We start from the raw sequence: 288,358 nt of genomic DNA on the forward strand, positions 1-288,358 counted from the left end.
TGTGCTGGATTAGCTCCTGGGGAAAAGTATTCTTGCCCAGGCTTGGTTCAGTAAGGTGCACTGTCATGATACTCCAGATGTAGCTCCTGTTCATCTGGAAAAGGAACAACAGAAAATACTATCAGGACACACATGCTTCTCACAGGTGAACAAACTCACAAGTATTCATTATTAGCAGGAATAGCTGAACAGGCATGTCTGCAATCCTTACATCTTTAAGTCTGATACATTTAAGGATACAAAGGTCCGAGTCTGAGGATTTTCCTTCTATACTACAGCTGTGAGGCACAGTGACAGCTCCACCATCACGGTTATTCAGAAAAATGACCCTGGATGCATCCAAACCTGTCCTGGGATGCACGATGACAGTTCCTTGAAGAAAAAAGTAGCATTTAATGAGCATGTACAACATTCTTAAAATACTTAGAGCAATTTGGGAAAAATCTTTGTTTCTATGGAAATAGGAAGAAATGCAAGAAAAAAAAAATCTAAAAAGAAAAGAAAAAAAAGCACACATTGCAAAGAAATAACATCTGGAACTTCTACAGTGGATTATGCAAAAGAATACCCTGCCCACAAAGACTTTGTTTTACCTATCCATGAAAAACAGCTGCTGAGTCAGTTAGAATCAGCCCACTCCATTTGTCCTCGCTTTAGCTTTCAAGCTAACTAAAGTTTTTACCACCTAATACAATGCTAACTGTTGGAGCACGACATATTGAGCAAAGACAAATACCGTGCTACCTAGGGGCCTCTCTGGTCCCTCTGAATTCAGACAAAACACTGTGACAGACCCCATCCTGTGAAGTGATACTGGGCCTTGACACAACTGCTGCAGCAAAAATGTGGAACCGAGAGTAAAGCCGAGGCAAGTTTCAAGTCCTTGTTGGTCAGCCCTGCCGGGGCAGCCTCACACACCAATGGGATGGTTTCTACCAAGGTTTTGGCACCAGGCAGTTACGAAGAGGAAATGTAATCGCTGTCCTCAAGAAATCACACAGGACACGATGCCTCCTCTTCCCCAGGCAGCAGATTTTCCAAGCTGGCTTTAAAACCAAACTCTCCTGCAGGGCACGGGGCTGAGCTGCTGGCTTTCCCCCGGGGAGAGCAGCACAGGGGCAGCAGGGAGGGCAGACATGTCCGTGCTGGTGAGGAAGAGGCACCGGCTCTCTGAGATCTGATGCCACAGATTTGGGGCATTCTCTGTGTCTGGAACTGATCTCATCCTCTCTTGGCAAGAGCTTTTTAGCCATTCAAGGCACTTTAGACCCCTTTATTCCCAACTCAGACAGAATTGCTGTTTAAATACAGCCTGGGGTGTGGATGTATGGCATTGTGTTGCAATTGCTTCCCCAATATTTGCAAAGAGATTGCTTATCTATTATCTAGGTGTTATGCATCTCCCCTGCTTTCTTGTTCCTATAGGCTGCCATTAGGAACAATGCAACCACGCCAGCAAGTCTTTTAACCCAGTGTACAAACATTCAGGTCTGGGAACAGCTCATGCAAAGTATTTACAAAGCCACTGCACCTATCATTCTGAGATTGCTGGGGAGCATCTCCCTGTCTGCCACAGAGCTGTAAACCCCCTGAGTTGCTGTACTCACATGGAAATGCTGCTGAAGGGAACTGGTTTGAAAGGGGATGCTGGCACTGCTTGTACATAGCACTGCTCTAACCCAGAGAGTGTGAGGACCTAAGGAGGTGAATCTGTCTCCTCAGACAACCAGGCCTACACTTGCAGGTGGAAACCTGTATTCCAGCCCCTTTGTAACCTTCACTGCAACTCCTGTACTTGGGGTATGGGCTGTTTGATTTAGTGACACTGCACGAGACAGGAAACACATTCCCTCTCTCCCTGCCCCAATAAGTCAGCAGCACCTTGCTCGTCTGTCACTCCTGGTTGCATGAATGTAATTCATGGCTGAATGAAAACAAATGAAAAGATAATTCCTGTTGGAGTCAGACGCGCAAAAGTTTGCAAAGGAATGCAGAATCCTTGCTTGAAAAAATCCAGGAACCTTGTTCAGGGCATGATGGCTGAAATGGAGTCTACTGCTAGACAACTTCCCACATCCACTCAGGATTTTGGTGCAGCAAGTTACACAGCTAATTCCTGTTTTACTAGGGAGCTGGAAGAGAAATCCCCAAGGTGAATAACAGCTTTATTCATGGACACAAACTAACAGAACTCACAACATTGTCCCAGCTAAAGTGTCTGGTGTCTGAGGCACAGAAGCACGAAGTATGGAGGAGACTACACTGCCATTCCCCATCACCAGTGAAGAAGCAAGGAAAGGCAATGCACGGCCCTCAGACTTGAAAATTTTCATATGTGGAAACACTCGGTTTACAGAACAGAAAACAACACCTGAAACAGGTGTATAAATTTAGGACCACAAGATAAATGCATTGATTTTTTCTTCAGCTTAGCTCACAGGGGGTCCGGTTCGGCACTGATGAAACCAGTAGAATTCTTGCCTTTGATTTGCAAAGGGCAGACCCATCATTTCCCTTCCCCAACAAAGAGGCTCTGACTTTTCACCTCCCTTGGTTTTAGTCCAGCATTTAACAACAGTCACTTGGTGATTCAGGGAACTCATCCTTAAGTGTATAGCACTACTAATTTTTATCTCACTTGTTCTAATCCTTGCCGACTGCTGGTTGTTGTTGTTTTTTTCTCTTTTCTAGGCAAGTGTTTTCAGGCTTCCCTTTATCTGTTCCATTCCAAATTTGCTGTCCTTGCCACTTCTTTACATTCTTGCTTTCCACTTGACATTCGTGTTTAGGCACACTTCAACCAAATCATTGTTTCCAATCAAGCTACTACCTGCAGCTTTTGTTTCCGTTGACCAACAGCTCCCTGATATTTGCTGCCTCTACATTTAATCCATCACAAGCCACTGCGGAGGTATTTTTTCCTCCATTGTCTAGACCTAGAATTGAAATTGCAGATCATTTGTAGGATTACAATCAACTGATACACTGATACAGAAATCAAGAAAGAAATTTAGCACAATTAATGACCAACTACACTTCCCAAAGTAAAACAAACAAACAAACAAAAAAGTAAAATTTTTCACCAGTTACTTCAAGATGTCTTTTTTGGCCCTCCATAAGAGCACAAACAGTTCAGATAAGCATTATGCACAGAACAAGAACACATCCATAAAATAAGGTACTCATTAAGAGCAAGCTTCAGTGTCCAGATTCCCTACCAAGATGCCAAGAAAAGCAAGATGAAGGACTGGCAGGAATTTCAGGCCTGCTGTATACATTCTTTTGTAATTTCTTTAAAGATGAGGTAGGAGAAAATGTGCTTAGTTGTTCGTAAAACTCTTTAAAAAGAAGCAAAGTTTGCTTTGAAGTTCACAAACTTGCTCATATTTTAGCTACACTGAACTGCTTGTTAAGTGCAGCAGGAACAATCTGTTGCACTATTAATTTAAGATATCCATATAACTGCACTGCTAATGATGCTGTCACTAATAGGAGAGGGAGTGCTTCCTTTGTAAGACCTGCTCCTGCAGTGAGCTTCACATTGGCAGATTATGAGTCAGTCTGGGCCTCACAGCTGGATTGGGTGCCAAGTCCCTACTCTTTCTTCTTTACAGTTTGTTTACATACATCTTCTGCAACTTGCTTAATTTTATGTCAGCCTAGAAACTTCAGTTGCCCTCCAGCTGACCACCCAGCTCACAGTCAGGCATGAGGCAAGGAGAAGATACTTGAGTTCACCCCCCTTTAGCTGATTTAGCCACATTAACTGCAACCATAGCAGAGACTTGTGCCTGGACTCCTTAGAAATGACAGCAGAAAAAGAGAGAAAATGTCCCAAATCAGCAGAACAGCTGAGAACCATCAGGCTATCAGGCAGCACAGGAATGGGTGCACACTTGCGTGTGCATCCTTCTGTCTGTAGGCCAAGGTAACAGGGCTTCAGTTCAGGTCTGCACTTTCACCCCACACTGGGTGCACAGACCATTCCAGAAAGGCAACAGATAACAAATGACAGCTAGGGTGGAATTTAGCTGCTAGAGTAAGAGAAATAGCTTTAGTGTGTATCTGCAGGTGTCAATTTAAGTGGTGAAAGGCAGGAGAGTCATTCAACTGACTCAGGAGTAGATGTGCACATTGGAGCAGCTGGCTGGGCATTCCCTGGAGAAACCTTTGAGTGCATTTATTAGACATCTGCTGACTAAAGTCAGTGTCATTTCAGGTGCAATTAGGTGTCCAAATAAAAAAAAACATGCAGGGCTGGTGAGGATGGCACACCATCAGTAGGATTTCTTTACCAATATATAGCAGCAGCTGAAGGCCAGATTGGAGACTTGAGCACTTCAGATGGTGCTGGACTCCCACATGTGAGCAACTCAAACCAACCCTCTAAACACTGGTGTCAGTCTGTTAGGTGAGTCCTACCCTCACGTACACGAACATGTAAGAAGATTTCAGGGGGCATCTTTCTAAATAGGTTTCACAGGACACTGTAGACCTCTAAGAGACAGCAGAAGAGTCACCATAATTTTGGTGTGTTTGAGGCAGGAGAATGTCCAATGCACAATTAATCTTCACCATTGTTTTATACTTTCAGGGGTGGTCTTAGAAAGGGTCTAGAAATACCTTTTAAAGATGAATCTGAAAAGCCTTACACTCTGAGAAGCACACAAACACATGGAGTCTTCACATCTATGTGAAGCTGAACTTCTTGTTCCTAAACAAATAATTTTGGAAGACACCATTAGCGTCATTTGGAATTTGTGAAATGTAAAAATGTATTTCCCACCACCGACAAAGAGACATGCTGTGTGCCTGCGTTGCAGGGGATGTTCCTGCAGAAGGTCTTATGGATGTTTACAGGGAACAGAAAGGCACATTCTGCAAAACCAGACAAAAGCTGCAAACCAAATTTGCTGAGCTGTAAAGCCTACAAACCTGCCAGAGATATTTAGAAGCAAAAAGGCAGCCTTTGAACTGCATGTTTTATGCAGCAGGGTGCTGCTGAAAAGCCTCAGATGGGCTAGCAGTGACAGATCAGGCAGCTTCTCTTCTAGTTAGGAAAGGTGCCTCAGCTGGGTTGGGGCAGAAGGATTCGTGGTGCTGTTTCTCATTGGAAACGATACCTCACAATTAAGGCTAATCCTTCATTTGATGTTTACTCAGTTTACTGCCATTCAGCACTGCCCACATCTGGCATTACACTTTGTATTTATTCTAGCCAATATATATTTATTCATCGGCTGCATCTTTCCTAGCCAGGGTTGAGATGGCAATTTCATTCTAAGTCTCTGCATGCATTGACAGATACATTACCTTTTAGCTGAACTTTCACATGCTTGTTCTCAGGCCAGAAATTATTTATTTATTTCTCAAAGTTAGAAGAAAATGTGTAGCCCTTTTGAAACCTCTCAAATTTAGATGTGAGAATGTGTCATTTCAATATTTTTTTAATAAAGTGGGTTTTTTTATTATTTCCGTTTTTGAGTCCTATCATTTTAAAACAGCTTGGAAATTGCATGCATAATATTTCTTCAAATATTATCATAGACGTGAGAAAGGCACAAGATTTTGTTTAGGGAATGCAAAGGAGAAGGATCACCGCCACTCCTAACTGTTTGGTATGCACTCCAATGGGAGGGTAAAATGTGTGACTATGAGAATGTTTAATGAGTCACATTTGCATACAAATAGTTACAGAGCACTCAAATGAGTCAGGAAAATTCACACAGTTTCTAAAAATGAGTGCGTATGTTAATGCAATGGCACGGCTGAGATTGTAATCGAAGATAAGCAAAAATATTTACTGCTCTGATTTCAAAAGAGACCTTAACTTCTGCCCATCCCTTCCACCTACTACAACAGCCTCTGAATTATGTAATATTTGTTCAATTCAGATCTTGCCAGTGTTTATCTATACAGAGCTTTGATTACTTTTTTTTTTTTTTTCCTTGGGCAGGAGGGTGAATATTTTTGGTACAATCCAACATTATTTTTCTTGCATGAATGGCAAAGTACATTATATCTATATCACTTTCCATTTTGTGGCCACAATATCTGCTGACTTTCTTATCCTCCCTTCTGGGGACAACGCTTAAAAACAGCACTGTGAGACATCTTGAAGGTTATCCGAAGTAGGGCACGGAGCAGTGCTCACCCACTGATTACACAAGGCTCTGCAGAGACAAGGCCCTTCTCTTTAAGGTTTATCTCCTACCTGCTGGAAAAACCAGGGTGGCAAAGCTCTCCATTACAGGCATGTAGTCAGCCCAAAAGGAGCATGCACTGCAGGTGATACTCTAAGCTGAAGGACTGAAACTGGACAGGATTTCTGGCAGTAATAAAACCAGATGAATAAATAGAAAGTTAGTGTAGTCTGGGACTATGACTCTAAGCAGGATATATAATTATGAAAGACATCCAGCAAAGGGGTTACAATGATACCTGTGTGTTATAAATAAATTCTGTGTCCTGGTGAAAAATGGGACTTGGGCTCTCATGGTCTGGTGTGCTGGTCAGGAAAGTCAGCAAGTGTTGGAGAGCTGGGTTTTGTGCAAGAGAAAGACAGAAAGAAGCTGCTGGTTTGGGGGAAGAAGGCTTGGGTGCGTGCTTGCAGACCTGTGCCAGGCAGTATTAGAAGGTGATTTATGATGACTTAGGATGAGTACAGCCTTCTGCTGCTATAATGACCAAGAAAAAGAGTGCAGTTCATGTCCAGGACCCACAAGTCTGCTTGAAGAGCTCACTCTCCATTAAAATGGTTTATAAAAGCTAAGGTAACGTATAAGCAGAAAGAACAAAGAGGATTTTTCTTTCTCTATGCCTCACTGCAACAGCCAAACAACCCAAAGACGACTCGTATTTGCAATCATGCTGCCGTAGCAGCTATCACAAGCACCTACCCATGCCCTGGGTGACACTTTCATTGCTGTAGGGGAAGACATCACGTGAGGACTCCAGGAACTAAGCACTGCCTGACTTTTGCATCTGTCATCCCTGCAAGCTGCCTGGTTCTAAAACATTAGCAAAAAAATGGCAAGGTAACAGCTTGTGTTTGTTCTGTCATCCCCCCACTTCGAGACCCCTGACGCTCCGAGAGACAGACTGCGGGTCAGGTTCTGCTCTGCCCCGTTCTTTCTGTAGTCATTTACACCTGTACAAACTGAGTGGAAAACATGCAAAATGGTACCATTTTGTTTTGATAGTGTTTTACCCTCACTTCGCAGGGGTGAGAATGAATAGACAGGGTGCAAGGCAGTGGAGAATCAGGGATCCTGTATATTAAAAAAACAGCGCAGACAGCCACGGGAAGTGTCAAACGTGATACAAAGGGACTGCTCGTGCATTCACGCTCAGCATCTGTGATCCGGATGGCATAAACAGAAGCTGGTATCCTTGTGCTACGTGGGGCTCATAGGGTTTTGTTTATAGGATTTAAAAAGCCAGCAGATCCGCGGGGCTGGATGTTGCAGGGTGCTTTGCGAACACCGATCTCGCCCGTTCACAGCATTTCGGGAGCCTCCTCAGCACACGCCGAGGGATTCCCTCATTGCTGGGCGATGGTGAAGGCTATTGTCGGATGACGGCTGCTGGCTCCCTGCCACGTGATGTCAGAGCCTCCAGTTTTAATTAAAAACCCTAAAACAATCTGAAGAATCGCCCGTCTGAAGCTCCGATCAGCGAGGATGCCTGCCCCCTCCAAACGCATTTAGGAGAGTAATAGCAATGGGAAGGGAGCTTTTTGTCACTCTGCAAAGGGTTAAGATAAGCGCCCGCATGTGGCTCCCCCCAAAACAGACCTTTGGTGCTCGGAGCCAAGACGTGTTAACATATTCTGAAAGGGTGGACACTGAAGCAGTCCCTTGGTGATGCCGGGGAGCTGCATTCACAGATGTGCGAGAGCCACGACGAGCAAAATGAGCGTGGTGGCTGAAAGCAAGCTGGTGGAGCCGTGACTCGAGGAGAGGGAAGGTAACAACTGGGGGTGCTGAGAGCTGCTCTTATCTGTGTCAGCTTCCAATGACAGCTGGTGATTACTAAAAAGGCATTATGGCCTTGTCCTCCCCAGCAGGAAAGAGGCTGATAGGAAAACCGCAGTAGAAATAAGGCGAGCGTGTTTTCGCATAGGCTGGCTAGAAAACAATTTAGCTTGCAGTCTGCCTGGCCATTATCAGCAGTGCCCCATAGGCATCGGGGTCGAAGTGCGTCCTGAGGAGTGATTTGAATGAGAGCAGCTGGAGAGAGTTTTCCAGACTTTGTTCCACGCGTGGAGGGTAAGGATGCAGGAAAGCATGAAGATATCTGGGTGGGAAAAGGACCAACGCATGGCCAAGGCTGGCATCGCTCACAGAGCAAAGGTTACGCTCAGCAAGGCACTAAGTTAACGGAGCTGGAAGGAACGGGTAACAAGAGGCTGAAACAACAGCAAGCTTCTTTTTCGCCTGGAGCACAGGGGCAGAGCCAGTGGAGGGATGTGGTGTGATGTTAGTGGCTGTAGGTGCAGGTTTTCCCCTTATTTCACTATATAGTTTGGGAATTGATTGCATTTTTTGTTGTTTGGAAGAAAATCCCATGCATCCTGGATTTTGTGTTGGTCTCCTTCATACTATAAGCACACTTGAGAGCTATTAAGCAGAGCAGTCACCAGCTAAGCAGTTAAAGCTGGGCTCTGACAGGTTTTCCAAGCTGCTTCTGAATGTCTTTGGCAAATAAATTCCTCCTCGCCTGCTAATTTAAGACTTTTAAAATAATTTAGCTCTCGAGTACATAAAATAAACTGATTATCTTGTTCTTTACAGTCTGAGGACAGAATCTATTTAGATCCCGAGCAGCCTGGCTATGTGCAAGTGGCAAGTTTTAGATAAAGTTCACTTGCCAACCCAAAGCACTGAAACAAATTCCCTCTCCGCTCTCACAGGCAACAGCTTTACCTGCCAAACCCCAGCTGTGACCTTCATACACATTCACAAACTCACCTGAAGCTGCATCCAGAGCCGTGGGGCTGACAGGGAAAGGCTTCCTGGGTTTCACTGTCTTTGCATCAGGCCCCACAAGAGTAAAGCATCACGATCACCACGTCTCCATCAAAGGAGCACCTACGGCCTGTGTCGTGTCTCACCCATGGCCACCCCTGCAGCAGCTCATCCACGCGGACAGCCTGCTTATCCTGTCGAGGAATGTACATTTGCAGCTTACACACACATGCTTGACTCTCCTCAACAGCGGAGAAGAGAGCGACTGATATACTGCAGATTGCCAGTTCTGAAAGGTGTGCTGCTGCTCCAGTGCAGAGAGAGGATCAGCTCCCAAAATGGCAATGCCTTTACCAGGTTTAAAATAGGAACGTCTACGTTAGAGCAAAAATAACCACCCAGACAGCAAAAAATTACCTAAAACTTTCCCATGACATTTGTTTTTTCTTGATAGAATCTATACAAACACTATTGAAGACAGAGCAGGAGCTCACACAGAAAAGAAGAAACCATCGAAGCAGAACATAGTCACTGTGTACTAAACCATTTATGCAAACCTAGGCGAATAGCAGCAAGTATTCAGCAGGGATTTTACATCAGATATGACTTCAGAGTGATGCTGGATATAATGAAAAGGTCCCGTACCCCAAAATTATACTGAACAGACACAGGAAGAATGATTTTCCCGTCACTCTTCAGGACAGTTTTGGGGATGTGTTACCATCATGCTGTAGAAGAAACCCAAGAATATTGTCATGAATATTTCCTCAGAAAATTCTCAGAGAACTGACCTGGTGTGTAAAAGACCAGTGCTTCATATCCCGGCCTTCCTCAGTTCAGACCACAACTTGGGATTCCCAGCGTAGCAGATGAATGCCCCACACAACCACTTCTGGAGTCTCTTCCACAGCAATTTATGTGAAACTTTACATGGATTTCACTGTATCATTCTTGAGCTTGTATCTCCCAGAGGCTAGAGGATTTACGTAGCTAGGGGTAAATGTACCATAACTTACTTCATAAGTGGTCCTGCCTATAACAGGACACGGAAATGCAAGGAACATCTTCAGAAGCATTCACTTTCTGAGTTGTGTTGTTTATTTTAGTTCCTGATTTCAAATGGGAAAAGAAAAAAAAAAAAAAAGATTATATATATATATAAACCTTGAATTCTCCTTCTCCCATTTTCCTTTAATCCTTAGCCATCCTTGTTTGTGCCCCAAGTCCTACTCCAGCTCTGTCTGGCACCATCCCTGGTCCTCCAGCTCAAGCCAAACAACCCAGCACTCTTCCTTCTCCACTCCATCAGCTTTAACTGGCTCCTACAGTCACCTCGCTGGCTCTGCACCGCCTTGCGAGTTCCCAGCTGCAGAGCAGACATCACAGAACAGTTTGGGTTGGAAGGGACCTTAAAGATCATATAGTTCCACCCCCCCATTATGGGCAGGGACATCTGCCACCAGCCCAGGTTGCTCAAAGCCCCATCCAGCCTAAAATCAGAGCTAAAATCAGTCTGCAGGCTCTGAAAAGCTTACTGGAAACTGGAATGTCCCTTATTACAGCGAACGTCTGTCGCCCCCAGAATCACTTACTAGAATATCCTCTGTCCTGCCCTCAGAAGGGACATTCCCTTTTCAAGGAAAAAAAAAAAATGATATCTGTTAACTTTAAACCAGTGGTCGTTTGTGAAGCAGCTGACCAGAAAATGTCCTGGTTAATAACGGCAGTTCTGGCTGCCAAGCCTGTGATAGATGGAACCTGTTACTTCACAGTGCTTGGCATTTTCATTACACTTGAGATCTTTAAGAACAACTCCCATGGACTTCCCATGTGGTGCGCAGTCTCCTGACCAAAGTCTGCTTTAAATGACTTGTCTGTCATCGTCATCTCACAAAAATAAATAAATAAATAAAACTTTGTAGCAGAGGCATGGATTGAATTAAGTCCTCCACAGCAGAATTCAGCTGTTTTATGGGAGCATCTTGCCTCTTTTACAGCCCTGTGCATGTACTGCTGCAATAACTGGGACAGGGCTCCCACAGAAGGCAACCTCCCTCGCTATGCAAGTCGCAGCTACGCAGTAAATGAATAAGCAGTGCCATAATTGAAGTCACCACAGCCAAAACCAGGCTGAACTATGGCTCAGAAATGCATAAAGTTTACAGCTACGAGCATCTAGCCTAGAGGTTACACACTGCGGCCTGCAAATCCCCAGTACTCCACGAGACCCTAAAAAGAACTTGTTCTGGGTGAAAGTCCATTAATCACTGTTCATTTTCTGTCTGTTGTCAGGTGTTTTAATTAAAATGTGCCAAGTCACACAGGAAACAATAAAAAAGGGAGATTTTTCAAGTGTCTAGAAAGTCTGAGAAGCAGCCCTGGCACAGGCCATCCACATGAGGACCACGGTACCCAGTTAAACCTCACGTTGGCTGGGCTAAGCAGAGCTTGACTCGGAAGCCAAGGGGTACCAGGAGAGATTTAGAGGTTTTAAACTTGTGCATTAGGTTGAGAAAAGTCACTGCAAAAGCAATGATTTTATTAATTGTCTGTAACCGGAGTCCTGAAAGACATGGTTAGTTGTAGACATCTACCAGACCTATGCCCTACATCAAGCGAGATGAATCCCACCTCCAGAGTCCAGAGGCCTGTAGGGCTGTGAAAGAGAACGAGGAGCACAAAAGCACAAAACCCACCCTTCTGAAGTGGAAGGAAAGAAGAGTGACATGGCAGGAAATAAAGAAACTACAGAAAGTCCAAATTCTGACCCAAATTTAAAGAACAACTGAGATCCTCAACTAGGTATAAACCAGCTGTTCTGTTCTGGCCTAAAATATCCTCAAAAGTTTGTGTATCCTTTTAATCTTCTCAGACCTCTTGTCTCTGCTGGAAACAATAGCTCGAGGCCTTAAGTAATTTAATTTTGAGTCCATTCCCAATTACTTTTATGTTGCCAAATTTAAACATCTTGAGTGCACATATAATTTCAGTATTTTGATAAAAGAAGCAAAAGGGCTCCTCGAGCATGTGTCTTGTACTACTTGAAGGCACTCAGCCTTCTGGAGTGATTGACACGAACAATGTGGTGGAATCATCCCCAGCTACACTCGCAGCTAAAAACCCATCAGAAGAACATACGACTTTAATTTTGCCAAACTGAACGCCATCGCCTCCACCATCTAGATTTTGAAAAGGGCTGGACATAACCTCCAGAGGACCTCTGACAAATATTAAATTATAAAAACACACAGCTTGTCTTTTCCTGCAATCACCTATTTGCAAAGATTGTGTGTGCACCAAACTTAGACACGCACAAAAAAAAAAAACACCACTTGCACGGTTGAAATCTGATAAGAAAGCTCGGTGACCTTTTGCTGATCTCTGATGAAACAATGAGGTACATATTTGGGGTTTATCCTGTGCTACACCTCAGCATTACTCCACGCTATCAAAAATGAAAAACTTTAACTTTTAGAAACTGAAAATTACATGGTCACCTCCTTGGGGCTAGGATTAAAGGCAGCATTTTTAAAGGCACCTAGCCTTCAGTTTTAGGAGTTGAAGAGAGGTTTTTCTGGGTGAAAGTGCCTAAAATGCAACATAAGCTTAGTGACACTTTCCAAAGTACCTGACTTCCATTCATTTAAATAAGCAGCATTTCAGCTTTTTGAAAGTCCCAGCTCTTTCTATCTTCCTATGTTTTAATGCACATTCATGTGCAACTGGCACCTCTCAAGTTAAAATAGTACAGAGTCACTTAGACCGTCCACAAAAGAAGTTTGTATGATGGCCTTTAAGAGTGCCACGCTCAGATAATTCACGCCAGCAATCCATCTCCAGCCTTCCAGGGGAAGGAATTGCCATCGCACAGAGAGAGAACTAAAATGACTAACATACCCGATTTTTAAAGACTAGAATCAGGTATGATGACTGAGAAAAATTAGTCATCTACGGTGGAATTCACCTCCCTTGGCATCTGTAAGTCAGGCTTCTGATCAGAACTGGTCGTCTAGCTTCTGCTGAGAACTGCCGGGGAGAGGCGGCCCCCAGCGAGGAGATTCGTTCCATCCAGAGGTGTCAAACAGGCACAGAAATGAATCATGCTCTGCAGGTGTCTCTTGTTCTCTCTTCCCGCTGCAGAGAGACAAGGCACCAGCCCTCTAAATAGCTGAGATAAGGTGAGATGAACCTCACCCTCCTGGGTGAGTCTGCCAGGCCAGGCTCAGCATTCAAGCTCCGTGCCATCCAGGAGATACCTTTGCCCCAGAGCTACAGTGGCAGGCTCCCTCTTGTTTATAACCCCTCTGGCCCTTGGAAATTTGCATCCTTTTCTTTACCGTGGCAAGCTTCGACAGGAGGGGTGGGTATCCTCCACCTCAGTCTTATCTTTAGTTGTTGGGGGTGCACTGCAAGCAGGAGGGTTAATATATCTCCTCTGACGAGGAGAGCGCTGAATCCAAGGCTCTCACTTCCAGGGCAAGAGAAAAACAGATTATAAGAGAAGAAACGCTATGCCTTCTCTCCCCCTAAGCTTTCCAGTAGCATTTAGCCACCATCTGAGCACACCTCCTGGATCAGGCTGCTCAGGAGGTTTAGACACGTACCTATTTTGTGATTTCCAGTTGGGTTTATGCAGCAGTGACCAAGAAAGTCAGCTTAACCTAGATAATGCTGACCGTGAGTTCATGGCAAAGAAAAGTTTTAAAAGCCTGAGAAACCTCTCCAGACCTCATGTAGTTCAGCAGGACCTCGGGGGTGCACATGCTTTTGGGACTGGGTGCACACATTTTAAGTTGCATTTCCAGTACCCGAGCCCTGGGTGGAATCAGCCTCCCCAGACCGTAAAATATCCTGCTCTGCACATTGGGTAAAAAGCAGCGAGAACGCTGTGGGTCCTGTCCTGACACAACCAACAGCAATAGCTTTGGAAACCGCTGAATTAGTGCCGCCTGCTTAATCCTACGAGGCTTCCTATCACCTGAGTGAGGTGTTCTAACTGAAGCGAGCAGGAGGGAGAGATCACAGATTCACCAGCCATTAGATCACAGCTGCCATACAGCCTTCATTCTTCCCCTAAATATATGAAATATTGTTATTACAGAGCAACAACAACTGCACAGAGCACGCTATACAAACGCATCTATTCTTAAAAATGTAAATTTACAGCTTGACAGGAGTGAGGTGGCAGGACCCTATCTGCAAGAGCTATTTAAAACCTTCTCCCACCAATGCAGTTTCCAGTCCTTCCTTTTCTCCCAGTGACATTAAGCCAAGCATCAATCCTTATCAGACCTTATTCACACAGGCCTAAAAATCAAAGTTAGGCCAAAGTGAGAGGCTGGGGCAGCTGGACCAGCCAGGCAGGTAACTAATGAAAGAACAAGCCTCTTTTTTATTCCTTCATTTATTCCTCGTCGCATGCTAGCTACTGTCAGTATCCTCATGACTGGCTCTCCTCTCTTTGCCAGCCAAAATGGGTTTGCAAGAGAATTGTAGAGGGATACAAAAGTTTCTTAAGTATTTAGTTTGGGGTAAATGGGCAAGAGTTAATTGTCGGATTTAATACACCGCCTAGCAATAACATTGTGCCAGCGAGATGCTGCTTTCAGAGATTTCGTGGCGGTATTCTTCAAGGAGCATCAGCTAAGCAGCAGCCCTGTGCAGGTGGCAGTGTACATACAGAAATGCCCTCAGGGCACCTGCTTATAGAAATGAGAAACCCTACATGACAGAAGAACCGAAGTGCATGGACCTGGACTTCATAAAAATGTCCCTGCAAAACCATTCCTACAGAGACACCCATCTTCGCAGGGTGGTGCTAGAAAACATAGTCTGAGCAAAAAGGCATTCCTGCAAATTTGGGAGAGTGACTGTGAAGCAGTAAGCGTGTCAGAAATCAACCAGAACAGGGGCCTGTCTATCCTCTAGTCCAACACTTTGGGCCAAAAAAGCAGAAGTCTAGGAAGAAAGGAGAAAATACGTGTGTTTATGCCACAGCTGGGGGTGGCAGCGGGAGGTCTGAGTGTCGGGGGTGAAGGGCCTACGGGAGGAGGCTTACAGGGGAACAGAAGGAACATTTCGGAAGCAAGGCTGAATTGGGAAAAGGCGTCCTTGGGACAGAACAGGGGGGTTCAGAGTGGGGTAGGTGGAAGGGAAACAAGGATGTGTGTCCTTATGAGGTACCTGGGAGCGATGAGGGGCCCTGCTGCAGCCAGAGATGCAGCCAGGGAAGACCTGGGGGCTGGGATGCCCCCCCAGCAGCAGGGTTGTTCCCTGGATCAGGGAGATGTCCCCCCACTGCCTGCTGCTGCTCCCAGGGAGCCACCGGCAGCGTTGGCACACGGCCGCACACGACGGGCGCGTGGCTCCCGGCGAGGCACAGGGCGGTGGAGCAGGGGGAACGAGGAGGGCCTGCTGCTGGCATGGCACGGAGCAGGGCACCGAGGCAGAGGAAAAAGCAGAATTTAATTAAAAAAAGAAAAAAAATCCCTTCCCCCAAGGCAGCTGCAGAGTGCGATGAAACCCCCTTTTAGGCACAATCAGCCCCGAGCATCTGGGCAAGGATGAGGTGGGTGCAAAGTGCACGGGGAGGAAATGTGTCAGCTGCAGCATCTGAGAGCAGCAGAGCAAACTCAGAGACGGGAAATGAGCTTGCAAAGTGCACCCAACAAGATGATCGCGGGGATAAGTTGCTTCTATGGAAACTGCAGCCCGATGAACCAAAAAACAGTTCGATGGCAAAGTTTTAGCAGGAGCCGGCGCACGCCTGGTTTTCAGCTACATTCCCCACCCCCTAAAAAAAAAAAAAAAAAAAAAAAAAAAAAAAAAAAAAAAGCTGCACAATGTGTTTCTTGTTATGGACAAAAAAAAAAAAAAAATGGGGACACAGGTTTTTTCCTGTATGGGCTACATCATATTAAGCTGTAAGTTTAGTTCTGGACAAACAATCTCTTGTTGCATCTCTGGGATGGAGGTTAATGAATTCCCACAGATGATGTTGGCCAAACAGTGGTCGGCTTGTGACTTGATTTCCAGCATCATGATGTGAGGGGATCAGTATAGAAAAGCACTTTGAAGGGAAGAGGCTGCCTACAGCAGGATTGTTTCTACAAGCTAATTGTACTGAGTGCAGCTGCACAAAGCTGGATCAACAGTAATAGAAGGCGGCGCAGACTTCCTGACGCCAGCCCCGCAGAGCTCCCACCAACAGCCTGGCAATTCCAGATTGTTTTCCAGACCTTATCTCTCCCCCAATTTTTTTTTTTTTTTTTCTTTTTGGCCTCTTTTTTTTTTTTTTTTTTTTTTTTACTTTAATTTTGTGACCGGAACAAAAGTAACAGGAAAATCCTTTGTGAAAGTCGAAAACGCTGTTACAGCCCGGTGCGTTTCGCAGAAGTTGTAACTCAATATTTCGCGTGCAGAGAGTCTCTCCCGCCCCCCCTCCCGCTCGAAAGGAATAAAAGAGGGGGGGGTGGGAGAAAAAAAACACACACACACCAAACTTCTTAAAACTCCTTTCTTTGAATGCATCCGAGACGTGAGGCGAACAAAAGGCGGGCGGGGGGCTGGCCGAGGTATTTCACCTGGCGCGCCGCGAAGCCCCGCACCAAAACCCACGCGGCGGTGCCGATGGCTTGGGAAGGGGCCAAGCTTCACAGATTTTTATTTTTATTTTTTTTTTAATTTTATTTCATTTCAAGTCCCGTTTGAGGCAATTAAAACCATTCGCGCTTATTCCTCGATAAATAAACGTCGCTAACAGCGGGGAGGGCAGCGCCCCCCCCCCCTTTTTCTCCCCCCGCCATTTCCCTCAGGCGCCCCAAAATTGAGCGGGGTGCGGGGAGGGGGGGGGGGCGCATTTTTTTACCTCACAAAATCCCCCAAAACCCCTCCGGAGCCTCGTGAACCCCCCCCCAACCCCCTCTGCACCCCCTCCTTGAGGCGTCCGGCTCGGGCTGCCCCCGCTGCAGGTGCGCCCGGGAGGGGGAAGCGGGGCCGGGCCCGCCGCCTGCCTGCCGCCTGCCTGCCGCCGCCGCGGGCGCAGCCCCGGTCGCCATGGCAGCCGCCTCAGCGGCGCCGCCGGGCCCGGGCGGCGAGGGCGGGCGGGCCGAGGGGGGGGCGGCGGCGAGGGGCTGATGTCACGGGGCTGGCGCCGCGCAGTCCCGGCCGGCCCCGGGCTGAGGGAGGGGAGGAGCGGGGCCGGGCAGCGCCGGGGCCCCCCCCGGGGAGGGGGATGCAAAGGGGGACGGGTGAGGGGTGAGGGATGGGGGGGGGGGGGGAAAGGCCGCGGGGCCCCCCACGGCGGGGCTGCTTGGGAAGCGGGGAGCTGCGCGGGTAATTAGTGGGGATGTTAATTGGCTTCGCGGGGTTGTTGGCGCCCGCGCAGCGTTTTTTGGGGCGAGTTCTGTCAGTTTTGGTCGTGCGCGGCCGCCCCGCCGGAGCCGGCTCTCCCTGAGGCGCTGCTTGGTGTTAAGTACGGGGATGGAAAACGCGAAGGAGCTCGGCTTAAAAACCTGAGACAAACCCTGCAATTAAACAAAAACAACTCATTTATTGCTTTATTTCTTTTTTTTTTTTTTTTCTACCGATGTCCCCCCGGCTGCTACCGCCGGCGGCAGCTCCCTCACGGCCGTCCGCAGCCCGGCGCTAACGGTCCCAACGGCCGCGCACAGCCCCGTGCGCTCAGCCCGCCCGCCCGCCGCGCACTATTTACTCCCTCAGCTGAGCGCCCGGGCCCCGCCCCCCCGGCGCCGCCATTGGCTGGGCACGCGGAAGCCCGCGCGGCCCCCCTCCCCTTTGTGGCCGCGCCCCGAGTGGGCGGGCGCTCAGGATGATGGACGGGTGCTCTCTGGCCAATGGCAGCGCGCGCGGGCCGGGCGCGGCGGCGCGGCGCCTATAAAAGGGGGGGCCGCGCGGCCCCGCGCCTCAGAGCGAGGTGCGGCGGCGCGCTGAGGGAGGCAGGCAGGGCGCTCCGCTGGGCTCCCCACCGCGCGTGCAAACAGCTCGCTCCGCTCTGTGCCCTTCCTTCCTTTCCCCTCACCGCCTTCCAGCGATGAAAGCCTTCAGCCCCGTGAGGTCCGTGCGGAAAAACAGCCTCTCGGAGCACAACCTGGGCATCTCCCGCAGCAAAACCCCGGTGGACGACCCCATGAGCTTGCTGTACAACATGAACGACTGCTACTCCAAGCTGAAGGAGCTGGTGCCCAGCATCCCGCAGAACAAGAAGGTCAGCAAGATGGAAATCCTCCAGCACGTCATCGACTACATCCTGGACCTGCAGATCGCCTTGGACTCGCACCCCAGCATCGTCAGCCTGCACCACCAGCGGCCGGGACAGAGCCCGGCCTCCAGGACCCCGCTGACCACCCTCAACACAGACATCAGCATCCTCTCCCTACAGGTAAGGCTCTTCCCTTGGTGTTCCCGGGGGTGGTGCAGCCGGGATCCCCCCCCGAAGGCTGCCCGTGCTGCCCAGCAGGCTAACGGCGGGGTCTGGTCTCTGCTCTCTCCCTGCAGGCAGCCGAGTTCCCCTCAGAACTCATGTCAAGTGACAGCAAAGCACTTTGTGGCTGAAGCCGACGGTGAGTAGAACACACCTTCTGTTTTGCTTAAAATAAAAAGTTCAGATGAAAGTGGTTGGGCTTTGAATGGGATTCCCCCCCCCCCACCCTGGATGACTGTCACATGCAAAACAAATCGCTCCTAAAAGTTTGCTTAGAGTTGACTTACTATTGCTAATAATCCTCTTGTTATTGCCAATAATCCTAATCCGGCTGTGAAAAAAACCTAGCCTCCCAACTGAGTCTTGCAGTCCAAAGTGTGTCTTGCTGCTAGGGTTCATTAAGCAGCACAGGCTGTCTGCTCTGCTACTGCTTAAAGCGAATTCCCTGGTTATCTCTTCTTGAAGTCTTAACTTCCTGGGCCAAAGTGACTGATTAAGTTGGGAATCTTGGCACAATTCCGTGAATTCTGTGATGTGGGATCGTCTGCACTATCAGTTAAATAAGTGACTGCTTTTAATCAAATAATTGCTCTAAGAGGCAGACTGGCGCCTCTGAGCATTGCGTTTGCAGAGATCTAAATAGAGATTGGGCTGAGAATCCTCTTTCTACCCTTTCCCTTGAGTGTATGTTATTTTAATGTTCAATTTGCGCTCTTGAGAGCGAGTGTGTGAGCGTGTATGTGTTGCATCTGGACGCCAGGGTTTGCCCAATCTTTGAGTGTTTGGTTAAATGTTCAAACTGTGGCTTCCTCTCTGGCGCCAGTCTGTCCGGATCTCTGCCCTGTTAGCATTCTCCTAAATATGCCTCTTTTCAATCTCTTGCAGGTGTTCCACTGATGAGTTTTTTTTTTTTTTTGCACAAGAAAATGTCTACAAGATTTTTTTTTTTGAGGTGCTGAATTTATTTTTCAGCTGTATCTGGAGGGGGGAAATCCACGTTAACTAAAAGGACCTTTAAAAATGATTAAAGAAGAGAAACCAAGATTGATCTTTATCCCCACCCCATTCTTCAACTTGGACTGAACCTAGTTATTTATGAAGAGACTCTTAAATACCCTTTCCCTAGTTGGAAGGCTTCCTTTATATACTATTCCCAACGTGGGGAGCGAAACAAAATCTCACAAGGAGTTGCCCATTTTAAAGCAGACTTTGCCTTTTTTTCCAAAGGTGGAGCGTGAGTACCAGAAGGATCCAGTGTTCAGTTTTTTAGGAGCGTCTGTGGTCAGAAATTACCTTTCTGACACAAACCTAGGACTGAATGCTGTGTATATATTTATATATAAATATATATATATGAGTGAGACCTTGTGAACTCTTTAATTAGAGTTTTCTTGTATAGTGGCAGAAATGTAAATTTCTGCAAAAAGTGTAATGATGTACTTAATCATGCTAAACTTTTTATAAAAGTTTAGTTGTAAACTTAACCCCTTTTTATACAAAATAAATCAAGTGTGTTTATTGAACTGATTGCTGGCTATTCTTTGGGGACCAACTGTTGGCTGGCTATGATTTGTGGTGTTTGTTTTTTTTAAAAATACTTAAACATTCTGTTACAGTTTTACCGAGTAAAAGTTCAAATATGTAGAGAATACAAAGAATAAAATTACCTGAAGTGAATAATAATTCTTGTAACTCGGGAAGTCTTATTTGAATGTATATGACAAACTTCTAAGTGATCTGTCTGTAAACAGTGTGAAAGGAGCTGGTAAAGTAATTTATTAAGGAGGGGATGCTATTGACAAAGTGTTTGGAAACATGCACAAAAGCGGTTAATCCTGAGACATTCCCAGGGAATGTAACTTTTTTTTCCCACCCCTACAGATGATTTAGTGCTCAGTAGTGATGCCCTGGATCTGTTAATTTGTGTTCAGAATAATCGCTCCGAATGAGGGGTTGTGGGTGGTTATTAGTCCCCCAACTATTAAATTTCTCTAAAAAGGCTTTGAATGTGTGAGCTGGTGATGCGTTAACATGGGATCTAAAATGATGAAGTGACTGTTGCCTTTCCACACTGGAATTTTCATGCTTCCATGCAGTATTTCAGTGAAATGGGGTTTCTAATCAGTTGCAGCAGCAGCTCTGTATGACTAAGATACTGAGAATTGAGCTTAAATCACTGTTGTGTTACTGATTAAACTTTGGCTGCTCCTAAAGGAACTCTTTCTCCATAAGAATTAAATTAAGTTTGAAATGGGACTCGAAATTCTTGAAAGCCAGTAACAGCTTTTCTTTTCTCTTTTGCCTTCAGAAACGGTGCAATCCGCCCTACTTATTGCAGGGCATTATAGCCTGCCCTCCGAGCCCACTCTAACGAGCATTGTTCATTGCACCTCTTTAGCTGTCATAAGACGGGATGTGGGAACGGTGCCTTATCAGATGATGTTCTAATTTAAGCTCAGTTAGAAACCCACCTCACACAGGAACTAAATTTCGAGTCCTACAAATGAATTAAAAGAGGATCACAATACGAGGGAAACTTCAGCGGTGCTTGGGGTAAGTAGTGCTCCCTGGAGGCCTCACTCACGCTTCTGAGCGTGTTTAGGGTTTCGGGGCTGTGGCAGGAGCCTCACCTGGGGCCAGCAGCGCTTTCACCAGCGGGCAGGTGGGCGGGTGGTGCGCGGGGGCAGCGGCAGCAGCTGCCTTCCCTTGCCCTTGACACCAAACCCATTGGCGCAGGCTGGGAGAAAGCCAGCGCTGAGCTCTTAATGCAGCCGCGCACCTCTGCCAGGATCAACGCCGTCAGGAGACAGCAGGGTTCTGCCGGGAGGGGGGAAGGCCGGGGATGATCTTCTCACCAGGCGTCCAGCAGCGATTAAGGAAATCTCCCCATCGCACACACTCGCTGTGCCTCCTGTGGCCGAGCCCCGCTACTGTCTGAGCGCTGGGTTTGTCCCAGCTCGGTGCGATGAACGTTTAACCCTGACAGCCCGCTAGTAACAGATTTCATCACTGCACATCGCAGTTCCTGAAATACTCCTTTTTGCGGGGATTTTACTGACGTGAACAGCAGCTGATTCGGGGGGTCAGGCAGTGCTGAGGGCTTAGTTCTTTCAAAACAGTAACAATCTCCATGTAATCACCACCCCATTTCTCCCTCAAAGCTAATTTTTCACCCTGTTGTTCGTTTTAGGGTGAGACAACACTGGATGTCACGTTAAACCCCTGGTTTAGTTGATGAAATTAAAGAGCTACAACAGGCAGATCAACCCCTCCAGAAACTGAGGCGTTGCAACTTCAATATTTTTAAGCTCGGGGATGATGAATATGCGCGTAGAATGAAACAAATTTCCTTGTCATGAATAGCCAAAAGAGAAATTCACAATTTATGAGGTGTGGGGAAATGAGCAGGAAGAAAAAAACACAAACATGTTTTTAAAACTGTAAATTGAGAAAAGAAAAAAATGTTTCCTCTTTCACAATTAACTAATTCATCATCTCCACACCGCATTCCTCTGCTCAGAAGTAGGAGCTTACCCTGCCTGCTCTAACTTCGGGGATTCGCTCTTTGGGTTTGTTCTTAAGACTGTGCTGTGCAAAAATAAACAGCAAGGTCAAAGCTTAGTGCGCAGGAATTTATGTTAAGGCTTCAAAGTTTCCTTACAGATTTGGGCTTTATGCTCTATCATTGCCAATGTACCCCCAGAAGACAGTAGGAAACTCTCTGAACTTGTCACCGCTTTCTCTGGCCCCGTTACTGGAAGCCAGTTGTTGCGTTGCCAACAGCCCCGTTAACTCTCAGCCGAACACAGATGAGGAGACCCACACCCAGCTACACGCTGGTGGGCAATGGTTGGCAACAATCACATTTACACACTGTAAACGCCGAGTAGGCCACGCACGACAGTTGCAAACACACCTACAGATGTAAATGAAACATCCCCATTTGGGAAAAAAGTAAATAAAAAGATTTAACGAGGCTGGGGGTGGTTCTTTTCTTGCCAGTATTTCACACCTGGCCCCTTCCCAACAGCGGAACCACCTGTAGTTGCCTCATTGGGACATCCCGGGAATGCATTATCGGGCATTTAACGCACATACGTATCAGAAGGGTTCTGAAATCCCCCCTCAAGCAGCGCGACTCCCTCCGGTCCATCACCCACCAGGTGTAGGGGACGCGTCCATCAGCCCTCCACCGTGTGTCCTGCACCAAGCCCAGCCACTCGAGGGACCCGTGCGAGTGTTTTGAGGGAAAAGCCGACTGCCAGCTACAGCAGCAGGTACCCGAGGCTGAGTCGCCCTCTTCCAGCGGTGGCCCGGCTGCGTGGAGGGCCACTGCCACCCTCTGGCCCGGCCGGGGACAGCAGGCTCCTCTCCGCCACCCATCTCCCGTCGGCTGGGTGCAGAGCAGACACGGATTTGCCGTTTTATTTTCTGTTAAAAGGATGAATCTCCCGATTCTTTACGCCTTACGAGTCAATATCAGAGCCCCGATCTTCCACGGGTTGTTTAAACTCACGTTGCAGCTGCAACTGGGGAATGATGATTTAGCTAATTCTGCTCTGCTGGCTGGGAATTTCACTCCTAAATGAAACGGTCCCAAAATTTTGAAGGAAAAGTTGCATAAAAAAGCTGTATTGTTAAAGGCAAAGTACCATTTGATAAGCATTAGGTCACGAAGCTTATATTTGACTCTGGAAAGCAAAACATGTCCTCTACACAACCTTATGTGTTAGAGATTCTCCCATACAAATCTGCAATCTGTATCAATTTATGCAATGTGGAAAATATATTAAATGATTTGCTAATGAGAATACTGTATTTGTGAGTAAGCACCCCTTCCTGTTTACCACTGTCTTTGCTTGCTTACATGCGACAAGAAATGATTTACACAGCCTTTACTGGAAGCTGTAAGGGAGAAGGACAGTAGAATGCAGCTGTCACGTGGCAAAAGATTGAGTAAGCTGTACAAACATTGGCACCGAATATTAGTTGGAAAATAGTTTTTACAATGTACTCTTTAAAAGCACCATTCTACAAAAGGATCGGTATTTTCTGATTCTACAGAAAAATGGAAATGTTTGATCTTTCAAATCCAATTTATCCACATTAACATCATCCTCTCTCAAATAGCTATTTAAGTTGTAATTCTAAAACGTAAGGACCAAATGCAAACAGCACTTCAATGAAACAAAGCTTATATTGCACAGCAGTAGTCAATGTTTGTGTAAGCCACATGCTAAAGCAAATCGAAGGGGGAAACAAAAGAGGAAACAAATGCAGTTGCTTTTGGAATCAATCACAGCAACTGAGAGGAACTCATGTCTCAGTTTGTCGCTTTCCTTGGGGAAAAAAAAATATTAAAAATTAAGGAACACGGGAGAAAGAATGTAAATAAAGCCAAACTTACTGCTGCTTGCTGCCCCTGGAGCCAAACCTTTACCTCCTGTCTGTCCTCGCAACACTGTGATGAATAGAGAGAGAGCACAATATTATATGAAGTTTTTGGACCTATCCAAATTCAAAACAATTCGGCTACATTAGTTAGCAGTACCTGTTGCCAAAAAGAATGTCATTATAATCTTTAATAAATAACTTCAGAAATTACACCTTGTCTGTGGCAATCAGTTTTACAAAATAGTTCAGGTATTTCTGTGTAAAACAAAGAGCTTGAGCCGGCTCTTAAGTTTTACTGCTGATGGCAAAACTTCAAATGATTGACAAAAAGCTTTTTAATTTATTATTAAAAAAAAAAAAAAAAAAAAAAAAAAAAAAAGTAAAAAAATGCAAAATTTCACTTGCATTTGAAAAAGAGGGAATTACTTTGATACTTACTGTCTTGCAGCTGGTGCCTAGGGAAGAGCATGAGAGCAGCAGTAAGTGATGCTTCCTCCACGTGCTTGCAGCATCTCATGTTCTCTGAGAACAGGCTTCCAGATATTTTGTGTGTGTATACTTGGAACTGGAATATCCTATTCAAATTGTACACGTCGTTTTATTTTTTCTCATCCTGAGAAGAGGCGTAGTGCTCAGAAGGTGGAGAGAGGGCAGGAAGAAAAGGGGAGGACGAGGCTAATGTCCAAGACTAAGCATCTCACACATTAGAAAGGGAAGACCAAAGCAGAACACCTTGCCTTCAAGAAGCAATGAGCAAAGCTTCCTGCCCGCACCAACCACAGCACTCAAGCCCCAAGCTTCTTACATTCCCCAGAACTGTGCAGGCTTAGTTCCGATCTGATCCCAGCATCCGAGGGAAATGCAACCCCTGGAAGTGTCCTTCAGACACGTTTTCTGTAAATCTCAGGCTCATCCAAAAGCTGTGTGATCTTTTAGAAACTCATTGACAGGCCCATGCCGGGAGAAGGAGATCCACTAATTTAGCAGTCTGCTGGAAACCAAAGTAGAGAGGAGACAACACAGGAGAGCCTGTGCTCATAGAAGTCACTGGGGCCAAGACTTCTGCCATTTTCAGACCCTTATTTTCATAATTTTCATAATATCAACGCACTCCAGAATAAACTTGTACAGCGTCAGAAAGGCACAGGGACTCGGCTCATTGGCAACGGGATAAAATGTTACACAAACACCATTATGTAGAAGGTTAACTACGAGGGATGTGGAAAGATGACAGAAAATATCCATCTTCTAACTGTTAAGGATAAGAGGTCTGACCCCGGGGCAAGAACATATAAAAAAAAAAAGACCAGGACTATGAACATATTTTTTTAAGGTTCAGATTAAGTTTCACCAGGAATTAATATACAAGGCATAAGGCAAGGGGAAGGCTATTTCACAAAAACTGGTTAAGCTCTTTCACAACTTCTTGGAAAAGTATCTCATTTGTGCTTTTGTATTTGTGCTTGTAAATACATGGGGAAAAAAACTGTGCTAGTGCTGGGGGTTTGCTTTTTTAATTAACAAATTTGTGTAAAACACGTTAAGTAAACCTCCCATTAGTACTTTTCAAAAGACATAACAGTGAGGAGGCAGAGGGAATTACATGTCACATCTATAAACTCAGTCTGGTTCTTGTTAAAAAGCTGTTTTACTGCACATAAACATTTCCACCCAACAGATATGAAGCAAGGTGCTACACATGTGGACACATGCTGCTTACCAGTCCTTACTGATTCTCATTTTGCTCAGATTATGCCATCATTACCCTTACCACTCTTACAAAGCTCCACTCTTGGTTGGAGCTCACCAATTACATAAGTATTAAAACTTACAGTAAATATAACATGAAATTCCTGAATTCCACAGTAAATCCACTTCTTCAGTCATTCAAAAACTTTGAGCTCCTTTGAAATTGAACTTTTGGACTGAATTCATTTGATTCGACAAATGTTTCTATATGCACCTATCTAAGGATCTTTCTATCTAACTCTAACAAAAAAAAAAAATGCTTAGAGGGGAAAAAAAAAAAAAAAAAAAAAAAAAAAAAAAAGGTTAACTGGAAGTTTGGAGCTTTGTAATCAACATAGACATAAAAGCTGTGTATGTTAAGCACATACCACATCCAACATGCAATTAGCAGTTTATTGACAGCATGAAGAAAGTTCTCATAAACTGAAAATCTGAAACAGATTGTCACTAATAGTGAATGGTATGTTATTTTTTGGCAGCTTTGGGTGCTTGCTAATACTGTTATTGCTATCTTAGGAGGCTTTAAGGTCAGCAATATTGTCCAACAGATATAAGCAAGGTGGAAAATACATGTCTGTACTGACCTCTAAATCTTATAGCTCTTGATGCTTCAAGCAGTTGGTTCATACTCACCTGTGTGAGCTGCCCTAACACCATCAGGTTACAGTGCAGGCATACCCAAAAGCAAATTCTGGAGGGCTTTAGTGAAGGAGAAATTGCAACTATTACTTTGCTTAATCAATTACTGGATATCAATTGTTATGTTGGAGGCACTGTAAGTGTATGTGGTAATTGTAAGGTAATGGTGTGACAGTTTGATGTAAAACATAACAGACAAAGGTCTTGGAAATGATCACTTGCAAAGAGACCTTCAGCTGGAGCCCCTTAAATAACTGAGGGTTTCATCCAACAAGTATACATAGGCAGTTGCCAGGTTCCTGCAGGGGAAAAGAAAAAAACTCTTCATAAATGTAATCAATTTCAAATACTAAAAAACAAACAAAACCACCATACCACAAAAGAAATAACCTACTACTTTACTATATTTTAGTCAGAACTATGAGATGTATTTTTTTTTTTTTGATCGATTGATGGCTTCCACACATTTCTTAAGCACTTAATTATAAGTCAAGAAAGAAAATCAATTTCATTTGATGCCTATAATGCTGGTGAATGATTTAAGGTATCCGTGCAAACACTTAAAGGCTACAACCACTTCTTACCTTTCCCTTCAAAGTTCTGGGGTTTAAGCAGCTCAAACAAGTAATTTATCAGCTGTTGAAAGTGATGAAACAGGGCTTCACTGATGTGGGGGAAAATAATGATCTCCTGGTTAAGACTTTGAACTGGGAATTACGAGACATGGCTCTTATTCCCGATTTCCCACAGACTTTGTATGTGACCTCCGTGAGTCATTTCACTCCTTCACGTTTCTATACGCATGTAGAAATGGGAAGTTCAGTTCTCTCTCTCTTGGGAATTCGCATGAATCAGCATGTCTGAAGTGGCTGGACACTGGGCTGCCTTTGTAACACTAAACTGAACAGTAGCAGCAGCATTCTTGGGCATTAAAATTGGCCATTTATCCTCTGAAATTGTACCTGCCACATGCTCGAACAATTTCCAGTCATGACTAGGGAGTTACGTGGCCTAGAAGCCCTCCCAGAGTTTTTAAATATCATGTTTTGTTTTCCAGAGAGATTATCAGTATCGATAGGAGAAATTCCATTGCAGTAGGCCAGGGAACAGTCATTAGCTCGTTGTGTTAATTCAAGCCCTCACTTTGCTTACCTTACTAAATAAATAGCTGAGCAAAAAGCACTGGGCACACTCACACCCCTGTGTAAGGAAAAAGCTGCTTCTTTGGGCCTGAATGTTGGCAAGATCATTTTATGTAACTGTATTTTGCTTAAACAAGCGTGTTAGATGCACATTCTCTCTCCTTTCTCATCCTCCTCTAGTAGGATAAGGATGATTTACATTTAGCAGACCCTTGAGGAATTGAACAGCATAATGTGAAGAGACGAAACAAGAGCCTGAATGATCCTGTGACAAAGGAAAGAAAAGGCACTGGAAGTGCAAAAGGCCTCTTTTTATCCTCTTTAAGAGGTTAAAAAGCAAACATTTTCACTTGGATTCTTCCAGACACACACATTTGAATATGAATGTTAATAACATTTTAACATGGAACCAAAAAAACAACGTGAAGAGCAGCTGGGCCTAAGGTCACTGAGCGATGTACAGGAATCAAACTTGTGACTGGAAGCCTGCCCATTAGGGTCACACACAAGAAGTTATTAGTTTGACAAGGAAAATACCCTCTTTTACTTCTGTATTTGAGCTGGCAGCTACGATCATATGTATCCCATATGACTGGAACAGGCTGGGGTTTCTCTTTTGTTGTCACATTGCCATTGGGCCTCCAACCAGACACGTGTCCTGTATCACTTTATTTCACGCTGCAAAGACAGCTTTAAAATGTGATCTTCTGTATTTGAACTTCTAATTCTACCCCTCTGAGGGGCAATTTTGCAACTCTTGCTCTTTCACGGGTATTTACACCCAGGTCTACTCCTTTGGAGGAGTCTCATCAGTGACAGACACTGCCTTAACCAGACCTGTACATTAGGCTACCTAAACCCAAAAAGCATAGGCCAGAGTGGCCAGGGGTCAGCTTATGATTCCTCTTGTTTTACTCTCAAGAGCTCCCAGTGAATTGAATTCTGCAACTTCCCTAGATAGCCCTAATGTTACTTTAATTATTAGATTTTTTTGTTTGTTTGTTTCAAAATGTGGTTTATTCCACCACAAATTACAAGTTGATTACTCTATGCTCCACTGATGGAGCTTCTTATAATCTTTCTGTAATGATGTTTTTCATATCAAGAAATTATATCCATTCGGGCTCCCTTCTTTTAAACTCAACAAATCCAATTCTTTTATTGCTATATACTTGTAGGTCGCTTTTTCCCTCCCCACCCTGTTCTCCTCCAGTTGCTTATTAAAGGTGCTCAGGTCTGGACACAGAGCTTCTCCAGCAGCAGGGCATACCTCCATACCTCTCTTGTATCAAACAATACTTCCATTAATATATCCCTCAGAGATTTCCTTTTCTTCCCTCCACCTTCAACAGTATCACTTACGTTGTTGACTTAGTATTAGCTTACTAACCATGCTAAAACTCTATTGTCTTCTGTGCTAGTTTAGTGGGTTACACTGCACTTTATATTCATGCATTTGATTTCACTGTGATAAGTGCAATACTTTATACTTGCCTTTAATGACATCATGTTAATTTACAATCCCCTCTATCAATTGATTCTGTTCTTCAGGGTAAGGCAGGTTCAGACAAGAATAAACTTAGAAATTCTACCAATAAGGTTGCTAAGAGAAATACTAAATAAAAATGGAACAAATAGCCCCCATGTGACATTATTTGACATGAGGTAATTGACAATCAATCCAAATCTACCTTTTTAAGAAGCCTGGTTTCACTTCACTGCATTTGCTTGGCCTTTGACAATAGAAGTCTTACTACAGTCAAATGTACCACATCTGCTACATCCGTCTTCTGCAAGCCACTTACCAAACCAAAGGAAAAAAATAGAGCTACTTGATAAGGGTAATTCCTGAAAACTCCATATTGACTTCCATACTTGAAGCTTAAACATCTGATGAATAATAAAAATGTGACGAATGAAAAAAAATATTCAAAGGTAACCCCGAGTGCTGTCCTATAACAAGCCAAACATTTATATGGAATCCAATTACCTTGAACTATTTTTCTTCTTCTGCCTGTTTTGCTGTTGTTGTTGATCCCCCCAAGAGCTTTAAACAGAAAACCTTACAATAATGAAATGTGAATGCATTTTGATGTTTTCTTAACAGTATTTTCACATCCCAATAATTCTAAGCTATCTGAATTGATTAATTTTCAGTGCTACATTAGTTTACAAGGTTTTCATGACTACATTGTTTGTTTTTTTTTCCAAAATCCTTTTTCTTCAACTGCGATGTACATTCTTAGAAGTGTTGTTCATTTACATATTTATATTGTAATTGCACGTGTTCCCGGGTAGTTGAAAATCGTCAATTTTTGCACTATCTATGGCATGTGTTCAATACCACATCCTCAATTTACCCTCGAACTCTAGAGTTCGAGATGAGTTAGAGATGTTTCTTCATCTCAGTCCTTGCTCCATTACAGAATTCCAAGTACCAGAAAGACTTTTAAGGGTAACCTATGAATAAGACTTTTTTCTCCACTTCAAAATGTGTATTTTAACATCTCCATGCATCCCTCTCAGTAACCTGGAAAAGCGAGTCCAAGTCCTCATACCAAGCCTGACAGATTGATTAATTTTTCAAGCACAGCGTGAACCCCTATATACCTGTGTAGTAGCATAACTCTTGCTGAATGTTGGCTCAAAGTCTGTTGGTTCTGCTTTTACCAGAGATGAGCTTGGCAACTATCGAGGGTGAAGACTCTTCTCAAGGGCTGCCACAGCTCTGTGGAAGTGTGCCACTATGAGGAGGTTCTACCTTCGCTATCTCATATAGTATTTCACTGTTTAGAAGACTTTGCAGATAGCTTTGTTCAGCTGTTAACATAATCCTGACTTGATCTTGAAAATGTTACCCCCCCCCCCCCCCTCAACATCTGGGTCATGGAAGAACGGCTTGGGTATGGGACAATATGTGAAAATTACACTTGGAAGAAGGAGAAGCTGTAGGACCTTATGCATGCTTTATCCAAAAAAATGTGGCAGAGAAAGCCATAAACGTGGATTTCACCTCTGCTCTCCTGAACAATGCTACAGCCTGAAAAGAAACATAATCATGAATGGCAGAGTTCACATTGCACTCACAAACACTGAAAACAATTCCATCAAACCCAGAGAACCTTTGTGAATACTGAAAAAACACTGGTGCACCAAGATGACTTTGCCAAGTCAATGCAAAACAAACTAGTGGATGGCCATGCATCTTTAGCTCCAACACAGCCCAGAAACTGGAGCTTTATGTGAGAGAACTGACAGAAGGCTTTGTATAGAGCCCTTTATGTTCTCGATAAAGACCTCTGCCATAGCACAGGAACATCAATATTCTAATGCGGACAAATGTCCAGTTTTTGCATTTAAATAGGAAGGTTACTTGGACAAGGACAGGTAAGGAATTTCTCATTAAAGATCCAAAAGAGATAATTTTGTGATTTTTGACAAAAAATTCTGACGTGAGAAATCCCAGAAATGTGTATGCTGAATTTCTGATCACAGACCAAAAAGGGATTGAACTGAAATTAAAGATATGGACACCACCTTAGGAAGAGAAAGCTCTGCTTCTTACGTTCAAGACTAATCGTATGTAATGAAGCCAGTATATATGTACACAAAATCAGGACAGAGAAATTAGGATTCTTTCCCCAATTATGACACAAGTCACCGTCTTAAGTCACTCAGCATGGGAATAGGCAGGTGAATACATAATATATCAAAACCAAGGACTTCTGGACTGTGAGGAGCAGACCTTGTGCCACACTATTTGTTGTCACAGTACATCCACTTTGATGTTGCCACTTGAACATGCTGTTTCTGAATGTGGAAGTTTTGAGATGCTGATGAACAGAATTTCCTCCTCTTCACACATTAGTTTTCAGTTTGAGCATTTCACTGAGAAATGACATGTTATGGTCTTGGAATAAAAATATGCAGAAAAAAAAGACATTTTTGCATAAAGTGTTTGAGTGTCACTATCACAGAAACTTCTCAACTTCTAGAAGTATGCCATGGGATTACACAACTCACAGCTAGACCTGAAAATAGATGCTGATAGGTATAAAAAACAAACCTTTTTTTTTTTTTTAAAAAAAAAAAAAAAAAAAAAAAAAAAGGGTTGTTTTTCCAAGTATTGCAGAAAGACTACAAAGGAGCTCATCATAGTAGGAGGGAGGATGAGCGTTCAGCTACTTTATCCAACTTTTCACAGCCTGAAATTAATCTTGAGGAGAAAAACCAAAACAAAACTCTCCTCCCCTGCCACTGAATTCCAGGGAATGTTTAGGTACAGGTGATTCAAGCAACTTATCTTTTTTGTCTACTGTCCCTTAAAAAAATAAAAATAATTGAAGAATCATAAAATAGTTTACAGAACCCAAGCAAGCTGGTCTTAGAATGTGTTTTTAGAAACCACTTACTCAGGCAAAGAAATCCTGGTCCATCTTAGATGAGCTATCATCACTGTTGGGTCTTTGCTAAAAAGGCAAGTAGTCAAAACAGAAGTTATCTGCATTCTTTCTGAAAGTCCAAGTACTCTCAATGACAAGAATAAAAAAGTCCCCTTTCATATACTGAAAAAAAAAATCCAGAAGTGGGGATTAACTTTTCAGAATTTGAATTTAAAGCGTAAATGCCTTCTCTTGCAAACTGAATCACCGCTGTACGTTTTGCTTGGTAGTACTGTTTTTAGTATTGTCATGCAGAAAGAGGTCTGTTGGTCCCAGTATTGCAAAGAACCCACCCCATGCTTAAACGAAGTACTGTACAGTACTTTATTCTTCAACTTTAAAGTTGAAGTGAAGACTGTGAAAAAAAAAAAAAAAAAAAAAAAAAAAGACAATTACTGAACACTACAGCCATGGACTACAAAATTAAGGACCTCAGTTCATATTAGCAAATAAAAAGATCTATCAGACTAGCTCAGCTTCTTGAGAAGAGAAGCAGAAGGTAGCACAGATGGTGAAGACAGAGGAAATTATTCAGGATTCCAAGACACACCTTGAAAGAAGCTACTAAAAAGATTATGTTGAAAATTAAGACCAGAAGGCATCCAGGAATGACAAAGCCTCCAAACCCTTCTTTATATTCTGAAGTTGTAGATAAGTCCTGAAGTTAAATGGGTTATGGTTTGAGGGCTTGTCTTACAAAGAACAATGAAATATCAAGATTTCTTTTTGTCTTTGAGAACAAAAATATCTGAAAACCAAAGGCTGGTTCTTGAGTAGGGAAGAGGACAGAAAAGGAACAAAAATATTGTAGAACCTACATCCTACCCACCTCAGGTAAAACAAAAACTGAAACCCACACAGCACCTCCACCCCCTGCAGACTAGCATTTTCTGCCACTGCTGAAGTGGAAAAAGTTATATCGTAAAACAGACCTAAGGTTATGATGAGGAAGTTAGAGAGGTAAGTTTCTTTAGTCCAAAATGACTGCCACGCAAAAGAAGCTTGAACTTACAAACTTAAGTTTTGGCTAAAAAGGGACAGGACCACAAACAGGCTACAAGGTTTACAAAGAGAAAACATCAAGAGGATTGAAAACAAAAATGCTGAGTAATAACAGAAAGCTAACTTAATAAAAATCTCTGATTCAGATGCCAAGACTTCTTACTGGTTTAAATGAGCATAAAGTAAAGGGGACCTCTGATATTAATAAAAGTCCAAACTGACTAGCAGACAGAATCTCAGTACTCAGTTCTTGGCTGTACTAGAAAATTTGTGTAATTCTGTATTCTACCGCTGCTGTATTTTTCTGGTGTCCAAAATAGCATAATGCTGCTGCCTCTCAGAACTGCTACGACAAATTCAGAAAGATTTGAAGATGCTTGGATATGTAAACTGATACAAGAGTCTATATTGCTTTTAGCCAAGTACTACCTCCCACATTATTCTAGAAGAAATATTAAAAAAAAAAAAAAAAAAAAAAAAAAAAAAAAGTTAATCCCCTGCTGATTGCTTCCCTATAGTTTAATTAGTGAGGAAGGGCAGTAAGGCATCACAGAATTTCCATTAGTTTTACTGTCCTCTACAGTCAATATTTTATGCCTATGATTTTATTTCTAGGTTCCAGGGACACATACAAAGCATTCATGCTTTCCCTTTGTTTTCTATCTTGAGAAACCTTGGACGCAAGATTTTTTAATGGACTATTACTGTTCTCCTCTTATTTCATAAACAATACAAACATACTCAAGTGATGACAGAGAAACTCCCTTTGGGTTATTTACAGAGGTAACTCCGCGACCCAGGTTACTTCTGTAAGTAATGAGGATATGATGATAACAAAAATACTTGAAACATGAAAAAGCTCTGTACACTGCACCATGTAATAGCACGAGAAAAAACAAAGAATGCACTGTTACTAAAATCCCATCTTTTACAGAAATATACACACTGTCAAATATAACCTTTTGTTACATGAAATCTCACACAACTTCCCACCTACCTTTTTCCTCCAAAAGACTACGTTCTTCTAAAATATTACAAGGTGTATTTGTTGTTTATTTTTTTTCCCACTTCTGGAGAAGGTGACCCTATGATACGTTAAACTAAGAGGAGGAAATCAACTAACATCTTCTTTTTAGAATCTTATCCAGTATCACTGCTGTAACACATACACTTGGGGACAGAGTGGAGAAGCATCTTTTAATGCTTCTTAAGGCCCAAAAACTTGGTGTTATCAATGTCTTATTAATGACCTATAATCTCTCACGACTGAGAAAACGTTATTAAAAAAAAAACAACGCACTGTAGTTTGGAGTCTTTATGGAAGACCAGGCACACCTTTCTAAAACAAAACTTAACAAAATACTAAGTGTATCAGAGGAGTCAGACCTGAAAAAACAAAATACAAACATTAGACTCAACGTGCCATAAAGAAAACTTCCTCTATCATTAGTCTTATGCTTCAGCACGGAAAAACTGAATCAGTAGTGCCAGAAGTATCACTAAGCTGTAATAACCAAACACCTCTATTACAGAATTCCAGGTGAAGACTTTAATGAAGTTAAGTGTAAGTTACCTAAGTGTAGTGTCAGAAAAATACACGAAGACATCACTACAGGGAAGAAAACAAAACAAACAAACAAAAAACACTTTCCATCAGCTTTAAGGTTTTTTTGTTGTTGTTGTTTTATTTCTGTAACTATTATTTATTTATCAAAGGACAAACTGTACTGGATGCTCAGCTTGCACAACAGACATCTTTATTGAAAAAGTTATCTAGATATAAATTTTAAATCATCTTTTTAAAACCATTTAAGAGGTTTTCATGTGCCAGTTAGTCTTTAGAAAATTCTAGTTCTGTTGGAAATGGTTTGAAAACATAATTTATTTTCATATTGTTAAAATTTTCAATCTATTCATTTTTCTTCTTTTCACAGAAATTTAGAAATGTCAGAACACGTCAAGTTCATTAAACTCTTCCATATTCTCATGAAGAAATTATCCTTACCCCCCTTTATACTGACAAAAGAGCCCTTAACGAAGGCAACAGAAAACTAAAAAGCAACACGCACGGCTAACTAAAAAAAAGTACATAAGGTTAGTGTTTTTTTCTATTTAGCTGAATGTGAATTTTCCTTCAAGTTTTTCCCACCATTGCTATCATTTGGCACAGAAAAGTGTGCCAAAATTCTAACAGCTGTTTATCTAAGACAACTAATTAGCTAATGTATTCCTTATATAACACGACCATTTTATAGCACTAGCATGTCTAGTATAATTAACATGTTGCATTTCTCTTACATGTCTGAAAATTCACAACTAGGTATTAACACTTACATTTTACCACAATTGCTACTTTCAATTAAGAAAAATACTCAGGTAGTATCTTATTTGGCAACTTTTTAATAATGTATTTAGAAACCTAAACAAACCTGTCACAGGTGATAAAGCCATACACCATCAAGGCCATGGGGTGTAACACACTGAACTAAGAATAATGGATGCTATTGGGATTTTCTGCCTGTGGCTCTCATGGCTGTACAGAGATTTTCCCGTATTATTCCCATTAGGTTCAGAAAGCTTAAAAAAAAAACAAAAAAACAAAAAAAAAAACCACATGGCTTAGCTGGTGAGTAGCCATAAAAGAGTTACATAAACCCTGCAGCATTATTTGCATCCAAATTTTTCTTTTCAAAAACTATTTTCACTCTACCATACAAACATATCTAGGCATCAGAACAAGAGGACAAGCCAAACTGTGCTCTTCATATTCAGTTAGGCAAGAAGTTATGGTTTCAAGTTCCTGTAGTGTTCAGTCATCCAGAACTAGAACGGATGCATAAACCCTCATTACAAGAGTTCTGGAAAGTGGTGAGTAGCAGAGATGAGATTGCAGACGTGTTTTTATTTTATGCTCTTCATTCATTTCCACTCTCCATGGAACTCTTGGGTTCCATGAATCCCACAAGCCACACAGCTAGCATTCCATATTTCAATGCTGGAAATTGTTTATGGTCCCTTAATTCCAAGAATTGTGCAACAAAACCAAGCAACTAGTAACCATAGGAACTATAGAACAGAAAAAAGAAAAAAAAAAAAAAAAGACAAGTTTCAGCAACAAAACTGCAGTTTAATTCTTGAAAATGCTATTTTTTCACAACCTACCTGTAACATTAAACCTATGCAGTAACACGTATCTACTACACACTAAAAGATACTTCTTACTACTGTGCTGTGTTTTAAGTACTCCGTTTCTCTCTTCCATCTCTTTTCCTCTCTCCCTTTATCAGAGCACTACACTTCCTTCTGTTTGCTTACACCTGTATAAAACAAATTTAAAAGATGCTTTAATGGAGAAGAAAAATGCACTGTCTAGTCATTTTCATGCAAAAAGATTCAAAGTCTCAGTCATATTTAATGTCCTGTTAACGAACAGCTCTTGTAGCATACTGCCTTTGGATTGTGTATGAAATATTTGCATTCTGCTGATTGCAGGAACCATAAGGAAGCCATTAACCAGTGATCAATGCCATGAACACAGAGGACTGTATAAACTACAGTGTGCATCACTATGTCCTGCAACTAAAGCAGTTAAAAAGAGGCAGGACTGAATCACTGCTTGGAACTTCAGCAATTTTAGGCACCCACATCCCATGCTGAGCAGAATTCAAATTGACTAGAAATCACTCTCATACAAAATTTGGTAATTTATAATATGGGAAACTGCATGGTTCTCTTCTGGAATTTCCTATTACTCACATCTTTATTGTGACAGTGCCTAGAAAGCTGAAGAGAGAACATCAAGCCCTGTGCAATCATAGACAGACACTTTGCTCCTATTGGCTTTTAGTGGTGGTGAGCAATTACACTAATTAATATAATTTAGAAACACTGAAGAGTTTTCCACTCAGCTGCCTATTTCACCCCAATCCTGGCATTTTGCAAAGACTTAAGACAAAACTTTCAAGGATCAAAAGATTTCAAAACCACATGAAACGTAAAAATTAATCTATTTGGATTATTTGAGGACTTCAACAGACAAAATGACTTGAGATAACTGGTATCTTTGATCAATACTGCGAATATCTTTAAATTAAGAAAGCTACACTAATTTTCCTCTATTACAAAGCAATGCTTGTAAATATCTTCCTGAAACAAAACCAAACAAAAAACAACCTTCTTCATCCCAAAGATTCCAGAAAAGTGAGTGATACATGGTCACTTCCATAGGAAGGTCATATACTGAAAAACTGTTCCCAAACTTTCAGCAAAATACCATGAAGCTACATTGGCTTTGGAGGGTTGTTGTTTGGTTTTGGGAGACTTCCAAACTAGTACCTTTTAAAACTACCTTAAAGTAATAGTCTAATAAAGATATGTGCACACAGATTCCCGTTACTTCTGTAATGCACCGATTATATTTTAATTCAGTTGAACACAGCAATTTAACAGAATCCAAAAGTGCAAAAGAGCAAGTTTCCAGATCTTTAAGTACTAGGCATCCATGGAATGAAAAAATAAAGCTGGTCTTTCTCTGCTTCCCTATGCCAGAGTCAACATTCTCTTGACTTGGATAACAAAGGCCATGACCACACGGTCCTGCTGGAGGCATCTGCTTGAGATGCATGAGATCCAAATAGGGAGGTGGCCCCCTCTCCGCAGCTCAGCACTTCCTTTGGAAATGTCTGCTTTGCCACCTCCATGTATCAAATGTAGTTTTATACTTGATGCTTACTTAGTATCGTATTAATAACAGTATTGTTTTACTGCACTCTTCAATTAAATCTGTGATGTATTTTAATCAAAACAACATGTACAAAACATTATTATCAAGTGAAAAAACAAAATACCACTGCAAATAGAAATATGGACACAAACTCAATAGGCCAATTTATTTTTTATTCTCTTTGTACTACCAGAGTCTAGTTTGAACAATTTTTCCCCTCAAAATCATGCAGATTTCACTGGACAGTACAAGTATTTACTACAGTAACATTCAGGTACATTACTCAGATGACAAAAACTTTCAAATACTGTACTTCAGAAATATAGGAGCTGGCATACAGCTCAGACTAGATTCCAAAAAGTACATATTACTTTCAAAACAGCAAAAACTACTCATTTTTTCTTTCTGGAACCAAATGGTATACTCTGTACCAAGGAAAGATCATGCACAGCAATAGACATTCCTTAAGTTCAGACATCATATTCATACTTTATCCTTAAAATATTTTAAAGTTACTCAGTTGTTTCCATCTATTTAGACCAGTGACCGTACCTATAATAAATAATGAATTCACTAAAATGATAAGGCATTACCTTATAAATAACTGCCAAGTCCAATAACACATCAAGACAACGTTCCTTAAAATCTTTATCACCATTCTATCCAAAGTTCACAAAGTCAACAGCAATTACCGAACATACAGAGAATAAAAGTAGACACATAGCCAAACAGGTACCCTAACATTTAAATTTCAACATATGTAATATATGTTGCACACACTAATCCACTCGTTAATGCAAAGTTTGATAAGGCTGTCACAGGTTGTGATATTTTATCTTCTGATATCTCTGATGTCAAATGGCAAGGATGCAGTCTCCACTTTATTTGTAAGTACGTGTGTATGTAAGACTTACATGGAAAGTTTGGGAGGGATAAATATTACATATCCCAACACAAACGTAAAATCACATTTTAATAATTAAACCATACTTAATTCTGTAACATGTGCCCCTGACCTAACCTTTGCACAGTGTTAAGGAACTGTTTTTCCATCCTAACAAATACTGGTTTTTTATTTCTGGGGAAGGTCTGAAGTAATTTTTTTTTTTCTAAAGGGTCTTTCTTCTCTTCAAGAAAATGACTGAAAATAATCTAGACCTTCTATTACAGTACTGAAAACTACATAGCTTAGTGTAACTACACACTGAAAGAATTCCAAACAAGCTACAAATCACATATGTACTCTGTTTTAGCCTGGCTTCTTTTTACAGGATACTTTCTCTCTCTTCTCCAAAACCAGCCCCTTCTGAGGCAGTAACAGTGTTGAGCTCTGATGAATCTTTTGAAAGCCTAGTATAACTTGAACGTTGGCTCCGTTTGTGAGCAACACTCTTCAGGTTCTCGTTCTGAACTGCAGTTGAATTGGAACCTGAGCTAGGGTGCAAGATAATTTGAGATGAATCTCTGGTACCTTGTATTTCTTCAAAATTTTGATTAGCTCGATTGCTTGGAGCACTGTTATTATTTAGGGTTACTGTACTAGGGGTTCTATTTAAGTTATAGACTTTCTGGCAGGCTGGCCAGTTTTCTTCTGGGCTACTTGCTATCAGGCTGCTTTCTGATGGGCTCTTCTTATCTTCTGAGCAAATAGACATACGAACCACAGCTGGATCTTGAAGGCCACTAAGGCTGTGCGGAATTCCTCTCTTTGCACTATGACTGTCATCTTCAAGCTCAATGAGATTTGCCTTTTCAAGCTGTGAATCATCTGCTCCTTCATTATGGAGGGAATGATTGGGAGAACTTTCGTTGGATCTTACACCAGAGTCAGACGAATCTTTTTTATCCAAAAGGGCATCTGTCAAGTACTCCTTTGCTTTGATGAAGGTTCTAATAGGTTCGGATCCATGTTCTGGAGATTTGGGTTGTTTGTCGATTTTTACATCTGTTTTCTTATCTTTACCTTCCTTAAGAAGTGGGGTATTATCTGACTCCTCAGTTCCTGACTCATCTTCATCACTTGGAAGCTTCTGATACCGGAGAGTAACTCCCTTAAGCTTTAAATCTGCAGCCTGGAAAATACTTGTTCTTTCTGAAGACTTCTTTCCTAGCAGAAGCTTGGAACCAGATTGATCAGATTTTTCATCTTCTTCAGTAATAGGATCCAAAGGAGATGCATCATTAGTAGAAACACCTGAAGTACTGTAATCGATAACATCATTCCTCTTCATCAGGAAGGACTTTCTTCCATCATCTTGTTTCTGCTCACCATCTTTTCCTTTTTCTTGTTCTGCAGTCGAATGCAAGGAACCCCCTGATGTACTCTGCCCCATATAGAAAGCACTCGAACTATGAGGGGAAGACCTACCACTTACTGTAGTGGAACTGGCACCTCCTTCTAACTGTGACATTTGAGCAATATATTCTCTATATGCATCTCTATATTCTGCCTGTACCTTGTCAGTGAGCTTTGATATTTCAATACTTGAATCTTGAGAGTTAAGACTTGAAAGACTTGGCGTTCTGCGAGTTTGTGACTGGGGAAAAAAAAAAGAGAATAGTTATATGAAATATTTATTTTGACTTTTACTGATCATTCTAAGTTAAGTAACAAAGCATGAAGTTTGTGCTTATTTTTTTTTTGTTATGATTAGTCATGCAACTGAAATTGTCAATGTTATATGCTCAAACCCCTCAGCAAGCAGCATATGCAAGATCTTCAATCTACTGTTCCACGATTTCCTTTCTATTTCTTTACTATAGGATTACTGCCAGCTTTTTGTAGGATCAACAATGTTATGTATATACTAGAATACTGAGGAACAGCTAAGCATGAAAAACTAAAATGTTGGTTAAAGGACTTCTATATGCCCTGACTCCTGCCCACAGCAAAATGTAAGTATCTCAGAAATATTAACACTTGATTTTTTATGCATTATTCGCTACTTTTTATCCATACTCACAGCAGCTATAGTTCTTCACTAATGAGAATTATTTGATTATGTTGTACATTTCCAGGAATACTCCTTCCCTGTTTTCTCTAGAAGAGCAAACTACCTTCCTCACTCTTTCAATTTCATTTCAGATAACTCTATGGGCATCAACTATTTTTTAAAACTTGCATCTTGAAGTGTTTTTAAAAGAGATTTTCTTACACTTCTTTCTGTGCTTTTGACACAAAAACAAGGTTAAAAATTTGAGTCATGCCACTTATGTTTTGAAAAACATACATTGATACTCGTAGCTGTAAATGGAGTAAGGGTAATCAGGATCTTACATATACGTGTGCATATACACACTCAAATACATATCTGGGATATATATCCCAAACCTCTTTTCAGCTATATTTTTCCTATTTTGATGGGACTTTCAAGATTTTCTAATTTAGGCCTCCAAAATCAGAGATGAAAAAGCTGCAACATGGATTTTTTGGGGAAATTCTGACCACTATTTAGATAATTTAATCATTCATTAGCTGTATTGTCTTGTTTCTTAAAAAGGAAAAAGAAAAGCTCACACTTAAGATAATTTCATAAGATAAAAAACCCTGACCATAACCTACAGCAGAAACTATAGGTACAAAAGGATGTGAGCTGTGGAGTGTATGATGAGAATACGTATTGTCAAGACAATGCTCCAATGTCCTGAAGCATTGCCTGTTTAAAAAAATAATAAATATATATGTAATCTTTTAAATAATATAACTTCTGTCTAGCACATACTTAAAAAAAAATCATACACAGTGTGTATACTATAAAAAAACAGAAATCCTGCAAAACATTACTGTACGCAATAGCTTTGATTTTTTTCTTCTCGAGGAGTGATTACTGGAACAGTTTTGAGATGGGAAAGACTAAAGCCCTTGACTCTCAGAGAGTATGATTTAAGAGTTCTCATCTCTGCTGCACTTCAGTCTTTGTCAAGACTGAGAACTGGAAGTACCTGAACTGTCACAGCAGATTTACTTCTTGACCTGTCTGTACCTCAGAATGTAAAAAGCCTGTTACTGTACTGGTAAGCACGTAGAACACATTTTTTTATTAAATACCTGCCAACTTAAGTTACTATGGCGTGGAGGAGCTTCATCAAGACCAATTGTGTTGAGTTCTTCAAAGCTGAAGTTAAGCGTGTAGGGAGCTTGACCAGAAAGACCTGTAAGCTCAGTGTGAGGCAACTCAGTGCTATGCCCAGGACGACGAGTAAGTTCACTGTGAGAAATCGCAGAGGCAGCATGCTCAGTCGTCCCACGAGGATCTTCCTGAACAGCCTGATTTTCTGAATTTCTCATTTCAAGTATCTTTACACACACACAAAAAAAAAGACAGCGCAAATATAATCATATAAATAGAAAAAAAAAATTAAAACTGTTAAAGAAGGGCTGCTACATATACAATTAAGCAATTCACAAATATAGAAGTATACTTGCATATGTGTTTGTGATCATGGCAAACTATGAAAAAGGATCTGTTCACAGACCTAGTACATTCATTGTCTTTACTACAAACCACATTTTCATATTACAGATTTTTCTTGTATTTACAGAATTACTTATTATTACTCAGACCACTAAACCAACTTACATGCCACAAAACACTTCCAATAAATTTTTGTAAAGGAGTGATAAATTACTGATCCTAAATTAAAAACAAACGCTCCGTTTTATAGCTTTAATCAACCTGAATCTAACAATAAATATTGTCTTACACTTATCACTGTTTTGAAAACTGATTTCACAGTTCATAGACTCACTGCAATTTTCAGAAAGAAAACTGGCGATATACTAAAAATACTTAAAATAAACCACAATTCTCTGTGATGCATATCCCTCACTATAGAACTGACATTCACTCTCAAAGTGGGAGGAGGGAAATTAGATATCTATATATGCTTCAGTAGTAGTATACTGTGAAAATGCTGCACTGAATACAACTACATGTCAATAAAATATTGCCCGTTTATCTGGTTGGCTTGATCTTTAGCTTCAATTTAATTAAAAATAGTGCTTATGCAATTGGCTGATATGCATTTCTAACAGCCTGGCTGTCCACTTCCTCTCACAAATGTACTTTGAACTCCCTGACTAACAGGACGGAGGCCTTAAAGAACTAAGTTCTGACATTTCATGGAAGTAGTCAAATTTTATAAAAAGAGGAGGAAAAAAAATCAGAATTCACAATCAAGTAAGGCACAAATCCATAAATAACTAGTTCTTGGTTGCAAATACTCAAGACAAAAAGACAAAAATCACAAAATAATAAACACGTGCTTTAAGATGTTACTTATTGTTTTAAGCATAATAACAAGCAAGCAATACAAAAAAAATTATAAGGTTCATAACAGAAAAGACTAATTTATGGTGTCCTGAAGAACTGAAGAGGAGGTCTTACCATGCTCCTGAACAGGTGCCAGTCACCAAAATTCATACTCATTTCTTTTTTCAGTTCATCAATGTTGCACTGAGCCAAGACACGTCCATTTATATTTGCCTAAAAAAGTAAAAGTAAAAAAAAAATAACATAAGTTACTGATACAAGAACTGTCGTGTGATAGTAACAGACCAGAGAGGTGAACACACTGATGGAGACTACTACAGAAATTCCTCAATATATTTTTTAAGTCCAATTCTACATAATAAAAACATATTTTAGAAGAATATTACTTGGTGATTGCTGCTGGAGTAGAAGAACCAGTTTCATGAAAAGTATGAAAACATTTTATTAAACCCATCAAAAACACGTATATGAAAGGCAATGATTTTGTTCCACAAACATACATAAGGAGAGGTAGAAAATGGTCACAGACAATAATCCATATTCAACTGCCTAGATTTCTCACACTCACAGCGCAAACACTGCAGACATTCAGGTATTCAGATTATCAGGCTGTTAAGTCCCAAGTATCACCTGACCCCTGGCTTGAGGCATCCAAGATCTACACCCAGAAAGTTCCCTCCCTGCACAAATACAAGCTCACATTCTTGCTGTCATCAGAAACCCCTGGGATGGAAGACCAGATTTCTATTTTCTTCCCCCCAATCTTCCTCATAACTCAGAGATCAACAAAGAAGTGGCTGAACACCATTTATATCCCAAGAAGGTGATTCTTTACGTTGGACTTAGGTACGCTGTACTTAATTCCTTTGAACAGCACCAAATTCAATATAGAACCATTTCCACTGTGAAGTAAAGGGTATTTTTCTTTGTACCATGTATTGGTGGATGGGCAGAATGTAAAAGAGGAATCATGTCTTACAAGGGTAGCTACAAAATGGAAGACTTGAGTTGAGCACTCTGCTTAGCCTTAGGGAATTCAATACTTCAGTTGCCACATCTCAGTAAGATGTATTTAATCAAATTTAATCAAAGGAAAAAGACCAGACAGACGTTTTCTTTCATTCAACCACTCATAGTAAGAAATACAATGAAATAAATAAGAAGAATCTCAGAAATAACTGAGGAGCACAGTCTTTTAGCACCATAGAGCCACTGAAGCAACTGCATTTTTTTGCAGCTAGACCTAATGAGCTACAATCTCACATTCAACTTCTTGCTTTAAGCAACACTGCTGATGCTTCTGGTGATGAACTTGTCTCCTATTTCTTGAATCAACACTTTCCCAATATTTTAAGATATGATAGGTTCTGGCGCAAATCAAGCTCAGCAAAACCATTCACTAATTACAATCTTTTTTACAGTATTCTTCCCTTCTTTCTTCATAAAAAGAGCACACGGAATGGTGAAAAAAATAATAAAGACAAAAATGAATGTTTTAATATCTCACAAAAAAGAGTAGCAACAGCAAAATGTAAGCTGGCCTTGTTCTGAGGCAAATAGGTGTGGAATGTGATAGGAGAGAAACTGAACTGTCTTGACCACTCATTTACAACAAAAGATATTAGACAACTTTTCAAAGGGAAAAAATAAGCTGCTACCTAGATGTAGAACACATGTACAATACTATTCATCTAAATACAACAATTTAAAAATCATTTTTCTTGTTTCTTTTCTCAAAATAACCAGTCTCATTAACATGTATATTTCTGAGTTTATTTTTCTTTTTAAGAGAGTTTTTTCTCTGAGAAATACACACTTGTCTTAAAATGCCCTTTTAACTTGGCTCAAATTAAGATGTTCTGATATTCAATGTGTTTCAACAAACATTTCCAAAGAACAGAGGCAGTTAAATATTTCCTTTCACATGTTATGTCTGTGTTTAGGTATTAGATGCACTAATGAAATTCAGCAGATACCTTTCTTATCGTTGCAGAGTACTGAGGGAGCATGCTCTGGTCCAGACCATCTATCTGTTTTAGCTTCTCACAAACAGCTTCCACGCTCATTGTGCTCAGAGACACATGTGATACTCCTGTGGTCGATCCTGTGCCTGCTCCTCCTCCCTGTAAGAAGTGAGAAAACATGCATAAAAGATGTGTTCAAATACTCAGTACACCCAGAATTTCTCGATATACACGAGCACAAGCCAAACCGTGTTCAACTACATTTTAAAATTAAGAGATGAGAACAAGAAAGCACAGGCATTTTAATTAATATCAGAATATCTATATACTGGGAAACACTCATAGTCTTTGTATGAGAAAAGCCAGAGCATCTTGAGTCCTGCCTACGTGAGAAAACAACCCTTAAATCATGTTATTTAAGAAAACCAACAGAAATCAAGAATATTAAGTAAGGGTTAATCAATTTCAAATGCATCTTTTTACAAAGTTTCCCACTGATTTTAGCAGTTAGTGTGTTTTTGGATGTTGGTTATTATTGTTATTACTACTTTTAAATAACCCAGACAACTTTTTCCTGTCTTAAAAAAACTCCTGGTTTACCATTAGACAAAGATGACCTGAAACACAGCTCCTCAATTGCTTGGATTCACTGGGTACTTTTAACCGTATCTGCTCATTTTGGTATCACCATCAGAGCTGGGAAATACAGTGCAGCACTGCTGCTGCCCTCCAAGATACTGAAAGGATGTTTCATGTATCTGGAGCTTTGGCAAAACTTAAGTAGAAAGCGCTCACATCTCAGATCTCTAATGGAGAAGTTGCCCTGATAACGTTGCCAGCATCTGGGCATTTCCAGGAAAGTGTGGAAAACCAGAACAAATACATCTGCACACAGTCAGCATATTAAGACAGTGTTTTCTCAAAAAAACGAAAAATAACACCCACATTATTCCTGGATGGGCAAAGTGCAAAGATCTGAACAGTTAAGTTAGTTAGCTCCCAACTCCTAAAAGCAAAACCAGAACTAGTTCCACCAGGTATGCTTTTTTTTTTTTTTCCCACCCTCCTCTGGGGAGGGAGGTTGTACCTTCCCTTTTTCTGAACATGCAGTTTTGGTTTGGGCTCCACAGAACATCCACCAAAGTGAAGCTCCTTTTAGGAGGATGCAAAATAGCTTCTGAAGCTTCAGAGCTCATCATCACATGCATAAATTTAAAAGTACATTTTAAATCTCCAAAGTTCAACTAATCAAGTTAGGCTATATTTCTTAATCACCAATTAAGGCTATTTTTATAATCCCAATATGTTGTTTTTGCTTTTGTTTTTAATGTTTAATTACTTCAACGTTATTTAGTTAATCTTGCAGAATTAATCAATTAATAGATCCAAAATAATTACCTACTAAAAGCAAGAATTATTACACTTAATGCCATTAACCATATCTAAATTGTCTAAAAGCAGAGTATTTGAGAAGAAACTATTCATTTATAAAGGCAACAAACCCCAAACTCATTCTCGACTACTTTAACCTCAGAGTTATCTCATTGTTTTCGGAGATATCCTGATCTGGGGAGGTTGGCAGATTTCCCACCTGAGGTTCAAGGTTCAGATTGCACACTGGAACAGGCTCCCCAGGGATGTAGTCACTGCACCAAGCCTGTCTGAATTTAAAAAGCGACTGGACTGTGCACTTAGTAGCATTGTCTAAACTTTTGGGTAGACCTGTGCAGTGCCAGGAGTTGGACTTGATGATCCTTATGGGTCCCTTCCAACTCGGGATACTCTATGATTCTGTGACATGTAATTCCCCCCGAGTTCTCTGCCAGATATGCTTGAAATGGTCTCAAAACAGGTGAACAATCAACTTCACTCAAAAACACCACAGGAGGTAGTGGGGATCCTAAGCACCCTTGGCTGAAAACAGAGCTGGGGCTTCTTCTTCTGACCATTTACATAATCGATATTACATGTCAACTGGACACTAAATAAAAGATATTTCTATTTCTATTTTCTGACTAGGTAGTCTACCTAAATCATTGCACCTTAGCATTGTCCTTTCAGTACAATCCAGGCACCTTGTTTAGTGGCATGGTAATCCTTCCAAGGACAAGCCACTTGCTCTTCAGATTCTGCAATGTTTCCCTAATTACGTGCCTACAACACCTAATTAGTTAACACATTTAGCATGTAGGGAATTCAGATCTCAGTTTAACCTGATTTTTAGTACAACTAAAATCCTCAACTAGATAAGGATTTAAGCCAACCAAACTGATGATGTTGACAGGAAAAAGTTTAATCTACAAGCTAGTTATTGCATATTTCTAGTATTTTTGTATATTGTTGTAATATTCTGCATATTCATATTCCTGTAAATCTGTATTTCTTCTCTTAAAGCCATTTTCAGTTTTTCTTCAGACTCCTAAACAGTTTTGTCTAATATTTTCCCATAAACACATTATTCACTATTGCTACGAGTTTAACACATCAATAAACAAAAGGTATTATGTCAATTCAAATCCTAACTACCTTTTTGAAAGAACCTTTTATCGTTTAAAACAGAAGAAACAGTTATAGCCAGAATCACATTCTGGCACTGCTAAAGGAAATGATCCCTAAGCAATGTGTATAAGCAATCGCCTGTGTTCACTAAATTTATTAGGTGGAATATCTATCAGTATCTACACATAAATGAAGTTTTTAAGACACTTCTAATTTAACAGTTCTCCTTCAGATCAAAATATTTCTTTAAACAGTCAAGAACAAGTCATACTTTCTGCATGCATTAAGAGTTAGTTTAGAAAGTCCTCTTTTCTGTGTATAAAAAATATATGGAAAAGCAGTCTAATATTTAGACTGTTTTTGTTAAAGCGTGAACTGTTTGAAAGAGATGCACATTAATCCAAATCATTCCTTATAAAAAGCACTCTGAAGAGTAAGTAATGCAATAGCTTTAGGGATATTGTCATCATGTAAGTGAATTAAAACTGTACTTAAACTGACACATTTTTCAGCCTTAGTGGTTTTGTTAAAGATGCTTAAAGAACATTAGTCAGAAAAGTATTTGCCATGCAAAAGCTAAAAGCAGCTTGTCAAAACAAACCTCAAGGCTAGTAATGAGCATTAGTTTACAGACAGCCCAGCATGAAGTGCCAGTATGACAGCTTCTGAAATGACTCTAAAAAGTGCGTAATTCACAGAAAGTGGCTGTACCTGTCTTTGTCTGTTTAACCCAGACTTACACGGCTTTGAGGAGGAACAAAACAGAATGAGAAGAAACAACAGCTTAAAGTGACATCAACAAGACTGAATATACAGGTGACATGCTTTCAGGGAAACAGAGGAAATCAGCGTTAGGACAGAAAGGTACCATACAGGGATACTTTCATAACGTGATGGAACTTTTAGGACAGACCTTCATAGTACCCATTTAGGATATGCTACAGAAGACCATTTTCCCACGAGCAGACTACTCTGTTTTGGACTTGTAAAACAGCACAGCATTTGCTTGCATAAGAGTTTTACACTGTATTTCCGATGGAAAATCTTGCTGTTAAACACATTCTCCTGTCAAGATCACATTATACTACCTGCATTTCAAATCTTTGAAACCTTCTACTTAAGCATGCAAAATAAAAAAAAAATCCCACCACCACAGCACTTAAAAGTTACTACTAATAACAAATAGCAAGAGTAATGAGTAAATATTCAAAACGCAACAATGCCACAAAAGCATAATGTTCACTCATGCTCAAACTTTAGAAAAGCAATTCCCATTTCTTAAAGGGTTTTCTATATTTATCTACAGTGCATGCACTGGGCCACGTTAGCTTTCAACCAAAGAACGCACACTACATTTTAAGGTATTACTCATTCTATGCAGCATGAAAAATGTATTGAAACAACATAATTATATTGCAACAAGCTGTATCCTAACAAGCCATAATTAACAATGCAAACTGAAACAGCCAACTAGGATTATTACGGATAACCACTTCTAAAGGTAGCTTGGTTTCTAATATAAGAGGGGACACTATGGGTAAGACTCCAGCTCAGTGAGAAATTCTTTAGAAGAGCATTGTAGAAGTTTTTGCAGCTCCTGTCAGAAATCAACTTTTGTATAGTATAGTAAATACATTAAAAAAAAAAACAAAAAACAAAAACAAAAACATATAGTTTATATTGGTAAAGTCAAGTCAGCAGAAGTGCATGTTTGCCTCTGTCCTGGTTTTAGCTGGAATAGAATTAACTGTCTCCCTAGTAGCTGGTGTGGTGCTGTGCTTTGGGTTTAGGGTAAGAATGATGCTGGTAGCACCCGGGTGGCTGAGCTGTGGCAGAGCAGTGCTCGCACTGCCTAGGGCTATTCTGCTCCTCACTGCCCTGCCAGCGAGTACCTGGGGGGGCACCAGGAGCTGGGGGGCACATGGCCAGGACAGGTGGCCCAGGCTGGCCAAAGGGGTGTCCCACACCACTTGGTGTCATGCTCAGCAACAGAACTGGGGTAAAACAGAAGTAAGAGAGGGATGTTCAGAGTGATGCCATTTGTCTTTCCACGAAACCGTTCCACGCACTGAGCCCCGCTGGCCAGGCAGTGGCTGACACCTGCCTGCCAAGGGGAAGAAGTGAACGGGTTCCCTGGTTTGTTGGCTTGCACAGGCAGCTTCTGCTTGCCCCAGTAAGCTGTCTGTGTCTCAACCCATGAGTTCTTCCACTTTAACCTCTCCGATTCTCTCCCCATAGCACCTGGGGAAAGCGAGCAAGAAACTGGGTGGCACTGAGCTGCCTGCTGGGGCCAACCCACAGCAGCCTCCAGCACAGATGGGCAGAGGCTGCTATCTCCAATCAATAAAGAAATTAGGTATGACTTAAAGCGGATACCCTAAAATTTGCAATGCATTTACATTTTGATACAACTACATAGACGGTATTAGTAAACTTAATGGTTTGACATCTATGTAAAGAATAATAAACTATGGTCTAAGATAAACAAGTTTTAATCAAAAAAATCCAAATACAGATGGTAGCACAAGTCAGATTATTTATACACGATTGACTGTTCTCAAGGTATTTCTGATTTTCATTAAGCTAACCTAGACTTATGTTGATTTTACAAGATAATGATTAAGATTTGAAACTTTAGAACAACGGCAGGGGCCTTAACATACATACAATCCTCAGCACAGCTCTGTCAGCTCATGCAAGGAATAGCATGATGATCTGTATAAAAAAAGTGATACTCCTAAAGTTTCTGTTTCTTTCTCTGTAAGATTAAAAATAATGATTAATTCTGTTTTACACAGAAGTAAAATCGCAGTATTTCTGCCTTCTTTCCAGATTTCTCCAAGTCATTTCTGATTCTGCATGTCTTGTTTTCAGTCATCAAATCAGTTACACACCTTGGTGCTCATTAACTATTTTACACAGTTGCCCTTTAAAAAAAAAAAGGTTATTTCATTACTTTACATACACCAATCCATTTGTTAAGACACAAGGAAAAAACATCTTTTATCTAGTGGCAGTGATCCATCAGTTGAGAGCTATCTAACTAGCTGGGTAAAATTATTGTACCTACCACCTATGGATAATTGCAGTACCTCAAAAAAAAAAAAAAAAAAAAGTGTAATACTGTTTCCTTTTAACTGTGCTTTCAATAAAGCACTGACAAGATGCAAAAGGACTGGGAGACATGGGACAAGAAGATACTGAGATAAGTAATCAAACATGGGGAAGACATCAGCTTCTCCAAAAAATACACTACAAGAAAACATTACCTCAAAGTCATCCCTTCACCCAAGGTACCTGATGACCTGGGAAAGAGAACTTTAGGGTAAATTCTCCATTGCATTTCCATAATTGCTAAAGGAAGGTTATGTGGAATTAAAAACAGCAGTTCTGGGGTCTGTGTTTTTCTTTTTTTTTCCCCCTTTTCATTATACAATGAGAATACTTTTTTGTAACAATTTACTAGAAGAAAAAAAACAAACAAAACACCACCACTGAGATCTAACTATAACTGTTGCCAAGAACTATTGGCAGCAATAATTAAGAAAAAGATTAAATTGTGTTAACCTCTTTGGTATTGGATTTTCCACCGATTCCCAGTTAGAATTAAGACAGAAATCCATAAAGAAGACACCTTTGTGCAAATACTTACAATAAAACAAAAACAAATCGTGGAAAAGGCAGATGTCAGCATTCTGACTCAAGAATAAACTTATTACCTGTAATTTTACTTTTAGTTTATTTCCATGAAACGTTGCTTTATATTGTGTTAACTGCAATCACAGAATAACAGAATTGTAGGTGTTGGAAGGGACCTCCAGAGACCATCGGGTCCAACCCCCCTGCCACAGCAGGTTCCCTAGAGCAGGCTGCCCAGGCAGGCGTCCAGACGGGCCTTGAATATCTCCAGAGAAGGAGACCCCACAGCCTCCCTGGGCAGCCTGTCCCAGTGCTCCGTCACCCTCACCGTGAAGAAGTTCTTCCGCATGTTGGTGCGGAACTGCCTGGGCTCCATTTTGTGGCCATTGCCCCTTGTCCTGTCCCCACAAACCACTGAGAAGAGGTTGGTCAAGTCCCTCTGTCTCCCACACCTCAGGTATTTATACACATTGAGGAGATCCCCTCTCTGTCTTCTCCAGGCTGAACAGACCCAGGTCTCTCAGCCTCTCCTCATAGTGAAGATATGAGGATATGAAGATATGAAGATACTGGGCCTCTCCTCCAGGCCCCGTATCATCTTTGTGGCCCTCCACTGGACAACAGCTTTATGCCACCAGCTGAAGTAGGGCTCAGGTGACAGAGCTGACTGAAACAAGAAGCACACAGCTAGAATCTAAGTCACAACTGACCAAGTCCATTCTCCGGTCTGTTTAGCTACCACAATACTCACGAGAGCTACTGAGAAAGGTAAGGGAAAAACTACAGGGAAAAATGTACTACATCTTAGAAGTGAAATATTAGCTCTTAAATTCATTCACGAACTACATTAGTTTTCAACTACTCTATTTGCCCACCAAAGCCACTGATGCAGTGTTAGTGAACTGCAGTTAAGATTAATGCAGACTCATTACTGCTGAAAAAGCAATGAGATGCTAAAATTTCCACACCACATGACTACTCGTTTACCATTGAGGGGTCTGTGGGTGAAGCAAGCCCCTCATCAGCATCCTCCTTGATAACATCCTAACAACAACAAAATATTACGGTTTGGGTAAAATAATCAAGGGCTAAACGAAAAATATGAAGTAAACAATGAATGAGAATGATCTCATAACAGTACAGAAACGACACACACATTTGTTTTTCATTAGTGATTAAAGAAAAGATTTCAAAACCTTTTGATAGTTTTGCTCAACGTATCAATATCCTAAAATTAGAGCAATTGACAAGTGAGGTTTTTACTGACTTTTTTTAAAGCTTTCTTTAGTTCTTAATTCCATTTGAACAACCATCTGTCAGTAAAATAAATACCGTTAATAGGAATTTATTCTATAGGAAGCTAGAAAAGTCTGTTCATTCTTCCCTTTCAATGGATAAAGCTGAATTATACTTACTTATAAAATCATGCTGTATCTAATGCACACTTAAGATTAAATGTATTTTGTTCCACTTGAATATTTAAAACTTTGCTTTTAACTTTGGCCTTCCAATTTGTAACATTCTTTACAACATCAAGGGACGTCTTTTGCCTTCTTCAGATATCACAGAATTCGTATTAGTAAATTTGAATATAAATTTACCAGCAGCATTCTTTTTCTTACAACATGCTGTATCAATTTATTATAGCACAGTTGACATGTTTATTGACATATTTTCCTGCCAATACTACAGGTCTTGATACCTGGATGTCAGAATTAGTTTTTACCTTTAAGTAATTTGTAAAGTTAAAACAAAATACATTTTAAATTGCACATTAATAACACCTTTGCTTATACTATTTATAAGATAGAGCTTGCAGTTGTCTAACACCCAATCATCATTAGTAACCTTCATTCGCATTACCCACTATATTTATTGTTTAGGTTAGTATTTGAATTATCCTTCAAAATACTTACTAGGCCATTGTTCTGATCTCTGGACAAACTCGTTTTTAGTGGTGGACGTGAGATGAGATGAGAACTGCCAGGGTAATACCTTGGCATGTAAAGATATGGGGCAAAGAATGGCTATGGAAAAAAAAAATAAAAATGTAACAAAAAAGGGACAAACAATTACACAAATCAAAATGTAATAATAAAATAAAACTTATTTCAACAAAGCACATCCTGTAGTTGAGTTTAACTAAGTGAAAAGAGCAATTATTAACAGCTTTCTTTACTTTTTGCATTTAATAGAAATCAGTCAAAAGCACTGGAGAGAGTTTTCCAAAACCCCTCAGCAACTGACCCCCCTCTATTCCCTTCAATGGCAGTGGGTGCTCTGGCATGGGCTGCTGGAAGAACAGAACTGGACACTAACATCTGATTTGAAAATGTGAAAAGGATTTACACTTAGGATATTGTCACTAATCTCTGAGCTACTGAAATCGAAATTAGATTCTCAGTGAAATTCAGAATGTTTCACAGGACAAAATAATTATACACAAAAAATTGGATACGTAAAAGCATCACTAGAGCTTCCCCTGCTTATGATAATCAATCTGGAGTGTTGTTGTTTTTTTTTTTTTTTTTTTCTTCTTCTACATATAATAGACTTTAACATTATAGCAGAAAATATTTAGGCTTTGTTTAGTTAGGAATATGCCTGTGTGTGTTGTTCAATACAAATACCATTTTAAAGTAAAATGTTAATTATCATAAAACAAGTATCAGAAATATTTTTAAAAAACAGAAACATTTTGTTTCCCACAAATACAACCTAACTCTAATCACACTTCTTGTAACCAGGTACCTTTTTATCCCTTTTTACTAACAAACTTCAAGAAAACATACACTATCCAAGTTTTAACAGTGTATCAGTGTAAGGGGTCCAAATGAGGACTCAGGCTATAAATAAAGTCACTTCTAAGAGATACAGGGATCTCAAAACTACAAACACACCTCCTTTTGAATAAAGCACTCCAATCCTTGAAGTGCTGAAATTAATTGTATGAACACGTTTCCTGAAATCCACTCGCTACCCACTGGCATGTGATAAAAATACGTGTGCATTTGAGAATTTGGTAATGCATTTAAGAAGTGCTTCCCTAATATTGTTAAAATTTTGTTATCTGTGAATTTGACCTAGGTTTTGAAATAAAGACCTTAATTTCCTTATCAATTTTCAGTGGAAAAAAAGAATCTTCAAACTTGAGGATAAGCAGAATTATAGAGCCTATAATTGGAAGGCCCGTCTGGATGCCTAGCTGGGCAGCCTGCTCTAGGGAACCTATATTGCTATTCATTCATTGCCCAGTTCCTTAAAAAGTTTTCAAAATATATTTTCATACATAACATTTTAAAATTGTATTATCCAGCTATTTAACAACAAAAAAACACATAGTATTTTGTTTGTGTTTCTGCACATGACAAGATTCTGAGTAGTCTACTAGACCAAATTCACTGTAGTCTAAATAATTTTATGACTTGATGGCCAATCTACGAGGGAGGAGTAAAATATACTGAAGTATTCCACTTTGGATTTATCAATAAGGACAAAAAACAAACAAGCAAAGAATTCTGCGTTCAGAAGCAGCTGTAAATGAATGGAATTCCTGTGTACAACAGTTAGATGGCATATGCTACAACTCTGAATAATTATGACAAAATACAAACTGTTCCCTGTTCTTAGCTGCAAGAGGTAGGCTTTGGACTCACCTGTATACAATTACCACAAAAATTTCATATGCTCTTCCAGCATACAAAGTTAAGATGATATGCATTGTAATCATTAGTCTAACTGTGGGAATGTGTTTTTGTGTGATTTTTAGTTTTACTTGGATAGGTAAGAGAAACAGTATCTAGGCTTTGCCATACATTTACTGGCTGGTACAGAGTGATTCAGAAAATACAGATTTAAATTTATTTCACTTTCATAAGGCACATTCTATGGTATGTCGTGGAAATAAAATCATTTTCAAAAAAAGTTTATGTTACTTCTTAAATAATTAAATGCCTCAGTTTTCCATTAACAGCTTAAACCACGTGGAAAACCAACAAGGCATGAGAGACTTAATTATTATACTGCATCCAAGTGCCTAGCTCTCACAGCAAAGACAATCCTCTGAAACATCGTCAGCACCTGCTTGTTGGTTGCGAGTCATCAAGCTACAAAGCAATGAAAAAAAAATTTCCAATAAGGCAATTACACCATCATTTTTTCACAATTTCTATTTATGCTTTGTGCCCACTTCAGCTGCTTCACTGCTTCCAAACTGTGGAATCAATTCTCCAATATAAGCCTAAACTCTGCAGTCTCAAAGTATGATAATACAGATATCATGAAAATGTGAGATAAGTATAAATCCATGTTGGGCATTAACCACTGCAGAGCTGTTCTCCAAGTCTGCACACAGCCTATGAAGCATAAGCCTGGCCAAGATACCAAAGAACTTGCCGCTGTTCTGAAAAAAATAAAATAAAATTCACCCATAAAGTCTAGATCCTGCTCAGGAAAATCCTGATTAGACCTGCCTACTGCTCTGACCTCTCCCACAGGAATTAGGATGTCAACAATGGTTTATGAAAGCAGCAATTTTGGGAAGCTGAACTTGAGTCCAACTTGTGGCCAGGGAGCAAGACAGTAATCTGCACACCTCGATCACAGTCCAGTACTGAGAGCCAGAGGGACAAGTTGAAGAGCTGCTGAACTGGACTGTAATCCTTCCTTTACAGCTATGCACACAGAGAAAGGGGCTTTACACCAAGAACAAGGAGATTATGTGACAGGACATTCAAGAACCGTAACACAAGAACATCTGAAGAAAAAAGCAGAAACATACATAATAATAATAATAATAAAAAGTATTTCCTGAAAATAAGCAACCTGAGCTTCTCCCAAGAGTTCAATGTTTATTTTTTTCTCCCTAAGGACAAATGATTGCTTACAGACAACTAGACAGGAACCATTTGCTGTTCAGAAAAAAGGCAATGCATCTATACCAAGAACTTAAGAGCACTTTGCCATAAAATTCAGCCATTTCCAGAGCAGTATTTGACTCCATTGTGTTTTGGCATACAAGTACCCAAGACCTCTCTTAGACACTTCTACTATACTACTGGGGAGAGCCAATTCTTCTATTACTGTTGTTTTATTAAATACTATTCTTACAAAAACCTGAGAAGTGAAATGCCATTTAAAATCCTGAAGAAACTGACTTTTACTTTAAGTTTTCTACTATTATAAAGTTCTCCTCATTTATCTCAGTATACAGCATTCATGACAGCGTAACTCCATAGAAGAAAGTAATAAATGTGTTTGTGTCAATATTTGAAAGTGTGAACCACTAAAAATGATTATATCCTGGAAGAACAGTATAAAAACCCAGAGACAGGCCAAAACAGAAACATTTTAGTCTTAAGTAGGCAGAAAGGTAAAAAAATAAATAAATAAACATACCTTTAAGTCCATATATGCACATAATAAAAATGAACACGTAAACTGCTTGTAAGAACAGCTATGACTCTCTAATAATTGGTTTTGTAGTGATTATTAGAGGCATAAAAACACACAAGTTTCAGTTGTGTATTACCACACACTGTTAACCTTGTCATGTACAGTAACACAGACAAAAACAGGACTTCCAATTAAATGCTCACTTTAAGAAAGCTGAGTTACTATCAAGAGGAAGATTCATGTGATAAGCATTGATCAGTACTGGACTACTTCAAAGAATGTGTCGCCGTAAGTTATTTTCAACAAAACAGCATATATGCTCAATATAGTATTAAAATAAGAATAATTTTAGAACAGATAAAAGGTTCTGTGCTACACGTACCCTTTTCTGCCTTACTAACACTGATTTAGGTAACGTTTTTTTTCCAGATTATTAGCTTGAACATAACCTACTATCAAACAGTGTTTGTTAAAGCTAAGGGCATTTCTTGTATATAGAAGCAAGCCATGAATTACATCAGCTTTCTGATTTTCTTTTTCCCTGATAGCATTACAAAAAAGAAGAAAAAAAAAAAAACAAAAGTACTGAATACATTCCACAAAAATAGAAAGCAACGAATTGTGGAATGTGCTCAGAGTTTAAACAACTATAAACAAAATCACCCTAAATAGATCAGTACTACAAATTTTAATACAAAACGCAACTAAAAAAGTATTCTTACTAGCTGTTGTCTCATCTAATAAGCAGATATATACCTCAGCAACTTGGAACAATGTTTAAAATAGCTCATCTTACATTGTTTAGATTGAATCCCACTATAACTACATTGTTTATATTAAATCCCACAATACAGTGAAGTATTGCAACTTTCAAGTGAGCTGTGCACAGGACTATGTTTTCTAATGCCCACAAAGAACTAAAAAAAATGTATGGTTTATGTAATTTATTTTAATTCTTTTAAACTAGTGCAACTTTGGTTACAGGAAAAGATCCCAAAATAAGAGACAAAGGGAAGGCAGATGTCTAGATATATTCTTGTGATGTAGTTCCTCACATGAGTTTCTGTATGTTTTAACTTGTCACCAAGAAAAAGCCAGAATCTCTTCTAAATACTGTAAGCAAGTATAGGACTGCACAGTTTACTACTCACGAAGTAATAAATAAATAAATATCTACAGCATCCTACCGAGTCACGTCTAAAAACAATTTGACCTTTTTTCCCCTTGCGTATTTTGTTTTTCTAATGCAATTTAATTTACCACATTTCTCAATGATACTACAATGACTGAATATTACTGTGAAGTTTACCAACTTTGGGGCTTTCGAACAAAACTCCATTTCCAAATATAATTTGCATGGTCTTTTAAATATTTTAGAGACTACATCTGCAATATTACCAGATGAAATGAAAAGAAAGCGAGTTGGTTCTCAATTATTTACCCGATTGTAGAATGGATGCTGAGGTCCTGTCATACCACTATAGTAACTGCTATGAGGCTGGGGTGATAAAACTCCGCTGTTGAAGGGTCCGTTGAACGAGGTTGTAGAAGAGCAGGCTGATGAAGGCTGGCTGAACAGAGATGTTGCTCTGGCAGGTGCCTCATGTAGAGGCAATGTGGGATAAGGAAGTCCTCCTATATTCATTTGATCCCTTGCAGCACGAACATCTGAAATAGAAAAAGGAATGAGATTTAGCTTGAAATATTTGAAAAAGTTCTGATTTGTTTGCGAATTGTGTCCAGGTCTGGGCCCCCTGCTACAGTAGAGATGTGGACAATCCGGAAGGAGTCTGAGGCCAGAAGGCTACCAAGATGATGAAAGGACTGGAGTACCTCTCCTTTGAGGAGAGGCTGAGAGCTGGGACTGCTCTGCCCAGAGAAGAGGAAGCTCAGGGGGGATCTTATCCATATCTATCAATACCTGAAGGGAGTATGCAAAGAGGACAGAGCCAGACTTTCAGTGGAGCCCAGTGCCAAGACAAGAGGCAATGGTCACAAACTGGAACACAGGATGTTCTGTTTGAACACCAGGAAACACTTCTTTACTATGCAGGCAATAGAGCATTGGCACAGAAACCATACCTGAATTCAGATCCCGCTTAGGATACTGTCATACCAAGAATTCATAAGGATCCTGCTTTAAAGATCTAGTTTTCTCTAAAACTTTGGCATCTCTAAACAAGTGGACATGTTAGGATGCCTTAGCCTTACTCCAGACCCAACAGCAATCCCTAAGCAGTGCCATACTGTAGGTCACAGCAGTTCACTTCAGCAGCAAGTAGTCACTGAACAGAGCATTTCTTCATACCAGCACATAACTCGATCTGATTTCATTTTTGAGACTGCAAGCTGGTTAACAGTAACTCGTGAAACAGATAGCGTATAACTAATGATACTTGCTCTAGGAATAGTTTTTCTACTAATATTGTGTAATACAAAGACAGCGTGTGCTGTTTTTCCATGACTGCTAAAGCTATCTTTGACTACCACTAGCACCTTGCCCCTTTTAAAGAGATGCTTTGGTCTTGTATGATTTGGCCTTTACAGAAAACCTATAGTGAAACTGAACAGCTTGGTTCTGAAGTCAAGGTCAGATGACAGGAAGGTCTGATCTGATGAACAACTCAGTATTCTCTGTAATATGCAAAGCAGTTCCACCTAAAATAAAAAGAAATGATGAAACTGTCACTTTCCGTTTATTTGAACGCATACTAACCTGCAATGATTTCTCGTAGCTTGGGGTCTAAGTTGACAGTACATGGCAAAAATGTTCTTACATCACGTGCTACAAGAACAGGTGTTCGGGAAGATAAAAATACTTCAAAGTTCCTTATATCTCCATCAATTTCAAGCAGAGGTTCAACATCTTTAGTCGTTGGGATATTCTTTGAAATTCTGGTTGAAAAAATATAGATAAGTAATAAACAAACCACATTGGAGTCTGACTTTCATAGTGAAATGCTATAGAAAAAAGACTGTTCCGTACAGTTGCAACTGTTCTCCTGTTTGCTGGAAAATTAAAAGAATCCATAAAAACCTGCACTGTCTTCAGAAAGAACAGTTTAACATTTTCTATTATGAAAAAAATATATCAAATTTTTAAGTAGTCTGATCTAACTGCAAGGTTCAGAGAAATCTCAGAGAAGCCATACAGAAGACTAAAATCAGATCAGGAATTTATAGATCAGTAAAATCAAATCCAAAGTAAGGGCAAGTTAGCATGTGTCAGCATTAACCTCAAACATTTATTCAAACTAATAAATAAATTAGGAATTCCATAGTTAAAATTCTAACTTTTAAACTAATATCTCTTTCAACAGGAAGGGTCAGGCATCTTAGACGTTAATCAGAACCCAACAGTGAATGATTTCATAGTAGAAGAGAGGAAAAGAGAGTACCTGCTTTTAAATTATTCACCTTCTTAAAAAGGCAAGAAGTCACATGTATACAGTAACAGAGGAGAACAACAAAATAGTCAGACGTGATCAATATGATGGACTCTTGATGTATTACAATTACTGTCAAGGAATGGAGGTGGGGTTATGTTTTTTTTTTTTTTTTGTAAGCACTAATATAAAGGACAGTTTTATGGAGAAGCAAGGATAGGTTTTTAATTTTTCTTTCTTTTTAGGCCAACACAACACAACAATTCTGAACGAAGTCTATCATCAGCTGAATTATTGTATTTCACATTTTGTTAGCTTTTTAAAAACAAAGATCTTCTTTCAACTTTATTTTAGGTCCCCTATAAAGGGTACTACTTTATGTACCGTGGGATTATTCCAGAAATAACAATGGCAGATTTACACAGAATATTTAGTATTAAGAGAAATAAAGGAACTGAGGATCAGTGCTAGATGTTTGAAGTAAGTACAACTCTTTTACATGAAAAATGTATTTTAATCGTGTGCTAATCCCTCACTCTAATCTTTTAGCATAGTACAAGACTGTACTAAAAGTAAAATTAACGCATTCCTGTCAATTTTACTAGGTATTAAAGAAAACACCTAGTCTGAATGGACCACGTACCATACATGGTCCTACAAATAACTTTATTCATGATGATATTACATACTTTTACATTGGAGAAGTAACCAAGTATAAAAGCAGGTGTAGTCTATTCTAACAAAAGTCCTGATCCTGCAAATCATTATGAGCTGCACTTCAGATAGCACTGAGATTATTCACATTCAAGGTGTGTAAGGCTTCAAGGGCTCCAGCCCTAGGAGAACAGAAGGTGAAGTTTCTGTAGAAAGAGAAACTTGAGACTCAGAAGTAGGTTACAATTTCAAAGAATAGGAACAGTTCATGTTCCATTAGCATTTTTAAAAAAGAAATAAATATCTAACAGGAGTTAAATGATCTTCACAGCAATGAATGAATGGTCAAAAGACAAAAATTTAAGAACATGGGCAGTATCAAGGTAAAACTTGTATACTCATATTCTGAGAACTGTCTATTTTACATTAATATCTAGCTGCTACCTTAGGATTTTCCATTTTGCCTTATATCAAAACTATAATTAAACTATAAACATTTTAAATCAAACAACATACATCTTAAAAACTGGAACATTAACACGCATTCCAGTTATTCATATTTACTTTGAGCACTCTAGGCAAGAATTCTCATTTTGCCAGTTTTAAACAAAGTCAGTTTTTAAGGCAGGGACCGAAGAGTTAAAGAGTGGCCTAGTTCAACACTTAAATCCAGAAAATAGAATGCCGAAAAAGAATGTGACACAGATTTAAATAAAACACACAGCTGATGAATCACATGAAACAAATTAGCTGAATTTTAATGCCAGCTCTACTTAAGGCTGAATGTGAACAGTGTTCTGACTACGATGAACAAAGCCACTGTTCAGAAGCCAATAGCCCACTGCTGGTGTACAGATTGAAGTCTCTATTCTAACCCCCTGAGCTCAACGGCTTAAGCTATGTCTTTGCAAGAAATATTTATGTAAATGATAATCTTTTGGCAAAAAGCCACCAAAATCATATGTGCCTGCACTTCTCAGATGAAGAAAAAAAAAAAAAAAAGGCTAGCAGGTAAAGAACTTTAAGGGTTGCTTTTGCTAGAATATAAGCACACAGATCTAAAACTTAAGCACTATGAACACCTTATTCTCCTTTTGGGGATAGATTTTCCTGAAGCAAAAAAAATTACTCTTAAAATCAGAAACATCAAAAGAAGTATCAGTGTTGCTGAGTGTCTGCTTCCATGAGAAACTACTTGAAATTACAAGAAATGGGACTAAAACAGAACATCACATTGACAGAAGTAAAACTTAACACCTCATTCCGTTATGCCTCACATGATCTTTCCATAGGTAGTTAAAATCAAAAACTTTTCAGTATGGATTAAGTTATACTGCAATAACAATGGGTTATTTCTTGATTTTTTTTTCCCTCAAATAAAATGATTTATTATAAATATGCATAGATAAATCATCTCCCATTCAAAAGACTGTGAATTTGCTCTGCTTTCTAGTTCTGGTTCATCTTACGTTTCCGTGACTGACTTGGAAGATCACCACCATGGTCCAACAGCACCGAATGTTACCAGCACAATCTACAGGAAGATGCTAGGCTGCCAGGCTGTACGTGACACAGCCTCCCTTTCACCATCTGCTGCTGGAGGTGGTTGCCACCCCAGGATGTGACCCTGCACCACCAAGCTAGTTGGTGGTCAAAAGGCAGAAGGATTGAGCAGCCTAAGAGTCATGGAATCATAGAATATTTACGGTTGGAAAAGAACTCCAAGATCATCTGGTCCAACTGTTCCTATACTCCCAATGTCACCACTAAACCATGTCCCTAAGCACCACGTCCAGCCTTTCCTTGAACACCCCCAGGGACAGTGACTCCACCACCTCCCTGGGCAACCCCTTCCAATGCCTGACTGCTCCTTCTGAGCAGAAATGTCTCCTCATTTCCAACCTGAACCTCCCCTGGCACAACTTGAGGCCATTCCCTCTGGTCCTATCACTGGTTACCTGTGAGCAGAGGCCGACCCCCAGCTCCCCACACCTTCCTTTCAGGTAGCTGCAGAGAGCAATGAGGTCTGCCCTGAGCCTCCTCTTCTCCAGACCAAACACCCCCAGTTCCCTCAGCCGCTCCTCACAGGACGTGTGTTCCCAGCCCCTCACCACCTTTGTAGCCCTTCTCTGAACACATCCCAGGGCCTCCATGTCCTCCTTGTACTTGTTGATGCTGAAGGCCATGCTGGGCCCACATTCCCTGTTCGGCTGGCTGTGCCAAGCCCCCAGGTATGCCAACAGGCTCCATCCATCACCTCTTCTCCCCCTGCCAGGGGTTTCACTGCCTGAGCTCCAGGCCAGCTCGGATACAGTGCAACTGGGTAAGCTGGGACCTGGCTGCTGCAATTAAAGCTGTGGGAAGCCTCACTGGGTGCTACCCCTGCCTGGGTCAAGAACTGCCTTCAAGTTCAAGCCTCTGCCTTTGGTCCTGACCGGAGCAACGTCTATTTATCTTGGTCATCTTGACCGTGACTTACTGAGTTCTTCCTGGCTTGATCTAATACATACCTTGTGGCTACAGACCTGCCTGGTGATCACTGGACTGTTGCTGTCCCTGGTCACAGTAAGGGAACACACGCTTTTCCTCCTGTTTGGGTACCACAAGACTGCACCCCTTGCCCGTGAGGACAACATCCTGCCTGAAGGTGAATACAAAGGCATCCTACAAGTTCCTCTTCACACACCTGAACATTTCTCAGCTTTTTACGGCAGCAAGTAACCAGGCAAATAAGAGTCATTTAACTTTTGCACTCCATAAAAAGCAACGCACCTAATTAATTAAAAATATTAAGCGGCAGAGAAACAGAAGGCACAAGCAAGAAGGCATGTCATGTTTTATTTATTATGTGCCTTTTAAGTTTTTCTCTCAACACAGTTTAAGACAAAGCTTAAAACAATGAAATTATTTCTCTTTCAAAATGACACAGACATTTTTTCCCCTATAGGTCTGATGCTAAGAATAAACCTTGAAGATTTGGATCACTCTGGAATGCAAGATAAAAATTTTATGGTTAACAACCTGATAATTAGATATCTGATCTCTTAATATCTAATAAACTGATACTACAAATATAATGCTTTGCTCTGAAGAAGTTATTTATCCTATTCTTCTCAGATCTGCTCAGAAAAGCGATGGTATCTGCTATCACAGGGGTGTATTTCTTCTGGACTAAAAGCTCTCACACAAAACACTCCATAACATCTACAGTACTAACATTGTATTAAGAATAGAGCTGCAAGTATTTTTTTTCTAACTGCAACAGATAGTTTGGACGTTGAAAGAGAACATTTGTTCACATACACACTTGTGTAAGAACAGGAATAAAAAAAAAAGTCATCATGCACTCAACACTAAAAGGGAATCAATGCTTTATTTTAATAAAGGCAGAAAAGCTTTAAGTTCGACACAGCTATCGAGACAAAAATTATAAACCCCTCAGTGCATATTAAGTAGTACAGAGACTTCACTGAACAGATGCAATAGCTATTTAAAAACTCCTATTACCATAGGTATTCAGGAAAGCTTTCTTTGCAAAACTAAGTAACCCATCCAAGTAACAGCAGATGAAGCACCTCTTCTAAGCGCTCTGGTTTTGATCACTTGAGAAAGAAAAAGCATTTTGATCCTTATAAGGCTGATATTTATTGATCTGTTAATCTGCCATACTCAATATCATGCTCCACCACTGAGCCATATTACAAAGGTCTGATTTTAATTCAACTTTCCACAATATTTCTTTATCTTTAAAGTGTTAATACAGCTACAAAAGCCTGAATTCATTCACAACTTCACAGTGCTTATTTGAATTAAAGACAAAAGATTATTTTTTTAAATCAATATATTTATTACACATAAAAGCAGCAAAATGGAGTAGCAAAGAAGAATTCAAGACTGCTCAAAACTGCTCTGTAAACAAAAAAAGCAGTTATGTCTCACGGAGAAGTCCCACCAGATCATTCACACGAGTGAAATATGAGGATACTGCTTTCAGCATTTGCTCCTAAGAAAATCAGTTACAAAGCTACTTTATGGCTTTATGCAGGGATGCTTTCTTGCAATACCTTCAAGCTGTAAGACTTAAGCATTTCATCAAGTATTTGCAAGTGCTATAGGATTAGAAATTGCCATGGGTCATCCTAGCCTCCAGTACAGGATTCTTCTCTGGGGCTACATCATAGCATACAGTTTAACTTCAGAACTGGGCAAAAGAACATTCAGTCAGTCCTCTTCCAGAAGCCCAGAGCAAATACCTCACTCACAGAAGCACAAGTTCCACTTCTCAGAGAAAAAAGGAGACCAACCTACGAATCTGTTCCAAATACCATCCAAAATTGGAAGACAAAAAGGTACAATCACTATGCTACACAAACTTCAATAGGTTAATAACATTCAAGTTAACTAGGACCAAAGACATTTTACTTCCATCATGCAGCCTTTGGATTACCTGAGCTGTTCCAGGTATTGTCCTTCTGAAGCAGCTTCCTATCACAGAACTGACCTACTGATAAGGGCCACTAGCTGTGTATAGCTAAAGGATGCATTTACAGCTTATCATCTTACCCCACAATGCTTTCCCATACTATTGAGTTTTTGAATAAATATTCTCACTTTGACAAGTATGTTCAGCAGGCACAAAGCAATATTATTTCCAATTTTATTTCCCAACTTCAACTCCCCCCAAATTATACAAGCCTCATGAATTAAACCATTTATTGTGTTGCTAAAATTAAGGCTTCTGTGTCCTGCCCTAAATTAGTATCACTCTGTAGAGTTTACAGGGATTGGAAATACACATAAGTCTTTTGTTTGTTTTATTTTGTTGGGAGAGAGATATGTCATTACTGCACACTAAAACTATTCTGTAAGCATTTAAAGAATTATTTGGAAATTAATTCAGAATAATAAGCAAAAATATAGGCTGGGTGTAGAATGGACAGCAGCCCTGAGAAGGACCTGGGCATGTTGGTTGATGAGAACCTCAACATAAGCTGGCAATGCGCCCTTGCAGCCAAGAAAGCCAACTGTACCCTGGGCTACATCAAAAAAAGCCTGGCCAGCAGGTTAAGGAAGATGTTTCTCCCCCTCTACTCTGCTGTCATGAGACCCCACCTGGAGTACTGTTTTCAGCTCTTGGCCCTCAGCACAAGAAGGATATGGGCATACTAAAGTGAGTCCAGAGAAGGGTCATGAAGATGATCAGGATGCTGGCTGGAGCACCTCTCCTGTGAAGCCAGGCTGAGGGAGTTGGGGTTGTTCAGCCTGGCGAAGAGAAGGCTCCAGGGAGACCTTACAGTGGCCTTCCACTACCTAAAGGGAGCTACAGGAAAGCTGGGGAGGGACTCTTTGCCAGGGAGTGGAGTGATAGGACAAGGAGTAATAGGGCTTTGGGCAACTTGGTCAAGTGGAAAGTGTTCCTGCCCATGGCAGAGGTGGAATTAGATGATCTTTAAAGTACCTTACAACTCAAACCGTTCTATGATTCCATTACAAAAGGTAACAATAAAAGGTAAAAGAGCTTTGGAGAACTCCCTGTCTTGTTCTGATCAGCTTTTCCTCCACTCCTTTTCTCTCCCTATCATCTTTTCATCTGAACTCCCTGCTTACTTGTCATGCCCTCTGGTACTCTTTACTTCTGTTATGTCATGCCTCACACAGGTCTGTTTAGGATACAGCCTAGGAAATGATGATCTAGTACTCAGCTGCTATGTTTTCTATTAATATTGAGACCACACTATTAGCATAATGAGAAACATGGCTATGTGCCCTACATAATAAGTATGGGACAATACAAGGAAACTAAGAAAAAAATCAAAATGCAGGTTAAATATTTAGAAGTAACGCCACGCTGTGAGGTCTACAAGAATAAAGAATTGTCTCCTTAAAAGAAGTGATTTATTTAAATCTGGCCTGGGCAAATGATTATTGCCCAGAACATTAAGGGCAGAGCGATGAACGTGGCACCTTTGGTTTCTGTAATCACTGAAGAGCTACACTTCTGAAATTAATACATCAATAGATTTTAGAGAAGTTGCAAATCCCTCAAAAGTTAATTTTGCCCTTTTTATTAAAGGTATTTAAACAGTGTCAAAACTGGAATTAACATAATAACCTTCTAGAAAAGTTACATTTCAAGTGATCTTGCTCATTTTTAATTGCTAGAAATTTGCAGAAAACATCTAGCATACTTTTTAGAAGAATAATTTAGTAGATACTTGTCTAAAGCACTGTAATGGAAAAGTAGACAGATAATGCTTATCTTCAGTTTTTATTTTACTCCGTTTCTTACTTATGTATATTAACAAAAAAACTCAAATGATTTAGACAAAAGCTTTTAGCTCAACACATAATTGCAACAAAATTACAATAATTGTACCAATTAAAATAATCCTGAATGAACAGTTTGTCATCTTAATGTTCCAATGGTTTACAGAAGGATCTACTTAATTAGCTGAAATTGCTTTCCAATGTTAGTATCAAATGTCATTTGTTAAAAGTTGAACGATTTCGAAAATAATTTAACAAAGCAATTTTACAAAACACCAAGAACCAACATTTTCTTTTCAGCTGAATAAAGCAAGCAGATGTGTCATCAAATTGCTATAAAAATAAATGAGCCTTTATATGTGGAAAAATAAATTTTACTACTAGTGCTACTGAATACTATTTTCTTTTTTTTTTTTTTGGTTTTGTTTTTAATGATATGAAATTATTTTATTAAAGAAATTGATTTCATTTATGTCTTGGTGGTATTTTTAGTATACTGTAAACACATTTCCTTGAATTAAAATAGTAAACAAAGTACCAATATTCAAATACAGGTAAAAGAGCAATGCTTTAACCCAAGTCACTTCCTGATTTAGTTCACACGGGCTTATCATACAAAAGATTTGAACTTATCAGTAAAATATGGCACCCATGAAACCACCCGATAGAACTGCAAATCCACAATAATCAACCGTTGTTAAATTTGCTTCTAAATTAGCCTTTACCAATTTAACCTGGGGAGGGGAAAAAGAAGATGAGTTGTCCAGTAACTGTCTAGTACCAAGAGCGTAAGTTCTCCTCTGGTTGCCATTAGTAGAGGTAACTGTTTCTATGGCTACTTCCAAAAAGGGGTAACTTCAATAAAAATAGATGGGAAAAAAAAGGCAAGCAAAATCTTACACCCATACTGAAACTGGAAAGACAGTATGTAGAACTGAAGAAGTCAAGAAATGCCAATACTTTCCATGACTTATGTATCAGTCGGTGAAGATGTCTTCTACAAATTATTCCTTAGAATGGTACAACAGTTGTAAAACCATTAAAAAAAAGCAGTGAGCAAGCTATGGCTGGCTTAGATCCTTTAGTCCTGCAGACAAAAAGAATCCTGAATGAAGTAAAGCTATTATGTTACTCTTCTAAATTTGGTGTGTTCTGCTTTGGCACGTTGATTTGCCATCCACCATAGGCAGGCATGCCTATGTATGTGCAAACACTGCAGAGGTTAAATTCAGCCAGACTGATTTATGAATTTTATGTTAAGTTTAAAATAATGGCAACTTACAGCACTGAGGAAAGCACAACCATTTTCTCATCCTGGAAGACATATCTCATTTTTCAAACTCAAAGACTTCAGATTCTTGCTTTCCATAGTTTTCTTTAGCTTCCAAGAAGCGTGTTTTCAAGGAAATTAAGTAAAGGGTGGAGCTCCTAATCTGAACAGATGGTTTGTGAGAGTTTCTTCTATCTTGAGCCAAGCTATCATGTTCTAATATTCTGAACGTAACGAGTGTAAGAATAGGCATGTCACAGAAATTCAGGGACCAGCTACAACTTGCCAACATCCTCACAAAGCTTAGTACCTCGGTTTCAGCAAAGCCTGGGAGAAGAGTGACAGTTAAGATGTCCCTCATGACAACCCCCATGACAAGCGGGGCAAGATCAAAACCAGTCGGTAGGAAAGGCTTGAGCAGAAGGTTGCGTGAATACCTCAATTCTGTGTCATTAAACAAAATGTAAGTACAGTTCTGGGGACAAGGACGCTTCTTCAAGCACTAACACTGTGAGTCATGGTCTCCCTTAGGACATCCTCCCTAGACACCAGTTTTCAGTTTTATTTCTTACTGTTTCACCATGTAATGGCTAGAATTATATTCAGAAAGATAAGTCACCTAGAGCCCATCTGCATGAGAAAGAGGAAAATACCACGGATCTATCAAATTTTTGAGTCAATGTTCCATCCCCAGTGGTATCCAGACATGACCAGGAGGAAATTCTTACAGACTAACATCAACTTCACACTGACTTTTTTCTTCCTACCCCAAGGGGCCCTTCACAGCAAAGAGGTCATTAAATCATCCTGGTACGCCGCAGTCTGTTCTCTGCCATTTTGCTTTCGAAGGACAATTGGCACTTCACTCCACTGTAGTGTCCAGACCTGCATGGGCAGCTCTTCATGTTTACCAGGATCTGAAGGTTTCTGTGACTGGTGATAAAGCCTGCCCCAGCACCTGGTGTAACTGCTTTAAACACAGAATGTTATATAAAAGTCATTGCCACTCCTCCCCTTCCGCATGCATTTTTGAATTAAATTAGCCTTAGCTGCTGTGTTGTATGCTGAATTTAATCTTTTCCTCCTGTTGTAAAAATCTTCAAGATACTTACTCATTTGTGCTCAGTTTTTAAGGGCATCAGCTACTGACTCTCAAGGATCCCAAATAGGCTTTAGATGGAAAGAAAACATCGCACAACTCAACTTAGGCCTCTCATTAGCAGTTCTGGCCATTCACACTGGCATAACTGTAGATGCTGCAGGATCTTCTGGAGTAAAAATTTAGACATCTACAGTTTTTCAAGTGTTTACAAGCTTGTTTAATCATTTTCTGAATTGCACTCTTGAACTCAAAGAGCATATACATGCCTGTGTAAACCTTACCTTATTACAACTGTGTAAATCTTAGTACTTGGAACAGACTTTAATCAGCAAAGTCAGCCGAGCCGCAAGCAGCCTTAAAAAGTGACAAGGCTGCTAAAGCCACCACATCTAGAAGAGAACTGGGTAGCTCACAAATGCTGCCTCCCTCATTAACAAGTGCAGAGTTCAAAAGGACAAGTGCCTACTGGCAAGATGGTTATAAAATCAGTTTAGTGACTTCTAGGAACATACTCCAACAGACAAAGCACAACAGATTTCAGTCCCTGCCGTGGTGAGGACATGAAAAGATGTTTAGATATTACACAGACCATCTCATTCGCTGAGTAAACTTTATGAGGAAAAGAAGATATTCCCCCCCAATCATCGAGATTATTAAACTGACATGGTATCAATACCAAAACACTGCTTTCTATAGCCTAAAACAGTAGAAAATATCAAGAAACAACATAAGATGGCTCTGAGGCTCAAACTGAAATGATTAACTAAGGTCTCTATAGAAAAGAAATGACTCAGCTGGCTCAGACTTGAGGAAAACATGAGAATCCAAAACAAAAAAAAGAAAACATTCTTTTCAAGAAAAAGCAAAACTAGGATTCCTCGTAGCATAGGAAGTAGGACAGTGATGACATTCACAGAAAAACATGAAGTGAAACTAGGGCTCTTTTCATCCTCTAATATCTCTTCTACTTTAGTACATCCTTTTTGAAATGCAGTGACTGGAGTCCCAGCATTCAGAATTTAGATACATAACAGATTTGTTTAATAAAATAACTTCCTTTTATTTCTTTGCTAATAATTCCTACAATTTCCTTTTCTGACTGTTGCTGAGCACTGAACATATTTTTTCAGAGAATCATCAGCAACGGATTTGTGAATTCCTTTCCTAGGTGCAGATTTACAGCCCATTACTACGTTAGCAGGATTACAGATGAGATCATTTTCCCTGCTATGTTATGATACATATAACCACAATGACTTGCATCTGCAATTTGCTCATAGCTACTTTCACAACCCTCCACAAAAACAGTTGTCCTGATTTTATCTCCACGTTGTATTTTCTCCCTCTGTCCAAGAATTTATAGGTATATCAAAGAGCTCAAGTACTATCTTCCTAACCTTACCTGCAAGATTCTCATCAGTCATTCTTCTATGTTTTGCTTCCCTCTTCTGCTTTCCTCGATCTTGCCTGCTATTACCCTACATTTTAATATATGAAAATGCACTAGAAACATGGTGTAGCAGGTGATATTGGTGGCAGGGGGATGGTTGGACCAGATGATCTTGGATGTCTTTTCCAACCTTAATGATTCTATGATTCTAAATACTCTTAGATCAGGATCTTGGTTAAAACTTCAAAAGTTTCCAAACATTACATCACATTTTTTACATGCATTTTTTTGAAATCTGAATTCTCAAAAGAGTCAGTATCTTCTCTACAAAAGCCACTGTGGCTTTTCCCAGTATATCCTCTATTTAGACCTGGCACTCATATTCATTCTGGTGTCATGGATATTTTATGTGGTCTTCAAATGAGAGCACATTCCCATGGTTGGCCAGTTTACAAGTCTGAGATGTATCAGTTGCAAACATTCAACAGAAACTTGCTTTAATCTGACAACTTAATTCTCTGACAACTTCATTTACAGAATGCCCAAGTATTTTATTACACCTCAGGGTTTTAAAACATTTTTTTCTGCAACTTATATGTGCCATTTCGCCACAGAACTGACATTAGGGAGACTCTTCACAGCAACACTGAAGAGAACTCAGCACAACATAAATGCAGAGAAATATTAACTGTGTATTGCAGTTATAAATAAAATGGTAAAAACAATGAAACCAGACCAGGAAAAATATGTGGCTAATGACCACAGAATAACCTAAACACTAAAGGGAAAGGAGAATACACTAGATGAGAAATCAAAATGGGACCTTAACTTGACAAGGAAAGAGACTGCATGAAAAACCTGTTGGTGGAAGATTACTTGAAAAGGCAACAGATAAACCCAAGAGAGCAAATACTGGTGCTATTTAGCATACCAACTGCAAAGCTGAACATAAAGATCCAGACCAACAATGGCTGGAGAGTAAGAGGATAGAAATGAGACCACACAACAAGTCAGTTTAAGGCAGTAAGAAGATTAAAGATATTTTTCTGCAGAATCTGGACTGAAATTCAACAGACTGAACATTTTTATTTTCAAGATTGGACACAATTACAAAGCACGTGCTTGTTACTCTCTAACAAAGGAAAATTACAACACAGTACCTCTACCTCTTACTAAGGGAGAACTAAGCGACTCCAGTCCACAAAGACTGTCCACAGAGGTGTGCCTGTGTTGCAAATTGAAGCCTTATTTTCTTGGTTTTTGTTTTGCTTTGTTTTATACAACTTGCCCATGCAATATTCAATAGGATCTCCCATCCTATTGTATTATATTTCCTGTGTCATACTACTGGGATACATGACTCCTGAAGAACTGTTTTCATACTCATCAATAGTCTTCCATATTTACCAGTATATATAGAAAAAGCACTAGCTAATTTATTTTCTGCAGCAATCCTTCATGATAATATAGTAGTTAGCTTTTTTTTTTTTGACAGAAACAAAGACATATAGATATTTTTATTTAGCAATCAATTTGATACTCATTTTTTCTTCCAGAGCACTTCAGCTACTGAAAGCAGAGCTCCCACTAGCTTCAGACACAGCTCTGAATACTCAGCACTCTCTAACATCAGCCTACAGAATCATAAGCTGTATGCCATCTCCCAGAGGTACAAATACCATCCAAGTGAAAGGTACAATAGAAGTGACTAGTCCAGCATCACACAAATTCCGACACATAGTTCTAGAACAGCTTTCAGTTATCTTACTTTAGCTTTCCTGTTCCACTGAACTACAAGAGAAAGCAGCAAGATGTGACAGAAAACGTCCCTTCCCTTTGCTACATACCTGTCTACAGTTTACCAAATTAAATTCTGGATGTTACAAGACAGGATTCCTCTGTGCAAAAATAGCATATAATCATTAAAAGTCATGTATTTTATTTGCAGTTAATTCCCCTCTGTGTATGCACTGATTTTATTCTTTCATTTCTTAATCCTTGATGACCATTTGGATCCTTTTCCTTTATTTTTTATATGCTGTGAAAGCATCGCTTATTCTCTGAAATAGTACTGAAAAACAAAACCATCCAGCGAAGAAGATCACTAATTTTAAATATGAACACTGACAACCCTCAGACAAACAAGAAGCTGTGAGCGCTGCATGGGGCAGACAGGTATTCTTCTAGTGCCACCTGCCGGCACAGCCCCACAGCATCACACTCCCTACAGCACTGACTGCATTGCACAGTGAAAAGCTGCCTGTAACCTGCCTCCAATGCAGCAGTAAAACAAGATGTTATTACCATTTGTCATACCCTCAGCGCAGGCACAAGATATCTGATGCAACTCCTCAGTTGTGGGTACCTACAGCAGATCTATCCGTCGGGTTAGCCTCCTGCCCCACACCATCTGCAGCTCAGAGGAAGAGCTCTGTAAGGGAATCCTTGTGGCTCAAACTCTGTAACACAAACTTTTAAAGTTGGAAAAGCGACTATAATATTAAAGCATTTTCCTCATATGGAGGAAAGCGATCAAATGCTGAAAACTCCTACAGGTTTAACAGAACCTCCAAAATTGCCATCCTCAAAAGGAGGCGTCCAAGCAGAGCCCTCTCCTCACATACTCAGGATTAAGAAATGCATCAAAACCAAAGAATTTGCAGCATCACAACAAGAAGTACTCTAACACAAGCTATTCATCACTAGGAAAGTTATACATGTATTCTTGATCCTGTTCTAAAGTACTGAAATCTTTTCAAAAATCCTTCCAAGATAAAAGCCAGAGAAGTAGTAATAAGAACACAGATCAGGAGCAGAAATTATAAAAGTATCAAAATTGGTATCTATTCACGAGACTCCAAATGGGAAAGCTGTTTTTATGAACTAGAAAACCTAGGGAAACAGAAACTGAAGTTCTAAAAGAGGAGCTAAAGTAAATACCCCATTTTAAACTGATACAGAAGCAGATATTCAAGCCAAACTATTTCAAACAGTTGTAGATAAAGAACAGCAGTGACATAAAAAGGATTATTTTGGATAAAACAATTTTTAGAGCATCAGATAATCCTGGAGAAGAGTTCATAGACCTTTTCGTACTCAGCATATGGTAAATACAATCATCCAAGTCATCAGACAGATGAGACCTCAGCTTTATCGCTACATCAGGAGAGTTGTATATTTAGTTCCTCACATAGGTTCAACAGAAGTGGGTGAGAGAGACATCAACTCTCTTCCTAAGTATGTAGCAATGTTATTTTTTTTTTATTGGTTAAAAATAGTCACCTTCCTTGTAATTTTTATTATTTCCATATCAAACTGTCCTGTTGGTATTTTTTGCACTATGCAGTACAGTGTTCTTCACGTTACAGATCCTTCGTACACTATAAATGGCTTTATAAACTTATTAATGCCTATATAACGAATTGGCAAGCTACTCCAGTGGCTATACTACTTCCAAACACAACCTACGTAGCAAGAGGCAAAACAGCACAAGACTCACACATCTCCTCCACACCTGAACTAATGAATCCTGACACACTCCAGTTGGCACCGAGTACCAGCCATTCAAGCATCTCTACTAACAACAAACAATCCAGAGCCTGAGTAAGTCCTTCACATTCAGCCATGACTGTCGTTTCCTTCTCCTCAGGGTGGTTTATCACAGATTTGACATTTGTTTGTATTGGAATGACTTGTACTACCTGGTTTTGAGAATAATTCAGCTCTCTAATACTTCCTTTGGCTCATCAGAAACCATATATACATCAGTGTGTCTTGAAGACAGCAGTGGACTTTGATCACTCCGAAGTGATTTATTACTGCTGTTGTTAATAATCAGAAGGCAGTGATGAGTCCCACAAACTAATTCCAGGTATACCTTTGTTGATAGTATGTAAAGGCTCTCTGGTGAAAAAAGAGCATTATTGTACATAGCAGAAGATTGACAATGTCCCAACATATTAAGTACAAGAGATATCACTACAGGAGAATCCAATATGATGAAAGGATTAAGGTCCCAAGCAAGAGAGTTAAGCAACTGTATACAACTTGTCAGTAGGGTGAAGAAACATACAGAAATAACTGGGATTTGGCATTACTGAAAAGGGAGTGCTTACATATTTATTTCAGGGTAAACATGGGAGATTCTTACTCTGTACCAGTACAAATGGGATTGCACAGAGACTAAATTGCATGGGATTAGAAAAATCATTCCAAAACCTCCAGCACATAACTACTTGACAATGCTGATTACCCTCTACTGTTAAGCAATGAATGGCAATAGGGAACGTAGAAAATAATCTGTATCCATAAAAAAGTTTTTGTTTAGATACAGCATTAGGATCCTTCAGAAATAGTGGCACAGACCTTATTTCTTCTTCAGGAAGAAACCACCTGTTTGTTCAGCCCTAAAATGGCTTAATTTAAATTTGTTTAATAACCTTTTAAAAGAAAAGACAATTGAGGTTTTCCTGTTTTCCATAGTTTTGAAGACAAAACATCTGATACCAAGGCCTTATCTGTAGTCCTGTGGATTTCTCTCATACTGACTCGTCTGGAACTGAAGATTATCAGGGGCAGGGGGAGGGAACTGTGTTTGAAACTACATCGTTCACTCAGCCCCAGACATGATTCTGATAGCTAAAAAGCAATGACAGTGAACTTGACTGCTCTTATTGCTTTTAATCAGTCAACCAAGGATGCAGTCTGCAGTTCAGTACGAAAGGGTAGTTGGATAAACAATGAAAATATAGAATTATAAAACATGCCATACAGAAAACCTAAATAAAGGTAAAGTTAGAAATATCTACAGCAGGGGTACTGTAAAGTATTAGAGGAGAGGGATTCTGAATTATTGTACTCACCTGGATCACATGAATAGTTCTGACACTAGCCTTATGAACACCGTATTTTAATCAGTACATTTTTACAAGTAACTTACACTCACAGAGAAAACGCAAGATCTAGGAACTGTGGATTCATTCTATAGAGGAAAGTGGGTTTGTTTGCTTTTAAGACTGATGATTTTACATTTGATATTTCATCACCAACACCTTCAACCTGAAGCCACTCCAGTCTGCTACATGTCTTTATCAATCTTCAGTCCTCAGCCTTATCATGCCCAGTTCCCCCCCTTGTCTCTCTCAAGGGACACCTTCTGTGTCCCTTGACTGCACTTCCCAACAGAAACCATCCCAGCCTTCTTTCCCAATCAATTCTAGTCCCATTCTCACAATGCTTCAACCATTTCTATCCCAACCCAGACCCTCATTAAATTCGTCTCCCATTCCTTGGCTCTAAGCACCTTCCTAGAATTTGCAATGTCAATGGAACAAATACAAAAGAGAATAAACTTGGACAGAAAAGTCTCCAGATTTTCTGGCAACTTCTTTAGTCAGCCCCAGTCTTTCCTCTTTACCTCAGCTGTTTCATCTCATCTCAAATATTTCTTAAAAAAGTCAAGTCACATTCTACTTCCCTTTGCTGACTTTGATTCTGTTTGACTCTGATTCTGTTTCCACCCCTGGCCCCAAAGGGCCTAACTCCCAGCCCCATTATCTCTTTTTATTCCTCCTCCTGTCACCAAGCCATTCATCACAATTCACATTTCCTTTCTTACAAGAAGCCAGGTTCTAGAGAGGCGCATTCACTGGCAACACAGGGACCACTTCCTCTCAGCTGCAACACCTAGACAGCTCTCCCGGACAGCAAATCCTATCAGCAACCAAGAAAGAAAGCCATGTTTCACCCTCATATTTCTTAGCTGCAGCAAAAGGTACTGCTATATCCTCAAGCACGCTTAGCACTGAAACTCCAGAGATCTTTACCATTGAAGGCAGGTTGTAGAGCTCAGTTCAGATCCTGATTTCTAACTAGAAAAAAACTTCTGTCCTGACCATGGTAAAGATGAAAATTGCATCATGAAATAGAAGCACAGCCAGCTATCCGTAAAAGAACTCCAATATATTTGTCTTTGCTTTTAATATAAAGCATACATCCTTACGTGTTGCATTAAATAGCAATAAAAGTAATTTTAAAAGTTGCCAATATTAACAGAAGAGTGTAAGTACAAATTCTAGATTACAACTTGGTAGCTGCTGGAAAGCCATGCTATTCCAATCATCATTAGTAATGATTTTAATAACTGAAAGTGCATACTATTATCAGAATAACACCTACCTCTCATATATGGTTTTCAAAGTCAGCTGATCTGGAACACCTTCAGTCTCTTCAAGATGCAGTATGAGCCATGATGTTCTGTAAGGCCACTGCTCTGTGAGATTGATCCAACTGGCCAGCCTATCCCAATTGAACGTGATCTGATTAGCTCTCAATAAGCGACCTAATACAACAAGAAAGCAAGAAAAAACACAGGAAGGTTTGTTTGTTTTTTGTTTTTTTAAACCACTTTCCCTTTTGAAAGGTCTGCTTTCACATATAAATCATCACTAGATATAAAAATCAACAGGAAAAAAACCCGAGCCATTAACATTCTTTTATCAATTATATTAGCATTAAATTAATGGAACAGAAAACAAGCCACAGGGTTTTTTTTGTGTTTTTCTTTTGTTTGTTTGTTTTGTTTACTTATTTTAGAACAGCAGTTACCTTCAATTCTTTATAACCTGACTGTAGGGATATTTCAGAGAAATTGTGCATGAATTGAGATATTAAGATTACATTATTATGATTGAGATATTACGACAATATCTCAATCATGTTATTATCTTAATATCTCAATTATAATAATGTAATTGAGGTATAATAATATAATTGAGATATTAAGGCAATTTCTGTGAACAATGCAAACACTGGGAATGCAACTTCAGAGACAGCCAGCAACTCTGTGTTACACAAGCTGGTTGGACAGAGCTGAAGCTCAGCTCACAGACATACAACCGTGTCTTTGTGTCATACTTCCCACTGAGATGATCACCTCAATTCTACATCAGACCAATCAGGAAATTTTGTTCTCTCCAATGCAATTTTAAATTGGGCACTGGATGCAGCACTGTTATTGCTGTAGCAGGTTTCTGCAGCTAAATAAATCAGCGAGAATCAATTCAAGTTTGGCTTGGATCATTACTCTGTGCACACACTGGTAAAGCAAACACCCTGTATGAGACCTGCAATAGCTGCAGTGGGTTTATCAGCTCCAGCTATGTGCCATCCAGTAGTGACACAGTGATTTCTGACCTGTAGCCAGCACAGGCAATACAGCTACAATCACCCGATGTTGAACTTAATGCTGAATCTGTTGAACCCATGCTTAATAGCCATGCAGAGAACTGCAGTATTTTCACACCTGTTATAGTTTTATTACAGAAATTCTCCCTCAAATGATTCTGCTCTCATTAGAAATTTAAGAGATTATTTAAGCATTAAGTGTTTTTATAATAAGACAGGTCATTTAATATAATCTTTTATTGCTAATACAAGGTAGGTAGGGTAGAATTGGATCATAGTCTTCCTAGCAATCAAATTTCATTAGGCATACTGAAATAAGAACTTTTAGAAATTCTATTTTCATCAAGATACGCTAGAGCTTATGATAATTTGATTAATGTAGGAATAGAGCAGTGCTCTTTGCCTTCAAAACACACTGTTATTCACTTTGTTCTGCAGCTGTATAGTGCAATACTACTCATCATTTAGTGAGGTCCTTTACCATAAGACCAGGTACTCAGATTAAAAGAGTTGAAATGGCATAAAAACCAAGTAAACTATTTTATTCCAGGTAAGAGTTTTACAGCAGAGGAGCTGGAGACAGTAGGATTAATATAGTATTTCAAGACCCCCTCTGAAATGAAGCATAGGAATCTGTAACTAGATTCAGTGTTACAGAAGAGCTCAAAGGTACAGCAGTTCACCCTAGAACACCACTGATATCTCAGGGGCCAGCTACAATTGCATGTAAGATTAGATACAGAGAAAAGAACAAAACAAAGGCAAACATATGTGCAGTAAATGTAACATTTTTTCTCTCAGCTATTTCAAATCTTGAGAGTGCTACCTGTGCTTTCACAAAACTCAGCTCTAAGTAGAAGAATAACTGTTTACTGTCTGCTCAATTATTATGCTACTTAATTTTATGAGCTATGAAGTTTGCTTACCAGGGGCAAAATGTTCTTCTGAATTAACCTACCTGTTTGGATCCTATCCTATCTAATGAACATAACCTAATATACTAAATATGCAAGTTAAATAGTATTAAAACGTTTTGAAGTATTAAGCACAATACACCTGATAGATCTGTGTATCCCTTACATTTTCCAATTAATCTTAGAAATCATTAATATTATTTGTTTCGCTAGTGTGAACAAAGCAAATTTTCTACAAGGGTCTACATCCTAATCAAACATTCAGAACACAAAGCCTGGAACACCGAAAAAGTCAAAATTTGATCCTTTATAAAAAGCTGATACTGGCTTTCACAACAAAATAAAATAAAAAAAAAAATGGGCCACACTTACCTGTCACTGAAACTATATTTAGTAATCTTCTCATGGTCTGAGGACTGATGTCACTGAACCAATCCTCTGTAACCAAAAGCTTGGTCAAATCAAAAGACATTTGGCGGGTAATGGTACGTTGCATCTGGCGTCTTCGGTAAGTATCCTTACAGAAAAAAGGAATTCCAATCAGTATCAAGAACTTCTATGTACTCTAAATTAACTAAATTTTACTTGATAATAAAGTTAAAACCTTTCTAAATATATATCTGTGATATCTATATAGATCCTCTTTGGGGCAGCATCAGTCTACTGATTTAAAAATATGCTTTTCCTACATGGATCACACTTAGTAATTTCACAGGAATGGTTTGATAAGTCTTCAAAGTTGACACCAGTAAGTACATTAAAGAGGGGAAGAAAAAAAAAAAAAAAAAAAGAAGTATTGCTAGTATTAGACATTTTAGTATAAAATCTCTCACCCGCCTATTGAGAGCAGTTTTGCTACCAAGTTTGGTCATCTCTCCAAGGCTATTCTGAGAAACTCTTCTGTCAACTTCTTCATGCAACCCTGTTGGGGGTGAGAAGAAAGGGATTTTCTCCATTCACATAAATTTGACTGAAGTGTGAAATAATGTTAATGATCTAACAATTTTGTAAATAGTTTGTTCCAGAAAACAGATTTTATCACTGGTTCTGTAACTTTCGTACCATCCTCCTGAGTAACTTTACCTGCATTATCTGTATAAGGAACATCTCCATTGGTTGTTGAAGCTACCATCAGCTTTTTCGCATTACTGAGCCCTCGGCTATTTAGAAAAACAGGCAAATGAACTATGTTTCGCATGTAATCATGTCCATTTATGTTTGAATCCCGTAGAACACTGTTGAGATTCTGGTTAATAGCCTTTATTATGATGTGTGGGTCACTCGCAAAAATAGCAATAAATGGGCCTTTTGAAAACAAGACTCGCACCTGTATGAAAGGAGACAGTAAGCCTTGTTAGTAACTGTGGGTCATTTGAACATCTGACTCAACATCTTATATTCACTCTGTCCGAGTTATGAACTTGAAAGGGCAAAGGATGCAGACAGGTATCTCATATTGGAAAAACTGACATCTACCGTTAGGTACTTGTACAGAATTAGAAATAAACATCCTTAACACATTAGCAAAAGTACTTAAAGTAGAAGTCATTACCAAGAAAATATTAGGGGTGGATGTCATAGGCCCCCTCCGTCCCCCCCAAATATTTAGCATTTAAGTATTTTTCACCTGAAGTACACTGAAAGTATGTCAAATCGCTCCAAACAATGTAAGTTTGTTTCAATGGGATATTAATTTTCAATAATTTACACCTGTTGATTTCAAAACATTTAACAAATTAACATGTCTAGTGCTACTACGATTTAATTTTCGACTTCTGAAAGCCATTGCTCTTTGCTCTTAGTGTTACAGCTGTGCCAGCATACAGAAGTGTGGAAAAAAAAGACTAATACAACACAAACTCTATATATGTGCTTTCCATCTGCAGAAAATACATAATAGCTGGCTGCACCTGAGTATATCTATGGAAGAGATAAATAGAGAGATAGTGGTCTAACTCACAGTATCGAGCATCTGTAAGACTTTGTCCTGTTCACAAGCATCCAATCCATCAATAATTACAACAAGCCTTGTCTGATTTTGAGTGAAGCCGTCAATAGTTTTTGCCATTTTGGCCATTAGCTCTACTTCACATTTCAAAACCTAAAAAGAAAAAAAAAAAAAAAAAGAAAAAGCAAAGATCATCCTTATAATACTTGAATCTCATAAAAATGCATACGATTCCTTTTGCAGATTGCTAATTGCCACAAAAATACTTCAGTAAGATTACAAAAATTAATGCTTAAAAATACTGATCTCCCCCTAGAAGTGCAATTGTCCTAAAATACAACTTCCAAACTTTTTTTATTTGCACAGAAATGTACAGAACAGCATATTCTACCTTATCAGATTATCCATAAATTAAAATGTCATTTTTATTTAAACTAATATTTATGCAACGTAAATCAATTTTCCAGAGTAAGCAAAAGATTACTTGTAGTTTCAGCTACCCCCCCCCCAAATTGCTTTGTATAGTAAGTACAATAAAATCAATAAAATCTTCTATCTGCCTTCCATCCAAGCTAACTGTACTATTACACTCAGGTTCAGTCACTCCTATTCAGAATATATATAATATTAAGGTGGTTTTTTTTTTCTCTTTTTCCCTAATGTTTTGAACATCAAGTTAGACATGTAACAACTAGCCCTAATACAGAAACAAATACGGAATTCATCTGCTTTTATTTTAGCAGCTACCAGCTAGACACTTTTATCTATTCTCTCCTAGCTTTTTAATGTGTGCATTCAAGATAAAGAGATGTTATACGAGTAACTCTCCAGAAATGCCCATTTCTCTCCTTGAATTGCCAAGGGCAAGCCTAACTTTTAGATGTCTGAAGCAATGCAAGATGAATACAATTCAAAAAGAAAATCCCCAATTCTCAGGAAGCACAGTAGCAGTACACAGATGTGATCATCTGTGCTACACAAAGATTCACACAATACATTGTTATACAATACCTTATCTGTGATCTATGGGGTTAACCATCAGGATACTGAAACTTATTTTCAAATAGGAGCACGCAGGATATTTTATGACAGTCTGATGGATACAGTTTAGATGCAACCCAGCAAAACAATATTATTTTCTAGCATTTGTCCTGAAATAGATGACCCATTTTGGAATGAATGTTCTTGCAGTGCTACCATTCCCTTCTTGGTACAGAGGTCCTGTAGCCAGCCAGCCAATTAGGCTGGGCTTTTCAAGCCTATTCAACTTCAGAATATTTAAGAAGTTATTCTTTCTAATTTTAAAATCAAAAGTTAACTTTTATTAAATACCCATCATTTACAACAGTTGTTTTCATAATACTTTCCTCCTGAAAACATAATCCAAATTTGCCCACTCAGCTGGGAACGTTAAATCACCTAAGATCACTAACATTAGATCATTTAGTTTAATAACAATTGGAACAGAAGTGTTCCTTCCTAAAAAAAGGCTCATTCTAACATTGAGAAATTTGACGTGATGCAATTAACGGTACCCCATCTTAAGAAGGCTACAGGTTTGGGGGTTTGTTTCACTTCTTTTAATGGTTAATTCATATATATGCTTACCTTCATGAATCCCTCACTTTTCAACTTGTGAAGCTTGGAGGCAGCATTATGAAGACGTTTTCTTTGAGAATTCAAAACTGAATCCATCACTTGCCACCACGTGCGACAATTCAAGATAAAAGCCAAACCAACAACACATGTAACTGTTATAAGAATAACGTTCACAGTCATGTTGGTTGGTTCTACGTTAAAAATTGCCAGCAGGGCAATTGCAGAAACAACACAAGACAATATGAACAGGAAAATCACAAAGGATGGGAGACAGCATGTTTTCTTCCATTTCTTTTTACCTAGGGGGAAAAAAAAAACAAAAACTGTTGTTAAAATGAATGTAAAATGTCATTACAGCTGAATTTAACGTATATTAACTTGCATACCTTTCATAAAACAGCAATTTGCACAAAAGATTACTGCAGCATTACTATCCACTTACAAACATGAAAAAACACACCTAAATTTGCCAAAATTATGGGAAATCATAAAGCAGTTATTTCTTTAATCTTCAGTTTATTTCCATTGCTTCAAGAAATCTACACTGGATATAAATTATCATTATTAAGTAGATTTCACATTGGTGAAATCACCCCTTTTATGACATCTCTCAGTAACATTTATTTATGTAAGCAAATTCTAGGCAAACAGCGTGGTAACTACCTGGTTTGAAATAGAAATATGATACTTCGAAAATCTAATAATAATAGTGCCACTGGAGAACTAACTCAAACTATCAAGATACAATCTGAGATTGTAGCCCCAGGGCTACCTTTTCTTGCATGTTAACACACACCCAAACAACAGAATATGGCAGTACGTTAAGGATTAGACAGATCAGAAGAGCCTTGGAGTATAAACAACCTGGCTTCCACAGGACTGGTGAGGAAGAGACAAAATATTGCAGTTAGAGGGTTAGCAGAGCTAATGCAATGATCCAAGCACAAGGCTGGTTGTTTTAACCAAGGCAACTGCTTCTGCCTATGGGATTTCTACAAGCAGAGAAATTCAACACTTATCAGAATAACAGAACAATCTAATGTAAAATGATTAAAGCTAAAAAAAAAATAAAACAATATTTGAACTGGAATGAAAAAAATGCTACAGTAAAAGAATACCAAATCATGCATGATATTCTAGACCAGGGTTTAAGCTGGAAAAATCTTCCACACTGCTGACATGACAGACTGGTTTGTAACACAGGGGAAAGCAACAGAAATGCATCACAACAAGAGTGAAGGGCAAAAAAGGGAAGAATAACAGCTCAGTTATAATTACATTCACTTCTAGACATCTTTAATGCAAGTCTTCTCTAAATAGAGACACAAAAATGGATTAGAGACTTATAAATCAATGAAATGGCTATAGAATATGTTTATCTGTGAGTGAGACAGAACACAAGTTAAACCTGCAGAAAATAACAAATAAACCCATGTGGAATTTCTATGAACTTCTATGGACAAGAAACCTGTGAAAATCTAGAGATAAGGAGAGGATGTTGCAATATCATCAAACAGAATTAGGAAGAGCACAGGAAAGCAACAGAGTCAAGGAATACAAGACAAAGGTAAGATTACAGATGAATGGGAAAGGGTATTTACTGCAGATAATCACAAGAAGCCAGCACCATGGTGCCATTCATTGAGTCAAATCCTGTTTTGGGAAAAATTACAGCATCATAGAAGCTATTTCAATTAAGTTCCAGAGAAAAACTGCAGAACGTCTAACATGGAAATAATAGTGAAAAAAATCCAGATACTGCATTCATAAAGAACATACAGTGAATTTGAGAACGAATAACAAAGAACAAGTTGTGTTCAGTAAACAGAATGCTTTTTTCTACCCTCCAGGCATGAGAAACTAAACGTTTCATTTTGCGAGAGAAGACCACATCTCATAGATTTCTCAATATGTGGTCAAGACCAAATCTAAATGAGGAATAACTGACTGAAGCCGAACTCAGCAGAAATACACCTTCTATGAACTGAAAACTCAAGAACTCTCCTTTCTTCACAGTATCATATGCTGCTCTGTATATGTTTGTTTTTTTTTTTTGTAATCTGCAGATAGAACAGTACACAAAAGTTTCTTCCATTTGGATTAAGTAGAAATACTTCATCCCATCTTAGTAACACACATAAACGTTTATGATTTTGGGCCAATACATTCAAAACATTTATGATTTCCAATAATAAATAGTGATTAAAAAAGCTCTGAATAAACAGAAATTTATGTTAGATAAAAGCATGCTTTTGTGTCCTGCTAACTCAGAAACAACTACTTAATTGCTACAGAAAACACTGCCACATCTAAGAGGATGCAATATAAACGCACATTCCAATTGTCACATATGATAACTGTATTTCACAAGAGATCCCTTTTGGGATTAATAAAATCAGGGTAAGCAAATAAAATAGGGCATTTTTCTCTGCAAAACAACAGAAGAAGAGTTTCCCCTTCTGTATGAATTTCTGCATGACTACAACAGTTTCTAAAACGTCCTTATAACGTGAGAAACAGAACCCATAGTAACAGTGCATTCAAATGGTATAATCAGAAATGTCATTCAGGTAATAAAAACCTTGTGTATCTTCTGTCTTGAAAACTCGAAATAGCCTTGTTGCTAAGAAACCAAATTCCCTTTCACATGCATCAGAGAGGGTAGCAATCATCTCAGCCAATGAAGTTTCTCCACCTACACTGGACAGTCTATTGTAGTCCGTAAACAAAAATCTGAAAGAGAAAAATACACATTGTATGCTTTGGAACGCTTTAAGCATTTTGGGGCAACCAAAGCAAAAATCCTTCTACATATCTGCAACTGAAAGGTTTTTTGTTGTTGTTGTTTTGTTTTGTTTTTTTCCCATTTTGGTTTGTATTTTCTTCTGAAGTGGGGAAACAGCTAAAATACTTCAAAAAATCTCTACATGAAATTGCATATTTATTCATTTTTTAACCTATTTCTTCTCCTGTTATCAACTTCTTCATCCCACTTCCTCTTCCAAAAATTGATTTATTCGATAAGTAGAATCAACTGCATCAATAATGGCACTCCAAACAGCAACAAGAATGTCTTTACGATCCCAAATCATATTGGAAAGTATTTTTAAAACTGCATTCTAAGGTATCTCCAAATATTCATGGAGGAACAAAAAACATACAGAAGAACAAGTCACATAAAATATCATATCTAAATGATAGGAGTAAACAGCCCCACAAAACACATGATCTAAATTTTTCTTGCTTTTCGGTAATAAGGAAGCTCTGAACAGTCTTGATGCTCTGCTTCTTACAGGGGTGAAAAACACCACAAAAGCCTTTACAGCAGTTATCAGCAGACCATCAGTTACCATATTAACTACTTATTTTGTCTTTTACAAATTTGTCACAAAACAAAAAAACAAACTAAAAAGCAGTAACTTTGGCAGGAAGTTCTTCTTGAAATAATTGCCATCTATTTCACACTGAAGAATTTAACTGCATAAACTTCTACGGCTACTGTTCTCCAAACAGGAATCTTAGCAGTTTTTCATAGGAAGATAAATGCACGTTAAAATGTACAGTCTGAAAAGTATCAGAGCGAACCTGAATTATTCAAGAATAAATAAGTGAAATAACCAACCTCACGGGTAAAGCTTTAGTGGTTTGCTCTGGTAACTCTGGTGGGTTCACAAACATGAGCTTGAGAAGCAACTCTAAGTATCCAATATGTCTTGCCAACCTTGCACTTAGCACCCAGGCCCAGTTCCAGCTCTCACCTTCCCTTCGGCCACCAAAATAAATTACAGCTGAAATAAAACGTTTATATGTCAGTCAAAATCCACAACTGAATGAATCAGAAAGCTTACACAGATAAGGCATGGATTTGAATGAAGCTGTAAGTTATTACTAAAAATGAGAAAGCTAAGAGCAACACAGTGAACTTAATATACAAAGGTTTTTTGTTCTCAAGAATGCCTTCTTATTTACATGCAGAACACAAGAAAAGAGCAGAGGTCTCATTTTCTATGAAAACGCTTCATATTTTTTCTGAAACACAAAGCATGTCTACAAAATAATACTGGATTCTAGAAACAGATATTAATCAGAAGCCATCAGAACTTCATATAAAACACACTTACTAAAGAAAATGTAGAGTACTGCTAATAAGCTGAGTGACACTGCTATTCCCAGCTTTGCATCCACTGTGAAAGCAAGCAATAAACCCAAGCCTCCGCACAGCAGAAGTGTGAGGAATACAATAAGCCAGGAGAACTGAAATAGAGGTTCAATCTGCTGTCCTGCAAAAGTCTTCATTTCATCTAAAAGACAAAGATGAATTAATGTTAAATCATTTTAGAACAGAAGTTCTCAACTTCTAAAGTTCTCAAGAAATTTAGAACCACTTAAATACATAATTCTTGCACTGTTTGCTACAGATCTTCTACTTTTAAATGCTTGCTAAAGATATTTCCTTTTTCTCCTTCAGAAGTTTAAAACATTTTTATGACACAAAGAAAAAGCAATCTGCCATAACACTAAAAAAATCATTCCTGAAATCATTGGATGTAACAGTAAAATTTAATCCTATTGTAAAAACACCTGTTTGTCGATGCACGTTTGCTCAAACAGGAATTGTTTAAGAAACTTATTTAGGATCTATTGAATAAGAAATACTAAATGCACAATCCAGATGAATAAGGAGCAGGAACAAAATGCTGAAGAAGTGTTCTCAAAACATAGGAGTTAACAATAAACATCATGCTCAAAAATGAAAAGTGCATACAGCACTTTGCTTACAACATGGAACACGATGTGAACAAAAAGAACAGACTTCATTTTAACTAATATGGAAGCTTTTAAAACATAGAAATCACAGAAAATAGGAAACATCAAGATGATTGAAAGCATTTTGAATTAAGTATCTCAGAAAAATATCCTTTGTTCAAGAATGCCTAAACTGTGCAACTCCTCTGTAATGTCTTAACATGCTACAACTGAATAAGGCAAACTACAGATGAACTGATGAATTTTTCTGATACTAAAATTTGTATGTTTTATTACAGAAACAGATACAGCACTACATGAACCAACAGCTGTTGCAAAAGAAACTCAACTCCCATGTGATGATTTCCATAGATGAACTTGAACCTACACAGATAAGGCTATATCAATTTTTACCTTCCAATTTCTTGAGCAAGAAAGATTTTCCACTTCCCCACTGAGCATACAAGCCTACACAGATCGGTGGCTGCATGGTCGGTTCACTGAGAATATCAGCCAAAGCACTGCTGTACAGATCATAACCCAGCATATCACCATCAGATTCCGTGGGAGACAAGTGTCCTGTAACAGGAATACTACGTTACAGAGCTTTGTTTTATGAAATCTTGTCGCTACAACAATTTTCACACACAAAATCATGATAGGTTTACCTGTATTTGTATACATATTCCTCCCATATATTATTATAGTGCTATTAACACTGTGTTATTATTGGTACATTTTTGTTCCAAGGAATGTTAATCATCCCTATACATGTTACATAATCGAAACTATTACATTTTACCACAGAAGACTCAAACAAAATCCCAGGTCACAGAAAATGAAATCATTCTCACATAAGCAAGATCTAAATAATAAAAAAAAACAACTATCAACAGAATTTGCACAGCATCCGAACTCAAAAGGCAAATTTCAAAAAGAAAATGAATTTGACCTTTTTATGGATTTCAGAATGATATTTTTCTGCCTTTTTTTTTTTTTTTTTTTTTTTTTAAGATCTCATTAATCACAACATTAAAAAATGAACTTACTAGTTATCAATACAGAATTGAATTAACTGGATTCTCAATACACACGTGATTGAAAATAACAGGAAATTATTCAGATCACCAATAAAAAGCTCAAATTTTCTTCAGGATAAATTTAGATCTGAGGAAAAGATAAATACTTTTACTTACTGGCACCAAATATCTGTGTTAAAATACTCTTCTGGTGGCTACAGTCAATATTGTACGGAGTTTCTCCTGCTTTGTTGGGTCTATAAAGCAATCTACCATCTTTTGGATTTCGTAAGAGTAGTTCAGCAAGTTTACGGCTTCTTCCCCGAATGGCAATATGCAGCGGAGTATCTCCTTTCTGCAATTTAGTGAAGAAGTAGTAATATCAAACATGAACTCATAAGATGTAAAGACCGTATCACAGAATCACAATATCACTTACATTGGAAAAGACCTTCAAGATTATCAAGTCCAATCATCAACCTGACCTGAGTCCCATCACACAGCAAATATGTTCCACATGCCTTCAGATGCATTATTTATTTGAAATGCATCTTAAGGAACTCTCAACAGTATTAAAAACTTACAGCAAACATTTTTTCCCCTCAAACAGACATTATAAAAGTTTAAAAAAAAATGTGGAAAGGTATAGGCTCTTATCACACTAAAGTTAAGTCACTATCTTCTTAAACATTTATAAAAAAATATAAGGTTCACAGAAACGGTAGTATTTATTTAGACAAAAATTCAGAGACTTCTGCTCAGACATCTCTAAAAAGCTTTCTGGTAAAAGTTTCCTTATTACACCAACTCAAAAGCATTACTTATTTGCCTTCAGTATATGATAGTTCTAAGAGGTTACAACAGTAAAAAAATAAGCATTCATGCATTGAAGAGATTTAGTAAAGTAGGCAATGCACAAGAGGGACAAAAGCAATTGTTGGTCCTGGCATTGCTTAGTTTAATGACTATTAATCAAAAATAAATATGAGTGACAATTAACATAACCCATCTCTGTACTCTTTTTTGAGCATATTAAGAATTGTTATTTCATATCTGAAATTCTCATTCAAAACATGTAATTTTTTCTTGCCATATCACAGAATCACAGAATTTCTAGGTTAGAAGAGACCATATGACTGAAAGCATCCTATTACAAAGAAAAAAATGAAAATACTAATGATGGGAATAAACTTAAGTATTCTAATCTTTTCAACTATTAAGCACAGGGAAGACTAAGCCCTTATTGCCATATAACAATTAACTCAAGAAGTAAGGCACAGACACTTTGGTATTGATGAAGCATGAGTTACCTCTAATCAAGTACATAAATACTTGAACAACGAACAACGAAGTTTAAATTTTGGCATCAAAACATGTGCTAGCAACAAAAAGGCATCTGATCCAAGCAAAAAAAAAAAGCCATTAACCAGTTCAATGACTGAAGCCATATAAGCATATAAATGGAACAATAAGCAGGGTTAGCTTCAGTCTTTGTTCTGTGTCATTCCTAAATAATACTTTAAAAAAGAATGCTCATCTACCTTTTTCAAAGTTGATCTTCATGTTTTAATCTCGATAGCTCGCAATAAAATTTTGTTGCTAAACTAAAATGATTAAACATTCTAAAGTAAATGTGCAAATATTCTTTACCTTGTCTAGAGCAGAGACTTTAGCTCCTTTGTCCAGAAGAAGCTCTACTATTTCAATATTTCTCATCTTGGTTGCCTTGATAAGTGGTGTTTCTCCATCCTAAAAGGAAAAAGCCAGCCTAATTAAAAATGAAATGCAAAAATACACCCCCCAAAACAAACAAACAAACAAAAAAAGCCCTTTCCTGTATACTCAAAACCAAGCAAAAACCAGTGACAGTGTAACAAATTAAATTCTAAGCTTTTAAGAGAACTTTTTAGCTATGTATGTTTGTATGTGGGTAACAACACTTCAGCGTACCTGTTCTTAAAAAGAGCACCGCAGAAACTATTATGGATTGATCTAAATCACAGCACAAAATGCAAGTGCAAAATAAGTTTCTGTTAGTAAGTGTCAAAGATAGAAAGAGTGGATTCAGATATAATAAAAGATATTTGAAAAGAGACTCAGGCATGGAAGAGTTAATTCACTGCTATACACACTACACCCTCTGTTTTTTGGATTCCTGTACAATGCAAGAAATAGCAATCTTAATCAAATGTAGTAATATCAGAAACCTGTTTCCTCACTTTCCAGTAGCAGCTGCTCTGCTATTGCTAGTGTCAGTGTTGTTGAGGTAAAGTATCCAAAAGATTTCCTCTTATGAAGTTTCAATAAGAAGAGACGTTTATCAACAGTGGACATTAACATAATGAAACACCTCTGTTCCACAACACAGAATTATTTTAAAAAACAAAACTAAAACAGCATGCAAGGTATTCACACTTGACAAAAAAAAATGAATTTGGTAATGTGATGCTAAGATCACGTAGGAGCTGGGAAAACAACAGATGTTAAACAAAGCAAATCACGTCCTCTAAATTCTAATACTTACTTTTGTACATGTTTCAGTATCAGGGTTGCATTGCAAGATGTCCCTCACCATCGTAGCATTTCCTTTCTCAACAGCCCAATATAAAGCAGTTTTATTATCCTGAAAAAGTATTACATGTTAGTAGCACTTAAATTTAATTGGACTGATTTCAAAACCTGCATATAAAATGCAATCATATTGAAAACAGCAGACAAATCAGCAAGTTTTAGCACAATTCAGGGCAAAGGGAAACACTACCTGGTTTGGGAAACTCTAACTGGTACACCAGTGGAAGTTGGTGTGGAAATCTGGCAATAAAGTGCAAATCCACTGACAATACCATTCAGTGCAAGCAAATTTATTAGAGAGAAAACCAACCAAGCATAGCGACAGAACTAGCTAAACACCACTGACAACAGATATAACCTAAGGGGTATCATATATTAACATAATACCACTATTTAAAAAATAGTGAGTATTAAAATATTAAATTGCTTATTTAATGCATTTCACCATTTTATATCTCTTCAGAAGCACTGGTGAAATAAGTTCAGCGTTCTTTGCTTTTCAATCAATATATAGAATAACTGAAGAAAATGCTGCTTAGCATATCATTACAGTTACATACACCTTACAGCTTAAAGATACCATAGAACATGTCACGTTCCATTGCAGTTTTTCATGTTTGACAGGAATCTGAGTTCCCCACAGAGTAGAATTTGAGGAAGTTTTTAAAGCACTGTTTTTAGAAACATGATATAGTTATTTGATAGCCAAATTCACATTGCATTCAAGAACTATGCTAACGTTTACACTGCTGTACTTACCTGACCTCTAATGTCTATATCAGCATACTTATGGAGCAGGGCCCTCACAATTTCAACATGACCACCTCTAACAGCCCCAATCAGTACCGTGTCTCCACTCTGGAAGAAAAAAAAAAAAAAAAAAAAAAAAAAAAAAAAAAAAAAAAAAAACAAAAAGTGTTACAGAATATAGAAGACAAATTAAGACTCTGGCAAAAAGAAAAAAAAGTATATGTAAGAAACAATTCTGGACTCTTGGACTCCCCTCCCTATCCTCCCAAAGAGAGGAGATATAAATCAATGGGCAAAACAAACACCAACAATAGATAGATCCACATCTTAAAGAGCATTGTGTGTGTAGATTATACTGCTATCCTGTTTACACACTCTATGTCGTTAGAATGAAAAAAGTTTTTGTCACATGCAACACTGCAGCTTGGCATGAAACCATCTAAGAAATGCACAAAGCCAATGTGAAATATGGGAAAATGCATCCACAAGTCCTTTTAAAATTACACAGAAAACATTAGGAGGTCTTCCTCACATCTCTGCAACTCCCAAGGAATTCAGTTTAGGACTGGACTTAGGTTTGGAACACTTCTAAACCACCCTATAACTGCCCTGAAATATACTGATCTTAACAGAGGCACATAAGCTTAGCTGTCTAAGCTCCTTTTACAACCTAGGCTGAAGGACTCAGCCTGCCCCTGCCACTTCAGATAAAAATGAGCATCAAGGCAGGCAGTTCAAGGTACCTCTGCAAAAGCAACTGAATAAAGCACTGTGTGGCTAGCTAATGATTCATGCTCTGGTCACTCAGAGGTACACAGTGCACCTTTAACAGCTCCCATTACGTGTCTTAATCTGAATCAGAGTTGAATTATCCCTTTCTACGTGCAGGTTTCCTAATAAGTTTAAATGGTAAAAGATGAAAGTAGACACTGAATGAAACATTATTTGTTATGGCATCCACTGATTTACAATTTTAGCAGCACTACCACATGTATTAATACACCAAAAAATGCCCCAAAGCTGCAAGTCAATTCAGTATGAGTCTTATGTTACAAACCCAACAAATATACAACAATATTGTAAATTTCCATATGGCATTTCAATTCAAGAAAAAGAGTTTAAAAGAACTCTTAAAAGAGAAGAAAGTGATTTTCTGTTTCAGGTTCTTATGACAGCATTTGCCACTTGAAACAATTGCAGTTGTTTGTTGTTTTGGTTGTGTAATGTTGTTTTCTGCCCCTAGGTGGCAGAAAAGTTAGAAGTGTATCTGCAAACCTGCATATACTAGTATTTATTATACACATACGAAAGCCACAATAATAAAACAAGAAAATGTACTCACTCTATCAGGAATGTTCACATAAGTTCCAGCATCAAGAAGATCCTGCACAATTTCAGTATGCCCCTCCTTTGACGCAATCATCAAAGCTGTATTTCCATCCTTATCTGTTAAGTTTACATTTGGGTTCCTTTTCAGTATTTCTTTTACTGAGTCAGTATAGCCACCTTTCACTGCTACAATAAGTGCAGTCATAGAATTCTTTAAACAACAAAAAAAACAATTTTGTTGTACAGTTAGTACAGAAACCATCAGTATATCAGCAGTTTAAATAACAAAAGAACACCCACTGTTGTTACATTTTTAACTGTTATTTCAGATTTACCTTTTAAAGTACACTTGCTATGCTTTCTATTAAAATAAAAGATACTAATACCACAACAGAATATTCTAAATGTGAACAGGAAAGCTGTGATCAATTTATTTTAATTCCTGAATGTCATGTGCACTGTACAGCCACTTTCCTGCCGTATAAGAACTTAATATTAACAGGGCACCTGCATTTGCCAATACTCAAAAGAGGTTTTTTCAAAGAACTTCGGAAATAGATGAATATCAGAAGTTGTCCTACATAATTTTCCACTTATGTTTACTTTATTTTGTTTTGAATCAGCATTTTCAGTTTACCTAGTATCTTACATAAATAAAAAAAAAAGTTTTATTTAAAGATAAGAAAAATATGCAGCTGAAAGCTTAAATAAATCTTAATTTCTGAAAAGGTGTAACAGCCACCATTATTTTCAAAAGATGCCTCGTGTTTCTTTGTAGCTTGCAATTAGCTGGAAACTAACATATTCCAACGTCAACATTTCATCTTGCTCCATGAATTTATTTTTCTTTTTTTGCTATTTATATTACAAAATTAAAACAAGACACAGAGATGTATGTATCCACATTTTATCACTGGAAAATGAGCAGTTACTTACAGCTCCTTCTTGATCAACATCAGCTCCCATTTGCAGCAAGTATTTCACACACTCCAGATGACCTTTCCTAGCTGCCCAAACCAGTGGGGTGGTTCCATACTGCAAAAACATTATTAACATTTTTCCATAACCGCCTCTTTATTTAGTATCTTCTACAATTTAGCATTTGTCCTATACCTTAATGCGTTACTACTACAAAGATAAAATTTGGTCTTAAAAGTTACCATATGCACCTGAAAACCTTTTTTTTTTTTCCTTCGTAGATTCTAGCTGTAAGAATTACTTGTCTACGCAACCTAATGTAGCAAGGCTTTCAACAGCTTAGAAAACAGAAGTATGGTCCACTGAAATAAATGTTCACGGACATCTTAACCACACTAAGGAAAAACCTCTTGCAAGTATAATGACTCAATCTAATACACTAATTCTCATCTCATGAGTAAGATATAACAGCAGGTGTTTTAAAGTCAGGAACTACTTGATATATTTTAACTAAAAATCATTTTAGAATATGACACGCTTAATAACAGAACTCATTGTTACAGTAACTGTACTAAGCATTAAAGAAATTAAGTATTACATAAACATAACTTACTTTATCAGAGCAGTTCACTTTAGCTCCATACTGAAGTAAAAGATGTACTATATCCGAGTGGCCTCGTCCTGCCGCCCAAATAATTGGATAGACACTGTATTGCTTAGAAGAAAAAAAGAACCATATGAAATAAAAGCCATAATTATTTTTTCAAGACCAATATTGATAAAAATGTTCCAAGAGAAGATAAACCCACAGAAGGAAATTAAAAAATTAAAACTAGGCATGTATCAGTAACTGTTGCCTAGTACTTTGGCAAGATAATGGCTACAAAAAGGTCTGCTGCTTTGAAACAATTCTGTGACTCCTTAAACAAGGAGTAAAAATTCATACCCTTACCTTAGTATACATTTGTAATTTAAGTGAGAAACACAACAGGTGCACATTATCCCCTAGTAATCAAGGCTGCAGACTAATTGTATCATGCATACAGAACTTCCACATGCAAAGCAAATTTAATCTGCAATAGGTAAGGTAAGTCACTACTGGTTTTTGTTGTTCAATGTTGCCTCTGACACCAAATTGCTTATACTGTCACCTCTGCTTGCTCAAGTGTCACAATGCGTGTATTTTTACAGAAAGGCTTGTAAAATTAAAAAAAAATCTCAAAATCTTAGCATGGCACAGTCATATGATCTAGCCCATTTGATGACTTATGAAACAAAACAAATTATTGTTTTTAAACTACATACATTAGCTACTCCATAAACTCATACATGCAGAAAAATGGCATTATCTATAGAAGTAGCACTACATACAGTACTTATACCTTCTCTTGCTGATTTGAATCTTACTAAGAGGTATGCATTCAATTATTCTCATTAAAAAACACTGGCTATGAAAGAATTAAAGCAACCACTTGCACGAATAAAACACAATGGTTAGTGTAGTACTGCCAAAAATGCTAAAAGTTTAGTCAACATAGGATTAGCATAGGATTCATGATTTTAAACATTTTGTCAGGAGAGGGAAGAGAGGTCATGGGTTTTGTTTGTTTTTCCAGAAAAAACACTTACCATTCCTGTGATGTTTGGATTTGCTCCTTTTTCAAGTAGGAGCTTCGCTACTTCAGTACGGCCTTTATAGGATGCCCACATCAGTGCAGTCCATCCTCCCTGGCAAGCACAATTCAAACAAACAACTTAACTGGAAACTACTCTTTAGAAACCTAATTATTGACTTTTCCTTAATTTGACGTTGTCTCAAGACTGTTTTGCAAGTCCAAAATGTAACAAAGACTGACTACACAGTCTTATAATCCTAATAAATCCACGTGTGGAAGTACTGATTTCCTGCTATATGCAAAGCCTGGAAGAATATCTTATCCTAAATGTTCCTGAGTTCTCCCCGTAAATGCACAATTTCAAGCGCATAAAAATCCAGTAACTAGACAAACCAAAAAGAAAGCATTATCTTAAAACAAAAAGCTAGAATCCAAGTCAATTAACTTTGATGGATTTCTTTTTGATTTGTCTAACAGACACCTACGTGTCCTTCATGAAGTAGCTATGTAAAGACCTCTTTGATAAAGAAGGAAGTCATATGTGCTCTCAAGGGAGTAGTGAGAGCAATTAACTTCAAATTTTAATGGTGCATTCATTTAAGTTTTTAAGCAAGGAAACAAAAGTTTTACATTCTATGGCACCTGACTGATCAGATAACCAAAACTAATTTAAAAAAACAGTATGCCTCTGAACTGTAAGCAGAGTTTTATTTCTCCACAAAAGATCTTTTCAATAGATCTTTGAGGGTTAAAGATCCCTCTCAGACTGACAGAGGCCTAGAAACGTTCTGCTTGCCATGCAGAGATGACCAATGCTACAATGCCATGAAAAAGTTTGACATCACAACACGCCACAGACTTCAAATGCTTCCTTCAATTGAAATCCCACTCTGAAGTCTCCCAGTGGTTTACTATTTAGGCAGAATGAAATGAGTTCTTGGAGGTATCCAACACACTCTTCAATCAAAAGAGAAATCTGTAGCTCTTCAGAGGCATCTAACCTTCATTAGACACATAAGCAATCTCTATAATTCTTTAAGTGGACTAGACTATAGCGTCCACTCTTGCATATTAAAAATGTGGCAAGATGAATGAAATCAAGTCCCAGTATAATGAGAACAAGGACTGCTGTGTCAATACTCACAGTTGTACAGAGAAAAAGTAAATACAAAGAGCTATCTTTTGGGAAAGAGTAACGTGTTTTATGAAAATACTGAAAAAGCAAAAACAAAAAGACACACACACAAGAAAACAAACACTATTCTTCAGTTCAGCTTCCTCCCAAAGCAAATTAAGAGGGAAAAAACAGACTTCAACACTGAAGCAACTATTTCACAACTGTGAAAACAGTATTTAACAGTGTATTTTCCCATTTCAGTGGTACTGAATAGTCAACTGGAGAATAGCATTAAAAAAAGTGATCTATTTTTACAGAACTGAAAGTTGCTAACTCACTGAATTGTTCTTCTCACTAAAAACACGGAGACTTATTTTTACACTAAGACAACACATACCAGATCCCGATGCTCCAAATTGACATTATAATTGAGTAGCTCTGCTACAATAGCTGCATGTCCTTCTTTAGCTGCTGAAATAAGAGCTGTCCAGTTATCCTAAAAAAAAGAGAGATTTAAATGACATTCAATATTTCAGTTCAAATCACTTCGTTTTTCAAGTGTAAATTTGCATGACAGGAAATCCACAGCTCCTTAAGAACTATACTTTTAAAAAATACAAAAAGAAAGCTTATAGGCAACCTGACAGTTTACACCTGAAAATACAGACCAGCAGCCACTGCAAAATCTCTTCTCCTCCACAGTAACCATCACTCTCTGCTCCTCAGTTAAATTTCTTAATTTTTTTTATTTATTTATTTATTTTTACAGAGGAAGCAACACCTACAAATGATTAGATTATAATATCAAGACATTCAGAACAGCTGAGTGGGACTAGACAGTGACTAAGACCAGAAAATGGAGGTGGTCTGTCTCCACGTACAATAGGTGACAGCACTGAAGCTGCTAATACACAGAGGAGTTTGGGTCAGAGCCCTCCTTCTTGAACCTATGACCATTTCAGGAGGATCAGACTTATTTCCATTGCTACAGGTCCAGAAGCCTGGGATAAATTTATTCTTGCATTTTTGCACTCACCTTCCATACACTGCTCAAACCATGTGCAGGTGTGGACTGTTTTTTCACGAGCTGTGTATGTATAAATGCAGCAACAGTTTATATGGTAATTGCTCTTTCTATTCTGTAACGCTTAAAGAAGATGAGAAAGTCTCCAAAAAATGCTCGGCACTCACTGTCACTTTTTTGTTTTTAAATGACAGGTTTTATACCTGATCTTTCCTGGATGTCTATGCTGCTGCAATTAAACTACGTGCAGGATAAATAAATTACCTAGTTTTGAAACAAACAACATCCTTTGTCTGTTTATTGCTCTTCATGGAAATGTATACACTTTTCAAAACTGTTCAACACTTCTGTCCTCTTCACCCTTTCTGAACAACTTGCACCCACAGTCATCCTCTCTGAGGGCAGAAACATGATTCATAAATTTGACACCCTTCTCTAGTTGTCTCTGTTCTCATTTTCACCTGAAATAATCCTTTAACCCAAATTCTCCCTCAATATTTACTGAGGAACACCAAAACCAAACAAAAACAACCCCAACATACTACATCACCACTGCCAGGAGCAAAATCATTCGGGCCTCCCTGTTGATGCAGTTTTTCTCTATTCCACCTACCCTTTTATCTCAAGGATTGCTCATACCATCACAACTCCTTCCTAGTAATAATTTCCCACAAAAAAAATAGCAGCAGCATTCATCAGAGACTCTCCGATATTGCAAGAATCTTAGACATTCCTTTTCTTTACAAGAAATCTAATCTGACGAAGACAGAAACAGGCGATTCTGGATTACTGGATTAAATTTCTCTTATATGTCATCATCTTCCATCATTCCATCTTCCATCTTCCCTATCCCCTCAATGCCCATCTAAACACCCTTACTTTCCTTGACTTGAAATTTATTCTTCCTCTGATGTTAGGTACTTCAACAAAGTGCTTATACGTACCGCATCTTCCAAGTTGCAGTTAGCCCCCTTCTTGAGAAGCTCCTGGACAATTTCTAAATTGCCTTGCTCAGCAGCCAACATGAGGGGAGTCTGGCCATTCTGAAATTGAAGCATCAGGCAAAAGGAGTTCATTAGGAAATTATGCAAGTTGTGCACATACTCTCAAAATAAATTAATAAAAACTATAGAGGAATGTTAAGTTCAGTTTCCAAGTTTTAAATGTCAATGAGAAGCGGTGAAAAGGGTTGTTTTTATAAACTAAATAGTAAACTTGCAATTAAAATCATCCCGTCCCATAACAGATCAAAAAACAACCCGCACATTTCAGACTTTAAAAATAGCTATCAAAAAAATTTCAGGGTTAAAAATATTTTCAGTGTCTCTAACACTACCTGTTACATTTTGACATCTATTTGACATTTATTTAAAAACAAACAAGTAAGACCAGCATAGGAATCAGAATAGCCATTAAAAACATCCACACTGATTCAGAGTAACAATGAGATTTCTTGCTGAAGTCTAGCAAAAAATAGTCAAGTTACATATCAAAAAGATATTTTTTGGTAGTATACCAAATACAAAAACCATTCAATGCTTGTGCAACACAGGTTCTTCACAAGCAGCCTCAACTCAGGGAAGATGAAAGATACAAAAGCCGGTTTACCGGCCTTGAAGGTTCTTTCAAAAGCCAGTTATAATCCATCACCCTCCATCATCCTATTCTGCATCAGAGAACTTCTCTTCAGAGTTATCCACAAACAGAAAACCTTCAGATACAATTGTTCTGCATGATAAAAGCTACGCTTTACTGAATTCTACAGTAAAACTGTTAATCTTAACAAGTTCAATAAATGGATAGTTTTTGCTGACCTACCCTTTGTCTTTTCTCTGTACCATATAAAAAAAAATCAACGTTATCTAGTCTACTAAGAGCATTTGATAAATAATGCAAATGCTACGCTTTGGGAGTTATTTATCAGCAGCTTCCCTGAAAAGAATAAAAAACATCAAAGCAGAACCAGAACAAAGTTCACTAAACTTCATTGGAAGAATTAAAAAAGCATTCTGGGCCATCAGCTATTTTTAATTGGTTTTCACAGAATCTTCCCTATGACATGGCTAACCATTAGCATTATTCACAATATAACCTAGTGGCCAGCAATGAAATTGTTTAACGGGAAAAAGTACACTTTTATAGAAGTTTATGTTGCTATATACATTCAGAAGGGTAACTTAGGTTCCTATTTAGTCTCAACAGGCAGTGGTATTTAAGTCTAGTTATCAAAAAAATAAAGTGTAAATGCTCAAAAAAAAAAATCAGATTAGCTTCCAGTCAGTGTTGAAGGCTCAGAAAGTACTTCAGTATCAAGACTAAAAGAGTAGAAGAAAAGGCACCTTAAAGAAAAGTGCAGACTGCCAGGATTAAAGTGCGTCACACAGGACAAGCATCTACCATCAGCTGTTAAGTAACCAAGGTATCTGGTTCAGGACACGAAAAGCACACAGGAAAAGGAAGACTGAGACTTGCTGTGCTTAACTGAAACGGCTGCCATCAATCCAACAAAACCGTGCACAAAGTGACTGGAACATCCCAGTTTTTCTGGAAAATACAGGCAAGACACTAAAGGCTGGTGACCACGTGGGTAATCCCACCATCAGCCCAGTCACTGCAGCCTGGGAGGTCCTGGCACTTCACAAGCCTTGGCTCACCAGCTATCTCTTTAGACGTGTTCCCCTGGGGCTGGCATTCCTGCTTTGCTATTTTGTTTGTATCCAAGAAAAAGTGGTCTTGGCAAGTCTAAAACTAAAAACAAGAATTGCACTTAAACGCAACTGAATTCCAATGAAGAGCTACCCTTTACAGAAAAGCCCTATTATCGATACATACAAGGAGTGTCCCCTGAAAAAAACACGTATCGTGGAAGTGATGTCTGTAAAAAAAAAAAAAGAAAAAAAAAAGGCACTTACTGAAACCCAGGAGTGTATTTAGTGCCATCACTAGGGGAAGAAATTAGAAGAGCAGGTAAAGGCAGTGGCACTGTTGATAAAGCCAACACAGACTAACTATCTGGTCTGATTTCGGCCATGCTGCTGGCAAGAATTACCATCAGAGGGAAGAGGTCATTCTCCTTCTCAGTTATACATAAACCTCACCACCTGGCACACTGTGTATACTCTGAAATTTTAGAGTTTTTCCATCTCAAATTCTTCAGCAAATGCACACACAGCACGAACGAACAAGCTGACAATGAATGAGAACTGTCTTGAATGAAATCAGAGCTAGTAACTATAGAAAGGCTGAATTCTGTATGGTGTTTTCACATTTATAGGGTAGTTCAGTTTTGACTAATACATCCCATTTGAAAATTTCCACCCCAAAAATATTCTTTCCATCTTACGCATGTTTAAAAAAAAAAAAAAAAAAAAAGGGATCAGAAAGCCAGCCTTCCATACACTACAAGGCAAGGAAAAAACTGCCTGGAATGCCAGACTATGGCTGTCTGGCTGAGACTGTTTCACATGGGGCTAACATCATAGCATCTTCATCAAGCCAGGAAACAGGACATGCCCTCAGCAAGCTCACAGACAGCCCCACACACTACCCTATGTAGTCCATACTCCAGCGGGGCAGGATGCCATTCCCAGGGTATCCAATAAGCTGGAAAAACAGGCTGTCAGCCCTCCTGCGGCTCAACAAAGGCAAATGCAGAGATTTGAGAAAGAAAATAAAAAAAAAGAAGCAACAGTCACAAGATGCAGCAAAGGATACCCTAATAACACACATGGAAAACATTATTAAACAAAGACTGGTTAACCAAGCACTGCAGCATGGTCCTGAGGGGCTGCAGGATCTCCACCCTTGAAGATTTCCAAATTCTGCTTTGCTAAATCCCTGAGCACCATGATCTAACCATGCACTTAGCCCTACAATTAGGAGGCTGAAACCAATGACCTCCAGAGGTTCTTTCTACCCTAGGTTTTTCTACAAATCTTTGATTCTCTGAAGATGCTACCTAAGTCAGAAGGTTTCCAGTACCACAAAACCATTTAGGAAATCAGAACTGAAATAAACACTGATGATACAAGTTGTTTATCTAAACAAAAGTGAAGTCCCGAGGCTAACAAAATAGAAAATCTACTAAAGAAGATGAAAACATTTGCATCATCTAAGCTTATTTTTAAAACACACACAAAAGATATAATAGCACAACAAGATAACCTGAACTGTAATCATCACACAAAACAATGGAAACAATCACTAGCAACAAACATTTGTGTGAACCAAACCTCCTAAAAAACTCCTTGGAAGCCTTAATGGAGTATAATGAAATTAAGTTGTTAATGGTGATACGCTCAAATAAGACTAAATGACACAGCAAAGCAACAACTAACAGTTATCACACCATCCCAGGATTCAAAATAATCCACGTGTCAACTTCTTACTGTCTATCAGAGCTTGCTGGGTAATCCAGGTAGTCATTTCATCCTCCTGGTTACACCTAGACTTCCCTTCTAAACTGGTACCTTTTCATCCAGATGAGCATCTGCTCAGATTACATTTGAAAATACGCCCCTATTTGGATTGTATAACAAAGGTTTTCTTGCCTGGAAACCAGGATTTAGGGGTAGAATTGTTATTATCCCAGGTTTGATCCAAGATGGACAGGAGGAAAAGAAGTACACACAACTGGATCTGTGAACTAAGAAGCAATTCTCAAAGAAAGGGTGGATCCCTACTTTCCAGCTCAGAAGAACACTCAAAAAAAACAATTAGAATGAAGGATATGAGAGTGCTTGCATTGAATATTGCGTGCTCAGTCTGCGCAAAGGTAAGCAAACAGCAGAAAATAAAACTGAAATGCATATATTAAATGACTACTGCAATCTCTCTGATTATTCTTTCCGCAACTAAAAAGCAAAAATATGAAACTGACCTCCACAAAAGCCATCTTACCTCATTTCTCTCATCTACATCCCTGCACTTCTCGAGCAGGGCTTTCAGAGCAGGAACATTTCCTTCTTCTACATAGGTCAACAGACTCTGACTCATCAGGCTTGCCATCTTCGCACAGGATTTGAGACACTTCTATAACAAAGCTTACCTGTATTCCAGAAAAGAAGAAAAAAAACATAAGTAAAGCATCAAGTCCCAATGAGAGTTGTTTCTAATATTAAAATTAACAGATTGTATGTGCCAATATGCCAGCAGCTGGGTGCAAAGCCCCACCATTCTCCCCAATGAAACACTCTGGACATTACACCTAGACTACATTTCAAGTGAATTGTGTTCTTAGTTAGAAAATGTATTCTATTTTAAAGCTGTTTTGAGTGGATTGCACAGTAGCCTTTCATTTGTGTATTTTGTTCTGCACGTACAACTTTAGGGGAATACCTACATACTCCAGAGATGTGTACAAGGTGTTTACGCTAGTTGTTTATAACACAACCCTTATCCTTCAAGTAGATAAGCAGAACATCGAGACAATTCAACACGCTGAAACACAGTGCAAATATCTAAATTACAGCCACGGAGAACTTTGAGGAACACCATTTATTACACGAGTTATCGTCTCCTTTATCCAGCCATGCCTGCATGCGATGGCACGTTGTCAGCTTACTGCTCAAGCTCAGAGTGGCTTCTGTTGACTGCTTGAATGCTTCTTTTGACCTTTAATAGGTAAGACACGGGAAATTGCTCTTGGTTGAGACAGAACACTAGGAACAGTAAGACTTCTTATGAAGCTGTGAGCTAGGAAATTGGAAGAACCAGCAGCATCACTGCACCACATGGACACCCAGAGCTCCAGAAGCTGATTTTATTCATTTTGCATCTCAGTTAAGTTTCCCTGGGTGCAGAACACATTTTTTGGCTAAACCCAGGACTCCATGGACCCCCCACCTTTCTCCTCACCCACAGATGACATGCTTGCACTCCGTGGCTTTTTCTTGCATAATAGCACTGTAAGAATAGAATTAAAACTGAAGGGTGGTGTTAGCTGAAGCCTACTGGTTAAGCTATTCTCCACCAGGCAGAAGCCAAAACCCCGTGGCTTTCCCAGGCAAATTCTCTACCTTCTATTTTCACATAAAAGCAGCTAGAGAATTTTCCTACACTCCCAATTGAAGAGGAACATGAGCCAAAAAAAAAAAAAAAAAATCAGACAAGAAGCAGCTAGCAGGGATTTCCCAAAGTTTAGAGCAGAGAAGTTGATATAAACCTCTAACTCTGAATTAAGTAATTCACTCCAGCTTAAATTGCTTAGACTGTAACCCTACTACGCCATCCCTCCTCCTGCAGCAGTGGAGTTATAATAGACAAACACAAACCGCTGTCGGGACATATTAGACACAACCTGAGCTCACCCGCAGCCGCCAGAGGACTTTGACACAGAAATGCCTGGCTCAGAGAAATGTCAGCAAAGCTGCCAACGGGCTCAGTTAAAATGACAGCAGCTCTGGGTGCGTGCAGAAGGGCTGGAGGGATACACAAAGGTTCAGTGCCAGAGGAAGCGCTGAACTGCCTGAATTGTAGGGATGTAAGCAGGGAGCATCAGAGGGAGGAGAGAGGGAAAGAAGGGCCTGTGAATCACACCGTTAAACTTGGGTTTATAACCCAGGCTGCAATTAAAAAAAAAAAAAAAAAAAAAAGAAGCACAACCAAATTGTATGGTTCAGACAGTATTTTAAACCCAAACCTAAAATCTGTTCCAAAGAAGTCCAGATCTGGCACACAAAGCCCAGCAACAATTTTAAGAGGCCCTGCACAAACAGCCTAAGAGGGGTAAACTAAAAACCCACAAGGTATGCCCTGTTACCAAACAGTTCAGTACCAGCACACAAAGGGGGATAAACAGTACAAGGATGGCATCATGTAATTGCTTTGGGTTTGTTTTTTTTGGGTGTTTGTTTTGGTAGGAGGCGCAAGTGCTAACTGAGAGGCTGCTAACTTAAAGAGAAACAAAACAAAAAACACAACAAACCACAACAAAAGCGCCTGGCTGAAAAGAACTGGAGCGATCGGAGTGATTCAGTGCCCACACATGGGCACTGACTGTCATTTTAGATACCAAAATAGCAGAAAAGTCAGCATCTTGCCTGGCACCCAGCTGCCATTCCAGAGGAGCGTGCCTCCTCGTGACCCGCTGCGCGCCTCCAGCCCTGCCCAGATGTCTCAGAGTTTCTTCAGCATCCAAAACAACACTTGATGTTCACATTGGGGCACCTGGATGTCTTCCATCTTTGTCTTTTCATTTTTTAAAACATATTCTGATGGAAAATCACGAAGTGCAACTTGCCACTAGCTGCAGGGCTGGCACAGACACTTGCCAATTTCCCTGTGCAGCATCCCGGCTTCCCTCCCGTAGCCGTGCCTTGGCTCTCATGCTACCTTCCCCACCAAATAGTAAATGAAAAATATGCTTAAAAACATCAGCAAAACATGATTACAATCTCTTACCAAATATATTTTACCATACAGTTGCCATCAGATGTTTTCACACCAGCTTAAGATTTATTAGCAAAGGAAAAGGGCGTTCAGCAGCCCTTCCTCCTCAAAGCCAAGTCCTCTCCTTTATGTTCCTTACTGCCACGTTTCAAAGAGGCAACAGCACCATAGATAAGCACACAGCTCCAGAAATCATTGCTTGATTTCTTGGTTATCAAAACCACACAGCTTCTGCCCTAATGTAGGTCTGAATCCTTAGGTGCAACTTCAGCCTTTGACTGACAGCAAGGCACCTCAGCTCATCCAGAGCTGCATTTGCAAACGCCCTGTTAATGTGATTTTTAAATAGTCAAAGTCTTCTTGGGGTGAATCAGCTCCAAGGACGATACTGATAGTCTTCGTCACTTATGTTTCACTGTCACAATAATCACTGTTGCTTCTTAGAGCTAATAATGGTCTACTTTCTAAAGACAAGAACAGCAAAAAAAAATAAAAAATTAAAACCCTGAGTTCCACATCCTCGTGTTTTTACTTGACACTTTTCATGCAAGCTTTTCAGAGTGTCCTAAAGTTCAAGATCAGCATGAGGCCTTAGAAAACGGCTCTTTAGCAAGTCAGCAACATCCACTTCCATTTAAGAAACACAACCTGGCTTCATCAGCTGAATATACGGGTTAGTATTCTTCTCATCCTTAAAGCAAACTAAACAAAAAAACATAAGAAACCCACAAACACACACACATATAGAAGAGGTTAGTGTTAAGATATTTGGATGTTTCACATTTATTTGTTTTTCTTCAACAATAAAACGTGCCTGAACTTACGCTGAAGTGTGTTTGTGGTATTTCACACCAACTCAGGATCAGCTGAGCACAATCACTGTCCACCCTATTATTAAATAAGTTTGTTGTTACTGCTATGAAAATTACGCGCAGTGCTCAAAGTCTGCAGGGGTGCTAGACATTATGATGTGACTTCATCCCATGCTGAAGGTTTATTTTAAATTGTTAGAAATGCTTTGAACCAAGACTGAGGGACTGTCCCTAGACAAGGAAATTAGCTTTATTCTGACCCCTCAAATGGAAAAAGCATGCATGCATTCCTATCCATTGCAAAATAAAAAACACACTACCACCACCACTCCACACCTCAAAAGCACTTCCCTTTACCAAATGAGAACATGCCAAACTTGGTAATTCTAGTGCAAAAACAATACTGCCTGAGAGCATCCAGTACATACAGTGATAAATTGCTCTATTAAAACTATTTACTTTGTTCTTTTGACACATTTTGTACAACCTATACCCGTGCTTCCATCAGTTAAAACCAAGAAATCTATTTGGAAGTTGACCCTCTTTCCTATCAGGATTAATTCTGTTTATTTCCCCCCCCACCCACGCAGAACCAAACCAGTTCCCAGCTGATGAACCTCCTCTTCATTCACCTTCCTAACTTCTAAGCTCAGAAATTAAAAAAAAAAAAAACAAAAAAAAAAACACTCTTGGGCAGCAAAGCCTGGTACTTTATACAACTAAGAACACACCAAGAGCAAGGAAAAGACATCCTAAGCACCCAAATGCTCAGGTGAAGGTAACATTTGCACAAGGATTAACCTGTTTTTGTGCTTCATTGACTGGCTCTCCCATCCTGGGCTGAAGCAGATGTTATCACTGCTTTGGAAAGACTGCAAAAATTTGCTGATTTACTAAACTTTAGTCTCTCTCAACTGCAACGATACTGACGGCAGAGGTCCTGATCATGCCAACCTGTAGATTTTTACGTACTCTCAGTACCTTGTATCAGCTTCTACATACAAAGAAAAGATTATTACTACACACTAAACTTTTGAAATACCACAATCTTTTTCATAGCTCTCTCCCATAAGTTTTGGTTATTTTGTGAGCTGTCACCACCAAATTCAAACATTAACATTACCAAGGAGACTCTTTGTTTACAATAGGATCATAGTGACTTACATAAAATGCACGCTTTATGAAAAAAAGATCGTCACCTTCTTTTTAAGATGTCTCCTTTTGTTCCAGATATTAAAGCTACCTTCCCAACATGCAGTACTGTGACAGATCTTTCAGGTAACTGTAAAAGAAATAATTAGTGCTGCTGAAATCTTGGTGTGCAGAAATCAGACTTGGAATTATGGGGAATCTCGCCCTGGAGAGCTGGAAATGCCATTCTACCAAATTAGAATTTAAAGGAGAATGGAATACAAAAGAATTGTATGTATAAATATCATTATGAATTTGAAAAATTGAGAATTTGTATTTTGCAGTGGCAAAGAACTATGTAAGACAAGAACTGGAACGTGGTCTGTACTCATCCTGCAGGGAACCTTGCTGATATGAGCACTTAACCTCACCTTCAATACCTACTGTACATATTTCATAAACATTAGAAGAGGTAACAAGTCAGGTATCACATGAAATGGCAAGTATTTTTAATTGCTCCTTCTACAGGAGCAAAGACAACCGTGATTTTGCTGAAATACCAAATTTTCAGAACAGATGAAATGAGTTTTGAAAACTCTAGCTTCTGGTATGCAGAGGAAGAAAGAAACAACAAACCTAAGTTTCCATAACTAATGTACACCTACCCCACTTCTCCTCTGCCTGAAGTTCCAGTCTGACTAATGACCTCATGATGATTTTCAGCTTTTCCTTGCTATCCGGGAACATTTACCTCTCTCAGCCACACTCACGTTAGCCAAACAATAAATGTTTTAATAGATTACCACACTTTTTGTTGCTTTATATCAAAAGAACAAAATATAAAGTTAGAAAATATTGAGAGACAAAAAGAGAACTAAAGACGGGGATGTGATTATTCTGAAACCTGTAACAAACAGAACCAAGTGAAGTTTGCACAAAAGGAGGCCCCTATGGCTCTAATCATTATTATAGTAAAAAAGATGTGGGAAACTGGAAATAAGCAAGACGTTAAATCCGATCTCTTCCATCTTATGCACTCAAGGCAACTGTCAATTCCAAATATTGCAGTGACAGGATTTATTATTATTATTTTTAAGAGAAACAAGACTAGGGATTACATCCAAAAGACCAGAAAGATGCCAGGGTGTAGGAGAATCAGAGAATCACTGGGTGTATTAGGACAAAAAGAGATCACTGTCACCGGATAGCAACTATGAGACACGTCCATGTTCTATCCTAATTAAAACGATCAGCTAAAAAAGAGGTTTCGTGCAGTATCTGACAGTGGTGATTTAAATCTCGTCAGAGAAATCACTCTACCTTTAAAACACAATTTGAATACAGTTAATGAACAAGAAGGTATTGCTAAGCCCATCTGAATTTTAGAAAATAATTCAATGGCTGTACGAAACACAAAATGCAGAGTCCTGCTAGACACCGCTTCAGGTTTTAAATCCTTCAAATAAAAGAAAGTAAAGAGAAACACACATCAATACTGAGTTTGTCAAAAGGAATTATACCAACCGATATAAACCAAGCTGTCAAAATTCATCCAAAGCACACCAAGTGCAGCAGGAAAGCCCAAAACATCATCTCAATCTGCCTTACAAAGCCGGGATATTTCTCCTTAGGAGATGAAGGCTTCCTCAGACCCAGCCTCCTACAACAAAAACCTAACTTCCACTTGAAGAAATGGAGGTCTGTCTGCTACCAACACTTCAAAAGGAACATGGCCGTGTTCCAGAAGCAGTAAACATGCATGATTTTGATTAGATTCACGTTTCTCCATAAGGGAGTCGTTTTAAATAACCGGTTGCAGAACAAAGAGTAACCATCAAGCAAATAGGTGTGTGTGTGTGTGGGGGGAGGGTTATTTATGCCTTCAAACCCGACTTAAAACAAAACAAACAAAAAAAAACAATAACAAAAGAAACCCCCACTCCTTGCATCTTTCCATCCCTTTATTACTTGGGGGGGGGGAGGGGGAGGGGGGGGAAGGTGTCGGCGGTTAACCCCACAATTTGGGGATCTGCCCACCGCTGCCTCACCCCTCAGCAGCCCCCTGCCCCGCGTACCCCCTCAACCGAGCCCGGTCCCCCCCACAACACCCCAAGGAGAAAGACGGAGGCGAGGCCCGTCCCGATGCCCACCGAGGTCGCTCGGAGTCCCCCGGGGGCTCAGCACCGGGCCGGGGGGCGATGCCCGCACCCCGCGGCTCCCCTTTCCCCAGCGACTTTCCCCCCGACCTCCTCCTCCTCCTCCTCCTTCCCCTGTCCCCGCTCACCCCACAGCCGGCGGGACTCGGCCCCTCGCGGGCGGCTCCCCGGAGCCTGACGGGGAGGCTGTGGCCGCCCGGCGCCGCTCACTTCCCCCGGGCAGCGGCCGCCGCCGCCATTTTACCTCCCTCTGCCTCCCTGCCCCGCTGCTGCCGGCCGGGCGCGTCATGGGGGCGGGCGCCGCCGCCCCGGGGAGGGCTCCCCCGCCCCGCTATGGGCTCCACAGAACCGGGCAGGGCTCCGCCTGGCCCTGTTTGATATCCCGGGGCTGGCTGGAGCCTCCTCGGGTTGAACAACCCCGCGGGGCCGCCGCCGCCGCTTTAATAAGCGGTTGTGAGCGGGTAATAACGGGGACCCGAAAAAGCCTGCCCGGGAGCCCTCACGGCCGTGAGTCACGGAGCTCCGCGGCGCCCCGGCACGGCCGCGGCGGGCAGGGGAGGTCCTGCCCGGGCCGGTGGCTTCGCCTCGGGGCCCTCCGGGACAAAGGAGCGGCTTGGGGCTCACGGCGAGCCCGGCCAGCACCGGGAGGAACCGCGCCCCGGCGCGCTGCCATCAAATACATGTTAATAAAATAAAGTGTTTGTCTGCTGGGACTCCTCCTGTCAGCCTCCACAGACCTACGGGTTTTCAAATTTTCTTAAAATATTACTGTTGTTCAAAGTTTGTACCAAATATATATATATATAAATCTCACTTTATGACAAAAGGTATTATCAATAGCTTTTCCACCCGTCAGTGAGTGAGCTGTGTTCTACAAACCGGCTACAAGTTGGTCAGGCAGGGACCTACCTGCACATGCTGGCAGGGAAGGCGGTTTGTGTGCTTCGCCTTCTGCCCTTCTCACTGGTGCAGTCCCAAAGCTGTCCCACTGTGCACTGACCCAACTCCTGACAGCCTTGTGCCGTCTGATCTCATCCGAGGAACTGCAAAACACTGCCTTGTGCTCTTCCTCTCGTACCCTACCCTCACATTAGGCACATTTTCCCATCAGTGATTAATTCACGCTGACAACGAAACGTGGTCCCATGGAAGAGTTGAAGCTGGAATCTGGTACAATTAGGATTTCACACAGAGCACTCCACTTCTCATAATATATATATATATATTTTTTTTTATTATTTTATTTTTTTTTGTAATGCATACAAATAATCTTTTAATGGTTGTTCCAAAGACTTTGTCACATCACAAACGTAGCCTGAGTGACACTTAACAACTTGGAGTAGTATTTTTCCAGTCTGTAAAATATAGAAATATATGGTGATGCTCTTTAAAAGGGTAATAAATGCTGAAGTTTCTAAACTGCTGCTGTACAGCGCACAATCTAACCTAATCTTATGCCAAGGAAGTATCTTTTCTCCTTCCTACTATTCATCTTTAACAGGGTTTCACAGAAACACAGAATGCGTGCAGGGACCTGAGGAGGCCCCAGCCCAGCCCCTACTCCAGCAGGGCCACCCAGAGCAGAGTGCCCAGGGAGGAGACCCCACAGCCTCTCTGTGCAGCCTATCCCAGTGCTCTGTCACACACACAATAAAAAACAAACAACCAAAAACCCTTTCCCAGTGCTCAGATGCCACCTCCCGTGTTTCAGTTTGTGTCTATTACCTCTTGTCTGATCACTGGGCACCACTGAAATGAGCCAGGCTCCATCCTCTTTGCACGCTCCCTTCAGGTATTTTTACACGCAGATGAGTTTACAGAATCACAGAATGGCCGAGGCCGGGAGGGACCTCTGAAGATTATCTACATCCTTTCTGAGCTTTCTCTTCTCCAGACTAAACAGCCCCAGCTCTCTCAGCCTTTACTCCCAGGACAGGTGCTCCAGTTCCTTCATTATCTTTGTGGCCCTTCACTGAACTCAGTACTTCAGGTGTGGCCTTACCAGTACTGATAGCGTGGAAGGGTCACCTCCCTCAGTCCTCAGGCAATGCTTTACCCAATGCAGCCCAGGAAACCAACAGCCTTCTTTGTGGCACAGGCACACAGCTGGCTCATGTTGGGGAACTGGTGTCCACCAGGACCCTCAGGTTCTTTGCTGTGAAGTTGATTTCCAGCTGGGCAGCACCCAGCATGTGCTGGTGCCTGGGGTTGTTTCTCCCTAGGTGTAGGACCTTGCACTTCTCCTTGTCGAACATCACGAGTTTCCTGCCAGCCCACTCCTCCAGCCTGTTGAGGTCCCTCTGGATGGTGATTCCTCCTGGTTTTGTGTCATCTGCAAACTTGCTGAAGGTGCACCTTGTCCAGATCATTAATGCAGGTGTTGAACAGAACTGGGCCTGGTATGCACCCCTGAGGTACACCACTAGTTACAGGACTCCAACTAGTCTGTAGGCTGCTGATCACCATACTCAGGGCCTGGCTGTTCAGCCAGTTCTTGATCCACCTCACTGCCCATGCAGCCCATACTTCATGAGCTTCTCTGTGAAGATCTCATGAGGGACGATGCTAAAAGTCTTACCAAAGTCCAGGTAGACAATACCCACTGCTCTCCCCTCATCTACCAAGCCAGTTGTTTCATCGCACAATTATTGGGTTGGCCAAGCACCATTTACCCTTGGTGAATCCATGCTGATTTCTTCCAGTCTCCTTGACTTTGAAATGCTTCAAAATGGCTTCTGAGATTAGCAGGGGTCACCTTCCTGGGGATTGAGGTAAGGCTCACCAGTTAATTAACAGCCTAGAAACACGTGAGACTCAGTGAAATAATTAGTACAACTAAACAAAACTGTTGTATGAAAGCCCAGAGCTCCAAGAGCACCATGAAAACAATGAGACTTTATAAAAGCAGCAGGTCAATTCATCAAAGGCAGGTATTTAACTCCTTCCCCACTGGAACAGGTTTTTCTCACTGGAGATGCTCTTATCCACTTATTTTTACAGTTTTTCCATTGTCATGGCCACAGTTCTCCAGTCTGATCTCTTTTGATGTACAGCACTCCAAAGTCATGGATGAAACTTAGCAAGACTCACCAAAAAATCATCAAGTGCATTTTAAAACTTGTTATTTGCCTCTCTCATCCATGTGTGATTTTTAATTTTTAAACAACTGCAAAGTTTAGCTGTTTCAGTAAACAAGCTTGTCTCAGGCACACAATTGTCCCACTATTTCAGATGTCAACATCTGCCCAATACAAATATAAATTAAAGATGATTACTGCACATTAATGATTAATGAGCTTATTATTCTACTGATTATAATTACTACAATACTTGAGCTGTTTTCTTTCCTTCATCTGATTTCCTCAACCTAAATTGATCAAAATCGTGACCACTTAACATGCATATTTTTGTCTTTGGACCAAAGCATTAATGTGGGAAGAGGATATCATGGGATTGAGTACGTCACTCATTTTGTAATGAGCCAAAGGATAAAGTAGGAGACTGAGAGCAAAGATTTGACATGAAGGCCAACGTGTTTCAAACAACAGGAAAGCTGGCAAGGAATTCTCCTCCAATGAGATAAGTTATTAATTACCAAGCTAGTAACTTAGGTATCCCATGGGGAACTCACTGGGAAAACATCACTTTAATTACGTGAAATATGAGTGTTTTGTTTATATCATGGTTGATTCATATATATATATAATATTTTTTTTATAACACCAGAATAACTAGAATAAAAAATGTGGAGATTCCCTTTACTGTTATTGTTTACTTAGTTTGGAAAGATAGCGAATAACCCACACGGAGAAACATTTCTTTGCTTTTAGATACGACCATCCTAGGAAGAACTGTAAGATGTACTGGCAAACCCCACTGAGGGTACACGTCTCCACTTCTAATTCACTAAGTAGGTTGGAGATATCTTCCCCTAGAACTAATTCTGTATGCTGTACTAAAACATCCTGCATGTTATCAGGAAGTTACTCAGATGGAATTAAGTTCAATTACAGACACAGGAGAATATCTGCTTGCTCCAGGATGTTCTTAATCAGGACTTTTTCTTCAGTATCTTAAAAAAGCGGAGTTACAGTTTTCCATCATAGGAATAAATCAGATGCACCAACAAGTTTCATTGTCCTGAAATGGTAACAGAAAACTGTATTTTATCTTAGTATGTTCATATGTTTCTCACTAAATGCATTGATAAATCAATTAGTTAATTTAGTTTGTACTTTTCAGACTGGTGACCCCCACCCTTGTCAACCTGAGAAGGCAATTTTCATTGCAGTATCTAAGTTCTGGTTGAAATGACAAACCACCAGAGCCTCTAAAACTGTATCTGTAGTCCTTTGTGTTGGAATGGCAAGTCTTTTTTTGTCCTTGTTGCTTTGTTTTGTTTTAATCTCCCATGATACGACTTCCTAAAGGGGAATTCTAAACACAGCGTTTAAAAATATCATTACCACAGTTGGGCCTTTCCAGAGACCAACACGTACATTCTAGTGTATGAGTTGAACTTAGAGTTGTCATGGTCAGAAACAGTGCACAGGAGGTAGCAATAGGCTTATAGATAGAATTGTATAATACTGCAAGTACAATTCCCAAGTAACAAGTAGCTGGCCTTGAAATTCTGTTTACCAGCTCTACTGGAAAAGAATTATATATGCACATTGGTATGCAAGCTCTAGACAACATATGGGATATAAACAATTTTTCAACAAAATACTCCAAATAACATCGTAAATGCGTGTGTCGTGATGCTTAATAATCTATAAAGGAGAAACTGCATTAAAATAATACCCTTTTTAGCACTCATTAAAAAGAGACAGACACCAATGAATTTAGAAAAACAAGTTCACATTTTTTTTAAACTACAGTTTAATCAGATTTAAAGACACAAATTAGAAAAAAACATTTATAGGCAAGTTAAAAACACCTTTAAAACATAACAGCATGCTGCTTCTGCAGCACTGCTGAGACAAATTAGAAATAAGTAATTATTAAAATATCACAATCACAGTGTAACTAACAGTGGTATTTTAATTTTACCATACACCAACACTTAGTTTATGGATCTGTTGAAAAATAACACTTTTTTAAAAATATATATTTTGGAATAATAAAAATGAAATTCACTGACAATGCATTATATTCTGAATCAGGAAAGGCAAATTTAGGAATACTGTAGCTATCCACACTTTCAGGGGTGTTTTCTCATCTGAACATATGGGTATTTGGAGGCATTACTACTTCTGCATTGAGGTAAAACTATTCCCTTGAACGTGTGACCAAGGCAGGAAATAATGGAGTTCTGTATTTTAAAGTCTTAAATTCAATAACTTATTACAACATCTTCGAATAATGCTATTTTCACCCATCTTACACTATGTCCCATTCAATGTATTTTGAATGTTCTCTTCTATCTGATCTAGAATACATCTGAGGTCTGGGATTTAAGAATGACTACCTAGTTACTATTTATCATTTTTGACACCTCTGTCACAGTAAGACACATCAGAAGGTTCTTCAGAGAAACAGTCAATACCACTGGACAAAAAAAGGTACAAAGAAAAGACATAAAAAGAACTGAAACACGTAGAAAGGCAAAATATGCGTAGGCAAATACTCCTTTAACTTATTGTGACAAAAGATTGTTGCACCTTTAGTATGTAGTGTTACACTATTCTGATTGCCAGTCTCCAGGCACCCTATTTTTTATCTCAGATTTCACTATTTTTATATCTCAGATTACATCTTCACCGTTTGGATGGACAAAAGGTACCCTCCCAGTCTGACTGAAGCATGGACCACAGCTGTCTGTTCATACTACGGATCATGGGGAAACATAACGTAAACCCAGCCTGGGGTATTCCTCCCTCACAACCAAAGGAAGGAGATTCTGCAGAGGTCTCTTTTACCCAGAGGTTCCTTTGGGATAAGGTGCTAGACAGAGCCACTATGAACAGAAAAAGCTTCCTCCGCAAGTGGCCCAGTTTCCAACTCTGATTTCAGTCATGTATCTGCAGTCCAGCTTTGCCTACATGGTCTGCAGCAGAAAACCCAAACTGAAAGAAGCCCTTTACCTTCCACTCAAGCCTGTTTGCACTTCCAGAAGCAGAAAGCTTAGTGCTCCAAGACCAGAGCTGAACAGACATCAGCAGATGCAGCATACAACCGGCGGGCTCAATGCTACTGCCGTGTAAATATTGATATGACCTGTTTTAAATGGATTTATGCACGCCATAGGCAGCTACAGCTTGTCAATTCGTAAGTGTTTATAGGATATGCACATGGATCCAGGCCTTTAAAAGTGCCTAAAACCAAAACCAGGCCAATGTCACTGAACACTGAACTAACTCGCAGAAGAGGGTGAAGTGGCAAAATTTGCTTTTGCACATTTGTATAGCTGCGAAGTGAGCAAGTTATATTGTAGATATTATTCCATGGGGTGAAAATTGTTACAGCTGATGGATTTTGTTAAAAATATACTAAAAGCTCATCTCAAAACTCACTTTGAAGAAAGTGAAAAAAAAAACTAATTTAGTTTTAATCATAATAAGTAACCGTTGCAACTTTTGCAGTTAAAACATCTCAGGGAAACTTAGCAGATGCCTGGATTTCGTGGTGTTTGTGAAGTGTCTAGATCGGGATAGCAACACCCAGCACAGTTCCAGGCAGATCTAGCACAGAGCAGCAGCAGCTGGGGCTGCAAGAAGCTCCTCTGTCCAGCCCTGCGTGCAGCATTGGCAGCATGAGCCACCCCAGGAGCTCTGTGCCAAATCCTCCTGGCCACTGCTGGGACAGGCTCAGACTGCACAGACTTCTGCGCAGGGAGCTGTTCCACAAGGCTGTGAGGAGGGGAAAAGGCTGACGGTGCCAACTAGCTGAGATTCAGACCTCAGATCTGGTAATCTGAGCAGAGAGTAGGTGCAATTCAGTAGAGTATCTGCTTAGATACTTACTCAGCGTAGCATTTAAGTACTTGTTTAACTTGAAGCACTTATAAGCCAGCCGATGTTTTGCCAGCACTTAAAAATATACCCAAGTGCTGATCTGAGCACTACTGGACCTAAATAAATAAAGAATAATTGTGTACTTCAATGCTGTGATGGATCAACACAGCACATGTTTTTATATGTAGGGTTGGCATCATAATAAAAGCTGAGATTTACTTCCATCTGTTTTTCTAACACTGATCACTTTTCAAAATAAATGGCAGCATTTCCAAATTCATTGCAAAAATAAAAAAAATCAAACCTGCTTTCACAATTCAATGAAAATTACAAAGTCAAAGAGTTAAGGGTAAAGGAAACGAAAGCCTAAAATTATTCTAGCTCATGCTTTTAAACTTCTCTCTCAAGGCCAACTTATAAAGTTGAACACGTGAAAGTTACATGTAAGCAACAGTGACACATTTGTATGCAAACCCAAGAATACGTCTGCCCGTGTACTTAAACAAATTGTCAACAATTTGTTTGCAAAGCTTCCGAGAGAAGAATCCAGACTCTGTTAAAATTACTTTTGATATGGATTTGACAGGAGGCCAGGCTCTCACCAGGGTGTTTGCAAAACAGATCTCATCTGCATCAGTTCTAGGACCAACTAGATCAACACCAGTAAAAGGGGCACAACTACCTCGTGTCCATCCTGTCATACAAGCTTAGTGCTTGTGTTTCTATGACTTATTCCCACAGGGGAAAGGGAACAAGCTAAATAAGCGTAGGATTCTGTTACTATATGACATACCCTACTGGTAAAACTCATATCACAAGTCAGTGTAGAGCACGGAATACACAAAGATCTCTTTGTAAAGTCTTCTCATTAAAGCATGATTTCTATGAAGAGCATATTAAAATGCATACCAATATTTTTACATGATAATGTTTTTTACATGATAATATGTTTTAAAGTGTCACCTATCACTGAAACCTTGTCTACATGTCAGCAGCTGAAGGAATGGCCACAGAAGAGTAAGTTTCCTCAAGAAGGGCATCATGTAACTGTAAAGCTAACAAAGCCTTCCCTGTTACAACAGTAGTAGGCACCACTGAAACTAGTCTTTAAATATATATATAACACATATCTCTTTCATTAATACAGAAGCATGAAAGGTTAAAAAAAGGTTAAGCAAGCGAATAGTTACTAGCAGGGTGACTACATTTAGTAACTAATATTAACTCATTAAGTGCCTCTTGGAATTGTTCACAACAGGCAAGTATCTGCAAAGCACCATAAAATGATCAATAATATGTTACATTTACTTTTCAAAGAGTGCTCATCTGGAATACAGAAAAGACTTCTGCCTTTTGGATATATATTAGTTAAGTGAAAGAACATTGAAAACCATGTTTCCTTCATGTCCAAAATGGTTCGAGACAATTTGCTTTCCACTTTTTTTTTTCTCAGCAAGAGTAATAGTAAGTCAACATCATCCTTTCAAATTCATTATTAGGAAGTTACATGTGTAAAACTTCAAGATTATCTAAAGCGTCTGGGCTGGCTGCTCTTTTCTTTTTGACTGACTGAATAAAAAGGATCCAGTGCCACATTTTCATTTGTTACAGCAAGGCAGAAAACTAGCAAAGCTGAGGGAAAACAACTAAAACCCAATTTGACTAATATCGGAGTGCTGCCATTTAAAAGAAAAAACAAAAAACACAGAACACCTCCTTATGTAGTCCTCAAGAGAACTCATCTACATAAGGAGCAATTTTTGTTACAAGTACTTCAAGTACTTCTTTGTTCCACAATGATTTTAAAACTAAATTTTAGGACACTACAATTAAAAAGAAATTCTATGCAAAATAAAATTGTCATCATTTTCTTATGTTGCAATTATTTAAGGGGTGCAAATAGTGAAGAATAAACTAATTGTATTGCACACAGACACCAGTCATGTCCAGTTTTGAAACCCGTATCTTGCTACTTGTGACAACCTAAAGCAAGCACATTTTCTTATCACTTTTAACTTGCACATCCGTTCTGAACAAAACTGTATCTGTGAATTCACTCACAGCGAAGTACGGGACTCCACTAGCCTAAATCTGCTTATTTCCTGGGAGTGCTTACAACTGATTTTGTATTTCTTAATGAAGAATTCAGAAGCCTCCCTTGCAATTATTGGCACTCCTGCCAAAACAAGAAAAGAAGAATAGCAGAATAGTAATGGAAAAATGGCACATGAGATGTACTGGCATCCAAAACTGCTTGTTTGAGTAGATACATAGCCTGCACCAACAAGAAGAGGAATTCAAGTCGAACAGCAACAAATACTGAAAGAATAAACCCAAAATCTACTCACGCACACAGAAATGTGCAGTTCTATTTGTTATTTAACATGGATGTCCTTCCAAGAACAGAAAGTGGAAAATGTCTTTCCTGATTCTATCTCTAATAAGGATAAATAAGCAGAAAGAAATTAGTGTGCCCTTGCTTATAAATAATGGAAGAAAAAAAAATATCATTTTGTAGAGACAAATGATTACAATGGCAACACCATGGGGAGGTCTACTTGAGTAAGCAACAGAAGGATTTAGAATTTAGATTATTTTCTTTTAAAGATAATACAGAGGTCACTGAAACACTCAATGTCCCTGCCCACCTATGACTCATTCCGTATTTAGTTCCACCTTTCTGTGTCAGTTCAGCAGTGCTAACCTACATGTAATAATTTTAAAAAGTGTGTTTTGCTCCTGTGAGTTTTAAGCAAGGAGACAAAGGACAGCCACAGAACTACCACAGCAAGGAAACAGCTCTGACTTGACTTAGGGTTTGGTTCTTTAGAGAGTAAGTCAGACAAGTATCGTGACTAATTCTGCATGGCAGTGTCCCTAGAGGGCCGATGATGACCATTACTGTTCCCCTGGTATTAGGAATACTGACCCCACCAGGCCAAATTGATCAAAAATTTCAGCATCAAAATAGTATGACAAAAGTTTCATTTGCTTCATTCATTCACAGGTTACTAACCGACAAGCTGCATTATTTTTCTCCAGTAGTATTCCTTTTTTAGCTTTAAAACTGATACAATGTGTGGATAAACAGTTCATTTACTAAAATAAAATCGTATGAAAACACAGAATATACGCAATATGTAGCCCTTTAACACAGTACTTTTGCAGGGACAATCATCACAACAAATGGTCTGGAATAGATATAACCAATGCATTATTCCTTTGACTTTCTTCCAGAATTCAGTCAGTTAGATATTCTCAAGGATTTATTTCTTTCACTACGTTACCCACAAATACTATGTGAAATCTGCATTTTAAATCCTAATTTAAAAAGAAATCTTTTCCTCTAATTCATATACTTCTTTGCATAAAGGGCCATCAATGATTAAGCATAAGGAACTCGGTTATCATGGGGATTTCACATTTCACCATATGAATTAGATCTCAAGTTATTTTTAACATTTTTACACCTCAAGCATCATCAACTAACTACTGTATGCCTTAAAATTCAAAATGACTTTGTTTTTAAGTATTAAAAATCATTTTTTGGTAAAATAGTTCTATTCTAGAACAAGTATTTCTGATATTTAAGGGTACAAACACATTTTCATTGAAGTCCTGCTGCTTGCACGTCTTCAGTGTCCTACAGCTGCCTTTCCTTCTCTAGCTGCAAAGCCTACTTGGTGATGTTTTGTAGTGGTTTTATACTTTAAAGTAAAGAAACAGTATGGAGCTGTCAAGCTCTGGAAAAGGTGAACCTCCAGGTGTGTGTGGTGTTTTTTTTAATCCATTCAGAAGGGTTATGTGGAATTAGACTCTTCATCACAGAAACCTAACTATAATTTGGCATCAGTAAAGTTTACAGTTCCATAATGTACTGTAATTGTTTGAGATACTTTAAGAAAACCCTCCAAATACTGAGATGCTTATTGCAATTCCCTTTTAAAGAGGAGGTTCGAAAACCTTCTAATGACTTTGCATTTCATATTTGTATCTTCTTTATAGCATATATGATCATATATTTGAAATACGCTTTCCACAAAATCAGTCTTGAAAATACCACTTAGAAACAATTTTTCAGTAAATCGAGGGTTTAAGGCAAGTCATTCATTTGGAAAACTTCATTTCCATTTGTTAATCCTAGATTGACACAATTTTATTTTCACCCCATCAGTGCCTTGGGATACACAACGTACATTCAGCAAAGGGCACACATATGACCCTATGGACATACGTTGCAAGTCCTGAGTGCCCATTGAAATAATGGTAATATCTTCATATAAGGCGTGACCCACAGGGACATGGCATGGGAGGGGTTAATCTGTTTTGTTTCCAGTCTTGCTATTGTATGTGATTTTCCTAGGTAATGCATTCTTTTCATACTAAACATCTTTGCAAACAAATACAAACCCCTTTAAAAGGTGCTAAAAATGGGTTTCTGAAAACATACAAAATATATTCATCATAGTATTCCTCAATCACTGCTTTAGTGCTTGATATCTGCAGGTTATTTCTTCTTTCTGACTGAAACTATTATTTGTTGTGGAATAACTGTTCTTTTGCAAAAGGTTTTCTTCTTCTAGTTTTTTGGACCACACAGGCTGGGTGCTTTCATGCTTTTTACTTCCTTTTTGAGTTCTTTTCAATGGAAATACCAACAGCACCAGGATGCTGGCAATATGAAGACAGAAATAGCAGGAGCTAAAAAAAAATTCAGAAAAAACACAACAACAAGTAAAAACACTGGTTCAACAAAACTCTTGACTAGTCTTATGAGATACTTAAGGAGACCTATTTGCATACAGTACTTTTCACGGTTTCTTAAACATCTTAGTTTAAACATCATGGTTTCTTAAACAAAAGTTCATGGTTTCTTAAACAAAAACCAAGCTCACATGTTAGAATACAAATAGCTTGCTCAACTGACAAATCTGATAATTATCACTAATATGATTCACTAGTATGATTCAGAAATCTTCTGCCACAGAAAATATATCTATTTCCTTTGAGTTAAAGAGAAAGGAATCAGAACGTGCTTACCTGTAAAAGGTGAGAGACGGTTTCACAGAAAGCAGTACAAATGGCACAACTGTGTAACTTATTGCTACTTGAGTTGTCATCCATGTTACAATATCATAACATAGTTTAAGAGTAGGAGATTCAACAAAATAGTGTCTGATATTGTTTCTTATCTGAAAAAGCAGATAATAGTAAGTTAGATTAGTGATAAACTAATTACTGCTATATTCCTGTATAGATTTTTTCCATGAAGTTCATAGGATGAATAGAAATGCTACCGTCTGGACAAGCATCTTGTCCGTTTAAAATACTTAAAATACATTAACTTCAAAGGGAGTCAATTCAAATTCCTTGCCTTTTAGGATAGCATGCTTCATCCAGTGCAAGAATTTTAACTACTTAGGAATTTAAACCAAATTAAAAGAATGCATACGCACCCATCTGCCCTAAATCCAGTGCATCTTCAGACTAAAATGTGGCAGGCATTCTATTCTATACCAAGACATTTTGTAAATACACAGTTTTGGAGTAAATGAAAACCAGAAGGCTTCTGCTGAAAACCCCTGTGTAATAAGCAGCTAACATAAATGGCTACGATGTATTTTAAGACTAGTGGGATAAAAACAAAAACAAAACAAAAACAAAGAAACAAAAAAAAAAAAAAAGAGAGAAAGAAAAAGAAACAAGAATATTCCAAATGTCAGTTCTAATGACACGTCAGGAGTCTTAATAATAACTAATATCAGGAGGAACTATTATAAAAAGATTCATTATTTCCTATGCTAAGTCTTCTTTTGCTTGTAAAATCCTGTTTGAATAATGGAATACCGAAGGTATTTCAAAAAATCCCAAATTAGACTTGAGTTCAATTTTGTTTAAGACGAGACAGAACCTCTAATATGAGTCCACTGAACAAGTGTCTTAAGTAGGGATGTCATCAATCCCTCTTGGTAATATAGATACAAAATGGATTCCTCTGAGGTTTACGTTTTCCTCCTACTTACATTTTCCCCCAAAATAACTCCTAAATTATCTCAATCATCTGCTGACTTCCAGACTCCAACAGGGTTCCTGCACCTGACAAATACAGATTTTAGGATTGACGTGGAGGAAAATTAACTAATGCCCTCCATGAAAGGTTGTTCCACTAACGACTCCTCCGAAGGCTTCCTGCCAAAACGTAATTCTAGGCTGGCTTATGCTGATTTCCTTAAAACCCTTAAAAACATTAAAAGCCTTTTTCAGTTTTCTTGCCCTTTTTACCCATATTCCCATGTACGTATCACATTCCCACTCCGACTTTGTTAGTTAAGCTAAGACAGATAAATCATTCTAGCCTCATATCCTTCTACCTTGCTGCCTGTCATCTCCCTTGCTTTCTCCTATCATCACGTACAGTGACTTGTTCCTGAGTCTGTAAAGCTTCATCCAAGTTTTACAGAATTTCTTGTAGAGAAATGGAGTACTGTAGGACCTGAAGGATGACATTTAAGATAAATCTATAATTGCCCATAGTAAACATCTGATTATGAAGCATGTAATGATTAAAGGGAATAAAACAAGTTGAATACACATTTAGGCATGACAGGAGAAGAAAATGTGAATCAGAGTTGCCAATTTGTTCAGTCTTAATAAAGGCTAATAGAGTTAAATACAAATATGCTAAAGTGCCTCTAATGTATCTTACCGGTTAGTATTAAGTACCTGTTTGTACAGCAACTGAAAATCTTTTTATTTAATATTTTATTGATTGATGGTATGAAATGGGAATACAACACAGCTTCCTAGCAAAGCCCAGGACTCAGTGCAGGAAGCGGTCTGATTTACTGGACCTGTGCTGCTGAGAAAACACAACTTCTACCTGCGAACTGTCCCTGAACCCTGGCTTTTGCCCCTCGTTGATAGATGCCAAAGTTCACTGTGACAGAGACTGGAATGGAGATGGGAAATACACTTATTCTAAAGAAAGGAGTCAATTCTGTCAAACAAAGACTATACCCACATCTCCATGAAGTAAGAGAAGCAGCTGTTTTATTACTGTTAGCAACAATCTAAATCTGAAGTACCTACCTTCCCCTAGCTATTACAGCAAAAAAGAGCAGTCTGCGTCCTTTCTCAGTCTCCTGGCTCTTTCAGTGGAAAAGCGGTCTGCTACTCTGCTCTGGGCTGACATCTGAATATTTTGCTCCTCTTTACCCTTGAGCAGCTGAAAAACCTGCCTCTGTTCTTATTCAGCTTCTCCAGCAGGACTGTGAGAGATTTCTTGACAGATTTGCTGGGTCCATTTTGCTCTAAATAGCAGCAGCAAAAGCTTGTTATTATTACTGTGCTGCTGGTTGGACAGCTTTAAGTAGTAACTGCACTAGAGATGTTTATCTGCTGTTGAGGGGGAGCGTTCTTTAGTTGCCATCATTATAACAGTATTGGACAGAAATTAGGGAAGGGATGGAGTCTATAAATATCTAGCACTGACCCTCAAATTTAAAGCTGATGATCATCAATGATAAGAGAGTTTTTTTCAGAATGATCCTAAATAACATCTTGTTCAGCATGGCATAATAACACACGATCAGTTACAAGAGACGAAGAGTTTACACAAAAGATATGCTACAAAAGATGTTATAGGATGTGCGCACCCTTGCTTGATTCTGCTAATTACTCCCTCTTTATAATTAATAATTCCCACTGTTCTCATAACTAAAAAGTAAACATTACCAGACACTGTTTGTGTCATCTGTAAAGCATATCTTTGGACTACAGAACACAGTCTCAAATTTATTTCACAAAGCTCAGTATTTAAGAAGAATCTTGGCTGGTACTTACAGCTCGTGCTGCTAGTGTCATTAGTACTCCTGTTAAAAACGTTAAATAATATCCCGGGTAAACCCCATGCCAAATGGCAGAAAGGATGAACGTCTGGATGGTTGGGCTGAAGGTGGCTCGCTCATAGCACACTCTAACAAAAGAAAAACAAACCAAGACAAATAACATGAGAGACAGATCATCAATCTTTCCTGTTACTATTTATACATTTATACTTTTTGCAGGTTCGCCTCTAACATAATATTTGTAATGCAACTGCAGTTTACTATTATTTAACAACATTGCCATTACATTATGTCGTACAAAAAATATCTAAAGCTACTCAGAGCTGCAGATTTAACCCCTCAGTGCTAACGTAAGCTGAGTGCCATCATTTGTGGTACTTATTCAGAGTGAAATGATACAGAAGCATCCAAAGACAGGTGTTGGTATTAATAAGGGATCTTGAGCCATCTAAAAATATGTTGAAAAGCTAGACTGAAGGCACAGATTATCCCACAAGCTCTTGCAGTAGGTCTGATATATATATTTCATAAAATGAAATCTGTTTACGGGTGAAGGGGAAAAGTAACAACTACCTTCAATTTTGAGTATCAGAGAGATTGTAGTTGTACATGTGTGTGTAGGGCAATCAGGTGAGCATGATGATGAAGTGATAATTAACGAGTCTAGGGACACAAGAATATTAAATAAGGAGAATGCTGAACTTTGCTGTTTAAAAACTGAGACTCTGAATTACTTGGCAAAGTCCTACAATAAGGAGTTCTAGAAGGACAAAGGGAAAAAGGAATCCAAGAGAGGCAGTAGCTTCTAAAAGACAACATTAAATGACACAGTGACAAACCATCATGATGTGGAAGAATGATAGGAAGCATGGTAAGGTCCTGATATGGCTTCATCAAGAGTTCTTTAATGATCTGAAAACCAAAAAGCAATAGGAAATATGGAAACAGATGCATACTAAAGTGAAGCAAAAATAAACAGCACAAGCATGCATGAACAGAAATCTAAGACTAACATAGAAAAATGAGTTTTAACTAAAAAAGGGCATCGACATCAATACGTGAAAAGGTTTTTATAAATACGTAGCATGTAACAGGAAGACAGAAGAGAATGCAAGTCTATTATTGAAAGAGGAAGACAAGCTAATGATACATAAAACTGAAACATTTGCTATTTATTTAACTATTTTACTATTTCTATATATAAAAAAGATTGTTAGGGCTAAGTAATACAGTCAGTGTTAAAGAGCAGAAGGTAAAAAGATGGGATTTGAACAGGGAAAGATCAAAAGTGTATTCTGCTAATTTATTTCAGACAAATAGATGTGATGAGTTTTATCTCACAAGTTCTTCAGTGTGGGGCACCAGTACAGCCCCCTCCCAAAGGGCTTTGCTAACAACAGCTGTTAAGATAAGAATGTGGGCCTGAAGTAGGGTTCAAATGTATACCTGTAAGTAATACACGAAACTATCTGAGGTAATTTGCCCAAAATAGATAACCTTAATGAAGAAAGTAATGTTGGCTGGATTAAACAATAACCAGGAATTTCAAAGAAATTTTTGAAACAAAGAAGGTGTCAGCCTGAAAAGAAGTACAAAAGCAGCATGAAAAATTGCAGCAATTCAGAGATGCCTTGGAATAATACACCCAGAGCCAAAATCTGGTTTCACGTTGCCAGAGGTCACCCCACAAGCCAAAACCAAGACAGAGCAGCCCTCCATGTGGGCACCACGTAGCCTTCATCCAGCAAGGGGAATGTCAGTACAGTGTGCAATACACAGGGAGCAATATCTCACCCCTATCAGCTGCATGCTTGTGAACTCGTTGCCTCTTTTTCTAATTGGCATGTGAATCATCGGGTTCACATGAAAATGAGGAACTCACTCTCCCACTGGCAATGTGCACAAGCAGGAGGCTCACACGTGAAAAAAGGAGGTGTGTTTTTGTAACCTGCATGCCCTTTGGCGTGTAGGCAGGCTGCATGTAACTGTGGGCGTGTACGTGCATTTTTAAAACTCTTTGGGATTAGCTACAGAAAAGGGTTTAGAAATTTATTAAATCACAACATGCAGTTACAAAATTTTACCTCTTCTAGTACTGATATGAATCCTGAATGTGTATTTCACTGACTGCTGGTTAATTACGTAACATTAATATATTGATAAATTGATTAAAACTTGTTTTTCTTTAGTTTAAGCTACTTTAACTGAGCAGAATTTCCCCTGTAAGAAATTCAGGAGCTAAATATTTAACTTAATTATTAACTAGAAAAATATCAGTCATATCAACACAAGTCAGACAGGATACATAATAGAAACAATCATCAAGCTTCAATTCCAGAGAGTTAAAAGTAAGCTTAAAAATGCCTCTGTGGATTTTTCAATAAGAAATTCTGTTCAAATGCTTCACTTGACATTCCTAAAAGCAAACCAAGGAAACAGGGTCATCATAACAGGCTCAGAAAATCTGTTCAGATGTGGGTTGTTCAGGCTATTTGAGATTTGCTCTAGCAGTGGAAGATGCATCAACTGCTCAGCAAGGTACTGTCCTTGGCCTGGTTCTATACGTTTATTACTAGCTTGGGTGGTAGGCTAAGAAGTGTGTTTTTCACCTTGTCTTCCCTTCCTTCTTTCTGGGAGGGAAGGTGAGGTAGAGAAGATGTGCATTGTATTCTCATCGGATAAAGAACTAGAATCCAAAATGATCTTTGACAGATGTGAAATGGTTTGAAATCAGTAAGATGAAGTCCAAAGTCTAGAACCTCTAAGAACAGTGGAAGATACAAACCAGTAACTGCGTATGTACGTAACAATAGCGGAAAAGTAATGATCATAAAGATGATGAAAAACCTGAGTATCAGCTGAGCATGAATAAAGTCGATTGCTGCTGCAAACACAGATGCAATACTGATGTACTAGCAGGAGTGTTATCTAAAGAAAAGGAAGGTAATTAAGCCATTTTAATAATTCATCCTGCCTGTACCAAGTCAGGGAAAGACCTTGGAGGTCTTAGAAGTACTACATCTACTGTAAGAAGACAAGAAGTCTGGGAAGAAGCCAGAAGAGAGAAACAAGGACCGTTCAAGTTTTGCACACATAATTAGATGTTTCCTTTCAAAAGAAGAATGAACAGGCTGAGGAATTTCCCAATGAGGAAACATTATCATGATATATACATATTGCTGATGCATGCTAATGTGTAAATATCTATTTTGAAATGCATGCGTCTAACCATAATACTTCTGAACTGCTGGATTTTTCTGATATGCTCATTAAACTTTATGATCTGTAGACCAGTTAACTGTGTAACAGTCTTTATAAAAGGGTTTGTTGTTTTTTTTTTTCACACCATCGGGATTTAAAACCTGTAATTCTGATGACTTCTCTTCTGAGAGCATCAGAAAAGAAACAGAAACAATATTTCTGTTTGGCATTTCTATATTTCTTGTGAGATACATATCTAAGATTTTAGGTACTTCTCTGAATGGTAAATAAGTGAGGTATTAAAGGTTTTTATATGTTTAAAGTGATGCATGAGCTTGTCTTATTTAAACTGCTGTAGCATTGCAACTAGCAAAGTGATAGGCAATCGTATTATATATTCTGTGTCACTACTTGTAGTCCTTGTGTGTAGTCATTAAAACAATCTTTTATTCAAAATTTAACTTTAAGAAAACTTTCCACCTATCTCTCTTTCACTGTGGCAAGAATCAATACATATTTAGACTATCCTCAGAGATTCTTCTCCAATTGTTCTAAAAATATTTATTAAAGAAGATGCATTAATTTATTTTGGCACCTTATTTTAATGTCACCCTAAGAGCAACTGATTTGCCTTTTCTTCTCCTTCCAGTTCAAAGGTAACGGTAATATTTTCTACAGTAAACCATTTTTCCTTTAAAATCATTCAATGTAAGAGTTTGAAAGGTTACTGAAATATAACCTTACTAAGTTTTAATACTGATAAACTTCTATTCTATATATAAATTTTAAACTTGCTTTATTAAATTATATACTTTTGTATCTGTGGCATACAATTCTTCCTTGCTGTCCTAACAACAGATTCTAGTGCCTATGGAGCCAACTAGACTCACATGAAATTCCACTTCTGTTGTGTGTGTTTTGTTTTTTTTTTTTCCTGTTTGTTTAAATTTTATTACTAAGTCAGATAAATAATTAGGGAAGAAATTATGGAAAAAAAGAGCATTGACTACAAAGAAATTTGATGGAGGCAATTTCCTGCTGCCAGCCATCCAAGAATGAGATGAAGTCCTCTGAGTGATCCCAACATGGGGGGTCTAGGTTAAACTTGCACCTATTTTTAAAAGACTATCTATACGGAGATATAGATAATCCAGAAGAAGGGAAACAAAACCCTTGTACTGCTCTCAAGAACACTTTCTAGTTTTACTTTCTAGTTTTCTAGTTTTACTTTCTAGTTACTACAAAGAAGTGGTAGAAGTAGAATCATTTACTTCACCAGGCACTATGCCTGTTTCCCAGACAAGGGAAGAAATGCATCTGGGGGATATTCATTTATCTTTTTTTTTTGACAGTACACTGTACAGTTTGATATTGCCCATGCACCCATGGAGGTGCAGAAGGAGTGCAGAAAGTTCTCTCAGAGAATGTATGGAAGTTCCTGTATCACTGTGTGGCTAAAAATCTCAGAGCTTCCATAGGCTAGAAGCCAAAGATGTATGTTTGCCTACTGCTCTCAGCTACATGCACAGCTTTGAATGGAAACAGGAAAAAAAGAAAAGAGATTCCTCCATAGATTAATACTTTTAGGTTCCCTATAGCCAGTGCTGAAGTTAAACAGTTTCCATCACTAGCTGACAGTTTACAATAAGTGATCAAAATTCAGAGGCTTTAATACAAGTATTATGAGAAGAATGTTCTATGCAGTTGCTAAACAACTGTACTGTTTTGTGGGCTCTAGTTTTAAATGCTAAATTATCTTCAAAGAAATATTTATTTTAGAAACTTCTGTGCAGAAAAGCTTGCCTTTAAGAAATAAATACCTTTTAAGCCAAAGAGCTGTTTGGATATTCCAGTTATCAAGAAACATCTTGAAACTTGTGGAAGACTGTAAAACAAAATAAAAACAGTTATTTCAGTAATTGTGAAATGTTACAAAATATTCCAGAATTCTGGCATATAAACTGCTCAAAAATATTTTGAGATTAACTGAATAAGGAATGTACTCAACTATTTATAAGCACAAAATATTTTGGAAATCAACCGACAAGTTAAACATATTCAAAGCAGATTCTATTTTCCATTCTTCCCTAAGGGTGTGAACTTGTCATTTCTGATTTAAAACATACTCACTATCTTGATAAACAAAATGCTTAGATAAAGTTAATGAAGTTGCAATTAAATACATACATGGGCACGTATTTTGTTTAAAAGAGCAGTGAACAAACCTCTATTTGCTGGATTCTCAGATTTGATATGAGATCCCAACGTGTAACTCCATTTTTGTCGTAGCCTCTAAAGCCAAACCCTGCTGCATTATTGATTGCATCTGCTGCAGTGGGACAAAAAGAAACAAAGGAATTATAAACTGCCAGTATTACAAACATTGTGCGGTACACAGCATGTAGTTGTTCAAAATATTTGTAACATTTCAAAGGCTACACACAGATTTTTAAGTACTGAGGATCACTGCATTAGATGCTTGAACAAACAGCAAACAATCCAAGCAACATACTTGCTTTCAATTAAAAAAACTTGTACTGAAGCAAAAGAATGGGTGGTATTACTACTTGCCTCACAGTACAGATGCTTCCCTCTCTCACACAGCCTACTTAGATCTGCTTGAGCAATTTGACGGAAAAAAAAAACTCAATGAGATGCATCAAGACTACAAAACCATGGCTGGTTGTGATGACTTGAGACAGCAGCTCAACTCTCAGGTACACGGCTTCAGTGTTGGTTATGCAGCAGTAGCGATGTTTGAAGCCCAATAAACCTGCACGATTCAGTTAGGTGCACATTCACAGCACCACACGTAACCAGTGAAGGCCTAATAAAGTACACAGCAAATTTACTAAGCAGTGCACAATTTGTCAGACTTCCACTGATGACACGAGGCTGCTGTTAACATCTCACTTCTGAGTGTTTACAATGCATGTCAAAGCTCAAATACTTCCAAACAAAGCATATTTTTTCTGCAGGAAAGCAGCTACCATCATGTGGACTGTGCAGGAAAAAGCAAGGGGTCTCACCCTGAACATCACCTCTCGCTTTCAGTACTCACCTCTGGCTCAGCTTTGTCAGCTCAGGCACTAAAGCTTCCTCAGCTGAACTTCTCAAATTAGGATGGCCACTTAAACATAAACTGAGTCCTTCCCAAATATTGCCTCTGCTGAGCCAGGCATTGGGTGCATGCACCCAAACACCATAACCCTTTTAAAATTACATCTAGCAAGGCAAGAAAAAATCCTCAACTTTTATTACTATATTAAAAAGAATTTACTTTATACAATAGTGATACATAAGTGAAATTCATCAATTCATTTTCCTTTCTTCTCAACAGCTTTTTCAAGGTACTAATCCAACATACTCAGAAAATCAAAGATGTGATTGATCCAAACACTCTAACAGTTCTTTTCCTGAGGCTGAGTTTCTCCAACTATTCACAGGTCTTGAAGAGGGCTTTGTGATGGTTGATTTAATACAGGGTAATTTATAATATTTTTTCCCCTCATCAACAATTTTAAAAGATATCTATCTGGCTGTCACCTGCAAAGATTAGACAACAATTTTACGCTGTTAGCTGAATACATGAACTCCACAATCCCTTGCTGGCTAGAGCACAAAGACTACAGCTAGAATGCTCATTTTATTAGCTAGCATTTAGTAAGTATCATTTTATTAACGGATATTTTTTCTTTAGTGCAAAAAATAGTGATGTGCAACTTAAAAGTGTAACATCCAGTAAAAACGTTAAGGGCTCTGCACATTCAACTCGCACCATTAGAAGTTTAGATGAAGGAGAAAGCTGAAAAAAGTTACTTTGCAAACCAAAAGTACAGAATTCATATGGTATATTTTTGTCAGTATTTTACCAAAAGAATGCTAACATTACTCTGCTAGCAAACAGAAGTAGAAATCTATCTGAAGAATGACAGGGGGGAAAAGAAGAAAATTATTCAATTTTCAGCTGACTCCTGCTTTTGACAGACGATGGTATTGGTGCATAAGAGCATAATATTCAAAAATATTTCATTCCACAACAAGCCCCAGAATTACTATATCCAGACGCGCTGAAAGCACTTCATTCATTGACCGGGAATGAAACCAGCAGCTGTAAATGAGTCACGCTGCTCTGCTACACTGAGGCTTTCTTTATTGCATTGTTTCCCACAGATTTTCTCTCCTAGGACTTATGAAACAAATATGTAAAACTGAAGAGGAGGAGGAAACCAACGAAATCTGTTTTGTGAGACACATCCAATATGCCAGCTTATATAAATACAGCATTCAGTTTTCCTGTTTTGTTGTTGTTGCTGTTATTTGTTTTGTTTTTCTTTTATTTTAAATAACATATGAAAAGCAAAACATAGTTTAAACTGTATCATCTATTCAGTGTCTTAGATGGGTGACTATGGGTGCCCTGTCATTTGTCAAGTAGAATTTTTCGCAAGCAAAGACTAAAAATGAAGTGTCATCCATCAAATTCTGGAAACACCACTGCCAACACTATCTACTATTAACAACACTATTACACATCTGAATTTCAATATACTCGTTTTCCCTTCATGCTTGAAAAAAAAAAAACATCAAGCAAATTACTGCTAACGAACCAGAGAAAGAGGCTTAGAATAAGGCAAAGAATCAAAACAAAATACAAAACAAAACACAAAAGCACCCCCAGGGACTGTACATCAAACTAGTTCCATAATTTTTAAAAGGCAAAAAAGACATTGCTCATTAAAACACTGCCACTCTCCAAAAACCCTCACGTTTCACTCAGATTTGTTCAGTAGACCACGATCTCATTTGCAATACTGTCACAACATTGTGCTTAGTTTTATGATAGGTTTTGTTTCACAAAGAAAAGACACTGTTCAATATATTTGACAATCCCTTGTAATACTTAAATATAATAATGTTTGCCTAAGGCCTCAAGAGGGCACTGTCACTTCTTAATACATAGCGTGCAGCATCTCAAATGAAACTCAATGCATATAGCTGTGGGTGTTTTTTTCTGTACTTACCTAAAGTCCATGCAAAATAATATTTGGGTCTGGCAGCCATAAGAGACACGTATAGGTAGAAAAACCTTACAGGCCATGATGCTGTAGCTTGGAAGTTCTCATCAATGTTGTATTCCACAGGCAAAGTTTTGGTAATAGTCATGTGAAAGAGTAAGGAGAGTCCACAGACTAAGAGTTTCTGTGCCACAGCTATCTGAAAAGTTTAAGATAAGAGACTTTGTAAGCTTCGGGTTTTGTTAGTCTTATGGAAACAAGGGCAAGTTATAATTCTCCTTCCCTAACCAAATGTATATATACAACAATTTTTCAGTAACGTTTACTACCAAATTTAAAACAGTTGGTAACATTTCATAGAGATTCATGAAATATCCTTATCTTGATGACACTGTGAACACCACATCACCTGGCAAACTCAGAAAATCAAATTCAACTACACCGAGTCACTAGAAGACGCTTTCAATACTGAGAAGATCTTTTGCAACTCCAGTTTCTCTTCCATCGTGAAATTACCTAACCAAGTAAGATGCTAAGACATCGCAACACAAAGAACACAATCTAGCACAGAATGAGATGAGTACAATTCTTGCAGGGATCCCAGAAATAATGGCAAAATTTTAGTGCATTTTTGGTAATCTTTGGCGTAATACAGGTGTTCAACTGCTGCCCACCTCCATATATCAATCATCTCTGTTGGGTTACTACAATATCTAAATTCTAAACCAGTAAAATAAAGAAATAATTTATGAATTTACAACCAAAATGCCTCAGTACTATAAAGATTTCGTTTCCCAACTAGAATGATCAAGCTATATGCTCACAGACACATTAAAAATAAGTTCTTCAGCTAGAATCTGGACTCAAACTGCCCCAAAATTCAGTTTTGCTATAACCACCACAGTAAACTGTATGCTATTTTTAGGAACCCAGCATTTCTAAGTTTCTGTTATAAGATGCACAGAGCACTAATGCATGACGTTCACTGCTTTGAGTAGTTGCTATCATCCATATTCCAAGGCTGGATAGCATGGGCTGTGCAAATTCCTGTAGGAACACACTAACCAAGCACCTCCAGATGAGATGGTAACTGCTGACTTCAGAGACTGCATGCATTTCACACAGATCATCAGAGAGGATTAGAAAACCCAGCCAGTTAAACAAACCAGCTGGATAATTCAGGAGGCAACCACCTATCAACAACTAAAGCTGGGGTTTTGTTATTTTTTTCTACTTGTATTCTAATTATCTTCTTTTCAATACTTTATTACAAGAGTTCAAAGTAGAGGGCATTAGCTTTCTAAACGTGTTCCTTTGTTTTTCCAGCAGCTATTAATCCATCTCCTTCTTTGCAAGAGCAAAGAGAAAGTTCAGTTGGCAAAACTTCTTGACTTCAGTTTATGTAGAACCAAATGTTACTCAGTTATTACTAACACTAATCGATCTTTGATTTTGGTAGGCAATATCTAATAGATAAAAAGCTGGCTATTTATAAATACAAAAAGTATCGATCCTAAACAACGAAGACAAGTTGCAAAGACTTAATTCAATAAAATTTTCAATGAAATTCATCTTAAGAAAAAACAAGGAGCTCACACAGCTGTACTTTTACAAAATAAACTCTGCAGTTTTCAGTCTGTAGTTGCAGAACTCTACGTACTATAGGAGGGTGTTTTTATTTAAATGATGTATTTCTACTTTTTTTTTTTTTTTTAGCTGCAACATTTAACTACAGGGACAAGTATAATAATATCCAGACACAACATGATATATTATTTAATTTTGTTGTTGTTGTTTTGGGGTTTTAAATACTACTTCAACTCTATAATTTTTTAAGTCCCAGAACCCCAATCAAGCATGCTGACACCACTCAGAGGGATCAGTATAGGTGTATTAAAGTTCTTAGCAAACAAGGATGGAGATAAGCTCCTGACCCTACAAAGCCTGGGAGCTGCAGTTTCAGGACTGGTTTAAGCAGAGTTTCTGAAGAGCAATCCAAGCACAGGCTGCAATGCAAAGCAGCAGTCCTTTCTTTTTTCCTCACCTTGGCTGCAAGTTTTTCCTTCAAATGGGGTGAAATACCAACACCAGGTTTTGACTTTTTTTTTTTTTTGATAAGCTAGCTTTAGCTGGGATCAAGTGATGTGAATCAGATCACCAAGCCATGGAATGCACATTAGCATTTATATGATACGCAAATGACTTGGAAGCCCCAAGTTAATACTTGGGTTGGCCTCGATGGATTATAAAATCACAGCCTGAGACTTGTTTAGCATACTCAAGTTGTGAATAAATTTACACAGAAACAGAAGGCCTCACCTGACACCACAGTAATCTATTGTTCAATTGCCCATATAAATGCATTTGGTAAAGCATCGATTCACGTCATTTTACTTAATCAACTAGGCTATTGCTATAAACCTCTTTGCCAATGCATAAATGGGTAATAACTGGCTTTCATGTTCCTGGGAGGATTGTTCAGTTTTTACAGGGATGAAGCAACTAATTAAAAAAAGTTTGAAGTTCATTTCACTCACTCTTCAAAGTTTTCAGTGCATCAAGTTGAAAAGTAAAATGTGTTTATTGCAAAATAACTCAAAAACTGCACTCCAAAACAATTGTTCCATTAATGACTTAAGAGAACATCAGCTGCAGGATATCTTTCGCCTCATGTGAAGTAGAATATACAATTATTTTAAAACAAAAAGGTAGAAGGGCCTGACTCATTTAGTTTTGATGAATAAAAATTGAGCATACCTGTATAAAAATATCAAATATGGTTAGCACTGGGAAGGGAAAAAGATATTTAAGGTAGAAAACAGTGCCAGGAGAAAAACAAATGTGCATAAATCAGATGGCAACGCAAGCAGGTTGAAAGCTGGATTCCTAATCAGTGAAAGGAGTTTGGGAACAGCTTTCTAATTGAGGCCATAAACACTCACTGAGCTCCAGATTATATAAATATATCACTGTATGAAGAATGTAATGTATATAAAATACATATAAAAAGTAGAAAAGGATCTTCTAAGTTTATGTGAATATTTTTTGTTGTTGTTCTTGGCTGATAAACAATAAGGAGCTCAATATCATATTGAAGTATGTTAAAGCGTATCGTTTTGTGGAGGATAGCACCTCAATTAAAAATTACAGGTAATTAAGCAAGAACTTTATAACTCGTAGGAAGAGTCTGCATAATATGCAAGAAAGCAGATATCTGCTGACAGGCATCTTGAATTTTAAGGGTAGCCATAATAAAAAGAAACTTACAAAGACAGATATTAATTTCTGAGAGTTGACACCACTTTGAGCACCAACAATTGATAGCTTGCAAAAAGGCACAATAGGAGGGATATAAGAAATGAGTTTTAATATGTTGACTTGATTCATTTAACATGCAATGAGCACAGCAAATATACTAAACCAAGTTAATATCATGCAGTCAGCACACAGTATAGAGGAGGAGGCTGGCATGAACTACTTTTGTTATATAAATGACAATTAACAAGAAATGAAACTTATATTATTACACTCAACTCAGATGAAGGATTTTTTTTTCCATTTACTACATTAACATTTGCTGATCCCCTTTATATTTCATTTTCTGAGTTACCTAACAATTTATTCTTCTTGAAATAATTAAGTAACAAGGAACACATTTAAATTATTAACATGAAGTTAATGGGCTGTAAGCATTCGTCTAGAACAAAACAATGAGTACTTTAATTGATGCAGCAAATGCAGTAAACAAATTATATCATCCATATTTCTCCAAAAGCACACAATACTCGCTGGTGTTATAAAACGCAGCCAGATTTCTCTAACACCAGTCAGGAGATGAAGTATCAACAGCATAGACAGCTTCTCTTTATGTTTATGTCAAAGGCTAATGCAGCATAAATCGCAAAAAATGTCAAGCACTTTAAGAGCAATACATTTTAAAGAAAACTGCTTACCTGAAAGAAGAACATGTTACAGGTTCATGCTTTTATTTTTATTGACTTTGTTCAAATCACTAGCAAGATTATGTGGTAAAAAGCTATGAAGACCTACCAAGCACTCAGTAGACGAATGTCCAGAAGTAGTGATATTGACAGGTTTGGTTAGTTCCATTGTTTTGCAATAAATTTACTACACAATATTTTTCTCCAGAAATAGGATTTTAGTACATACGATGGGATGCATCTGTCTATTGAGCCAAGAGGATGTTAAAAACAAGTGTGCAACTTTGCCGACACAACGTATCAATGCAGTCTATGGACAGACCGTGAGGTGCCCATCTAGGCAGAGAAGTCTCGTTTGTTCTCCTCCCTTCTTGATGACTTGCTCAACAGCACGTTTTTATGACCTTAGGTACTTTGTCAACATGTGGAACAGCTTCAAATATTATCATCCTCCAACCACTAGTTTACATTCCTGTGGTGCGAGTTACTACAACCACACGAGGCTCATAGAAGAGAATGTGGAAAAATCATCACCCACATGCAAAGGATGGAAGTGGATAGAGATCCACTTAATTCTTTGGATTAAAATGGAAAAGTAACAACCTTTGGGAGCTTTTGATTTTAACTCTGATCAACTGGACTTTCTTCTGTACAGATGTGTTCTCTTCTCCAACAAAAGAACAAAGAGAAAATAAAGAGACTGTATGGATGACTAGCCATACTGTTACTTTTTTCTTTTTATTTGAAAGTGTAGTAAAAGATGGACTATCCATTACAGTATACAGTTTCAGACAAGTTTGTAAACTCTCCATAGCATTATTGCTAGTCCATCTCTTACTATACCTTCAGATAAAAGAAAAAAAATATATCCATCCTTAGTACCTCTCTAGACATGTAAAACCAAAAAAGAACTATTTTGATGAGTATTTTTCAACTTAATGCATATGAATGTTTTCTACTTGCTGCATGCAGAAATGAAAAACAGCAGAATTCAAGAATTTTCATGGAACTTTGCTGGAACTGTTAAGATGTGCAGTTTGTACACGGTATATGCTTTGAAGAAAAGATGCATTAACTGCTTCATCAAAAGATGGCTTTTTACCATATAAGCTTGGTAGGAAGCACCAATTTCATTTGCTTTTGTCCACAAGATCCAGACTGGAAACCATGGAGAAAACCTGCCTTAAAGAATAAGTATTTAACTTCTGGAACAGAGAACTGTACTGTTGCTGAATGAACTCCAGATACAGCTTGGAAGTTATGCCTGTAAATGAACAGTGCAAATCAAGCTTTTCATGCAATGATTACATCAGCATCGGCACTGCAAGAGTCATACATCTTACATTTGGAGAAGGATCCGTTTGTTCATATTTTGTATCTTCCTTCCCATTTGCTTCAGACTGTTGCAGTTGGTATGATCTGCCTTCAATGAAATTAATATAGTCTTTGTAAGAGCATAACGGGCCTGCCAGGATACCCATGAAATTACAGTTGTAACTTAAATACTCCAGTAGACTTGGCATGCGTCTGCAATTCAAAGACAAGCAGCTCGTGAGATGGCATGTGTGTTTCCACAGAATTTCCACAGTAGGAGAAGTCATACTGCACGTCATTGCTCACTTTAATTGCAACAAGAACCAAACGCAGAAAAGCACTTCATGTGTATTTTGCAATCACAACTTAAATCATTCTAAACACAGCATTGCTTTCCAATCTCTACTGAGCATTTTCAGACTGATGTCTTTAACTCTGGTGACTTTCTCCTTGCTCTGAGGAGGTATGTGACTAAAGTTGAGACTGGGCAAGGAGAAGAAAGGTGTTTCCCTAAGTGTTCAATTGTTTCTGTTTTCTTTTTTCCCCTCAATAACTGCATCAGTAAACAAAGGTGTGTGTTAACTGGCGATAAATTAAGTTAAGCAAAACTCCTCAAGGCAAGACTTTTGCCCAGGACAACATTATTTTCAAGCCTCCTGAATAAAGAAAGGAAAAAATGTAAGTTAAATGCTGAAAAACAGAAATTAGACAAGTATGTTCCTTCACCAACTACTTTATATGTGTACTAAGTGTTAACTAGTCTCCTATCTGATCTGGCATTAATTTGCATATAATGCATAGAACTTTGGTTTTATACTTAAGAAAAACATTCCATTTCAAGTGGTATTTTCTAGGAGAATAAATGCATGTAATTAAGTTATAAATATACAAAGCATGGACCTGTTTTAGATGAGTTTATAAACTCTCCATCTTGAACATGAACTGCAGCAATTTCACAAAGCATCAATAAAGCACACAAGCCACTGGCTTCTCCCCACCCCTAAAACTAAACTCTCAGATCACTGAAAGCCTACCTTACAGCCAAGCATCTTTGTGACGGTGTCAAATCTTCATTTTTTCGAAACATTCCTAGGGAAGAGCACAGGGAAAAGGAAAAATGAAGAAAAGCCAGAATACCACAAATTAATTAGCAGAGTCTTTAATCAGTAGAGCAATCCTCATGCTACAGTGTGATTATTTTTTTTTATGTCCTCAAGTAGTTTCAGATATATTATAAAACATAATATTTTTGCTGGAAGTTTTGAAAAATACAGTTCCCTTACATTTTTAAGATTTCAAAATGTACAGGTTTCAAAACCTTTTACTACCAGTCAGGGAAGTCAAACTCCAAACCCCATTAACCCCGCAGTGGGACACCTCACTAGTCACACACCTTTGAAGTGTATATGAACACAGTCCAAGACAGATTTATGTTACCCAAAGCACGATGCAGACCTAAAAACCACCATCGTGCTGCAAGTAAAGTTTATAAACAAGGTCCAGTGAAGCAGACACGACAGTAAAGGGTGCCTGAGTCTTCTCCATGAGCCTTAACCCCTGCCAGCAGAAGGGGGCAGGCCAAGCCCAAGCAGAGCAGCAAGGCCTAAGTCACATTCCTGTCATACCTGGCCCTTTGTGAAATGCTGGTGGCCTACTCCTGAAAAACTAGTTTCTGAATTCGTGCTGCTGTAAAAGAGAAAGGTCAACAATATAACCTTCAACACTAAATAATTATAAAATACATTAATCCGAGGGCAGGGCGCAGAACAAGCTGAGCTTCCTTCCAACAGGCCTGGATGCTTCAGCTCCTCCTGCAAGCTCGCCTCCAGCCCAGCCCCTTGTGGGGGCATCCATTCTGTGCTGTTCACATCTGCAGGCTTCCTTTGTGGCTGCAGACACTCCAAAAGTTATTTTCTAAAGCATCGCTTCCTAAGGGAAATTAAGCTTGTGGAATCCCACTTCAATTATCTTCCTCTCTAGCAGGTTCCTAAACCCAAAAGCGAATTTCCAATCAAGTGTAATGAAAGAGTAGAGGTAATATAGATATGAAATTCTAATGTGTTTTATAAAAATAGGTGATTATATAGATAATATAGAAGGAAAACATCCTCCTCCGCTCACAGAAAGATTACCTTCAAGGCCTGCCCCTTGATGCCAGTAAATCCAAAGTCTTTGTATTTGATGTAAGCTTATATAAGGAAAGTCTTAACTGGAGTCTTTCTCTATATATATATTAAAAAACTATATATATATACGTATATATATATATATATGTAGGATATCAAAATCAGTAAAGTAAAGAGACAGTAAAGAGACAAGAAAAAGAGGGGGAAATCAGAACTTGCTTATACTATGGCTCATGGCAATACTTTTTACCTAAAAAGAAGGTACCTGCTGTCTTCATGTGACTCTAGGAACTGTGACCTGTAGACACTTAGGACTTAAAAACTTCACTCTTAGTCTTCAAAGCTGAGATAATAGAGGGGGCTTAGCAGACTGGCATCTCCTACAACCTGAAAAAGTGCCTTCTTCACTCCTGATCCTCCCCATTCATTCATACTCAAGGGAAAAAAAATAAATTTTAGCACAATCCTTAATTCCACACAGGCACTTTCTCTTCCCCACAATTACAGTGTCACATCTGCTCCTTAATACTACAGCAAAGATTTCTATGCTGATAAAGTGCACTGAACAAAACACGTGGGAGAAGCTTCTTGGAAGGTCCTTTAACCTTTAAGGCTGTAGCATTACAGGTCTCAGGTACTAAATCCTGGAATTTAGCACAATCTAAAAGAGAAATTCAACACAGAGACTCACATAAGATGTGGATCACACGACACGAACCATATAGGAAAGAACTTTGCAACCCCTTAAAAAACAGCCCAGAGCAGGATCCTCCCTGGCGGTTGTATCCTACTTGGATACCTTCTTCTCTGAGTCAGAAGGAGGAAGCAGTGACCACATGTGTCCAAATTAACTTTCCCAAAGCCAGACGAATCACTAAAACAAGGTAATTAGCCAAACCTGTCTCAAACCTGTACAGTGTACAAGTAAGCCTCCTTGTAGTTCTCACCTCCCTGTCTCACTAACATTTCACTCCATCCATCAGCTTCGTGGAGGTCAGTGGCTTTCCCCATAAGCTTTTTTTGATGTCTTTTCAGTGCCTGTGTCACACTCTCGAAAGCTTTCAGGAAGCTGCTGTTAACACTTATTAATGGACAGAAAAGGGCAGAAGGTGCTTTTAAAATCATACAACAGCCCAGGCTGGAAGGGACCTTGAAAGCCCATCAATCCCAACCTTATCTAACACGAGATAAATGCATACAAGTCCATTCAATATTTCCAAGGCAGGGTATCTGCCCACGGGGTCAGAGGCCTCAAATCATAGCTGTTCCCACACACAAGAGATAAAGAAACCCCGTTTCATCAGCACGCCACTGCCAGGGAATTCATGAAGTTTTCTAACTTTTCTCTGGGGTTTGTGAGAAATATTTTCTCCTGTCCTAAAGCAGCAAACTACTGCGATGGCTGCGTCTTTCAGTTGCTACCAAAGCACACAGTGGGGATGAGAGAATACAGGTTTTATCGAACATCTGTTAGAGAGGTGAAATGATTTGGCCACTCAGCAACTATAACTCAGTTTTCTCATCTGTAAAGTAAGAAACAAGCCCACATTCCTTCCTTGCTGAAAGAATTTTGTAAATCACCCCTAGCAAAATTTATCCCCATTGGTCTAAATCATGAGGAAGCTGCACCTGTTCATTCCTCCTCAGGAGATCACATCCTAAAGGTAGCAAAATCAACATCTTTAGGTACATGCCAACATCCTTCCCTCCCTATAGGCTTTATTAAAGCCTGTTTTGACTACCACCATGCATCCTCAGAATTACAACGTTATCTCCACATCCTGGTATTACCTCAGCTTTGTAGTTAAGCTGCTTGAATATATCTACCTTTACATTTACATGGAAATCTGGCTATTCAGTAACTCATTAATAATGCTTAAACATGAGATTATATTACAGTAATAATACTTAAATGTGGAGATCCTATCACAAGCCCCGTCGTAACTCCAACAAATTTTAATTTGAGGTTCTGAAATGGATCACCAGCGGAGCTCAGATGCTTGCTGCTACCGAAACATTTTAAGAACTGAAGAAGACCCAGACATTCAGTACCAGTTTTAGTTGTTACTAGCACATTGGAAGCAAACAGACAAAGATGCCAGCTGAGTAAAATTGCACAGAAAGTACAAAAAAAAAGAAAGAAAAATCAGAAATTTTGAAATCCAGAAAGCCACACCAGTGAACATAGGCTGAAAACAACACTTAAAGACTTAGGGATGGAGAAATACAATATAATCCTTTAAAAACTAACGATGTGTACAGTAGCGAATGTGATTTGGTAAAATGGCCAATGTTGTCACAAACACAAGAGAGAACACTTTAAAAAAAAAAAAAAGCCTTACAAAAATACAGATACTGCAGTTTGGATAGGACTACTCATTACCTGCCAACCAAGAAGAAATTTGCCCTTTTTTCTTTTCAATTATATTGCTTAAAAACATCCCAAGTGTATGGCGTGCTGCTACGACTGGGTGAAGCTGGTAACAACAGACAATCAAGATAACTGCGACTAACATGGGGTTTGCACATCTCCAACTTTAGGCTTCTTTCTTTTTCCTTATCTGTTTTTTCCCCATTTTTCCATGTGTTTTCTCTATCCATTAAAAATATCTTCCTCCCAGGGGCCATATGGGGCAGAGACTCTGCTTTCATAATTTTCTGGGGAAAGTAGCTCTAATGGCCAATTTGGAAATCTTACAGCACTATAATAGTGCAATAGTAATACGAGCACAAAACAATCCAGCCATTGTCCTCATATGCTGCTGTTGAAGTGAAGTAAATGTGGGGAGATCAAAAAAAATATTGGTGTACGACTAGCGTATAACTAAATCTTGCCAAATCATGATTCAAAGGAAAAGGCAAAAGCTAAAAACAAAGCAAACACACAAAACCCAGCCCTTTAGAGTACACTGAATATGCAACTCATCTCCTTCTAGCTCTCACAGTGAATGCAGTGCCTTACCAGATCAGCATCAATGTCTATTCTCTTGCTTTTAAAAATAGAGGGCGCCAGATACATCATCATAATGAGAAAAAAAGCAAGCAGTCTTCCAGGAACAGCACATTTAAGCACTACAAAGCTGAAAACTAATACATGAGGGATGGCAGAAGGGTGCATACAGGACAGGAAAGTTTGTTTTTTTTTTGTGGTCAGAAAGGATACGAGAGATAAGCCTTCAGGAACAAAGAAAAAGCTGACAGAAGAGTGTTATGGTTCTGGTCTCCTACCTGTGTCTGAATACATTTTTCTGACAAATGCAACATGGAAATATGAAGAAATAATTTGGAAGAATTACACTTCTTTCTTAGTAGATGAGTATTACGTTTAAGAAGTTACTACTTTTCCTGTTTATGTCTTATGTATTATTTAATTTAAGTTAGAGAAAAGAAGTAAGAATGAGGTTGGAAGAAGCTGTAACCATTTTGCCCCTTTTAAATAGCAAATATCAAGTCTAATGTTCCCTGTTTTTGCTGACTGAATCTCTTGGTGATTTAAAAATAAGTACGTCGTGAGCTCCAGAACTTCCTTGGGTTATGAATATAACTGATGAAGAGACTCTTTGTTAAAGATTCATTAAGCACGAGAGTTAAAAACAAGCTGTCAAAGTCCATACAGATTAGTGAGATTAGATTTTGATACGGGTCCTTCCTGTAAAGATCCCCCAGCTCATACAGAATTGCAGAAAATGAGCGAGGCTCATGTGCGGGTGAGTGCATTATAAGCAAACGAGGGAGAACTCAGTATGTAACTCATCACAAATTGCAGGCATTAAGCAGTCACAGTAACTTTCTTCTCTTCTGCTCAACTTTTCTTACTTTATAATTGCAAAAGCTTCTCTGCTTGACACCATCTTCCAGCTAGGAATTTTGCATGCACATTTTTAGCCTTTCTAAACCAGCTGCAGACTATCGTCGTGCTTCTGGAACATCTGCAATGCACCCTTCCTTCTCAAAAATATGCCAGTTTTAAATTTGGTGGAAAAAGGTACTTCAGACAGAATCTGAAGTACAAAGAGTTCCCTTTTCCCCCCAAACTCTGTCATTAGCCTAACAAATCTGTATCTTATATCTATATTAATACACAAATCTAGATCTTGCCATACAGAATGAATATGGACACAAGCAGTCTCCAAATCATGTAAATATTTCTGCCTTTAAAGTGTGCATGTGTGATGCCAAAAATAATCTGCAAGAACTTAACATACTGACTGTTCATTTTTGGCAGTGCTCGTTTAAGCAGCAAGAACCTGTATGAAGGCAAGAACTAGCAAGGGCTTAAGTTCAAGACATAAATCACAGTACACCAAAGACATAGTCTAAGTTTATGCAGGTGTAAATTTGTGATCCAAATTGTGATTCTGAAAAGAATCATAAAATTATTAAGGTTGGAAAAGACCTCCAAGATCATCTGGTCCAACCATCCCCCTACCACCAATGTTGCCCACTAAACCATGTCCCTAAGCACCACGTCCAACCTTCCCTTGAACACCTCCAGGGACGGTGACTCCACTACAAAGCAAACTTGAATTATTCCTATGTAATTTGCATAGAATTCTCCTGCTGTAGTAAAAAATAAGCCCACAGGAAGTACCCAGGGTTGTAACAGTTACAGGCATTGTCAGTGTTTCTGTACAGAAGTACTAGAGTTGGACTTGGTATCACGGATACCCACCAAGACTAGAAAGATTCATTAGCATGCAACGTGAGTGAGTGGCCTTCGTGATTATATCCAGTTCTTTCCAGGACCTTCATATGTAATACCAAAACCTGAACACAACGAGTAGGCTGCCAGGAAAAGATCAGGAGACTTGCCTTTACCACAAAACCAACTGTTTTCATTGATTTCTCTTGATGGATCCCTTATAAGTTGTGTCAGTTGTCTGGGGTTAAAAATCATTGTTTTAATACAATCTAATTTTCCCTTGTATATCTTTTCTCGGCATCTCCTGGCATCAGACTCATAGTTGCTCCTGAATTTATACTGGTCTCACCAACCTTTGAAATTCATGCTCAAACCATGCTTCTAGCAGCTGTCCTTCTTCAGCTCAACTCAAGAGCTCTGCTAAACAGCAAATGCAACCAGAGAGAAAGCTTTCCAGTATTTTATCAGCTACTCCCCAGAGGCTTACAAAAAATCTAGAGGATCTCTGATGTGGGGGCAGAAAGGAAAAAAATTTCAAGATTGATGCTCCGAATTCAATGACATCCCTGAGAAATTCAGACAGAAAATAACCTAGACTTACTAGGAAACTACAAATTTTCTGTATTAAGTAGGAGAAAAAACCTAGCATAGTCTGTAATGAAACTTAAGAATAGAGCTGACTAAATGAAACATTTTTTTCAAGACTACCAGAAACACCCACATGCTTGTCCCATACCCCAACTCCACTACTTGTGCATGATGTCAGCAAGTCTAGAATAGCTCCTTCCCCTAGCAAAATAATAGTAGGAGGAAGCATTTATCTTTGATACTAGAATTATTACTTCCTTAGAATAAGTTGTTTCCTCTAATCTGCATACTCTGTACTCTAATTGATTGTAGCTTGCAAAACTAATACTGTGTGTGTTTCCTCTGGAAGTTAGACATCAGATTTTTGACCAATTAGACACGTCTAGCATTATTCATTCATTTTTGTTCATTCAAGAATTCGTACAGGAAGTGTTTTCCAGGCTTTTCATCTTTATGAATGTTGTTGCCTACAGGCTTCTCTAGGCAGTGTCTTATGAGAAAGGAAAAAAATGCAATAACATCACTAAAGCTTGTTTGCACACAAGACAAAAAATATATTAAACTCCAAATATAACATTACTAAAGACTTCTCAGAAAAACAGGTGGCTTAATCCAGGTGTCTGGGGCCACATACCCAAATCTTCAGGTGACAGCTGTAGTTCAAGAAATTCAAGCTGATTAGATAGGTTCCCTAGATACTTCCAAACTAAGAGAAAGACAATTACTCCTTTAAATTTAAAAGTAACTAAATACCTAGACATCCTACCCTTGAAACATACATTAGGATCCATTTTTGTCACAACTAGGGCTCATTTATCTGCTGGAAAAATTTGGTAGGAGAAAAGACAAAAACCTGTTTGCACTTTGACACATTAGCAGTGAGTGACTAACATTCCTTAAATTCATTTTGTTTAGAACATTAAATAGAAAATTAAAGACGGTTTAAAGAAATCTTACCATCATGAATCTCAAAAGCCAAACTAGTGATCTTCTGCGTAATTATCATCATGGGACTGTTACAAGAAAAGAAAGAAACAGAAAAAAAGTTCAGAGTTTTCTTTCACATGTAAACATATCAGAGAAAATTTATACTACTATACCAGGTTAACTGCTCTCTACTTGAAGATTTCTAATACAAGGACAAAGTGGTTAGTTGTTAGAGGTCAAAACATTACAGAGTTTTCAAACTATGAAAATAATTTTCTCCTGAGATACAGTATTTGAAAAATCATGCCTTTTGTTGGTGCATTAGGTTCCACAAACACAGCCAAAGTGTTTTACATTTTACTTTCTAATAGCATAGTCTTTTGTTGTTGTTCTTGTTGTTTTAAACAGCAGGAATAGTAAAGAAAAAAAGGGCTGTAAGAACAATCTTGTGCATTATAAATTAGGGCAGGATACCAAAGCTGAACAGCAGAATTATTTATTTAGATATGCAGACCATTTTCACTGTTTCTCCTAAGAGCTGGTCCCGTGCTTAATTTTTCAGCTACAATTATTATGTGCTTCAAGTAAACATATCAGGCAAAACTAAAACCTAGCATAATTATGCTGACTCTAATGGAATTCAGTTTGTGCTGAATTTGGTACACTTGATGGGATCTTAAGCTTCCCAAGAGAGATTATTCGCTGGCTAAGTAACTCAGCTTCAACTGTATTGGAAAACCAAAAACTTTATTGTAAAATGGTAACCATCTCCATAATAGCTAAGAATTATCAACTGATAGAAATCCCAGCATTGCTAACTCCTGACAGGGGTAGTGGAGAAAAAAACATAAAGAAGGCTACAGGAATAGAATTTGGAAACTTAACTTTGAAATCAGATCTTAAAAATATATTGGAGACTTTATTTGCCTCGTAGTATCTGAGTTGCAGATATAAATAATATATATATTTAGAATATAAAATATGATATATAATTTATATAAAATATGAATAAATAAATAAATCATACTGTAGGATGAGCCCATAACTTTGTTCAAGTCTTGACTGCACTCAGCCTTTTTCACATATTTAAATTACAATAGAAAAGTAAATCCAATAGCTATCAAGTCCTCCTTTACTGACAGTATTTTGCCAGATGGATCAGTCTGTCAACTGGTATTTTTTAGGTTTTAGGTTATTTTGAAGTGCAACATATTTTCAGTCCTCAAAATGTAATCAGGGGAAAAAAAAAAAAAAAAGTTTTGCATTGTATTATCAGTGCCCTAAAAATCCTGTTATCGAGGCCAGAGTGACAGGCAAGTGTCAGCAAGAAAAGAACCCAGATGAGAATAGGCAGACTGGGAAATCCCTCATATCCCTTTCCAGCATTTAAGCTGAAGACCTGCTTGGTAGTGTCACAGATCCCTAACTGATTCTGAACAGAATGGGTTTTCCTTCTGTAATGGACATTTTCAGTAGATGGACAAGCAGAGATCCTGCTTGGCTGAAGGATGGAGCCCAGGAGGAGCTCGGCCAGACCTTGCATAAATTCTAGCTCATGCATCTGTTATTGTTATCACAGCAGACCCTGGCATTTTTTCCTTCTGAGGTGGCTATTCCAGCATCTTCAGAGGCTTGGCTGAGGAGCAACAATCTGAAAGAGGAAGAGCCCTTCCTGGAACAGTGAGGCTGTGTAGCAGAATTTTAATTTCAATTTTAATTTCCCGTTCAGGTGCTGGCAGAAGGGCAAAGGAACCTGTGGAAGGTTTGCTGGCAGCTGGGATCTGTCACTACCAAAGCCAGGATTGCAATGCTCTGCACAAGCGATGGCACCTCCAGCACGGGGTCAAATTTCCTTGGCAGATTCTCTGGGCTTGGACACCTCCAATTTGCACGATGGGCTAGGAGAAATATCTAGGTATTCATTCAAAGTTCTGTCAGGGCTAACCACTATATGAAGCCATGCTAATTTCTACAGTACCAAGAACAAACTTGAGGGTACTGGGATTCTACAACTGTTTAGGGCATTTTTGTTATTTTTGAGATTATTCTCTTCCCCTGGAACTAGAGAAAATTGGTGGAACATAGCCTTCTTCAGTTCAAGTTGCAGCATGTCGTTCTCCTCCTGTTTTGGAAGTAACAACTGTCTCAGGCCTCAAGGGAGCAGATGCAGTTTATGCCAGAGACTTAATACAACATGCATGCACCAAGCTCCCAAACCAAGGCATGAAAGGGTATTTTAAATCAGGCAGCTCCAGCACACAAGCAGAGAGACGGATCTAGGCTTTACAACAGTTCCATCCAGAGCAGACCTCATGAATCTCTGGACATGTTTAGAAAGAGGGTTTAGAAATCTCTGAAACAAACCAACACAGCCACAAAGACAGCTGGTATCTGAAAGCAATACAGTCCCATTTGAGCGAGTGTGCTCGAGCTGCTATTAATAGTTTGAGAGCAGCAACAAGCAAATGCAATTACACTGCTTCCCGGTACAGCTCAGAGCTTTGGTCACTGCAAGGCTGTACCCACTTTGGCCCTACAGTGACCTGGGAGGGACAGCATTTGGATTCTTGTTCCACTCCTAACGGTGGCATTCAACATTAGTAAATCAAGCTTTGTGTGTCTTTATGCTCATGTCTGCGTTGCAATCTCTCATTAAAGCAAGCGGAGATGTAGACAATACAGTCAGGGGCATATGTCAAGTCATCCAGCTCCCATCAAGGTGGATACGTGGTGGTGGGTCAGCTGAAATGCCCTCCAGGCTCTGCTGTCTGCATTGATTAGATCTCCTCTGCCTGGAACAACAACTTGGGTATCTGGCTCGAAGGCAGACACTTGTTTGTAGACACAAATACAGAAAGATGTTTCAGAAGGTTAAGAGCCAGCTTATAACAACAGAAAATATTAACTTAACCACAAAAGCTATAGGCTTCAGCCTACCAGTTAGTTTCTGGGCTCTTACCAATGAGGATTGAGAAGTGACAAGGCTAACACACACAGCTGCTACACAATACAGGTACCACTGAACTACAAAGACCAATGCCATTCACAGTATTCTTGAAAAGTATTTAATACATTTTATTATTTTGTTTTTCAAACAGGCTTGCAAACACTTTTCTTGCCTTTTTTCTTTTCCAAAATGCTCTTTTAAATCAAAGCACCATCAGGAGAAAACATTTATAGAAAATGTTGTGCTTTGTTTCTGTCTGCAGTACAAAGAATAATCACCATTTTTACTTTGCATTTTGATTATATTTTGCTCATATAGAGCTCCAACCAAGTATAGGTTAAGCTCATTACATAAAATGAGGACACATACAGGCATAGCTCCCTATTTCCAAGGGCTGTGTGATTACCCAACCACACCTCTGCTTGGCTTTCACTTTCTGAAACACTTCACATAATACCCAAAACAGAGCAAAGCTAAAAGCTGATTTCCTTAAAGCATTCAGAGTTTCCTCATGTTGTGGGATCAGACTGCGTAAGACATACATGCAGACACAATTCAGGTTTCATCATGTGGTAGTAAAGGGAAAAAAAAAACACAACAGATACAGCATCCCATAGCAAGGCAAGATGGGAAGATTTTTTTTCTCCTTACCCAGAAAAATCAGCAGAATACTGTCCATAATCAAAGATATAGACTCTAGTAATTTGGCACACAGTGAGGTATCCCAAAGCAAAAACGAAGCAATACCTGGAAGGAAAAGAGGAAAAATGCTTTTCAATTAAAAAACATTAACATTTTTCCATTAAGTCAGCAATCTTTAATTAGCTTTTAATCTCCAATTATCTCCAACAAGTATTACATAATTTGCATGTGCAAATACACTTTCATCCCAACTACTTTTGGTAATATTTATCCTACAGAACCATGTAGGTTTTTTTAAGTGCACAGTATTAAATTACAAATGCTGTTGTCATTATCATATTTGTATTCACATCAAGCATAGGATTTATAATTTAAATCCTGCTGTAAAAACCAGAAGCTCTAAAGAGAAAATGAATTTATTATTTTTAGATCGAAGTCAATCTTTGTCCATATGAGTACACAAATTAGGCAAATTATACATTGAACATCATCTCCATTGAACGTACTTCTATACATTTAAAATTCAGCACCACAAATCCCACTGCTTCTGTTTTCAGAGATTAGAAAAGATGATTGATTTTCAAATACACACATTAAAACATATCTGAGTGAAAAGGGAACAATACACCTTTATGCCTCCTGTTAAAGCTGATCCTTGCAAATATAAAAAAGATAAAAATAACCTTTTTAAAGTATTATACATTTAATTTCACATATCGTTTTTCAGTTCAGTTTTTTTCTCCCTTTTTTAAGATGTAAAATGGTAAACCGATGAGGCTTGATTTGCCAATATACCTCCCAAAATTGTCAGAATCTTTACATTTAAAAAGAATGGTGAATGCCAGCAGAAGCTTCACTAACTCTGTAAAACTTTATATATGAACTTTACAGTCTTGAATATTCCCATGCAGCTAATGAAGCATTCATGGTAATGAAATCATTCTCTTGCTTAATGTTCACAAGACTAATGTTCAGCCCTGCAGCAGACCGTGCTGTACAATCAAAATCCAGTTAAAATGAAAATATTCGTACACCAAATGGAAAATCATGGCTAGGACCGTATTTAGATGAAATAGTGAGGGACGCTACAGGAGGAGTTTGGAACAGGCTTTTCCTTTCTTTTCAGAATTATTATTTTAGCAAAAAAAGTGTTTACATAATTAATTCTAAAGTCTTAGAAATTATTCTTTAACCTGGAAGTGATCCCCACCTTTGGCACACAGAACACTTGCAATTTAACTTCCAATTAAGAATTATGCTAGGTATGAACTATTTAACGTTTACAAATGTCCAACCTTCAAATTAGAGAATTATTTCCTACCATATATAACACATCAGTAGCTACATTAACCCTTGCTTTTTTGTGGTTTAAAAGCTTTAGGTTGCCGGCTTTAGCAATAAATAGTAGATCCTGTTTTCACCAATATAAACAATCCTTAAACAACTATTAAACTGGGTGGCTAATTGGCACAAAAACGCGTGTAATAGAAATCCAACACAATTACACAATACTTGGCTCCTAACATTTCTGAATTATTTCAGCAAGGAAAACAATTTCACACAATTAAGTACAATGTAGTGGACAGCCAATATCAGGAGCAAGATACATGGTAGAATTGAACTTTTCATGAGGTATTTTAAGATTATATTCCCAAAAATCCCACAGGTTTCACATGAACGATGACTGCGCGTTTGATTTGCCCGCTCTGAAATCGGTCCCAGTTCTTTCGTTTGCTAAAATTTCAACATGATTTTAGCTTTACCAGCCTCTTGGTTTACACACTAAATAATCGCAGACAAAAAGTAACTTGTTACGTGTAGGGATATCTACATACCCACCCATAGATACCACAAAAAAATAAAAATTAAATATTGTAGTTAGCCTATTACATTATTGCTTATTGTAATATTAGCCTACTGTAATAGGCACCAATGTCGACCACATAGTTTATCTTGTAAATACATTTACACCAAGTTTTTAACAAAACATTATGAAGACTTCTTTTACAAAGCAAAAAAGCCACAGCTGAAGAAAAGCAAATATCCTAAAACAAGAAAAACACTGAAAATTATGGCAACCTTAGGTTCGTTTCTGTATAGTCATTATGATACAGGCCTGCAACACCATGTGAACATCCAGCTGAAAATTCAACTGTGAACATTCAACTGAAATGGCCAGTCATTATTTATATCTAAAGCAAAGAGTTTAAAGCAAGTTGTGTTACACATTTCCACTCAGGAACACAGACTGAGGCAATGATCCTACCTGGTACCTTTACTGGGCCAGTAAAATGTGCAAGAGTTTTAGAGGTACTGGCAGGTGGCTATGGATTTGCTTACACGCCTTAGGACTTCTACAGCAGGTTAACTTTCTACAGTGAAATGATCACCTTGGCAAACAAGTGGAGAGCCAGGGATATTATATACTTGGATTTCAGTAGGGTTTTTGACACTGTCTCCATAAGATTGTCACAGAGAAGCTGTTGATGGACGGGCTGCATGGGCAGCAAGGTGGATCAGAAACTACCTCAACAGCCAGGCCCAGAGCGTGGTGATAGCGGCCTGTAGTCTTGTGGGAGGCCAGTAGCTGGTGGTGTTCCTGAGGGGTCCATACACTCCAGTCCTGTTTGACACCTTCGTTAATGATCTGGATGATGGGACAGCACCCTCGGCGTGGCTGTCGGTCACACAAAACTGGGAAAAGCGCCTGATATGCCACAGGGTCACACCGCCATCCTGAGGGACCTCAACAGGCTGGAGAAATGGGCTGGCACAAACCTCTTAAAGTCCAACGAGGGAAAGTGCAAGGGCCTGCATCTGGGGAGGAACAACCCCAGGTACCAGGACGTGCTGAGGGCCAAACGTGCTGGGAGCTGACAGCTGGGTCAGCTTCAAGAAAGACTCAAAACCTGAATTCACTTGCAAGCTAAATTTAAAGCTCTGATTAGTCAAAAGTCAAACAGACTCTGACATCAAAACTCTGTGTGTCTGCATTTCGCCTAAGAATTTATTAGTTAATATCCCCATCCAAACCACAGCTTCAGTGATAGCAAGGATACTAAATGTGTCGGTGGTTCATATAATAGCTCCCAGCAGAAGATAACACAGACCCTTCTGTCCTGCTGTGACACGCTCCAGAAACTGCTGAAGAAGAAGGTGAGTTGAACCAATTTGCAGAAGCGAAGGCCATCCAGTTGGCTTTAGATATTAAACAGATAGATGTTAGATTATTTATTATTAATATCTATTATTTAGATATTAGATAGTTCATGCAGTGGCCCTCAGGCCAGTCTGGGCAGGGCAAGATGTAAAAAAAAATGTGCTGCACACCTCAGCTGGGGAGAACGGCCCCACCTGGGGCCTCTGGCAGAAAGAGCCCAGGGAGACTCAAGGTCAGCCCCTAGGGTTTTGGAGTCAGGCATACAGACCTGAGGCCTGCTGTACTCCACCTGAAAGAAGTATTGGCATCATGTGAAGGGTTTCAAACTGTTTCTGAAGTGATCGGTACTGAAGCACAGCTCCTCTTGCCTGTTACGTGCTGTGGAAGGGGAAAATGTTCCTGTGGTGCACATAAAGAAGCTGCAGGGGAAGACAGCCTGGGCTAGTCCTGCCTCAGGCAAGGCAAACCCATCCGTGGGACTGCTTTTGTTCAAGGATCGGTGCAGAAGGATGGGGAAGTCTGATGTGTACCTCAAGTGGGCCTGATGCTGGGTGAGAATAGCCCATGATTTGAATTCTATGGTGCTAATTGGTGCTACGTAATACTGTATGTCATCACTGCTATGGTTGCTATATGCCAAATCAATGCTATTACAGTAAGAACCACCCAGATCAATGAAAAATGAATTTTGACAGCACCAGACAAGCACAGCACTGAGGGAACCAGAACTGGCTTCAGCCACAATCTGATTGCTACAACAGATGGAGCCCAAAGTCATGGATTAAATGAACTCGACAGACATTTTAGAGGGATGGCTCATAGATTAAGGGCAAGTTATCTGTGTGTGTATGTACCAAGGGACAGGAAAGATACGGGTGATTAATTGGGATGTAGTAGAAAGTAGAGGACCTGAGGATGACATAGTATAGAATAAGGGGTGGATATTGTCCTAGTTTCAGATGGGATAGAGTTCGTTTTCTTCCTACTAGCTGGTATGGTGCTGTGCTTTGGGTTTAGGGTAAGAATGATGCTGCACACAGGTGGCTGAGCTCTGGCAGAGCAGTGCTCACACTGCCCGGGGCTGTTCTGCTCCTCACTGCCCTGCCAGCGAGTACCTGGGGGGGCACACGGCCAGGACAGGTGGCCCAGGCTGGCCAAAGGGGTGTCCCACACCACAGGGCACGATGCTCAGCAACAGGACTGGGGTAAAGGAGGAAAGGGGAGGATGCTTGGGGTGATGCCATTTGTCTTCCCCCAAAACCGTTCCACGCGCTGAGCCCTGCTCTCCTGGCAGTGGCTGACACCTGCCTGCCGAGGGGAAGCAAGGAACGGGTTCCCTGGTTTGTTGGCTTGCACAGGCAGCTTCTGCTTGTCCTAGTAAGCTGTCTGTGTCTCAATCCATGAATTCTCACATTTTTACTTCTCCAATTCTCACCCTCATCACATCTGGGGAGATGGCTGGGTGGTGCTGAGCCGCCTGCCGGGGCTAACCCACAACTTCTTATGTTAGGTCACAACCATGCATCACAGCCAGGTTTGAAGAAACAGGCTTCTGAGATTTATTCATTTTTATTGCTTTAGCACTGCAAGTTTGAACATGGGACATAATTCTATGCAAAGACCTTCAGTAATAACTGAAAGGTCAATACATACACAAGTAAAAGATACAAAACTTGGTGCTTCATCACCTAGCGTTTCAAAATCACCTTTGCTTTACATGCAAGTGAGAAATACACCTCTCTAACCTGATGTAACCTGACATTGTCAACACTTGGCATTAAAGTCTCAGTAGGATTATTGTAGTTTGTCATGTGGCAGACCAACAGGTCCATGTAAAATAAGAAAACAATACTACACACTTTGCGAAGGCATAGCAACAACTAAATATTACCTAAATTGACCTGAAAGAAACCTGAGATTGTTTCTGGATGGAAATACAGACTTTTTACTGTTGGCAATGTCAGTAAAATAAATCACAAGAACCATATGGCAAGACACAGACAACAAGTGGCCAAAGTAAATATAAGTAATCCTCTAAGGATTTCTTACATAGATAAATAAAATCAGAGAACCACAGCAGTAATGCCTCCAATTCTATAATATTGAGTTTACTATTATTTTTCATTGGGATTTTGCCTGTGAATTAACTTTTGGTTATTTCTAAAATATTTTATGTTTACCTTATCAATGAAGAACTTGAACCTCCCAGGTAGTAAAACTAGCAGATTGTTGTTTTCTAAACATAACAAAAAAAAAGTTGTTCATCACTGTAAAACACGGTAACTGGACAGAATTTGGCATATTTTTTAATCACAAAATATAAGAAAAAATAAGAAATCCATAATTATAAGCCAATTACCTTGTTCCCCTACATTTGGGAAAGGGGGGTGTTAATGACATTTCCCTCTCTGCTACCTCCCAGAAAGATAAATAAGTTCTATACTACTTCAGATGCAAATCCAGGTTTGTGTTCAAGATTCAAAGGAAGTCTTTAGGGTGCACAAAGTTGCTATAACCATCCATGGTGAATCCCACTGTCCATATAGCAAAAACAGAGATCAGAAGCCAAGATGAAAACCAAGATCATAAGTTCTCTCAGCGTCATGAAGGGCTAGAAATACAAGGACACCTGCCTGTAATGAACCTGACTGTCAAATGTACGTATGAATCCTTCAGTAATCCATGAATACAGCTCCAAAGCTTACTGGCTACAAGCTCCTGGTTTGTTCTCCCCTTTTTTCTCTTTCTTCATCAGATTTACTTTCAAGTTTTTCTAAATAAGACAGATAATGGAAACAAGGTGATAAACTCCAAAGAGAACTAAATGAGAAACCAGTGATATTTTATCCCCACTGAATGAAGATACCAAACCCAGCCATAACAACCAGGAGCTGACAGGCAGTTCGGTCAGTTAATGACAGGAAAAAACAAACAAAGCAGAGCCATGTGCTGAGGACAACTATGTACATGATCAGCCTGTAACAAAAAGTAAATAAATGCAGCTTTTATGACATACTTAGTGGGGAAAAAAAGGTGCCCAACTGGCACCTTGCCTCAAGGAGAACCAGAAACATCTATTAGATCCTGCATCTGCTATGCCTACCAATACCCTCTTCCAAATCAAAGCTTAACTTTAATCATCAACTGACCAAAGCATCAGCCACCTGGGTACTTCCAGATAACCTTTGAAGTAGATATTGGCCATCATGACCTACGTGGTAGGGTTGTTTTTTTTGCCACATTCAGATTATGTCCAAGCTGAAGTTACCATGCAGAAATGGAAAGAAAAACCCTCAGACTTCTTGATGGGATTTCAGATTCCCTTTTATGATTCCTCTAAAACAAAGCTGTCTTCCCAGAGTAGTAAAATTTACTGCTGTATTAATGAGTTAAACTGAATTGTAACTATCTTCCTGCTATGTCAACCACCAGCCCCGAATTACACAGAGCTCTCAAGAGTTTAGATTTTTGACCGATGAAGCAGATGGAAGAACTTGCAGTAGTCCATACAATGGTTTTCATTTTCCAAGTGAATCACTGCACTTCTGCCATGCAACACCGTATGCCTTGTTAATGAGAACTGTAACTCGACCAGGGAAAGTGGAGCAATGTGTTCTCCCCAGAGGAGAGCTAAAAGGTTTAGAACAGCTTGCGTCAGTCCTGTTTCTCCTGCAGGTTTATGGTGCAATTTGCTGAGTATCTCAACTCCTGTGTGTGTTCAGGTTTACTTGAAAGGATTCAAACCAGATGTGAAAATGCTTCAAAAACATCCAGGAGTACCCTTCCTGTATGCTGTCCTGATGTGGAACCAGAAAACAAGCTAAACGGACCCTTTCACCAAAAACATCCCACAGAAAAGATCAGAAAAATGAGTAAAGTTTTGCAGAGCTCAAATACATGAAGTTTTTTTACCCAACTACCACATTAATCATATGCTGTACATGAACGCAACATTACTCAATGTTAAATTTTCTCCTCCAGTACAAAAGCTGTTGGTCTTAAAAAAATCAATGTTATTCTTCTACCTATACCTGCTACTAGGTAAATAACATTCTCATGAGCAGAATTACAGAAGTAATTCACATTGGACATGAATTACTAAAAACAAGTTGCAATATGGTTATACTAATAACTAAGACACAGTGACCTGTAATGTACATTGTACTATATATAAATATTAGACACAAAGACATGAATTTAGAATTTGTCTAGGACTAATTCACAGGATCTCTGTCAAAATGACCTTGCTTATCTATCAACAGATGCAACGAAATCAGGCATGTCTGAGACACTGCAGTAATGAAATAGCAGAAAGCAGAACAGATTGTCTGATATGTCTAACTTCAGCTTTTAAGTTTAAAAACAAAAACAACCAAAAGAAAAGAAAACCACCACCAACGCCCTCATACACCAGAAAATAGATTATAAGCAAACAAAACTAGATACCCCATTAGAAAGAAGGTTTTTTGCCGTACAAGTCTGCCATATTATGTTTTAATTCATTACTATTTTGAACTTCACAGACAACTAAAAATAGTCATATTTATTTTCCGCACTGAATTCAATCCTTTTAAAACAAAAATATTAAGTAATGAAGTTTATGTTTTAATGTATTATACATTAAATATAACATTCCACATATATACACACATTTTACAATATATTAAAAAAATGCTAAGCTGCCTCTACCAATGGTACTCTGCAGAACATGCACATAAAGAGAATTTCTGTTTAACTTTGCTTAAAAAAAATAATAAAATGCAAAGGTCTCTCTTATTAGCAAAGAAAATGCATTGCCCTATAGTATTACTTCTTGTCCAATCTTTTTTGGTGTTGAGTGACATCAAAAAAAGTTTGTTTTTTTTTTTTAAAACCTATAAATATATATATATACACACACAAACACACACACACACGAGTCTACATATGTATACCAAAAGGTGTTTTATTTATGTATATATATATAAACACACACACACACAAACTTATAAACACACACATACAGATATGCACAGGCTTTAGTTCTTCTACACCACATGGATTTTCTTTTGGTTTCTGAACTTCTCCGTGGAATTCAATATATATTTTCTATTACACTCTGTATTGCTAACCAGAGTGACTACATTTAATAAATTCCTGGGCATCATTTCTGCCAGTGGAGAATATTTCCTAAAGCTTGTCCCTGTATAATCTTCTTGATTGTCCCCACAAACAGCAGAACCACTAGCACAGTTCACACCAGCACAGACCACCTTCCACTGAAATAAATAAGCAGATTTTGGTTGAATGGCTAGTTTTGCTTTTACAGGCAACCCCTTTTTAATTTAGTGTGGCCTTATTAATTCATTCCACTTGATAATCCTGCTATTTTGCCCAGCACCTCATCTATAACTAAGAAGGACATAAAGGCCCCATACAAGCAGCAGTACTAGGTCAGGCTAACTCTCCAGCTAGATCAGCATCCAGGTTTGTGTTCCTCCCCAGAAGTGGCTAAATGCAGATGCCCATGCAAGCACACAAGCAGACCAAGGAGAGAAACTACTTCTCAATGCTCTCCAAGACTCAAGCCATCAGCATCTTAGAAGCCTGGAGTCAAGCATGGCATCTACACATTTAATAACCTTCTATAAACTCCCCTCACTCCTCAAAAAATGCACATCCTTATCTTTACCACCCTCTGCTGCTCTGAATACAGGGCAGAAATAACTGCTCAGCATTTCTAAGTTTCCAGCAAAACTCCATAAAAATTAGGTACTGAAGAATCATCAAGCAGAAGCACCTGCAGATACAAAGCTTCAGTCCCCGTGTCCCTCAGAGCCTTTGGTGTGCCAGCTAAGAAAGAGCAACCACATCCATTGGCTAAGCCCAGAGCTTTGCATACGCCGACCAGTCACGATCCCAGGCTAACCACAACATACATTAGCTGGCTGTATTTGTATAACCAGGGGCAGGAGTTGCATATTTGTTTGATTTTACACTTCTGGGGGGACTCGTCATCTTATAAATAAAATATTTGGCCAAGTACCTAGCATACCTATCTCTATTTGCACAAAATCCAATGAAAATAGGAACCATGACCTTGACAAAGCCACCCTTCGGGAGCTGTCGTAACAGCTTTTGTTATTTTAGGCTCTTCCCTTGCCGTGGAAGGACAACAACATAGTACGCTATCTTGCTGGAAGAAAGTTAAATAAACCAACCAACCTAGGGCAGTTTTTCACCAGCTAGTCGGCACATCCTACAGATTTAGCCTTGAAACAAAGCTTTCATGTCCAGTCAAAATGCATTCCTTCCGTTACATTAGGAAACAATATAGGCTTATTTTTTTTTTAAACGTCTAGTTACACGGCTTTAAAAGGCAGACCTGACCACCATGTAGCATCACACAATTTTTTCTGAAATTGATTTTCAGAAAAGGTGACAGAATAGCCTCAGAGTTTCCCCGTGGCCGTGTTCCAGCCTTGTGCTGAAAGCTGCCGCCTGGGTTAGGTGCTTTGCTTTTTTCCCATTGCTTGTGCCAAGGTAAAAATTGCTAAGAAATAAAGTCTTGTCCCTAGGGTCAGAGCTGACTTGTTATTAAACGCAGCTATATTAGCTGCTTCACTCCTAATGAGCGTAATTAGCTCTCATTGCTCACACTGCAAAACTCCACTTGATGCAGTTACAACATACAGTATGTTTGCGAAACTTCTGAGGGAAAAACATCAAGCAAAAAGGTCCAAAGTGCCAAAGCTCAACATCTAATTCTGTCAGCATCAAGTCCAGGCCAATAAAAATACTGATTAGAATTACTTCTGGCTGTGTAACATTTCACAGGGTAAGCTAGCCTGCCCCAACCTGTTGTTGTTAGAGGCAGAAGAGATTCCTTATTTACACAATTCCTGTTCAAAGTATAGATACACCACTGACGTACATCCTCTGGATTGCTGAGCACATGGAGCAGCTTTTAGGGTGCAGATAACCAGTCACAGAGTCAGATTATGTGGCCTTAAGCAAGTCACAATTCTCTTGTTTCAAGAAACCACCCTCTAAAATGTGAGCAATATTAATCCTTGTCATTCATCTGGAAGTCTTCTGACCCATATGCTAGTCTGTCCTCTCATTACTTCAAGCAGAGATCCAAAATGCATTGAAAAAAACGCCAAAATAGACAAAACCAGAGTGCCTATTAGGCTGTGGCCAGAAGGAAGTGCTTAAACCATCGTGCTTTGGCAATGAGCTACCTGGTCATCCCACCCTCCTCAACCTCCATGAGAAGGCTTTTGGGTCTGACAGCTGTCCTAAAGTACATTTACCAAGCAGACACGTAGAAATAACAGCAGTCCTACCCACTTTTGGCACCTGCAAAGCCATTTGTTCGGCCTACCTGCCGCAGGTTGGCTTGCTCAGCCAGTCAGGCAGGGCGCGGTAAGATGGCGCTGACAGGCCTAGCAGCTGGCCTAGCCTCAGGGCCTCGTCTCCGGGCTAATTAGCGTCTGTACGAGATTCACTCAGCCAGCAGAGAGAGATAGCCAGGCCCCTTGGTTTCCCTGCACACAGCCAGGCACACGAAGCCAGGGGAAAGGAGGCTTCGTTAGCTCTCCTACACCCAGAAGCGCTGAGGATCTCTGAAGAGCTGGCTTTGTTTACTACAGATCAGCCGGAGACGTTACCCCTCGCCTAATGGATTTTGATGTTTTGCTACAGAATGGTAATGTAGTGGCCTGGTAAAGTAAATCTCAAACCAAGCTAAATTAAACAACCAGTCCATTTCTATCTGCAGGATGCATTCCAAATGCACCATTAACATATGACAGCTACAGCCACAGACATTGTTGTCAAAAATGAATCCTCAAATTTTGCTATTATCCACATGCTCTCAGACAGTGCTTTCTCTCACTTTGACCTCTTCCCCCTGCTCCCTCCAAATCTGGAACATCTCAAGGACGAGGAGATCAGCTCTGGGCTCTCATACACAGGAGGAACATCAACCGCAACTGAAGCGTGGGGGGAGCACTTTCGTTGCTTCCCTGGGATGGAAGAAATGCGTTGTTCACTTCATTCTTCCTTTGTGTCTCCAAAGGAACATGGAACCAGGAAGGATGAGAATAGAAAACATTGCTTTATCCTTTACTGGACTTGAAGCTGAGAGCTGAAGTTGATCCTGTCCAAAGTCTAATATTAAACTGAGATGATACCTCAGAGGTCACCCAAGTTCTGTCTCACCAGTGCGTACCGCAGCGTGTCATACCAACCCGTATTTCTGCAATCGCTTGGAAGTATAACAGTAAACAGTGGAGATAAGAGCACCAGATCTGACCTTTATATTTTAAAAGCTGCTAACAGCATGTAACAGTTAAAAAACGTGCACAAAGAAGAAAACCTAACAGCTTCACGACATGAAACACAAAGGCAAAGTTCTCTGACCTTGGAATCTGCCTTACAAACCCCAGGCAAAGGAAAGAGATCCCTTATGCATCTTCTGATCAAGATGAATAGACATAGCTCAGAAATAAAATAGCTACTAAATTCCACAAACGCTACTATTCTAGTGCTGTGAATTTTCAGCTGTTCACCTATATTGCTATACAATATTTGCCTGCCTATATGATATTCCAGCATCACAGCACGCTGTTGATTTTATCCTTCCTCTTTCTTCCACGTGATAAACACCAGAAACATGCCCAGTGCCTTTACTTCTACAAACCAGCAGAAATCCATGGATGGAAAACAGTCTCCCTTAAGGAGGCAGGCAACAAGACAATTTCTGTAGAATATTTTTAAGGAAATAAACACGTTGGTACAGAACACTGACAGTAGGAGGCCTATTGATGAGAAAGCACTATTTTAAAATACAGCCCTACTAGCCATAATAGTTCAGCAACTGTAGACAAAAACTGCTAAAATATAAAATATTTTATAAGACTAAAACATTTTGTTTCAGCAGACCATCAAGTTTCATACAAGAACTTCGGGCAAGCGCACCGGAACAAGTTCTCAACTGGCAGACCCACAATGAGGTCAATCATTAAACCCATTACCGTCGTAATCTCAGTACTTGGCAAGTATCATCTTGGATAAAGATAAGAGCAAGCTGTTATTTTCATTCACCCACTCATTGCCCCGCTCCAGCTCCACACCCCTCCCCGGCCCCACTCACACCCCCATGTGTCGCAGCTGTTGTCCGTCCTGGCCCCGGCCCAGGGCACAGTCCCAGCTGTCTCAGCCTCCCCAGCTCTGCTGCTACCCCCACATCTTCTGCAAACACCTGAGAAGGAGAAACAGGGCAACTGCAAGTCCACCAGGAGAGAGGGGGAAGTCTTGCCCAGTCCCGAGGTGATGCCAGCTGGAGTTTGCGTTCAGCCAGCCAGGAGCCGTTCTCTGCAGGCGTTAAGGATGGCAACAGCTGTGGGGATGCGATTTGCAGAGAAGGTGGTTGTGCAGCCAGAGTCAGGGCACGCAGCTTGCAGATTAATAAACAACCCAATTCCCGAAAGGTGGAATATGCAAAAGGAAAGGCCACAGGAATCAAATTTAGTTACAGGAAGGGAGGATTTGAATGATTTGAGTATCACGGGGAAGCCAGGCGTTTGTGTTAACAGCCTAACATATCCAGAACACTGCTGAATTTTCTTTTACATTGTTTATCACAGCAAAATGCCTTTTTTTTTTTTTTATAGAGGTACTCACCAGAGGGAACAATGGCATTATTTCCCAAGCCTGTTTCTTGCTTCTCCAGAAAGGACAGACCCAGTCTTTTGCTTTCAGCAGTAACTCTCTGCCCTCTTGCCTGCAAGCTGGTCCAACCTACACCAGATCTGCAGCTCTACTCCCCCTGAGGGAGTGATCTAGTAGTCAGGCACATACCTCAAACACTGCAGCATTTCAGATAGACACTTCTCCAAAAAAAATCTGATTCATTTAAAATATAGCTTGAATGAAATGCCTGCTTTGTTCCGATGCTTATAATGCCTTTAACCTGGAAACACCTGTTCCTTCAGGTGACTTGTTTCATTTCAGGCTGGTCTTATTCCATCTCAGCCCCCCCCCCCCCAAGCTAAATCATTACAATGACATAAGTTTCATATCTTGGCCGTCCTTTAATTAATGCATGGCAACAGATATAACGCATTCACATGATGCATCAGCTTTGCCACTGTCACAGTCCTTGTCATATGCTCCTGCAGAATCACATTTAGAGATCAGAATCAGCTGTCTCCTACTCCCAGCCTGGAGAAAACCTGTCGGTACCTCCATTTTCTTTGCTAAATGGTGAAGCCTGAGACAAGTTACTCCTGAAAACAGGAGTGGTAACTTACATTTTCATGCAGATTTCTTTTGTCCCACATGAAAGGAACACACTGAATCATTTCCAAGAGCGAATCTGAGCTGCTCCACAAGAAGGATATGCAATAAAAATAGCATGGCAGGAAACCAATTGTCAGCACATGTGAGCTGTACACATAATGATTATTTGTGATATATAGGAATCCTATTGCCTATTAATATGGAAATACTTCAAAATGCTGATTACTGGGAAGAATTGGTACCTGTAGACTGTTGCATGCAAGTGTACAAGGAACCCTTTATGAAAAAAACTCTGCACTTGATTTTGGAACATTTTCCCTTATTCCAGACAACAATGGGACACTGAAAAATGAGTATTAATTACTAAGTGACAATCTAAGTCATGGCACAATCACTCATGGAAGTGTCACACATAAACCCCAAACAATAATTATTCAAAGCTACATTTATGGTCTCTAAGTTAGAAGGTATTTTCATAACATATGTATGTTTTCTATACATATCTATTTATAATTATATATTTAGTTTTACATGGATACTGTCTCGATGCTGTCTCCATATGCATTTGAACTTAGTCATACATTCAGCCCACAGCTGCTGCTGAACTGCTTACACCCAGCTTTGTAATCTTGCCATTCTTCAGTAAAGATGATCTTCTTACACACTTTGGGCAACCAAATTATCTCACAATTCACTAAAAACGTGAATAAATATTAGAATTGCTCTGTTTACTCCAGCCAAAAGAATCATACAACCTGTCCCTAGAAACATGCTGTATAAAGTCAACAAGAAGGCGCTTTAATAACAGAAAATTTAATAATAATACATGCCAGTGGAAGAGGTTGTATAAATGCAGTTTTAGAGTCAATGCAGGAAAGATAAGAAATATATAAGGAATGTCAGGTAGTTCACCAATTGTTCTTTGAGATGTGAAATCAAAAATCACAAGTGTTTCTCCTATGTGTGCACCTACATTAGTGCCATTTGCCTACAGCTCCTGATGAAGGCCTGATGAAGGTGTTCCATTACATTCCCAAATTATCGTCTCACGTTTCCTACAATCTCACTACAGACCTCAATTTACAATTCATTGCATTTTATAATTTAGTAGGAAATTCACTTAAAAATCTTTCTTGGAGTGAAAAAATAAAAGCAAGCGTATGAGTCTTACTTTAACAATTTTTTTGTCCCAGCATTCAATCACTTTTTATACTCACAGAGCAGCTGGGAAAGTTCTTCCTGCCATGGCTTTATTCTGTTTTGTACAGGCAGTGGTATGTCCAGACACAATGAGCCATTCTTCAGTTGAGCTAAGACCAGTTCTTTTTCTCGTCACAAACAGCGTGTCCAAGGAAATGAACTTCTCACTCCTGAACCTTCTGTGACACTGTCTTATCAGTGACAAAATCTTTTGCTGCTAGCAGGACTGCCTGCAGGCTACAAGTTATGTACAAGAAAGGTATCTGGCAATCATTTTGCCAGCTTAAGACTTCCTTTGTGAAAGTTTTCATTAAGAAATACATTCCTTTATCTATAGGTAACAACAGTCACAACAAAAGCCTAAAAAATGAACTTAAAGATTTTAAATATGAACCACAAAGAGACTGAGAAGGAAGTTTGTCTAGCATCAGTCTTGAAAAACAAAAATCAATATTGAATTAAGAACAGAAATATGCTGAAATATCTTTTTGTCACAATTCTAGACAGTATGGAGTGAAATGTGTTTAGGCTATTAAAATACAAATATCATCACTTCAAAGCAAGTTTGTGAAATCAACAGCCAAGAAGTAATTTATATGGAATAGTTTATGCCTGTTTGTTCATAGCAGGAAATAGGGCTGCATATGTATATAAACAATTGAGATAGTTCACCATAACACCACTCAACAGCCAAAGCAGAACTATCAAGGGACAGAACACAACTTGTATAGCCTGGAAAACCCATCACATTCTTATCATAAGGCTATGAGCAGGTGACTTAAACCAAGATCCACAAATGCAAGTGTTCCTATTTATGTAGCGCTTGTTTAGGCATTCAATTTCCCAGTGTATAAATCCACAGAAGCTTGGGATTTAGGAGCTAAATTTACAGAACTATTTCTGTCCCTCCGACTGCCTTCTCTATGGAACACAAATAGAAACACCTAGCTCACAAGAGCATTCTAGGAGCAAGCATGTTAAAGATTATAATTTGCTGAGCTGCTTTAGTAATGGTCACTCTTACATCAATACCTGAACACTAAACTTGTCTGCTCTCCAAAACAAGCTTTGCTAGAAAACATGAAACACGTAGCAATGTATTAATTCTGTTCAAGTCAATTAAAAATACTAATTTTCAGATGGAATGAAATTCAGATCTCTTCCAAGCATGTTAGGCTTCACAATGTAACCCTTAAGCCTAAAAATAGCCTGATTGTCAGTCAGCCAGAAATTCTGCATGCATCCAGAATCTCCTACGCTGCACTTGCCAGGAATGTCAAGACTTCGAAAAATCACATATATTGTAACAGCGAAGACAAACTAATCTGTAACACAAGCACACAGTGTGCAATCGCTGATTATTCATTGTTGTGATGCCTAGCAGTGTCGCTGCTGCTAAGCTGCCTTCTGTGTGGCCATTATAAACCCAATTTGAGCAAAATTTCAGCTAAATGTGCATGCCACATTCTACCCGCCTTAAAAATGGTTTAACATGTTCGGGTTTTATTCAAACACTCCCCCAGGATGTGTTTGAATCAGCTGTACTCTGGTCAGGTGAAATGAGAACCAAGGTTCATACCCCTATTTTATCTTTGCCTCATTTATTTATCAGTTAATGCTATTTTCAAAAGGCAAATAACTTCTATACAGCATCTTATATACACTCACTGCTTGAGGATCACGTAGCCATGTTCATATTCCTCCATTCTGGGCTTAATTTTAATTAGTAGTCAATATTGAGTCCTCCTGCAATGGTTTATAATGTTCCTGCTGATCTAGTTACTCACTCTCTCTCCTCCCATCTTGTTAGAGCAGTTGAGAAAGCACTCTGTAAAGACAGTGCTAGTCTGAAAATATATCATCTTTAGGCCTTTTTGTTCCTTAGAAAATGTAAATAGTTTTAGTTTGGAAAAATGTCAAGATTGAATGCTTTTCAAACTTGTCCTAGCTGTTAAGGGACAAATACAGCTTGCTGTAACACTCCTTCACATACCGAACCTTACCCAAGCGCACACAAACTAGAAAGCAGCAAAAGGAAGGGAAGTGTTGGTGGCAGCGTTGCAAGAAGAGCCCAGAATTAACAACAGGCAACCAGCTTGTAACATTCGTATTTCGCTTTGGTGAGTTCAGCCAAACACCAGAACTTCAAGTCATACTGTCTCTGGAGATGTAAAACCAAGTGTGGAATGAAATAGGAGAGGAAAAACAAACAAGAAAAAAAAAAAAAAAACACAAGTAACAGACATCATGCAAAAAAGCATCCTATTTCGAGCTTAAGATACAGCATCAACTGTAAGCTACACTTACAGGAGAGCTTTAGTCTTGTCACAATTCATAATGAATTGATTAATGGCCAAAGCCCCAGGGGTTGTAAACGTCTGGGTTGGTTTTACTGAAGTATTCCCAGCCTGCATGAAGGCTCTGCCATAGTCAGAACAGACATTTCTACTAGAGCTGAACACACGTAAGGTAGCCTTCAGCTGCTAGTAAATTAAAATCAGTGACAGCAAGAAAAAAAAACAGTGTTTCCTTAAGTAATTTGTATCTTTGCCAGAGAACACCCTATGAGGGTATCATAAAAATACGGGCACACCTTTAGGGTAAACTCTCAACTGCCACGAGGTACAGAGGTAATACACCTCCGTAATAACTTCTGTCTCAATTTATTTAAACAATGAAGCAATAAAACTTGGTTCTCAAGGTCCACTTGGATTTTTTAATACATCGAACTTTCTGATTATCAGCTTTCAGGATAACAGCTTAAGTTGCTGATGGCCATCCAGACCCAACAGGAATCTGAGCAACCTGCTTTGAGCAGGAGGCTGGCTCAGAGACCTCTTAAGGTTCCTTCTACGTTTATTAAGTGAACTTTCAAAAGCTCAAGTTCACTGTTAATTTTCCAAGACAAAGTGTAGTAAAGAAAATCAGTACATTTCTTAAGAAAATTTGCCAAGTAGCTGCATTCTGAGCATACAGTAGTTGGGTCTAGTAGCTTTTTTGTTCCAAAACAAGTTAATCTTCCTCAAATAATTCAAACCATTCCTAACACTTGCAAGAGAAGTTTGTGAGGTTACTGCAGGATGCAAGGTTAGGCAGACCTGTGGGAAATCAGTACTGGAGCACAACTGACATGTCACGTGGGATAAAAGTACTAACAATACTTCTGCACATCTATTATCATCACCAACTAGTAAGTTATAAAACATTACTGTATTTACAGAGTTGTGCAAAAAGCACTGAGTTTATTATTATATATATACACACAAGTATAAACATATACCTCCTATATAAACATGTAAATTACCTAAAGCAGGATTCAAATAAGAAATTCTGTTGTGCTGTAAGGACCATAGTTAAGTCTCAGGTTTCTTGTACACTGCTCTAAAGGCAAAATTATTTAGTCCTGAAGACACATCTGTAAGTTATGGATGCCCATAACAATGAAAGCAAATGCATCATCACAGTTTTCACTATCAGACTAAAAAAAATGTGGGATTTTCTGCAGAAACGAAGATTTGTAAAGATGCTTCAAAAGAAATTATTGGAGAAATGACAGGGGAGTATCTGAGAGGTAAGGATTCAAAAAAAGTCATTTACCTTACTTAACCATGTGCTCCAACAGCCACTATGATTTTGATTTGCTGTGGGAAAATATCCTTTAAGAAAAAAAGTCTCCACGTGTGCATGCCCCAAACCACTTACGTCTAAGAAGGACAGGAGTTAAACAAAGGACCAGTTAGCCAGTTTTAAAACGATGTGTCTGGATCCCTTCCTTATGGGAAGCTTTCCAGAACTTAAGCTAAACAAAAAACAACCCTTCCCCTCTCCCCAAGCATGGCCAGAACAAGAACCAGAACCCTAAGTTTTAAATAGAAAAAATCCCTGAGCAACTAGGGCAGGCAGAACAAAAAGCACATCTCTCCCTATGTTCATTGTGTCCTTGGCAGCCCAGCCCGCGCTTCCAGCCAACTCTGCTGCTTTCTGAATGGTGGCAGACTCTGCTCCATTACCCCGAGTTCCTGGGAAGCTCTTCATGTCCCCTCCAAGGCCTGGCTGCCCATTCCTGGCTCCTCTCTGAAGCCTCCGGACGAGTCCTGGGCATCGTCTCCATCTGCTGCCCCCTTACCCCACTGCAGCAATCCCTCATTACCTCCAGGCCTAAGTAAGCATCTCAAAAGGCTGGAGCCATTTCCTCCTCCTCACTAAAGATCCACCACATCACAATGTTTGTTTGCCACGATTAATTTTGTTAGTTCAAATATATATACATATATATTAGATAAAGGATCAATCCACTAGTTCCAGCTGAAGCAGAAGCAGTTGGGAGAACCCCACAGCACAGCAATTCGGAGTAGAAAATATCTGATTACAACACAAATGTTACTGTCAGAGTGGTAGAATATGAGGGCCATTAGGAAACCTTTTAAAAGGCAAGAAGTGGGCATAACAAGAATTAATGCCAGGAATAGAGCAACAAAAGACTCAGTTTAGAATCAGTAAGAATCATTACGGGAATCAGCTTTTAAATGGAGACATTTTCTGACTCTCAGAATACTCCACAAAACCATCTGATCCTGAAATATATTTAATTAGTAGCATTTAGCTTTAGTAACTGTCAAAGGCTACACGTCTGCTATAAATCAGAAACCAGGTAAGAAGCACATACACTCCCTTTTAAAAGTTGAGCCTCTCCTCATGAAGACCTTATCTTGTTCTTCCAGCTCAGATTTTGAGGCCTAGTGTTAATAAACCTTCCAGCATCCTTGCAATTCAATTCATCAAGGATATTCAAGCTCTTCTTGGCTTTTCCCTCTGGTCTTCGCCCCAGGAACATCCTACAGAGTTAAAAGCTAGATTTCCATTATGTACTAAGATAGAAGTAATCCCTTGCATCTCTTAGAAGTGGAATTTTAACAATTTTTTACATTCTTTGTGAGAAAAAAGTTCTCATGCTGTCTCATACGTTCATTTACATCACTATTCATAGCCCAAACTAGATATAGTGTTAAAAGTAGGTGCTTCTACAAGCAACAGATTACCAGGAACAAAATACTTATTTTTAGAAATGGGTTCCCCTATTGGACAGGGCAGTCCTAACTCCTACTACTTCTATTTTCCCAGAAGGCACATGAACATCAAATCCAGCTTTCCATCCCAGATCCCTTACCAGTCTCCTCCCAACTGCCCTATAACAGAATTGCAACTTCACCTGTGCAGATAAACTTTAGGTAGATTGTAACCTTATGCATCTTCTGATTAACTTTTTCCAAGATAAACTCAAAACGTACTCAAATTCTCATCCAAGTCTCTCAACCAAGACTCTCACTTTTTAATGACCTCTGAATCTTCAGTAATTCTGCAGTACTCCACGTGAGATAAAGCACTCTGACCTTGATGTGGAGCTCTGTGTGACAGCAGATCCCCAATCCATATAGGAACAGCACCATGCCCCATGCACCTTGTTACTCTCCACTTCAAATCTCAGGCTTTGTGTAGATTGCTTTATGTTGCTTCTCTTAGCTGTGTTCCATGACATGCAGGTCTCATTCCTAATTTCAAGCCAACTGTTTTAAAACCAGATGAAGAATCAACTCCAATGACTGCTTTCCTGGCGTTGAACTAAGGCCGTCATTTTTCTCCACTTACTGACTTCTATCAGTTTCAAAGTTCCTTAAACTCTTCCTTTGCCCCAACAAAACACTAATATCTGCAATAGTTCACTGCATTAGGTGGAGCATTGCCAGCAGGTCAAGGGAAGTGATCTTCCCCCTCTGCTCAGCCACAGCTGGATGGAGCATCCAGTCCAGCAGAAGGCCACAGAGATGAAGGAACTGGAGCATCAACTGCAGCATCTCTCCTCTAAGGGCTGAAGGAGCTGGGACTCCTCAGCCTAGAGAAGAGGCGGCTCAGGGGGATCTTACCTGTGTCCATCAATACCCAAAGGGAGGTGCCAAGAGGATGGAGCCAGGCTCTGCCCAGTGGTGCCCAGTGCCAGGACAAGAGGCAACTGGCACAAGGTGGAATATGAACAGTTCCGTCTGAGCATCAGGAAGCACTTCCTTAATATGAGGGTGATAAAGAACTGGCACAGGTTGCTCAGGGAAGTTGTGAAGTCTTCTTCCTTAGAGATCTTCAAAAGCCACGTGGATGTAGTCTTGGACAACCTGCTGTGGGTGGATTTGCTGGGAGAAGGGAGTTGGACCAGACAACCTCCAGAGGTCCCTGCCAACTTCAGCCATTGGGATTCTGATCTTCAGTGTCTAATCTCCTTGAGATCATTAGTATGTTTAGTTATGAGTTGTGGGCTTGCTAAATTTTTATCCACATTTAATTTCTAATAGTAGCTTCCTTTTAGTAGGAATATTCAATCCACAGCAACACTTTGCCTCTAACAGCAAACACTGCTTTTCACAAGGAATGGCTTTTGATCAATCTTTATTTCTAACCAAAGTTGCAAAACATTCAAAAGCACATAAATCACCAGGAAGCCACAAAGACACTACTGCCAATTTCAGAAAACAACTTCAAGGATAAGATTCAAAATCTTCTCTGATGTGTCAGTGACAGGACCCAAGGAAACATCATAGAGCTATGACAGGGGAGGGTCAGGCTGGGTGTTAGGAAAAGGTTCTTCAAAAAGGTGGTCGGGCACTGGGACAGGCTCCCCAAGGCAGTGGGCACAGCCCTAAGCCTGCTGGAATTGAAGAGGTGTTTGGACAACACTCCAGACATAGGGTCTGATTTTGGGGTGGTCTATGTGGAGTCAGGAGTTGGACTGGATGATCTTTGTGTATCCCATCCAACTCAGGATATTCTGTGACTCTATGAAACTGGAAAATAGGGCAAAGGATCTTGAGTATACCCTTGAAAGTAGAAAGGGGACCTCAGAAAATCACAGACACTGTACAAAAAGGTATTGGTGACAGCATCAAATCATAAGGACGTATCAGACACAGTTCTGCCTCAAACGTGCACCAGAAGAAGAAACACCAAGTATTTTGTTAACAGTAAGTGCAGCGATTAAATCAGCAGGTGGACATTAAGTTACACAAACTGCAAATAGTTTCTTAGTTGGATCAGAAAACAAAGTTACCTTGAAAGAAAATGAAGGCAGGCTTAAAAGCATCAGGTGGAGTGGAATTAAGTTGTGTGCAAAGCACCGTTCCAGCTGTAAATAATCAACCACAGAAATCTGTAATGGAAACCAACTATTAAGGAGCATTACAGCAAGAAAGGATCCGTGGAAAGGCACAGCACTGCAGAACTGACAGACGAAGCTTTTATTCTGCTTCGCATTACAAATGCCTCAACCTGTTTTGAAAAGCACATCTCCACATGACATAGAACAGCCAAAAGAAGTCCAGAAGCAGCTACACAGAAATGGAGAGAGGTCTCGAAAACACAGCCTAATGAAAGACTGAAATAGCCTTGGTCAGTCCTTATCGGAGTGAAAGCAGACAACATAAACAGAGGGCTGCTGTGAAAAAAGGCTGTGAAAAAAGCAATTGAACAAGCCTCCCTACAGAAATGAAAGTTTAAACTACAGAAAATTTAGATTTAAACTAAGCTCTGGAAGAATCTAGCCTAACTGAGCACCTACACAGACTAACTAGACTGGAAATTTTCTGGATTTTTTTTTCTTTAAACTGCCTTCGAGTAGAGAAGATGAGCTCTCAAATCCCTTCTAGCATTCTCTTCTACAATTCCATTATAGGTTTTTGTTTCCTGAAGAAAATAAACATTTGTAGATATGAGAGAAAAGGGATCTGGCTAAAACAGATCCAAGATGTAGATGAAAAGATGCCTGCATTTGAAGTACTCATAATTTATTGTTAGGGGGGTTGAGATGCAATAAAGAGAAAAAACAGCTGTGAGCCGGTAAAGATGCTGATGATCTGGCAAGACAAACACAAGAGCAGAATGAAGGAGACACACCCATGGGAGTTGTTTTTGCAACACAGCATTTTATTACTACCTAGACTTCCTTTATATACCTCTAAACCAAGGGTAGGTGTGCTGCTGATTCACATTTTGCACAATCATTTATTTGTTTTTGAACACATTCTGTACGTTCAGCATTCAGTGTTGTTTGATTAAGGAGTCCAGCTCTGCTTTGAGGGCAGGCAGTCTACACCTCTCTTATCTTCTGGTCAATGCAAATGAATATTCTTGAGGTAGAACAAGGCTTCAGCACCAGTAAGTTCAGAAACATTTGTTTGGTAAGAGGGAGGTTACCCAGAACCTTTTCTTCTTTTGTTTTAAAAGACTGTTCCAGTATTTGTTGTATTGTATGTCTCTGCAATAAGCCACACATCACAAAATGCAAGAATAAAATGAAAATAACATAGGAAACTGAACTGAGTCAGACATGCTTTTTAATTTTTCCCCTATGTGCATCTTGCATGCACCCCACATGCTTTTTTTTTCCTGGAAAAACCACATGGAAAGCTTCTTAGCATTACCTTTGGAAAAGCAGGGACTGCAACAAAGAGGACAGGATCTCTGAAGAAATTCAAAAATTCAAGTAACATGCTTAGAATATTGGATTTCTTATTTTCCTATAGGAAAGGGAGAAAATATGGAGCAAGATGCAAATCTAGTGAGAGAACTATGGACAAGAATAAAAAGTTTGTGGGCAAAGCAACACTGATAGCAGTCCTGCATAAGGCTCTATTCCTAAAATGTAAGTTTGGGGAAAAAAAAAAAAAAAAAAAAAAAAAAAAAAAAAAAAAAAAGAAGCAAATGCAAATATGTTTACCCCAAGAACAGATGTAAAGAACTTGCAGATTAAAAAAAAAAAAAAAAGTTACATTACATCAAAAGCATTGCTCCTCCTCCTTGAACAAAGATCTTGGACTCCGTAGCAGAACTGCACCCACACATGGATTCTGGGAAGACATACCCTCATCAGCATAAGAAAAAAAAATGCAGCTAGCAGAGAAGCATAAAGGAAGATGAAGGCTGGAAGCCTGGAAGCACTCAAAGGCACTTCCAGCAGTGCTGATCTGATGACACAGAAGCCTTGTTTTCTTCTTTCTAGTAACTAGAGGACAGTGTAGGAAGAATGGAATATTGTTTCTAGTCTACTCCTGCCTATTCCTGGTGGTCTTCTACGTCATCTGCCATGGGGAATAAAAATCAAAACCAAAGCAATGCACTTAAAGCAAAGAAAGCCTCTGTGATTTAAGAAAACTAAGTTGGAAGTATCATATTTTTCACCTCCACAAGAAAACTTCAGTTTCTAATGCAAGTTTCCCTAGTGACAAACCATTAAGAATCAAACTCTTTGTAGAAGTTGAAATAAAAAAAATCTAAACCTTTCTTTTAAAAGCCCTAAGTGATGACCTGCACACTAGTAGCTGGTTGGTAGACTTTCTCCACCTTCTATTTTAGGCAGCTTTGTGTAAATATCCAGGAACGGGACCTCTAGGACATTAAGGAAATCCAGAAATGCTCCTGCTATCTAGAAGTGTTTCCTCTGAAGGTGGATCTGTATTTACATACCCTATGGAAACTGCATTTCATTGTATTTACCCCGTTCAAGTAGCAGGGAGATCTGGAGTTTCACGAACGATATATCTTTCATTGCTGCAGCCAAAATCTCCAAATAGCCTATGACATTTAAAGGGTAAAGCTGCTCATCTCCTTTTAGAAATTAAGTCACCCCCTCCCCATGGTTTAGCTGGAGAGCATGATGCAAAGATCAGGAAAAAAACAAAACCCACAAACTGCATTTCTAGAAAAAGTACCAACTACCAAGCTGCAGATACAAGCTAATCAAATCAGAAGACTTTCTCCCTACTCTCTCGCCTTTCACATTTTACTTCACCCTATTCCCTGCTTTTGCTGTCCCTTTGTAGCAGTCCGACACATTAGCATAGCAAACGTGCAGGGTTTCTTACTTATTTAGGAACTAAGATACCCCAAGCAGGGTAGATCATCTCAAGATGCTATTTTACAAGGATCCTAAAGGAAATGAGAGGACATTCTCACTTCTCAAGGAAATTCTGGCACTTGCACTGATACCATCATGTATTTGAGAGAGTTAGTTAAGCCTTTGGAAATGAACAGGAGCATTAAAAACTTTTGGGAGTAGTAGGCTCTCTTATTAACACAGTTCCACATTTATCATCACAAAAAAAGAAGGAAGAGATGCAACAACTTCTTTCCTGCCTGAAGCCAGGTCTTCCTCTGCCCAAGCTTCGGTTAGAGGTTGACCTGCTGGAAATATTTATAGCAGACGTGAATGCCAGAAAGCACTGGAACACCAAGTACGTGACAGATAAATATCACCAGTTCCAATTCAAGAAAAATGAACAAGCCACCCACAAACTGGAGAGCATGGAAATGCACGGCAGCTCACTGATGAGAGGTCAAGGCACCACAGTGTGCTACAGCAAGACAGGAGAGGCAGGTAGGAGGCTGAAGGAAAGCAGCCAGGAGTTGCACAAACCGAGAACACAGCCACTACCAGGTTCTCAGAGTGAAAACCGAAAGATCCAGCTCGTGTGGGTACAGGAGGAGAGCCAAGTTCAGTTTGCAGGACAAAGAGTTCACAAAATATGGGTGAGGGTTGTGAAAACGTCACAGACTTGGGGCTGTAGGAGCCCTCTTCTTCACTCAGCATCCAATTTTCACTACGTGTATGAGAAATTACCTTGAAGAAATGCAAATTTATGCCCAGGCTGACTGAAGCAGTTGACTAAATTTCAAATGCATAAGCATAGCACGAGCTTCTTCTCACTAAGAAACAAGAGGAAAATACAAAGTCCATTGTGTGCTTCCATTTCTGAGAAGGACAGGGGACCAGAAATGTGTTGAATGGTAGAGGAACAACTAGCCCCAGTAATACTCAAATGAAGACCCCATCTTTGGAATGTTTGAGTGTCTTAAAGTATCATTCAGGTATTAAAAACTTAAAAGGGAAAACCGAACATTTTCACACTTAAATGTGAAAACCAACATCTGTGGCCTCAGACACAGCAAACAGGCTAATAGGTACTGCAGCTAGAAAGATTCATACAAAATTAAATTTGGATCATTTCAAGGCTGATGGTCATAGGTATCTTAAGGTGTTTTCTTAAGGGAGAACATCCAGGTGTTTGTTATCCAAAACCAAGTTCCTTCTACTCAGAAAATACCTCATATCAGACACAAGCCAGCAGCGGGCCCTCGCTGCTATGCCTTGAGTGAGCTGCCCATATCTGGGCTCCCCAGCACAAGAAAGACCTTGGCATACTGGAAATAGCCCAGCAAAGAGCCATGGAGATGAAGGGACTGGAGCACCTCTCCTGTGAGGACAGGCTGCGAGAGCTGCAACTGTTCAACCTGAAGTAGAAAAAGTTCAAGGATCCCCCTTTGTCTGTAAATACCTGAGAGAAGGGTAGGAAGATGACAGTCAGGCTCTTTTTAGTGATGTTCAGTGACAGGACAAGGTGCAATGGGCACACACTAGCAAACAGAAGATGCTAACTGAACACTAGGAAGCCACCTCTTATTGTGCAGATGCTGGAGCACTGGCACAGGCTGCCCACAAAGGCAGTGGAGTCTCCCTCCTTGGAGATCTTCAAAAGCCACACGGACGTGGTCCTGGGCACCCTGCTCTCAGTCTCTCTGCTTGAGCAGGGGCTGGACCAGATGCCTCCAGAGGTCTCTTCCAGTCTAAACCATTCTGAGATGCTGTGAAGACTTCTCAGCCTGTTACAATTAACAAAACAGATTCCTTCAGGTGAGCATCAGAAAACTAAGACTTGCTCCTGTGAGTCATTCCTTGAACTCCAAGCCCAAAATTTGGCCATCAAAATAAGATGCTGGCAGAGAAGACAAAGCCACCATTTGCTGCAGGAGAAGGATCAGTGTTGAGCCTTTAATGAGAGCTTTTTGCCTTCTATTGAGACTATCATTCATTTTTTTGCCTCTGCCTCCTGAGATGCTTGGCATCTAAAGCATCCAGCAACCACTGTCCATCTGGCAGGCGTCCCACACTGGAATCCTTCAGGCTCCCTCTAAGAGATGGCATGCTCTGAATTTCTCTGGCAAATCTGATCAATGTTTTCCCTTGCAAAAGATTTCCCATGACAGCAAATCCTTAACTGACCACACGGACAGTTCAAGGATTGTCTGCTGAAGTTACCCAACGACAAAGGCTGAGTACCCAAAGATAAGAGACGAACGGGTCAGGAAAACAATAAATACACAAAGTCCAGAATTCAAATACTAATTATTGTGTTTGGGTCGTTTGGTCTCCTCCTGTTGCACTCCATCTTCACTCAGCTGCCAAATCAACCCCGAGTTGCAGCAGTTACCTATTAATCACTACATACATGTACTACCATTCTTAATCACGTTTGCACACCAGGACACAAACATTGCAAGAATTTTCCCTCCCAAGGAGAGCAAAGGAAAGTGACCTACACAGGTTGGTCAGGCACCTGCTCAGGCACTTGATCAAATGCCATTTCAAACAAATGTCATCACTGTTAGCGTCCTGCAACATGGCAGCTGAAGCAGGGCCATCAAGAATAAACCAGACGTTCTGCCACAAAATCCCTGGGTGTTTGTAGACGGCAAAAGAGAAAGAGTAATTAAGACATGGGAACAATTCATTGATTGTTGACATTTTCACTCTTAGCATGAGAAAAAGAAAGACATCAAAACAAATTGTGATTGTAAAATAATGGAGAAATACACCATGGATCATCAGATAATGGCTTCATTTCACAATGTACACAAGTACACAGCACCCAGTGACCGTTCTGATAAAAGATACATTAAACAACTAGTACCCAGTGCTGACCCAAAGAACAAATTTCCAAGAATCCCTCAGCATGATGACCCTAGTCATATATAGTTAATGCCTGTTGTGGAAGATAGAAGAGTTGGCATCTTGCAGAACATGCAGAAAGAATTATTTTGCTTCACTGATTTTGCTTATAAACACAAGCAGGCAATGCTAGTCAGGAATGGATGTATTAGACAACACTACATTATTTTTATATTGCCCATTTTACCAAGTTTAGAAAACATCACATGCATTATTAGCTGTTAAAATACCTTGTTCCTACTAACAGCAAAAGGTTGATAACCTACCAAAAAAACTGGACAGTGACAGCATCCAATTTCCGCGCACATTCTAAATGCCTGATTTTGTCCTTTATACCTTATTTCTCATTTACATGAGAATAGCATTTAGGTGCAGAAATCATTTCATAGTCCTGAGGTACTTGCACTTCTACACTGCAAAGGGAAGGCCCTTGCAGGATCTTTGAAAAATGCATTGAGTAATTACATATTGTGTCAGCAGTGTGTTGCTATTCAAACTAAACTCAATCTGTTTCTAGGTACCTTAGACTCCTTTCAGATCTCTCTACTGTTTAGATGAATTGTCTCACAGACACTAATTGCCCAAACATGAAGCATGGAAAAGTGCCAGAGAAACAAACTGGCTCCTAAAAGACACACATTTTATAGCAAAGCAAGATCAGAATAAAGCTTTTTGTCAACCTGCTTTTCAGAAGCCACCTATGGATCCAGGTTTTGCTTTCACACCCTTTTGAAAGGATTAAAAAGGCTTCGATATTTCAGTTTGCAGATATCCTGCCTGGGTGTAAATGTTGTCACATCAGACACTCACATAAAACAGTAACATCCATCCTTCTGCTCTCCAGCAGCCAGGAACAATGAAGAAACCCGACTTCTGATGAAGGTCCGACAGCAGCTCAGCAGGACGGCCCTTCCGTTCTTCTACAAAGCTCCTTCAGTCCCATTCCTACTGCATTACATTCACACAGACCAGTTCTAATTTTGTTCCATATAATCTAGTAATAATTTGCTGTATAGACAATTCCTCGTAAATCAGTCATATTGCTTACATGAATTTCCAAAGCGAATCTTCCCAAACTCATGTAGTCATCAACTAAAAAAAACAACTGCCTTAAGACATGACATTTGTGTAATAAGTGTCCTGTGCCTAAAGAACGTACCTCCAACATGTACTGAACAGTTTTCCAGAGCAGCACAACTTAAAACCATCACAGACACTCCCAAAAAGATCAGAATACCAAGAAAAACACAGCCATTTACACGGCCGTTGCTTATTTAAAGTTATGCATTACTTGTATGCATTGTGTATTTCCATGAGATGATCTCTTAATAAAATACATTACTCACTCTAATCATGCACCGAAATATCCAGAGCCTCCTTTCGCAAGCCTACTGACTTCACAGTTCCTGTTGTGCCTGTGATTAGTAATGACTGCAAACTGCTCAGCACTTGTCTATATTAAGTATTTCACATTTCATTTCCAGCTTTGAAGATGAACACCATGCTACATTGTTCACAGTACTTGCATGTTCTTAAAAGACAGAGGAAAAACTGCTTCAGTACCATATAGTCAAAATCTGTTTGGAAGTAGGACATGGAAAACTCCATCACACTCAGGTCAGATTGAATGGCTGTCTGTGACACCCATCTTTATGATTTATTTTCTTATTATCCACTTCTCTTAAAACATAATGAAGTGCAACTTTCAAACAGCAGAGTTGGAAATTTACCATCAAAACTGTAGGTTTGCCAGCTAAAAATTATGCCAGCCTATCTACAAGGAAATATGACTTTTTTTTTTTTTTTTTGCACAATTACCCTGCTAAAATCTCCAGGCAATCCAACCATACTGAGAAGTAAATCCCTTACACATCATTTCATGGCATAGAAGAAAAGGAATTTCTTGTTTGTACGCTGAAAACAGATTTGTCTTCAAATGCAATTGAAAAGCAAATTGAAAGTAAAAACAACTTGAAATATCAAATACTGCCTCTGATATCTTTATTACCCAGCCTGGATTCCACCTGTTTCTACTAACTTAAAGATGCAAGACATATTTTCTCTTGTTTCTCCCCCACCCATTTTTATTATTGGTATTATTTTTCCTCAGAAAGAAGGACAGGAAGTTAGTTACTATTTGTTGCTTAACATGGTCTCCTCATACCAAAATTATCATCCCAGTTGTTTCATTTCACGTTAATTGAAAGGATCCCAGTACACTTGATTTAACAACACTAAATCTGTTCAATTTCAAGGAAACTTGACAATACTGGGCTATCATGGAACAGGGGAAAATTAAAGAATAAAAGTAAAGCTTTTGTAGTTAGCCCAGATCAGAAAGCTGCACCGCATGAAGTCACCTCAAAGAAATGTTAAGCTGTAACAGCCATTGAAGCGAGACACCAAAAGGAAATGGCTGGCATGCTTATGACAACTGGAACCATCCAGGATCGTGTTCAGATTAAGGACAGCTTCAGTTTCACAGAACAACCTGCTGTTGTTGATCCTGCTCTAAGCAGGAAGGGCTGGACTAGGAAACACTTGCAAACTTAGCTATGTGATGATGTTATGGCCTCGCATATTTCCAGTAAAGGCATTTTACCTGCAAAACTGATCAGCTTTAGAAGTTCATTAGCATTTTTAATAAAGATACTACATGAAATTTATTATGTTAACGGATTTTAAAATGCAGTTCACATTTTATTTTTTTTTTTTTAACATCAGTCCTTTAAATTTACATCCTGTTTCCCTTAAAATGGTATACAAGCAGGTTTTTCAGTTTGCTTGTTGGTTTGCTTTAAAACAATGTGCACCTGTATAAGGCCATCCTCTTTCATCTCTTCACCATCTTTCAGCTCCAGCCCAGGCCCTTCGTACACCACCACTTGCAGTTCTGCAGGCGAAATGGACTTGCATAATTTACAGCCAATAGTTCCATTCTGGACAATGAAATGATTGTTTGCTGAACTTGCCATTATTACTCAAGTCAAGCCTGTCTTAAATACAAGACATTTCAAAGAATAAAGTATGCAAAAGCACGCATTTAGAGGGAAAAAAGTTGGCTGCAAGATGCAGAATCCTTGCATATAAGCTCTCTATCACAGGCGCAACTGGCTCAGTTCAGTCAATGCCATACCACCAGAATTTTTAATCAACTCTTATTAGCAGCTGTCTTTGCCAGAAGCTGAAGACGAACACAGCTTTCACTGAACTCTTCTAGGTACAATTTATTCTGCCATTTCATTTTGTAGGGAGCCTGATTTATTTGACAACGATAGTTTGTTGAGGTAATAAACCATGCAGCAATGATACCATGACTCAGAGCTCATTTGCTAGCAGTCAAGTTGCTTGGCAGCCTGACAGGCAGAGTAATGTGCCTTGAAGAAGTATCTATATAAATGCTACAGCTTTCAAGGATTATCAGACAAATGTGCTGCCCAGAAAACATGACTTTACACACACCACCAATTCTCTTTTGCTTGATTAATTGTGCCCAGCTTCACTTCAAGCACAAAGATTACCAAAAAAATTGAGATCTATGAAAGCCAAAAAGCAACTGCTACTCAGTACCAACAGATTCCTCACGCACCCAGCCATTTTACGTTACTGCTTCCAGGGAAAGACTCTCTTCTCTCTGCCTATAGAAATGACAGAGTGAAAAAACCTACCTATCAATTTAGTTTGGGGAAGAGAACTCTTTCAACTAAACATCAATACTTGATCTATAGCTACTTCATGAAGCAGAAATCCAGAAGTTTTTTACCCAAGTTGCCTCAAGTGTGATGGAGGTTTTACATTCCAGCAACACTGTTAACATGCTTGCTCTTCTGAGAACTCCTTTCCTTGAAGGACATTAGCAATGAAGTCACAAAAAAAAAAAAAGGTAGGAAATTTAAAACACTAACTTATACTCTTCTTCCTGGAAGTAAAAAATATACTATAAGAATTTGTTGTAGTTGTGCTGAGATAGCCTGTCTCTTCTGTACCAATGCAACTGAATGTAACACAAGACTTGAAAAATTATTCATATTGCTTTGTAGTTGGTCATCTTTACCAGCCTATTTTAAGTGCCAAGCATCACAAAGCTGCAGATTTCTGTCCTTCCTTCTACCTCGTCCTACATAAACATCAGGGGAAAAAGAAAACTAAATGTATTTAGTAATCTAAAATTAAATGAAAGATTCACACACATTACAGATAACAATTCCAGTTCTAATGTTAATTTCTGTAATCACAAACATGATCAGCAGAGGCCTTTCCATTCAAACACTTCAGTTTTAAGAAGGATATTATATCAAGATGCTTTCAACTTACACCTTTATTGTTTTAAGTAACTCATTAAGTTCTACCAAAACACAGCCAGGAGAGTTACAGGAAGTTATTGAAGTGGATGAGCTTGTAGCAGCTATTTAAAACAAACGCTTTCAAAAAAAATTCACAAGGATTACTAGGAAATTCCTTCACTGCTATTTACTTCGACAAGTGCTCACTTCAAGTCATTGAAGGCAGCCATCTATTTACAAGGCTGTTTTTGTAATGGCCAAATCTTCAGCGTACAGAGAAACGCTGCCTGTTGCTAGCCACTGGTTTCACGCACACTCCCATGCAACAAACCCCCTGGTACTAATAATCATGATTTTCAAGCTCCACAAAAGTAAAGAGGGATACAGGGTTTGCTTTGTTAGCAGTTCTGTTGTTGCTGTTGTTTTTTAAAACTTGGTCAGTTTTAAACTGTTAGTTGTTTTGGTGAGTAATTTGTTGTAGAAGAGATGCAGAGAGCATGTGGGAAGCAGCTATTCAACTTGAAAGAACTACAGGACGTGCCCCATCCAAGTTCTAACCCCAGACAGTCTCAAGACAGTCTCAAGCTGGTCATCTGATCTAACCACATAATGAAGTAACTTGGCAGTTCAGAACAGAACTTCTTTAGAATAAGGTTAACAAAAACAGACCCTATTTCAAGTCATAACCTTCAGTTATCTCTGTTACTTGTATTTTAACTCTGTTTTTACCTTTTCAGTATACACATACAGAGTTAAGCTCCATTCTTGCAGAAAATGAAGTAGTACTCACTTCTCCAAACAAACAAGTCTTTGAGATTTCATATAAAAGACTTCGTATAACTAGGAAGACTATCTAGGAACCAGACCATACGCTTTCCAATTAAAAAAACATGCTAACCGATTCAACAAGTGAGGTGAAGCACCCTCCTGCACAGAAGTCTGTTAGCATTTCTAATAGCAAAGATTAGTCTCCAGCTACTTTCCTAAAATGGGAATCTTGTTTCCAGTACCTTTAACTCACTTTCCATAATGCTTTGTTAAAAGAAAATTTCTCTCCATTTTATCTCCTTTATGAAAGTTCTGTTCTTCTTGTAGTCCTCCAAAGAACTTGAATAAACAGGACCTGATAGGGTTCAATCCCCAAAATCACTGCTATGGCTCTTTCCATGCGATTCAGTTTTTCCAAATCATTTCTTAATCATGGTTACTAGAACAGGACAAAGTTCTGCAAGTAATCTCACTGCTGCTTATGGAAAACAAAAAAGGATGAGCTTTTTATATATTTGAGATTTGCATTAGGTGTTTTAGCTACAACACTGCTTATGCTGAAGCAGTTACATATAACAGCCATTAATCCCTATATAGACATCAACAAGTACAATCCCTTTTCATAGTGAAAAACCACACACCCCTTCTAAATTGAAAACTTAGTCTTGTTAGTTGATAACCATTGAAATATTCTCCTAAATACAGTCATTGATCAGCCTTGGAAGTTATTTCTAATAGGGGAGGATGAAGCTGCTATGCATACTGTAGAAGTTACGCAGTTTCAGATGTATATGATTCTCATCTATGCAGAAATTAGTTTTAAATTGCTTTTTAATCAAATACACATTTCCTAAGAATAGAATTTTGGGGGTTCTTTTTGTTTGTTTTGCATACAGCATCCATCTGATAAGGCAACAAAATTTGCTCAGTGACAAAACAGGGCTTGCTTTTTCTTTGCTTTTTCTTTAAGGTTGCAGAACCTTAAACCTGTAGATCTGATATTCCCAGCACCACACCCATCTTGAATTTATCTTTGGCTGAATGATACAAGAACTGTAGAAACAGAAACAAAAATTTTGTTTGTATATGCAGAACAGCTTGCAGCTGCTAATACTCCAATGAGTTCTGAATCCAGGTATTTTTACTGCTATGGCCACTGTCCTTTGGCAGCTACCTATGTAGCAGACATTTTACTCAAGTTACATAAATAAATTACAAACTTTAACTGAGAAGTTATGCCGGATAGCTTACAGTTCTCTGGATGCCCTCATGCCTTCAAAGAAATGTAATTATACTGGCAGGCTTCCAATCCTAGTTTTGCTGAAAGTTATTACTAGAAATTGATAGCATTTCTTATTCAAATCCTTCATTATTAGGTCGTTATTTCACTCTGTTGATTTGGTGATGACTGATTTTAGATGCTTCATCAGATCCTCTTCTGAAGACAAAAAAAATAATTCTTTATCTATATCACACATTGTCTTCATAGACCTTCAAATCACCACACTCGTTTTTCTCCATCATAGTCTCCATATTAAGGAGACAGATTTCTGCAAGACATCCTTATTATCATTAGGTTTTCTTATTTGCATTTCTCTGGTGGACACTGACTGTATTTGTAATCCCTTCACCGCAATGTTTACAGATAGTATCTCTGGCAAAACATTAGGAGCTCACAATGCCAGTCCTCAACCAGCAACTAGTACTTCAACTTCTACAAAGTATTTGAATGACTTTAACCTACTGAAGTTAGTCGAAAACAATGTGACTGTGGTGGCTTCTCTTCTTTAACTGCTAAAAAGAGAACTAAGAAACAACTAAAATAGATTAAATCCCCTTTTAAAAATAGCTTTCCAATAAGTAATCACTAGTATTCTACAGAAGTGACATATAAGAAGTATTATACATAATTCTGATAGGAGAATATTTCATAAAGAGATGTACAGAAGTGTTCTACGGAACAACCAGTCAAATGTCCAAAACTTTTACAAAAAAACTCTGGAAAACCAGAAGTATCTATAAAAAATAGCAGTTCTATGCACACACATACTCAAGTCATTAAATATTTACCACCAGTAGTTTCCAGGTCCTTCATTCATTTTCTTTTTACACCTTACATATGACAGACAACAGCTTAGTGAATTTTGTTTTCTAAAGCCAGAATTTACCTACCGAAGTTTCAGTAGTTCCATGCTAGACTTCTGGATCAAGAAAACTATCATCCTGCAACTGCGAGTGTAATGCAGAACATCTCAGCCACCAATAGCACACCCATTGCTTGGTTTTACATTGGCAGATTTACAAGGTTTGACAGGACTGATGTTAAATGAACAGATTTACTTTCTGCACAGACGCAGCTGGGACTTCAGTCTTATCAGTGAAGTGACTGAGAAAACTCCAGACTTCAGTGAGGCAACTGTGAGCCCTATAATTGACTTTCCTTTCTGCACAGGCCAAGGGACATTATTTACCAACCATAAAATGAACAATTAGGTCAGAAGAGAAACAGTTGCCTAGAAGCCTTAAAAAGCTTGTCATCAAGTCACCTGTGCAAGATCTGCTTACATAACTCTGAGCCAGCAGTAGCCAGATGCTTTAAGGAAAAGCCCTCTGACATTTGGGCTTTTGTCTCCTATGAGAAGTCGCAGTTTCACAATCACAGAATTAAACAAAAATTTATAAGGAAAAAACATCAGCACCGTATCAGTTACCAAATGCAAACTTATTGCAATTGAGACCTTGTTAAACAAATCTTGCATTTTCACAACTGAGTCATGAAAGCACCAGAAGTAAATATTAACACAGCTCAGTCACAAATACAAAAATAAGAGCTTTTGAGCTGCTCAGGAAAGCTAATGTCACTCTTCCCCCTTTTGCAGGAGTATGCTCTTTTAACTAAGACTGATGTATAAAGATGACAAATCCAAGTCTCAGATCTCCTTCAACTCATTAGCCTTATCCCCAAAGTTGCTAACACAAAGGCAAGGTTTCCTTTCTTCTTTGTGTTTTTTTATTTATTTTTTAACTCCCCCACACCTTCCCCCATGGACAAGGATAATGGTTTTCCCAATCCATATACTCATCTGCAGGACAGCAGGTAGGGAAAGAAGGAACCTTATTTCATTTATTTAATTTGGATAAATCAAAGGAAAATATTTAGTACAATATGAAAGTGCTTTTTCAATATAAAATCATCTGAATCCATATTTACGTTATGTACAGGTATTTGATATTTTATGGTCTAAGTTTAAGAAGGTTATGAACAAAGGTAACCTCTGACTAGGACTGCCAGCAGTGGCTGGGCCCTTCTACCACCTATGCAATAAATCCCCAAACTTGAAATAAGTAGGCATATATGAACAGGTAATGTGAATAGCTGGATAAATACACACATACCAGCAGGACATGAGCCATACCACCTGGCCTCAGGACTGAAGAACCAGAGTGAGTCCTGGAAAGCTGTTAGAGTAACATATTCACAGCAAGAAGACACAGGCATGTAGAGATACCACAAAATATTACTTGTCCTGGGATACTGTGGCAATCAAGGGAAAGAACTTTGAACAGTCTTTTTTGTTACCTCCTAAGAGCAGCTCTAGGAGCTTCCTAGACAGCATCCAAGCATTGCCCTAGTGCTAGCTGATGGAGGCCACAGCTGTACCAAATGGGTACTGCCCACAGCCCAGCACTCAAGCTCGCTTCCTGGCCCTACTTCTATGTCCTATTTATTTAGCAGCATGACCATCAATATGTTTTTTGAATCCAGGAAGCTGAAGTCGAATTTTTCTACTGCTGCCAGAAAATAGCCAGCAGAACTATTGTGTTTCCACACTCCCAGATGTTTAAAATTTCTCTTCACTCTGCTGTATCAGCAGAAATCAGCTGAAAGGCCTAACTATGAATGGGCTTATAAAAAAATACTAGACATCAAGCTAACTATATTTCAAGTTTAGTTTCAACACCTGTTTTTAATGACTTTAATACTCTCAATCTTGCACTCCAAGTGTTATTTCTAGACTTACTGATCACTCTTCATATTTTATTTTGCGTAGCTATGCAGTATAAGTGTTATCCTTTTTATTTTTCATTAGATAGCATCATTAAAATAAGGTTGGTAAAAGATGTTCATTGGATATTTAGTTGAAACGAAAATATAGCAGTTCAAATGAAGCCTATTTCTCTAGTCAGCATAAAGCACAAGAAATTATTTGCTTCAGAAGTTACTTGTTTTCCTTACCATTCTTAGGAGTAGAGCTCATTTTAACCTACTTGTAACATGGGATGCAATCAACTTGAAATAACTGCTTTGTAACTAAAATTGCTCTATTTGTTACATTTTTTCCCTCCACTAAAAGAGAAGATTCCCAGTTTTATCCAATTAACTCACACTGCGATACAGCAACAGAAGCCTGGTAAGCAAATCTAGAATTTACCCTCAAATGAGCAGCAGCAAGGAATAACAGAGAACATATACTGAGCTGTGCAGAGCACAATCATTTCAGCAGATCAGGCCATGGAGTTGAACCATTTGGGTTGAATCAAGAGCTAGTTGGTCCCATGTTCCAACACAGGAACATTAAACACACGCATGCCCACCTGCCTCTCCTTACTAGCCATGACCATGAGATTGCTTTCAACAAGAAGCATACGTAATTTGTCACAACAAAGCCCCAAACAGACCTGCCTGGGACCTCCTTTGCAACACTTAACTGTATTCATAGTTTCTTTCAATTAGAAGCTATATGGCTTAATATTCTGACTTTCTTCTATTTCGGACGACAAATCAATACCAATAGTTGCTTCTGAGCAACTTCTTACCAAAGCAACTAGTAGGAAATGAACTGGCCATCCGATCAACTAGTGTTTTCTCACATCTGTAGTTGTTTGGATGTCAACTTCTGAAGACAACCCTGAAAATATGAACCTAACAGTGTATATTTCAAAAACCATGATAAACTTATGTTCAGTAACAGGACAAAGAAGCAGAGTGTTCTGACAGACAGGATCACAAACAAAGGCCACCCTGGCTTTGCAATTTCTGTGTAAGGCAATTTTCCTTCTTGGTTCTTTTACCAGCATCTTTCCTGACAGCTTCCTACATGTCAGGAACCTGTTCAAGCACGGATTTGCTGATTTGCTAAACATTTATGCAGGAATTAACTCAGTGGGAACCTAATTTGGTTCTGATCTCCAGACTAGCGGAATATTAAAACATATGCATACAGTAATAACAGGCATGCATTTCCTGGGTTTAAGACTAATTTTTAAAAAGTTCTGTTCCAGGTAGATTCAGATACTGCTAATCTAACCAACGTATTCATACAAACCTCCAATAATGTCCTATAAATGTAACTTTATGACAATATTTTTAACTTAAGACAGCATTCACACTGCGTTTTTCTTACAAAACAAAGGAAAGAGAGGAGGGCAAACACATAGTACCTTAACAAAATCTCATGCAAATTTTCTTGCCTTCAGACATCTTCCTTCTACTAGCACTGGATGTTATCAAGTCTCATTTGGACAGTTAACTCATATTTGTGAGACACTTAGAATTATTAAGTAATGGCAAAAAAATCAGGTGCTAAGAACACAAGGGAAGTCTCAGTGGGGATACTGTCAATTGTAGCAAGCTTTAGATGTTATAAAAGGAGGCAAAAATACCCAGACGAACCATTTTCCTCCTAGAAACAAAACCACAGTTAGCAGAATTCAAACACTGTAAGACCTGAATGTTCCAGTACAACCAGAAGCACAGCACATATACACGTTTAGAAGAAAACTTAACAGTAACATTCTTTAAAAGTTTTTTTCTTTTTTGAAAAGAATGGGTACTTACTTGTGCATGTTTTCCACTCCTATTATGATCATGATATAGTAGGAAATTCCACTTTGTATAACAAAATGTAAGGCATACCTAGGAAGAAAAAAAAATAATTAATGCATTTCCATTAATGACAATAAACCACATGCATTTATTTATTTAATGTAAAATTAAAAAGACTTGTCAAAATCTAAATCACTTCTTCCAAAGAAAGTTCTGTTTAGGTTTTCTGCAAGCCTCCCTTCAGTTGACAGCTTCCCCCTTTAGCACAGCATGGATGAACAAAGACTACAGACTTAGCTAGCGTTTTCCAGCTGATAAACAAGAATACATTAAACGTTAATAATCCCTAAAAATACAAAGACTAGGTCTTGTAATACTTTCATCTGGCATTGTTTCATGTATAAATAACATGAATGTTTTGTATCTTTTTACCTATTTGCCACAACAGATCTCAAATAAGGCCAACAATATCACTTGTTTTGTACCTCTTCACTATATTTTTATATTTATATTATGTTTTTATATATATTTAATTATATTTAAATATGATTTTTCATATATTGATTTTAAAGAAGCTAGCAGAGCACTTGTGGCAAGCCATTGCCAGTGATGAAGGAACACAGTCCTCAGTAAGCTGATTCTCCCTCACTTCAGGTGCCTCCGTAACATATTTCTGTGTGCTCAAGTGACATACTGATCTGGTTTGGGAAATTTTCCCCATGAAAAGCATCCTAAAAAGCAGCTAATATTCTGTTATACTGACACTGTGGGATTTTTTTTTCAGCTCATCAGCCATTTCCTAACTTTACTCCTCATCCATTCACATGGAAATGTCTTCAAAGCAATTCAACCAGTTCTATCCAACTACAATCCTACGAAGTCTAAGCATGATGAACTGAGGGACGACAACCCACTTCAGTATTAACTGGCCTTGAAAATTATGACTTTTTATGGAAAATAAGATCCAGTCTGCACTTGCTGTCATGATTCACTAATAGCGAGTCTCATCTAAGTTATAACTACCTAAATTCTTCCTGTCCGACATCACCATCACAAGCATTACAAAAAAAACAAAACATAAAAACCTCAAAAAACATTGCACAATATACACTGGGAAATAAAGAATTGGTAGAGGTGAAACAAATACCAACCTTTTAAAGAATAAGTACTTTTAATATCTCACTTAAACTATGTTATATTCTGCCTTTTTAAAAAGCCTTTCATTCCAAGATTATAAGAAAAAAGCATTTAGTAAAATACAAGTTCATAGCCAAAATAATTGCTTTAAGTATGATACAGAGCAAACTAGAATAACCTGGATCTCTACCATGGTATAAGACTTTTCTTGTTTCTTTTTTAGGGCATACTGCCAATGAGAGTCTTCCATAATCTTTATTTATGTCTGTTGGGATTGAAGGTTCTTTCTTTCTTTCTCGAGCCTCCCATCCACAACTTGAGTTACGAATATTTGGTAGCAGTTAATTCCAAGCTGCAGTTAATGATTTCTGTTTCCAAAGCAATGGATACAGAACGAGCTTCTAAAGCTTACATGGCTCTCATGAAAGCCACACACATTAGCACGTCTCCTGTATCCTTCTTCTCATTTCCTGCTAAGGGCTGTAAGTCTTTGACATCAGATCACTGTCTCAAAGCAGAATAAAAGAACCAAAAGTTTAATACGTGCATGGGAGTTATGCAATTCTACAAACAAGTAAACTGCGTATGTAAATCCAAAGAATAAAAGTTACTGATTTTTGTTTTCCAAAATTTAAAAGTAGTATCTACAAACTAATGTGGGGAAGTCTCTGCAACGTGCCAATGTAGAGGCCAAACCTGTGGTTTGGAATTCCAGATTTATGCACACATGGTGCGTGCACAGCCACACGTGCACATGCTGTATGCATCTTCCCACCTGCACTCCAGCTTGAGGGAAAGAATTAATTCCCATAGTTCAGCAGCATTTTACAGAAGCTGGTATAAATTTAAGCTCTCTATACACTTAAGAGAGCAATTTGTTTACCATGCATAGAACTAAACTGGTTCTTAATTTATCTTAAAACTATTTGGGAAGATACAAGCCATTTCCTAATTTTGAAGAGAAAATATTACTAAGCCAGAAGTATCCTCTTTATAAACCCTACCATCATTCTGTCTTGCTATGCTGCACAAAGATCAAAATATGGAAGCAGCAATCACAGAAGATTTTCTGCATTTCTGGTTACTTTTCCTACAAAAAGTCAGATTATATTCAATATTCAGAAAAGGACACAGTGAGTTAGCTCATGCAGCGCATATTTAAGAGAAATTTTTAGCCATCACATTGTGCAATGCCTCAAGAAAATACTTTTCAAGCAAGTTTACAGAAAAACTGCTAAAAATTAAACAAACTGCACCTGTCCCATCCACCCAAAACCCCAGGAAGAGATTATGTTAGTTATCAGCTCACAAATGGAAGGTCTTTCAAAACTCGTGCACTGCATCACAGAACTTAAGCCTCTTTCTGGACATTTGCAGCAGCTAAAAAACCACAGGTAATACAATTCTTCATATGAAAGATGCACCCAAGAAACGATAAAATTACAAATCCCTGAGAAGTGAAATGAAGTGCAACTTACCATCCAAAACAAAAAAGTGCAAGATAAAGGCCCAAAAGGGTTGCAACAACGTGCCTTATAAACGGACTAGTTTTGCTTGAATGAAGGTATGTTCGAAACCAAATAGCCGCGAGCAAGGCAAACAGTTGGCACACTACGAAGTTGACCTGTATAAAAGAGAAAAACAAATTCTCTCACACTTGTGTATTAAAAATTTACAAAAATATCTATCAACTATTAGCAATCTGCAGAACTTCCAGCTCTCCAGTGGCTCTTGTCACACCACATCACCTTCAGAGCTTCTCCTAAGAGCCACCACTCCATAAAACACAAGCCAATCCTCCCATGAGCTATGAAGAAGAAAAGGTTCATCAAACCTTTACAGGCAGCCTGTGCATGTACCAAAAAAAGAAGCTGTAACTTCTAAATATTTTCCTGCAGGTTTTCTGTATACCAAGCCAGCCTTCTCTCAACCATGGAATCACTTATACTCTCCCAGTAATGCAGAGATACGGATTTGTAGGGTGGGTTTTTTTGTTCCCTTTTTTTGTGTGTGTTTTTTTAAATTAGCAGAACTTGGAAATGCATATCACATACACACATCACTGGCAGACCACTTCCACAGCCTAGGCAGAAGCAAGGCCCAAGGCAGCACACTCCAGCAGTATACAAGCAGATGTGGTGCATGCTGCGCTGCCTTCCTCTACAGTCGAGTGGATGCTGAAATTCCTCCTCCCTTCAGGGCATTTATTGCAGAATATACAAAGTCTCCTGCATATTACTTATTTGAAGGCACTAGGGTACTGAAAGCAAAAAGCAGAATTAAAAACACCAAACCGAGGAGTAAAGAGAATTATTCTGAGCGTGGCCTTGAACAACATTTAACAGTAAGAACACACGACAAAGAAATAATTTCCTGAAATATAGCAGCTGCTACCAAAACTGGCCCAAGCTACAAAAAGCTGGATGAATTCCTTTATTTAGAAAGGAGTATTTCCCACACCACTGATTTTCTCCTTGCTAGAAAACTGCTTAACAACTTGGTGTCTAAGAGCAGCATCCCAAGCAGGACCTTGGGGAGCACTGCTTTGGCCTGTAAGCTCATTCCCACATGCAGCACGCTTGGCTAGCCCTCAGCACACCACTTTTAGCCTGTTTGATGTCATTTAAGTGAAATATGCACTTAATCTGAATTCCACAGGGCCCAACAGTGACACTATTTTTATGTTTGTGACAGCAGGGCTAACACTGGTGCCTCAGCCACACAGGGAACACCGCTGGCACCCTAACGCAGCCGGCCCAGCCCTTCAGTTCCATGCCAGGCTTCAAGCAGGAACAGGTACAGGTGTGACAGTGCACAACCATGTACGTGTTTCAAGTAGGAATTAATTAACACCAGCTACCTGCAGAACTCATTAACAGTTTCACAGATGCCCTGTTTGTAAATTCAAGAACTCCCCTTTTTCCATACGACTCTAAAACTATTAAGAGTTAGCAGGGAAAGAAGCTGGGAACACAAGGCTGTTAAAACCAGGAGCAGGTTCCCTAAAAACCATTACACACACTTAGCCATCCATTCTTGTACTCCCACATTTACATTATGCTTTTAACGGTATCTGAAAAATCCTAAATGAAAGGGAAAATATCCTGTCAGGGCATAACTTGACCTGTTTTCTCTCCATTATACGTAATGATGCAAATGAAACAGATTTATGGCTTGGGATGAGCCTCTGGATTTAGTTGAAAAGGTTCATACAAAACAGTCAGGTTTAATGAGCCCCTGAGAAAAAGGAACAAACTGACGTTTTAAGGAGAGAGCAAGAAAGAAAAAATAGAGCCAAAGTAATTGACTCTGAACTCAGTACTGACGTTTGTTTTTAATATTTATACAGAAATGATGCTACGTGTGCTGCAGCGCAACCGTGTTCCTGACCTCAAGAACTGGCACTCCTGACAGACTTGGACAGGGAGGAAGACAGAAGAAAATGGGGATAAATACAGAACACAAGCAAGGAGAAGAGGCAGATTTACACCACCCAGAAATCAGTGTGTTGGCTGCATCCGGATCAGTTTGGTGCCTCACGATGCCCCTCTTTCTGAGATTACCCCTAAAAGCAGGGCAGCAAGACCTGGGGAAGAAAAGTCATCACCTGGCTCCTACGATGACCACAGCAAGGAGGAGAAGCTGAAAGCTACACACCTCCAGGTCAGCCTTTACACGTACCTGCTTCTGGCAACACTCTGCTGCTCTGTTCTGTTCTCCACCAGCAGGGTTTCTGCTTCGTTCAGCAAATGGACAACTGCCAAGTCTTTGCCCTCACCCTACAGCCCATTAAATACTTACATCTGCGTCCTACGCTGAATACAAAGCCTTACATCTCCCCAGACATGTTTATGCAGATCTGACCACAGCATGGAAGACTACACAACGAAATCCCAAAGCGTGAAGTAAATGCCCGCTACTTTTGGCTGTGGGATTTCAGGCAGTGTCTAGTTTTTTAGTCAATACTTTTAGCACAACTTCAACTGAAGCTGTGCTTCGAAAATATAACTTCAGCTGCTCTTATGAATATTCAACACTCCTATAAATAAGGCCCAAAATACCGCAAAATGCAAGGAAAACTGAAGATCATCCTTATGACATTTTCATATCATGATTTCTTCATATCACCAAAACTCTGTGGTGGACACAGAGGTGGAAAGCAGCCAGGGACTTACATTCTCAGCAGGGAAAGGAGCTCACATGGAAGAGTTCATGACCTCTGCGGGGCTGTATGACAGCTGTATTGATAATCTTCATCTGATGCTTGCTGTGACTTTTAAGCATATGATATCACAAGCTAAATATTCAATTAGTATGCATTTTGAGTATCTGATTCCTTACATTTTAAAACAAATCGAAACCCAGCACCCCTACCACAAAGTCAGTGCTTCTATCTAATTGTGATTACCAGTTGTTGCTTCCATTCAAAGGGCAGATTTCTACCACTTTTCCTATCCAAAGTAGCTACTCATTTCCACATGGAAATGAAGACAACCCCTTGCTGATAACATAGGAGGTCAAAGGAGAAACAGAGGCTCCCAAATCCCATCCTATTCACGTTGCATTTCAGCACCTAGAGTGTTGTAGTGAAGATCAGAATGGCATCTGGAGCAACTCGCCCAATCACCCTCGCTTAAAGATGCTTCAGCATGCGTTGTACACCAGTGTCCAAGTAACACAACTCATATAAACATATCTTTTTTTTAAAAAAAAAAAAGCTGAATCAGAAGACCTATTCCAAAGGGAAATGGACATTTAGTCTATGGGCTAGAACTAGGCAGGTTTAGGTTTCCCAAAATCATTACAGCACCAGTGCCAGGTCCTCAGTGCCAACAAGCTCGTTCAACAGGTACTGCCCTGCAGTTCTTACCAAAGTGAAGAAAGCCAAAAATCAGCATTCAGCCTTTTCTTAATTACAACTCCCATCTTAACCCAGGATCAAGCTTCAGCAAGAGCTCCACGCTGAGCTACATGAAGATCTACAGATATACAACTTGGCTTGAAGCAGAGCCCAAAAATTATCCAGCTGGCTCGAGGACAAAGAGAACAGCCACTCAGACAGCAAATGAGGAGGGAGGTACAAGGACAGAGCTGGACATCATCATCCTGAAAGTCTCCACAGAAAACACGTGGAGCCAAGCAGCTAGTTTGTTTGCAGATACTACATCCAGTAACCTCCACATCTGGCAACGATATACTTGTGTACCTTCTGCTAATTTATGTCAAACTCCAATAACATCTTGAGCATGGGCAGAATAAAACTTAAACACCTCGTGATTTGGTCAGGCTTGAGCAGAACACCCACCAAGAACAAAGATGACGTTCATGAAAGCAGGACGATTGATTCCTCAAACCAAGCTCTAACTTGTCTCCCCCTAGTCATAAAAGCCATCCCTATAAGCAGCTCTGCTTTTACTGAGGAAATAGAAGTCCCAATCCAATGAAGTTCAGACTTTTGGGGGTGAAACTTGTTTCTCCATGCATTGTCTCTGTTTTTTTCACCCCTGCAGAGTTGTAATTTAGCAAATTTATAAGAAAAAATAGAATTTTTGGCCTCCTCACATTACAGGACATATCAGCTTATAGTGACAGCAACACCTCAAAGTCCCAGATAACCTTCTATTACATCTTGCTGCATAGGCATGGAGAAGAATAAAAAAAATATCTTACAACAGTGATGCAAATTATCATTTGGCAATGATTCATGTAGGTACCTGTTAAATACCACTTTGACACACTAAGCTGTTACAAAACCTGCTGAATGTATTCGAGCAATTGAGAATTAAATCTGTGCAAGCCCAGCTGTATGGCCAGTGCAACTGATAAGCAGGTTTTGTGCCAAACGTAAGCCATCAGGACAAATTCGCAGTTTCAATGTTTGGGCTGTTCTTCCTTAGCCACTCCAGCAAATCCATTATACTATTAACTGTGTTAAACTATCTACATCATAAATTTCATAAATTGCATACACTCTGCAAAAAAAAGTCAATAGAAAGTTTATAATAAAACTTAAAAAAAAAACCATTAATTTTAGCCTTTTAAAACTTTAAATGTAATTATGACATGCATTTGTAATAAAAATTGTTTCTTGGGAAAAAAAGTATTTGAGAGAACAATTCTTTATGTAAAGAGGAGGAGAGAGGTCAGTGACGGCTCAGAGGGATTTTCATTGTTGAGAGGGAGTTTTGGCAAAACATTTGACTTCAACAGTAGAAATCGCCAACCTTCTGACAGCAGCATCTTTAATAAACCATTAGAAGTGTTTTAAAAAGTCCATGTTAAAATGAAATATAGGAGATTATTTTTCTTATGAAGCTCGTTTTTAACATACTGCTGTGCGATTTTTATGTAGTAATTAAGACTCGAGGCCCAGCTTCCTCTTCACATCAGCTATATTTCAATACCAAAAGCCAAGCGTCGCAGCCAAGCCCTCCAGCTCCTCCTTCACAGCACAGAAGGCATTCGCCTCATTCCGAAGAGCAGCCAAAGCAGCAGCAAGGGATGCTACCGATATAGCCGATTCCTAACTGGATGGCACAAATTAATCACAGCAGCTCGTACAGCCTACATTCCTCGGAGAAGCAGTAATATTGTTGTATCAGGTTCTGCTCACCAGCTCCTGCAAGGCACCGCCAGGTGGTCGGACATACAACACACGTGGTAAGGTACCTTAGAAAAGGTACAGGGAGCACCAAATTGAGATTGAGGAGATTTAGATTTTACTTTCTCCTCTGCCAATGATCCACCCAAACTCCCCAAGAAGTCACCTCCTTCTTTGTTCTTCTTTATTTTCTTATTTTTTAAGAAGTGTGCTCTGATCAGAAGATAAAAAATACTGTTCAAACCTGTAAGCTGCAGTGAGTGCCTATGGCCTCAAGAACACATTTTTGATGTATTAAAGTCAATTTTTTTTCCTCTCAATTCTCCATTTGAGAAAAAAAGAGCAATTTAGTTCTTACTTTCCCCCATGTTGCCATACAGTGGTATGTATCTTCCATGGAACTGAGTTTTTTTGAGCTGCAAGACGCCAGCATCACTCCTTATCTCCTTATCTAGCCATTTTTTGGTTCCCCATTCTGTCACAGAAACAAAGTGATCTTCCTTGTTTCCCACATCACCCTTTAGGGCTAGTAAGCAAAACACATTGAGCATTATTCCTTTTTCTTCTGTCTTTTCAAGAACTCTGGTTATTGGAGAGAAAAGCCAATCAAAACATTTTAGAGTATCAATTATAAAAGCACTTTGAAGAGAGCTCTTGCAAGAGTTAGCAAATTAAGACAGAATAACATACATTTTCTTTAAAAAGAAGCACTGATCTTCAAGCTGAGGCTTGGATTTTTTTTTTTTTAATAAATGTTATTAGCAGCAGCATTGTAAACACAAACCCTTCCAAGCATCGCATGGGGTGACACACACTTGTCATAAATTGCCAAACCTTGCTGTAACTGGTGAAGCGTCAGCTATGCCTGGTTTCTCAGATATCAGTATTAGCTCGTTCTTGCTGCCAGTTTAGTCAAAGCCATTTCCCTTCCCACCAAAGCACTCAGCTGAAGACTTGAAAACATCTACAGATGTTCCCCAAAATCTACTTTTCACACAGGGGAGCGGATACTTCTCCACAGCAACCGCAGAGCGGTACAGATGGATCATCTGCTGTCCAATTTCTAACCTCCATCCAGTGTGACAGCAAAGGAACAAACAGCTTGTACAATTAGCCAGCAACTGCCTACTGCCAAACCACTAAGAAACAAAGAGCGAGAACAATTATTGGAAAGCAGCAATTTTCCAACTATTCCCCCCCAAAAAAAAAAAAAAATCAAAAAAAGCAATCCCATGACAAGAATCTAAATCAGAGCATTTAGTAATTTTCTTCAACTTCTTGGGAAAAGTTGGAAAGAATTCCAGAGAAACAGATTAAGTTGAAGGATATTTGATAGCTCAGTTCAGAGCACATTTCTCTAACTGGCAGGAGGAGGCAGGCATTCCTCTTACAACTCAAAGCTCATAAATCCTGTGGCAATGCTTTTAAAAAGTACGTTTTTGGTTCAAATACCACCAAGCATCTTCCATGATGAAGATTTAACTAAGTAGCACTCTGTCTTGAAGTCTCAACCTCACCTCACACGTGAAATACAAGGAAACAGATAAGCAGCAGTGGCTATTTTGGGTAATATCAGTATGGGAAACGTTGAGACACCTCGTTCTTTGTAGCAAAGGTTGTGTTACTCTACGTTCATACAGCACCCAAGGGGAGGGGACAGTCATTTTCAAGCTGGCCTTCAAGCTCAGCTCCTCTCCAAGCAGCCCGTGCTTTAGGTCTGTGCTCCAGCCATTGTCCTTCAGCACTGCTGGCAAGTGCTTTTCAACACCACACTAATATACTTCATATGAAATTACTGGCAGCTGGAAGGACTTAGATTTTGGATGCTGTCTTCCCAAGTTGATTTGAGTCCAAAATCAAAGACAGACATGGCATACGTTAATAGTAGTGTGAGGAATGTTTTAACAATTCGTGTCCATAAAGAACAATTCTGTTTGAAATGTTTGAATCCTGTCTGCCTCTGGGCCCTGCACTGGCAATTCAATGCTTGAACCACAGCTGCAGTGTGTCCCAGTCTCCCCCTCATTCCTCATTCTAGCCAATTTATCACTTCTTAAATTTATGAACCTGTTTGCTTTTGTTATTCCGGACTTCTATTTCTAACACTGCTATAGATGTGTCTGTGAATGGCTGGGGAAGAATGTTTTAATTACCCGTGTGTCTGGGAGTTTCAGAACAACTGATAACAACTAGTGACTGTTATGGGATACTATGTGGATCTTTGGTATCTGGTTAGGGGGGGGCCGAGAAAGAAGCTGAAAAGCGGCTGGGAGACAAGATTTGAAGAAGGTGTTTTGAAGAAGGTGTTCTGTAAACTTGGGATGGTGCCCAGTAAGTACAAAGGGGAAGAGGAAGACTGCGAGCCTTCAGCATGGAAGACCCCTAGAGACCCCCAGAAGAGACCCCAGAGGAGACCGCGCATGCTCCAGTAGGAGGGACTGCACCCCGGAAGCTAATTTTAATAATCTATTTTTTTAGAAGTAGTAATGAATATGTATTAGTCTAGGAGCATAAAAATCAGCTGCTTGATGTAACTGGTGTGCGTCCTGGTGGAGCGGAGACTCCCGGTGCACCCAGCGCTGTTTGCTTACCTCTATTCCTTTATATTCTTTCAATAAATCCTATTTTTTTATTTAATCCTAATTTGAATCCTGAGCCATTTATAACAATTTGGGGGCTCGTCCGGGATGGCTATAGTTCCTGAATTCTGATTTAATCTAGGAGGGGCGCCCCACCATTTGGTGGCTCCTGTTTGACTCAGATCGGGACTAATGCCATTCTGAACCTGAATAAAGGTAAGCAAAGAATTTGATTTTTTTTTGAGCTCCCTTGCCGGCTGTGTTTTTGTGCCCGTAATTCTGCGCGCGAAGATCCGGACGAAGACGACAGGGTCGTTTGGATACCGTTCGGTTGGATTCCGGTGTCCGGAATCGAACCGGATGAAGACGACAGTCGTTTGGATACCGTCTGGTTCGATCCCAGACGAAGACGCTTGTGGATACCGTCCGGTTGGACTCTGGACGAAGACGACTGATTCGTAAGATACCGTCCGGTTGGGTAAAGGTACGGTTGCCCGTGTTTGTGTGTGAGAGTGTAACAGACTTCTAAAGTCAGCGTGGAGGTCTTTTTGTTTTCTCACCAGTTCTAATCTCCTGTCGGGGGGGGCTGGGCTGGTGAATGGAGTGATACGTGGGTGGGTGATAGGTCCTAAACCCCCTGCAAGACACTCTTACTGGGGGCAACCAAGGGCTGTGGGAATTGCCACTAGTAAAATTCCCGGATGGGTCAGATAAAATCGAAGACCAAGGACCAGAAAGGGAGCAAATTACCAGATATATGACCAAAAAGTCCATTATGAATAATGATTAGAAATTGGAACAATAGGGGCCCCAGAAAATTAAAGAGTAAATTGAAAATGATCCAGTATTATATGATAGAATGACCAAAAGAACCCTTAAGACCCCATGTATTTTGATCCACGGAGGACGGGGTCTGTCAGGCTTTAAACATTAATAGTAGAATAGCTGTGGATCCGGAAAAGAGCAAGCTGAAACAATGGAATTAGAAATTAGAGAGCAATTGATTAAGAATGAGTATGTGCTGCATTTGTGCCTGTGCTGCACTTATACCACCAGATAACAGGAGCCTCTCGGACCCCGAGAACCAGATCAAAAACAACCTCATGGTTCAGATTTTAATCAAGGGGTCTGAGATAAGGAGGACTGTTCACAAAGGGACAGGTTAGGAATATGTATATGTATAGGAATGTTTATGTATATGTAACTCTTTACTAAAGCAATTTGCCATGTTAGGCGTGTACGACTTTGGTGGGACTACCCGCCCCGTGCTGCATGGAACTGAGTAAACATACCTACTTTACAATCTTACGGATTGTGGAGTCAGCTTTCTGTGAGTCATTTTGGTGAGCCAGGCAGGAGACACTCTGCTCGGCTGTGGGATCGGCTGCAGCGTGGACACCCCTAGGTGCACCCTGAGCGTTTTGCTCGGAGGGGACTCCACTCTCAGCTGCTCACCGCAGGAGCAAAGATCTCCTGAAACTGCAGACAAACGGTATGTTTTCGGCTGCTGGAGGGATACTAACTGGAGTGTTAATAATTGTATGTGTTTTTATGTATGTATTTTGTGTTGTATTTTGTGTTGAAATTTTGTATATTGTAATATTTGCATATTGTACGTATTTTGTGTTGAAAGTATTTGTGTAAGTGTAAGGGTTTGAAACAAAGTGTTACAAGTCACTTCACGAAGAACACAGTCAGAGACAATACTTATTTGGTTGGTTATCACTCTAAGTTATATTCCTGTGGTATGAATGAGATGTGCTGGAGGCCTCCGTGTGCGATTGTGCTGTGTGAGTGAGACGCAGCGTTGCTGCAAAGCGAGTGCAGAGTTCCGATCCGTGGTTCTGTACTCTCTGCAAGGGGAGTGGGCAGAGATGAACGAAGTGCTTGACAGACTGAAAAGAAGTGCTGTTTTATCCAAGTTTGAGTGGTGGTGCCTAATATATGGGCCCGGTGTATCTTGTGTATCTCGTGTATCCTATTTTTGCTCTTAAATGTTTTGACTGTGACAAGAAAAAGGCAGGAGCATGATCTGACTCTACTGGTGCTTTCGGCTGTGCTTCCTGCAACATATGAGGCCCGCACAGGCCGAGACCTGGACTCGCTGAGACCTGAACAGGCCGAGAGACCGGAGCGGCGCCGAGAGACTGGAGCGGCACTGGGAGACCAGAGAAACTACGGAGGGAGTACCGCTGGACGGAGAGAGCCCTGGGACGCTGCAGAGCCACAGACGGCTCTGAGAGACAAAGAATAGACCTGACAGAAGCTGCAAAACGCGGGGAAATTGAAGTAATTGCGGAACATCCGAGATCGAGTTGCTACGGGAGATCAGAGGCGTCAGTGGACACCGGCAGTCGACTCTCACCGTGAGGCGAGTCGGCGCAGAGCAGAGGGGCGGACATCAGGACCCTGCAGCCTGTCTGATGTAACCATGGAGGCAGCGGCAGCAGCGGCTGTGCTGCTTCACTCTAGCATTCTTTTTATAAAAGGTTTATCTTGCAATGCAAAAAGGACTATTAGTCCCCAGATTGATGTTATAACCATTACTAATGACGACTTAGCTCTATTGCAGGGCAGGAGTGCAGAGACGCAGATTACACTGCCAAATGACCACCGGCAGGCTCTTTCACAAACCTAAGGTTGCAGCTGGCACTGCCTGCAGCCGTATAGCAGACGTTACACTCTCTTTCCTAACTAGTAATCATGTGTCTCATCCATTTGTGGTGAATGGTCAGTGGCAAAAAGAAAAGGAGGATGCCACTGACACTAACAGCATGGGTAATAGGAGTAGTATAAGTGACACAGGTGATGGTGCGGAGCGCTCTGCCTGCTGCTCACCTTTGCCCGACAATGTGACTTGTATCTACAAGAATGTATCTACAAGAAGTGGCGATGTGACAGAGATCCTTATTGTAAGGATGGAAGTGATGAAATTAACTGCCCTTCCTGGACCTGCAGGCCAGACCAGTTCAGATGTGAAGATGGGAACTGTGTCCATAGGAGTAGGCAGTGCAGTGGTCTGAGAGACTGTCTGGATGGCACTGATGAAACAATGTTATTCAGTGCTCTGGACCTGGCAAATTCAAGTGCAGAAGTGGAGAATGCATAGATATCAATAAAGTGTGTAACCAGCAGAGAGACTGCAAGGACTGGGGTGATGAGCCCCTGAAGGAATGCAACATAAATGAATGTGACTGTCTAGCTGAGTTTGAGTTTGTAAACAAGAGAAACTGTGGAGGTATTGATGAATGCCAAAACCCTGGTATCTGTAGTCAAATCTGTATCAACCTGAAATGTGGCTACAAATGTGAATGTAGCCGTGGCTATCAGATGAATCCTGCTACAGGAACCTGGAAAGGGCCATACGGCAAAGCAAATTAGATAACTGTTATTTAACTTGTCAGAAGATAAAAAAGAAAGTGTTTCAACAAGCAGCCATGGGAGGGAAGAATCACTGAATCCCCGATGTGAGGGACTGTACCTTGTTTTACTGACTACTGAAACAGCTGTGAGAACTGCAGAAAGGGACCCACGCATCCAGAATAAAAGGACCAGTAACTACTGAAACTTGGAGGGTTGAGTCCGCTCCTGGGAAACTGAAACTCAAGCTAAGGGAGAACTAATATTCTGGCAACGAGGCTCTGCATGAATGAAGGATGCTAAATAAAGGGGACAAGCCTAAAGGGAGAAAACGGAGAAGGCAAGACCGGGGCAGGACCCTCCACTGCGGTGTGTATGGTCTACCGAGGGAGGCAACCCCTATGGGTATTGACTGCCGAGTGAGAGGGCCTCGACCGGACTTCTCCCACACTAAGATCAGGTTGTCCCGAGAAAATAACATAAAAAAAAAACTTTTTTTTAAACCTATATAAAATTGTGATTCGTTTTACAGGAGCTGGATCACCCTGACAGGCCGAACGGTAACACAAGCCTGAAGTGACCCTGAAAGCGGGCCTAACTCCTTGACTGAAGGCGTTTGCCTATTATGATCCAGCTACGTGGGCAGAAGACAGATCCTGGGACTATAGGACCCCAGTATATATACTTAATAGAATTATTAGCTGTAATAGAAATAGTTATAAATGATGAGAACTGATTTAAATGAGTTATAAAGATGAGAACTGCTTTGTATCAAAATTGCCTAGCTTTGGATTATTTACTAGCACAAGAAGGAGAAGTCTGTGGAAAATTTAGCTTTAGTAATTGCTGTTTAAAGATTGATAAAAAGGGTGTTTCTTCCTAGTAACTGATAGAATGTTATGTTCTGGTTTAGGATGAGAAGAATGTTAATAATATGCTGGTGTTTTAATTGTTTTTAATTGTTACAGAGCAGTGCTTACACCAAGCCAAGGACCAAGCCAAATTCAGCTTCTCACTGTCCTGTCAGCAGGCAGGCTGGGAGGAGGGCCGTACTGCTCGGGGTTAGGTTGGGCATCGGACAGCAGGTGGTGAGCAATTGCATTGTGCATCACTTGTTTTGTACACATTATTACTAGTAGTACTATTATCATCATTATTGTTATTATTATTATTGTTATTATTTTCTTGTTTTTATCTCAACTCACAGGCTTCACTTTCCCATTTCTCTCTCCCATCCCAGAGAAGGAAGGGGGGGAGGTGAGCGAGCAAACACAAACCTGGAAGGATATGGAATGGGATTTATTTTCATGGCTGCCTGGTGGACCATGGGTTAAAAGAGTGTTATTTTTATTGTCATGTGGTGTAATTATGTTATTGTATATACCTTGTATGATACCTTGTCTTACATTATTAATACACCGGGTGATAAATAGTACATTTGTAATAACTTCATTAAAAAGGGAAGGGGATATGTCAATTATGATGTTTAAGAATTGGACCCTCCAAGAACAAACTGATGAAATCCAATTATTAATAACAGAAGAGACACGAATTGGGGATATTGAAAAGAAGATAAGGGATTGTGAGGAATGTTTTAACAATTCGTGTCCATAAAGAACAATTCTGTTTGAAATGTTTGAATCCTGTCTGCCTCTGGGCCCTGCACTGGCAATTCAATGCTTGAACCACAGCTGCAGTGTGTCCCAGTCTCCCCCTCATTCCTCATTCTAGCCAATTTATCACTTCTTAAATTTATGAACCTGTTTGCTTTTGTTATTCCGGACTTCTATTTCTAACACTGCTATAGATGTGTCTGTGAATGGCTGGGGAAGAATGTTTTAATTACCCGTGTGTCTGGGAGTTTCAGAACAACTGATAACAACTAGTGACTGTTATGGGATACTATGTGGATCTTTGGTATCTGGTTAGGGGGGGGCCGAGAAAGAAGCTGAAAAGCGGCTGGGAGACAAGATTTGAAGAAGGTGTTTTGAAGAAGGTGTTCTGTAAACTTGGGATGGTGCCCAGTAAGTACAAAGGGGAAGAGGAAGACTGCGAGCCTTCAGCATGGAAGACCCCTAGAGACCCCCAGAAGAGACCCCAGAGGAGACCGCGCATGCTCCAGTAGGAGGGACTGCACCCCGGAAGCTAATTTTAATAATCTATTTTTTTAGAAGTAGTAATGAATATGTATTAGTCTAGGAGCATAAAAATCAGCTGCTTGATGTAACTGGTGTGCGTCCTGGTGGAGCGGAGACTCCCGGTGCACCCAGCGCTGTTTGCTTACCTCTATTCCTTTATATTCTTTCAATAAATCCTATTTTTTTATTTAATCCTAATTTGAATCCTGAGCCATTTATAACAGTAGTATTTCTATTTCCAGTATCAACTTCCAGTTTCTAGCATGCAACTCTTCAGCATGCTGGAGAACATCCTGAAGAACATGATGGAGACCCCAGCAATCTGGTTCGTGCAGTCAATGAGCACCAAATCCAGCCAGCTTTCCAAAATAGTGCTTACAAAATCATCACTCAAGGTATGAAAAACCATAACACTAAGGGCTTACAGTAAAACCATGGATGTGTTTTACAGTAAAAACAACCAGTACTCGCTCATTCATCAAGGATGGGAAGAGGACTGTTGAAGGATATCCTTTCTGACCAGCTCACAAGGACTCAGCATTATAGATACTGAGCTTTGAACAGCTACATAGTCACACCAATAGCCAAAATCTAGGAAGCAAGTCTGCTTCAAAAGGTGAAAATTGGAGTAAGAATGATGTTTTGTTGTTGTTTGTTGTGTTTTTTGTTTTTTTTTTCCCTTCCTCCCCCTCAAAACTGTAGCAGCCTAACACTTCTGGTGAGCAGAAACTGGTTTGGGCAGGTAAAGATCACAGATTACCAAGGAAAAAAGGCTTGCACCATCGAAACAACAGTCTGGGACTGTTTGGAAGCACTCTTTGTCAACACAAGGACCAACCCTATAACTGAGTTTTGGGAAGTGTGCCTCTTTATCACATGCACATCACAACTAACACCAAAATCTCTACTGAGACAGAAACATGCAAGATATCTAAATGTGTATTTGAATGAGAAGCTTTTAATTGAGTATTAAATACTCAGAGCCTGATTTAAAAAAAGTGACCAGTTTATCAGAACTCACTTTTCTAGCTATTTAAAAAGACAGCAAAAAATTACCATCCATGGGAGTATCCTTTTCAGATATAAGCAGAAGCAGACACATTCCCAGACAGTGCTGTTGTGTTCTGCTATGTGAGAAACTGAAACCGAAATGCAGCTCAAAATAAGCAACACAAACTTACAAAGGAAGACCCTTGTTTATAAAGCCTGCAGAAATCCAGCAACAGCGCTAGGCCCTTACTTAGGAAGGCAAACAAACGATCCCCATCCCCAAAACATAATTCAGCCTCAGTGGTCTCCATTTAAAAAGGCTTCAGTGCTCTCTCCCTTAAATAACCACCATCTACCTCAATAAGTCTACTTCTCCACTTCCATTTCCCTTTTTCTCTTCCCAATTTGGGATCACGTAGAACCACAGAATGGTTTGGGTTGGAAGAGGCCTTAAAGATCATCTAACTCCAACCCTCTGCCATGGGCAGGGACACCTCCCACCAGCCCAGGTTGCCCAAAGCCCCATCCAGCCTGGCCTTGAGCACCTCCAGGGATGGGGCATCCACAGCTTCTCTGGGCAGCCTGTGCCAGGGCCTCACCATCCACATAGTAAAGAATTTCTTCCTTACATCTCATCTAAATCTTCATTTGTGGCAAGTCAGCCACCCCCAATGCCTCCAAGTGCCAAACAGCCCCGTACACTCCTGCAATACACCCTAGAAGCTGCAGAAGCAATGGGCACTACCCAGAGCTGTAATTGCTTTTCAACTTAATTCCATTTCCTTTTAAAATGCTTAAGTAACACCTGATAACTCTTAAGCAATGAGTTATGCCTCCACATTGAAATATGTTCTCCAACTTCTTATATTTAACCCCACAGCAAAAGGATTAGGAATTCTCTACAGGGGAAGCATCAGCAGTGCAGAATGTAGCCCTGCAGTTATTCAACCCAACAGGCTGCCCACAAGCACCAAAACACCAGCACCTCCGTCTTCAGCTTAAGCCACTTTCAAAGTAAATAGAAACTCTCAAATCCCAGCTAGGGCAGTAAAATTGCACTATTACAGCCAACCCAAAATAGCTCCTTCCCCTTTGGATGCATTATTGCAGAAAAGGAGGCAGAGGTACGGATCCCTTGCAAGGAGGGCTGAGCTGCTGGAAACCCTTTACAATAAGCAGACAAATTGAAAGAGCCAGACAGCTCTGCTCACTTCAACAAAAGCTAAAATACAAAAAATATATATATACCAGCTTAAACTAACTACGTTCCAAGGTAAAGAAAGTGAAATATCTGTAACTGAAGAACTGCATCAATGTGCTTTTTAAAATACTGTACTGATGCACACGTGAAATAAACAGGCTTTCACCTGGCTACCTGCAGTTCCCCCACCTTCTGAGAGAAAACAAAGCCCCACAGCCTAACCTCCCTTGGCCAAAAGCTTGGGAAATGAGCAAAAAGCTGGGCAGCTGTTTCTCACAGAAAGCCCAGATCACCCAAAACAAGAAAGGTACCGAAGATGTGCCGTAATTAAGGCTGCAAAGCAGAGCTTCATCAAGTCAGAACAGGAGCAGGCAGGCAGGAGTTAAAAATCAACAAACGCTGAGGCTAATGAGCGACCAAGATGACTTGTTTCATCTTTAGCCCTGTTCAGAGCACCCTTTAAATCAGCGCTGTGCCCACCCCAGTCCGCAGAGCAGAACCAGCCCTACAGCTGCAGTGGGATTTACAACACCACCTCTTCAAAAATAAACACCAAGCCACACAGTAGCAACTGCACTTGCAGTAAAATACATGTAAGTTCCTCTTGTCATCTTCAGAGTGCCTTAATGCTTTTTATCTGTTTGCCTGTTCTCTGGCCACCCCAGCATTTCTTTTCAGCATCCCAGGACTGCAGCGTTCCCGTGGCAATTTCAGAGCAGCACTGTGAAGGCAGAAATGACTTCTACTCAACTCAGGAAGCTTTTTTTTTTTTTTTTTTAAATACCAGCTAAATGGATTGCCTAAGGAAGGGAAAAACAGTTTGACAAAACAAAGCAGGTGACTCCAGGCTGTTCAGGTAAAGCCTGTTTATTTTAGATGCTTACTGCAGAAACCCTGGGCTGGAATTACGCTCGAGTTTTTCCACTACTTCACAAAAACCGTGAGAAATCCCCACTCTCAACGTGAGCAAGGCAGTACCAACATGGAAACTCACTGCTGCCTCTGTAAAAATTACAGAATTGAAGTCGACATATGGTTTATGTCTTTGCAACAGTGTTCATCAACGTGAAACCAGAGGTACTCCTTCCTTGCACCAAGACTTTCCTCCACCCAACAGCTGATCCACCTTCTCCAGCAGCGTATCCAGTGTTTGTCGTCTTTTCTTTTCCAGTTCTGTTGCAGCTCCCGCTCCTTTTTTCAAGGCAGTCACTTCTCCCATTGATTTTCTTCTCTTTCATTCCAACTCCATCCTTCTCCACACCTCTCGCACGACAGAGCAATTCCAACCAGCAACACCCAGAGAGTTAAGTCAACACCTGAGCACTAAATTCCATTAAAGGCGTCACTGCAGAGAGACTGGACCCACGAAATGATGCATTCCCTCCCTTCCACTAGTTCAAGGGAAGTTAAGAAACAGGTAAAAATATCCCTGCACTTCAGTAGCAAGTCTAAAAATACCTGAACCATCCATTCCTTGAGCATGGCACACACAGAAATGACATGGGCACTTCCTTTGGCTTCTTTTCACACCCTGCAGCCTGTGTGGATTGTCACAGGAGATCTCGCTTTGCTTCACACCCTTCATTCTTCTGACTGCTGCCAGCAGCAGATAAGGAAAGACCGGCACAAAGTAGGGGCAGAGGTTTTTTGTCCTACCACTCCCTTATCTGCGGTGTTTGGATTTTACACACCCATCAATACCACTCTTACTCACTTTTATTACTCATAAGTTTCCTGGGTTACATCGGGAGGGGGGAAAAATCAATACGTTGCTTCATATTTCAGAGCTACACACAGAAGCAATGGTAAGGAAGAATAAAACCTGGGGTACTCTTCACTTGGCCTTTTTATTTATTATTAGTGTTGTAATTCTTAATACAAATGAGGTCTAACACAAATTCTGGATGGCTAGACAAACTCTTTAATTTCTCCCCTATATTTGAACAAAAAGGCTTTCATTAGACTAAAGCATTTCAGCCCTCAGGAGGCTACGTTAGGTTGCCTGGGTAGAAAACAAGAGAGACTAAGGCATCACAAATGCTTAAAACTTTGGAAAATAACAAGAGATGTGTGTCCAGATGCTTCCTGCAGGCAAACTGGGTGCATGCTGCTGCTAAGCAAAATGATGCCCCATACCAGCTCCAAGCCTGGTCTTCTACACAAGCTCCAGCTGTGGCTCATCTCCAAAGCATCCAAATAAAGTCAAAAAAAAAAAAAATAACAACAGATACATCACACCAAACATATGCATATATAAAGGGAAAAAAATAAGATTTTGACTACTCTTGAGGACAAGAAGGAGAAAGGTGAAGGCTCGGCGTGCATCAATACTCACTGCTTGCATGCCAAGCAGTCAGGGCACGTTGAAAGGAACTCAGGCAAACCCTCTGCACGGGGAAATGCACGCTGCCAGTGATGCGAAGATGCAGCAGGCTTGCCTGCAATCTCTAAATTAAAAGAATTTATATGGTTCATATAGCTTTTTATGCCTATTCTTTAAAAAGGTCAGTCTAGATTCTGCGAATCTTGGTAGCGCTCATGTAGAAAATTCTATCTATTCTACACAAATAAGCAAATTATTCAAATAAAAGCTAAAATCAGTGTGGGAGGGGAAAACAAGTAGAGAAACAGCAAGGAAATTTGGTGACTTGTGTTGAAAAATGCTGTTTTTCTTTATTTCTTATGTGAGGTGTATAACCACACACGATATTTTATTCGATCCACGTATCTCCACGTAGCTACACCACGACTGCACTCTTCCTTTTCTTATCTAGCAGATGATCACTACAGTTAGCTGATCCAGCTCCCCAGCCCAGAACTCCAAATCTCAAGATCAATCTCTCAGACAACCACACCGACAGCTGAGGCTCACGTATTGTGGTAACCGACCTCCCATCTCCCTGCCAGCTCCTCCTTTATAAGGGTTGGCTGTTTCTATGGCAAATGAACCGCAGGAATATTTCAACTAATTTTTGCCAGTTTTCAGACCAAAAAAATTTTGCTCCCTCTGGTGGAAGCAGTGAGAGCAGAGATTATGCTCTGAACTTGACTTACCCCAAGGAGACCCAAAGCCAAGAAGAAAGCTCTGCTCTCCTAGGACCATTCTCATCTCAGCACAGATTTAAATGCCTCCAATTTAATGGCAGAAGAGCTGATACATCAGCAATAGAAGCAATTTGCCAAGATATACTCAGCAAGACGGTGCCAGAAGTAGAAATGAACCACAGCCCAGCACGCTATCCTGTCAAGGCTTCACCTCGGAGAAGGAAGAAAGCAGCAGACACACAGACATGACAGCAACACTAGACAGCCAAGAAAACTAGAAGCACAGGTGAGAAACAAGACAGTAATAAAACACGTACAGTTGTAACCCTGATGCATTACGGAACATAGAATCCCCTAGCAGCCATCCTTTCATGGCAATTCTCGCCACACTTCTCTTTATCTGTAAGGGGGAGGAAGGACGTTACTTTTATTCCCTCTCTCCTCCAACAAGACAGAAGGAGAACAGCGGTGCAATTATGTGTGTTCACTCTTCATTAACTTTAAGGACCCAAGAAGACAGTTGTCATCAACAGGACACTTCCTTTGCTGAGCAGCAAACTTCAGTGCTTCAAGAAGTGAAAAGACAGATCTTACATTAGGCTTTCCACCCCCATGGAGTGCAAAAAACTTTTGCTATGACAAAATACACAAGAAGTAGGCAAGTTTGCCTTCCCAAACCTCCAGACGCTCTTCTAGGTTGTTGTTCATACCAACCATCTTCCCTAGATACAAAGAGCTGCAAGTAATAAGAACAAAAATCTCTTTAATGAAGGAAGCAGCCCATGAAGAATGCATTAGCTTTTCCAAGCAGACATTTCAGTTACCTTAGTGCAAGAGAAGAGCTAAAGGAAGGGTTAACATCGGGGCAAGTTATCAGCAACACCCTGTTGGGGGATACACACAGAAGAGGAAAACGAGTTCTTCTCCATTCCAGTAGCTAACTGGTACTCTGGTACCAAGAGGAAAAGTCGAGGAAGAGCAATCTTAAAGAAACAAAGCTTTTATCTGGCAACACAGCTGGGCACAGAGGAGATTCTTCTTCTTACAACTACGCCAAATGGCTCTGGTGGAGCTGTCACTCTGCATCTTCCACACTGGTCCCTAACTGGCATGTAACCAGGCTTAGGTCCGTGCCCCCAGCTCCACCAAAGGTGAAGTCCAAAAGGAACTGATTCCTCTCGCTCAAGCACATGAATTCTGATCTGATTGATTAGACTGAAACTAGAGAGAGAAGCTTCACCTTTCACTGAAGTTTCCACTTACATTCCCTGCCGAAAAGGCGAGCTTCTCGGGCTGTTTGTTTGAATACCCAGGCAGCAGAGAAGCACTGACACACGCTATCTGGATTTGGCTCCCAGACTTACACACCTCCGCCCTCAGTAAAACTTTAGGGCAGGATAATTACAGAACCTAACGGCTTAATTGTAGATCATGGCATTTCACATATAATTAGCATCTACTTGTGGTCAAAACCAAAACATACAAGTGGAGAAACAGATCTCACCCATTTCTATCCATCGGTTCCAAGTGCTACTACGGCACATCGCTCTAGAGCCCCCATTTCAAGTACCTGCTCGGATTAGGTAGCAGAACAACCTACTTACTAATCAGAAGCCCCTTTTTCTTCTTTTATTTCTTTTCTCCTCACACACACAGCTACATTTTCATCCTGGTATGTGTATAGTATCACTGAATGCCACACATAACCCTTGAGCACACACACAGAGTATCAGCACTTTCTCTTCTCTGCCCTCATTCTCCCCCACGTTTGATTTGATTACACTGAACACATTTCACATTCTTCCTGTATTACAAGCTTATGATCAAGACAGACTCTTAAGCTGAGAGGTTACAGAAATCTGACTTTGAGTGTTGGGTTTTTTGCTTGTTTGTGATCACTTAAAGGTGCATTCTCCTTAGTGCTGCATAATCCTATAACCCTTCAATTCATGCTTCAGTCACAAGGTTCTTCGCACACACCTGGGCCTGCATTTTCTACGGTCCACTGATGTGGAAAAAACAAAACATGTATGTTTTTAGCCGCTTATCAGAAAGTCTTTTAAACCCTGTGGTTAGCCACCCTCCATTGTGATTATCCCCCAAAGCTTCAGAGCTTCAAGCACAGCACTTCACAAAACCATCTTGCCTTTCCAGGGGCATCTGTTGCAACACATTCAATACAGGGAAGTTTTCCAGGCTTTGATAAAAAGTAACTTCATTACCATCAAAATGCCATATCAGCAGGACTTAAAATAAATCGGGTAGAAGCAGCACCACGTCACGAAGCCATTAAATTTATGGCTGCTGTTATGAATAGATAATTACATGACACCAGCATCACGCCACGAAGAGAGGGTCACCTCTTACTATTTCTTTTATGGTACCCTGAGGAAGTGCCCATTTAATGGCAATCAACGCGTGGCACCTGCCTGGAAGGACTCCACAGGTCGGAGGCACGGAGCCATGTGGCGCCACCGGCCCAGGATGCGGGCAGCACCGCAACTTCTGCACCACATCCACCCCACCAGCCCGGCTCAAATTCACCGGCTTTTGGCAGGTTTCTAGAAGAGATATTTCCGTAGGTGTATTTAACCTCAGGTTGCCTCACCTCCGTTTGAACAAAAGGGAGGAAAACGAGGAAAAGCACATAGTTTGGGCACTTCCAAAAGTCACTAAACGCGCTCCTCGCTCTGTGTTTGGCATCCCATTGCTTTTTTCCACTTGTTTTACAGAGAGGAACCACCACCTCCCTCTATGTGAGGGCACCTCCTGACCTGCTCCATTCATTCACACGTTACCACCGATTATTTTTTCCCCCAAGAATTCCCCATACGAAGTTCCTGGGTGCTGTAAGCAAGGAGCCACTTCCAAACCCCTCACACCTTTATAAGCCCCTATACATCCCCTATAAGCCCCTATAGGGCACCGTTCCCCCCACAACCACCCCACACCACCCCAACCCTCCCCAAAAGCCAAAAAAAAAACACAAAACCCCCACAAATAAACAAATTTTCATTCCGCAGCCCCACCAAGCACCCCCAGGACCCCTCCTACCACACAATACCCAGCCACCACAGGCTGTGGCTCCCGGGGGAGGGGGCTCACCCCACGCCCCCCACACCCCAAAAAACGACTCTAGGATCCTGGCCGCCCCCTTCCACCCCACAGGAGGCTGATGGGGGGGGGGGAGGCGATGAGGGGGCTCCGGGCTCGCTGCGTGCCCCCCCCCCCAAATGCATCAGCGGATGGCTGGGCGCTCCCCTCAGCCTTACCTGGTCGACGGGCAGGCGCACGGCGTTGCTGAGGGGCTGCAGCAGCGTGGAGCCCGTGGTGCTGGTGGCCATGGTGCGGCGGCGGCGCCCCGCTCCCCCGCGGGCTGAGGCCGGAGGCGGCGCTGCCCTCACCCGCCGCTAACGGCAACAACGGCGGCCGCGGCCCCGCACGGAGCCCTGACAACAAGGGGCCGAGCGCGGCCCCCGCCGCAGACTGACGGCGCCGCCGGCCAATCGCAGCGCGGGGCCGGCGCGGAGTGACGGGAGGGTTGGCCCAATCGCGAGGCGTGTCCGAAGGGTGTGGGAGGGGCCAAGCGGCTGGGCGGGAGGGGGCTGTGGGGAGGGGGGAGATGGAGGCGGGAGGGGCGGTGGTGGGGGTGAGGGGAGGGGGGTGTGCGGGTGGTGGCTCCGGGGAGGGGGCGGTGGGGACGGGGTTTGGGGATAATGCGGGTGGGTTTGGGGATAATGCGGGTGGGTTTGGGATGGGGGTGGTTTGGGCATGGGGTGGGTGAGGTGAGGGGAAGCGAAGCGCAGGGCGGCTCCGCCTTGGCTGCGGGACGGTGAGGTGGGGCTGCACGCAGGTAGCGCGCTGGGCCGGGGCGGCTGCCTCAGGGCGGCAGGTCTGGGGTGACAGCCCCCGGGGACAGTCCCTGTCCGGCTTCCCGTGTCCAGAGAGGGCTTCAGCTGGGCAGGGACCTCCCGAGGCCCCCGGCCCAGCCCCTGCTCCAGCAGGGCCACCCAGAGCAGGGTGCCCAGCACCACGGCCAGGTGGTGCTGAAGGTCCCCAAGGAGGAGACCCCACCGCCTCGCTGGGCAGCCCACACAGCACAGGAGGGCTCCTGGTGTTCAAATGAAACCTTCTCTGCTCCAGTTTCTGCCCACTGCCTCTTGTCCTGGCACTGGGCACCACTGGGCAGAGCCTGGCTCCATCTTTGCAGCCCCCCTTCAAGTATTTACAGACCCTGATGCCAGACCCCTGAGCCTCCTCTTCTCTAGGCGGGGAGCAGTCTCAGCTCTCTTAGCCTCTCCTCACAGAAGACCTGCTCCAGTTCACAGTATCCTAAAGAGTTCTCAAAAAAATCCAAAAATGGACCTACAACCACCCATTGACTTAAGGAGGGCTGTCTACCATGGCTATAAGCCACAGTTTGTAGTTTATTAAGGGCCTGCTTCTTACATACAGAAACCTGAAACACTACAATCCCCAGTGCCTTTCCAGTAGGTTCAGGCTAGCAGTAGTTTCCCTACAGAATCACACCAGCAGTAACAAACGTGTGTGTAGCACAGCCCTTCCTCCTGCCCAGTGAATGCTCTATAATGTGAAACAAAGAGAAGTCTTCAGTGACTTGATGTGAGGACACGTAGCAACCTCTGCCAGATGATCTCGTGCAGCAGGGTATTTATTAAATGTCTCTGGTTTAGTACCCTGTCCTGCTTTTACATTAGAGTTTTCTGTTGCGTTAGTGTTCACGTTTATTCTTATAAAATCAGCTTTTACCTTTGTTGTTCTAAATGATGTAGAGAAGGAGCTTACAAAGGAACATACTGCCCTTATCTATAACTGCTCAAGAATCCCGAGTCTCCTGAGAGAAAACTGGTTATTCCTTGCACTTTTATTAAACATTCTTTTTTACAATTATTGTGTATTTTATCTGTAAGCTATGCTATAACCTGTAGTGAGAATTTCATTTTAAGTATGTGAAAGATGAAATGCCTTGTCCCATATCATGCCAACAGCCTGAACCAGTCTGGAATAGCGTTGAGGTGGAGTGATTTGCATACCCATTTAAGTTCACAGTTAATGCTAATTGGTAGTAACTGGAAAATGGAGGTAAGTATAATTATCTGAAAACATCCGGTGTTTCTCTTACTGAATTGAAGACCACACTCTGCACTTATGTTTTAGCTTCTGGTACGGTCTTTTGTCTGCATTTAAAGAGACTGGTTAATAGGTACAAATAAGTGGTTTTAATTAGATTTCTTCACTGCGTGACAGGCAATTACAATTGTGGTAGCATCTGCAGCTTCGGAAGAAATTGCATGATGTTTTTGTAGTAAAGGAAAGAGAGCTGCTTTCAGAAAGAGAAAAAAAAAAAATAATAACCTCCACCTTTTCCCAATTAATTCTGAATCAGTTCATTAAATCTGAGCCTGCAAATGTATATACATGTGAGTAACTTTAGGGGAGTGCAGTACCGCTAGACTCAGTCTGCATTAGCCTATACATATGAATATATGCATATAAAGACTAAGCTCATTGTACCTGCTTTAATAAGTAGACATATACCTACGCACAAATCTTTGGAAATCTTAACCTAAACATTCTCACATGAAACTGCAGAAGGGCTGCTTTAGAGAAGGCTGATAGCTAATTCTGAATCATAGTCTAGTCACAAGGAACGATTCTGGTGCATCTATATAAATCCATGGAGGTGGTGTTACTGAGAGTTTCATGAAATATTCCCAGCAAGTAATTGACCTACTGAATGAAAATCTTGGTTTCAATTAACAAATTGTCTGAAAACAAGCTCATGATATCACAGCATAAAATATCAGTTGGTTTTAAAACATAACCCTTATTTTTCTTTTTTATTTTTTTTTATTTTCACTCTTTTTTCAATGTACGTGTTCTTGCAGTGCTGAGAAAATACAAAAATACGCTCCCTCATATGACGCCCAGGATCTTAGGAGTTCATACTTGAAAGATATGATATCTATACTGTAAACCACATTATCATTACAAACAGTTTGCAGCTAAGGCTTTAAGTTACATGATTTCATCTGTCACAAGTTTCCATTGGAGAATGCAGTGTTTTGGGAAGATGCTCTTGTGCTGTTATTTAGGAAGTTGTGTGTTGGGGAAGACAATGTCAGAAAAATTCATCTTGAAAACAGTCAGAAAATAACAGTCCCTTTGTACTGACATGGCAGATACGTTAGGTGCAAGAACAAAAAGGATCCTGCCCCAGAGAGCTCAAAATCTTAGTTTGCAATCAAAAATGAAGTATGCAAATGTCACTTGAAAAGAAAGCAACAGGAAAATAAGCAACTTTTGCAGTAGAAAATGTAGCCTGTCTTTGATATTGGCTGTAAATTGTATGATGAGGACTTTCACAGGCATTGCAGTAAAACTAGGTCTCTTGCTGCTTTATTTTTTCTTTAAAAAAAAATCATTATGTATGTTTTCATAAGTTTTCAGAGAATTTCCTCCCTCTGCAAAAACATTGTGTTGCCTGTGGGAAGATGAAGCATTGGCTGGAGAAAGGTGGCATCCCACATCGCACTGACATGATGACAGTGCAATTAGTCCCAAAAGTTAAATACAAGAATTTTTTTGTATGATTCCATGAAAAAGAAGGTTAGAGAGTGAGATGAAGAAGCTAATGTACCCAGACTAGTGAACCTATAAAACTTGGTCATCATATAAGTGGAACGGTTTTACTTAATTTCATACTGTTAGAAATATTTGCATGTAATGAGCAAGAACTTCCATAAGGAAATTCCAGCAAAAGCTGTCAGTCAAAGTGCAGGAGGGGATGTGTTGATTTAAATAATCCCTGGAGAGTGTCTTGGCATAGCATGAACTACTTTTGATGTTCTGCGATTAAGTTTTTATGGTTCCATAAGCGCTCACAGTTCTTGTTTAACAATGAGCACAAAGGCATCTCTCAGCCCTAGAGAGGTTACTTGATCTGTCAGAACAGTGTAACGCTGAGGTAGCAAACACTTCCTATAACCTTTGTTTCGTTGAATGACCATTGAAGAGAGTCAGTTGTTTACAGTACTAATCCTACCAGATGACACTAACCCACGAAGAACAAACAGAGAAGGTCTGTGGCAGAGGATAGGAAATGGCAGTGGGGTAATGTTATTAGATGCTCCTCGTAGTATACAGTATTTATTTTTTTTACATTTTTTTAGCATTAGTTATATCAAGTTGATCACTTTTCCACAGTAAAGTCTTATTTTACCTTGACCTACCTGGCTTTGCTTAGCCTAAAATATTTGAGACTTAACTCCAAAGAGAAAAATATTCCTGCTAAAGCTGTTGCCTATCAAACTGAATTACTCTTCATAAAAATTTTCCTACTGAAATTTTGCCATTTGTATCTTTGTCTCACCTTCCCTCCAAATCAGTCTTTCGCCATCTCCTCAAATATTCCAAACGTACTATAAGCTTCACATGCATTGGCTGTTTGCTAATCTAATATAACCTTTAATTAGTCAGTTCTGCTATGAAGTCGGTTTCTCCTACAAAAACAGTCTGAGGGAGTTGGGATTGTTCAACATAAAGAAGAGAAGGCCCCCAGGAGACCTTAGGCCTTCCAGTACCTAAAGGGGGCCTACAGGAAAGCTGGGGAGGGACTAATTGTGAGGGAGTGTCGGGATAGGACACAGGGGGTAATGGCTTTAAACTAAAAAAAGAATAGGTTTAGATTAGATATAAGGAAGAAATCCTTCACTATGAGAGCAGTGATGCACTGGTACAGGCTGCCCAGAGAAGCTGTGGATGCCCCATCCCTGGAGGTGTTCAAGGCCAGGTTGGATGGGGCTTTGGGCTACCTGAGGTAGTGGGAGGTGACCCTGTAAGTACCTTTCTACAGTCAGTAGCTCAAATCTACCTTTCACTTTTTTTAGCAGAACACTTTGGCTTTAGATTTTTGACTTGCACTTGTGTTTCACTCCTACAGCTGTTCTGAAAGCAAACAAGCTTCTCAGCTTTTAAGGTAGCAATCAGTTTCTATCATAAAACAGATTTGGGCCAACTTTCTTTCATCTAAGTACTTAAATTCTGTGGTGGGAAAATGCATTGGTGTCACTTGTGAACATAAACTCCTGTGCCACTCAGACCATTTTATGTTTCAATTGTACAGTGTCTGTTAACAAAATCAAGCAGAGCTTGTAAAGGCAGACAAGGAAAAGCTCACTTTCCTTTTCAACTGCTGCAAATATCAGCTCTCTGGTGCAGATCTTAGAAATGATAATTTTCTCACTAAAGGAACTTCATGCTTGCATGACAAGGACAAAACAACTGACTTCAGCAACAAGGAGTTGCTCTTAGGAATGGGTCGCCTTTTCAAAGCAAACTCTACTCGTAAAATAGCTTATGGGAAAGCGATACAGACTGCACAGTATTTCAAAATGTAATAACTGAAGTGCCATGTGTAAATGGGGTATTGTTGTCACTTTGGTGATTGAAAAGTTTGGGGAGTAAAGGTCCTTTTTCAGAACAGAACTAAAAGCAATGAGCTTCAAAGCTGAATTACAAGTTCAAGAGCAGTCATGCTGGGCTTTGTTAGGTATGTACCAGACTATGAGACATAAGGTAGATGGGAGAGGCTGGTGGTAACCTGGAGAGGAATCTACTTGTCAGTCTATAAAACTATAGTAAAGAACTGACAAGTCTACATATTTAATGGCCTTAACTACAAAAAAAAAAAAAAAAAAAAAAAAAAAAAAAAAAAAAAACACAAACAAACACAAAGCAAACATTCATATTAAATGCATACAAATGAATGTACCGTTGATAAATTGCTTAGTTTACTTTCCTGTTATATTGCAACAGCAAGCCATGGAAATAACTGCTTTTAACAGGTTTCTCAGGTTTCTGGGCTGTCTTTGTATTGTGTCTCCTTTGCTGAAAGGCGAGACCTGACTTTTCTTCATATCTGATGTTACAGCTTCTCAAAGTGATCCTTGCCATTTCGCGAGTTCAGTTCCCAGGGTTACTCCCACTAGCCCTAGGTGAGTGCAACAAGATAGGACTAAGCCTCTTCTTTATACGGATTAATTGTTTCTGAAAGAATAATGCACTTTCTTCTTGCCAGGGTTGCTTAAGAGTTGCTTTTAATGCCAAGATAAGCTTAGAGAGTAAAGTAAGTTTTTTCTGAGAGCAAAGGTTGAAGTGTAGGAGAGGGTGCAAAATACATAATAAAAATGCAATTTAAAATTCTGCTTACCAAATAATTTTTCCTTTCAGTTGCTTCATGCCAACAGTTAAGAGAGAGAAAGGGAGAGCTGTGGGACTTCAGTAAGGCTTTTGACACCATTTTCCACAGCATTCTCCTCAAGAAACTGGCTGCTCATGACTTGGACTGGCACATGCTTCATTGGGTTAGAAACTGGCTGGATAGCCGGGCCCAAAGAGTCGTGGTGAATGGAGTCAAGTCCAGTTGGAGGCCAGTCACTAGTGGCATTCCCCAGGGCTCGGTACTGGGGCCAGTCCTCTTTAATATCTTCATTGATGATCTGGACGAGGGCATCGAGTGCACCCTCAGTAAGTTCACAGATGACACCAAGTTAGGTGCGTGTGTCTATCTGCTCGAGGGCAGGAAGGCTCTGCAGGAGGATCTGGATAGGCTGCACCGATGGGCTGAGGTCAACTGCATGAAGTTCAACAAGGCCAAGTGCCAGGTCCTGCACCTGGGGCGCAATAACCCCAAGCAGAGCTACAGGCTGGGAGAGGAATGGTTGGAGAGCTGCCAGGCAGAGAAGGACCTGGGAGTGATGGTGGATAGTCGGCTGAATATGAGCCAGCAGTGTGCTCAGGTGGCCAAGAAGGCCAACAGCATCCTGGCTTGCATAAGAAAGGGTGGCCAGCAGGGCTAGGGAAGAGATTGTCCCCCTGTACTCAGCTCTGGTGAGGCCGCACCTCAAGTACTGTGTTCGGTTTTGGGCCCCTTGCTACAAGAAGGACATTGAGGTGCTTGAGCAAGTCCAGAGAAGGGCGATGAAGCTTGTGAGGGGCCTGGAGAACAAGTCCTACAAGGAGCGGCTGAGGGAGCTGGGCTTGTTCAGCCTGGAGAAGAGGAGGCTCAGGGGCGACCTTATTGCTCTCTACAGGTACCTCAAAGGAGGCTGTAGCAAGGTGGGGGTTGGTCTGTTCTCCCACGTGCCTGGTGACAGGACGAGGGGGAATGGGCTAAAGTTGCACCAGGGGAGTTTTAGGTTGGATGTTAGGAAAAACGTCTTTACTGAAAGGGTTGTGAGGCACTGGAATGGGCTACCCAGGGAAATGATTGAGTAACCATCCCTGAAGGTCTTTAAAAGATGTTTAGATGTAGAGCTTAGGGATATGGTTTAGTGGAGGACTTGTTAGTGTTAGGTCAGAGGTTGGACTAGGTGATCTTGGAGGTCTCTTCCAACCTAGATGATTCTGTGATTCTATGTTATGTTATTTACTTTTTCTGTCACCCAGGACTGGCTTGCCCTGAATAGCTTTCTGAGTCCTTACGGCCATTGCTACTTAGCTCAGAATGGTTCTCTGTGTTCTTAAGTGTTCATGTGTAATCCTTATTCTGCTGCTGTTCTCCTAGAGGGCTTTCTTAAGTTAGTCCTTGTGTTTTCTTTTGAGCTTAAGTTACTCTGTTATTTTTGGAAGATTTTGTAACTTTTTGTCGTAAGACTTCTTGAGAGTCCACGCATCTTACTAGTTTTATTGTCTGCCATTCATTTTAAAATCTGTATAAAACTGCACCTACCGATATTAGAAAGGGTGGGTTCAGTCCTATGACACTTCATTTCCACTCCTGTCATCATTCCCACTGTCTCCTCCACACAGAGTTTTGAAGCTCCTGCTCTTAAAATTCCTCCCTTGCTACTTCTGGCTCTGGCAGTCAGCACAGCTCGAGGTACCTCCTCTTTGCCAGCCAGTGAGTCATGTCAGGCTGCACAGTGGACAAAACTGATGGAGTGAGCAGAAATAGGGTGTCAGCTGGTGAATGGAAAGGAGGTACTAGGGATGGGATGCCACAGCCTGGAACAGCCCAATGCAATTAAATTTGTCACTGAGTCAGAGCCTGAATGTTTCTGCGTTTGTTCCAGGACCCACCTGCTTCCCCAGTTCTTTTCTCCAGCTTTATATGACAAGCAAGAAGCTGTTGCCATATGTCCTAGCGGGGAAGCCTTCCCTTTGCAGAGCAGCAGGGTAAGGGAATCTTGCTCAGCTTGGAGACCTGAGAAGAAATGGTCCTGGAGCCTTGCACCAGCCAGCCACTGAGCATAAAAATACTTCATTGCAATTTGATTTTGTTAGTTGTGTCTCAATGTCCCATCTGTTAAATGGCCCTCTGCAAGCATATGGGCCTTGTCCAAACACAAATTTGTGAGATGTAGTTATAATAATGTAGTCCTCCCCACAAAACACACAAAGCTTTAATGAATAACATTCTGGGCACTGCAGCCAAAGATGCACGCTAGTATTCAGGTTTCTGAGTGCTACTTCAAGTCATGTATGAGCTCGGGTGTATGTTCCATTTATACATGCAGTGCTATTTGCATCAGTAAATTCATGAGGTTGTTGGACCACCCTGTCAGTCAAACAGCAGCCTCACCAAAATTGCAGTGCACAAACCTGAAATGCTCTAGGATATAATATCTACGTATTGATTGATTTATTTATTTACCTTGCAGAAAACCTGTCCAGTAGACTGAAGAAGGATTTTAGTGAATTGAGCATACTAATCATACTAATACATACATAAAAAATCAAATGTTCTTCCTCGACAGTTAAATTATTATTACATTAAATATATTTTATACATTTAATACATATCATGCACAATGGTTCATTCTTTTGGTGCCCTAGACTGTATGAGAGCAGAGCTTGGTTACTATGCCCTTCATAATTTCCAAAATTGATATTTGTGGTGACAGTAAAATTAACCTGTTCCTAAAATATACTGTGCTTGTGGAGAATATTTGAAATAGGGCTGTGAAAGTTTAAACAGCCTGAACTGGCTTAATTTGGTAGCCACTTCATCATTTCTGTGAAAAGTAAGATATCTGTGTGTAACAAAAACAGTTCATAACACCAGCTTGCTCTGCTCTCTTATGGAGATGAAAATAGTCCAACTTCATGTCTCAACATTTTGTCTACACAGCATTCATGTAGGGAGCAAATCTGTCTGATACCTTGCTGCTTGTTTTACTTCCTTCTGCTCTTAGTTTTGATATTTTTATTGAACTTTCTGACAGCATTTCCTTTTAATAAGGGGTTGTGAGTACTAAAGATTTCATAGGAACACTGGCTGTATCTCCTTTTCTTGTTTAAATATGAAGTACAATTACTACAAAATTGAGAGAACAATGAAGAGCTTGACTGTTCTTAGTTCCCATTTCAAAGTACCATGCTATAATGAAATCCTGTGAGAAAATGTAGAACAGGCAATAAATTCCAAAATACAGAGTTATTCTGTGAAAGTCACTGCCAGAAAATAACAGCCATTTTAAGGGCATTTTAAATATCATCAACAGTCGATATCATTTACAATTACAAGGGATATAAATCTTTAAGCTCTGGGTTTCTAGTTATCAAGCTAAGCAACTGATATCTATTATGTGGAATAAATGTGTGTGCGTGTTATTGTACAGTTCACTTTTCCAAGTTTTTTGCACTTCTTTTGAAATATTTAGCTACGATCAGAGAGGATGCTAGACCACTGATCTGATTCCCTAGCACTGTGAAGGTGTTCTACTTCTTCCTAAGTGTACCCATTTCTATTAGAGAGTTATTGTGTCACGGTGGAGAAATACTAACTTAGGGATCCTGCAGTATATGGCATTACAGGGGACCGCTGAAGCAGACTAGAGCACTGTTCCTGTAATGCTGCAGTCAGGCTAATGCTGTGAATCGTATGATTGATGTCCTAGGGGCTGCACTCCCTGCTGGTTTAAACAGGAAGCTCTTCTCGTATCATTTCAGTTCAGCAAACAAGGCCACTTCCTTAACAATACAATAACAGGAATTTGATCAGAAACTTCAAAATTCAGTTCTCGAAGGCATGAAGCTGATTGCTTTCATTCTTGCATTATCTGCAGTTATTAGGCATAAAAGTTGTGCTTCTTGTTTAAAAAAAAATAGGTTTTCCTCGTATTCTTTTCACAAGGAGGAATCTGGCTTTTTTATGATTGCTAAAATATCATCCCCTTTTTGCTAGAGATTTCTCATTCTTCTTTATTCCCTTCAACTAGATTTACATTGCCAATATCACATTGTGATTCGGCAGGAAAATGCACTCAGCTACTTCTAAGTACTTTTCTTCTTTTAATGTCCCTATGTGGTTCACCACTGGGAGCAGCAGTTTTAGGCACACATTGTTCAGGTGCTGGTTGCTCTAGAGGTAAGCCTCTTCCACTGCCTGTGTTCATTTGCTGCTTCTATTCAGATACGAGAAATATTACAGCTAAATAAAACAGAATTATTTATATTGCAGAACTAAATTATCTGCCTTGTTTTTTTGCTGGTAAGATTTGCTTTCAGGGCCATGGAGGTCAGTGAAAAAGACCAGAGCTCTGAAGACTTAACCTCAGCAGAGGCAAATCGAGTTAGAAAATGTAGAAACAAATAAAACATACACAGGTCCATAGGATCTGGTGGGATTCATCCATGAGTGCAGGGCTGCTCTCGATGATATATGAAAGGTCATAGCAGTCAGAGGAGGTTCCTGGGGACTGTAAGAAAGCAAATGTCATGCCTGTTTTCAAGAAGGGCAGGAAGAAGAATCCAGGGGACTATAATCCTGTCAGCCTTACCTCAGTCTCTGGGATGGTGATAGAGCACCATCCCTCCTGGAAAATATTTTCAAGCATACAGACAAGATGGTTGGGAGTTATCAACATGGATTTAAGCAGAGGAAATTGTGCCTGAACAATCTGGCTTTGCAGGCAAGGGGAGAGTGATGGATGTCGCTTATCCCTATTTTAGCAAGGCTTTTGACATCATCTCCCATAACATCTGCATAGACAAACAAGTGAAGTAAAGACTGGATAAATGAAGGTGGACTGAAACCTGGCTGTACTTTTGGGCTCAAAGGGTTGTGATCAGTGGTACAAAGTCCATCTGGAGACCAGGCCCTTGTGCAGTACCACAGGGGTTGATGCAGGGCCCAGTACTTGTTCAACTTCTTCATTAAGAACCAGGTGATGGGACAGAGTGCACCCTCAGCACGTTGACAGATGATACAAAGCTGGGAGGAGTGGTTGATAAACCAGGTGGGTGTGCTGCCTTTCAGAGGGACATTGACAGACAGGAACCTCACAAAGTTCAACAAAGGGAAATCTGAGTCCTGCACCTGGGGAGGAACAACCCCACGCATACATGTAGTACACATTGAAGGCTGACTGGCTGCAGAGCAGCTTTTCAGAGAAGGATCTAGGGTTCCTGGTGGACAAAAAATTTACCATGAACCAGCAATGTGAACTAACAGCAAGGAAGGCCAACGGCATCCTAAACATTGCCAGCAGGCCAAGGGTTGGGAATAGTCTTTTCTAGTGAGTGCTGTGTCAAGTTTTGGGTTCCCCAGCACAAGAGAAGCATGCACATAGTAGAACAAGTTCAGTGAAAGATCACAAGGGTATTTAAGAGAATGTGTCATAGAAGGAGAGGCTGGGAGAGCAGGAAATGTTTAGCTCGAAGGAGGGAAGGCTTGTGCAAATCTTATCCATGTGTGGAAATATCAGAAGTAAAGGACAACAGAATCACAGAATCATCTAGGTTGGAAGAGACCTCCAAGATCACCGAGTCCAACCTCTGACCCCATCTGGATCCCATCTGGCCCCATCGACTTTTCAGACAGGACCTTCTGTGAAGCTGTTTTATTCGCGATTGCAATGTTGAGTGTCCTGCATGCAGGAGCACCCAGCAAAAGTCTGTCATAACCTTGTGTTCCCTATGCACGGGACCTCCCGCAATTATTTTTCAACAGTCTTGGGAATCTGGAGAGGTCCCAGTCTACTGGAAGCTGGCAAATGTTGTGCCAGTTTTCTAGGAGGGCAAGAACGAAGACCCTGGCAACTACAGGCCTGTCAGTCTCACCTCAGTGCCTGGTCAAATTATGGAGAACATTATCCTGGGAGTTATATGGTGCACAGCTGGGGGACAGTGCAGTCATAGGTCCCAACCAACATGGGTTCAGGGTGGGTCCTGTTTAACAAACTTGGTTTCATTTTTTTGATAAGATCACCCATCCAGTCCATCAAGAGAAGTCAAGGGATTGTCCCACCCTGCTCTGTGCTGTGCGGCCTCACCTCGAGCACTGTGTGCAGTTCTGGGCACCACAGCACAAAAACGACATGAAACTGTTGGAGAGTGTCCAGAGGAGGGCTACAGGATGGTGAAGGGCCCAGAGGGGAAGACGTATGAGGGCACTGGGCCTGTTCAGCCTTGGGAAGACGAGTCTGAGGGGGGGCCTCATCGCGACCTACAGCTTCCTCATGACGGGGAGCGGAGGGGCAGATCTCTTCTCTTTAGTGAGATCTCTTCTCTTTAGTGACCACTGACAGGACCAAGGGAATGGGGTCAAGCTGAGGCAGGGGAGGTTCAGGCTGGACATCAGGAAGAGGTTCATCACTGAGAGGGTGGTCACACACTGGGACAGGAGTTTAAGAAGCGTTTGGACTGTGATGGGAGCCGTTGGGTCTCCTCATGTCGCACAAATCCACCATTCAGACTCCATACAGCACACCGGCAACACGTGGCACTGAGGAGGGTGCTGAGCTGTTCTCCTTGCCCTGCTAGAGGAGCCAGGACAGGCAGCAGAACTGTAGCTCCAGAAGGAGTGCAATTGGAGCCCACGGGATCAGCTCCTCAGCTAAATACTCCCCGGGGCTGTGGCATTTCCTGACCCAGTGTGGTACAGACACTCACAGACAAAGCGTTTGTTCAAATAAACAATATATATTACAATAAATAATAAACAATATATAAACAATATAATAAAAATTGCAATATATATTGCAATTTTTGCACAGCTCAGAGCTCCTGGAGTGAGTGGACACTCCCCAGGAGCCCAGATGGTCACTGTCCAGGTGGAAAGAGGAGTCTCTGCTTCAAGCTTCCCTGCAGCGGTGTCTTCAGCTGCACGGGGTGTGCCTCCCCCAGGGGTGGTTTTGCTGCAGAGATGCCGACTTTCTGTGGGCCCTGAATTAAGCCCAGGAAAGTCAATGCGAAGAAAATTTCCGAAACCATGGTCTGCAAGAATTGAGAGAGAAGGGGGTTAGCTGGGTGGGAGTTGGCTGGCAGCTGAGGGAGCCGGGGTAGGAGCCGCAGACCCCCGGGGTCAGGTAGGAGAGGGGGTGAGGGAGCTGGGAGGCAGCAGGGACTGCGGCCAGAGCTGGTGGTGACAGCCATGAGCCCTGCCCTGAATGGCTGGGCCCTCGCTGCAGGCTTAGCAGCCCTCGGTGGGCTGGTGTTTGTGCCCCAGCCCTGGCCCAGCCCAGCCTTCCCCCTGCTGCTTCACTCACCTCGCCAATGGCTCAGGACAAAGTGAAGCAGCGCTGCCCATGGCTGCCTTAAAAGCAGTCCCCCCATTCTGACATGTCCTCTGTGCTGGCACCCGTGCCCTCACCCCGCCACAGCCCCCCACAACCCTGGCATTGTCCGAGTGCCGGAGCTCCTTGGGCTCCCCTTGCATGGCCTGTGGGAGCCCCCAGGGCTGTCTGCAGAGAGGTGCCCGGCGCTGCCGGCAGCTCGTTCCTGCCATGCCTGTGAGGAAAAATGTCAATAATTTTTACAGAATCACAGAATCATCTAGGTTGGAAGAGACCTTCAATATCACTGAGTCCAACCTGTGACCTAACACTAACCAGTCCTCCACTAAACCATATCACTACATCTAAACGTCTTCTAAAGACCTCCAGAGATGATGACTCAACCACTTCCCTGGGCAGCCCATTCCAATGCCTAACAACCCCCTCAGTAAAGAAGTTCTTCCTAATATCCAACCTAAACCTCCCCTGGCACAACTTTAGCCTATTCCCCCTCGTCCTGTTACCAGGCACTTGGGAGAATAGACCAACCCCCAGATTGGGGATTGGGGACAACAGAACCAGCATCTTTTCAGTGCTGCCCAGTCAAAGGACAAGAGGCAGGGAGCACAAGTTGAAAGACAGAAAATTCCACGTACATATAAGAAATACCCATTTCACAGTGAGGGTAGTCAAACACTGATATAGGTTTCCCAGAGGGTTTGTGGAGTGTTCAGCCTTGGAGATCCTCAAAACCCAACTGGGTAAGGCCTTGAGCAACCTCCTGTAGTTGATCCAGCTTTGAGCACAGTGGGGCTTGAACTGTACTGTCTGATGGGGTCCCCTCCAGCCTCAACTATTACTATTTTGTGATTCTACCTAAATACAGTAGACAAAAAGTTTTGGGGTAAATTTCACTCTTTGCAAGCAGAGCATAACAGCACAAGGAGCCAGGCACAGCCTCATGTTTCATTGTTGGCCATGAGCTTCTAGTCAAGAATCCAGGCTTTGTGCATACCAGAAATGAAATACATATAAACAGACAAATGCTTGAAGAGCAGACTTCAACAGTTCCCTTTGGCACTCTTTGCTAAACCACTAGTAGATGACCTCCAAATTGGAATTTCCAGTGGTAAGGAGATTTTTGACTGAAAAGGTCATACAAAATCCTTCTTAATTTATGTTTAAATCTGTTAATGCAAGGAACCTGCTGAAACAAAGATTCAACCATGCATAGACTTGTAATTTTAATGTATTTGAAAAACCTGATTAAACTCCTAACTTAAGAAATTGCTTAGTGTGGCTCTTATGTATATGTGCAACTATATCAGTAAATAAAGGGGGAATAGCACAAAGATACTTTTTTCCATCTTTTTAATGAATCCTTGCTTAGTATCTCACTTATACTTTCAGGCCTTTGGAATTGTCTGGGTTGGTGCCATGTTCTGGACAGTGCTATGGGTATTGCTCAGATAAACCACTCCTTTCCTTGCCATGAAAAAAGAGCAGTTTATTCCTGTCTGTGCTTATACCTACTCAAGATTAAGTTCTATTTTCTCTTTCTCTCTTTTTTTTCTTCCTTCATTTGTTCTTCCACATCTCCTTGTGCGCCATGGCTCAGCATGTACCTAGAGGCACAGCACACTTAAACTTTAGGTTCTCCTTTGGATAAGAGATCCAAAGCCTTTCTTCCTCAGAGATTCAACAACTTACCTTTTATATCTTGATAGGCTCCAATAGTCTCTTTTAGGTCAATGTGAACTAGCCTGTCCAGAACAACTGCAAAGGCTTTTCTCTTTAGTAACAGATGGGTGCTTGCATGGTTGGGAAAGAAGATAAAGGCTGGGCCTATATTTTTCAGCCATCTGCTCCCTCGACAATCTTCTTCTTCAAACTGTGTTATGGAAGAGGACTAGCAGAGTCTCCAATGTGATGGTTCTATATAAAAACATGAAAAGATTTGGTTCTTGCTCTAAACTTTTACACTAAAAGGAGACAAATGTCATGAAAATCAGTTAAATTACCGAGTTTTGGCACTGGTAAGCAAGTTGAAGAGGTAAAGCTGGGTCACATAAGATATCAATCTTTGCAATGCGTAACTATTTACCTTGTGTACCATTCCTCCCATAGACTCTAAAAAACCTGTCAAAATCCCATATATTAAATTTTGCAGCACTGTAGAGTAGAGGCATAGGTATGTGTTTTATACATGACATGAAAAAGCCTGTTGACAGACATGCTTGTGTTGAAGGGATTAGATGGTGTATGCTCCTTAACTGCACCATTCTCGTACTTGCTTATGTATACACTTTGGTTTGTCCTGCAAGCTGGGAAATGCAAAGCCTTTTTTTGATTTTTTTTTAATCTCATGCTGCTTTTTGGAATTTATCCCAGGTCATAATACTCACGCGCATGCTGTGCTGCTTGGAACTTGTGGGCTATGTTATCCTGGGAGGAGCATTGTAGGTTTCCTACAGGATCCAGTAAAACAGCCTATTTCCCTCTGGGAAAGAGTGGTTTGCCTTTCTTCACTAGCCCAAAGCTAGAGACTATTTTAATCCCCCAAAGTCTGCACTTTGCTGATCTAGCAAAATACTCCATTTTTTGTGCTTACTGATGTGTGGAAAAAAAATAAAAAAGAAAAGAAGACGTAAAAAAAAGCATAGATCTTTGTCTGCAAGTCATGTATCGGGGAGCAATGCACAGACACATTGCACAAAGACGCTACAGTTCTAAGCAGAAGATAAAGCAGGAAGGGCAGATGCAGTACAGATGTGGAAGATCGAATACGTGGCTACCTAGTGGGCTTTTCAGAGCAGGATAACTGCCATTGCCTGAATTGCTCATATTTTCCCTGTGGACAGAACAATACCAATGATCCCAGAACCTCTGCCTGAGGAACCTGCCTCAAATCTCCAAGGTCTGAATCAGGAAATGATAGAGATTGGCTACCCCAGCCTGGTGTTTAGTGCTGGCAAGTCCACTATTAGACACAATGGGTAAACCATGCTACCAGGAACACATCTGAAACATTACCTATTTTTTTTTTAGAATGGTCTAGAATGGACTGGAATACAAATATCCACTTGACTGCATCATTTGAAAGAGCTACATTAACCTCAGAAAGTAGTATTACTTTGTCCTGCAGGATTAAAAGACTGTTGGGGAGTGTTCATAATCACCTCATGAGGCTCCGCTTCCTCATGTTCTGAAACAAATGATCACTGTCCTCCTTGGACAGCTGAAACCTCCTGCCAGGCATATTTCTCCCTATCACAGCTCATGGGGATGTGAGCCTCTCATCTCCTGACGTGGCCTGAAAGCATCCTCAGATAATATGGGACATGCCAAACATTTTGTTCTTACTTGCTCAAAGGTAACAGAGTTCCACAGTCATAAAGCAATCATGTAAGAAATGTTGACCTAGGCCAAGAGAGGCTAGTGAAATTAATGTCAAACATGTTTACTTCCCTGCTTTTTACAGGCACTTTAATAAGTAATTGCCTACAACCATGTACAGTGTTAAGTTGCAAAATACCTTGCAACACCTTGCCCTCATTTCTTCCAGACCTTGTGGTCTATATTTGCTTAAGCTTCTAGTGTCTAGGGCTGTTCTTCTGCCTACGGTGTTTTGTCACAGATTAATTTTTGGACTTCATTAGGCAAGCGCTTAATTACTATGGGGAGCAGTATGACATGTTTAAACAGAGAGGCGTACTAAATTCTCAGAGTGTACAAGAAAATATTCAAGGAGCCCTGTAAGATTGCTAAAGGAAAAGCAAATGTACTTTCTAACTGTGTGAGTGTGTGCAAACAGGTCAAAATTCAAGCACCTGAAATGCCAACACTGGAGTATGAGGTGTGATTTCTTCTGCATTTCAGGGTCTTTTCCCTGACACATCTTCATTTGGCAAGGACTAAAGAGGTTGTCTGACCATTAAGTGAGACCACACAAGTGTCTCCTACAATGCTTGTCTTTGCCTTTTTCATTCTCTGGGAAAAAACAGACCAAAGATTCAGAGGAGTTTTGGATGCCTGCCCCTGGACTTGGAGGGAAAGTCATGGGACAGGGATCGTGTGTCTTGGTGTCTGTAGTGGCTGCTTCTCGGAGCTCTGACAAAAGTGCCAGAAGAGCATTTTCTTCTGGCCCGACACTATGGTGACCACATGCTTGTGCTCCTCAATTAGATAGTTAGGTGGTTGGTCCCTCTGTTTTTGTAATGTCTACAATGGGAAAAAACAGTCCATTCTGTATTCTTTTTCAGATAGCAAGACATGGATTCTCAATACAAGAATTACTTACTTCTACATTAGAGAATCACAGTTTTCAGATTTTATTTATTTTATTTTATGTTGTTTCATCTTTGGTCTCAGCAGTCTGTAGCAGTTTCTGGAAAAAGGTGTCAAGGCAGCAACAGACCGTATTAAGAGAAGTTGGGTTTTATTTAGCGCTTTGTTTAAGTTACTTCTATAGGCTTACTGACTTCCAGTGGAAAGTGATTTGCCTCTCAGCATTGCTGTGGTTAAGCAGATGATGAGAGCCCCAAGCATGGCACTGTGTGACTTTCTCACAACCTGGGAAAGCTGCTGGGTTAGATGACGTCCTAGAGATCCCTGAATGGGGAAAAGAGGAAACCTTCCTGGCCAGCATGGCCAGTCTCCCAGCCTGCACAAAGCTTTTTAAGAGCCTTCTGAACACACAATGAGCAAGTGAAAGGACATACATTCTCAATTACACAGAAGCTTGAACACAAAGCATGTTATTAATTGGCCAAATCCATTCCTAACATGCCTTCTCCCTTACATATTGGCAGCTGTTACTTCACAGCCATCAGGACAGATCTGGAGGAGCACTGATCGGCTGCCGACGTACCTGCCTGTTGGGTGATACCTGCCGAGCAGCACGCCCACAAGCACATCTTCTCTGGCACAGAGGGAGAAGAAGTGAATGGGTTGCTATTTATCACCAGGAGCTTCCATGATTTAGCTCTGAAAACTGAATGCTCAAAGGAGCCGTTGCCAAAAAGCATTGGCTGCTGCGCTGCCTGGGACAGCTTCCATGTAAGACAAACCAGTACAGACTTCTGGTGACTTTTAACTTTAGCAAATACCATCCACTAAAGCAGCCCCACAGCTGAAAAGCTAAATCACAGCTTAACTTTGGTAAAACTTTTCCTCAGTCTAGTTCACCAACACTGTGCTTATGCAGATTATTTTATCAGCAAAGTGCAAGCTGCAGTATTTCCCCACACTATAAACCCTCTTCACCTTGGGGACAAACCCTCTGTGAAAAAAGGATCTCATTAGCATAAACGAACCCACCAAGAGGATGAAGTTTAAGTATGTGGTTGACTTAAAAGCTCTGCAGCACTGGTGCTGTTACAGGATTTTGGTTAAGGTCTTTGAGACAGGGTTGGAGAAGCATTCTCATGGGGTCTGAAAGAGCAGATCCATACAAGAAGTCTCACTGCAAAAAAATAAAATAATAATAAAAATAATAATCTCAAGTATACAAGACAGTTTATTTAAGAGAAAAAAAAAAAAATCACATCAGGCTAGTTATAGTTTCATTTGCAAATCACCACACCACACCTGGCTGGAGGCAGCGGTCAAACCAAGCAATGCAGCACAAGCCATCAGCTGCTTCCGACAGTGACTTTCCGCATGGGTTCACCACACTTGCCTACAAGCGTACAAAACCAGCCTGGTTTCCCTAGGTCGAGATTTATGCACTTAACTGCATATATAAAAATATTTTAACTTTTGTGTGATGATTGCTAAGACTTGTTTTATTACATAATTTAAAAATAATAATAATAATAATCCCCATGGCAATTCTGTGTGGTACAATTGCTTAGCTGATGTATATAGAAACACCCCTGGCTGGCAGTCCTCCAGGCAAGCAGCAGGCATGCACCATAGCTCAGTTTCTTCCACAGATCAGAGCCTGCCCGTCTGTCAGAAGAACAGGATCCTTCCTGACAGTGTGGCTCCCTGCAGTCATCTATCCAGAAATCTCTTCCCTTCTGCACAGAAATTTTCCTCAAAGGTGTAAATCAGCACTCGCGGCTTTGGGGCTCTCATTCAGGACACAGAGGGATCCCTCCTGGTCCATCGGGGCCTTGGATTATTCTCCCAACTCCTGGAGGAATGGTTTGTTGTGGAGTTTGTTGTAGCTTCAGACACTGATGGAAACTTGGGCACGTCCAGGCATGGTTGGGGCCTTTCGGGAAGCCGGGCTGCCTCTGCTGCGCTCCCTGGATGCCACGAGCAGCCTGCCTCCACACGAATTGCTGCCGTGTGCTGGATTTACCATCTGAAGGCACAGGGCCTCGTGTGTCCCCAGCAGGCTCTTCCTGCTCGTGCGATTCGGGTCGGTAGCCCAATTCGGTGATGACAGGCTGAAGGCCAGACAGAGCTGTAAAATGCTGCCCGTGTAGTGTGATGGGACGGGACAGCTCGTCAGAAAGACACAAGGACAGGAGATCTGGGGATGGTGAGTGAAGGACGGAGGCGTTTACATCCCAGCATCTTGTGGTTTTGCTGCAGCCACGGTGCAAATTAGCAGGATCAAGTGCAGACAGCAGGTGTACAAGTGCAATCTGATCCTGGCTTACAGAATCAGGCCGCCCTTACGCCACAGATCAAATATAGGGATGTGGAGGGCTGGTGCTCAGCGAGCCGGGCAGAAATGTGGGCACGAGCACACGCCCAGGCACCGCTGAGCAGGCAGCAATCCCCATGTGGTCATGAGGGCAAACCACATGAGAGATGGGTCTGGAAAGCTGGCAGGCAAATTTGTAACCACACAGCCCTGAAAGGCAGCCTCGCCATTGCCAGGCCTGCTCTGCCCGAGCTTTTCTTGTCCTGGCTGCAGCGTTGTTTTGCTTGGTTTAGCTGGGCCAGCAATTCCTTTCATTGGCCAGGTGTCTGTATCTCATTTGTGTGCTACCACAATCGCTTTATGTAGATAGCAGTAACAAGGGGTTGTTCTAGACAGGGAGAGAGATTTGCGACAGCCAGAATTCACACACAGCAACACGGGAGCTGCTACGATGGCACTGAGCAGCGGAGATGTGGGGTGCGAGGCAGAAGTGTGCAGGTGCAGGAAGATAAGAGGTGAGGCACAGGCAGGCACTGGAGATCCTGCAGCTGTAAACGGCTCCATAACGGCCAACTAAGAGAAACTGCAGGCCTGCAGCTGGACAAGATTGGTTTTAGGAGTAATAAAGAAAACAAGGAAATAGTAAAGAGCACCATATGTCATAAATTCAGATGTTACCTGGAACTGCAGACTGATAATAAAGACAAAGGTGTAAATGTGTGTCAGCAAATATCTGTGTTCCTAAGTTGAAGGAAGAAGAGGGAGGAGAAAAGAAGAAAGGAGGAGGAAATCATCAGCATAAGCGTCATATTCCTCCCAGCAAAGTACTCCAGCTTGCTGTAGCATCCCCCTACACCAACGCCTGCATGAAATCACTGCCTGTAGGACCCAGAAGAACAGTTTAAAGGAGAGCACAATGCCAGGAAAAGGGGTAGAAACTAAGAGTGTGTTACAATTTCAGTTGTAGTATTACTATTACTGCAACATTTTATGTATTTAAGTATGCTATCTGCATTATTATTATTTGTTTTTCTGTAATAATTAGATATAGACGAATGAGTCCCAAATTAGACTGTGAAGATTTGTGATATACTAATAATAAATTCTTGTATTTGCTCTTTTATATATATATATAGGGTACAGTTCTTCTTTGTCCATAAGCAAAGTTTTGAACATAACAAAATTCAACACAGATTTTCTTTATTTGTATAGTTATTGGAAGAGAGGCATTATACTGAGTGGAGGCTTTGTAGATCAGACTGGGTGCCTTCTCAACATGCAATTCAGCAAATACATGGCAGAAGTACCTACATCATCCTGATTCATCCAGCATGTATTTTCACTATGTGACTAGACTCTTATTTCCCACAGGCTTTAAGCCTGAGATTTCTTAATTTAACCTATGATCTAATTAAGTACTTGTGACTCTACCGTAAAACTATTGTCTGTAGTATTCTGTTTTCTCTTCTTGTCACTGTTCTAAAGTAACCCTCTAGATTGAATGCAAGATTACTCAGGAGCTCAGATTTAAATGCTAATTAGTGTTTAAAGATAAACAATAGCAATTACTGCTAATTGCATGTGCAGAGTTTTTCTTACCCAGTAAGTGCATAGCACTTTACAAATATTGATGGAGTCAGTCTTGCAGTGCCAAGGAAACTTAAGCACAGATTTTGGCACTCGATGTGAAACAAGTCTGGTGATACATGTGTACGATGTAAGCGTGTAATGGTTTACGCTGATTTCCTAAGGCCGTTGACTCACTGTGTAACCAAAACCTGGTTAAAGGAGCTGGGGAGTGGCTGTGTGGGACAAGGGGCAAAGACCGTACAGCCTGGAAGGCTGCTAGGGCGGGACACTGTAAACGCAAGGCAGAAAGTTTGAACTGAGATTTATTTCCTCGCTTTATTTCTTTCTATGGTTGTCAGGTTCCAGAAAGGGATGAATTACATCGAATATGACATCGAGCAGGTTGGGCTCGACATCTGTTCGCATCAGAGTTGCATCTGCTTTGAGATGGGAAATTGGAAGAACCGAGCATAAGAGCAACACTGGAGCAGGGAGTATCAAATAAGCACAGCCACTCTCAGCCCTTACATATTTCTTGCAGCAAATTAATCAAGTTGATTTATAAGCTCTGTTACAGTTTGCCCTTATCGTTCCCATTGGAAATTTTTTTTTCAGAGTCTCACTAGTTTGTTCTAATGTCACTAAAAATCACTTTGGGTACTTTAATACCCACCATGCACTTGTGTTTGAAAAGCATATTTCCTTTCATGTGTTTCTTTACGTCAAAATTGAATTTAAAGTCACATTCCCACTGACAGCTCTGCACTCAGAGCTGTGCTTAGAGAGCACCTGGTGTTGTTGCTGTTTTTGGTGTGTTAAATCATCCCTGTGTTGATTTCTTCCCTCGATGCCAATGCCCTGAAGTAATTCCAGACAGAAAGACAGAAGAAAATAAGAAAAAAAATATTAAAAAAGACCGTGCCAGACTGGCATGAATGGGGAGAAGAAAGAAGCTTTAGCCACCTGCTCTCCCTCCCCAGTTATTAACTGGGTACTTTAAAGGCGACCATGGGAAACAGGGCAAGAAAAAACTGCAAAATTACCCAGCTTACTCAATGGCCTGGTTCTATTATGTCTTTTATTAAAAAATCCACTGGTGTTGGTAGTTGATATTTGGACCTACAGATACGAACTTGTTCTTAATGTGAAATAAAAAATATATATTTTTTGTAAATGCTTAAACAAAAGAAGTAAACATGACAATAAAGTAGAACATGACTTTGTCTGCAGAATGATGTTATATCGGTGTAAGTAATTTTCTCTAAGAGCAACAATTTTACTACAGTGAAGTGCGTTTGCTATCCCTTTGATGTTTTTGTTGTAGGTGTTTTCTTTAATTGTTCTGTTTACACGTTCCTGCCTTTTTTTGAATTAGCTACTTAGTATGCAGGATTGACAGCCTGGAATCCCATGTTCACTTGTCCCTGCATTATGGGATTATTTTTTTTTTCTTTTCCTTTGGCAATGTTCATGGATTCTTAGAAGAAAGAATGGAGATCAGATTAACAAAGCTGTATGCTTGCCTTACTGGCATTAAATAAACGTTGTACATCTTGAGCAGTTTCAGCCATTCAATCCATTTTAAGCCATTTTCAAAACACAGTCAGACAGCCTGGCAAAGCCCCTGCTGAGCTCTGCTATTCTTAAGAAGAAAACGATGCACTTGCCTTTGGAGTGACTTATCAATTTTGGCTTACAAGTACACCTAAAAATCAAATGTAAAAATGTAAAGTTGAAATGTCTCGGGCAAAAGAGTTGTTTGTAGGTTTGTTACAGCAGTAGAAAATTCTCTGTCATATACAACATTTCTCCCCAGAACAGCAAGATGGTATCTCACTAATTTGGATGCTTTATTTCCAGTCCACCATTGCAGGGCACTTTAATAATCTGTTGTGTGAAGCATAGGCTAAAATCTGCAAAACTCTTTTCTATAGAATAAAAGCTAATGCCTCCAAGTTCTTGTGTTTTTATTCCTTTGCTGACTGCTGCTTTCCAGCACATGTTCTCCTAACTGACCAGCTGCTGAATCTCATCTTTGAACGCATTGAAGATGAAGCTGTACAACTCTTTTCCCTGAGCTAAGTAGAAAACAAGGTTATGTTTGTGGACTAGGTCCAACATAATAGCTTTAATGAACATAAAAAGTTAGAAGCTTGGAACATTCATGTTGAGCCAAAAGTAATTCTGTAGATAAATTTATTTTAAGCTTACATACTGCTGGGATATCACAGAATCACAGACTGGTTGAGCTTGGCAGGGACCTCTGGAGTTCATCTGGTCCAGCCCCCCTGCTCAAGCAGGGTCACCCAGAGCAGGGTGCCCAGGACCACCTCCAGGTGGGTTGTGATTATCTCCGGAGAAGGAGGCTCCACCACCTCTCTGGGCTGCCTGTTCCACTGCTCCGTCACCCTCATGGTAAAGAAGTTTTACCTCATGTCACCATCTTTTGTGATCAAATATCTGCTGAGAAGCCCTACTGAGATAGACATTGAATGACACCGTTGTAGCTTCAGCTGACATATACCCACTAATAACCTGGAACATTTTTAGCACAGACAGCAGCCCTTCCAGAAGCTGCCAGTGTGCTCCTTTCACATCTGGTTCAGAGCCTTCTGCATTTCCAACGACACACGCATTGTGCAGAAAAAGCAGTGAGCTCTCTCACTTCCAATCATCCGTTCAATGTCTTATAAAGCATTACTTGTCCTTGTTTTGCAGAGCTGCCTCAGTTGGTGTCTCTCTGGTCTCCCATTCTCCAGGCACTGCCCACCTCTTGCTTGCTCGCCTCTTCATCCATTGCCATGTAACTGTGAGAAAAGCCAGTCATGATGCACAGGGCAGCACCAGTGCTCCTCCTCACAGGAGGAATTTCATCACCTGTCCAGCTGTCTCCACCAGATGAACGTTTTTTGGGGAGCATCACCGGACGGGAGAAAGTCTCAGCTGCAAAAACCTTGTATTGGCAGTCTGGTTTCTCCCATGATCGTCAGAGGCCCGGTAAGGTTCTCCTGATCCATCCATCCTGTAATTAGGCAATGAGAAATGGTAGTCCCACTGTGATGGTTTACTTAGGCAACTGGTTGTGTCTGTGGGTTTGGCTGCCAGCTTCCTCCCCAGGTAAGGCTGTTCAGGGATCTCAGCACCTCTGCTCCAGGTATGGCAGCTGAGGTGGACTGGGCCTTCACAGAACCTCCGCATCTGTTAGAAATCCGTCTGGTTCTCTGAAAGATGAAAAGTTCTTTCCCTCCTGATTGTAAGTGCGATGGAAAAATCAGAAACTGAGGTTTCAGAAGATAAATAGCCCGGATTGCATGGAATGTATGAATTCTGCAGTATCTCAGTGGTCCAATTAAACCATTTTCTTTATGAAGACTCAGCTTCATGAAAAACTGAGTATACCAATAAAACTGTGAGTCATCGTGCCTTTCTTATTGATTCTTGTTATCTTTCTGTGTCCGCGGCAACAATAAACATGATTTATATGCAGTGTGTTTAATTTCCCGTGGTGTTCTAATCTTGCGTTGGTGTGGGGGGAAAGTCAATGAAGACGGATGGTGAGCAGCATGCAAAGTGAGAGGCAGGCAGAAAACGTGGCCAGAAATGCAGGAAGCTCATATTGCAGAGATAAGTAACGCTTTTACATCTCTAAAGCTGATGCCATTTAAAGTATATTAAAAGAAAGGGAATAATATGACTGGTAAGGCAGAAAGATGGGCCCGTCTGTACCCACAAAACACACCAATTTAAATCCCCTTGTGCGGATGAATCATAATGCAGTGCGTAATACTGACTAATATTCCTTCCCTCCGCAGCACTGCTGAGCAGGACCAAGTTTCTCTGAGGATGCTCAGATAGCAGTCTTCTGTAAAGTCCAGAACACCTAACCTATACTGGTCTTAAAGAGGTCCTACCTGCTGCAGGAATTCATAAGCCACACGGGTTATCACAGAACCTTAACACAGTGTCTTCATGTGCATCTTCTGGTAGCTATCTGTGCATAGGTCTTAAGTTCCATGGTGGCATCATTTGCAAAAGAAAAAAAAAAAATACATTTTCTAAAGTATGGGCAGACGAGTGGAAATTTACTACAGGCTATTTCCAGGTTCCTTAATTTCAGAGACACTTTTGGGGCTTTTCTTGCTTTGGGACAACATTGGAATTGGCTCTGAAAGCCCCTGCTTTCATTTATTGGCTGTGATACCATCCTCTATACAATTGTGTTCCAGTTCCTGTTGAAATGGTGCTATTTAGCTGCACTCTATTTATCTTTCCACGAAGACACTGAAGTCTCCAGCCCCTGACAGCGTCGTGACCCTCCTGCCTCCACATGGACCTCCGCAGACAGCCACGCAATGCAGAAGGGGCTCCGCTGGCTGCCCATGAGAACTGGAGTGACGATGAGATGCCAGAGGAGTTCCTTGAAGTGGGAGTTGGCACCGAGGGCCGCTACCAGGAAAGTACTTCAGAGTGAAGGTGAAAACCCATATTGACTTTGTTCCTCTTAAAATGACTTCTCGTGGCTCAAGAAGCCAAGAGCATTGATTTAAAAGCATGTCGGTCACAGACACAGAAAACTTCAAGGCGAAGAAACTACACATCTGGAAATGCTGTACACCTCTGCAGAAAAGAAAGAAGAGGGGGAAAGCAAAACAAAATCCCTTTCCAAGGAGCAACTATTTGCAGGGCAGTTGCAGCCAGTGGAGAATCCCAGCTTTGTCTCCCTTTGTTGCTTTTGGAGTAAGAAAAAGGTCACATTCTAAGGCAACAATAGTCTTTGTGAGCAACTGCTTCTTCACAGCTCGTTTTGCGGTCTTGCTAGTGAATTATTTTACTTTTTCTTCCAGGGAAATGCAGCCCTACAGTTAGAGGCAGGCGTTTTGGGTTCTGTTCCTCTCCCTTCTCCAGTGAATATAGAGATCCTTAACCTACTTTTACTTTATTATGAGGCTCGGAGCCTGTGCCTGCTCCCTTTGAGGACAACTGGAAGGCTGCCATTGACTTCAAAAAGAGCATGGGCAGGCTTCTTGTTAGTTAACATTCGTAAAGTGCTCAGAGATACTTAGGCAACAGATGTTACATAAATGCGATTAATATTATAACTTTGCTATCGTGCCGGCAATGCTATATTGCAACTTTGTCAGCAGGCATCTTAATTCAGGCTGAAGGGCTGTGTGCTGGCAGGATTAGGGTTTAGTGAAATGCAGGTAAATGATCTTTCCAAATGCCATGCAACACAACTATTCATCTGCTTAAAAGAAACTTCTGCCTTAGTCCCTTAGAATAAGGAAAAGTCTTGGGGGTGTGTTTCTGTTTGTGTGAAAACTCTCTTAAAGTATATATTAACACTAGCTCTTTATTTCTGGTACAATTATAAAACAGAGTGGTTTAGATGTCATATGCTTGAATCATCACAGATGTCCAGGGGATAGCAATGTGATGATAGATACAGAAGGGAAATATGATTTAATCCTGATCGTTCGACCATTCACGTTAGCTTTTTTCAGTTAATTGTTAAAATTTAATTTTACCTTCCAGTGAAACAGAGAAGTCCGCTAAGACTGGTGTGTAGAGTTTGGAGGAATTTTTAACTTTCAAATTCCATGAGAACAAAGTTACAAGTTTTGCAGCACTTATGTTTCAAAATCCATTGGCATTGTAAGTGATTTCAGACAGGGATCTTCTAATTAACTTGAGTGGAATTGCTGAAACCTGCCAGCTTGAGACCATTACAGGCAGAGACTTGAAAAAGATCGCAGGTTCCTGGAAAGGCAATCAGGTGAACACAAGTTGTTGAAATCGCTTATTAATAGGTAAAGGCAATCGGTGTTGATACCAAAAGGTAAAGGTAATACTCACCATAAATGATGGGCAACAGATCCCTGTTTGCTTGTTTCAGATTGCAATCAATGGAATTTGTGGATCACCGTTGGGTAATATACTTGAAGAAGAAAGCAATCTTGTAAACTTGAACAGTTCAATGATAAAATAAAAATATAGAGGGCACCAAAGGAAGCCTACTACATATTTGCTGGGGGAAAACATAATGAACATTATCAAAGCAAATCAAATATTCAGCACTTCTACTTCCTTGTTTCTTTCATGGCTCGAAGCACATAAGAAAGCCTTTTAGGCAATATAGACAAGTGTTTTACCAATCTTTAATGGTGGAGAACCTGGGGTGCATGGATGGATAGGTCAAATGTTTCATGAAGTGCAACTGTCTTTTCTTTTTTTACTTCTTAGATACATAATGTGAGATGTTTGGAGTCTGATGTGAAGAAGAAGTACTTAGCCTGTTATTCCAGTCATGGCCTGACAAACATCGTGCCAGTTCATGCAGCTATTGATATCTTTGGTGTCTGAACACCACGAGAGGATGTTCAACTGTTATTCTCTCTGACTTCTGCTTTGCAGGCACTTTCAAGGTTAGCATTTCCAAGACTACTGCTCCCTACTGTATGAGCATGACCTTTCGTTCTCTTAAATTATTTGCCAATATTAAAATCCAGGATGCTTCTCTATCAAGTGATACAGATCTTTTCCTACAAATGTGGGGTTTGCATCCATAATTTCCATGCTGTCAGCCTCTGTGCTACACAGGGATATTGCAAGTGGCTCCAAATGAGCTCGGTACAGGCTCGTGCTGCTGAACAAACCCATGTTCCCTGCTGTCTCCGTACCTGGCCAGTTCCTTTCAGCCACGCACCGGCTCTGGAGTGCACACAGTTTCTTAGCCAGTTCAATCAACGGCAAGGAGCGGACCTAGATAGGGAAGTGGAATTTGGTTTATTTATTTGTATTTATCGAATTTATGACCTGCTGGTCATAACCCCAAAGGGGCATGCAAGTGCAACTGGCAGGGCTGGCTGAGGAAGCTGAGTCAGAGAGGTGTGGGGAAGCTTCTTACAACACTGTTGCACTATGTGACTGCAACCTTTCCCCTCTCTGTAAAGCCTAGGAGCAGCTAACAGACTCAGTGATCCTTGTGGTCCAGCTTGGGATATATGCTATAACTATTTTATATAGTCTGCAAGGTGACTGATTAAAAATGTACGTTAACGTATAGCTACGTAAATTCCGTAGTGGAGTTAAATTATCAATCTGAGTAATAGGGGTGGGCATCTCTACCTCGCCTCTATTCAAATACAGACAACTCAGTGTTTTATGCCTGTAAAAGCTTTATGCTGAAGTCTGGATGGAAAAGTCTTCTGTAGGTGCTTCGTTTAAGGTGTGTTCTCCAAGTGACACAGTCAATGGGTGGCTGTGCCTGATGTGTGATGCATTGAACCCTTTAACAAGTATTTCTTGTTTCTGCTTGGAATTTATCTAGCACCAGTATAATTTGAACATATTTTAGAGGGACATTTCTCCCCTGTATTTAGCACAGCCATTCACTGAGGCAGAGCCAGTCCTGACTAGCAGCTACCAGTCACTGTCATTCCTGATGCAGCTCCACTGAAACAAATGGAATTTGCCTCAGAGACTCAGCTTAATGTAATCCACCCTGCAAAATACATCCACAATCATATTTTGATGATAAACTTGATGTACTTTTTTCTTTCTTTATTTTTTTTTTTAATAAAACTTACCCCCAATTATGTAGCTTCCTTTTCTCTACAGTGCTTTACAAGAGTGGGCAACTCTCGAACAGGATGGAGACTGTGCTGTAGAACAAGGTCACCAATTTCATACAAGGGCTTGCCATTTAACAAATTGATTTTTTTTTCTTCAAATTAGTATACTCCTGAGCTGAAGCAAGAAAAGTAGAATGCAGACTGACCAGCACAGAGAGTACACATCATGGAAAACTTTAAATCTGTTTTATGCCTGCCCAGAGCATTCAGGAAATTATTCCTTATATTTGGTTTCATGTCCTCTTAATTCAGAGAGACTCTGACCTTATTGAATAAACGCTGTAGCAGGGTCCTTATATCATGCAGAAGAAGTTTTGTGATAAGGCAAGAAACAAAAAAGCTGTCCAGAGCATTATTTCACCGAGCTAACTTGATAGAGCTGATGTATTAAAGAGGATGTCTACCTGTACAGACAGTTATTTGTGTCAGTTTTAATAAGGATCTTATATCAAGCCCACACAGGTGCTGAGTACTCTCTTTCTGGCCCCAAAGCCCCTCTCACCACCAAACCACAGCCCAGCTCTTTAAGTGAATCCTCTGTGCCGTGACCACTGCCAGCAGAGTTTGATGTGATGACCACAGAAGACAGCAAGTCTCGTTATTATTTTTCTGGGTTTGGACACCTCTCCCATAGGTGAACTAAATTCTGAGTACCACTGCTCAGTTCTTGCCCCCTTCAGCTCTCAAAAGCACTTGAGCTGTATCATTCCTGCTCCAGTACTAATGATCTGATCGATGATTTCTCTACTGAGATTTTTACATGAACCTTTTTGTTCTCTTTTTGTTCACTCTGAACTGAGCTACAGCCACAACCAGGCGTGGAACAATATTTGTCAAACGTGGTGATCTGTGTAGCTATCCATAGCCACCGGTGCACTCTTTGTCCTTCACCACCGCCATTCTGCTGTTGTGCTCCATGATATGCAGTCTGTTGCTGAACTGTTTACTATTTCTTACTTTATTTTTAATCAGTTACTGTTAAACAGTTAAGCAAGGACAGACAACAGGAGGCTGACCTGGGCTGTAGAAAGGAGCCAATATTTTCAATTACATGGTCAGTTTATTATTTTTGCCCTCTAGCAGAAAGGTAGAATCCAGACTCCAGAATAAGACACTAACTTTTTATTGCTAATGTTTGGCTGGCTATGGATAATAGATTTAAACTGTTATAGTCCTAATGAGTTCACCACAGTAACTTAATTAAGCAATCGAACATGACAGGCAATGCATTCTAGGGGGATTATTGCATGCCTTTAGGAAAACATAAAATAAAAAGCAAGGGATTTCAGCTACCAAGAAACCTCTGAAAACAAATCTCCTGTCCACCTTGATGAAACTAAAGAAAGCAGAAAAGAAAATATGCTAGTGTTAGATTTAGCAGTCTGAGGGTGTTTATCACTGCTTGGAAAAATCTGGCCAGAATAGAGTATTTCTTTCTCATAACACATTGCACTGTGATTTTAACCCTGGAACCACAAAACAAGGCAAGCAGTGGTTTAGTGCTAGGACCCTTTTCTGTATATTCTGATATAGACCTTAAGGAGTCCTTTTGAGGAATGGGCAGAAATGGAAACATCTCCTTTCCTGGAGGTTTGTCTCCTTTTTTGAAGGCAACTGCAGAGGCAGTTGCCCAAATCATTTATTTCACTAGAATCACAAGAAAAACTGAAATTTTGCTATCTAACTAGAAATAAATTTTATCTGCATAAGCCAGGTACATATCACAAGTACTTTATGGACAGGAACTACCAGTGTTGCTGTACTAGTAATGCCTTCCCAGTTAAGACCTTCCCTGTAGGTTTTCATTAGGTAACATTACATCATTTCCAAATTAATTACATGAATTACAACAAACAAACAATCAAACAAAACAAACAAACAAACAAACAAAACAACAACACACATTAATTACAAAACCTTACATTCAGGTTTTCTTACCTAAATTGAAAACTCAAAACCAAACCAAGAGGTTCTCGTTCTTTTCAGACTTTTTGAGATCAGTATGCTGCACACTGCATGGAGAAATACTGGACTTTGATTAAATCTTTGTCAATCTGCAGCAATGAAATAAAGAAGAACATGGAGGGTATTGTGTTTAAGCCTGCAATTGCAGGTTTTGGCCTTCTTTTGATCTCTGCTTTTCTATTTGAGTTCTGCTACAAGATCTCATTGGGGTATATTCAGCCTTCAGTACCCGAAGTGTCCCTGCTGGATACGTGATCAGTGTCAAGTGCAGGTAGGAGCTAGGTACCAACATTTTCATTTAACATGCACTCTTTACTGTATTGATATTGTGTAATGATTTTAAGGCTATTTGAAAAACAAACCATGAACTTCATCTTTAGCTTTCTCACCACACACTCCTTACCCTTCCTACTGTTATCAAATATATCAAATATTCCTCTCATGCCTTGTATTTGAAATCAGTGATAAATTGTGTCTTCACGGCAACATATGAAGAACAGCAGATCAAAAGATCGAAATGTTTGATTTATTCTGGTCTTAGCAAGTGGCCAGAATGCAGAAGATGCCATTTCTATTTAGATAGTTACACATGAGCAACCACTGGTGTATGGATCTGTGCTGATGAAGGAGAAAGAGAGCTACTAAGGTGCCTGCAGCGCTTCTCATCTCACGCCTCACCTAGATGCTGTGGAGACATTTCAGCCACCCTGACATCAGAGCACAGGCTGACATTCCCTTTTGTTACCTTTCCCTGCTATCTGTCTTAATCACAAAGGGAACATACTGTGCTTTCTATGTTTAGATCTCTAATTAGTTTACTCAATAGGTATAGTCATCTTCATTTTGCACCACCATAAGATGAAATCATTTCCTTGACACCTCACCCCAAATCATTTATATGTATGCTTTTATATCTCTCACAATCCTAATAATGGATTCTCTTTAACAATATCGGGTAGCAATTAGCTTTGCATGTTAGCTACGCCCCACATCTCACCTTGAGGTGTTTATTTCCCAGTAAACTCCACGTGAGACTTGTGCCTGCCTTGTGCCAGACCACTGCAGAGGGTGGGACACACACAGCAACAGAAATGAAGATTTCAGCCTCATTCCATGCAAGCTAAGTAATGCAAACTTTGAGTTTTTCCCTGCTTACTCTGATAATCCAGAAATAAAAACCCAGGTGTATGCTGACATCTAATTTCTCCCAGCTATTTGTAAGCATAACTCTTCTGGAGCAGATATATAGTTCACTTTATCTTCTTCCTGGGCTGATAAGGTGATGCATATAGAGCTTAAGTAATTTAAAAAAAAAAAAAAAAAAAAAAAAAAGACAGCCGTGCTTCTCAAAATTGTTTAAAAAATTCATGACTCCCAGCCCCCTTTTCTGTCCATTTACCATTCCTCATTATAATTAAGGACGGCAAAGTCGCACTCACAAGGCTCAGTTTTTTGAAAAGTTCATGCTTCTTTTTTATTATTTTTTTCACATCTGTTTTATTGAATTGTTTTCAAAGAAGAGAAAGTTTAAAGGAACCTCAAAAAAAGTTTTTGGCGATCACCTTGGCAGCAGCACATGTATTCCTTTTGGCACGGTCGCCACACTGCCGCATACAAAACCCCCACTTCCATTAGGCTGGGCTGACTTTTAAGAAGCTTTTTCACCAGAGCGTACAATTTGGTCTGTGTGTCCTCTTTTGTATCCATTATTAACTCACAGTGTGGGCTATAAAACCAAGCTTCCTTATGTGGTGCCAACTGGCATCTGTCACCACTCTCTCCTTATCTGCTGCCTCTGCCAGTTCCCAGCATTAAACGAGGCCATGCCACGCTGTCGTTGGGATTAGACCTAATGCACCGAGGTCTGCCTGCCCTGGTTATTTTTATCAACTTAGTCAGATTTCCAATCTGGGCAGCCGAGCCCCAGAAATGCTGGGTGGTTTTTCTGCTTCCCAGGTTTAATGAGCAGCAACTCCACATCGATGCAGACCCTGGCTGCTGGCTCTCTCTCACGTTAGTTTGTGTGCTGCAGAGCACACGGAGGAGATGCAAAACCCAGCAGCGCAGGAGCAGGAGATCTGGGAGGGTTATTTCCATACCACTGCCACGCCTGTCCAGGGCTTGGAAGGACCAAGGGGACACAAGGAAGGGGAACTGCCTGCCTCTGGTGGGATTCAGCTAATGCTCTGCAGCTATCGACTGGAAAATTTTGCTCCTCCCATTTCCTAACCTAGCTGTATCTTTATTAGAGGCTGGGAGATAAAATGGACAAGCAGATACCCGGGTTTATAACTTCCTCCACTAACGTTCAGCTATGACTAGACAGAGGCATCGTACGATCCAAGTAGCGACATCCAAAGTGGGCCAGATGCCAGAGCACAAAGAGCAGTGGCACGAACGTGAAATCAACTGTTCGGTTCCCATGGGTGAAAGAAAGCAAATGACCTCACCGCAGAGACAGAAAGCTTCTGGTGGCTATCAAAGGCCTGTGCAGGGTTATCCTCACCCACTCTCGTAAGAGTTCTGGCCCAGGTCCCTTTTAGATACACACCATCTCTTACAAGGTGTTTCAGATAGGAATACATTCCCAGTGCTGGAAAATATTTTCCTTCACAGCCACATCAGGTTTCTCCTCAGATTTCTCCCTTTATGTCCTTTCTTAGTACTGCACAAAATTCTTCAGTTTCCTTGCTGTTTACACCTTTCCCAATGCTTATTTGCTTGTTAAACCCCTCTGTACCCCCTCTGCATTCTTTAAATTCCACACCCTAAATTTTTGGTGTATTAACTCACTGCTCTGAAAGTAATACAAAACATCAGGCCTACTATGAAGAAAATAGGGATAATAACGATGAGGAAAAAATGGAAACTAAGCAAGCTTCCAAGGTAAAAAGTTGCAGAACTCTTCCACGGGATGTTATAAGCAGTAAAAATCTCCACATGTCCAGAAAACAACTAGATTCGTGGAAGGAACATACCTCAAATGCTATGAAAGAGCAAGTTATCACCTCTCAGCAGTTCCACTGCAAATCAATGAGAAGGATGGGAGATGAGGTGGGGAAGAATCACTGCGAGCTTCCTGGCCACTGCCAGGGAGAGGTTAATGAACTAGATGAACCTCTGGCCTGATTCAATGTATCAGTTTGTACGTTGTTTTTTTTTTTTTTTTTAATTATCCATTTGAATTACTTGCCTGTTTGCTTCAATTTATCTACCTTATCAATCAGAAACTGCACCGAGAAGACAAATGGCTATATTCATCATTGTGTTTCCAGGACGGAGGTCGGTGCTGCAGTACCTTGCCTGATAAAGGCACAGGCTTAAGACTTTCTCAAAGGAGTTTCAGAAAGAGCTCCTCAAGGTGTGTCCTCGTGTGGACGTGAGTGTGTAGCTGGGTGTGAAGGAGTCACCAGGCAGCCCAGCATTGTGGGGCCAAGCACAGCCCTGCCTGCAGCACTGCCTGGGCACTGGAAGCACCATGCATAATTCAGCTCCACCAGCCTCCGTGCTAGCAGGATGCATCGCTTACTGAAGCCCAGGGTAGTACTCCTTACGAGCAGAACATCAACACCCTGCAGTGCAACACTACTTACAGCCACCGAGGAGCCCCATTCTCCCTGCATGAAGTTTGTCAGGATGAGCTCCAGGTCACTGCCTGAGGTTTCACTAACTCAAGCTTACACATTCAGGCCACTACATCTCATTTTCCTATCCACAGATTCCCCTTTCCTCCCTTTCCTCTTTTTCTGTTTCACTCGAGTGTGATGCTTGGTTTGCATCATTCATAAGAGGAAGTAATGGTGGGTAAGTGCCCCGAGCTTAGTGACTCTATTTGGGTCAGCAAGAGGTGAAACAGTTGGTGGAGGCTCATAGAAACAAACCAGAATGGGTTTCACATCTCTGTTTTCTTATATCATAGAAAACTCCATTTATCTAGTCTGAGGTGGAATTCAATATTGGATTTAACATCTTTAATTTACCTCAGTAGAGTAATTAAAAAAATCAGACTAATGAAGTTTAAAAAACAAACAAACAAACAAACAAACAGCATTTGATTGTTCCTTTAAGCTTAAATGCAGTGATTTATTGTTTAGAAATATGAAGCCCAAACACTCAATATATACCACTCTCTACTGGGAGATCAATTGTCCAAAGCAGTCAAACTTCATCTTGATTCATTGCCACCCCTGGCACAAGCAAGGCATTGCAAATTGCAGACCTTACCAGGCAGGTGTAGCCTCTGACTACATTTCTCCATAAGCAGATACAGAAATTACAGCCCCAATAGTTTTAAAATTCTTGTAGTTTTGTAGTTTTATTCCTTTAGATAGCTTTTGCCTATTTGTCTACCAATGTAACAAATGTAGGATTCAAAGATCAATTATGTACTATTTTCATGAACATTTAATGTATTCTGCGATCATCTTACTCGGGCTAAGATAGTGACAAGCATCTGTGTTTATCCATGCAGTTCAGGCTATTTTTTTACTCTGGGAAGTCAAGAAAAATATTCCCTCCCTGTACCTAACAGCTTCAGTAAAGTGCCCCTTGCATTTGCTATACTTGAGTCCCATCTCTTCCTGAACATCAAGATTTCTGAACCAGAGAGAAAATGTAAGGCAGGGGGTATAATCACAGGGAGCAGACCCGGGCCTTTTGAGGATGCTGTGGGGTTTCCAAAAAGAAACTAAAATCTTTCTTGCAGATTAAAACTTCTACCTTTCCCTGGTGGGTGAAGTCGAAGCTCAATCTACCTGGAAGTGAAGAAATCATCATTTCTTAAAGAGCCACTATAAATGGCTCAGTTATAAATAAAAGCTGCAAAATAAATACTTCGTGCAAGAGACTATTTTTTAAGGCAGGAATATTGCATGGTGTTTTAATTAAAAAATTCAGTGCTTTCTCCAGCCTTTGACAAAGAAAACCAGATTCTTTCTTGCACTTTGAGGGCCACTGTTTCTCCTGGATTTAATTCTTGGATATCGTGGTGTTCACTGAGCCTCCATCCTCCAGCAAATAAAGAGAAGGATTGGAGTTCATCTTCCACCAAGCAATGAAATGTGTCAGCGAATGCTCCCGAGGACAAATGCTGCCAGCTGCAGATGTTCCCTGATGCACTTCACTCCTCTTTACTGTACTTCACTTCCCTTTCCATCCTATAAAATATTTGGGGCAGACGCTCCACTCTGAACTGATTCATACCTGCTGAGATCAGTGTTCAAGAGCTCAGGAATAAAAGAACCTTCTTCATTTATTTGTTTTCACCTTATTAAACCAAAGCCAGATTGTGTCAAATTATGTATTTGGTTGTATCACAATCATCTTAGCACATGTATCTGCAGTATTCAGCAACTTACAAACACATGTTCATACAAATAGCTTTATGCATGAGATATTTACAGTGGTTTGGGGGTTGCTCAAGTACTGATGTCCTCATGTGTTTGCATATGCAGGATCAGGGCACAGCTTTCTGGGTAGTCATTTCTAGACAGGGACATGATACGCTGTGTTTCACACTGTGACAGATCTTGTAGTAATACCAAAATCTTCAAGAAAGAATCTCACAAGAGTGTGACTCAGACCAGTCTTGACTGTCAGCATGAGTAAGGAATCAAATGCTCAGGGGAAAAAAAAAAAAAAAAAAAAAAAAAAAAAAAAAAAAAAAAAAAAAAAAAGGAAGCATCAAAGCAAGGAGCCACAGCTTTGTAACTGTTCTGTAGCATCTAAAGCCAAACCCAGCTGCCACCTGGCTGACATGAAGATAGTGAATGCCAATTAAAAAGGAAAAATACAGATAATGAAGAATGTGAGATGGAGGACTACCCAAGGAATTCACATGAACCTGACTTTACTTGAAACCAGATGATCAGAGATAAGACTAGTAAAACAAAATAACTCAGGCAGAACATACCTGACATGTTCAACCTTTGCAGAGATTGGAAAAGCCTTAAGCCTTGTTTTGAAGTCTGGTGTTCACACTACAAGACCATAGCTGTAATTTTCTGGAGAATATTCACATCAAATATTTTTCATGGTAAAAATATTGAAACATAAACATTTTTTCACAAAGTGGGAATTTCTTAAAACATTTCCTATTTTCAAACACAACTTTAGAATTACTTAATCAAACTTTGCGTTCTACTTTTTTTTTTTTTTTCCTGTGAATTTAGCAGGTTTTCTATGTTGTTTTGACTTGATAATTGAAAATTCTATTTCTGCATGAAGTGTCATATGCTGCCTTACAACATATGCATATGCAACATATGCATATGCTGCATTACAACAACACATAAGAGCCTCACAATCATTTATCTCCCAGATAAATGATTTTATTTTTAACCTGTTTTTAATTTAAATATTTTTAATTGATTCAGTGTAGCCATATGAAGTTCCTCATGGCTAAGGAATACTTTATTAATGTACTTGCAAAGTTACATATATATTAGACATTTTTCTACAGAAATCTCAAGTGGAATTTGGTCTGAAACTCACTAAAATCTGGTCTGTTGGTATGCAGCAACCTGTGGGGAGTGCTGGTCTTCCTCCTGTTCAGGCTTACAGCTTCTGGACATCACTTGTGCTGTGTGCCTGTAGACCACTGAGGATTTATTCCACATCCACTTTATTGCCAAGTACCTTACTCTGTTGCTTTGTTTGGGATTTCTAGGCATATGACAGCCTGGCAGAAGATAAAATTTGGAGTCCAAATACAAGTACATCAGTATCCCAGTAGAGGCATCTGGTGACTAAAGATCCTGGACAAATAAACTTGTATTGAGCACCCAGTTCTACAGTCCCTACTCCTGTAGCCCTCTAGCACAGCAATGGTGTCTGGTGAAATAAAGAAAGCAACCTCAGGAAGATTTTATTTTTGGCATCAGTGGATGAAAGTTTTACTATTAATTATCTTCCTTCACCACTAATCTTACCCTTTTTTCCATTTTTCAGCAGGGTGCTCCCTGATTTCCTCTCAGCAGGTTAAAGAAGTCTTTCTAAAGAAGTCTCCCTTGCCTGTAGGTGACATGTTCAGGGCCCCCAACAGTCCCAGCACCCTCCCCTCCATTTTATCAGCATCCATCCTAACTGGACAAAAATAAAAGCAAGAAGAAAAAAAAAAATCCAGCCTGAAAGCTGTATTTCAGACGGAGCCTCGGCAATACTAAATAGAGAGAGACAAGGCAGTTACCCAGCAAATGAAGCCATGGCTATAAGCTTGCTAAATAACTGGTTATTTTCATTTAGGAGTAAAGTGTCCTCAGAATACTTGACCAAAAACGCAGCAGTTGAGGTCAGCCTGGCCCCACACAGGAGCAGAGCCCTTTGGGGTGCATTGTCAATGCCTTCAGCTGCCAGAATTTAACAAGATCTCCCTTAGTGATGGGGTATGAGCACAGAGCACCTGCCACCCAGCAGTCAGGACAAATGATTCAAGTGCTATTTTTCTGTTCCCTCACCAGCTGAGCCTGGTGGCAAGGGTGGGAACGGGAACCGCCCCAACTGGGACCAGTAGCTGCTGCAGCTCACCAGCTCCAAGGGACACGGTGACACACACGCCTTCCTGGTGACAGCTGTGAGCAACCACCAGACATTAACCCCAACTACCACAAAAACGAACAAACAAACAAATCCCCAAAACCCATAGCTACTCTTCAGTGAGATTTGACCAGCTCTTGCAGGTCTCAAAGGGAGCTTGATTCTTGGTGTTGGCTCTTCATTTGTGGTACTGCTCTGACAGAAAGCAGGTGTGGGTCACGTTTATGCTGGTCCTTGAGGGTGCTTGGCAGGAACATCTTTGTTGTTTTCTGCTCTCCACAGGATCTGAGGTTTTGTTCTGCTCAGGCAGGGCTTTGTCACATCTGCCACAGCTTTCCCCATGCCTGTCGCAGACTCAGCTGGACCCATGCTGCAGGTGATCCTGTCTCGGCCTCTCTTTCCTGTCTCAGGAAACTTTCCAGGCTGTGGGGTGGAATTAAAGAGCTGAAGGAACTGAAGTTTCGAGAGTTTCGAGGGGCAGGATCTCCCTCTGGAGGCCTTCAGCAGCAACTGCCTGGCTCAGCTCCCACCGAGGCCTGGGGGAGAGGAGATCTGGCAGACCCCAAAGGTGCCACAAGGCAGATACCCCACACCTTGCCCTGCTTTCTGCTTCCCCCTACAGCCCCAAGGCTTCTGCCTGATGTGGCTGCAGCCTGACAGCAGCTCTAAAAGTTCCCGGACCCCCCTCAGCCCCAGATTCAGCGGGTATCTGTATACATAGAGCCTTTGGAAGAGCAGGGAGAAGGGGTGAGGCTGTTTCTGAACAGGGCTCCCCCTGCCCTGTGCTCTGAACATGGGGCTGGGGGCTACCTACGCAGCAGGGACCCCTCTTTGGGGCTGCTCAAACGTAACACCCCATCTGACCTGCTGCATGACATTTTTGTCAAGTATATTTGGCTTACAGTGAAGAAATTCTATAAGTAGAACCAAAGATATCTAGACAAGCAGTCCTTAAAAAATAAATACATAAAAATGTTACATTTGTAAGTTTAAAATATCCCCCCCCCCTTTTTTTCCTGCTAACTGAAATAACCTGTATTGAGAATTTAGCATCAACCTTTACAATAGCAAACTACATGTATCATGTTAGGTTAAATGTGTTTCACTTCGTACTTTTTGCTCTTCTTGTACTCCGTTTTTTAATTTCACATCAAAATAATTAATTTTTGTCTGTGTCTTTTGAGCCTATGTCGATCACTTATCCCAGTTTCCTTCAATACCAGTGAGCTGCATCTCATTGCCTTCTGTCGCACTTTTAAGAGATCTAGTCAGTCTGAAATGTAGTAAGTTGTAAAAGATGTTTGAAAATACCATCCTGTAATGTCAGTACCTGGGAATAAATCAAAAGCTTCCATGGAATTTCAGCCAGTTTAGCTGGAATAAAATTCTGGACTAAAGAAGCCCTTTGAAATTGTACTGCTCAGTGCATTGAATACAAAGTAATAAAAAAGCATCTTTAGTACATTTAAGATCAGGGGTTTTTTGTTTGTTGTTGTTTTTGTTGTTTGTTTGTTTGTTTAATAACAGATAATAGTTTTTTCTTGGATATTGAAAACATATGTAAGCTTAAAAAATAAAATAAAATTTAAAAAAGATAACTACCGACTCATAATCTGAAGGGGAGATTGGAGTGGAAGCCCATGCATAGCCATAAATAAAACAGGAACTATCACTTCAGTAATAATAAGTCTCAGATACTTCAGATATAAGGTATTGAGCTGGTTCTGCTGCTTGCCTCGGTGAAGGCAGGCACGGCGAGGCGCTGCTGCATCAGCTCACTGAGAGGGGCAACCAAGAAGCAGCACCTGCAGTGCACAGATGAGGGGGGGATTATGTTGAAGGATGTACATGCTAACTGTACAGACATGTCTGTTCTTTCAACAGCAACAACGAAATCATTCTGCTTAAAACATGCACTTTACTGAGAGGCTGCTGTACCTTCCTTTGGAAATGTCTCAGGTTTTGCACTGGACTTGTGATCTCAGCAAATCACTCTGAAGGTAATGATGCGTGGCCAGCCACTTCCTCATGTCTGAGACTGTGCTAAAGCCGGTAACTTGCATTAAAAGCAAATCCAGACCTATACAATCAGCTCAATTTCCATGACAGGATCCGAGGACAGGATCCCAGCACTGTCTCTGATACGCAGAGTGTGTTGAGCTATATTTCACTCCTGCACTTGCACAGTTTCAGCAGGGGGCATAGCTAAGCCAGAAAAGCACATAAGCATCAGATTCATTTATACACCTAGGAAACTGTTACCAGCATGCACAACTCCTTCTAATTCAGCAACAGACCTCACAGTGAGCTGGATGTAGACTTACCAAAAACAAAGTTAAAAACTTTTGGTGCAGGGCAGGAATCCTGGGGAGGGTTTTTAAGTGAGGAGGGTGAATGCACCTGGAAACTCTCATTTTCACTACAAGACTAGAATGGCTACAGGCTTATTGCCTTTTCACTAAATTTCAAGACCCCACCCTTCAATCTGTTTTTGTCAGATGAGACATTGCTTTTGAGAGGAAATAATTAAATCAGGAACAGGTAGAAAAAGAAGAGGGACACTTAGCAGTTTGTCACTTTAGGAGAAAAGAAAGAATCCTGCCCATCACTGACTTCAAGTAGTACATATTCTGCAGCCCTGAATAGAGGATGCTCAGCTTAAATCAGTAGTTTCAAACCATCGGCACTGGACAAAGCTACAGACCCTACTATAACACACTTTGTGCCCATGTTCTTCTCCGGGATTTCTGCATTTGTAATGGTTTTACTCTTGATCAAAGCCCTGACACTACTGGGTATGCATATAACTGGGTAGCATATATACAGGGGGATGTGCCCACACAAATTGGGCTTAATATATTTGATGTAGTTTTGCTCTTTCCATCCTTGCTAGGGACACTCTGGAAAACCCAAAGATGAATTTATTAGGTTGTAAGTGGTCCTTCAGGCTCTTCCAAGAGGGTTTTGAGAAGAGGAAATGAATACAAAGACAAATAAAACTTCACCCCCTGAAGAACTGGGGAGAAAAAAAATATGTCTGTAAGCAAGAAATTTATGGATCTAAGTGAGAAACTATTCACCTCTTCCAAGAAGTGTCTGATGTGTAAAAATATGGCAACCTGAATTAATTTCATATGTCATTTGTCCCAATTGCTCTGTATGCCATTTTCCTGTCAAAAGCTGGTTTCACAGTTGTGTCTTTCAAAAAAAAAAAAAAAAAAAAAAAAAAAAAAAAAAACTGTAAGGAAAAAGGTGGATAATATACATTTGTAATTGCTCTTTCAGCTGCAAGTCCTTTGCACCATCTCCTTCAGGAAGAAATAAATCAAAGTTACACAGGAGAAAGCAGTAGTTACAACCATGATGATTGCTACTTCCCATTATTTTGCAGATTATTTAACAATTAAATCAGAGGAAGGATGTTCTTGTGCGATCAGTGATGTTGGAACTATAAAGCAAAACACCACCCAAAGAAATGAGTTTAAGGGCATGGTTTTAAACACAGCAAAGCTGTTCCCATGGCAGGCTGCTGCTAAAATGCAGTCCCGTTTCCCTTCCCCACCCATGACCATGTGCAACAGCCTTGGGTTGATCCTTGCCTGATCCTACCATGAGCTGGTTCAAAAATCAAAGCTAAGAAAAAAAGAAAAGAGCTAGAGTGAGGGAAGGCTTGGGGACAGGTATCTGCAGTATGGGGACAGGAACAAGCTGGGTTGTCCCCATCCAGCAGCAGTCACTGCCACAGCTTCCAAATGGAAACCTGCCCCTTTCTGCCTTGTATTTCCCTTTAGTGACTGATTTTTGAGAAGACCTCCATTGGATAGAGAATCTTTTAAGGTTTGTGTCTTTTATTACAGTCTTCTTCATTCAGCTAAAAGTAAGTATTCTTACTTAAAAGTAAGTAATCACCTAAAGGTAAGTATCGCTTTGCATCTTGTAGATGCAAGGTTTTCTCTAATGCCTTTGGCTTTCTCCAACACTACAGGTTTTTGTTTGTTTGTTTGTTTGTTTGTTTTTTCCAATTTATTATCAGTGATTTTAAGGATAACAAGTCGAGGCTGTTGTTTCTCTCAAGCAAGGAGTTTGAGAGAATTTCTGACCGTTTAATATATTCACCAAAATCTCTTTTATCCATCTTGTAAATATTTCTTAGTTATCTCCCTTAATCAAATTTTGCTTGTAATTTCTTCTTTGGGAAAGCTAAAGTCTTTCAAATACCAAAAAAAATTAGACAGACAGTAACTATTTCAATATCTGGCTAGTCTTATCTATCTTCAGTTGGAAGTGTTGTTTCTGAAGAAGAAGAAGGAAGAAGAAGAAGAAGAAGAAGAAGAAGAAGAAGAAGGAGGAGGAGGAGGAGGAGGAGGAGAAGGAGGAGGAGGAGAAGAAGATTGTTAGCTGCCATCAAAGAACTTCAAGAAATGTTATATATATTTCCTTTCAACATCCCACAAATGACTGAGGATTGCTTACTTCCACGTTACTCTATCCACCTGCTCTTCAGACCTGTAAGGCACGTTGCTAAGAAGTGCCACTAAGATGCCAGCCCCGTCTCATAGAACCACTGCTGAAGAGGGTCCTGCATGGAGAGGGGCCTGACCTGGGAGGAAGAAGAAGTTGTGAAAGATGCAAATGCCATCACCAGGGGTTGAGAAGACATGAGACATGACTTTAACATGGTAATCACATGGTTATTTAATGCTGTGCAAAAAATATCTTTTATCAGTATACGAGTGATAGCTCAGTTGTGACAGTTTGGAAGTTGGAGAGAGTGGCAGAATCTAGCTGCAAAATTCAGTGCATTTAGAGAACAGTTGAACAGGAAAATGGCTCGGCTTCCTGAGGTAGGGAAGGATTTATGATTGGCAACACAAAGAGTAGGGGCATAACAAAAATATTCAGTGGACGTTTACCTTTTTGCATTTCAACAGTATTTTATTTGCAATATTAGTGAAGACGTTTGTTGGAAATTCTGGCTAATTTCCAACACACCCTGGTATAAAGGTTTGCCACTGTAGCAACTTATCAAGACATCATCAAGGTAGACCAAATGTAAGATTTTCTGTACGATTTTCAGCAGGTGCAATAAAGCTGCATATCCCTCCAGACGGGTAAGGACATACCAGGAGGGATGGCTCCAGAATTTAATTTAATGTTTATCAGCATTAAGAGTTTGGTGGAAAACATTCTGAATAATAATTAATTGATGATATGATGATTGTATTTGTGCAAGTACTTTGTTCTCCCATGAGCTCTGTCTTTAACTGCATCCTAGCATGGCATTAGCTGTGTCTGCATTTTGCTTTGTTGTTCAAGTTCAGTCATTCTTTCCATTTCTAGAGCCACAACAGAATTCATAATTAAACAATTCCATGTAAAAGAAAATTGCATTCTGCTATAATTAAACTCCCTCTGTGTGCTGCAAATATCATAACAAGTCAATCAGCCTTCTGAAATTTGTTCAAATGACTACAATTCTTGTAGCCTAAATTCAGATAATGGTCCTTTAAATTCAGAGCACATGAACAATGGTTAAATAAGAATTTTTCCAAAGGAATAATAAAAGGAGGAAACAAGAAAACTTCTCTGGAAACAATAATGACCATATAATACTCCACCCCAAACTTCTAGCAACAGCAAGGCAGTGTCTGTACATTAACAACTGAGCAAACCACATGGTCTTTCTCCTTCATCTTCTCCTGCTATACGATTCAGAATCATAATCTTGCTGCATGTTGCAAGGATGAAGGTCCTCAACTCCTCCTAAACTTCTACTGGTATCTATAATTGTGTAAGAACCTAAAGCACATAATCACTTCTGCCAGCCTACAGCTTTAAACAAAAAATCAAGTGATGGGCAGAAGATAAATATTGTAGAAACTCTAGCTGGATCTTCATCACGTCCATAGTTTTTTTCCTGTAGGCAGTGTGATCAGATACTAACCTTTACATAATATGTTATCCAAGATTCCTCTCCTTGCAATTCTAGAACTAAGCCTTAAGAAGGTAAACAACTGTCAAGAGACTTGTGATAAAATCATCAGAATCAGCACCGTGTGGAAATGCAGCACCTTAGGAATATTATGCGACAAAGATGGAAAGTAGACTACAAGAGGTAAAAGTCATTGCACACACAATATGGCAATCACTTCAAGATTAAACATTTTTCGGGTCACAGACATTCTTGTCTCTGCTGATTCATCCACAGATCACATCATGTCTGATTCTTTTTTTCCCAATTAAATAAAATGAAATCTTATTATCTGATTGCTTTTCTGGCAAGGACACAGTGTTTTCCTCTTGCACTTCTTAAAAAGAGATGCAGATTCTTTAACAGCTGGACGTCCAACAGCAATGATCTCATTCTTTAAATCTGTAGCATCAAAACAAGACAGAAATAACCTTTGAGTGCAGTGAATACTTTTGATGAGATTAAGGTCCTACGCAGGAAATGGGACACAGAATTGTTTTGAAAATCCTTAATATGTGTCTTCAGAAAAAAGCTGAACTGACTTTTGGAAAGGAAGGATGAAGTGGGTTTAGTATTTTCTTATGGCTGCACCATAATTAAAGCCATTGTTGCCAGGCTAATTTATACTCACTAAAAGCTTCTGCTTTCCCCTTTGATTGCATGAGGAATTTGACAGCAGGATGGAAGAAGTTTTTCCAGTATCCTGGGTAATCCCCGCTCTTCCTACCCATTGCTAAAACCATTCTTTGCATTAGTGTGGTTTTCAGCTGCATTTTATATCTGAAAGCAGAGCTCTTAGTTGGTGAAATGAATTCCAAAACATTGTGAATAATGCTACAGACAGAGCTATAAATCATCATGCCAATAACGGGTAAAGTTGAAAAAAAAAAAATGTATTCCTAGGAAACTCAAATTGTAATGTTTTTGTATATTTTAGGCACTCTGGCAAACATTGAGCTTCAACTTGATTGACTCTGTGCACCATCCCTCAGGTTGCCCTGAAGATTCAGGTTTTTCACAAGGTCTGTACAAATCTCTTTGTGTCTCCATGCGATCCAGAGTCCTGAGGAGCCAAAAGAAGCAGTGAGCAGGTATGTACGTGACTTCCTGAAAAGCCCTCAGCTCCTGCTTCCTGAACAACACTGCTTAGCACCAAAACACCAGGTGATTTTCAGAAGCAAGATAACTAACCTAGCTCACTTCCCTTGGGAGTTTTAGGGGGGTTCTCTTTTTTTTTTTTTTTTATATATATATTTTTTTTCCTTTTTTTTTTTTTTTTTCCTAGCTAAGGAGTTTAAATAAATGTTGGGTGTATGCTGGAACTAGAGAAGGAGAGCAACACTTGTGAATGCAAGGGATGTTCCCACTTGGACAGATCTTTCTCACATTTACTTGAAAAGTAGTTATACTTCTCTACATGTGCCCATATATATGAAAACATCATTTACTGTAATAACAAACAGGATACTTCGGTCTCTGGAAAGAACTGCAGGGGGCTTTAGAAAGAGCTACATCCTTCCTGTAGCAACCAACGACAGCAGCTACCACTGTGAGGCCAAATTGCGATTAATGGTCCTGGTTAATGTCATCTGGAGTCCCCCTGAAGCCCCGGCAGCACACAGCACTTTGACAAGCTCCTAGGATGGGTCAGGCCAAAGGCTGCTTACTGCCCAAATTTCTGCCTCGAGCTCTCTCTTTTCCCATCATCCAAACAGGTACCCAGGCTAATAAATGGGGATTTGGGGCCTTTGCTCTCCTTTGGGGGAGAGAGGAGGCAGTAATTCCAAGGACTGCAGCTGCGTGACAAGGACCATTGCGACTTAAGTCATGCAGAAGCACATCCAGCAAGCTGCCATTTCAATATTCCATTATTCCAAATGTCAGAGGACAGTGCTGCAGATGGACAACAAACCAGCTGTCCCACACACTCATCTGAGGGCCAGGCTGTCTTCTGTGCTGCTGTCACGGGCTCAGGATGATTAGGGATTGAGCTCTACAAAAACATATCTCTTATGGCCTCCTCATGCACTTGGCAGTTTCCTTGAAGAGCTGACAAAACTGCTTGAAAATAAAGCAGCTGTGCCTGTGTGTAGATGCTGATAATGACACAAACAATTAGAGCTGGTCAAAAACACAAACACTGAGTTTTTTAATATTCTGCCCTAAATAAGGATGAAATTAATAGTTTTTTTTTTTTATCTAAGATGAAAAATTTTTAAATATTTTAATTATAATCAGAAATATAAAAGTTATAATAATGCATTGTAACATAGAAATAGAGCATTTCCTTCCTTAACATGTTAACCTTTTAAAGAGGCAGAAAAAACAATATTCTCTTGAATTTTGTTTTGTAATTTTCCACTGAAAATATTAACACATGGAAACGAAACCAACAAAACACTTTGATTTTACAGAGTCACACTTTTACAAGGGAAATCATTCTGTAACAGAATTTTTAATTGCCTCAGCAGGTTATGTTTTAAATTATCCTGAAGTGGATGAAAGGAGAATGACTGTAAAAACAATTACACAGTGATATATGCCATCAGCACACTTCTTAAACTAACATTTGCTCAACGGATGTATGAGATTTTTTTTCTTTAACCTGATGTTACTTTATTTGAGAGAGGGTACTGAAACTGAGCAATCTCTTTCAAACACTGTCACCATCTGGAAAAGACACTTGACTCTTATCAGTCACCTTGTACCACTGTGGCCTCCAGATATGCCCCAGCTTGGGCTACCAAGATGGAAACACACCCTTTTTGTTGATCAAAAATGGGTCATACAGGTATCAAATGGGCAGATCTATGAACAAAAGGTGAAAGGGCTTTGCCAGACCAGGTTAAGCAGCCTCACACCTTCACTCAAAACGTGGGGGATGGAGGTATGACAAACTTTTCATCATGTGGCAACTAGTGACTGGTTTCATGAGCAGCTTCTCATGGACCCAGAGCTCCCACAGAGATGTCTTTGGTGAACAGCAAATCCCACCTGCACACAAAAGTACCCTGAGCTCTACAACCAGGAGAAGCTTGCTGTATCACAGGGAAGTGTTATTGCAAGCCAGTTCATGAACATATCCTTAGATTTTAGAGACAGATAGGCCTTATGTCTGCTTTTCTGACTACCCACCTATCACAAGACTTCCAATCTTGTGACAACGTGCACCAAACAAAGTGTACGTATTTTGTTGGAGGCCCTTTTACTCCAAAGTTCACACTCCTCCTGCAAGAGCCCTCAGTCTGCTCACCAGGCCTCCCAGGCTGCTCCAGCCTCCCTTTCTCATCTCAAGCTGCACCCAAATTCATCCGAGCAGATCCCCTTACTGCTGGCCTGGGCTCAGGAGAAGAAGGAAGAAGTTCCTCCCCCAGGCAATCACTAAAAAGGATGTTTTGGCTGTGCTGCTCTATTGTGTTTCCAAAGGAAAGCCTCCCATCTCTTGATTGTCTGTTCATATGCACCCTGGCAGGCCTACCTGACTCACACCATCTGCTGTTCCTCTGCTTGGGGAAAGAAATTAGTCTCTTCAGTCTCTGCAGGGAACCATATAAAAACAAATGATGAAAAACTAGTTGTCTCTAACGTATCGCGAAGGCTTAAACCAGTGGTATTTATATCCCGAGCTACGTTAAATTTAGGCTGTGGGCAAATGCCCAGATCTTTTTGCGAGTTGTTGCAAACGTTTGTTAACAGTAAACATGTGACATTAGTATCCAGGATGTCTGTGAAGCAAGGGATGTTAAAACAACACTTCTGCAGACAACTTGTTCAGAATATATTTTTGGAAACTTGCAACTGAAGTATGCTCCCTACCTTGACATCAGTTGTAGATTTACTATCTCAAGGCCTGAATGTTAGGGGAAAAAAGTCCTTTAAAAAAAAAAACAAGAATGTCTTCAATGTTTAAACAAATAGAGTAAGAATTGATTAAAAAAAAAATGTGACTGTGGAAACTATGCCCTTTATTCACTTTTATGGAAGTCCTTTTCTATACCTCACCTCTTTATCCAGGATGTATCATTGCTTTATTGTGATGCTTTGGGTCAATGAGATTTTTATCTGAGCTGATAAGAAGGGCAAATCTTTAAGGAAAAAAAAAATGAATATTAATTAATTGTGCCAGAATTTACTAGGTTTCTTGAGAAAACTTTCTGAGAGGATTGAAGGGGCATTTAAAAATTGAAGCTTTTTTTTTTTTTTTTTTTTGAAAAAAAAAAAGAGTACTTAAAGATGGAAATGTTAAATCTTATTCATAGAAAGTCTGGAGGGTGGTAACCTACAACAGCAGTTAGTAATAATCCTATTTCTTTTGCTTTAAGGAGCAAAATAGCTGTGAAATCTGCATCTTAGAAAAAATCTTAGATTACGTAGCTTTATTGGCTGCTTTTTTTAAGCAGGAGTTGTCTGACACTGCCATAGTAGTGTCAGAAGGTGTTCGCTTCATAAACCATCTCTCTGATTAGACTGTGGGCAGATATCTTAGCATTAAGGCTATTAGACTGGTTGATTTCATTAAGTTTAGGAATACATTTTCCATAAGTGTTTTATTTTTTCTTTCAAACAATAAGATTAGAATTAAATACACACACGTCTTTCTTTAATCAATGCATATTGTGAAGGACCTCCCACACAGCTCATATTGTTCCTGTGATCTTTTTCCTGCTTGCAGAGGATAATAACCTGCTGCTTCCCAAGTACACATCCCCTTGAAAAGGACCTTGCACCTTTTTGTGAAAGGTCTGCTCCTTCTCAGTGCTGTCAGATTAAGTTTCTCTGTTTCAGTGCAGCAGTGTTCTGTAGCCAGCTGGAACTTTCTTGCCTTTCCTGTCCTTTTTTTCATACTGCTTTCAAGTAGTGGGACAGGATCAACATCTTTCTGGAAGTTTCCAAAAGAGACATGAAGTACCTTGCATCCCAGATTTTCAGCCAGCCATAGGGGAAGTTTTAGACTTAATGTCTTTCTGTCTGAAATTGTTTTCATCATTGCCCTGGTACTAAATCATATCCCAGAAAGTGAATACAAAATAATAAATAACAGAGTGGTACCATATTTACCTTGAATTTGTAGCAAGATGTTTTACACAGCATGGACAACCAGAATTCACATCCTCTGTACCATACAGACATGGGGTCGTTGTGCTAAGGGATTTCCAGGTGTGACATCTAAAGGTAACACTACTTGGAAGGTCACTATCATGGTCTGCTACAGCGGTGATAGATGCCACACGGTCTTAAAGAACTGCACCAAGCTACTAACAGACACTGCGTTATCATTAGTAAGCAGTTTGGGTAAAAGATTTTTGTGAAGACTAGAAGTGGTAAGTACTCTTTAGTCACGATTAATGCCAGCACTGTGGACAGAAAAGGTCAACACTGAAATATCTGGCAGACTCAGAGACCGACTGCATGTTGCCATGACCTAATTCTATCCAACTTACTACAGAGACTTCTTTATCACAACCAGCAAAAATATTCCATTAAAATGGAAAAGTCTGGTGATTTCTACACTTTCCCACTTGAATAACAAAAGAGGGAATAACATCTCAGAGCTGACTACCATCGGCACAGTGAACTTGTATCACCGTACAAACGCTACCCAGTGGTAGAAAGCGTTTCCTCACTCACCTTAAAGTGATTGCAATAAGCTAATTAAGGATTTTATACTCTGCTAGATGATTGTCTGCTTATGTGTAAAGGAGATTTTGTGTAGTCAAGGTTGGCAGCGTACATGTGCATGCTCCAAATAATACCTTCTCACCTCGCAAACCCTAAGCTGCCTCTAGACACAAGTAATTGCAGGCAGATTGCAAGCTTTGGCCTCCGGGCAAAAAGGGTGGTGGCAACTGCTTTATGTACAGAATTGGATTGTATTGGTCCTAAGCCTTCAGTTAGGCTTTCCTCTGAAAGCCGTGAAATTAAAAAATGTGTTTTTCTTAGTCTGTTATTAATTGACATTATTTCTAGTTATACCGCCTTGCACCCTTTTTCTTGGCTTTCAGTGAGAGAAATGGCTAAGCAGACAGTACCCACGAGGTCGTGATCGCCTTCCATCTCCTTCATTTCAGTGCCAATTACATACAGGGAACTGTAGAGCAAGGAGCAAGGAACTGTAAAAGAGATAGAAAAAGGAACAAACATAACATTTTAAAGAACAACATTGATGATGTTACATCCTTCCCTTCCCTTCCCTTCCCTTCCCCTTCTCCTTTTTTCCTACATGCACATTCCAATTCCATGAAGTAAAGCACAAACAGCCATGCTGGTTGCAAAACTACGGAGAGCAGTCACCACTAACAAAGCTTTGCTTTTCCACTTTTCCGTGACAAAGACAGCAAACCTTATCCATTAACAGGCTCAAAAGAAAAGGCAGGGGAAGATGCTGAACTCCAGGCACTGTGAATGCTAACAGAAAACATAGTCCAATGGTAGGTAATTTATTTATTGTCATTCCTTTGTGGAATCACCATATTAAATTCCCATCATGGGTATGTGCAAAGATTAGATACTATGTGTTCAATTGGCCTTAAGCATAGAAATAAGCTGCTTTCAGAGGTCAATTAACCTGTCACTGAGAGTGCCCATCATCTTGGTATATGAGATCAAGAACCCATTAACACAGGGAAGGTGGGGAGCCATTGGGAGGCAAGCATTTTAGAAGGCATTTAGTTGAAACTAATGGAAGGTAGGTACAAAACGTAATTGGATAACAATAGGCTAAGAGTAATTATTAATGGATCAGTGTTAAAATTGAAGGATTGATCGTGCAACATTTTTCTGCTAGGCTTGGGGCTGCAGGAATCTGGCCCAGGTCCAGTTTCATTCAAAGGTTCCTTTGCAACCTGGGTGATGGACTAGAAAACGTTTCTATTAAATTTGCTGACAACACGAAACTGCGAGCCACTGAGAGGATATTGGCTGACAGGATTAGAATTCAAAATGATTTTGACAATTGGAAAAATATTCAGAAAAAAAAAGATATGAGAGAGAATTCAGAGGAAATGATGCAAAGTTGTACAGTTCAGTCGTATTTCCACAATCCTAAGTATGAGGCCTGTGCTTTGATCAATGCTTTTCCACAGTCCCACTACACTCCTGCCACCTCTCACTTTCCTTTTTGCTAGGAGTGGTTATAATGCAACTCTGTGCTGAGACAGTCCAGGAGGCCAAGGGCTAGCTTCATCAGGAAAGTCATTATTTCTCAGGCAGAGGAGCTCCCGGTGCCGGCTCACCACCCAACTGTATGAGTTCACACAACGAAAGGGACAGGAGCATGCAAATGGTGTTGAAGGAAGAGCAGGACCACAGCAGCCCAGATGCAAATCACCTTCAGGTACCAGAGCACTCTGGAAAGAGAGGACTCAGCTGGCTGCACTGCTAAGACTTTTCTGCGAAGAATTCATTCCAGCAAAGAAGAAAAAGGGAGTCCCCCTCCAGCACCATCTTGTCCCATGAGAAAAGAGATGTCTTGTAACTGTGAGCTCAGCTCCACATGTTGGAGAACTGAATGTAGAAAATATCTTTGACCGTCTGGAGGCCAGAGAAATGGCCCTAAAAGAAGAGAGATACCAGACTAATCTTATTGGGATTCAGCTTCTCTGCTGTCCCCTGCACGGTACTTGCAGGAGCAAAGAGGAGCAGATGGCACAAGGCAGAGAGTGAGAAACTCAAATGCAGCCACAGTCACCACCTGTGCCTGCCACAGCTTGTTCACTCACCTGGGATAAATGGGAGGGCCAAACTGTGTAAAATGCCCCGATCGACTCTTTATGCAACATCCCTGACTGCTGCTTGCTGTGCTGTGAAATTATGTGTATGTTGGGGTGAAAGCAATAAAAAACTGCTTTCTGCAAATCTTGCTCATGGTCTTTTTTTAATGACGCTTGTGCTGCTTTGCACACTGGACCCCCAGCCTCTGCCAGCCCGAGGGATAGGACTGGCATAGCCTACATCCAAAAGGTTATTATTTCATCAATCACTCTCAACACTGCATTAATAGATCCCAAAATTATTATTGTCACTATTTGTTTTGGCAAAAAGAGAGTGCAGATACAACCCAAATCTATTAAAGTGTGACAAAAATTAGTTAAAATATAACAAAGTGCTGAGCTATATAAAAACAGCTGCAGCTCTGAAAGGCAGAGTATAGTGACAAGAGCAGTGCTGAAAATCCCACGTTTGACCACGTGGCACCTTGTGTCCTGCTGCATCCATCCCATCCACGGTGGCACAGCCTCAGGAGGACCTGGTGGGCTGTGCCACCCCTGCCTCCTGCCTGTTTTTGATGATTCTCTAACGCCTGTGTCACTGCATTTGCATCCTACAGCCAACATACCAATAAGGAGATTCGCTAGGTAAGGAAGAGGATTATGGGGATTTAGATAAGATGTAATCAGAGTCCTCTCTTATTACATTGAAAGGATGCTTGCTCAGAAATCATAGGCCCAGACAACCTTGCAAGCCATACTACGAATGCCATTCCCCTTTTGCATTCATGTTATTACTCAATTACTCTTTTAATTGCTTTGACTATAATTTGCTTTAATTAATTTCACTCAAATAAAAAAGAATTACTCTTACTTACCTAGAACAGAAGTATTTTGTAACTTGTGCTTGTACAAATAGAAAACATTGGCACTTAAGTGGGCCGTATTCTGTGGATTTAATAACATTTCTACAAAAGATTAAGTTCATCATCCAGTTCTAATGCTGTTATTCTGCCCTTCAGTACGCTGCATGAGCAAGTAATCTCAGGAGAACTTCTTCTGGAGGCACTCTCTGCCTTTTCAGATAGCATCAGATGGTGCCATTAATTATTCTGTCAATCAAACCTATTTTACTGAATTACTTGCAAGATCTGATTTCCCTATACAAGGCAACGATAGCAATGACATAGAAGATGAGCACAGAAACTGCTTCAACAGCCTCTGACTCCTCAATTTAACTCCCGTATAGAAATGTTCATTTTGCTAAGCTTCTCCTCTTTTTGCTAGTCCTTTAGAAGACATCTGGTGCTTTTGCTGGTGTGATTGTGTGCCTGAACCTCATTGTGTGTTTCATTTGAGCTGTCTGGGTGTGTTCAGATAATGCTACAAGAAGGAGGAAGCCTGGAAGCAGTCAGAGCTGCCTCCAAAAGGACAGGCCAAAATGTTGTTTAGTGCTTTGCTCTTGCCTATACTCCAGTGCAGAATGACAACGTAGAATACAAGTTAAAACCACTTGACTTCAAACCTTGTTTCTTTCTACAAACTTTTCTTCTTTCTTCAAATCTTTTTCTCTGCTTTTTCTCAGGTCTGAGTACCCTACTCCATATTTATTTATCCAAGTGATATTTCTGTCTCCTGTATACATGTAGACAAGTAAAAAAGAACAAAGCAAAACCCAACAAATTCTTCTGCTGAATTCTTCTGCTTTCTTTTGGGTGGAGCCTGCTGCTGTTTCATCAGCTTTTTTTTTTTTTTTTTTTTTTTTTTTTTTTTCCATTGAAGTCTTTAGTAATTTCTTAGAGTTAGTCTTGAACAAGAAATTCTATAATGCTCTATCCACAACAACATACTCACCCTTGCTGAATGAATCCCCATTTTTTACTGTACGCAGGACTTTGGACCAAGTAGAGAAGAATATTATAAAGCAATCCTTTCACTTCTCGTATGAATTTTATAGGTTTCAAATATGTTTAATTTAGCTTTGTAGACTTTACTTCCCTTTGTCTTTGTCTTCCCTTCTGTTTATTTATACAGTTTTAGCCCCTCCAGCAACACTAAATAATCATTTCCTTTCTGCTAAAATCTACCATTGTATAATGTTTATTCCAGCGTGTGTTTACTATTGTTTTAGCTGCAAATCACCACCACAACCAGCCTGAGGAAGTATAATACAAGAAGTTCTTACTGCAGACTATTGATTAAAAATTTAACTCACAGATACTAGGAAAATAAAAGCAAACATGGCTGCAGTTCAGCTGTACAAACCTGCATGAAATCAGAGTTATAACATCTATTTTTTTATAATATGCATTGCATGCAAATTAAAATATGATTCATGCTATAGCATTTTTGACATGCATTTAACAGAAGGAGCCAACAGAAGTGTATTTCCCATTGATACTGAGTCAGTAGGTCTGATTCAGCTCCAGAGTGATTTCCAGTTTGCAGACCTCTGTAGGCTTCTGGTCCCAGAGGAAGAAAGGCTAGCTGCATATTTCTCCAACAGAAGACTCCGAAAGAACAGATGAGATCTCAGGACTGTTAGTATTGTTAGTATTTATTGGGAGAATTTTTTTTTGTCAGGTTGAAAATAAAAGGGCATTGAGGAATTTTATCCAGTCTTGCTCTAGTCAGCCTTTAATATGCTCATTCATCCATCAGTCCATCTCACTACTGCTTAGTCCCCACAGTCACAGCAGTAGGTACTGTTCTTTAGGTAGTAGGTACTGTTCTTTAGGTTCTGTAGGTACAACACTTCGCTATACATACACTTCCCACCTGAGAAGCTTTAAATCATCCTGGGACTTCCTTAACAAGACAGATCCCAATGCGTAATCTTTAATCTTTTATTGGCAAGGCATCCAATAACGTCACCCAAACGAGCAAAACAGGTCATTACACTGAACCACTGAATCACTGCATACTTCCCATTCCTCTGCTTCACATGCAAGTACTGTGTTTTGCTCTTCTGTTTCATTTTAGCTATTTTTCTTCTACAAAGTGAGCCCAAAGCATCACCAAATCAAAGTTCACCATTTGTTTTGATGATAGGTTTTATAACACCTTGGCAGAAATTGAAGTTTTGTTATAAAATGAGGTCATTAAAGAACTGCCATATGAGGTCATAGAAGAGCTCACAGAGCCTGTTACATACAATGTCAGCTAGCAGAAGTGAGCCACCAGTATCAATCCATGACAAGAACAATAATAATGATAATAATAATGATACCCAGCTACCCAACAGCTCTTTGGAGTTTTACACAAAAATAGCACTTTCCAGGCAAAAAGGAAGTCAGGTTGTGCTAATAATAATTTATGAAGATGACTTACTGTTGTGTAACTTCAAGCATCACAGCAACACAAGGTCTAAACACTCTTCTGGAATAGATTATTATCCCCACTGTACTTCTGGAAAATCAGAACTGTACAGAGGAGATCTGCACCAGCTAAGACACCTGGCCGAAATGTGGCACAGCTGGGACCTCAGTGCCTGTGATTTTATTATTGCTGTAATGTAACGATGATTCACAGTAGCATAGGACAGAACCTTCCTTCTGCAGAGTGCTGTAACATTGCTTTAATTCTCATGCCCCGAGTTTTCAAGCCAATGATTGCAGTCTATAGCTGAGCTGAGCCAGCATCACACAGAACAGGGAAAAAACAAGATTATACCAAATAATTCACATAGGCTGTCACAGGGAACTTAGGATGAGAATAGAGGAAGGCTAAGCACTGGCAAGAGGTCCTTTAATGAAAATAGAAGAGGAGAGCAGTGAGTTTAGTCAGCTGATTATTTAACTCGTATTAAATTTTGCTTGAACATTTGGCTGTGGGATACAAAAATGCTAATGTGGCTCTTCGGATATTCTTGAAAGCATAATAGATTTGAAGAGTAGATAGATAATCTCATAGAAATAAATACTTTGGACCATGCTAAAACGGCACTCATGACAATACCACTTAGACATTAGAGATATTACAATAATTGCTTTCATGTAAAACAGATAGCTAAAGACATTGGATTAGTTCCCAGGGGTGTGTTAGAATACATCATTGAAGATGAGTTCTTTAATTGAATGCATATAGGAATAGCTAATAACAGCTTGAGCCATATACAGTATGTCACAAACCTTACAAATTATGGCTATGTTTCGTTTTGCACATCATCCTATCCCCATAAAATAGCTCGTTTCAGATTTAAAGGTACAGAATCCCATCTATTTGTTTAAGTGGACTTTTATATTCTGTGAGGAAGGAAACACATCATCTTGCTTTTTACCAAAGAGAATCTAGTGCAGTCCTGGAGCGATATAAATAATAAATCTCTCTCTTATGCATTTATAAAAACCCATCAGTATGATACATATTTAACATATGTGCACTTTAAATTTCATTATATATGTATACAAACATTAACCGTCCTTTCTGGGTTTCCATCAATTGTTGTGTATAACTGGATTATAAGTATGAGCCAAGTACTTTTATTTTCATTTTCCATTTTTGGAGTACATTTATAGAAAATGAAAAAGCATTTGCAGCTATGTTTGTTCTTTTCCTACTCGGGGAAGTGGTATCTCTTCATTTTTTAAAAAGGAGCTGACACTATCTAACCCGTTTTTTGATTAAGTGCAGGAAATGAAGGTTTTTCATCAGTAGAGTGCACCTACCCTGTTCTGATTTTGTAATTGTACATGTGGAAAAGTAAATACAGAACTACTCAAGCCTGAAGGACCATTGTGATAAAATAATCTGCCAGCCTGCATTAAAGAACTTCCTCCAATCTTTATTTTTTCCATAAAGATTGGTATCACAAAGTGAATTATTTCTACCCTATGACACCAAGCTGTGTGGTGTGGTCAACATGCAGGGAAGGGATGGCTTCCAGAGGGACCAGGACAGGCCCAAGAGGTGGGCCTGTGCGAACCTCATGAGGTTCAGCAAGGCCAAGTGCAAGGTCACTTAGGATTGCCTAAGAAAAAATTCAGGCTGGACAGAGAATGAACCGAGAGCAGCCCTGAGGAGAAGGACCTGGGGGTGGTGGCTGATAAGAAGCTCAACATGAGCCAGCAATGTACACTTGCAGCCCAGAAATCCAACCACATCCTGGGCTGCATCAAAAGCAGCGTGGCCAGCAGGGTGAGGGAGGGGATTGTGTCCCTCTGCTCTGCTCTCGTCAGACCCCACCTAGCTGTGCTGGTTCAGCTCTGGGGCCCCCAGCACCAGGAGGACATGAACCTATGCGAATGAATTCAGAGTCATAAGGATGATCAAGGGGCTGGAGCACTTCTCCTACAAAGACAGGCTGAGGGAGCTGGCGTTGTTCTGCTGGGAGAAGAGAAGGCCCCAAGGAGACCTTACGGAGGCCTGCCAGTACCTGAAGGGGGCTACAGGAAAGCTGGGGAGGGACTCTTTGTCAGGGGGTGGAGTAATAGGAAACAGGATAATGGCTTTAAACTAAAAGAGGGTAGGTTTAGATTAGATATTAAGAAGAAATTCTTCACTACAAGAGCAGTGAGGCCCTGGCACAGGCTGCCCAGAGAAGCTGTGGATGCCCCATCCCTGGAGGTGCTCAAGGCCAGGCTGGATGGGGCTTTGGGCAACCTGGGCTGGTGGGAGGTGTCCCTGCCCATGGCAGGGGGTTGGAATTCGGTGGTATTTAAGATCCCTTCCAACCCAAACCATTCTGTGATTCTATCTTTGAGCAAAGAAGTTGGTTCTCGGACTCACTGAGGCGCACCTGGGGGACAAAGCAGTCATTGGTCCCAGCCAGCATGGGTTTGTGAAGGGTAGGTCCTGCCTAACTAACCTGATTTCCTTTTATGATAAGATCACCCGTATGGTGGACCAAGGGAAACCAGCTGATGTGATTTTTTTGGACTTCAGCAAGGCTTTTGACACGGTATCCCATAGGATCCTACTGGACAAAATGTCCACCATACAGCTAAATAAAAACATCATACGATGGGTGAGCAATTGGCTAACGGGCAGGGCCCAAAGGGTTATGGTAAATGGAGCTGCGTCAGGCTGGCGGGCGGTCACCAGTGGGGTCCCTCAAGGCTCCATTTTAGGGCCGGTACTTTTCAATATTTTTATAAATGATCTGGATGTAGGAATAGAGGGTATTTTGAGCAAGTTTGCTGATGACACCAAACTTGGAGGAGTTGTGGACTCAAATGAGGGCGTAAAGGCCTTGCAGAGGGATCTGGACAGGTTGGAGAGCTGGGCGATCACCAACCGCATGAAGTTCAATAAGAGCAAGTGCCGGGTCCTGCACCTGGGACGGGGAAACCCTGGCTGCACGTACAGACTGGGCGATGAGACGCTGGAGAGCAGCCTAGAAGAGAGGGATCTGGGGGTCGTGATAGACAGCAAGTTGAATATGAGCCAGCAGTGTGCCCTGGCAGCCAGGAGGGCCAATTGTATCCTGGGGTGCATCAAGAACGGCATCGCTAGTAGGTCAAGGGAGGTGATTGTCCCGCTCTACTCTGCGCTGGTGCGGCCTCACCTCGAGTACTGTGTGCAGTTCTGGGCACCACAGTATAAAAAGGACATGAAACTGTTGGAAAGTGTCCAGAGGAGGGCTACGAAGATGGTGAAAGGCCTTGAGGGGAAGACGTACGAGGAACGGCTGAGGTCACTGGGCCTGTTCAGCCTGGAGAAGAGGAGGCTGAGGGGAGACCTCATCGCAGTCTACAACTTCCTCGTAAGGGGTTGTCAAGAGGCAGGAGACCTTTTCTCCATTAACACTAGTGACAGGACCCGCGGGAACGGGGTTAAGCTGAGGCAGGGGAAATTTAGGCTGGACGTCAGGAGGGGGTTCTTCACAGAGAGGGTGGTTGCACACTGGAACAGGCTCCCCAGGGAAGTGGTCACTGCACCGAGCCTGTCTGAATTTAAGAAGAGATTGGACTGTGAACTTAGGCACATGGTCTGAACTTTTGGGTAGACCTGTGCGGTGTCGAGAGTTGGACTTGATGATCCTTAAGGGTCCCTTCCAACTCAGGATATTCTATGATTCTATGATTCTATGAAAAACACGTGTGCACTCTAATATCTCTCATTTGAGAGTTATCGTAAGAAGACAGCTTTAGAAATACAGTGTCATATTTTCTGTGAGCGGAAAAATAATGAAAATATATGAATGGAAATCATGTAATTTCCTTGGGATGTTATATTAAATCTCTTGGTTGACTCTCATAAATTGCTTTCAAATTAATGCACTAATTATTTTTCTTTGTTACACAAGAAACAATGTCATATTTACACAAGTTTTCCAAAATTTAAAGAATGCTTTAGAAAAAGTTTGAATTGCTTTCAAAGTGGTATATGTGCTTTGAAGCATATACTGGCATTCATTATAAGTTTTTTTTGCAGAATCTGTTATTCCCTTACAGGAGCAAATTAGATTGTAAAGCCATAAATGTTAAATTAGGTTGCTTGCAGTTTGCACCAGAGTGGCCTCACTTCAGAGATGTTCAGAAACCACACACCTCCTTTAAAACTGTGGAAACTGTGCTGGCTCTGTTCTTCTGAAATATACTTCACACTGTTGCATTATTTATAGATGCTGTTAGCGTAAACTTTAATGATTCACACAGAAATAACAATCAAATCCAGCTTTTTGAATTCATGACGATAACCTTATTCAGGTGAGTGTGACTGGTCACGTGAATACCAAAGCAAGAAAGATTTAGTTTTGGATTTGTAAATTTAATAAAAACACTGTCTGGGTATTTTTAAATTTAGGATAGGAAAAGCTAACAGTTGAATTAATAACCTGAGCTCAGAGAGCCTGAATCTCCCGGGTAGCCTCCCTGCTGATCCCATGAGATAGTGGATTGCATCAGCTTTCAGGACGGTGAAGATGCTTTCCATGACATACCATTCATGCACAGGGGAAGAATGGGGCAAATCCTCATGCTCATCTTACTCTAACCCATGTGGACAGACTCATTCTGTGTAGAGAAAGTTTTTTCATGTACTGGGGATGCTAATGCAGAGGAATTAAGGGGCAGCCTTAGGCCCCTTACATACATCAGAGAAAGAAACTGCACTGCATGCAAGCAGTACTGCATTGGAATTCTTAACAAAAATCCAGTTGTTAATATTTCTTTTTTATTGCCTTTTTGGGATACTGTAAATGTTAATGTCAACATAAATGATGCTTTTGTTTTTGTTTTTAATTATTATTTTTAATCAGATAAACTTACTAGCTACTACACACCAATCAACATGGTGGCATGTCATTTGTTTCTCTTAATTGATAATATGCCTGCAGGTTTTTGTGCCAAGGCATGAAAAGTTCATTGTTTACAGGACAGGGTATTAAATGCATTTTGATCTTAAGTGTGGTCTTCCTGGACTATTTAGGTAATTTTAGGTAGCACCTCTTCTTTTGTCCTTTTAAGGTACATCATGATTGTATCCCTTTTCTTCCTATCTAGACTTTAAGAACAGATTATTTTCTTTTTCTTTTCACCACTCTTTTAGCCACTGAGAACTGTGTACTCATTAACGCTTTTCACTACCTTTTAGTCATTAGATGGTGACACCAAGAGAAAGACTGGCAGATACCTTAAGAGAGTTAATACAGCTTTGCTAAAACACAAGAAAAACAGCTGGTGTAAAAGGATTGAACTTTGTGGCATCCGTAGGTCTGTACATTTCTACTAGAGTCTGTCACTGTCTGTCCACTAATCCGGCAAAGCTTGGTAGGGATCAGCTGCTGATAACAACAATGAAAGAAGGTCTTTGTTTTAACGCTCTTGTTTTTTTGTAGATGTCGAAGACCTCATAAGCCTTATTCAGATGGTCTGGTACTCACCAAACATGAACAGTGCACATAATTCACTGTTTCAGACAAATTCTTCCCTTTGCTTTTTTCCCCTACTGTTCCCAATAATCGCAAATGGTTTTATTTACCATTAGTGCTTATGATTTAATTTCCTACCCTCAATAGATGCCACATAAATAAACATATTTGCTGCCTTCTTTTTAGTGGTAAAATAATGATTGAATTGATAAAGTTCAAAGCTAGAATGTTTTGCCTATAGTGGATTTTTTATTACCATCGTAAATGCTATCTTCAAAGAGTTAAAGTTAGTTAGTTACCCCAGCCCTCCCCATTTAATGAAATTATTTTGTTTCCCTAAACTGTGCTTAATAAGCAATAAGGGAGACTGGAAAATTAATACATATCTTACTGTATTGATTTAGTTTTTGTTCATTCTGTTTTCTCTCTGAAGTCTATAAGCCTTCAGGTCCTATCTAATCTATTCATTTCTGACATGCACATCTTTCTAGTGCCTAAGTGCCTCTGCTATTCTTGAAATAACCTCCGAGATGATTTAAATCCTTATGCTTTGCTTTTTCATCTGTTTACGATTTCCCACATAATTTCGTAATGTACTTCAAAACATTATAATTGTACTCAAAGAAACTCCATTATCATACCATGATTAACTTAACATTGGACAGTGTTATCCACCTACAGTCCCTGCACCCATTGTCCTTTAAGTATAGGAACATTGCCAGACCCTCCCATGAATTCTGAAAGTGCCTGGCAGCAATTCCACACTTAGGGCTGTGTTTTAAAATGGATAGCACCAATGTTGGAGGGTTATGACTTAGTAATAAGTTGTGCATAAATAGGTGAGGTGCAAGCAAAGCTAAGACTGTACTGCTAAGAGAAGTGCAATGAGAGCAGACTCCATAATTATTTAGATGACAGCATAGGAAACGCAATGGCATACTTAAAACCCACAAAAAGTCAAAATCAAACCTATAGCATGTAGGGCTATGGTGACTGAGGCTGCTAGATTTAGCAAAATGAGGCACCAGCCATAGCATTAGCTAACATATTTAGGGTGAGCCTGTCAGTTTGGGAGAGATCCTCATTTAAAAACAGGCTCCTAATCCCAATGCCAAGAGAGAATGGAGGAAGAATCGATCTCCATATACCAGTTTTGCCTCATTCTGGGTATCAGGCGTAAACAGATGGGTAAACACATCAGCAGTCAGACTGAACTACACAAGAATAGAAATTGTAGAGATCAGAGTACTTTTTTTTTTTTTTTCTTGAAAGAATTTTTAAAACATCTTGTACATTGAAATCAGAATGTTTCATTTTCAGAAGCTATTACTAAATACTAAGAAAGAGAGGTTACACTCAGAACTGGTACAGAAGACGTGGCTGTTTTTAAAGTCCTGTGATTACAACATTTTATAGTCATTCTCAAAATCCTTGACTGTTTTAAGGAATTTTAAAACACATTTTTAAAATGTTTAAAAACATTTTAGTATGCTGTTCTATCTCCCAAAGTGTGCTTATGCCTTTTCTAGAAGACTTCAAGACTTCAAAACCTACGCCAAACATAGATTAAGTTCTAGCAATTTAGCAGTATGGCTGACTGCACTCCAGGACCCATGCTCCACTTTTTACAGTTAACTTATCAGTATATATCTGACATGCTGTCCCCTTCAAAGGAGATGCACCATGGTCTGTTCTGTTCTTCAGCAGGTACATTGTCTTGGTAACGTTCAGATTCATCAATTACGTAAACAGCTGCTGGGAAGAAAAAAAAAAAAAAAAGAAAAGAAAAAAAAGAAGAGAGAGAGGAAAAAAAAAAAAGGGACAATGTCTCAATTCTGATAACTTCATAAAATCATATCCACAACTGAATTGAAGTTTTGTATATAAAATCCTGATACACAAAGCACGGTCTGAAATGGAAGATGGAACAGCTGCACTAGTGTGTAAAATCGTCCTCAGAGACAGCATCAAAATAAAATCAACTAACATGGATTAATCCAGGGAGAACACACCCTTCCATCAGTGTCAGACACTCACAATCATCTCAAAGTCTGCCTTCTATACTGAATGCTTTGTAGATGCGTGTCTGTTGTGACGTGCAGCTTCAATTCCCTTTCCCCAGCTAGGAGCAACTGAGATAGGCAGCAATCACAGGCCTGAATAGTCATTACTTCTGCCTGTGGCCAGCATTCAAAAACGCAAGAGCATACAAAGTAAAAGTAATTTGTTAATTCAGATTTGACTTCTTCTGTACTGCAAGAGGAATGCACTGCACAGCTTAGAGCTGATCTGCTTTCTGAGTCTCTTTCAGTCTGCCACACTCCAGCACGGAGGTGCACTGACAATGTACTTCAGAGATGAGGTCAACTTTTCCTTTGTCCTTCCAAGATCTTCCAAACTCAATGGACTACACAACTCTAAATTTTCAGCAGATGTCACAAATACAGCTCACCAGTCAGTCCTGCATTACCACGACTTGTCCTGTAGGAGGGGCAAGACAGGATATGCTACTGCTTCATCTTCACTCCCTTTTCATCCCCAACACTTCCTCTTTGTTTTTCACCTGCAGGCCTTTTCTGAAAGACCACTTCCTTGCCATCATACCTGTCAATGCTACTACTGTCTATCACCCCTCAAACAGCCCCAATTTTTTGAGGTCCCTCAGATCACACAAGTCCATTTCCAAGAAAGAGATGGGCTGCTGAGATGGAACCCCATGTGGGAGCCTGGGGCTTGGGCTGCCATGTGGCACTGTGGAAACTGGCCAAGGCAGAGGAGATAGGGTTGGCAATTGCCTCAGGATGATGTCTCACACTGCACAATCTCATGGTATAATAAACAAAGAGTCATCGCCATTCTAAAACTGTGACGTCTGGCAAAGTGTCTCCTTGGTGGGATGCCTTAGAAGTAAAGAGAGTAGGCCATAACGGCAACAGTGTAGACAGTACTACTAAGTAAGGACGGTATAAACCTAATTTATGTCTACTCCTAGTCTTCACTCTCACTTCCCCTTTCTCCAGCAGTAACCCTTGGGCTGAAGTTTGTAGGCCACAAAGACACTTCACACTAACTTACCCCGCATTTGAGTATGTCAAGTGCTAGGATATAGTGTTAAGAAAAAACAAACATGGACAGAAACTTATTAACAGTATGAGTAACCTCAATAGACAGCCAAAACAAGCTTGTGGTGAGGAGATTCAGGAGTGAGAAGGGAATCAGGGCTTTCCCTTGACAAAGGTCAGGAGTTAGTGTGACTGTGCGTAACCAGCAGACGTGCGTGCTATGTTGCTTGCCTAAGATAATTTGTATAGATAACACATTATTTCCTCACTGACTATAAAAGGAAGAGCTCTGCTCTGACACAGTGTTCTTACTGCACTGCACCCATATCCTAGATAAGTTTCCACCTACGGCTGTACTAGTATTTTTTTTAAATTTGTGAAAGTCATTTAAAATTTCCTTCCTAATAGTCTGGCCACCTCTTAGCAATCCACAAGGAAAATGTTGAGTTTTTTTAACCATACCCTCTTTTTCTCTCTCATTATCCACGTAATCAGAGATTTCATGGTACTATACAAACTATGTCTCCTTGGTATAACTTGAGGGAATGACCTTCTCGACGGAATCCTTCCTGCCTGAGAAGCCTCCTGGTCCAAGTTGTACAGTTTCTGTAGGCTCTTTTTACTATTACTCAGAGTGGCATAAGCACTTCTCCTAGGCCCTTTCTAGGCCTGAAGTTCCAGACCAGCAAAGTACAACTATCAAGAAAACCTGCAGGACCTTGTTTAGGCAGATCACAAGAGTGGGACTATGACCTCTGAAGGGAATTCCTTTCTGAACTGCCTGCCATGTCCCCCATCACAAGGTAGTTGCCCTGCACGGTAAACCAACAAAAAATGTTAGTTTACCTGCCATTTTCCATGGATTCCTGAATACCAGCACTGGGCGAGCAACCAAGGCAGCAAAAGATGGCTGCTTAAAGGCATCCAAGGCAGCTACTTCATCACTGCCTGATCATTCCCATTCAAGGCAAATTATCTGACAGAAGGTTGAGTAGGTAAGGTGAGGACTTTACCCTACAAGGCTAGGAGACTTCAGGCTATAAGACTTACTTTTGTTTATTAATATATTCTCTACTTTAAAGGTTGTCATATTTTATTTAGCAGACATTCACAAAGTACATGATTACATGTGCTTCACTCTGATTGGGAGATGGGGAGATCAAACACAGCATGTTTTTCTGTTAAATTCTACTTTGTTTTGAGCCAAGCCTCGCTGCAACGGGGAAACTCTGAATTTCTACACTTACATTACCTGTTAAAACCAGGTAAACTTCAGTTTTAGTTCTCTTTACTCTGAATTTCTATACTTAGATTACATGTTAAAACCAGGTAAACTTCAGTTTTAGTTCCCTTTTTTGACAGTCCTTCTTCCTCTGTGCTGCTCCGGCCCTAGCCAGATAGAATTGTATTTAATATCCTGGGGTTTCATAGCATTTGGAGCTGTCTTTTTGGAGAGAGACCACCTTCAAGTTTTTTTATCTAGCTTCTAAATTCAAATTCCAGTAGCGCAATGAAGCACTGTTATTTTCTGAACTGACTTTCAGGAGCCTCTCCTTGACAGCAAATTTATGAGACAAATAAAAGGCCCTTTGTGTTTGAAAACAATACATTTTTTTTTCCTTCTTATTTTATTTTTTTTTTTAATTCCTGAATTCAGGAATATTCTTCTTGTTTCTTCACATTGTGCCCAAGGGACCTAGTGTCTCTTTATTCCGAAACATGATTCAGTTGAGTTCCATGTCATTCCTGTCACCTGAAGACAGAGAACACTGCTGATTCTGTGACTGAATTGTAATTCTGCAATTTCTTAGAATACAAATCACCTTATTGCAAATTATATGCCAAGGAGCTGATACAACAAAGCACGGTGTACTGAATATGGTCTGGTAAGTGGCTCACAGACAGATCTTGGATATTTTCATTGGTGATCTGAAGCTGCATTATCAGAATAAGATCAAAAAGGAAAGCTACAGAAAGGCAGTTCAGCTCCAGTGCATTACCTTCTTTGGACACTCTTGAGCTACCAACAGGACGGATGTGGTGCTAGTCTAGGGGTGACATGAAACTTTGGGAATTACCCTCCAAAATGTGCTTGTTTTTGTGAATGCTGTGAATGCAGCAGGACCTAAGATTGCCTAGGTACTAGCAATACTGAGTTTCCCTCTTCTGAGATTGCCCTCCTGCCCTTTTATTAGCAGGCTGGTTTATGAAACCAGTGCAAAGACCCAGAGGCTGTGGGAGTGAGGGATAATGACAAAGAGTGAAGTGAAGGTATGCAGTGGAAATACAATCTGTACAGCATGAGTATCTGAACAACCTTTCTGTGTCTGTAGCAAGGTAACTCCTCAGCAGTTGTTATCCCTGAGGGCTTCCCATCTGATTCACATGCTAGAGATGGCCCAGGGGCCTGAAGCTTGATCCACGCAACACAATCCAGCCTGAGGCATCATGAGGGGGGCAGCTCTTAAAGGCATCCTGAAATAGCAGCATGGAAATAATCAGTTTGACCAACTAAAGTGAACATTGGATTCCAAAAACCTAGAACATTCTTATATAACACATTGGAATACACATGGTCATCCAGGGCACGCCTTACAAATGCGGTGATAACAAGATATCATTACCAAATTTAAATATTAAAAGGTGAAGTTCTGCCAAAGTTCAGTAAGTAAAATTTCCATTACACTGACAGGTTTACAGACCGAGACGTGTTTGATTTCACTGTTTAAGTAGCACACTCCCCTGCTACTGGTTAAAAGAGCATCTTCTGGAAGAAGCAAGAAATTGCACAAAATATCAGTAGTCTTTTTTTTTTTTTCCTTGCCCTTGTCTACATCATGTTACTAAGTGTTGTTATTACAATACTAGGGAAAATAGATCTTTATAAATTACCCACAAAAGTCTGAGAGAGCAATACAATGGAACATGAATACATATTAAGAGCGAGAAAAGTACATACCACACATGCTTGCAACATCGGCTCCCAAGCAGGCACTTCCAAATTCAAAAACACCTGAAAAAATATCCTTTTCTGAGCTAACTTAATTTGCAGAATTTTTAGACAGAGGTGCAACACATCTGTGGAAATAAATCTCCACAAATACACACATGAGAGCAAATCCAACATTTTCAGATAGGAACTATTTTCAACGGAATAATGCCAGGAGTTCATTCTTAAACAGTAGTCACTGTTATTCTAAAGCTGCTACACACTGTAATTAGTATCATTAAAACATGAGTTAGACCCTAAAAATCACAGGTGTAATTTAAAAATAACCAAATGTCTGCTCTTTTAGGGTTTTGTACCTTTTGAAATCACAACTAGCAGCCTTTCTCTAAAACTACAGGAACTGGTTTTGGAGAGTGGAGTCTGTTTTGAAAGTGCTTATCTGAACACTGAACACCAGGAACTGATACTTCAAGTAAAGTAATAAATATCTTACAAAGACTTTGAATAAAACCACAGGATCGAGTAACAGGGCTTATCACACAGTGTATAACCTATCTGCTCCAACTTGCATGTACTCTTACATTTCTGAATTTAGCACCTACCTGCCTGAAAATTGTCACCCAGTAATTAGCAGCTGACAGACTACATCTATATGTGTGCTTATTTTTTAAGTTTGAAGATAAACAAGGCCAATGAGATTTTCTATGAACCACTTTCTTGTTGCATTTCCTCAAACCATACCTTTGATAGAATTAATCAAGAATCCCTGTAAAATACCAAGTACATTACAAAGGCCAAGGAAAAATATTTCCCAAGACCTTCTGAAGTTATCAAAGAAAGAAATTCTGTGAAAAAACATTGATAAGAAAGAGAGAGAGAGCAACTACCATGAAAGAATTGTTATTGAGCTAGTCAGTAAAGGGCAATAATGACACATGACTACTGTGGAAAAAGAAATCCCTACACATTTTGAGTCCTATTCCAGGCAGCTGCTTAAGGGATCATCAACTATGCTAACCAGCTCATCATGTTTTTTCTCCTTGCTATTCTTACAACTCCTTCTGCATGCCCTTTCGTTAAACAGACGTTAACTTTTTCCTCTGATCCATGATGCTAACCTCCAACTTCTAACTGTTAAACCTCAAGGAGTCAAGTCTTAAGTGCTTCCTCTCACACTAACCCTCCTTCTCATAATGATTCCCCCTTAAACACCCCAAATCTATCTCATAGTCTTTCTCAAAGACCCTACTCAAAATGTCTTCGGAAATACTTGGACAATAGCGTGCCAAGATCACAGACTCCCATACAGACCAGTTATGGCCCAGTATTTCCTTATATTCACTCAATTGCTTTCCCGCTAGCTAAGATCCCCAGAGACTGCCTTACTCTTTTGTGCTTGTATAGCACCTGGTCTGTGGTTTGTGCTTTTACTTAGTGATAGAAATCAGTATTTTTTTTACACAGATGTAATTTCTAAAGGCTAAAAAAAGCGGGCGGGGGGGGGGGGGGGCGGGGAATGTTATTTTTAAATCTACCTTGTGATTTTGAAGGTCTAACTCATGCTTTTAACAATACCCATCGATGAAACTGTTAATATTGGTTTGAAGTCAGTATAGGATGAAATTTTTTTACAAACCAAGTTTCCCGATTTTCATATCCTCTGAAAGTGAGAGAGACCTAAATAAACGCTGGTATTTCACACCGCTCTATGGAGATGTGGTCTATGAATAACCACAAGGTTAGATGCTTTTCAGCAGAGCAACCTGCAGACTTCAGGACATTGTAATGAGACATGCTACTGGACCACTTACTTACAAACTAAAATAATGGGGCTGGATGCTGCAATTAAGTATTGCTCATAAATATGTAGAGGACAGAGCTGAACCACTATCATACTGGGACCAAAAATTCTTGTGAAACTCTTGAATGTATCAGTGAGGGAACAGGGAACCAAAACCTAATTTACTGAGGTGTTAGAACTATAAAAATGATTGAAGGGCTGAGAAAATACCCTTTCAGTGAGAGACGCGGGACTGGCACACACTAATAAAAGCGTTACGGCAGAGTAACAAGCTACCACATGTCAGTTGACCCACAGTCACCATCTGTGTACACAGTCTTGGGTTGTGGCCAATACAAAGCAATTCAAGTCAGCTTTGCCCTCTTTAAAAAAGAGGAGTCGATCAGCCCGCTTTACCAAGAAACAAAACTGAGAAATAATCTCACTACGGTGTATAAGAATAGTCATACGGAGAAATGCATGAGTACTGAATAGCTCCTTAAACCACCAGAAAAGTTGTAGTACCAAGCAATAGCTGGAACATAAAGTAATTGCAACTAACTGTTGTCATAAAACACTGGCAGAAGCACCGGGTTCTCCAAACTTTTGAGTCTTAAGATTGGATGTCTACCGGAAAACCTTCCAGAACCAACCAAGCACAAATCTTTAGCTCAAGGATAAAGGAGAGTTGAGTGAAATGCATAATCTTTCAAGCAAAAAGACAGACCAAAGTACCTGGCAGGTTCATTGGGATGGCAAATATTTGAAGCCATTAAAAGATCAAGAGATACCACTGAAATCATCCAATCTAATCTACTGCATAAATGTGGTCTATAGAATTTAAGGCTTCATTGTATAAGGATACTGCCTTAGGTGCATATAGTATCAGGCTGAAGATGCAACTGCTAGGGACATCATTGATATGCTGCTGATTTGGACTATATCAGATACAGCTGTTGCAAAACATTAAAATCTAGTATTACTTGCCTTTTGGTCCTCAAGTTTTTAACCCCCTTCAAATTTTGTAAGTAAATATGTCACATTGGAAGATATGATAGTTTAAGAATGTGAGTGTTTACTGAATTTAGATTAATAGTGCGATAGTAGGTATTGCTCTAATGGTATCACCATCAGCTGATACAAAAATGAAGATGTAACATCAGACGTATTTTTAGCAAGAATGAATATTTGTACTAAGCCTGGTTACAAATATATGTAACATGCAGACAATGCGTTTAACCCATTAGCACTGAAATACATTACACAGGTACATGCCCTGTTAAGTGAAATATGCACGAGTCTTAACAAGGAGAGAGGTTTGTAATACCAAATTGTATGGAGACAGAAACAAAATAATAGTGCTGATTTTTGTGAGAGAGAATAAAGAATGATTAGAATGGAAAAATTAGTAAGAGTTAAATAAAGAAAAGCATATGCAGATATTCACTGTTCATTTGTCTGCTTTATTACAGTCAGTAGAAGAAATGTGGTTGACAAACTTCACCGTTTGTGTTAAAGGAGAACCTAACACGGCGCTAGCAAGGATTGCAAGGGGAAGTAACATCTGGTTCGGCCTGCAGTTATGTACTTGGACATTTTACAAAGTGCAGCGAAAGAGTACCTGCTTACACATCTGAATTCCCCGGGGAGTTTTAAATCACAGTAATAAAGAATCACTCATAGAAAGCTAATAACTGTAGCACCAGAGGGGAGTGAAAAGCCACTGGGGAGTTCCTGGGTCAAAATACAAACTTCCAAAGCTTTCTGCACTAACAGGCTGGAAATCCTGAGGGCTTTGAGGCCGGGAGAGATCACCACTGTAGATCACGTCCTTGTATTTCTAACGCAGGCACCGTGCCTGCATGGCAACACCTTGTCTATCTCCTTTCTGCTGCCTTAGTCACGAATCCCGCAGTTGGGATTGCTTTTTGCATTCTCAGCCTCAATTCATCCATGTGGCTTCAGAGAAAAAAGCACAAAAAGCATCTGCTGTGCTAACAACGCTTCCCCCTCCAGCACAGAAAAAAAAAAAAAAAAAAAAAAAAAAAAAAAAAAAAAAGCTTTCTAAGAAACGAGACGCAAACGTTAACTTAGTCTGCAAGTATTTTTTATTTTTTATTTATTTTTTATGTGGACCTCTTGGGAATGACAGCATTTCTCAAACTTTCCTTTGGAACTATGCAAGTGAACTCTTAAGAGAAATCACTTTCTGCTGTGGAAAGGCGGAGGATGAGGAGAAGGATGAGGAGAAGAAAGGAGGATAAGGAGGAGGAGGAGGAGGAGAAGGGAGAGGGGAATGAGGAGGATGGTGAGGAGGATGATGATGAGGAGGAGGATGAGGAGGACATCCCTGCTACCTGCCGGCCGCCACACAGGGACAACGCGGCCACCTGAGGCGCTCCACCCTTGCAGCAGGTAGCACCCCACCCTCCCCAGCCTTGTGCTCGCTGTTGTTAAACCCATTTTTTACTCGCACGGCCGGTGCCCGCCGTGGCAGTGTGTGTGTGTGTGCGTGGTGTGTGAGGGGGGGTGAAGGCGAGGCGGGCTGGGCAGGGGGCCGCCATCTTCTGAGGGCGGGCGGGCGGCGGGGGGCGAGGGGCGCCCTGTGCGCGTGTGTCGGTGTGTGAGGGAGGAGGAGGAGGAGGAGGAGGGAGGGGAGGAAGGCGGGGTGAGGAGCCAGCTCCCCGCCGCCGCCACCACCGTTGGGCGTGTGCCCAGCTCCCGGTGCTGCGTGCCCGGGCGGGGAGGAGGAAGAGGAGGAGGAGGAGGAGGAGGAGGAGGAGGAGTGTGGGTGCGGGGAATTTCCTTGTGTGGCGGCGGAGGAACAACGGCCGGGAGGGCGCTGCCGCCGCCGGTTGCCGAGCGATGTGAGGGGGGGGGAGCCCCCCATCGGCCCTCCCTTCCCCCCCCCGCACCCCGGAGCCGCCCGCTTTCCCCCCCCATCTTCCCCTCCCCTCTGCCCTCCCCTCATCCCCGCCCCGCCATGCCGGACCAGATCTCCGTGTCGGAATTCGTGTCCGAGACCAATGAGGATTACAAGTCGCCCACCGCCTCCAACTTCACCACCCGGATGGCCCAGTGCAGGAACACGGTGGCGGCCATCGAGGAGGTGAGCCCGGGGAGGAGGGCAGGGAAGGGAAGGAGGAAAGGGGAAAGGGAGAAGGGGAAGGGGAAGGAAAAGGAAGGGAAGAGGGGCGCAGCCCCCTCGGCCTGGCCGCGGCCCCGCCCGGCCCCGAGCAGCGCCCTCGGCCGCCGCCGTGAGGAAACGGGGCTCGGCCGCCCGGGCACGGGGAAGAAAGGGAAGGGGGAAGGGACGAGGCGCTGCCCCCCCCTCGGCCCCCCCAGCCATTTTTGGGGGGGACTCGGGCTGGCACAGGTGGGGTTGGGTCCTCCTCCCAGCCCCGATTTACCCCCCCGAGGCGTGTGTGCTGAGGTGAGCTGCCCTCAGGAGCCCTGCGGCCGCCCCAAAAGCTGCCCCCCGGGGGGCTGAGCCCCTTCGTTTTGTCTCCCCACAGCCAGCCGGGCTTGCTGCAGAGCTGTTCGCCTTCCCTGCAAGGCAGCCGAAGCTGCTGGGGAGAGGAGGGCGGCTGCCAGCAGAGACGGAGCCCTTTTTCCCTGCCGTTTCCCACCAGCCGGAGAGCTGGGACAGGTCTGAACACAGTTGGAGCGCATTCCTCGTCCCAGCCCCGTGCACACAATGAAAGGAGCCTCTCTGCAGCCTGCCTCCTCCAGCAGCTTCCCTGAAGAAACTTGTGGGAGGGGAGAGTTGTGATGTGGATTCATTTGCCCCGTCTACCTGTTACATCAGTTCTGGCGGTGTGTGTGTGAGCGGAGCTGGTTTGTTTTTGCGCTAAGCGTGGCTTTGGGAAAGAGCCTCTTCAGCGAAAGAGCCCTGTCAGTAGTTAGTGGCCCTTCTTACAAAAGAGCTGCCACTAGCAATGGATTATTAAGCGAACAAAACCCAGGTTAGGTGTTTAAACACCCTTTTCAAGATTTTCCTGTTTTGCCAGTTCCCAAAACCACTAAAGCAAGGAGCTGAATTCGAAATAATCTGCACAGAAGGAATTACTGTTTTGTTCCTGAGGTAATTTTCTTCCATGCAAGCTTGCACTTAAGTGCCTGGCTTTAATTATACCTTATTAGCCTGATAGTCTTAAGATCAACAGTTTTGTATCCAGGATTCTGTGAAAGGTGACTTAAAGAATATCGATAATAGTGAACCACTGAAGTTGTAAGGTGCAGCTGCCTAAAAACTGATTGACACAAAACAGAAGTTAGTGTAAGCATTGGGATCAAAAGCAGCTAGGTTGAGATTTTTTTTTTTTTTACAGCTATCTCAAAAATTGGTCCGTGTCTTAGCCTCAGTTTCTCAAGCTCTATGTCTGTGAGAATGTCACATCATTTCTCAGGAGAAAAATTCAGGAAAGTTTTTGTTTTTTGTGGCTGTTTTCTCTTTCATGTTAATTTACACAAAATGTACGTAGGATATGGAATCTGTAACTTACGTTGTGCATCTTAAGGTCTTTTAAAAATTCAACGAGTTGCATCTTGAATTTTTTTTTTAATGTTAGGAGAATGATACGCGTTGAAAAGTTTGCTCCAGTGGATTCCTTTCTTATTTAATCTGTATGCTTGGCATTCTTCTTGTATCAGGTCACTGATACACCGCTCTTGGATTTGTAAAGAAACTCAGGATGTTGAGTGTTAGTTTGTATCGCTGCGTATTTCAGATATTAGACACTTCAAAAATTAGCTTTTTTTTGATACAGATGGTAATGAACGACCTAGTGTCTCACAGATCCAAGTAAAGTTTATAAGGCAGATGATGAGAAATTGCACTGGCTATGGCTTTCTTAATCTTATTGATCTATCTAGCGCTTTTGGCAAAATATCAGCAATTGCTGCCTGTTCATGCTGATGTCCTACAGCATGTCTTTAAGTGACTACTGATTTTTTATTTATTTATTTTGTACTTTGATGTGTCAAGAACAACAAACAAATTTTCATGATTTCACACCTGTGAAATCTGCAGATGCAACACTACTTCAGTTTGGTAATACTCAGGTCCGTCAACGTAGTGTGCCTGGTTTTTCAGGTTAAATGTGATCCTTTGATAAAAATGTTGATATATATTGTGTAACAGAGAAGTCAGCACTCAGCATGTTTTTCTTCCAAAAGGCTAGGCAAGAATTGGTTTATGAGGTTGTGAACAAAGACTCAGTAAAGAAGGCATCTCAAAACAGGCAGGTAACACTGGGAACCCATCTGCATTTCCAGTGTCACAGGCACGGTGAAGCATCAGTTCCCAGTGTGCACTACTCTGCTGCAGCGTACGGTACGGTATGGAAAACGAGGAGGTTTGGCTCTGTATGATTTAGGGAATGTGTTACTCAACGTGGTTAATTGGTAAGTTGAAACCTGGCTGACTATTGGCTTTGTGTAGGGATTGATTTTACAAAGCCACTGTGAAAGAGGCAGTTTGTTAACTAGAGGCAGTTCAGTATCATGGAAAATAAAAACTTAATACTTAAATCAACAGAGTAAAAAGCTCGGAGTGGTAAATAGTGCTGGTTAGTGGATGTCCGTATCTGCTTTTCCTAGGTGATCTGGTTCTGGACCGGACTGAGCCTGCAGGAAGCTAGCTGGAGCCTCCCTCGTGCCCTGTGCTCCCTCGCAGGCAGAGACGCGGGGAGGTAGCACAGGAGCTGGGGGCTGGTGTGACTTCGTAGCCTGAGCTCACCTCTGTGCAAACAAAGATATCTGCTTCCAGATCCTAATGGGAAGCCTCCTGCGCTTACCGCTAACACTGCTGGCTACCAGTTCTGTTACTCTGTCTTAGTTAATGAGCAGGTATCTAATAATGTCTTAAAAGTTCCGTTAATGAGGCCTGGCTTTCCGTGATGGAGTGGTAAAGGGCTTGTTAAGCGAGGAAATCGATGAGATGCTGGACGCTGGTGTGTGGATAATTTACCAGTTAGGTCTCTGTGGGCATTGGTGTTGCCTTAAATCAGCATTTCCTGAACTTGGATGAACTGACCTCTGTTGTTTGCCAAGTATGATTGATTTTTAATATCAGCTGGAAATACTTGGAGTCTTACTGTTTTCTGTAATTGTATAGACTAATTACAGACCGCTCATTACGGTCTGTGAGATCCCCAGAAGTGCACACGCTTGGAAACCGCTGCCTATTCAAGGAAGAGAATCCGATCCTTCGCTTTCAGGAGTGGAAAGGGATTAGGAAAGGCATGCTCCTGGGGCACGGGGTGATTTCCAAAGGCAAGGAATGGTGTCATTTCTGTATTGTTCTCAGACGAGGATGTTGCTTAGCAAAACGATGGGGATCTCTTTAGCTCCTGCTGAAGCCAAGTTACCAGCGAGCGGTACGGCTCAGGCCTTACAGGTTACTGTTTAATCTTTGCGTGCATGATAATGATTAAGATTAAACAAGTTTTAATTGATACAGTCCAGAGCGTGGTCACATGGCCGGGGGGAGGGGTTGCTTGAAACCAGTAATCTCGTTTGACAAATGCAGCCTTTTCAGCTCACTGCTTCTGGTCTCCCTTTATTACAGGATCTGAAACCGCGTAGTGACCATTCTTAAGCTGTGAATGCTTAAAATTTTGGTTTTAGTGCTGCTATTACTTGGAACATATACTTCTCTCTTTTATGTGCTCTACGTTAAATAAAATAGTCCCTAAACTGTAACGGAGCCTGCAAAATGGTCCTAATACCAGTGATTTCTAAAGATTTGGGGAAATTATTATTTTACAGAGTGATTTAATGAACAGTATCCAAGCGTGCCACTTTATTTTGAAGCATGGGTTAAGTCTTACCAGAAAAGACTGGAACCAAAACTCACAAAAATCTGAATTATTTATTTTACCTGTTTTTTTTTTTTTGTGGTGAGGTGCTTCTGGATCAAGATTGAAGGGGCAGGGGGCTCTTGTTCAGGCTACCCTATAAATGGGGAGTTGTTTGATGTGCCCTGCCTGCTTAAACTTCACAGGAAGCACGTGAAGAGAGGAGAATGGAAACACTGACAGAAGTTTAATAGGTTAGTGGAACGTCTCCCCCAGCACAGCGCTTTCTACCGCGCTGAACGTGTTGTAAGTAGGCAGGACAAATGGGTGGTGGAACGATGGAGAGCGTACAGGCAAAAGGAAGAGCGTGGTGGTAGGCAAAGATGGCCTCTGTTGGCTGCACGTAGATAAGTGTAATTGTTTGGGGTTTATTTAAAAGCCCCTGTCCACGAATTTCTATAAAATCTGTGAAATTAACGTTAACACCATAACTTGTAATTTTGGCTCTGTGTTTGCTGTTCTTCCCTAGGTCTTGTTCCACAACCATTGCACCTCAATGCGTCTGTTGTTTAACAGTTACACCGAGTAGTTGTGTGGCTTTTTGTTTTTGTTTTGTTTTGTAATTTCAATTACTGGGACTGCAGCATGTCATTTCAGTGTCAGGTCCTCTCCTTCCTCACTGTCACTCACAACACAAATTTTTGTATCGGAAATGAAAACAACTTCATCCCCTCGAAGGTAATCCCACAGCTTTCAGCTGATGTAGAGAGGCGTAAGGCATTGACTCTTGTCGAATTCCTCTTGTATGTTAGAGGTTTTTTTAATCCTCCGTGCTCCATTGTGGTTCTGCAAAGCTAATGAGGGCAAGAGGTAAAAACAGCTTGGAAGGATCAGTGAACGTGAGTCTGGATGCACACACGTGTTACCAAAAGTTGTACTTGCCCTGTTAGGTGGTTTTGGTTTGTTAGGGCTTCAGGACTGGGGTTCTGTCTTCTACTATGTTTGTGATAGTGTCTTGCTTTGGAAATCTGCGTGACGATGTTTTTGTGGATTGAGAAGTAGTAGAAAATGTCATGCTATATTGCATTTTGGAAAACTTACTGCTATTATCTGTGTACTTCCTTCTCTTAAAATATATCTGTGTACCCACTATAAGGTGGTGCTCCTTCTAGAACATACTTGCACGCTTTTCTTAGCTCATTACCAAATACAGTTCCATAAATACAGTGTTGTTTAAGACTTTTGTGTTTTCCACTTCTGCTTCCTTTCTGGAGTCATATTTGTTTGTCATTAGCATCCAGAGAAGTTTCTGGAAAAGTCATTATGGCACAAATGGCGTTACG

General features: G+C 40.2%; 4 protein-coding genes across 8 annotated transcripts in view; 2 read left to right on the forward strand and 2 right to left on the reverse strand.

Moving 5' to 3' along the window:
• Positions 1-17,909: 17,909 nt before the first annotated feature.
• On the forward strand, positions 17,910-19,327 carry ID2 (inhibitor of DNA binding 2). Its single transcript, XM_032185420.1, has 3 exons — positions 17,910-18,369; positions 18,486-18,550; positions 19,297-19,327. The coding sequence occupies exons 1-2, from the start codon at positions 18,022-18,024 to the stop codon at positions 18,540-18,542; spliced, it is 405 nt and encodes a 134-aa protein (XP_032041311.1). The 5' UTR covers positions 17,910-18,021; the 3' UTR covers positions 18,543-18,550; positions 19,297-19,327.
• Positions 19,328-37,641: 18,314 nt separating this feature from the next.
• Positions 37,642-108,841, reverse strand: KIDINS220 (kinase D interacting substrate 220). 3 transcript variants are annotated; one of them, XM_032185351.1, is made up of 30 exons: positions 108,693-108,841; positions 101,976-102,123; positions 98,021-98,119; positions 96,450-96,548; positions 94,949-95,047; positions 93,933-94,034; positions 93,338-93,436; positions 92,415-92,612; positions 91,082-91,180; positions 90,276-90,374; positions 89,402-89,500; positions 87,929-88,106; positions 87,147-87,311; positions 86,108-86,287; positions 85,609-85,774; positions 84,568-84,719; positions 81,996-82,285; positions 80,400-80,540; positions 79,523-79,766; positions 79,273-79,361; positions 78,812-78,956; positions 76,518-76,680; positions 58,988-59,166; positions 57,713-57,939; positions 52,794-52,904; positions 47,950-47,982; positions 44,752-44,898; positions 42,890-42,988; positions 41,551-41,799; positions 37,642-40,039 (listed from the first exon to the last, which is right to left on the reverse strand). In XM_032185351.1, exons 2-30 carry the CDS (start codon positions 102,081-102,083, stop codon positions 38,768-38,770), a joined length of 5,331 nt encoding a protein of 1,776 aa, XP_032041242.1. In that variant the 5' UTR covers positions 102,084-102,123; positions 108,693-108,841; the 3' UTR covers positions 37,642-38,767. The 3 variants fall into 3 exon arrangements, with proteins under 3 accessions (XP_032041242.1, XP_032041243.1, XP_032041244.1); XM_032185352.1 differs by lacking the exon at positions 47,950-47,982; XM_032185353.1 differs by lacking the exons at positions 47,950-47,982; positions 52,794-52,904.
• A 4,699-nt stretch (positions 108,842-113,540) lies between these two features.
• Positions 113,541-211,532, reverse strand: MBOAT2 (membrane bound O-acyltransferase domain containing 2). The gene is made up of 13 exons (XM_032185588.1): positions 211,385-211,532; positions 189,677-189,822; positions 187,074-187,151; positions 148,723-148,818; positions 145,155-145,210; positions 137,876-137,930; positions 136,871-137,054; positions 131,593-131,785; positions 128,794-128,897; positions 128,389-128,453; positions 123,363-123,495; positions 120,561-120,712; positions 113,541-120,221 (listed from the first exon to the last, which is right to left on the reverse strand). Exons 1-13 carry the CDS (start codon positions 211,454-211,456, stop codon positions 119,999-120,001), a joined length of 1,557 nt encoding a protein of 518 aa, XP_032041479.1. The 5' UTR covers positions 211,457-211,532; the 3' UTR covers positions 113,541-119,998.
• A 71,628-nt stretch (positions 211,533-283,160) lies between these two features.
• ASAP2 (ArfGAP with SH3 domain, ankyrin repeat and PH domain 2) overlaps positions 283,161-288,358 on the forward strand; it is an 82,503-nt gene continuing 77,305 nt past the window's right edge. For 2 of the 3 annotated variants that reach the window (XM_032184327.1, XM_032184328.1), the window contains exon 1: positions 283,171-283,324. In XM_032184327.1, coding sequence (XP_032040218.1) covers positions 283,199-283,324 — 126 coding nt within the window. In that variant the 5' untranslated portion in view covers positions 283,171-283,198. Of the gene's footprint in view, positions 283,325-288,358 lie in introns of all 3 variants that reach the window. The other variant, XM_032184331.1, reaches the window with a different exon arrangement.

The sequence above is a fragment of the Aythya fuligula genome, chromosome 3, assembly GCF_009819795.1.
Source record: "Aythya fuligula isolate bAytFul2 chromosome 3, bAytFul2.pri, whole genome shotgun sequence".
NCBI lineage: Eukaryota > Metazoa > Chordata > Aves > Anseriformes > Anatidae > Aythya > Aythya fuligula.

Coding starts and splice junctions, on each gene's coding strand:
- ID2 (XM_032185420.1), top strand. CDS start 18,022: ATGAAAGCCTTCAGCCCCGTGAGGTCCGTGCGGAAAAACAGCCTCTCG. Junction 18,370..18,485: donor TCAGCATCCTCTCCCTACAG/GTAAGGCTCTTC, acceptor CTCTCCCTGCAG/GCAGCCGAGTTCCCCTCAGA.
- KIDINS220 (XM_032185351.1), bottom strand. CDS start 102,083: ATGGCAAGCCTGATGAGTCAGAGTCTGTTGACCTATGTAGAAGAAGGA. Junction 86,288..87,146: donor CTTGCTCAAGAAATTGGAAG/GTAAAAATTGAT, acceptor TTTGTCTTTTAG/ATGAAATGAAGACTTTTGCA. Junction 41,800..42,889: donor GGCACCTGTTCAGGAGCATG/GTAAGACCTCCT, acceptor GTGTGTGTAAAG/ATACTTGAAATGAGAAATTC.
- MBOAT2 (XM_032185588.1), bottom strand. CDS start 211,456: ATGGCCACCAGCACCACGGGCTCCACGCTGCTGCAGCCCCTCAGCAAC. Junction 145,211..148,722: donor TATTCTGCTGATTTTTCTGG/GTAAGGAGAAAA, acceptor TTCTTGTAACAG/TCCCATGATGATAATTACGC. Junction 128,898..131,592: donor TTATTTTGCATGGACTTTAG/GTAAGTACAGAA, acceptor GTCCCACTGCAG/CAGATGCAATCAATAATGCA.